The sequence below is a fragment of the Amblyomma maculatum genome, chromosome 6 (genome assembly GCF_055883805.1).
Source record: "Amblyomma maculatum isolate TAMU_Amacu chromosome 6, ASM5588380v1, whole genome shotgun sequence".
NCBI lineage: Eukaryota > Metazoa > Arthropoda > Arachnida > Ixodida > Ixodidae > Amblyomma > Amblyomma maculatum.
The window spans coordinates 105415795-105704152 of record NC_139349.1 but is presented as its reverse complement, the minus strand read 5'-3'; the positions used below and the strand labels follow the sequence as shown (position 1 = coordinate 105704152).

General features: G+C 45.4%; 8 protein-coding genes, 2 long non-coding RNA genes and 3 pseudogenes across 17 annotated transcripts; 4 read left to right on the top strand and 9 right to left on the bottom strand.

Moving 5' to 3' along the window:
• Window positions 1-25141: 25141 nt before the first annotated feature.
• Window positions 25142-31913, bottom strand: LOC146186495 (uncharacterized). Its single transcript, XM_084607228.1, has 2 exons — window positions 31764-31913; window positions 25142-27785 (listed from the first exon to the last, which is right to left on the bottom strand). The coding sequence occupies exon 2, from the start codon at window positions 27777-27779 to the stop codon at window positions 25470-25472; it is 2310 nt and encodes a 769-aa protein (XP_084463354.1). The 5' UTR covers window positions 27780-27785; window positions 31764-31913; the 3' UTR covers window positions 25142-25469.
• A 33909-nt stretch (window positions 31914-65822) lies between these two features.
• Lnpk (zinc-ribbon metal-binding protein lunapark) lies at window positions 65823-95281 on the top strand. 2 transcript variants are annotated; one of them, XM_084607223.1, is made up of 9 exons: window positions 65823-66010; window positions 68804-68845; window positions 69102-69289; window positions 74964-75150; window positions 77427-77472; window positions 81250-81420; window positions 87598-87771; window positions 90501-90677; window positions 94002-95281. In XM_084607223.1, the coding sequence occupies exons 1-9, from the start codon at window positions 65984-65986 to the stop codon at window positions 94223-94225; spliced, it is 1236 nt and encodes a 411-aa protein (XP_084463349.1). In that variant the 5' UTR covers window positions 65823-65983; the 3' UTR covers window positions 94226-95281. The 2 variants fall into 2 exon arrangements, with proteins under 2 accessions (XP_084463349.1, XP_084463351.1); XM_084607225.1 differs by lacking the exon at window positions 81250-81420.
• A 120-nt stretch (window positions 95282-95401) lies between these two features.
• On the bottom strand, window positions 95402-110299 carry LOC146186493 (3-hydroxyisobutyrate dehydrogenase, mitochondrial). Of its 2 annotated transcripts, none has more exons than XM_084607226.1 (6): window positions 110136-110299; window positions 106665-106926; window positions 103470-103591; window positions 98941-99151; window positions 95740-95896; window positions 95402-95654 (listed from the first exon to the last, which is right to left on the bottom strand). In XM_084607226.1, exons 1-6 carry the CDS (start codon window positions 110221-110223, stop codon window positions 95496-95498), a joined length of 999 nt encoding a protein of 332 aa, XP_084463352.1. In that variant the 5' UTR covers window positions 110224-110299; the 3' UTR covers window positions 95402-95495. The 2 variants fall into 2 exon arrangements, with proteins under 2 accessions (XP_084463352.1, XP_084463353.1); XM_084607227.1 differs by having other exon boundaries at window positions 106703-106926.
• A 120-nt stretch (window positions 110300-110419) lies between these two features.
• Window positions 110420-202641, top strand: LOC146186488 (uncharacterized). Of its 6 annotated transcripts, XR_014708122.1 has the most exons (6): window positions 110422-110602; window positions 114319-114490; window positions 115446-115534; window positions 146987-147098; window positions 147390-147500; window positions 181687-181762. It is a non-coding gene; the product is annotated as an uncharacterized LOC146186488 (long non-coding RNA). The 6 variants fall into 6 exon arrangements; XR_014708120.1 differs by having other exon boundaries at window positions 110420-110602; window positions 146987-147500; XR_014708123.1 differs by lacking the exon at window positions 147390-147500 and having other exon boundaries at window positions 110424-110602.
• Window positions 110602-111475, top strand: LOC146186492 (SOSS complex subunit B1-like; annotated as a pseudogene).
• Window positions 121480-122801, bottom strand: LOC146186491 (uncharacterized; annotated as a pseudogene).
• Window positions 135810-141911, bottom strand: LOC146186490 (uncharacterized). Its single transcript, XM_084605824.1, has 6 exons — window positions 141728-141911; window positions 140463-140521; window positions 140012-140099; window positions 138546-138824; window positions 138174-138254; window positions 135810-137036 (listed from the first exon to the last, which is right to left on the bottom strand). The coding sequence occupies exons 1-6, from the start codon at window positions 141909-141911 to the stop codon at window positions 135844-135846; spliced, it is 1884 nt and encodes a 627-aa protein (XP_084461950.1). The 3' UTR covers window positions 135810-135843.
• Window positions 171099-175143, bottom strand: LOC146186489 (uncharacterized). Its single transcript, XM_084607222.1, has 3 exons — window positions 174856-175143; window positions 174028-174228; window positions 171099-173096 (listed from the first exon to the last, which is right to left on the bottom strand). The coding sequence occupies exons 1-3, from the start codon at window positions 175124-175126 to the stop codon at window positions 172711-172713; spliced, it is 858 nt and encodes a 285-aa protein (XP_084463348.1). The 5' UTR covers window positions 175127-175143; the 3' UTR covers window positions 171099-172710.
• A 15922-nt stretch (window positions 202642-218563) lies between the features above and the next one.
• LOC146186487 (uncharacterized) lies at window positions 218564-220161 on the bottom strand. Its single transcript, XM_084608053.1, has 7 exons — window positions 220103-220161; window positions 219967-220035; window positions 219671-219780; window positions 219441-219494; window positions 219337-219397; window positions 218903-219031; window positions 218564-218598 (listed from the first exon to the last, which is right to left on the bottom strand). Exons 1-7 carry the CDS (start codon window positions 220122-220124, stop codon window positions 218564-218566), a joined length of 480 nt encoding a protein of 159 aa, XP_084464179.1. The 5' UTR covers window positions 220125-220161.
• A 7834-nt stretch (window positions 220162-227995) lies between these two features.
• LOC146186486 (uncharacterized) lies at window positions 227996-231134 on the bottom strand. The gene is made up of 5 exons (XM_084605697.1): window positions 230897-231134; window positions 230737-230816; window positions 229519-229705; window positions 228775-228885; window positions 227996-228064 (listed from the first exon to the last, which is right to left on the bottom strand). Exons 1-3 carry the CDS (start codon window positions 231093-231095, stop codon window positions 229595-229597), a joined length of 390 nt encoding a protein of 129 aa, XP_084461823.1. The 5' UTR covers window positions 231096-231134; the 3' UTR covers window positions 227996-228064; window positions 228775-228885; window positions 229519-229594.
• Window positions 231135-243694: 12560 nt separating this feature from the next.
• LOC146186485 (uncharacterized) lies at window positions 243695-245480 on the top strand. The gene has a single exon (XM_084605696.1). The coding sequence runs from the start codon at window positions 243793-243795 to the stop codon at window positions 245407-245409; it is 1617 nt and encodes a 538-aa protein (XP_084461822.1). The 5' UTR covers window positions 243695-243792; the 3' UTR covers window positions 245410-245480.
• A 6304-nt stretch (window positions 245481-251784) lies between these two features.
• Window positions 251785-262519, bottom strand: LOC146186484 (THAP domain-containing protein 1-like; annotated as a pseudogene).
• Window positions 262520-270627: 8108 nt separating this feature from the next.
• Window positions 270628-278474, bottom strand: LOC146186483 (uncharacterized). Its single transcript, XR_014708118.1, has 3 exons — window positions 278400-278474; window positions 276111-276313; window positions 270628-271145 (listed from the first exon to the last, which is right to left on the bottom strand). It is a non-coding gene; the product is annotated as an uncharacterized LOC146186483 (long non-coding RNA).
• Window positions 278475-288358: the final 9884 nt, after the last annotated feature.

Genomic DNA, 288358 nt, shown 5'->3' with positions numbered 1-288358 from the left:
CCTTGAACCGGGCTCCGTTACATTCCGGATGCGGAGAGGGCTGAGTTCCTTCGAGCTAGGAGAGATAAACGATGCTTATAGCGGATGGTATTCTAAGCGCACAATACCTGCCGTTAATTCGCCGAACCACACTTCGAAAGCAAACCTCGCCAGCGTATTCATGATCACACAATATCGGAGGTGCGTATTTTTCGCGTTGTGAAGATAATTCCGAGTGAGTCCTGCAGTGTCAAAACCTCTATACCACGGGGAAATTGCTGCAGTTCATCAGAGAGTTAGGAACTTCGGCGTATGCGAAAGAAAACCAGGGCAATAAACTATCAGTAATATCCTACGGGAAATCATTATGGTGGTGTTCCGGGAGTAAAAAGTCTTCCTATTGGTTTTTGGCAGCCAGACGGGTTAGTGAAGTCAAATTTTTACCATGCCAAATTTCTCCAAGTGTGCGTATTAATTTGCGGCTACTGGCTATTGCAGGCCCTGTATTTTTTAATTTTGTTTTGATGAGGAAGAGCGAACTTTCATATGTGAAGTGTTAAATGGACGCCAAGCGCTCATTTTTACAAATATACCTTTTCAGGGTGATGCCCTTTACTTAATCTACTGTGAACACCCTCTACTGATAACATGCATGTGCTCTTGGTCAAGCTTGGCGTCACAGATGCCAAGATTGACTAGTAGCATATGCGTATATGCCGGTAGGACGACTGCAAACTGCTTTATACCAGGACTATAGGCAAAAATACAACAAAAATGATAGTTTTATTGTAGCTAAATCGTGTAGCAAGTGCGGAAATCTTTGGGCAAAGATGAAAGTTGATGGAGACGACGACTTGTAATCCACAGCGCAGAGCATGTTGTAGTTTAACACGCCGGGTAATCGGCAGCGGTGATAATTACGCCGTTAAGTACAAAGCCACGTACATATTGCCGAATAAATGCGATGTATGGAAAACAAATTCGTCGATAGCCACGACGTTCCTTCTGGTTTCCTACAGAGCACTCCTGGGTCCGCCTAGTTCGTCTAGTTATCCTAATTTGTTCGGAGCTCTCCTGGATTCTGCTTCGAGCCGACAGCATGGTTCAGTTATGCTTTTATTCATCGCTGCTTTTCAGCGTTTGCGTAGTTTTATTTCTCACTGTCGAAAGTTAAAAAGATCTGCTCCGTTCACGAAGGGGTATCATCTGCATCTGATACCGCAGCATGAGGCTAAGTTAAACAAAGAGAACGCTTTCTAGAAAACGTATGAATGAGCCAGAGATTCACCCGAAGAGTGACACAAACAGTCTGCAAGACACCGGTCTATCCCGGACCAAGAAAACCTTCCCAAGAGCACCACATGAATCATAGCGGTGAAACAGCGCATGCGGTATCTGCGCGCCAGACGGCAGTTCTATGATGAGAGCAAAGCGGGAGTTAGCTTCCTAACTTGCTAAACCAAACACAGGCTGCGACGGGAACGAGACGATGTGGTAGAAATAAGGTTCAATGCTGTGCAGGAGACACACTATCCCCATGTGGCAGCCGTTAGGGCCAACGCACCTGTTCCATCCCCTAAGTTACCATTCCCAAGTTCTCTCCTCAAAGTTGTCGTCCATCGGCCGGGCACATCGCGATTACTCGCTCCGGATACCTCTATCAGGACTTCCCTCTCATTTTCTTGTACACTGCTTTTGCCCACTGCAGTAGCAATCAAGAAATGCAGCTTGGAAGCCGGATAATAGGCTGCACCCCGCGAACAATATAGTCCGCGCACGAGCACCTTCGATGCTCCCGCAGGCACCGATAGATGGCGAGAAAAAAAGCTTGCGGGAAGAGCTGGTCCAGTTTGTGTGACAAAGAGGATATATAAAGGCCCGCACAGTACAAACAAGGTTTCTTTTGCATATAAATATCGGTAATGATAGGCATAAGAGTGTTATTATTTATATTCTGAAGAACTATAATTTGTCATATTCAGGGTTACACTTGCTGTAATTAGGCGCCTGGTTGGAAATAGAAATTGGTAGTGGAATTAGTAATGTCCATACATGTTTTTAAAATTTCGAAAGCACGATTACAGCCAGGAGACGAAGCTCACAGAATTTCGTCCATCTCGGGCGCAAAATGGGTCCTCCTAGATCATGTCACCCTTCGGCGAACTGGATGTTCAATGCGCCCTCTTCCCACCAGTGCTAGCTGTTTCACTCGCACGTGCGCTTTGGAGTGACTTAAAGGAAGGAAGGAGGGTAAGGGGTGCAGAGCTTTGCTTAACGCACGCAAAATACTTTCCCTTTGTTTAGACGCGAGACGAAACAAAAATTGTAGAGCCGCGATGCGGAGAGTGGTCACGTTTTCACAGTTTCGAAATTGCAGCACCTGTATTCCTGTTACTAAAGACCGGGTACAGGTTAGCAATTTCTAGCAGTAAACAAACTGTAACTAATAAAAAGAGAACTACACAGAAAGAGACGATCCGATTGCTGGTAACATGATTCTGGTAACATTCTATGTATAAGCCACTTTACCTCGATACGCACCTGCGCACAGGAGCGAAGAGGCAGACAACGCGAAGCTGCAGCTCCTAGGCCCTGCATGCACAAGCCACTTAGCCTCAATGCATGGCTGTGCCCCGTATTAAAGAGGCAAATGACGTTAAGCAGCAGCTCCTGGTCCCTCTACACATAAGCCATTTGGCCTCAGTGTGCATCTGCACACCGTAACAAATAGACAGATGGCACACAGAAACTGTTGGTTCCTCTACACATAAACCACTTTACCTTGATGCGCGTCTGCACACCGGAGCAAAGTGGTAGATGACGGGAAGCTTCAGCTGCTGGTCCCTCTACGTACAAGCCACATAGCCTTGATGTACGGCTGTGACGGCTTCAATGACATTTCACAAAGTGCATGCCACACATTCCCATGCTCAAGCAAAGGGTGGGCGACAATAGAAACTTAAAATACTAGCTAGTTACTTCAAGGGCAACGCCCTAAAAGTAACATGGTGGACTAGGTGACAAGAATTCGCTGTATAAGGATTGTTTAAGCTAGTGCTACATCCCACATGTGACCAAGCTAGAAATATTGTTGTCCAAAGGAATTACTATGCGTTTAAAACCTTATGATGCTCAAAAAACTTCAACACTGACAATCATGATTCAATACGAATAACACAGATAATGATGCAGTACTTACTTTCAGCCATGACAAAGAAATGAGAATGCAAAGTTATGTTGCTGTTCTTTCCCCATGAATGACAGTTTAGCCAAAGGAACTTCTGCCCACATGTTCAAAGTGCTGCTTCATGTTGTCCTACGAAATCGGCTACAGCAAATGGCATCTCAAATAATTTAAAGAAGCCACATGCTAGTCTTCTACGAGAAAAGCATTGCCATACAGAAGTAGAACACAAACACTTTCACAACAGGCACTAACTGAACAGCTGTCTTTAGGAGCTACAGGTTTTTGCTATAGCACGCCAAATGGTAGCCTTCAATAAGAGAATCATTGCCATACAGAAACAGAGCACAATAACTTTCACAACACACTAAAAGTATCAAATGCACAACTGCTTGTCAGATGACCAGGTACAGGTGTCTGCTGTAACACACATCATGTGCCTAGCAGCTATCAGAAGCCTTGTATGTGAACATGATGCCATAGATTCAATTTATGTCTGTCTTATTAACAAGCCTGGGTTTAAAGTACTTCAATATGATAATCTAAGAGCACGATAAGAGCTTCCAGTGCGAGACATAAGCTCAGTATCATGCACTATAAGGTACTGCATGGCTCTAATGTAGCTTTGACATTATATCGCTATCAATGCAGTGAAGTTCTGAGGAGCCTCTGAATATCTGTGAGGACACAGCAATAACAATTTTGTTTTCATCTTACTTTTGCTTAGCTCGTTTATTTTGGATCCTGTGGCTTGCATGACCTGCCAGCATGCCCGTTTTGAATAACAGGCGCTGCAGTCACCAAAGTGTTGGATGTGCGTTGTGTACTTTTTTTTTTCTTTTCTTACGACTGGGGCACCAAACTTATTATCACAGCCCAATTTTTTCACGGGGGCGGTATGTCAAATTCGTGCCTTAACTGTGCAGTACAATGGGTACAGAATAATACACGCGCTACTGTTTTAAATATTTCTTAACATCTCTTTGCCCGGTTGTTCTGCGCACTTGCTCAAGTTGCCAACATGCTCAAGGTGCTGTCCTGGTTTGTCAAAGCTGAAGGAGAGCACTAAACCTTTAGTTGTTTAGCAGCTACTGCACAGTACACACAGCCATTCCTTCTATAAACTGGAGCCGAATTACACACCACTCTCAATTTCGCTTTCAAGTTTGAGAACGTTACGTAAAATTGACGTGTCAGTGACGTGATCTTGAGACGTCAATGATGACGGATTACGAAATCGTCCAATTACTAGTGACTTGCAACATGGCTCCTCCACTGAATCGCCCGTTCCGTAGCCGACGCTGTTTGTACACCGCAACGCAACCATGGCCGAGGTCGGCAAGGGACTGTCTCCTAACTTTTTATGAAACGGCGTAATAAATATGCAGTAAATAAAATGAACAAAGATTTATCTTTTCAAGACACTATCTTTAAAACTCAATAAGATCAAGCAGAACTAGATGCGTTTTTAGTTATGTCATTAAATAGCTCCTCAGTAGCTGTTGTCTCCGAGAGGACACGCTGACGGCGCCAAAGAGTGCACATGGCGGCTTGGTAGAAATTAGTAGAAAACAGCTGATTCCTCGCCTAGTTTCTGCTATTTAAGCTCCGTCTAAAATCTACGTCCTGTGCGAAAAAATCTGACTGAAAGCAGAGAAGGCTACGAACCTGCAGTGAACATCTTGGTGAAAGAGTTTGTCACGAAAATCAACAAGTCAACTTGCTGAAAAGAGTGTTTTGCATCAGTGCTTACCAGCGATAATAAAATCGACGAGTGGGAGCCATGTGATCTGGTGCTCTGTTTCTTTAGAAAATACAAGACGAAAATGAAGGCTACACTATTACATCTGCCGACAGATGGAAGCTGGCAGTATCAGTGAAGTAGGTGGCAGCTATGCAAGAGCTCGCAACTGCAGTGCGGGAAACGAGATCCGACGCACGACCCTCCACCACTGACTTCACGTGCAAGCCACGGTGACTCACTGCTGTGATTCGTAACCAGTTGACTTCGGGCACATTGGGCTCGGTGCTTGATATTCCGATTGATGGTGCTTCTCCATTCCGTTCATGTTCAGTTGCTGATGTTGTTCAGACTGTATAAGGTACAGAAACTTATGTTTATGCTCCATTTGGTTTGTTCAAGAGAAAGAAAACACTTAATTTTTTACCATCATTTTATTTAGATTTTTTTTCTACCATCACCGAGGCGAGAAAGAGTTTGTTCTACCAGACCTCAGTTTAGAGGCGATAAAGATAGGCCTGAACAGGGATGTCTAGTATGTTGCATTTCGCACAGCGGCATAAGTGATGGTGTTGGTCGCACATAGTGCCTGTTCGTATTGGACGGTATCCATTCTGCCGGCGGGAAAGGCAAGCGCATTATGCATGCTGGCGTGTGATGCTGCAGGCAAGCTGGTAAATCGGCTCAATTTCCGCGATCCCAATATGACAAAGGGCCCACCAAAGAGGTGCGGACATATTTCGATGGTCAAGAATGTGTACTAGTTTTTCATGTGCCTTTATATCCATCGAATCTCTGTAGTGTTTCAAATTTATATTTACACATTGTGTATAATAATGTGTATATAATATATTATGTGTATAATATAATGTGCATTTATATTATACACATTCCTCGTTCTCTTTCAGTATTGTGTGCATTGTGCACAAGCCTTTTCTATTAAAAAGTCAGTTTGAGCAGAAGATGAATTTTGGTTATTTATTGTAAAAGGCTTGGAAAATAAATGCCAATTAGTGAAGCAGCTGTGTAAAGGTGTACCTATCACACGTTTATGGCGTAGTGATTTTTTGGATGTTTATAGTTTAGCTGCCTCTACTCTCTTCAAGCTGTTTAGTATTCTCCTTGACAGTGTTGCACGTTTAATTAGTGTAAAATAACCTTTATTCACACTTTACCTCAGCAATGCATTTGTTATGCTTAAAGTTATTTTACTGCCACATATATTTTGTCATTCTGCAGTCATTCTGGGCACTGAAGCCTAGTAAAGCACACCATTCTCTCAGCAGCCGCTACAGCATAGAACAAGACCTCTAGTATACGATCCAGCTGGCGTAGTTATATCTCATATATAAGCAATTTGTATAATGCCCCATGCATACAGTACCTATTTGTATAGCTAGCTTCAGTATGAAAGGGAACAGCTTCTTTGAGCCAATAATTGATTCTCCAATGTACATCTCAATATTGTATGGTCATGTACATCAGGGTACATATGCTTATCAATATGCTACCTCTTTTTGAAGTAAAAACACTCAAGTGAAATGTTGCTGCCAAGAAGTATACTGTTTCTACTGAATATAAGTGGCAGTAAAAAGATCTTTTTTGGTGGCATTTTCTGATTGCAATCAGCATCATGAACATTTACTGCCTTGCTGTAATGCTGCCCGTTTCAGTTTAAGCATGTTTACGACAATTAGCGACCACAGCCAACTGTACCAGGCTGCAAGACGATAGCAGAGAAGGGATAGCGAGCTGGGACTGGGATGGCTTGGCACTGGTGTAATCAGCCATGACTGCAGTGGGTAGTTGCTGTCTCCTGCATAACCAAAATATGACATGCACTTAGGCCCACCTTTTGCTAATCTCAACAGCTTTTGAGCATGCCTTAGTATACAATTGACGATCTGTATCAAGTAGCCCACAGCCAGAATAGTAAACATTCGCAGGAATGCCGACAATGTGTGCCATTGTTGTTTAGACAAGCATCATTGTAAGGACAGCCTCGTAGCTTCGTATTGATATAAATAACGTGCTATGATTACCTGCATAACACAAGCCCCCCGGTTGCATAGGCAGCAAATAAATTTAAACACTAAATGTTTGTCTCCTGTTGCTTCTCCCATGATAACAACAAAATTTCACTACAACGTGCAGTTTTTGGCATAACCAGCCCGCCTCATTCATGCAGCTTCAGCATATTCAGGAAATTGATCACTTGTCGAAATCTAAGTCAGCCTCTCTCTGCAATTGTTTTCAAAAAAAAAAAAGGTCTTGTTATCAGAAAACACTCTCGGTCTTTGCTGAAACGAAAAGAAGCGAGCGTTTTTACGGGGCATTCACTATCGAGCCGCGAGCGTGTCGCAGGCAAGGAGCGTGACAAATGGCGCGATACCAGTCATCGAGGAGCAAGCCGCGCTGAACAATCCATAGTCCCTTCATCCTGTACTATACATATAAAGGGGAGGTATACAGCGATTGGGCACTTTCGACAGCTCTTGCTAGGTCATCTTGAAGACAACTGTCGAAAAGAAACGAGAACTTGCCTCTGTGCGTTTCTTCAAACAATGCACGAGTGGGAACGAGCCCTTTTGGTTGGAAAATAAGCCTTGCAGAGAAGCCGACTTACAGCAAGTGGTCCATTGCACACATCAATGCCTATAATCATGATTGTTCGATGACCAACACTGTTTTTTTTAGAGCTTACCCAGGAAAAAGACGCAGGTGTTCAGCAGACCTTCGCTCACCTTTCGGCACACAGGAGTACCGCTAGACGAACGCGTCGCGGAGGAGGCGTTGGTCCGGCGAGGCAGCTAGGGTCATGAAATGCGCATGTTCGCGTCGCAGATCTGAGATAAAATACAAGTTTAGTATGATCTTCCGAATTCATAGCCAAACACACGCAGTAAAAAATAAAATCTACTCACTATTGTGATGTTCACAACATACGTAGAACCTCTTGCTAGCGAATTGTTTCTGTATCTCTCCACGGCGCCTTGACGGCAATCAGCGTTCCGCCTGATGGCTTCCGCTGCCAGCGCATTGTGTGATGCAAACAATTTTACATTCCTTACGTACGCTAGACGCAATGTGTAATCGTGGTTGGTAGCCTCCGGTAGCACACACAAAAAAAAAAATGCGATACGCTTGCCACCGCGGTGACGACGCACTCGCCCGCAAGCCTCCGTTCATCGATGTTCGTTGGCAACCGCCGCACAGTCACGCCAGTTTCTGCTTATTCCCGGGTTGAACAGAGTCGGAACAACTCGTCCGGCAAGTCAAACGCGTCTTCATGCTCCATCCTTCGCCGTGGATCGCCGACGCAATGCCTCACAGCCGGCACATCGCAATGTACACGGCCGCCTCAAACGTTTGAGACTGCTTCTGTCGCTCTAAAAAAAAACGCTCTCAGTTAGCGGCCATATTTAGGTGCTCAACGTCATCGCTTCTTTCGTGTTCATGACGTCTGATTACGTCCACCGATGATGCATAACACCAAAATGGCCGCCGGTCAGAACTGACCAATGGGACATAGGCCTTTGAGAGCGATTTTGAGAGCAATCCGTTAGACAGTGGTGCGTAATCCGGCACCTGTAGTTGCTGTAAAGCTCAAGAGAGAAAGATCAGCCGCTAGCCTAAAAAAAAAAAAAAAAAAAAAAAAAAAAAAAAAAAAAAAAAAAACTTACGCGACGTCGGTTCCACAAGTGTAGGCGTGTCCGCGCGATCCTCGAGTGCAAAAGTTTTGCCCGATAGTTTTTACAACTCAGCACGCTGCGCATGGTTTATAAAGTTAACTCCTGATTAAAGCTCGAGCAGGCACTCCTTTATCAGAGACAGAGAAGTTGCGCGGCTTACTGGCGCGGCGTCCAGCAATGCCGAGGAGTGCCCTCAGACATGAGACTGCACTTTAGTTAGTTTGCGCGGCCATCTTGACTGCGCGCCCATCTTGACACTCGACCGTTCTGCTGCTGTACAGAGCTGTTTCCTTACCGTCCCCATGCCCGAAAGCGCACCAATTAAGTTTAAGCAGCACCACTTGCAATGTGTCGGTGCATCGAAAAGTTCCACTAAGAAACAAAAGTTTGGTGAAATACTCACGTTGGGATCGGCGGGTGAACAAAGTCTGCCAGCCGCATCAGGCCGCAACAAAAACAATGCTAGCAGTGCATAACAGCCGTAGTTATTTGCGCAGAAAATGCAGAACGCAGAAGTGTGAAGCATGGAGGAAGTTTTCTTACCTCGATGGCGTGAAGGCATCATCAATGAGAAAAACTTGTCAGGTGGATTGAATTGGCTAATTTCAGATTTTTTTTTTAGGGTAGGTTTGGTTTGGTTCTTATTGAGCTTGCTGCTTGCTGCGTCTACTCAGCCTACAATTAAAGTTTCACCGAAGCATCATGATTAGAAAAAATGTTTTGCGGTCATTGAACTTTTCGTCAAAAAATTTGGAAGAAAGAATTTAACGATGAAACATGCAGAAAGTTAAAAAAAAGGAGTGTTTAATGGATAGCTTTCTATCGCATTGATTCGCTCTGGCGTCATATAATGCAGATTCGACGGCATTACTGATTTATACGCAGTTAAGGCGAGCACGGCGACTACAAACTATATCATTGCTGTGTAAAAGAGAATCCAATGGCGGACGTATACGGCGGCTGTCCGCTGGGCGTGCAGATTCGACCATCCGCTATCGTAATACGCCGGAACTCCGGCGGACGTCCGAACTCGGCCACCGAGTTGCGGCAGAGTTCGAACATCCGTCGTACATCAATGGTCGTATGGGTTTATGCATAAGCTGAACCGGCTCAGTAAATATAGCTTAGTGTTAACAACTTGAGCTCTCACCGATGTGGTATCCAGTCAGGGAGTGGACATGAAAGAACAGATGGAGGCTGTTTAGTATTTCTTGGCATAACCTGACGTGTATGGTAAGTCTTCTGCGACTTTTAGAAAAACTTAGTTATTAGGTGATGCACGTGATGTAATGTCTACAAATTCATGGAAGTAAATCATACCAAAGCTATACACATAACATTGTTACTTTGTAAAAATTTTCCCTTCTGCCGTTTTACTCAGATGGTACATATATTTCAATGAAATAATGGTTTTTGTGCGCATTTTTCCCATCAGTAAGAAATGTCCTGATCGAAGTTAGAAATTTGTTTAATATGGGATCGTTTCTTAAGCGATCATGAATCAAAGCGTTCAAAACTGAGCTCACGTATCCAACGGGGTTGATTTCCGTGCTGAAGAACTTTCTCCGAGAACTTCGGTCGCTATCGATCTGCTCGCTATCCGCTGATCGCGTGGCTTCACGACCGAATGACGCCAGATTTCTAGTGACGACGACACAGCGCATGTGAACTCTTTAGTTATCCCAGCAGTTTAATGTGGAGTAAAGGTTTATCGTCTGTGCAGCATTTTTTTTTTTCGAATCAGAAAAGCCTGTAGCGCAACAGTAACCATGCCTAGCCATAGAACTCCGTGAAGTAGTTTCGCCTGCATGTAGCCCGGTGAAGGAAATTTAAAATGTTAGGTTGTCTACGCATACATGTTCTCAAATATTAATTCGACGCCACAAGAAAGCTCCAAAACATGCCCACAATCACCAGGGGCTCACCCTCTGGAGACATCTAGCTGGCCCTCATCCACGTAGGGAATTCATGCACTTCCCAGTCGAAAAAAAATACAGAAAATTTTCTGATGTTACGACAGAATTTCTGTGCGGTTTTTGACGGGAAACCTGTTGTGACAACAGAACATTCTGTACTAACATCAGAAATTTCTGTCGTTACAACAGAAATATGCTACAAAACTACAGACAACAGAAATATACTACATAAAAACTACAGAACTACAGAAAAATCTTATGGTTACGACAGGACTACAGGATATTTTGTCGTATCTTTGACATTTGTTTAGTTTTTTTCGACTGGGTTGGGATAAAAGGGTGCAAAGTGATTAAAACAAAGTGGCAAGAACGGAACATTTTGGCACCCAGCAGGCGCCGCAAATTAAGTGCGTTATCAAATAAAGTGAATATTCAGCTAGTATAAGCTGCTGCAAAGCAGAAAGCGAAGTACATAACCGATAACACTTCTTTTGAGCGCTTCAGCGGTGCTGTGCAGAAGTAAAAGAAAATTATAATAGACGTGCACTGACTTCTAGTGATAATACTTACCCTCTAACGCAACAGCGAATCATGCGAAGCATACAGACGCACGCACAGTGCCTGAAACAAAGTAGCTGCGGTAATATTTCACTTAATTAGCCCGGAAGCGCACTGCTTGAGCTCTAGACAAGTGTGCTCGACTCTGTACACGGACGTTTTGACTGTCACGAAACAAGTCATTGCAATGCCTCGACCGGAGAGCGGGGATTCAATGTTTATGCTTTGTTTATTGTGCCTTAACATCCGTAAGCGGTTCATGCTATGAGGAATGCCGTAGGGGAAGCCTCCCGAAATTTACAGCACCTGAGCTTCAAGCACAGGGCACACGGGCGCCTTGCTTTTCACCTCCATCGAAAAGCGGCTGACGGGGTAGGAATCTAAGCCGCGCGCTGGGTCGAGCGCCCTAACCACTAAGCAACCGTGACGCCCCAAATATTAAACGTGTCAAAAGGTGAGAGACAGACATAGGAAATACCTGAGCCCTTGTTATCTGCGCCCAAGCTGCCATAGACTGGGGGGAGGGGGGGGGGGAGAAGTAGGCTATTGCCTATAGGAATACATGGAAATTATTTAAAAGCTGTTTCCTGGTTTCTTAACGCACCTGCGATGTCGTCTCTTGGTGAAGAGGAACCGTGAGTGTCCTAGAACAGCTTTTGCCAGTATGAAACGTCACTTCAAAGGAGCAGTATATTTAAGGCACCGCAAATATTTGGGACTGCGAATGAGGAATGCGATCCATAGAAACACTCGTAACACGCTAACCGCAACATAACACAGTTTGTTTCACGTACGTGAAGGTGAGACGTCTACCTGGCCGACGCGCATGTCGTTTCAAACCCTTATAGCTACATGTTCGTGGCGCAAGTTGCACGTGGGGTGCTCGATACTAGCCAATGCTAGCGACGGAACGTTCATCGAGGCAGCCGCCGCTCGTAAAGCCGCTCGTCGTTCCTAGCGCCATCTATTAACAAATACAGACATCGTTGTAGCCACTCTAACACAAGACGAGTCAAAAGCAAGCCATTACTCCAGCCTCAGTATAGCCATTCTAATACAAGATAAGTTCAAGCCAAGCCAGTCTCGCGAGACCATTGCTATGACAACAGCAAATGCTACTTCGAGTGGCGTCCGTGTGCTGTGCGATGTCAGCGCACGTTAAAGATCCCCAGGTGGTCGAAATTACTCCGTAGCCCTCCACTACGGCTCCCCTTTCTCTCTTTCCACTTTCATCCCCCACCTTCATCCCTTCCCTTACGGCGCGGTTCAGGTGTCCACATAGCAAGTGTGACAGATACTGCGTCTTTCCCTTCCTATGAACCAATTATTATTATTATTATTCAGGCTGCAAAATCACCCTTCTATCGAAACGAAGTGGCGTCCGTATGCTGTGCGATGTCAGCGTACTTTAAAGATCCCCAGGTGGTCGAAATTACTCCATAGCCCTACCCTACGGCTCCCCTTTCTCCCTTTCCATTTTCGCTCCCACCTCCCTCCCTTCCCTTACGGCGCGATTCAGGCGTGCACAGAGCAAATGTGATAGATACTGCGCCTTTTCCTTCCTGTGAACCAATTATTTATTATCTAGAAAACAAAAGCGATTTATTGCTTGAACTTTTATGTGAGGGTAAAAGTGGGAAAATTGAGGGCGAAGACAACTGTTTAGAAAGCTATATCGCGTCGAACGATTAGCGAAAAAGCTGTTTTCGCTGTGAAGCGGGCTCACTAGGCGCCGCCATGTTGTCAACGCTACGAGTACGCCAGCAACGCGAGGACCTCAACGAGAAAATTTCAATCTCACATATGTCCGTGAAACTTATGCGACCCTTTCACGTTCCAAGCATGCGCACTGGTAACACGTAGACGCTTCACGTACGTGAAGCTTCCACGCACGTTGTCGTGACGCTGGGGCTACGTCGACCCGGCCTTCACTTGGTAGCGTGCAGAGACTCGGGGTTGAAGTAGGATTGAATCTTCGAAGTTGGTGAAATATGTACAAGCAGGTTTACTGGCACTTTGAGAAAACGTATTTACAAGAATATTTACACGAAAAAGAAGGGTACATCAGCAAAATGGCAAGCGTTAAGAGTTCATAGCGAGAAGCGACTGGATGAGCCGTTTACCCAGGGCCCAGAGCGACATTTCGTGCTCTGCAGCGTCCTTAAAACCCCCTATGTCCAGCCCCTCTCTGAAGATGCTGACCAACCAAATCCAGGGCACGCCCCTCAGGTATCGGCATCCAATCGAACACATCACTGCACTGATGGTCTGAAGCACTGACTGGTCCGGCATTCATTCGTTGGGCGTGATCACTTGTTGGCGGGAAAAGCTTGGGAACGGCGAGGAGAGGAGGTACATTTCTATTCTTCAGCAAAGAAACCACAGGCTGGTTCTGACAAGGGGTTTTACTTCTCAGAAACCCGAGTGCACGTGGCGCCGCATAGGGCTCCCAACATGGTCCCTTTTCGACAATTGCAAATCTTTCCTGCATTCCCGGGAAATTACTTAATGACCGTATGAGTCAGGCTCCTTTCTTGTCCTGCACGTCAGCGGACATGTCACTCTGTCGTCTCCTTTGGATAGGAGGCATTCATCACTGGAGGATAGCACTTCTCGACTGGAAGGGTGAACAAAAGAAAGAAAGCACTTCCTGCTATTTCCCGCAGGGGGACGTTTCTTTGTGTTTTTCCAGACGTTCTCTTGACAGGGTCAATTTGGCATTTGCAGGTTGTCCACAAAGCAAAACATGCTTACAAAACAGGATTCCTGGAAACCGGCTCACTTAGAGCCATTGGACCATCACCACATATTCACAAAACTTATCCATGCCAACAGGCGAACAATAGAGCGCGCAAATGCGGATGCTTGGTCGTAACAGCCTCCTCCCCCGCCAGAAGAGTCTCGGAGGGCAGCAGTCCCAGCTGCTGCATGAAGAGACGACTTAATGGCCTGCACGTGAACGCTTGAAGCTCGCTGTTGCTTGTCGCGTTGTCCTGATTGTTGTAGGCCAAATTGCTCGAGCTGTCTGAAACTCAACCACATGTCGAAGCAAGCACTCGGCTCCCGTCTGAAGAGACCAGGTTAAAAGAAAACTGCCATTGTTGTTCGAGAAAAGCCCACTCTCAAGACGTTCAGGACCCACGTATTCCTAGAAAACCAAACGTGCTGCTTTACATAGCCACACATATACAAGCGCACGAAAAAAAAAAACCTGATTATCAATTTGGATACATGGTGAGGAACATCTCGGACCGCTTAGAAAGAGCGGCTAAGCGCGTCCGCATTCCCATTTAACTTCCCCTTTTTGTATCTTATTTCAAAATTGTACTGCTGTAAAATCAAGCTCCACCTAAGAAGGCGACTGTTCTTCGATGTCGCAGTTTGCAGCCAAGCCAGGGGACAATGGTCCGTCTCTACGGTGAATTTGGCCCCTCCAAGATAGCACTGCAATTTTTGAATGGCCCATACAATGCAAGCGCATTCTTTCTCTGACGCGCAATAAGCCCTCTCTCTAGAACTCAGTTTTCTGCTCAAGTAGAGCACGGGGTGCTCATTACCGTCGTCATCTCTCTGGCAGAGAACAGCACCTAACCCTCGATCACTGGCATCACACTGGACCGTGAATTCTCGGCCATAGTCTGGAGCTCGCAATACCGGACGGCTAATCAGCACAGCCTTCAGGTTTACGAAGGAGGCTTCCTTTTGTTCGTCCCAGACTACATTTGTCGGTTCTGTCTTGCGGAGAGCGTCGGTCAGAGGGCTAGCCAAAGCTGAATAGTTAGGGATGTAGTGATTGTAGTACCCAGTCAGACCCAGGAATGCTCGAATTTCCGTCTTCGTGCTCGGCCGCGGGTAGTCTGCTACCGCAGAAATCTTAATCTCGCTGGGTTTCCTGAAACCTTGACCTACATTGTGACCCAAGTAGTCCACGGTCGCCCTTGCCAGGCAACATTTCTCGGCCTTTACAGTTAGTCCAGCTTGACGCAAAAGGCTCAGTACAGCTCTTAGATGTACCATATGGTCCGCCCATGAGTCGGAAAAAACCGCAATGTCGTCTAAATAAGGCACCGCGAATGTTTCACACCCCTTTAAAACCCTATCCATGAGTCGTGAAAAACAAAATGGAGCATTTTTGAGCCCGAAACTCATCATTGTTGGCTGGTAGCTGCCCGTCGGAGTGACGAAAGCCGCGTATCTGCTGGCGCGTTCAGTGAGCGGTACTTGCCAGTACCCTCGAGTAAGGTCCAGCGTAGTCACATATGCCGCTCTACTGACCTGTTCTACTCTCTCCTCAATATTCGGAATAGGATACACTTGATCCCTGGTGAGAGAATTTAGCTTTCGGTAGTCTACCACAGGCCTAGGGTCTTTACCTGGAGCTTCTACTAAGATCATAGGCGAAGCATAATCGCTTTCCGAGGGTTTTATTACTCCCAATTCCAGCATGCGAGTTACTTCCCTATCCAGAATTTCTCTTTGCCTTGGAGAAAATCGGTAGCACCTTGATCGCACTGGCATGTCTGAAGTCAGCTCAATATCGTGCTCAGTCAAATCAGTTCTGCCTGGCCTGTCCACGAAGCAGGCCTCAAACTCTGTTATTATCTCGCCCAGATCGGACAGCTGGGATTTCTTTAGTTCTCCTCTCTGCTCCGTCTTTTTGAGAAGCTCCTGAGCGTTGCTTCCTTTTCCGCTGAGGCAAATCAAGTTGTCCCCCATCTCCTCGGGAAGGTTTAACGTTAGATTTACCACGGCTTCCCTCTGCACATAAGGCTTCATAAGATTGCAATGATAAATGCGCACTTCTTTACGCCTATCGGGGATTTTCACTGCGTAGTTAGTGTCAGAAAGCTCTGCAACGACTTTAGCAGGTCCTTCCCACTGTACTTCGAGCTTATTCCTGAGATCATTGGCTTGCTCCATAGCTAAGTCCTCTCGGGTTCCACTTAGAAGTCTCGTGAGATTGCTAGACACCGGCGGCAAGAGGTTACTCTCTAGAACGTCCTCATTCCGTGTCTTATCAAGCTCACTTTCTAGTTGACTTATCTGAGATGCCTCGCTCTCAAAGTTTTCTGACCCGCTATCTTCCGCTTCGACCACTGTTTTAACTGCCGCTTCCTCCGCTGTGGAATTTTCTGGTATGAGCAGTGTAGCTAGTTCTCGCGCCTTTGAACGTGTTAAGGCTGGCACAACTCTGTCTCCGAAAAGGATGCCCCTCTTTCGCAGTAGCATGTCCGATTTGTTGGAGAACAAATACGGATAGCACTTAGGAAGCTTTCCTGAAACGGCAGCCTCGGTTGTTAACTTGCCGAAAGGGCCCTCGATGACCACGTTCGCGATCGGCAAGCACACACTCTGTTCCTCAACTACCTGTCGGATCCATGCACACTGTCCTGTATAGTCGGAAGGCGATACATACGCCGGATGGACAACATCCATCGTTGCGGCCGAATCGCGCAGTACCTTGCAAGGCTTCCCGTTGACTACTAGGTCATGCAGGTAGGGTTCTAAAAGCTGCATATTTTCATCGCAGTCCCTGACATACGAGAAAGCAATCTTTTCTTTCCGGCAGTTGACGGCAATGTGACCCTGCTCATTACACCTAAAGCATGTGAGCGGCTTCCTAGCCTCAAGCTTATTCTTTGTGTTCTGCACGTTGGTCACTTCCCCACTTTTCTCACTGCCGTCCTTTCTAGGGAATTTGCCTGAAGAAACCTTCATTTCTTCGTTTCCAACTCTAGCAAAGTGCCTTTCCTGACGGTTTTTCACACTGAACTTGGGATTGCGGGGCCTATCCACTGCTGGGTTGCTGAATTGTCGGCGCGAAGCATACTCCTCAATAAGTTCGGCAGCTTCAGTTGCCGACTTAATTTCGCCTCTGTCCTGTAACCAATTTCTTTCTTTTTCTGGGAGGCAGTTATAAAACTGCTCCAAAAGAATTCGCTCGACTACAGCGTCCCTATCACTGTAGGAATCTGTGCTCTTTAGCCACTCGCCCAAATTTACTCTTAAATTGTACAGGAATTCAGGGTAACTCTCGTCCCTGGACTTAGTAGCGTTCCGAAAACGTTGTCTGAACGCCTCGGCGCTAAGCCTATACTTTCTCAGAAGGCAAGCTTTGACCTTCTCGTAGTTGTCCGCGTCCTCCTTGCTTAGCCGCGCGACAACCTCCGCTGCCTCGCTGGGCAGAACCGTCAATAATCTCTGAGACCAAGTGTCTCGCTGGAAGGACAGTTTTTCGCAGGTTCGCTCAAAGTTAGCCAGATACAGACCGATATCCCCTGATATCACATATGGCTGCATGTACTTTGACATCTTGAAATCTGCCTCCTTGTTGAGACGAGGTACCGCTAGCTGGGGACAATCGCCCGACCTCTTGCTCAACTCTAGTTCTAATTTCCGGAGCTCAATTTCTTGGTCCAGCTTTTTTGCTTCTCTTTCAAGCTTCTCACGTTCGTGCTCCCTTTCCTCTTTTTCCCTCTCAAGTTCACGCTCTCTTTCCTCTTTTTCCCTCTGACGTTCGCGCTCCCTTTCCTCTTTTTCCCTCTGACGTTCGCGCTCCCTTTCCTCTTTCTGCTGTCTGAGCTGTTCCTTTTTTTGCCCGATGAGGTTCCATGCTTCACTGAGCTCCTCATCATCGGTTCCCAGATCAGTGATTGCCTTTATAATCAAGGGTTTTCGTGCCAAACCACTTGTATTAATTCCCAATTCCTCACACAATAGCAACAGTTCCGGTTTCTGCAGCTTTTGTAGGTCCATGATCGCTCCGAGTGTCGGCTACTTCCAAAACAACAGTGCAAACTACCAAACCTAAAGGCGTTTCAACACTTTTTACCAGTTCTTAAAATCTAACCCTGTTCTAGAACCTGGTCCACATCAGAAGAAAAGCCAAGCACTCACCCACACATGCGATCGATGTTCCGAGCTGCCCTCTTGTTGGCCGATTGTTGCGCCTGCTTGTTGCTTGAGATGCCACCTCCGATCACCAGATGTTGTGGCTTGTAGCTTCAGATCCACCTCCAATCACCAGATGTTGTGGCTTGTAGATTCAGATCCCAACGCTGGTCACCAGTGTTGGGGCTTTATCCCACCGCTGCCACCAGTTGTCGTGACGCTGGGGCTACGTCGACCCGGCCTTCACTTGGTAGCGTGCAGAGACTCGGGGTTGAAGTAGGATTGAATCTTCGAAGTTGGTGAAATATGTACAAGCAGGTTTACTGGCACTTTGAGAAAACGTATTTACAAGAATATTTACACGAAAAAGAAGGGTACATCAGCAAAATGGCAAGCGTTAAGAGTTCATAGCGAGAAGCGACTGGATGAGCCGTTTACCCAGGGCCCAGAGCGACATTTCGTGCTCTGCAGCGTCCTTAAAACCCCCTATGTCCAGCCCCTCTCTGAAGATGCTGACCAACCAAATCCAGGGCACGCCCCTCAGGTATCGGCATCCAATCGAACACATCACTGCACTGATGGTCTGAAGCACTGACTGGTCCGGCATTCATTCGTTGGGCGTGATCACTTGTTGGCGGGAAAAGCTTGGGAACGGCGAGGAGAGGAGGTACATTTCTATTCTTCAGCAAAGAAACCACAGGCTGGTTCTGACAAGGGGTTTTACTTCTCAGAAACCCGAGTGCACGTGGCGCCGCATAGGGCTCCCAACATGGTCCCTTTTCGACAATTGCAAATCTTTCCTGCATTCCCGGGAAATTACTTAATGACCGTATGAGTCAGGCTCCTTTCTTGTCCTGCACGTCAGCGGACATGTCACTCTGTCGTCTCCTTTGGATAGGAGGCATTCATCACTGGAGGATAGCACTTCTCGACTGGAAGGGTGAACAAAAGAAAGAAAGCACTTCCTGCTATTTCCCGCAGGGGGACGTTTCTTTGTGTTTTTCCAGACGTTCTCTTGACAGGGTCAATTTGGCATTTGCAGGTTGTCCACAAAGCAAAACATGCTTACAAAACAGGATTCCTGGAAACCGGCTCACTTAGAGCCATTGGACCATCACCACATATTCACAAAACTTATCCATGCCCACAGGCGAACAATAGAGCGCGCAAATGCGGATGCTTGGTCGTAACAACGTGTAACTACACTGGTCTAGAATGTGTAACTGTCTATATTCTCGTTCCACAGAGCGCCAATATAGGCACCGTTCATTTAACTGCTTCAATAAATTGCCTTAAATAAAGTGTGACAAAGCAAGGCGCCCGTGTGCTGTGCGATGTCAGTGCACGTTAAAGAACCTCAGGTGGTCGAAATTTCCGGAGTCCTCCACTACGGCGTCTCTCATAGCATGAGTCGCTTTGGGACGTTAAACCCCACAAACCAACCAACCAACCTTTATAGTGCAGTCGAGGCCCTCCACTACAGCAACCCCCCCCCCCTCCCTCTCTCTCTTTCTCTCTCTGTCTTCTTCCACTCACCTTGCTCCTTTTTCTTCCTGCTCAGTTCACGTGTCCGCGGCCGGGGTGGTGCAGTGGTAAGACGCCCGACTACTGTGCCGGAGTACCCAGGTTCGAACCCGACCTCGGCGGCTGCGTTTCGATGGAGGCGAAACGAAGAGGCGTCCGTGTGCTGTGCGATATCAGCTTACGTTAAAGATCCCCAGGTGGTCCCCTTTCGAAAGGTGGTCGAAATTACTCCGCAGCCCTTCACTACGGCTCCTCTTTCTCTCTTTCCACTTTCTTTCCCACCTTCCCCCCTTCCCTTACGGCGCGGTTGAGGTGTCCACAGAAAACGAGTGAGACAGTTACCGTGCCTTTCCCTTCCTCTAAATCAATCAATCACGTGTTCGCGGAGAATAGTGACAGATACTGCGCCTTTTCTTCCCTGGCAGAACCAGATTCTCGAGAACCTATCCAGTTACACATTGACAACCATCCGATACCTCCGGTAGCCACGATCAGAGTTCTTGGAATGTTGATTCAGAATAATACGCAGAACACAGAAGCTATACGCCGGCTACGCGTCACGGCGCACCACATAGGTGGGCTGGTGAGACGCATTGCCACACGTCGCAGGGGTATGAGATAAGCCGACCTGTGCAGGATCATTCAAGCCTTTATGATAAGCAGAATCATGTACGCTTGCCCGTACTATCATCTGCGTCGTAGGGACGAAGATTCACTTAATAGCATAATTAGAACAGCATACAAAGCGACTCTTGGCTTGCCAGTATACGCTAACTCAGATCGACTACTGCAGCTGGGAATTTTTAACACGCTATCTGAACTAATTGAAGCCCATAAGACAGCACAAGTGACCCGCTTGTCACGCAGCCTTGCGGGACGCGTAATTCTCGACAAGCTCCACATACACCCCACTGAGGAGGTGTGCGCAACATCCCATTTATCGGCTGACATAACTAGTAGACTAGTTGTTAAACCAATAGCCAAAAACATGCTACCAGGCAGACATGATGCCCGCAGGAAGACAAGGGCACAGACCCTTGATAAACAGTACGAGGACGATCCACAAGCAGTGTACGTGGATGCAGCTCAACACATCAAAAACGGAGCATACGTGGCATGTATGGCCACTCCAAAGTCAACCTTCATTAACGCCATAACATTTCATGCTAGCTCCATATGCGAGGCAGAGGAAGTAGCTATCGCACTGGCTATCGCGGATCCCCGCACCAAAACTATTCTAAGCGAGTCAAAAAGCGCCGTTCAAAATTTCGCCAAAAATTCTGTAAGCGCACTTGCGGCGCGAATTCTGCGCAACCGATCTCTCAATCACAACATCAATCTCGTATGGGTTCCGGCTCACGCGGGTAACTCCGGAAACGAAGGGGTCGACCGTCTAGCCCGAGGCTTAACCAACCGGGAGACGGGAGATCTATCGGGAACGGACGCGCCTGTCGAGGCGCCGCGCACATACGCGGAGATAACAAACTTTTATCGCGAGCTAAGATGCACGTACCCCGCCCCTCACCCCGACCTCGACCGGGCGCAAGCCACGACACTCAGACGCCTACAAACAAAGGCCATTCTTAGCCCCTACCGATTATCGTTAATTACGAACGGAGAATTCAACCCTGCATGCCGGCACTGCGGTGACGGGACGCAGGCCACTCAAGACCATAAACTGTGGGAATGCTCCAGCAATTCCCCTCCAAAGGCACTCTTGCCAGCTCCCTCAGCGGAGGAATGGGACAAGCTGTTGGCCAGCCCAAGAAAAACTACGCAACTGGCCCTCGTCACGCGAGCTCAAGAGGTCGCTCCCGACTGGAGGCCACCCTAGTCTCGCCCCAGCCCAAAATAATTCCTTTCATTTTGTGGCAATAAAAGTTGTTACCACCTTCCCTGTAAACCAATTGGAAACACCGCTGATATTTGACAGATACTGCGCCTTTTCTTACCTCTAAACTAATTAGAAACGCCGCTGATGCCTGTGGTACTGCGTCTGCTTCTTTAAAGCTTATTCATGTGACGTCATTGCAGCTTTTCTGGCAACCATGGCACGCACAACTCAGATTTATTTATAGGAAAGGAAAGGCGCGTTAACTGTCTCACTTGTTTTCTGTGGACACCGCAACCGCGCCGTAAGGGAAGGGAGGAAGGTTGGAGAGAAAGTGGAAAGAGAGAAAGAGGAGCCATAGTGGAGGGCTACGGAGTAATTTCGACCACCTGGGGATCTTTAACGTGCGCTGACATCGCACAGCACACGGACGCCTCTTCGTTTCGCCTCCATCGAAACGCAGCCGCCGAGGTCGGGTTCGAACCCGGGTACTCCGGCACAGTAGTCGGGCGTCTTACCACTGCACCACCCCGGCGGGGCGCACGCACAGCTCAACATCGGAGAGGGGGAACGAAAGAGAGAGAGAAGGCCTACGGCGAATCATGACACGGCGTCGGTGAAATCCGAGCTCTGGTTGGACGGCGTTGCAAATGAACGGCGCGCAGCAGGGAGGACGCGGGTAGACCGACGCCGAGTTTCGAACCGCCCAACGTTATGGCGTCTTCACAATGCAGGATTGCCACAACTGCCGCCTGCTAAACCTGATAGCGAATAGGGTCTATATGCTGTGCGATATGGCGTTCCAGGAAGCGTCAAATACAAGGCGCTGCACGAACTCCCAGATCGGACCAACGTTCTGATCCGACGAGCGACGGGATCAGCTTCGTATATACGTGCACTGTCTGGAGACGTCATGACCGTATGTGAAGCCATTCCACATGACCGGGTGGGACGTCATCACGACGTCACACCCTGTCATTACACCACTGTCAATATGATGACGTCATATTCAGCCATCTCTGTCAAGGTACAACATACACCACCACTAATGACGTCATCATTTGTTTCAAGGTACGACATAGTAAAACAGTGATGACGTCATCATTAACTTCAAGGGACGACATACTACACCACTGAAGACGTCATCATTTACTTCAAGGTATGACATACGCTGCTGATGACGTCATCAAACTAAAGCGTTACCAACGAACGGATGGACACAATCGTGGCCGCGAGCATGAGCCATTACAGGCTTTCGCCTTAAAACTTCCTGATGAATGCGGCTTCTAAAGCCGTATAGACACGCCGAAAAGGTTGACTGTCCACTGGGTATCCTTCCAAAATTCGCAAGCATTTTACAGAGTGTGATATGCGGCCGCATGCAATAAATTTTTTTACCTACACTGTCGTTCGAACGATACAGCTGAAAGCCATGCTGCATTAAAAATGAAAGTCTGAAACGGCGCCGAAAACAGACGAAACAGAACTGTACTCTGTAGCAGACGACACATATGGACGCCTGCAGTTCTGGCAACCGCGAGCTGTACCTGCATGTTAGCATGGTGTCGGTTTATATTTTATTGTGCACGTTCGCTTTATACTATCTCACCTCGCTAGCTTAGATGGCTCTGTCGACCAGAACACCCGGCATCTCGGCTCATTCGTGCCGCAGGCATAAAAACCTATATAATTATACCAAAGCTATCACGCTGCACAGTATTCTGCTTATGTTGGTACGTAAGAAAACTTCAGCATAGACGCAACGCGGACGACGTTCCGGGCTTTACGACGAATGCAGTTGGTGAGAAACCGCAATGTGAGTACCGTGCAAGAAGGAGGTTATGACGAGGGCAGAAGAATGCACAGCCCGATTGTGTTGCAACGAGAAGCCCAAGGGTGACAACAGGGAAAGCAAAAGGTTACGCAGGAGTACACCCCAGCAGATGGGCGAGAATAAAAAGGGGAGAAAGAGGATATAGCCAGAGATTCGCGAGGGAATCGACGGAAGAGGGAGAGGTTGATGGGGTGAAGTTTTTCTATTCTAACATTGGTTTTAAAGGTAGTCAGCAAATTGGTGTATATAACTATAGGAAACCTAGGTTTCTGTATGAGAACTCCTGACATTATTTACTCTCTCTCTCTCTTGTAGATGACTTCAGAAAAGTTTCAAGTATACAATGCAGTATAGCCGTGGCTGTATCTGCCAAATTCCGCCATCTGACGCTTCACAATTTCAGGTAGCGGTTGAATACGAGTCCTGACCAGTACATTAAATTAAGGTGTCTTTATTACTGCATTAAACAAAAACAGGTCAGCCATAGAGTGCGTGGGAACGCAATCAATCATTCAAAACAACAATGACAGTACACCTTTCCCAAAGCGAAACATAGTAATGTCACAGGGAAAGCAGGCAATACTTTTCTAAGAGAAAGTGATGGTTTCCTAGTTGCTCTTCTTTTTAAATAGTAGTCACAAGATCTGAATTAAGGATCATTGCGTGTTACGTCAACGGTAAAAAAAAAAAAAAAAAAAAAAGCAGCAATAATTACGATACTCGGCAATGCAAAATTTGTTCCCAGCTCTGTATGCCTCCTCATAAAACCTGATGTCTTTCTTGTCAGCGGAATGAGCAATGCATTCCTTACGTCATCGATACAATCCTGCAGCCACAGCGCTTCCGGCTGGGGAGCTTCAAGTAGCGGCCAATAATTTTATATAGACGAATGATAGCGAGATTCTCACATGGATTGATATATGGAATATAGGAGGGTCCCCTCTGAAACGGGGCTGATGGCACTTGCCACGATGATCTACTCTATTTTCCCTTATATTTATTTTCATCGTTACAAATCGGTCCATAAATACATTTTCTTTATAACATTTTTATTCCTTGATTCTAATCTTAAGCTGTTTTCCTTTTCAGCAGCGACAGCTAGCGGCTAAATAGAGACATTTTAGGAAAACGAATGAAAGCGCAACTAAACGCGCTCTATTTCCATGATTCTGTGGCGCAATGTACTAGCTTTGCGTTTTGGAACGCGAAGAGCGATGATACTTATCAACTTTTATTTTCCTCTCTTTTCTTTGCTTTACTCTACCGGATATTATACTGACCATGCAACAAAATTTGAGAGGCGCTTCAGATTCTCTTTCAAGGCCAGGATGCGATAGCCTTAAGGGTCTCTCGAGAGCTCTACGCTAAATTTCACTCAACGGCCCCGGAATGTCAATGTTATTCTAACTAGTTATTAGGTTATTCTTACTGTTGTTAATTATTATTATTATTATTATTATTATTATTATTATTATTATTATTATTATTATTATTATTATTATTATTATTATTATTATTATTATTATTATTATTATTATTATTATTATTATTATTATTATTATTATTATTATTATTATTATTATTATTATCATTATTATTAAGCTATTCTAACTTCTAACCACTTGCCATTGAATTGCCGTCCGGACACCCTATCCCGGGTACAAAGGGGCTTTAGGGTACAAGTGTCCCCCCCCCCTCTTCCCAGGATTTCAACACGGGCATTCACTGTAGGCTCTATGTGATGTGTCTGTTCTGAACACCCACGATGGGTTAAGGGACGAAGAGCAAAATCTTGTGGCCCAGGTTTCTCAATGTCAACTGTGATGAGATGGTCCCCGGCCTTGGGCCATCTTCAAGTGTCCGCAGCACGAAAAAAAATGACGACACGAAGAATCACGCACGACAGGACGAATGCTGCTACGAATGTGGTGAATTCGTCCCCCCCCCCCCTGTAGCTGCACACCTGTTACGTAGATGCCAACAGCAACGAGATGGTGGTCACAAACTTTATTACGGAATGTGAGCCTTAGCTGTCATATCCTAGAGATTGCACGTTGATCAAGCCAGGAATTGGCGCATAAGATATCTGCTCTAAAATGTACACATAAATTCCCTTACATCTGTTACTAGGGCTGTATCTGAGTGTCATCTAGCGTCAGCGGTACTGTCAGCCTGACACGGAAGGTAACGTTCTGAAACGTTTATCGAGAGTATTGGCACTCAAGAGAGGCTGTGTAACACTGGCATTGCACCACTGCCAATGACTTTAACCTCAAGAGCCCGCATTTCATGGATTCCGGAAAGTTTTCAGCTGCACATCTACTGCTGCAGTGCAGCCTGAACCTGGAGCCAGAAGAGATTGTTCAGGGCCTCACTCGAGCCGTCTGGTGGCAGCTGGACGTAGGTGCGGGTCTTCATCAGGTATTTCATCATGGGGCTCATCTCATACTCCTCCAAGTCATTCTTCCGTATGAACACCATTCCGTCGTGGCGGTCGTTTTCAAAGAGGCGATGCTGCGCCAGGCTCAGCTCGAACATGCACCAGCGGCTGCGGCAGAACTCCCTGCTGAGCACGAACAGCGACACGCGGCTCTGTGTTATGGCACGGCAGATGTTCTCGGTGATCGGCAGGCCCGGGATGAAGTCTCGCTCAGACACGCAGAGTCGAAAATTCATGGGAGCCGATTCAAGCTTTGGAACGAGCACGTCTCGCACCCACTCGGCGTCCGAGGCGTGGTACGAGAGGAAGCCATCCCAGAGAAAGTTTCCGGCTTGCTTATGCCTTCGAAATCCTTTGACGGAGACCTTGAGGTATAGCAGGCCGTACATGCAGTACCAACGGTACCTGTGAACAGCGTAGGCGATCAGGGAGGCGCATAAGATAGAGAGGAGTGCAGGAACACCGTAAACTATGTAGGGGTCGGGCGGGGTACAAGCGGTCATGTTCCAGGGAACATCGACAACGAGCCTTCCTTCATGGTCATCTTGTTCCTTGCAGACAAAGCAGTCGGAGCAATAAGCAGGATGCTTTTCCAGTACAGAAAGAAGATTCTTGTGCTGGCAGCTCGAGCAGTCCCATGAATTATATCCTAGGTTGACGTAGCTGACGTGGCTAATGTCGCTCAACATGTCGTCGCTTATCCTGGATAGCAAGTTATGTTCCAAGTGAAGGGTTTTTAGTTTTCTCATGTTAGTGAATACAGGCGGCTTCCACTTTGATATTTGATTATGCTCTAGATTTAGCTCCTCGATAGGCACATACTTCACGACCTCAAGCTCTAGTTCTTTAACCTCGTTCTGGGAAAGTATGAGCATCCTCAAGGACGGCAAAGTTGAGAATATTCGTGGGCCCTCGAACCGTACAATTCGGTTTTTACTGAGGTTGAGGAAACTGAGATTCTTAAGTCCCTTCATAGCTTCTCCGCTTAGTGACCTGATCTTGTTGTCAGATAGAGACAGATTGCTGAGGTTTTCCAAGCATTCAAACGGAGACCCCGAGATGTTCGTTATGTGACAATTCTCTAGCTCGAGCTGCTTGAGCAGCGGAAATCCACAGAATGCTTGATCAGGTAATGAGTCTAAGCGACTTCTACTCATAACTAACAGTTGAGCAGTGCTGTTACATTCACAACTCAGGGGGCAGAATTCGAACTTGATATTACGTGGAACATCGGTATCGGATATGTCAAGCGTTACTAGCCGCGTTAAGTTAAATATTCCCTCTGGAATGCCGGATAGTTTCGTGCCTATGAAAGAGGCATGTCTCAAGCCTGGGTTCCGAAAAAATGCAACGGCATGAATCTCCTCTATGGGCGTCTGGAAAAACTCTAGGCGCTCGAGATTCGGAAAGCTTGGAATTTCGCGAGATGTGATGTTATGAAAATTGCATTTGTAGAATACAATATGCCTTATAGGAGTCATGGAGAGGGGTAAAGACAGATATAAAGGGATATGCTTGACGCTCTGTCTGAATGTGATGTTCATAACCTCATATGTTAAAGAGCCAATATTCCAATTCATGAAGAGCATGCGCATTACGTTATCCAACTGGAATTCTGGGTCAGTAGAATTGCGCGTATTATGTTCAACGAAGCCGTAAACGTCAAATTTGCAGATTCTGTCAGCTCGAGTCCCGTTGCAGATGGCAATTGCGGCTTGCGCGGGTTCGCCAAACGTAGCTTTATATGTCAACTGGCGAATCTGTACGAGAAGATAGTTGAAGTGGAACAGTCCAGATTGGGTGTAGTTGACCGTCAGTGAGTAATCGTTCTGCTGACCTATTACTGGTGGGAAGTTGCTCCATTTCCTTAAAGTGATTGAGTGAAGCGACAGGCAGATGATGCCACCTTCCGGGGTATTCTCGTCCACAGGTTCGTCGGAGACGAGATGTCGTTCCACCGTAATCGTCTCCGGTTCGAGGCGGATTAAATTCTCATGAACTTGCAACCCGAACGAGATGTTGCAGAGGGCGTGGAGGTATCCATGCTCAACGGTCACGTTGCAGCGCCGATAGGGCTCCAGCAGCGTTTCCCGGTCGGTGAAATTAGTGCAGTTCAGTGACATACTCAGGCCAAAGACTGGTGTCGCAGCCCACAGAAGTAAACCGCAAATTTTCATCGGCCGGCGCATCCCGATCTGAAACAAAGAAAATGTGACCCTGACACAAACTACTAACTGAACAAATTTATTCCCCAGGTACCTTTTAAATAATAATCTAATGACCTTTACAAAAGTGCTGTCTGTATTGTAATATATCTAGAAAAAGTGCAAATTTTGTGGCCAGAAGGCAAAAATATACCATGGTATGGGCTTGTCAACAAAAGACCAGTGTTGACATAATAAATCAGCCAACGTGGGAAGGCTGGGAGGCGGCCCTGTCCAGCTCGGACCTCAAGCAACAACGAGCCCTCGTCGAAAGATCACGGGCAGCGGCTTTTACCAACGGTGTCCCGGACTAGGGACCCGATCAGCCTTCCCTTAATCTAAGCCAATGTGGCTTTCTATGAACGTTTTCATCATCACCATCATCATCGAGAAAGGCTGCCAAAAAAGTTTGTAATGTTTGATTTCTTTTAACTCGGAGACAGGTTTTGCGGCATGTAATACCATTGTCCGTGTACAGAAGAAAACAGGTGAATCATGTTACCAGCAATCGCATCAACTCTTTCTGCGTAGTTCTCTTTTTACCAGTTACGGTTTGTTTCCTTATAGAAATTGCCAATCTGTAGCCGGTCTTTAGTAACAGGAATATAGGTGCTGTAATTTCGAAACTGTGAAAACGTGACCACTCTGCGCTTCGTGGCTCTACAAGTTTCGGTTCGTCTCGCGTCTATACAAAGGGAACGTATTTTGCGTGCGTTCAACAAAGCTATGCACATACTACCCCGCTTTCTTCCTTTCAGTCACTCTAAAGCGCGCGTGTGAGTGAAACAGCTTGCACTGGTGGGAAGAGTGGCGCAGCATCATCCAGTTCGCCGAAGGGTGACATGATCTAGGAAATCTGTAGTGCTCCCGAGATGGACGAAATTTTGTCAGCTTCGTCTCCTGGCTGCAATCGTGTTTTATAAAATTTAAAAACATGTATGGACATTACTAATTCCGCTATCAATTTCTATTTGCAACCAGGCGACTAATTACAGGAAGTATAATCCTGAATATGAGAAATCATAGTTCTTCAGAGTACAAATAATAGCACTTACCTTTTCTAATGCCTGTTATTACCGATATTTATATGCAAAAGAAACCTCATTTGTACTGTGTCGGGCTTTATATACCCTCTTAGCCACACAAACTTGACCAGCTCTTCCCGCAAGCTTTTTTTCTCGCCATCACACCGTGTTTACAAACAAAGGGGGCGCTCGTGGCGTCGCAGCCGACTGGGGGTGAAAAATATGGTTAGCGCCCATAGGAATACATGGAACCAAAATATTTCTAAGCAGTTTTCTTATTTCACAGGGCACCTGTGATGTCGTTATTCAGTACAAAACAACTATGAACATCATAGAATAGATCACGAAAGTATGAAATCTCATTAACGAGGGGAAGTTTTTTTAAAATACCGCAAAACGTATGGGTGTGCAAGTTGGGAGGGCGACCCGTAGAAATACATGTAAACACAACTTACCGGAACATTTTTCTCATTTCACAGAGCATCAGAAGTGGTGGCCGGTCGTTAAACGTTGACCAGCGCTTTGAAGAAGTGTGTGAAAAAGTATGGTGCGTCATTACGGAGGCAGTCTACTTTTAAAACTCCCCGAATAACCTGTGTTATGAATCCAGACACCGCCAAAAGGCAAGCTGGGTGTAGCGAATCGCGCAGTTTTGCTTACAGTCTGATATGCTGCCGCTTAGGGTAAATAAGCTTGATAATATTGTCGCTCCAGTGATACGTGCTAGACAGAATTACATTTAAAAAGCAGTTGTCAAACGCCATACGACAATATGGATCGAACGAGATTCACGCATTGCAGCAGACGACAGCGTATCTGGCGATACCCACCGCGGCCGCCTCCAGCTCCGCAGCGCCTGCTAGCGACAGCGCCGGTGGCGCACTGCCGTCTGCAACTGTGCGCGGTCAGTTTATCGTGCTGTGAACTGTCCCGCAAGTCGTCAGACTTGCAGTACTTGCAAGGGAATGTAGTGTGCCATGCAACATGATGTCAGGGCGTGACACAAGACGTTCACCAAAAAATGAGAATGGTTCAACGCTGCTGAACCGAGTAAATTGTTGCGGTAAGTTGTGTTTACATGTGTTTCTATCAGTCGCCCTCCCAACTCGCACCCGCATACGTTTCGCGGTGTTTTAAAAATACTTCGCCTCGGTAATGAGATTTCATACTTTCACTATCTGTTCTAGGATGTTCATGGTTGCTCTGTACCGAATAACGACGTCATAGGCGCTCTTTGAAATGAGAAAACTGAAATGAAATCTTTCGCTTCCATGTATTCCTATGGGCGCTAAGCCTATTTTTCACCCCCAGTCGGCTGCGGCGCCGCGAGCGCCCCCTTTGTTTGTAAACACGGTGTTGGTCTATAGGTGCCTGCGGGAGCAACGCAGGTGCTCGTGCGCGGACTATATTGTTCGCGGGGTGCAGCCGCGGGCTTCCAAGCGGCATGTCTTGATCGCTGCTGCAGTGGGCAAAAGCAGTGGACAAAGAAATGAGAGGGACGTCCTGATAGAGGTATCCGGAGCGAGCAATCGCGATGTGCCCGGCCGATGGACGACAACAACTTTGAGGAGAGATCATTGGAACGGCACCTAAGGGGATGGAACAGGTGCGTTAATTGGCCTTAAAGGCTGCCAAGTGGGTATAGTGTGTCTCATGCACAGCATCGAGCCTTATTTCTACCACATTGTCACGTTCCCGCCGCAGTTAGTTTTGCTTTAGCAAGTTAGGATGCTAACTCCCGTTCTGCTGTCATCATAGAACTGCCGTCTCGCGCGCACATACCGCATGCGCTGTTCCACCGTACCGGTGGTGCCCTTTGGAAAATTTTCTTGGTCCGGAATAGACCGGTGTCTTGCAGAATATGTTTGTGTCACTTTTCTGGTGAATCTATGGCTACCGTATCCGCTCTTTAGAAAGCGTTCTCTTTAACGCCTCATGCTGCGGTATCAGATGCAGATGACACCCCTTCGTGAACGGAGCAGATCTTTTTAACTTTCGACAGTGAGAAATAAAACCACGAAAACGCTGAAAAGCAGCGATGAATAAAAACATAACTGGGTGATGCTGTCGGCTTGAAGCACAATTCAAGAAAGTTCCAAACAAATTAGGATAACAAGACGAACTAGACGGACCCAGGAGTGCATTGTAAGAAACTAGAAGGAACGTCGTGGCTATCGACGAATTTGTTTTCCATACATCGCATTTATTCGGAAATATGTACGTGGCTTTCCACTTAACCACGTAATTATCACCGCTGCCGATTACCCGGCGTGTTAAACTACAACATGCTCTGCGCTGTGGATTGCAAGTCGTCTCCATCAACTTTCATCTTTGCGCAAAGATTTCTGCATTTGCTACATGATTTAGCTACGGTACCATTGTGACAGTTTTATTTTATTTTGGCCTATAGTCCTGGTATAAAGCAGTTTGCAGTCGTCCTACCGGCATATACGCATATACTACTAGTCTAGGTTGGCATCTGTGACGCCATGCTATTGCACATGGTCATCAGTGTTTACCGCAGATTAAGGCAGCGCATGGCCCTAAAAAAAGTATATTTTAAAATGTAGTGCCTTACGTCCAGTTTAACAATTCACATATGAAAGTTGGCCCTTCCTCACCAAAATAAAATAAAAAAATGAAGAGGGCCCACAATAACCAGCAGCCGCAAATTAATACACACACTTGGAGAAATTTGGCATGTTACAAACTTGACTTCACTAACTAAATCTGGCTGCCAAAAAGCAATAACAAGGCTTTTTACTCCCGGAACACCACCATAATAATTTCCTGTAAGATATTCCTGACAGTTTATGGCCCTGGTTTTCTTTCGCATAAGCCGAAGTTCCTATCTGATCAACTGCAGCAACTTCACCGTGGCATACGATGTTTTGACACTGCAAGACGCACTCGGAACAGTCTTCACAACGCGAAAAATACGCACCTTTCTGAAGCAGAGCCTCCGATATTGTGTGATCCTGAATACGCTGCCGAGGTTTGCTTTCGAAGTGTGTTCCGGCAAAATAACGGCAGGTATTGTGCGCTTAGAATACCATCCGCTATGAGCGTCGTTTATCTCTCCCAGCTCGCAGGAACTCGGCCCTCACCGCGTCCTGAACGTAGCGGGGCCCGGTTCAAGGGCAGGAAACTTTTCTATCTCTCTTTCGTGTAACAAAGAAAAAAAGGAAGTGGCGCCAGCAGTGAAACTGAACTCTTCGGAGCACCGCTCTTGCGAGCAGAAAGCGATGACGAAAGTAGCAGCAACGATGAGGAAGTCAGACAGCGGGTGCTGTCGCCTGACAACCGCGAAGGCATTGCTTCGAGACGAGCAGGCAGAATGCATGGAGATCAAGTAGGAACTCTCCGGCTGCTTGAAAGTTCTTTGATGAAAGCTTGCCAACGGTGCTAGAGATGGACGCCCCGGGCTGATGTTAGTGGCAGTACGCTTCGTTTAACCCAAAGGGCTTTGCGGAATCTTTTCCAGAACTTGGTATTTGGTAACGTTCCATAAAGCTTGCAATTCATTGAATAAGGCTTGCCATACTTGATTGCAGGACACTTAGTATTCCTTGTGCGTAAACGATACTTTATTTGGGCCAGAGACACCTAACAGTACTTTGCAAGCTGATGATGCAGCGTTGAACTCATAGCGGTCGTGATCTTGCGAATGCAGTGATTACTGCAAACGAGCGGCTACGGAGTGCTGCTGGTATGTTATGTAATAAATCCTGCAGTTAACCATAATGTCAACTAGGCTCAGCGCCAGTAGGAAGTTTTGTAAACAAAAATTTCAACCCTTACAAAAATGCATGTAGGGTTTCTATAGAAATTCGAAAGCGTTGTGTCAATACACGCTGTTGAAAGTCTGTCGATAATCAACAACATTTTGGATGATGCAGTGTTGACCTCTTGTTGAGCGCTTATGAAATAGTGGCCCATGTGTTTCTTAAGAGCGCTTTTGGAATTCGCGCAACTGAAATTCTGTTGATTTCAGGCTCAAATGCTTCAGAAACTCTGCAAGTGACGCTTTTTGATTTTCTGCTACCTTTCCACTCCTGAACAACAGAAAATAGTACACGACCATCGGTTTGCCAGGAGCAGACACGGGGTGATTTTCATTAATGCAAAAGTAGTACAGTACATCTCCTAGCTGCGATAAGTCACCACATTCTATGTTCTGCCCGACCAATCAACAATCCTGTCTGATCAGTGCTGGTTAATGATAAGCATAGTGAGGCATAAAAGAACAAAACAGATCTTGATCTTTTAAGCCCCATTATACTTACTCACTCATTAACCTACACTAAACTGACTAAATTGTTGATTGGTCAGCAGAACATAGAATGTGTTGACAGACCGCAGCAAGGATATGTGCTGTGCTACTTTTGCATTAATGTAAACCACCTCGTGCCTGCTCCTGGCTAACCGTTGATCACGCAGCATTTTCTGTTAATCCGCAGCGGAAAGGGAACACAGAATAAAAAATGCGCGTTAATGAGAAAGAAAAAATATGCATCTTTGGTGAACCCATAACATGAGCTGGGTTGTTTATTTGCTTTATTTCAATTCATGTGCAAGGTATGACGCCAGGCTGTTCTTTGCGTAAAACGCTGATACGTCCGGGAACTCCTCGCATGTGATGCTGAAATAAACAATATAAATCATAATTAAGTTGCGGTATATACTAACCTAAAAATAGAGCAAAGGCATTTGTGCGCTGCTCCACGTCATAGCTCAAGAAATTTCTTGTCTAAAATGAGTTGTCACTGTCTTTCACTGCTAAGACGGCATCGACCGCCGCCTCCACAGCTCGGCAGCACTACCACATCGTTCATTTCTCCCTAATAAACAATATATGCTGCCGTCAAAGATCCCATTGTGAATATAAATAGCAAAGCGCAGGTCACAAGCATTACTACCCAGAAAACTTGAAGCAAAATTACCAACTATAGGCACTAAAATGAGTGGAAACAAAACAAACACTGCAAAAATGGCGGAGCTGCACAGATTCAATAATCCACAATGTGTGACAGAGGCATATTATGATCTCGATAATGTGTCCGTCTCAGCGCGAGTAGCGTATCGAAAGAGTACAGCACTGTGCCGAACAATCCGTCAAAAACGGTCACCGGTTAAAAAAAAGAAAGATCGAAAATGTCGCCATTCCAGCTGGCGTTCCATCGGCCCCAGCGTCCGCGTAAAGACAAGCCTCGTTCTCTCTCTCTCTCTCTCCCCCTCCTTTTTTTTCCGACGAGGCTGGTTTGCCTGCTAGAAATATTTACATGCGGGCTTCACCTTGTAGCACACACAGTACAAGACTGGCACAAACACGAATAGGAAAAAGTAAAACACTCACCAAAGTGCAGACGCTCCCTCCGCTCGCGCCGGCTTTTCGCCTAGAATCCAAAACGCCTGCGACTGTTGAACTTCTTAAACACGTCCTCCTTGCGCAGAAGCTGCCGCTCAAGAGCGGAGTCCTCCGAAGACTTAAATTCGTACGTTCGCGCTCCAATTTGAACAAAACGATCTTCGTGATAATCACCAGCGAAAAACCTACATACGGTGCTTCGTTCACAGTGCAAGATGCGACCACGGTGGCGGGAAAACGCCAACTGAACTGGCACATCGCCGCACTCAGCGTACCCGCGTCTGCGTGCAAAGAAAACGGGGCGCAGAAGAACAGCTTCGGTGAAAAGCCGCCACCCCCGCTGCGCGACTGCTGAAGCCAAGGTCATCTCCGTGAAAACAAACCACGGTGAAGGCAGAGAGCGGAGACCAAGCGGGAGCAACCCCTCCTCCCTCCCCCTTTTTTCCCCCCAGCCGACAGGAAGCGACCCTCGACCTCTCCGGACATGCTGGCGCCGTTCACGGGGCACGGGGGAAGTGGGATGCGGACAGGGGCAAGGCGGCGGCCGAATGCTTCTTTGAAAAGAAGAGTCGCCGTTAGAAGACGCATGCAATCTTGTTTTTTTTCTTCTTTTTTTTTTCATACGCGAATGTTTTTGCTATGCGTGTTAACTCTATAGTATGCGTGGGATCAATCCGTGATTATTAGAACCCCTCAATGTTTAAAGTGACTTCATTTTAGCATGATGTCCACTTTAAGAAAGGAAGGAAAAGAAAAAAATAACAGTAAAATTCTCCAAAGACATATAGCGGTGGAGGATTCCAATACAGACTGCACCTCATTTTGCGGCAAAAAGCTACGGGCAAAAATACCTATGCTTGGGCAGAATGTCAGACCCTGAAGCATATATATAGTGAACTTTGGAACTGGTTTAAAAAAGCTCTGTCCTGCCCTACATGGTGGGTTCAATCTAGGATCCTGTTTGTTAGTATGATGACTCACTGAACTTGTTTTATGATAAATATAAAATATGTCCTACCACTAAAGTTACCTTCTGCGACATACAGAAGCTGATCCATTACGGATTCTGATTGACATTCAACGATGTATTTGCATTATTAGTGGAGGCTTTGCCATCATGAAGTTTTTAGGGCATATTTTCACTGTGTTGCGAAGCTTGAGCTAAGTGTGCACCGTTAATATGTACTTTTATATAACATGAACGAGCACGCAACTGCATGCTGCTCTTATATTTCCCTTCGCAGAATGTGGCCAATAATTGATTACAAGTGAGACCAAAAATTCATAACGAAATTGTTACATCATGCTCTTATCATTTGTGCCTAAAACTACTTAAAAACATGGGCCAGCATGAACAGTCCACGCTAATTGTTCGTGAACGTTGAAAACTGACAACAAAAAGCACATAGAAAAAATTGCACAAAAAGTCTATTGGGTAGAACACAATGAAAATTCTGTTGGCCCTGTAAAGATTGCATTCAGCTGGGGTTGAATGTCTATCGAAATTCAATAAATTCAAAAGGCGGTCAATAGTCCAACAATAGAGTTTCAAAACTCATTTTTGTAAGGGAAAAGCAGTTTTCTTCCACACAACGCATTTGATGCATTTTAAGGTAAAAGTCGCCATGTGCAGCATAAATTGTGAAATCAGAAACACCATTTTCAAGCCGGGGTATTTTTTAAACAACATACAATAAAACGTATGATGGTGCGAGTCGTGAAATACTGGAGAGTGCCTCGAAGCAGACTGAAAAAGAGCGCCTCTTCATTTCGAGGAAAATCGATTTGTAAACCCCTCGGGTAAATATTTGCTCAACTGGGACACACTCTTAAAATACTCATTCAAAAGAGAGGATTTCTTGAGGCTCACCCAAAAGGCGCACTTTCACAATCGCACAAGCTTCTTGGGTAGTCTGACAAGCTGCCGCGCATGCTCCATTCATTGCCAGGCGGTGTCGCTCCAGCGAAAAAGAAAAAGTAGCTTTTCATATTTTACCACGACGATAATAGCCTCGCATCTCTCATTTTGTATTAGACTTTGCAGGTTAGGTGAATGGCGGGTTCGCTATGTTTTGCCTCGCAATTTTCGCTCGGCTAGATAGCTCTTTCGATAATAACACTCGCCAGATCGGATAATTCGCCGCAGGCATCAAAACATATAATTTCACGAAATCTATCATATGCTGCGAAGTGTTTTTCTTATGATAGTACTTAAGTGCACTTGACGACAATAGTCTTCAAAATTATATTATTGTAATTTTTTATCATAACCGAGATTAGAAATAATATAACTAAGAGCTGGATTGAATATTACTACGCCGCAAAATAATAAAAAAAAAAGGTTACAGGAGAGAGTAAAAGCTTAACCGTCCTTTGCGGTTTCCCAATACCATGCAAGAAACAGTGAATTTATTCCATTTTAAACTACCATCAACTCTGACAGCAAGTATAAAACGGCCTTATAAGCGCTGAGAACGCTTTGCATATTGAATGAGATAGAATTTAACAAAAGACAGCAAATAATGAATCACATTTTCTGACGCCTACTCCTTAAGATGAAGGCCTAAGCAATTCTAGAGCATAAAACCATACGCTCAGGTTTATATTTATTATCAATATTTTATTTTATATTATGCAATTCTTTTTAGTATTGCATTTACGAAGGACTGAGTATTATTTTCAGATGGTTTAAATGAAAGTTAAATATGGTGATGTTTATTTAAATTGTATTCAAACTCGCTTATTTTTTATCATTATTGAATTTTGGCCAATTTCGAAGTAATGTGGAGACCGAACAAAAACCTCCGGAGCTATTGGCTATTCCTTCAATAAAGAATCATGCCTGCGTAATATAGAGAAAACGATTTAGTGGCAACACCTTATTTAATAGTGACACAATGTAGGATTAAATATTGCTATTCTTCAGTGCAAGCTCTGCTTTATATTATTTTTTATAATATTAAACAACATATAGGACACCATTTTAAACAAGTCAGTAATTATTCTCTGGTACTCACGGTTTTTCAGTGAGATTTTAATATAAATCGAAGATGATGTTATTTTATTTTAAACTGGGATGAAATTTGCCGCTGGTTGTTGTTGTGTTGTTGTTGTAGTGGTTATTTATTGTATATACTAAAGGAAGGAAAATATGTTTGCCAGCCCCGGTATCTGCTATCTGATACCTGAAGCACCTGAACTGGGGCGGCGGAAATAAAGCGATAGCGAGGAAGCGGTAGAGGAAATAAAAGAGGTGAGCGAGAGGGAAAAAGAAAAGGGTAGGTAAAAATAAAAGAAATATATACACCATGTTACAGTATACAGTAGTTCGCTTGAGGCCCATCCGTAAATGTCTTAGGTCACTGAGCACTCGGAACATCGGGCGGGCCTCCGCAATAGTTCAGCATCCATGCAACTGTTCACGACACACGCACGTGCACACTGGTCAAAACATAGACTGTCGTCGTGGGCGATCGGCCGTTATTGTCTGAAATAGCACACTGTTTTCAAAATTTGGGCCAATTTGGTACGTTGCGGAGAATATAACTAGCGGTCTGGAGCCTCAAATTCTGTAGAAATTAGGAAAATGGCCTTCATAATCAAGATAAAAAGTTTCAGTGACAGCAGCTTAATTGTTCATGCAGAATATAGGATTGAAAATCCACATTTCTGCAGCTGGTAGCTCCTGGAACAATGTTTGCTATTTTTTACTGAAGCAAATGCGGCAAGAAAGAAATGTTTTAGTAACTCCTCTTAAAGTAGACGTTTGCTATATTTATTAAGTAAAGAATAAAGTTCGACTAAATTTTAACGTGGAAGCACCAGTGATTTTGGTTGACTCAGTCTACGGTTAATAGCAGCACAATCGTGACGCGCGAATAAGCTTGTCACGTGATTGTTTTTGTATATCACGGGCTTTCTCTGGAACTCGGAAAAAGACATAAGTGCGACGTTTATATCGCAAATAAAGGGAATGTTGTTGTTGTTGTGGCTGTATAGGAAGAAGGAAAAGAAAATGCACGGGCCTGCTACTGGCTCTGTAGCTGAGCCACCTCTGCTGCCTCGTGCAGACAGAAGAGAAAATACAGAAGAAAGAAAAGGAAGAGGGAGAGAAAGACGCGCGCCGCAGCAACAGCTGTCGTTCACCACCGAAGAGGTGGCGGGTGCAATGACGGCCTACAACAGGTAAAAACTCGAACAGGCTAGCCCCCGCCGCAAGGGCCAGTGACCTACCTGTCCCAGCCCCATCAGGGGAGTGTCGGAGGTTTCTCAAGGTGCTCTACAACTTTGCAAATCACATTTATTGCCTAGAGTTTATATTAAGTAAATTTTAGAAATTACCATAATTAACTAAGGAATTATTTCCGAAACAACAAATTTCCTGTAGTGCGCAAGATGGCTCGCGCTGTATGCAATTCGTTCCCCTGGTTTATCTCGAATATTTCATTTTCTAACCCTTGGTTCATATTAGCTGGGACACTCAGTACATAGAACGGTAATCGACGTTATTTAGTTTTTTTTTTTTTATATTTGGTGAATAAGTGTTTCGACAGAAAGAACTTAGCATTAGTTTTGCCAGCTACGCAGTAGTTTTCTCGAAAAAAAAAACAACATGTATCACTAGAATAGGAAAACGCCATTTTCGCCCCAAAGTTGCAAGTTTGGAGACCTGCTGCTTCCGTACTAAGATCTTGTAATCTATTACTTTTTACTCACTAAATCTGTGTAACTTTTACTTTTAGAAAACCTATTAGAAACCCATTTAGATATTCTAATTATTATAGTAAACATCGCAAACATTGCTTCAGGAGCGGCGCGCTGTAAAAATGAATAATTTTCAACTGTACATACTGGCGCACCGGCCGCTGGCATCAAATCTAATAGAGGCCTACGCTGCTACAGCGGCGAGCTGCACGTCGACTGGTCGAGGCGAAGACCCGCTGCACCGCAATACACGAGTGCACAACCAAAAAGCCGGAAGCGCGAATGATCCGCTTCCCTACGAACAGCAACATTCTTTGGTATCTAGGGAAAAACTAGACAAGTGCTCAGCCTGCGCCTTTTTTTTTTTTTTCGTCTTTGAATTTTGCGTACAATAGTTTAAACCCCCGCATGCTCGAGGTTAGCGTGACCCGATTGAACGGCCGCAGCTCTGAAACGAGCGGGAGATATGCATGCGTCGCCGGACTTCGGTTCGGGGTAGAAAATGTGCGCTGCACATTTCGTTGCAGAAGCTGACTCTTGTAATTGTGCAGAGAGTGTCATGCAAGCGATCGTTGCTACAACCACGCATCCGCGCTCCCTTGGCTGGCCTACCCTGAGGCGCATAAAAATGTTCCACCGTGGACGTATCAATGATTTTGAAAAGAGGACGGATTTTTATAATATAGGGCGCGAATTCGATAGCTACCTGCTGCAGTGCGCAGTGTTAGAAAAATTCTGCCTTGACCATGCACAATTCAGTGTTTCAAGTGTGGTCAGTAGCTTTAAGTTCGAACACTTCACCTTTCAAATCCGCGGCCAACGCTGGACCGGCGGAGCGATTTTCCACGCTACACCGCTGTCTTGCTAGAAAGCCTATCTAGGCGTCGTTTGACATTCAGTTGCTTTTTGTGGGCCCCGTAATGGTACGCAACGCCTTCAGAAACGCACTAAATGTTCTAAAATGTCTTCTCTTTAACACTTTCACCCCAGGCTGTCAACAAACAAAGCAGGAGGCCGCTGGTAAAACAGTTGAGTGCTCCAGTCTAAACCAAACACCCGCGGGTGTTCAGAGATCTGTAGAATCGTCTTCACAGTTTTTAAATTAAGGTTAGAATTTGAAAAATTTCCCTTTTCGATCGCTGGGACATTAGATCCGCATGACAGCGCTGTCACGTGAATAAGAGCCACACCAGGCCGAAAGCTTATCTCGTATAACATAGCTAAACAAGGTATACCTTACAGCATTGTGTTGATTTTTATGGTGCATAAGGAACTAATGCTGCATGCACCAACAACAAGGTTTAATGTATTTATTTTGTGTGTAATGACTAAAGTGTTCATTAGGATGTAGCTTGTTTAGAAACATTGCTTCATTTTAGGCAACCAAAAATGCAGGGAATTTGGACTAGTGCAGTCTAACTCCGGCGACCATTATGTCTTTTATTGTGGGCACGAATCCAAGAGAAGGAATGGGGTCGCTCTCATAGTAAACAGAAGAATGGGCAAAGCAGTGCTAGGGTACAACCCCAAAAACGACCGAATGATTTCACTTCGGATCCAAGGTCACCCTTTCAACATAACAGTTATCCAAGTCTATGCACCGACCACTGCTGCTGAAGAAGCTGACGTTGAGAGATTTTATGCGGACCTACAATGCCTTTTAGACCGCGCCCCATCATCAGACGTCGTTTTTCTCATAGGAGACTGGAATGCTAAGGTCGGGAGTGAAGAAATATCCGGAATTACAGGCAAGTTCGGTCTTGGTGAGCCAAATGAAGCTGGGCAGAGGCTAGTAGAGTTCTGTCAAGAAAACAACCTGACCATAGCGAATACTCATTTTCAACAGCACAAGAGGCGCCTGTACACATGGATTTCACCGGACGGTCTGTACAGGAATCAGATCGATTATATTATTTGCCGGCAGAGATGGAGAAGCGCTATACAAGCAGTAAAAACAAGGCCTGGGGCCGATTGTGGCACCGATCATCAGCTTCTTGTTGCCAAAATTAAGCTTCGATTGAGGAAAACGCAGAAAACTAGAAGGCCTTTCAGGTATGATCTGGATCAGATTCCATTAGAATATGCTGTGGAAGTGAGGAATCGATTTCAAGAATTAGATCTAGAAGACAAAGAGCCCGAAGAGATGTGGACTGATGTTCGTGATATAATACAAGAAGTTGCTACTAAGGTAGTTCCAAAGCAAAAGAAATGCAAAAAAGCAAACTGGTTATCTGAAGAGGCTTTGCAAATAGCTGAGGAAAGGAGGATGGCAAAAGGTATGGGGGAAAGAGAAAGATACAAGGTTCTCAATGCGGATTTTCAGAAAATAGCAAGGAGAGATAAGAATGCCTTCCTGAACATACAGTGTCAAGCAGTTGAGGACAACAGCCAATTAAGAAACACAAGAGCTCTGTATAAGACAATCAAAGATATCAAAGGAAGCTTCTGTGCTAAGCTGGGCGTGATAAAGGACAAACGAGGCAAGGACCTCACTGAAGCCTCAGAGATAAAGAAGAGGTGGCAGGAATACACAGAAGAACTGTACAAGAAGGACCCGGATGTGCAATCCCAACATAGGACGGTTGTGATTACTGATCTCGAGCCGGGCATCCTGAAGAGTGAAGTTGAATGGGCCTTAGCCAGCCTTGCTAAGAACAAAGCAAGCGGAATTGATGGTATTCCAGCTGAGTTGCTTCAAAACCTCAACCACGACGCTGTTAACACACTGCATACATTATGTCAAAAGATTTGGACAACCCTGCAGTGGCCACAGGATTGGAGGAGGTCAGTTTACATCCCCATTCCAAAGAAAGGCAGTGCCAAAGATTGTTCCAACTACCGCACGATCGCGCTTATTTCGCATGCTAGCAAGGTGATGTTAAAAATCCTGCAAGGTAGGCTGCAGCAGTATGTGGATCGGGAGCTTCCGGACGTGCAAGCTGGGTTTCGCAAGGGCAGAGGAACTAGAGACCAAATTGCCAACCTTCGCTGGATCATGGAAAAAGCAAGAGAGTTCCAGAAACCCATTTACTTCTGCTTTATTGATTATGCGAAAGCGTTTGACTGCGTAGATCACAGCAGATTGTGGCAAGCTCTCCGAGAGATGGGAGTTCCAATTCACCTCATCTGTCTCCTCAGGAACCTGTATGAAGGGCAAGAGGCCACAGTCAGAACTGGGCATGGTCTTACTGATTGGTTTCCGATTGAGAAAGGGGTGAGGCAAGGCTGCATACTATCGCCCTGCCTATTTAACCTATATGCAGAGTGCATCATGAGGAAGGCCGGTCTGGACGAGTCTTCAGCTGGAGTGAAGATTGCTGGAAAACGTATCAACAACCTTAGATATGCGGATGATACCACTTTAATGGCAGAAAGTGAAGTGGAACTCAAGAGACTTCTGATGCGCGTACAAGAAGAGAGTGAGAAGTTTGGGCTTAAACTGAACATTAAAAAGACGAAGATCATGGCGTCTTGCCCTATCAAGTCCTGGAGCATCAATGGACAAGAAGTGGAAGCTGTGACAGATTTTCTGTTCTTGGGCGCCAAGATTACCTCGGAAGGAGACTGCAGCCATGAAATTAGGAGACGCCTGCTTCTGGGAAAGAGAGCAATGGTTAGCCTTGACCGCCTAGTAAAGAGCAGAGACATTAGTCTGCCAACCAAGATCCGTATAACCCGTGCTATGGTCTTTCCAGTTGTGATGTATGGATGCGAGAGTTGGACTGTGAAAAAGGCTGACCGCCGAAGAATTGACGCGTTTGAATTGTGGTGCTGGCGAAGACTCTTAAGAGTTCCTTGGACTGCCAGAAGATCAAATCAGTCGATATTGTCGACCATAAACCCTGACTGCTCATTGGAGGGTCAAATTCTAAAGTTAAAGCTCAGCTACTTTGGTCATCTGATGAGAAGAGAGGAGTCGCTGGAGAAAGATTTGATGTTGGGAAAGGTTGAGGGTCGCCGGAGAAGGGGTAGGCAGCGAACGCGATGGTTAGATGGCATTCTCGAGGCATTGCAGATGAAGCTATGTGATGTTAAGAAGATAGTGAGAGACCGGAAAGCGTGGCGTGACATGGTCCATAGGGTCACGAAGAGTCGGACACGACTGAACGCCTGAACTGAACTGAACTGAGTCTCTCCTATGATCATGCTGGGATGAAAAGGGATCTGTTGCAAAATTGTACAAATGTTTTCCTCTATTTTTCTCGAGTCTGGCGCATATGTAAGATATGGTTTATTGATAGTTCATATCCACACTCCTTGCATATTGGTTCGTCCTTTTTCATAAGCATAAAACTGTATGTCAGGTGTGGGTGTCTTTTGTGAAGACTTAAAATGTACTCCATGATGTGTTTTTGATGACTGCATGATTTCCATTCCTCAATGACAGGTTTGGCAAAGTGTACTTTGTTGTTTATTGCAATGTTTCAAAAATCCTGCCATTTTACTCTCATTTTTATTTGTACAAGCTTCTTGGCATCATCATGCAGCATATTCGCCCTCTGTAATTTAGCGTTGTGGCAAGGTAACTTGGTTATTTCTTTTTATCACCTTTCAAGACAGCTGTCCCACTTTCATAAAGTGTAGGGCTTCCGACGGCAGGAACTCTTTGGAAGCCATAGAAATAAATGAGGACTACAATCATGAGCTATCTAAAGTATGCATATATATATGTCCTTCGCTCAGTGGAATGGTGTCAGCACGCTGTTAGAAGAGGTCTTGTTGTAACAGCAACCATTGTCTGAGGTGGTCCTTTAATGGGCATTGAAGTGTCATGTAACTGCAGGCACTGACAGAACTCTTGATCATGTTATGTAATGATGCCGCCCTTGCATGCATATAGGTATACATTTCAGAACCTGCAGTGCACCACTTGACCATTCACCACCAATTTTTGTGCGAAAATGTATTTTTCATGCATGTTAACCAGCATGATTACCATATGGACCCTGTGCACAAGCCAAAAGTGCCACGAGTCTAATGTCACGAGGCCACTAAACATGGCAGGAGCTGTTTACTCGAGCTTACAAAGTTATATTTTGAAATATGTTCCGGGACGTTTCAGCTCCGAGTAAGAAAGGTTACTCCTAGGCCATGGAGGCATGTTTGTACAGTTAGGTTAACGCGAGGCTTACAGAGGTCTATGCCAGGTTGTCTATCACGTAACAGGGCAGCCTACGACCGTATGCTAATAAGTAGGTGTGAGATAACAGAGACATGAATTAAGGAATTAGTAATTAAGTGTGTAGCAAAGGGCATGCAAATAATTAATGGGAATCCACAGTGGGATTCGCAGACAAGAGCCATTAACGCTGGCTCATCATACCCTTACAGGTTGAGATTAGATGTCTCCCTAATTTTTTGTCTGTTCAAGGCTTGTCAATTTCTTCTTTCTTCCAGGTGAGGAAAATGATAGCATTGCAAATGCCCGAGACCATCGTAAACGAGGATGCTGATCTCAACCGCGTAAAAAAAAATATCTCACAAAAGATGGGTAACTAGTAATGCTGGCAACAGTTGAAGCTAAGTGGAAAGGTACGAAATTGAAATGCAACAAATGCAGAGATATGTTGCGAGACGACCAGTCTGCGTTGTGCAACATCTGTCTCTGTTAGTTTCATTAAGTGATTGGCCAAAGCAGATGGGGCTTGTGGGTTTTTAGAAGTGCAGTGTAGTAGCATAGATACAACCTTGCCCATTAACAATTGGAGAGCAGTAAGTGCATTGTTTTGTTTTTGTAAGATGTTCATGGTTTCCATGCAAACATTATGAGAAGTTTCTTCCTAGAGAATGTTTACTGGAATGTGAATATAATGTGCAATAAGACTAGTGTTTTTTTCCTATTTACGTTTTATTCTATGCATTAGTTCTGTGAAGGAAACCACAGGCTAGAAGGAAATGTAATGGCATGCATTTTGTAACTTGACCCCGTTGTGCCGGCTCACCATTTAGAGTGCTTGGCTGCTGAACCCATGGATGCAGATTTTATTCCAGCCACAGCAGAGGCATTTCAATAGAAGCAGAACAATAGGCTGTCATGCACCGTGCAGTGTCAGTGCATGTAAAAGAACCCCACTTGGTCTAAATTATACCGGAGCCCTCAACTGTTGCGTCCCTCATAGCCGTAGTTGTTTTGGGATGCTAAACCAGATATCGTATATGACATTGTACTCTGATTAAGATGCTATTTATGGTCAGTTAATTTTACACAAAATGAACAATTTTTTCTGCATGCGACAACAGCCGTTGCGCAATTTTATTTTATCCTTCATGAAGAATATCACACTGGCTCAACCTGGCCTTCTGTCGACTCTTGATATATGTCTCAATCACACACCCGATGATGTATTTATCTAAGGGCACCCGTGCATGCATGGAAGGGACCATTACTTTCCATTTGTCAGAACTGAAATGCATGATGCACATCATTCCTGTAATTCAACTGCTTGCTATTTTAACTGTCCAGTATTGATAAAAGTTTCAAAGAACTGCAATTAGCAAATCAATCCATGCAGGAAACCATGCACAGAACTGCTTCGGTTTCATCTACAACAACTGTTTGAGAACTACAATTAGCCAAATATTGCACAACATAGATGAAAGGTTAAAAATCTAAAAAACAACACATCCTACCTGTGGCATGTAGGCTTTCACATCTGAAATTAACATATGTAGCTATAAAGATTACTGTAGTGGACAGCTCCAGATTAATTTGACTGCCTGGGCTTTGTACTGGCCGCTTTGCCAAGCTGCTCCAAGTCCCCCCCCCCCCCCCCCAACAGTTTTCTAAATATAGTTAACGATGCTTACTCTGTAACAAGGATTGCAATGAATACTAGGTCTTGATCCAAGCAAGAACCCACCCCGCCGCGGTGGTGCAGTGGCTAAGATGCCCGACTGCTGTGCCGTAGTACCCCGGTTCGATTCCGACCGCCGGCGGCTGCGTTTCGATGGAAGCGAAACGTAGTGGCTTCCTTGTGCTGTGCGATGTCAGTGTACGTTAAAGATCCTCAGGTGGTCGAAATTTACGAAGTCCTCCACTGCGGCGTCTCTCATAGTCTGAGTCGCTTCGGGGCGTTAAACCCCATAAACCAGCAAACCAGCAACCGACGAAGGACCCAAAGCGAGGCTAATGCCACTTTTCAAGGAAAAGTCGCTTACAGAACCCGAATAGCTAAACGTTTGACTGAAGAAATTCGTGGGACGTCCTTGGCTATTTTATAAGTGAAGCGGGAGTTTTCCATCCTGGGAGTGGCTTGGGTAGTATTCACTTTCGCTTCCGAAGCAGCTTCCTTTTCTTTTCTACGCGCAGGCAGCGATAAATGCCGCTGTTTTTATTTGAAATTCGTTTAGCGTGGTGGCTGCGTCGCGGTTCAGTCGCACCGCATTTCGAAAGGAAGCCCGCTGTAGCATATACGGACATTCGCCCGCCATCGCAGGCGCTGCTGCAGAAAGGTGCGCATGTTTCGTGCAGAGGAAATGGTTTCCTGTGCCGCTTTCTTGCCGCCTCATTGGCTCCTATACTACCCACAAGTTGTTATGATTGATCACGTTGAACATAATCTCGAAAGAATCAGGCTAGTGAAGTTTCAGAATTATCCCATGCATGTAGAATTGTTATGTCACAGTTGCTGCATTCGAAATACTGGCCATGGCTTTTTAGTAGTCCGACATGAGTATGAATTGGGGCTTATGCCGCTGTTAATTCTGACGAATGTGTTATACCCACTGTTCATTTTAACTGTCAGGTGCGGTTAGATGTAGGCCTTTAGTTGTTGTAAGGTAAAAAAAAAAAAGCCACGACTTCGGACAGGATGTAAGAAGAAATGCGGACATACAGAACGAGTGGTAACTGGTGACTGAGGTTTATTAGAAAACACACGCTGAAGCAAAGAGGCGCCTACTCTGTACTATTAAGGTGAGCGGAACGTTCCCCTTTATGCTTCTATCTTGTATCCGACTGTATAATAGGAGCCACGCAGCCAATGATCGAGATAGCTCCATTCAGGTCATTCAGATAATTTCTATTATTGCCGTTATTATTTTTACTTTGTCTTCCTGTTTAGTTTATTTTTCGCTTATTAGACCGCCACCATCATATATAATTAAGTGATGTCTTTTATAGGAAATAACAAACCAGCGTCGACTAGTCGGACAGGCAGTCGATATGCTCGGCCTGTAATTTTTGACCGAATAAAAGTCCTGTTGCAACTATGACTACCAATTTTTGTTTGTCACGACGTCTACTTTGCTAGTTTTAAATGCACATACTCTCCGCTTTCTTTTTACAGCGCCTGATCAGAGGTCATTTGTCGCTTTATGACGAGAAATTGATAAGCCTTTTTGGCGCTGTCGCACGCACAGCTGGGGAAGTATTCGCCTTACTCGCCTCACGATTAAATAGCAGTGCATGAGCTGACTGATACGTTGACTAATAACCGCATGACCCATGAGCTTACTCTTGATAAAACAACAGGCAAGGAATATTGGGACAAAGTGTTAAAAAGTGCTTCACTACATGATCAGCTTTGGGCTGTCCAGGAGGCCTGCGCGGCGGCGGAGAGCTTCGGGCTCTCTGTGCCGACGTGGGAGCTGCCCTCTACAATTGGCGCCTAGCCGAGTGTCCTTCAGGACCCCTACTGTGGGAAATAAAGTTTTACCAAACAAAACCAAACTTGGACACCAGATGAAATTGGCACCTCTTGCACAAACACGCACGGAGGCGTGCCGGGCAGCATGGCATCGCTCCAGATGGCCCGCACTGTGGAACGTTCATGCGTCTCTCCGTTTTGCTCGCTTTCGGAGCATCTCTTTCAGGCTCCTTAGTCTGTGATCGGGCCAGCCAGAAGAGGGACAAAAGAAGGGCATAGTGTGCAATGAATCAGTGGCGGTTACTAGAGGTGAGCGAAGATTGCTACAGGGAAGGCTGCTGCGACACGTAACAGGCGGCGCAACCAGACAGCTTTGCGTTCGGTGGGAAAAGCGTTATGATCAATCATCATCTGTTTATCTCACATATTAAGATGCACGGATAAAAACATTTTGCGTGTACTTTGCGAAGGAAGAATAAACGAATTCTCTTCTTGCATTATATAATACATAAGAAGTTCTAAACGGCACTCTGAACCACTAAAGTGAGACGAGGCGAAACCCATTATAGCGCGGGGGTATACGCAGCCCTACACTACGGCACCTCTTTCTCTCATCTTTCACTCCCACCTTCCTCCCTTCCCTTACGGCGCTGTTCAGGTATCAGCGAAGGTGTGACAGATTACAGCGCCTTTCTTTCTTGTAAACCAATTTGAAACGCCGCCGACTCCTGGTTTACTGCGTCTGGTTCTGTATGCTGCGTGGTGCGGCGTGCGAGAGAGAGAGAAAGCTTTTTTGACGGGAGAAGTTTTACTAGGTCTTAGTGGCCAGGAGCCAAGTGGCCGTTAGCTGGTGAATTTCGGCGACTTTTTGAGCGCGGTTTACGGAGTCCAATCGTATATCGGGGCTTGTTTTACGCAGTACTTCCGCTTAGAATTCAAGTGAGGGAGCTTCTATGAGAGCCTTGGGAGGCGGGTCCTCTGAGCAATCTCAGATGATATGATTAAGGTCGGCTTTCTCTCCGCACTTAGTGTATGATGAGCTTATGCTGTCCGGAAATATGTGCGAGTAAACCGCAGGGTTGGGGAAGGAGTTCGTTTGTACCCTACTGAAAAACCAAAAGTTCTACGGGGCAATAACCTCATTAAATCTCATTTAATCGCATAGAGTCTCACACGGTGCACATCATTATCATAAAATATCGTGCATAATTTATGATAATGTACAAGAAACTATGAGAACTTATGCAATTATATGTGACTTGTACGTGATTTCTTACGTGAATTGTGTGAGATTGTGTGAGAAAATGTGAGGTTATTGCCCCTTACAGTTTTTTCAGTAGGGTAGTTTCCTCCAAACAGTTGTCTTGTTAGTGATTTGTGTTCTGGTGGGTATTCTCTCCTAGAAAGTTTGAAGTGTTGTGTAAGCTAGGTCGCTGTATGTGAGCAACCTTTCTTTTTCAAATTCCTCGGCATTTGGTCTCACCACTCGGTCGAGAAAACCTCGAGAGTGTTGATGAGCAGCCTCATTGCCTCGGTTCCCAGAGAGGTAAAACTCGTATGCGGCGTGCGAGGAAGCGCCACACGAAAGACAGCCCGGACGCCTGGATCGGACGCCCATGCGGGGTCAGCTTCGTATATGCGTGAATCGCCTAGTGGTCATCGGTCATGACCGCACGTGACGTGATGCTGACGTCAATCCCGGCTATCAGACATGACCGAATGTGACGTCATGTTGGCGTCGCATGCAGTCACGACCGACGACCTCACCAGGTGATGACATCACAATCGGTCATGCGTGCTGAGGTCACTGTCACTATTATCAACTGTCACTGCTATCATCAGGAACTATCACTGGCATCACCATTGTCAATATCATTATCACTATCATCATCACTAACATACTGTCACTGTCACTAACTACCACTAACTATCATTATCGGTCACTATCTACCACTAAACAAAGTTCTTCACTGTCAGCTTTAAAGGTAAATTTCTATTTACCTTTAATTTCTATTTCTATTTACCCCGCGGAATATCGCGGTGACACCTCGTGGGCGCAAGCACGCACGGATGGACGGACACTCACATAAGCCTATAAAGGCTTTCGCCTTAATAATTTAACCAGCGTTAGTTAGAGATGTCATACCCTTTTCACCACCGGTGAAATATTTAATATAAATCAGATTTAACAAAATGGTTTCAAGCTGGTAATATAGCGATATACTGTTCGGGCTGTCAAAAAGAAAAACAAAGTGCCTCTGATTCGAAGTGTTTTGGCTATATTCATTATGAAACATATATAATCATGATGACATTGAAATAACCACGAGCGATTTAGTGGGTCGTCAACTGTTATCGTAGCAGAGCAATAGCCCTTTATTCACTCGATAGAAAAATTATTTATGCATAAATTAGGCTGAAGTTTATATTAGAGCGCCTCACTTGCACATTTGGTTCATAGTGTCAGCGTTGCAGCTGCAGGTCGTCCCCAACAGGCTTCATAGATTAGCTTCTATTGTGCCATCCAAGTTCGTGTGTTGACGGAGCCATCAAAGCGCGCTGACTGCACTCCCAAGCCAAGTATGCCTGACTATATGTAAGCGTTGGTTGGTTGGTTGGTTCATAGGAAGGGAAAGGCGCAGTATCTGTCACACTCGCTCTGTGGACACCTGAACCGCGCCGTAAGGGAAGGGATGAAGGTGGGAGTGAAAGTGGATAGAGAGAAAGGGGGGGGGGGGGCGTAGTGGAGGGCTACGGGGTAATTTTGACCACCTGGGGATCTTTAACGTGCGCTGACGTCGCACAGCACACGGACGCCACTTCGTTTCGCCTCCATCGAAACGCAGCCGCCGAGGCCGGGATAAGCGTTGCCAACGAACATAAGCGTTGCCAACGCACATGTTTTGCGTGATAGCACATTGGGCTCGTTAGTTAAATTGGTTCACAGGAAGGGAAAGGCGCAGTAACTCTCACACTTGCTCTGTGGACACCCGAACCGCGCCGTAAGGGAAGGGAGGAAGGTGGGAATGAAAGTGGAAAGAGAGAAAGAGGAGCCGTATATTCCGAAAAGCCGTCGCCGTATAACCCAGTTTTGAGCAACGTGTCAGATAAAGGTCTCGGAAAAAAATCTGACACGTGATTTTGTACTAATATTGGGACGCAAGCGCTTTTGTGCTACATTCAGTGTGGTGTCATAATATTGCGCCTTTCATTTAGCATCCATCTGCTAGTTTAACTGGAGGCTTAATTGTATGCTTTGCTTTGCAAGTGCAAGTGTCTACCTAAAAATGTGAGATGGTTATGGCGCCTTCCTTTCACCCAAAATCAACTAAATAAGTCTCAACAATTGTGACAGATACTGCGTCTTTCCCATTAGTGAACCAACTATATTAAGACGTCCAACACTCTGCCCAGCTCTGTGCCAGTCAAACGAAGTGACGCCCGTGTTCTGTGCGATGTCAGTGCACGTTAAAGAACACCAGCTGGTCGAAATTTCCGGAGCCGTCCACTACAGCGATCTCTCATAGCCAGGGTCGCTTTGGGACGTTAAACCCTACAAACCAAACCAGATCAATGCCAAAAATTCGCGGAAAGAAAGGGCTGTGTTAATAAAGACGCTATTGGCGAAGTGTAAGCGTTGATATGGTCGGACGACCCGGACCTTCACCGCAAGGTGTTGAGGAATGCAGACGAGGGCAGGAGTTGTTTAGGAAAAGAATAAACTGGAGATTTATTTTACATATTAACAACCTATATGCAAACGTGCAAGCACATTAAAGGGAGCGAGATAGCTCTTAGTCAACTGAGAGCGTAGGCGAGTAACACTAAAACAGCCTTTGTATGCTGCTTAAACCTCTTTTTCAGTCAAAGATCACTATAGCTGTAGAATCCGCAGCTTCCCATTCGTCCAATCGGCACAGATGTCCACGGCGGTGTCCGGATTCACAACATAAATAATTCGGGGAGTTCTAAAAGTAGACTGCCTCCTAATTGACGCAGCATACCTTGTCACATACTTCTTCAAAGCGCTGGACAGCATTTAACGACCGGCCACCACTTCTGGTGTTCTGCAAAAAAAAAAAAAAAAATGTTGCGGTAAGTTGTGTTTACATGTATTGTTATGAGTCGCCCTCCCAGCTCGCACCCCCATACGTTTTGCGGCTTTTTTAAATATACTTCGACTCGGTAATCACATTTCATACTTTAACGATCTGTTCTAGGATGTTCATGGTTACTCTACACCGAATAACGACAGCATAGGTGCCCCGTGAAATGAGAAACCTGCTTTGGAATATTTCGGTTTTATGTACTCCTATGGGTATTAACCCTGTTTTTTCACCCCCAGTCGGCTCCGGTGCTGCGAACGCCCCCTTCGTTTGTAAACACGGTGTTGGTCTATAAATATCCTTCCTTCCTTCCTTCCTTCCTTCCTTCCTTCCTTCCTTCCTTCCTTCCTTCCTTCCTTCCTTCCTTCCTTCCTTCCTTCCTTCCTTCCTTCCTTCCTTCCTTCCTTCCTTCCTTCCTTCCTTCCTTCCTTCCTTCCTTCCTTCCTTCCTTCCTTCCTTCCTTCCTTCCTTCCTTCCTTCCTTCCTTCCTTCCTTCCTTCCTTCCTTCCTTCCTTCCTTCCTTCCTTCCTTCCTTCCTTCCTTCCTTCCTTCCTTCCTTCCTTCCTTCCTTCCTTCCTTCCTTCCTTCCTTCCTTCCTTCCTTCCTCTTCCTTCCTTCCTTCCTTCCTTCCTTCCTTCCTTCCTTCCTTCCTTCCTTCCTTCCTTCCTTCCTTCCTTCCTTCCTTCCTTCCTTCCTTCCTTCCTTCCTTCCTTCCTTCCTTCCTTCCTTCCTTCCTTCCTTCCTTCCTTCCTTCCTTCCTTCCTTCCTTCCTTCCTTCCTTCCTTCCTTCCTTCCTTCCTTCCTTCCTTCCTTCCTTCCTTCCTTCCTTCCTTCCTTCCTTCCTTCCTTCCTTCCTTCTTCCTTCCTTCCTTCCTTCCTTCCTTCCTTCCTTCCTTCCTTCCTTCCTTCCTTCCTTCCTTCCTTCCTTCCTTCCTTCCTTCCTTCCTTCCTTCCTTCCTTCCTTCCTTCCTTCCTTCCTTCCTTCCTTCCTTCCTTCCTTCCTTCCTTCCTTCCTTCCTTCCTTCCTTCCTTCCTTCCTTCCTTCCTTCCTTCCTTCCTTCCTTCCTTCCTTGCGTTCTTCGTGTTCTATCTGGAACTATTAGAAACAGAGCCAAAATAAAGCATATATATATATGCTTTATATATATATATATATATATATATATATATATATATATATATATATATATATATATAAGCAAATAAATGAAAGGGAAATGAGGGTGCCCATTATAATACATGAAGGAAAGAAGCCAACAGTCGGCGAGGCCAAGGAAAGCATTGGGAATTGTACTTTGTCTTTTTTTTTTTCATTTTTACTTCGGTAATCACATAAATTAGTAATGTAACCTGTTTAGGGGAAATATAATTAAACACCAAGTAGAAGGAAAAACAACGTGCCGATGATGAGAACCGAACCCACGACCTCCGAATATCGCGTCCGGTGCTCTTCCGCTGCTCTTCCTGAGCTACATCGGCGCTGTCCCATCTGCTACTTTCTTCGGTATTATGTTGCCTGTAACCGAACCTTGAGAGTGTTCACCAGCGCGACCCTCAACCATAGCGGTGGACGTGGAACGTCCACCCTCAACCGTAGCACCGGACGCAATATTCGGAGGTCGTGGGTTCGGTTCCCCCCATCGGCACGTTGTTTTTCCTTCTACTTTGTGTTTAATTATCTTTCCCCTAAACAGATTACATTACTAATTTATGTGATTACCGAAGTAAAAATGAAAAAAAAAAGACATAAAGACATGCGCCATTTTTATGAGGACAACAAGAGACAGCAGTGCACACTCGCACCTCTTGCCACCACTGGGTCAAGAGTGCTGACGTGAAGAAATCCTATATTGTGGTTCACTCAACGTGTTTGGTGCCTGGTGCTTCTTCGTGGTGAGGTCTTTCCACGTTCGAGGGGTTTTTGGTCAGGTTTCAGGCTAGTTGTACAAGATTTCTTAATGTAATGTTGCCATTAGCTTGTGCACAGCCATGTCTTTCACCTCCCCGGGAGGGGCTCGGCAGACTGGTTCGCCAGCCTACCGATCGAAAGCTTGCCTCAGGATTCATTTGCTAAAAATGGTGTCAATGTGATTCCAGTCCCACTTGCACTGCTAGGCGATGGAATGCTGAAAATAAAAAAAAATCGAAAACTATCCAGCAACAGTTCAAGTGTCTGACCAATCACTACCTTGATATCTCTAAGGTGCGACTTTTCGCGAGACGAGGCAATTGTTTGCAAATCTGCAAAGATTAATTGTGTGTTGGATCTGCTATGCTGTAGTTTATTTACCTCCATTCCTGTCAAAGCCTTCATTCCAGAACAGCTGGCGTTCACTAAAGGTATTGTAAGTGGAGTGGAGTCTGCATCTACTGCTCAAGAAATTTCGGAGGAATTCCAGGACGCATGAGCTAGTGTTCCCTCTGTGTATCGCTGTTTTCGCATGGTGGCTGCGGTGCGTGTTACTACAGAGTCTGTGATAACAACTTTTGCTGGTCTCACGTGTCCATCTGAGTTGAAAATTTGGCCAATTGTCTATCGCATTGACCCGCTAAATCCTCGCCGCCTTCAAGGTACCAACTGTTGGAGGGTTGGACACAGTGAAAGAGCATGTAAGTCGGCGACTAGGTGCAGGATATGAGGGGAAGGCCACTGTTCTGACAGCTGTACCTCTGAAAAACCTAGCTGTTGCCTACGTAGTAACGAGCACTCCGTTGATGACACCAGTTGTAAGAAACGATTTCAGGAGAAAACACTGCTAGAATTACCTAATTCAACAGAATCGTTGCTCTCGAGCAGACGCTTCTCTCTCCTTGATCGAAAAAGGCACATTTATACCAACTTTGTGCGCTCTTGTACTCCTGACGTCGAGGCCACATTGTGTACCACAATTGTGACAACTGTTGAAGAAGTCCTTGCTGTTGCGGTTGAGCGTATGCTCAGCAGCTTTACTCAAGCCTTGTCTGATATAGTTGCTAGTCAGTCTTCTTACCACAGCCTGTGGTGACCTCAGCATCAACTTCACTTCAAACCTGTACTGAAAGTTTAAAGGCAGCTTCTTCACCTTTAGTGCCGGCTCAATATCGACAGTGTCCCTGCGAGCACTTCTCGCAAAAGTGTTTGCACTAGTGATGTTGAAATGACATGCCTACGCAGAAGCGTCGTGCTTCTACTTCTGGGTGAGGTATTGTTAGCGCTATTGGGAAATTTCTGTAGGGGTTACTGTGATTTATCAGGTAACTGCAGTGGTGCTCGATCACCCATGCGCACAATCGGAAGTATAAGTTTTAATTACTGTTTTTATCTGCATGGGAATATATGCCAACTTGTGAGCACGCACAGCGATATAAAATCAATCTACTCAAATCATAAAATACGAAGAAAATGTTCGGCGAGGTTAGGACGTTCCCTTGTAGTCTTTTGTCCTCTCCCAGCGGATGGTGCTTGCTACAATATATATTTTTTAATTCAAAATTACCGCTGACGGATTGGCACGTGCAGCTAATTAACTTACTCTTTCGTTCTAGTGAAAGTAGAAAGTAATATGTCGAAAAAATAAAACAGAAAATGAGCAACAACATGGGCACACGTCTGACGTCCATGCCATGTGGTTTGTGTTTAATTCCTTGCCCCCATCTCTTTTTCAATCATTTTCCTTCTCAGCTATGGATAACACATGTAATGGCGCAACTTACAACATATAACTGCGCTAAATGTTCCTCATTTACGTCAAGCTGCTTCCTGATACGGCTCTATGTGAAGTGAAAAGAGAAAACTGGCCAGAAGCATTTGACGAGGAAAAACGCTCGCTTGCTGTTTTGAAGTATTTTTCCTTACGCCGCCTTCAAGGTTGATGCGAAGTACACTTGCTCTGGCGTACTTCTTTGTTCAAAGCCATCCAATGAAAAGGTAGAGGCATATAAATATGGCGAAAGGAAGTTGACTATAAAAACAAGCTAGCCAAGCTATTTCCCTTTTAAGTGGCATCACCAAAGTGTGTGGAGAGAGCTTGCAGAGCGTATCCGCACAAACTAACATGCAAGGGAAAAAATGCGGCTGCGAATGGACTTCGAACCCCCTCTAGAAAGAACAGATCAGATCCCCTGGCCATAGCACAGTACTCCGTCCATGCACGAGAGCGCAGTACTATCGCCGCTTTTTTTTCTTCAATACTGTATTTATTACACTGAAACAATGTTCTATGTAGTACGTGAACTATGTACAGATTGTTAGGAAAACAGCGTCAGATTAATACGATTCGCAAAGGGACCTACCAAGTCATCAAAGCTCCAAAATATAGGCAATGTAGGACACATCACCGGTTCGAGCTCGGCCAGTGCATATACGATGCCCTTAAATGAAAAAGAATTGTGCAGAAATTATCATTTGCAGAAACAACACATTCACACTGTCGGTCCATCAGGCGCATTTTCTAGATGCTGTGTAATCCAATTAAAAACAACATGTGTTTAAAGGCTCATCAACGAATGGCAGCGGAGGGAGGTATCGTACAGAATGGGTGTCAAATGAAGTCTTTTTTTTTTTTTTAATGTTCTTTTCATAACATCCCCGAACAGTACGTATTGCATCTTTGCAATCAATTAAACAATGTTCAATGATTACTGGGCTATCACAAAGGTGGCAATTTACGATCCACCAAAGTGTCCTTTTTTTCCTAACCACGTTTTACCGGGCAGAGTTTCAGTATACGTAACTTATAAAATAAAGGCATTTTTTGAACTCTTTGGAGTACATAATGCAACACTAAAACAAAATGCAAACAACAATACGTGGGTGAAGAAATGAGCATAGAAAATAAATCCTTATACAATACGCTTACTCGACACTTAAAATAGAAACTCTGAAAAAAAAAAAAAAAAAAAAAAAACAAGTAGGAATCGAACAGCCAAATGCACCTCATGCATGGTACCTCAAAAACAGGGACGATCAGAAACGTTTGAAGACAGTGATATTCGGTAAAACATGAACTAAATCTGCTTGCAAAAATGCACTTTTATCGGGTCGGAAGTGTCGCCAAAAAAACATGAAACGTGAAACTATCTGACAGACACTGGTCACAGGTGGACTATGGACAAGACCATTGACGCTTGCAGGCCAAAAAAGGCTATCATGCATCATGTAGATTCAAAAGGCGAATCCCACACAAAAGTAGCGAACCGTGACACTGTGGAAACTGGAAACGCTGGAATGTAAGTTTTACGCAGTAAATTATTTGGAGAGCATAATAATTTTTTGTGGCTAGGAAGAAATTACAGGCCGTCGTCCTGCCAAAAATAGAGACCATGGGGGACAAAAGAGTGAGTATATTGCGCTGAAGAGTTGGCAAATGATTTTTTAGTGGTGCGCATTATTTTTATGGGAGCTAAAAATAAGGGACTGCAAAGTACCTGGGTCGTCTAGATTTCCATGCCACATCAGCATGTTCAGCAGATGTCGATCTTCGTACACCGAAACAGACCGGGACTCAGAAAAATTAATCTGAGCACCTGACACCTAACCAAAGCGTTCCTTTAAACGAATAATCTGATCGGTGCTCGAAAACGCGACGTCATCTGCGCAGACTATAATTACTTCAATTCGTGATCCATTATACGAAAACCATTGGCATACTCTACTGTTTGTAATTTACGCAAAGTGGCTCCATGTACAGAGCGAACAAGAGTAAGAATCGACAGTGGACACCCTTGTTTTACACAGGACTGAATGGGGACTGACTGTGTAAGAGAAAACCATTCGCAGTCAAGCGTGCGGAACATTCTTTGTAACAAAGGCGTATCCCTGTAGAACAACTGAACTAAGGCTTGCACGATACAAGAAAAAAAAAAAAGAAATGACTGGGATATTTGATCAAATGCCTTTACTTTGCCAGGTACGCAGGTCTGCAGAAGTGCCAATTGCTCGTGAGCGTCGCTGCAATACTGAAAAGCCCTATATGCACCACATGTAGATAAGATTGCATTGACCGGCTTCTCAATTAAGCCTTATGTCTGATAAGATCCAATCAAAGTAGACATAGCAAACTGCGCCCAATCTGAGAGGACTTTAGCGATAATCTTATAATCAACATTTGAAAGCATGATGGGTCTGTAGCCGTCTAGAAATCGGAGCTTTTACTTATCCTCAATGTTTGCTATTTACACATTATGACCTTTTATAAATGCCTCTGGCAGAAATCGCACATCTATGCTGGTCTAAAAAACCTGCTATACTATATATCGTCGTAGCCTGTTTAATAAAACTGCAACAAACCCTCCCGCTGTGCAGTCATGATCGTCATCTTCATGAAATTCAATCTGCGCCGTTCCTCCATTTAACCTAGGTAAATACGTCATACACATACGCCATCTAGACAAGTGCGTGCGAGGTCCGCGAGCACAGTATCGGGTGAATCTACCAGGTAGCGAGACGGAACACAAAAACTATGGGGTACACTTAAGCTCTGCCTTTAAGGGTATGGCGTGATAGTGTAGGCTGCCACACGACATATAAATCCCCGCTTTAACCATGTATGCCCTGTGAACCTGACTGCGTGTCCACTTGGAATCCAAGAGCACTGTGAAGTTGATTCTTATTCCATCATTTCACCTCAAATGAGAAACCCGAGTCGGCAGCTCCTCTCCGCTTTCCGGTATCGTGTTCAGTCAAGTGCCAGGTATTACCTGCCAGCGACCATGCTTGTGATTTTTCGCTCACAACGCCTATGCCGGATTTTATGCGTAACGTGCCCTTTAAATCGGGTTAAAATAAAAATGACAAGGGTTCAACGCTGAACCAAATATTAAGCGAAAGCATTATCTGCAGGTGACCGAGCGTTCTTCTCTTTTTCTTCTTCCTTAGCCCACACTAAAGCCCTGCAACAAAGCCGTATATGAACGCGCCTTAGTGGCCTATAGGGTTAACGTGAATGCCAGGGCCCTAGCAGGCTGATTCTGACATAACCATCCCATGTTAAACGAAAGACCCAAGTTGGCAGCTCCTGCCGACCGCTTGAGTCGGTACACGTGGGGTGTGACGTCACAGAGTCACGTGGGTAAGACGTGGCTACCGGCCGCGCTAAGGCTCGAAACCTAGAATAGTATTGCTTTCGCAATAAAAGAAATATTCAACATGTCAACATCAGCAATGCTCAGGATTTTGCATTTCTCTAGTGCAGATTCTGAAGTATACGTGGTCTAAAAGTTTTTGTATTTTCATTTCCTTTATCACACATAAGGTTGTGGATGCAACATGCCGCCACATCTCTCGCCCGTTTCATGTGATCAAGCATCTGTTGATTTCTAAATAGGATGGAAAGTTGGGCGAGTTGGTACAATTGCATTGTGGGGGAAACAGCGCGAAGACACGAAGCGCAGCGCTCGTCTGTTGTGCTTCTCTTCTTGTGTGCTTCGTGCCTTCGCGCTGTTCCACCCACTATGCGACTTCCAACTGCCGCCGCACCTCCGAACTCGATCATGTCACGTGGTTTTACGTTGTCACACGCCCTTGCGACCAATGTCACCTGTCGCCTTCCAAAGCACTGACTCCGCCACTGAATTCGTCCACTGTACGAGAGGACGATAACGTCGCAAGTATAAGGACGAGCACTGTTTAGTATGAAGGGTGCATGTCGTCCCGGGACAAATGACCCTCCTGACTCAGTGGCGACTTCAATATGCGATAGCATTAGAGCACGAAAACCCAGCTGCCTTCATGGTTGATACCACGATGACGTCATGAAGGTCAAGTGACCACGAAGGATCAATACCCGCGGAAGAAAATACAGCTTGGCCACTAGAATAAACAGCATAATTTAGATTCCTCTAATAAGGGAGTATAATTACTCACTGACATCCACTCAATAGAGCGAAGCCATACGGTCACAAGGGGAATCAATACGGCTTTCTCAGCAACTTCGTAGTTTCGCGAAAGAAAATTCGTCCTGGTCCGGAGATCGACCCTGGGGCCCGGGAAAGGCGGTGGTCCCAAGTTCGATTTTCGGAAAGGGACGAATTTTTCTTTAACTACGAAGTTTCTGAGAAAGCTGCTTTCCTTTGCAGCCGTATATGGCTGTGCTCTATTGGGTGGATGTCAATGAGCAATTACTCCTTTTCTACAAGCCTGTACTCCACCTTGGGAGATTCCCCTAAATATTCAACCAATTTAGGTTCCTAGTTCTACCACCGACGATGGATGTGTGATGCGTTGAAAAGGGTAAAAACTGGCCTGATGCAAACACGTATACGAACTGCAGCTGAAGGCTCAAATCCTGTAGCATTCCTTCTTAAAGCAGAGTTAAACAGCCCCGTCATGTTTTGGCACGGACAGACTGCGCATTTCCTCGTGAGCGGGAGGGAATTTGCTGGAATAATTAAAAGGGAATGACTCTTTTGAACGCAAGGAGGTTGTTGCAGGCTAGTCAGTGCATATTTCGTAAAGTTGGTTTTAAGCGCGGAGCAACGGGACATTAGGAACAGAGTAGACAGGACTAGGCGATCTTCCATATTTACATAGTTCATTTATTTTTCGCGAGAATATAAGCTTTCGAGCCTGTTAAAAAAATTAGAAAGAGGAAAATGGCATTCCGCGGAATTCTTGCATTACGTTGTGCTGGTAGTTAACGCATTAATACACCAACGTAACCTCCTTTGTTCTTTCAGACAACACAGTAGCTTGGTCACCTTCCCGCTGCATGCAGCCCATCCAGGATACATTACCACACATGGGAAATTAAGTCGCGAAAAGAGTATATGTCTTAACTTAATGCTTTCCTTAGCCCAATTTATTAAGCTACATGTTGATAAGGTATCACCGCTCCTCTAAAACTATATATCACCAATTGACCTCTGTGAAATACTCGCGTACAGCGCATACAAAGGTGTTTATGCTGTCTCAGTCGATCATCCCAACATAGATAATAATTGCCATTATCTTTGAAAGCGGGTGCAAAGACTTCCATAATCGATTCTGGACATCGAACATGTTAGTCATGATAATGGCATAGAATGAGAATACCGTGGCAGCTTTATTTATAAAAGGTCCGCCTGTACAGCTGAATCTCGTTGTAGCGAAGGTACAGGGAGCAAGCGCATTCTTCGCAATAGCCGTTGCTTCGTTACGATCGTATATAGTGGTGACCCAGCAGCATGATAACCGACGACCTGCCATTATTGAGACAGAGTTGTGTGGGGGAAACCTCGGCGGATGCTTTAGCTGTTTTAAACAAAATTAGCTGGGACTTAGCTTTAGTTAAGCCCGGTAGGTTGCGAAAGCAATAATAGCATGGCTACGCTATAGTTCCGTTGCCGTTCTTCTTCTGTTTCCTGAACGCGTCGCTGCCACCTATTTGCATTCCTACGTTCTTGACTGCTGAGTGATATGCTGTAGCCCGCTGTCGTTTCTTGGCTTCATCCAGACGGCGTGACTTTTCTTTCTGTTTATCAGGATGCATAGCGAGTGCCTCAGCTGAGCAAGCGCGAGCATTTATATACCCATCGTTTTCCTCCTCCTCCTCTCAAGTGCTAGAGAAGAGGTGACAGAAGCGCCTCCACTCTGTAGCAGCATGGCTCCAGCTGCACCGCGCCGTGCCTACCGACCCCCGCCACCCGACGATTCGACTTGGTAGCCCATCTCTCGCAGCTGGTATGACGTTACAGTGACGTCATCCTCTCATCCGCGGCGCGCAGCGCCTACCGACCACCGCCACCCAACGACTCGACTTGGTAGCCCATCTCTCGCAGCTACGTCACAGCCATATCTGGGGTCATTAAAATTAAAGAACCAATTTATTGAGGTCGCATTAGGAATTTAGGTAGAATGTCAGTCCACAAAAAGAAAGCCGTTCTATCGCTCGGCCCAGCTTCCACTGACTCTCGGTATTCACATTTCACCACCTTCACATCAGTTTCTCCCACGGTGGAATCCCTGGTACCGACGCGTACACCAGTCACACACACGCACACGCACGCACACACAGCTGTACACGTCAGAGACGGTTCGCTCTCTCTCCTCACGTGAATGCGCGGCGGCGTCCGTGAGAAAGTTTGTTTTAGCCTTGGCTGCGCGCGGTGTCGGATAGCGGCGTCAGCGTTTGATGGTTAAGGCAGACGATGTCAATTTGGGCGCTTTAGTCGGCGTAGCGCTGACAAGGTCAAACGTGCCTACCGACTGTGGCTACGCGAAGGGCTGAAAATGGGAGTAGTGTTGCTTTCGTAATAAAATTAAACTGGTTTGAAGTGGTGCAATATGTCACACTTATCGGCGGGCATGAACCGCATCGTAAGGGAATGGAGGAGATGAGACTGAAAGAAGAAATGGATACTTTAGTAAAGGGCTCCAGAATAATTTAGACCACCTAGGACGTGCAATGACATAGCACAGCTTACGAACGCCTACAGTCACAATATGTTTGTATCAGGAAAACATCGTGTAAAAAATTACACCGAGTTAAAACGGTAAGACTAAAACAACCCGTGCTTTCGCGCGATAATCGATTTAACAGAAATAACCCTTACCAATTTTCGTGCTTCCTTGTTAAATACTAATAGTAAACGTTTTTTAGATAAAGTATTAATACGTGATCTGAAAGCGCCCGGAAAATAAGCACTATCTCATTCTTATTTTCATTATTTTTTATTTATTTCTGTCGTATTGTGCTAACTTGATGTTATTACCTGCCTTATGTGGATGCCTTCTTTAAGAGTTCCACCGCATCACGGCCTATCATTAGCTACTATTCCACTGTCATGAACTGTTTGGAAGAGTAGCGCCAGAATACGGCCTACAATATATTAATATATGCAACATCCCAGCTGAAATTGTCCGACTGCCAACCGTCGGTAAACGACTGGGCAGGACTTGGCAGCCGGCATTCTCGACTAGCCAATGCATGCCCAAAGGTGGGACCTAGTTGACTTCCAGTTACACTGATTAATTGTTGTCCAAATAGTTTCTGCCAACTCGGCAAATGGTAGGGAACTAATAGGCACCCAGTGCTCAGCACCCAACTTGGCCCTAACTATATATGGCCGTGGATGGCTGCCCACAAAGTTGACCTAGTACTTGGGACCAGCCACATATTGGCAAATGATAGGAATTAGTCGGATTGACTTGAACCTTGGCTATGGCCCGTTGGTCAGAATGCATAATAAAAAGAGGCAGCGCGAACAGATAGGACGAACACTAGACAACATGACTAGGGCTAGTCCTGTTGTCTTGAATTCGCCTTTGTCTGTTCGCGCTGCCTCTTTATGAATTAGTCGGAACCCAACCTCGATAGCCAAACATGGCTCAAAGTAGGGCAGTGGCTGGCTGCCCACGAGGTTAACTTTGGGCCAAACACATATCGGCAGATGGAAGAGAATTAGTCGACACCTATCGCTCAGAAGCCAAACATGCCCCGATAGGGTTGTGGTTGGATGCCTATGATGTTTGCCAAGTCACATGTATGTTATGAAGGTCCCGCCTTCTAGAGGACGGGTCCGCGAGCTATGGTCTCGCCTGACGAGTGACAATTCCAGTCTCTCTAAAAACGTCGGTTTATTTCGGATATATAAAAAAAAGACACTTCGCAAAGACAACATCGGACGCATATGCTAAGAAGCGAAGCATGCGGTCAATAATCGCGACAGCACGAAGCCAAAATTTACAATGCGACCGACGCGGCCAGAGGGTTCCGAGCAGTATAAGGAACATATCCTCTTGGGCGGCAGCAACTCATGAAAGAACGCCTAACCCATCTCCGGAGGCACCGGTCAGTGTTCATCCAGGAAAGCCTTCACTCCACCGTCCGTCTGCATCAGGCGGGCCCGTGTCGTTCGCCGGCTGCGCAACAGCTCCGCCCATATAGCTGCTGCGACCTTGTCGCCGCCAAAATACCCATGCCTCTCGCTTCCGCAGTTCTTGTCTATCCCCGCACTGATGCGGACCATGGTGTCCCGACAGTTTTTTAGCGAATACATTTGCATAATGTTCGCACAAATGGGATATAACAAAGTTTTTAAATAAAACATCATTTGCATTAGCCGTTTTATTTTCCATTTTTGCCGTCGCAAGCTTAAAATGACAACTTTCGAGAGTAAATGGCTCAAAAATGGCCCCCTCATTTGGAGATATAGAATATTCGGCCTCTTTATACCCAGACAGCCATAGACGTCCGACGGACGACCAGCGGACGTCCGTTTCCGGGAGTTCGGACGTCCGACGGAAATCCGGTCATGTTCGACATACGTACAGCGGTCATCTGTCGGACTATCGTTTGTGGATCCGGATCGCATCCCACAGACGTCCGACGGACAGCCGGAGGCGGACATTCGGACGTTTCCCGGAACTTCCTTGCAGGGCCCGCTATTGGTGTAAAAACTTGCCAACAACATTCGTGTAAAGCTCAGCAAGCATGTGCCATGGAAATTTCAGTCACATACTAGTGCTCAATGCCTTTGTTGTGATAGTCAAGCAGACAACAGATATGCAACAGGTTCAAGTTTACTGTTGTCTGCTTTACTTTCACACAACAAAGCACTGAACAGCAGTGTGCAATTAAAACTTCCATCAAAGAGGCGCATATGCTAGCTGAGCTTTAGACAAATGCTCCATCTCTGAAAACATGCGAAGTGCACACGCATACCAGCATGCTTGGTTGTAAAAACAGCATTTTCAATTCTTTTTAGGCTTTATTGCGAAAACCGCATGCATGCAGTTTACACTAAAAACATATCCATGTTAAAGCTGCATGCAAAAATAGACGGAATGGCATATGGGATGGCAATGATGCGATGTGCTATATACTGCGAATGTTCGAATGGCACAAACAAAGCATTTGCAGTCGGCCGTGGAGACGGAACCACATGGCAGCGTTTCTTCGGCGCCGCGTCAGCGTCTCGGCTATCGGCGTCGCCGGAGACCAGATCTCAGCGTCGACGCCGGAAATGATTCGCAGGTGGGGACCAATGACAAGCCACGCATGGACAGTTGCAGCACCCACCCCCAGAGGCGCAACTCGTTTCCGCGAAAGCAAGAGCTCCTCTTCTGTCCGCGCGCATGCCTGCGCCTTTACTCCCCTTGCCTCCCCCACTCTCCCCAGTAAGCTCCCGTCGTCGCTGAATAAGACGAGTTTAAGCCCCGCCGGCGTGGTGCAGTGGTAAGACGCCCGACTACTGTGCCGGAGTACCCGGGTTCGAACCCGACCTCGGCGGCTGCGTTTCGACGTCCGTCGCGCCGTGTCGTTAGAGTATATAGACCCCTCGGTTTTAAAGCGAAAGCCTAGTCGTTTCGGCAAATATGCCTGCGTTTCAGGTGCATGCCTTATATGGGCATATATGCCAATCATTACTTAATCGATGGCATTCGAATGATAGCGGAACACGATTTAAGCAATTCTAGATAATTGCGTGATAAGTAATAACTAATTGAGTAAAAGTTAAGCAGTTGTCCATAGCAACACATGCATATGGAATGACACTTCTAACTAGCACTAACCATGCACTTACTAGTTAAGACGACTAACTAACACTAACAAAACATTAACTAGTTCTCACAAAACATTAATCACATTAATTATTTGATTAACATTAAACAGTTAAGCAGTTGCCCATTGCAATACATGTATATGAAATGGCACTTCTAACTAGCACTAATCGTGCACTTACTAGTTAAGACGACCTTAACACTAACAGAACTAAGCATTTACCCATAGCAACACATGTATACGGAATGCCACTTCTAACTAGACTTAACCATGCACTTACTATTTAAGACGAGTTTAGCTAACACTAACTAAGCACTAACTAGTACTCACAAAACATTAATCACATTGATTAATTAACTACTCAATTAACTAGCACAATGTAGTCACCCTCTTTACTCGAAGCATCATTCATCGCCACATTCGCAGCAAATGCATAGCAGAATGCGGCACTCAGGTTTTGCCTTTCACCACTTTAGTCGCCAAGTTACGATGGCTAGCCAAATGTCTCGTAATTTTTTTTCTCCCACGTAATGTCGCGGAGACTGACGCAACTGACGAGCGCGCGTGTGTTACAGTTTCGGTTTTAATTTCATCATCTGTTTGGGGGCATATTTGCAAAAAGCGGCAACATTTACCAAATATAGTAAAGAGTTTTTTGTGTCCTTACTGCATGACAGTAGCCATAGTTATTTTAATGTGCAAAACATTTAAAAACCAAATCATTGTTGTTTCGCTTTCGTTTCAATTGCACAGATGGCAGCACCAGTTTTCCGCTAACGTCATTTCGTGTTTCCGCAAAATCTTAGTGAGTGAAATGTATTCGAAAGGATGAACGTCTAGGAGTCTCTGGTGACCTAGAGCCAAAATCTTGTGGTGTTCACCGATGTCACTTTAAATCTAAAGCTTCTCAGAAGCGCCTTCAACGAAGAGCGAGCAAAATGGGGATCCTCTGGTCAAGATTCAAGGTGAAGTATGGCGGGTCCTGTTTTGCGATCACCGACAAGTTTCATGTAAACGGCATTGACAGCACTTGCAGACACGCATTTTCATGAAAGCAGCCTATTATTCTTGTCACTTATTCAGTCTCTCAAAGTTAGATGTTAAGATTCGCTGTCATGTTGAAATAAGAGCTCGTAGTTTGAATGTCACCGCTGCTACTCTTTCCTCAAAGATCAATGTCCTCGGACGCTTTGTTGCCTTTTGGGGCCGTACCTTGCTCTCGCAAGAGCTGCGGCGCTTTCCGGAGATAAGCTAGGCAAGCGAGGAACGCCTTTTTCAAGGCAGTTGTGTTTACACTGGTAGTTTTTAGCATGAGCTTTAGTCGCAGACGCAACGTTTGTCGGTCGCGTTGTGGCGATTACTTGAAACCCGCTAAGTGCAATGGCAAATCAAGGCTTTTACGGCCGGCAAAAGCAAAAAGCAGGTCGTTTCTCGGATGCTGGGCTCAAACTAGTTCACTCTGCTGCTGCGAATCGAGATCAGACTTTGCAATGAGTAATTTAAAGCAACAACAGTGCGGTGACACGTCGCCGGGCAGACTTGCTCGACAGGTATGCGTGGTCAACGTGCTGGCGAGTGGTCAGTGTACTTTGTTGCTTATTTTCAGCTTGTCCTTTCGTTTACCTTTCTGGCTTCGCATTCCGCCCTTCCCATCTTTCATTTTATACATTTGTGCAGGTAATTTCTGTCGAAGTAGTTTTGTCCGCCTACAAGCATGTGTTGCACCTGCCGAAGCTCTACCTGTAGTAATTTTTTTTGCTGTTTGATATTACGTGAAAAAGTTAGGAGTTTTCACGTAACTGCGTTCCAGATGTATATTAATTAAACGAGCTGCACAAATTCAAAGTGAAATATAATTTTGCCCTAGGATTCAGTCAACTTGAAGATTTTTAAAAGCAGCTAACAGGGAATGTTTAAATGCATTGCTTCAGCATTTGCCCTGTGCCCGGTCCTAATTAACTTATGAATTTTGCACTAGAAATCCTATGTCGCAAATGGAAGGCCACTTTTTTGTTTTCTACTTTGAAGTTTTTTCTCAGTCAAGCCCTCTTTTCAAAGCATTGGTAGCAAGCTGAGGCTCCTCCTCAAGACATGCTTACTTTTTGTTTGTGATTGTTAAGAAAAACTTCCGTGTCCCTCTTTTACCATGGAGGCTTCAAAATTTAGTATATGTTGGTTTCTTCGCCTTTGCAAGTGATTTATTTCAGCACTGATTGAACAGGTGTGGGCATCTTATTATGCTCTTTCTCTTGAACTGCATTTATGCTATGTTGAAGTGCATGATGAGCTGCATTTTATGCAGCTACCGCCAGGAGGTGAACTCAAAGGCTAATAGAAGGGGGGGGGGGGGTAACGTGAATAACTGTCATCTTTGTTCCTGTTCTTGGAAAGGTGAGAGGGCATATGGCAGGAGAGATCAGTGGGATAATGAAACTGTAGCACAGCAGTAAAGTTACTCGAAATGAAGGAAAAATTCTTGCAACATGTCATCATATCGCCATAATTTCTAACGCACTTGGTGTTGGTGTATTGTGGCAGCACTGTGTGTAGTGTGGATGAGGCTTTTCGTGACTGTTCTGAAGTGCGCAAGTCTTTATTTGCCATTCCATTCACCTGGTGCAGTTGTGATAGCCCACCTGTATGTGTTATGCATATTGAGAGTGTTGTTTCCATTGTGATACTGATCCATACAATCCTTCTATAGCTCAGAAAGTATGGGGCATAACACAGAGTTTCGTAGCAGGCTGAACAGCAGTGCATTCATGCCCCGTATATTTAGTGCCCTTCTTGCACAATTTCTTTCTCGAGTACGTGAACATAGCTTCTGTTGTGCTTCTGTGGTTAACCGAAACTGAATGGCACAGTGTCTGGAGGATCGATTTTTGCTTGGAGTGTAGTCTCTTTGTTGTAGCTGTGTCCGCACTGGAGGCCTGCTGATGCGGCCCAGGGGCTTCTGTTGTTCTCAGAAATTTTTGGTTGCTTCCAGAGGTATAAGTTGTGAATGTCATGTAAAACAGATACCATGATTGCAAACTGCAACTATGCACTGCAGAGCTTGACATCTGAAGTGAACATTCCGCATTTTAAGTTTGTGTGCAATGCATTGCCTACCTTTTCTCTTTGCTTGCGTGGCAACTGTAAACAGAGTGAATCATAACATACCATTGTGAAAGAAAACAATGCAAAAAATGGGCCGAGAAGAGAAAAGACCGACACGAGTGTTCATGTGTGCCTTTTCTGTTCTTTTCTGGTCCCATCTTTTGTCTCTTGGAAGAAGGCAGCAGAGCAGATAACAACACAAAGTGCAAGAGGCACACACATGCACACAAGGACAACGCTCCTTGCCTCTTGCGCTTTGGTTTGTGTTGTTGTTACCTGCTCTGCTGCCTTCTTCCAAGAGATGTGTGACCAACTAGCTCATCGTTCGACTCTTCACTATATTTAGTCACTAACTTGGCTGTTAATACACATTACCATGGCATCTTAGTCTACAGAGCGCTGAAGAATGAAGCTGAAACCAAAAGTGGCCCTGACATAGTGCACACTACCACAATTGTTTCGTGCTCTAATTAATGCACGTACGCAACACCACCTCTGTAGCAGTGTCTGCAGATTTGTTTTTGAATACATTGGGGGCCTCATGGGAAAGGTCTGATATATTTTGATGTCTTCGAAGTTGCAGTTACGCTTGTCTTTATGGCATTGTTAGCAATTACTTTTTTGATAACAAATACTGTATATTTTTTTTTCTCTTGTAGCACAAGCCTGATACCAAGGAGCTACTAGATGACATTGAAAAGGTATTTAGGCTCAATTCTCGCCATTTCACGCAGTTTGCCGTTATTTTTCAAACGAGTGAAGATGGTTAAAGCATACTGTCAGTGTGGGCTACTTGATAATCATAACTCCATGAATGTCCTTTTGAATCTTCCTGTAGTAACTTGTGTGATATTTTTTTTCTTTTGCGCATCAGCTCACTTGTTCCACGTCGATTGAGCGGAAAGTTGTTGGAAAAAAGTGACCTGCTAATATTCTTTTTTTCCTTTTCCTTTCCAGAGAGTGAAAAATATAAACGAATACAAACTAAATACAGAGCGACAGCAGAAGAGGCTTGTAGGAGCCCTGATATTCTACTCGTGTTTATTCTACATCTTGTGCATGGTCATAACCTATGTGTGGTACTTTCCGAGGACTCTTCAGGGACAAGTTTTGTGCGCCGTGCCACTAGTGCTATTTCCTGCTGTGTAAGTACATTTTTTTTTTACTGTGCACGTCTCTAGGTCTCATATATGTGTCTGTTGAGAACAGTGAGAACTGGCAGGCAATGTTATTGGCTGTCAACATCTACAAATATTTACAGCCCATGTGTTGTTTAGGACAGCGAACCTCACAATTTACGTTCTACTGTCTCGCTTACCTGACATTGCGAATTTCAGAAAAGCGTTTAATAGCCAGGAGAGATGTATGTAGTGGCTGGATCTTTCGGTACCTCCTGTCCCCTGAAAAGTGTGTGTACAGTTGCTTGGCCAGGTGGCCAAAACAGGTACTGTAAGAAAAAAAAATTACAGCCGATTTGCATAGTTAATCAAATGCGAAGTAGGTGCGTAGCACTGCTTATCCCTGCTATACTTTTCCATCGCTTGCAGTCGCACAGCGCATTGTCCTGGAGTTTCTACCGCACGTTTGTTCCTCTTCGCTTCGGCATCTGTTTCACGGTGATGCTCAGTGTGTTGAGCAGTTTTCTGAGCACGCTCGGCACGTTTCCTCATTGTTTGTGCTTCTAGATTCTTGCATCATTTAGCTGCAATATCAGAATCAGTAGACTCACGATCCCGCTGCCTTCGTAATCGTCGTACTTCGTCTCGTCGAGCACGGCGAACCTGCGCCACAGTGCCAGACGGCCCGGCTTTATCAATTGCGACGCAAAGCAAACGTCTTCAGCTTTCCTTACACCATTTTCAGAAATGAACGAAGACAGGCATAATGTACCCCTTTACAATGCACAGCGGCCAAAAGGTCTGGGGTGGGATCATAGGGGGAGAGAAAGAGAGAGGGAAACACGGTTAAATGCGAGCGCCAGTTAAGGCGCGGAGGTGAGCACAAGTTGCTTCACAACACGGCGAGCGGCTCGGAGCCGAGATTCACAGAGCACTGCGCGTAAACGTCTGCTGTCCGTGAAGGCTGAGGGGTGTCTGATGCGAGGGGAGAGATGCTGAAGTTGAGGACGCGCGAGTGACTTACAACTGCTCGTGCAACGCTGCCCAGTGACTGCCGCCACGCCCACAACAGACACGCCCCTATCTCACTGTCTTACTCCCTCACTGGGTGCATCTGTGCGGCTGCTCCGCCCCTAGGGCTGTGCCCCCAATTCTTCACATTCCCTATTCCCCCCCACTCCCTCCTGACAAGAGCCTCAAGTCTCTCAGTGTGAAGTCACGTAATGCGGGCATCGCCACTTTCCCTTCCTCCTCTTCAAGTTCAAGGAGAGACGGATGGACAGAGAGAGAGATTGAGCGGCTTCTGCAGCTGTGCGGCCGCTCCGCCTCCTCAATGCTGAGCTGCGCTACGCGTGCCTGCTCTTTCTCCACTTCAAGTTCATGAAAAGAGAGAGAGTGAGCGGCTTCGGACAGACATCGGCGAAATTTGCGATTGCGGCTAGTAGTGCTATGCACTAAAAGAATGCTTCTAACATACAATTTATAAATGTACAATGTACAATAAATGTACAATTTATGAAATTCGGTTCTAACCGATAATACTAGTTGGTATCTTTGACATGCATACTGTAGCTAACTGGCTATCAGGGGGTGATCACTTAGTATGGTGTACTGTTTTGTTAAGTAGTGAGTATCACTCAAGTATCATTCCTTTACCTTACATTCCTCTAAAGACTGGAGGCTTCACTTTGTGCTGGCATAATGGTGTTCATCGTCATCACCTTCTTGGTACAGATACTTGGTTACCTATGGCATTTACTGGCTTTCAAATGGTGAGAAATGGCCAGGAAATGAGTTTAAAAAAAAAATTATTGCATCTGCTTCTATGCCTCATTTTATGCGCTTTCTTCAAGTTTCGTTACCAAAATCCCCAAGGAGTGCCTTAAAAAAAAAATTGTTTCGTGAACCGTGGTGGCATTACTTATCCAAGAAATGCTAGAAGAATGAGAATTCTTCTCTATTCCAGTTTTCCGACTGTGTGCTTATCCCGTGAAACAGATTCCTTGACAGCTGTTTTGTTTATTTTGATCTCATTTGTTTTGTTGCATCCGCAGCACTCCACTGTTGTATTGTCTCTGACTATACTCACTGCAGGAATAACGTCATCACATTCAGGTTACCAATGATAGAAGGAGAGGTGGCTTTATTTCTTACAGTATGTACATAGCTTCCTTATTGCCACATGCTATTTGTCAGTGGCATGAGAGAAGACTTTATATGGGATGACAGTCTAGGTTTTTCATTTTGATGGGTGTAGATTTTTAGCGGGAGGGACTCCTTGTTTGCAATTTAGACTTGTCCGTGCTAGCCGCTCTTAAAGAGAAAGTTGCAGATGGTGGTGAAAAAAAAAAAAAAAAAAAAAAGAATAAGAAAAATTGTCATTGGCATGCGTTTAGAAATGTACTCAATGTTGAACCGGTCTTGTGTCACTTTTTTTTTTTTTTTTAGTCCGCACACATTCCACGAGATGTAGAAAATAAGAGAGCCTGAATAAAATTTATTAGTTGTTATGCTGAAACTTTGTGCACTTATGTTTGAAAAGATTACTAACATGCAAGAACTTTTTTATCTAATTTTATTCAAAGAAAGTTGGTTTGAAAGCTGTGCTGCCCCAGTTTCTTCATTGAATTTAAGGATGTTTGAAGCAGTGCATAAGTGTAGCATGTAGTGGTTTTTTGCCTACAGCACTTCCTTTTGCTAGTAAGCACTGCCATAAAAGGTTTATCGATAATTAACGGCTATCAGTATGTTAATTACAGCAAAATTAATGCTCTTGCAGACAGGAAGGCTGCAATGACCGCAAACTCCATGTAAAATTAGAGCATACAGGAATGCCTCAATATCCCCCTCCCCTTCTCCTTCCTCCAGAAAGATGGTATAATCTATCCATAGGAAATGATTAATTACTTTGAACTTTGGACTCTTCGTTGCAATAATTATTTTTGTTTATTAATTTATTAGAGTTTAGATTTACAAAGTGCATGCAAACCAAGTATGAGCAGGCAAAAGGCATTTTGGAGCACATGACTGAGGCTTGCCCTCCTATGCAAATCAACAACAAAACAGGCAAACATTCAAAGCATTTGACAAATGGCGAATTATATCACAAAACGCAAGCTAAAATGATAATACTGTGCACAAAACGGAATGGCTTTCCATGCACACACTAAAAAAATATTTATTGACACAGCAAGGTTAAGAAACTAGCATATCGTGCACAGCCCTTTTATAGCTGTGGTATTTGCGTTACCATAGAAAGTAGCTGTTGACAAAGATTTATAACTCGCAGTATCACAAACATCGACTTCTGGTGGCCATAATTTGTCCAGCACATTGAGACGTGGAAGTTAGTTTGATAGTTGCGTGCTCCTGGCGTATGCATCGGGTATTAAGGCAGTCATTTAAAAAATCCAGGCGTTTGCTACAGGGATTTGCCAAAATATTTGGAGGAAATGGCATTGTATTGTAGCATGCAAAACATGTGCCATTCATTGTTTTGTTTGCACAGTGCAAAATACTCAATCGTGCTCCACCTTGAGGCTTGCTACCAGCTCTAGAATAAGTGAAAAGGAAAGGTATAAAAGGAAAAAAAAAAAAAAAGGATAAAGCAGATGTCTAGCTTTGCGGTAGCTTTAATGCCGTATATAGTTTTCGAGCACTGTTCTTATAACGATGCTAACGAGGTGACTTTGTAGGTTTGTGAATGCGACACACAGTGTTGTTCAAAAACCATGGCAACTTTTGTGCATATGTTTAAATCCAGTTCTCTGGGTTCAAGAGTAACTTGTATATACTCATCTTAGACTAGGTTAGTGTTTTTAGTAGGGGTCTTTCACTTTGCTATGTCACAAGATGATGATCACAAGAAGTTTGAAAGTGACACCCAGGTATGTCTACATTATTGTTTTACTTCTTGTGCAGTTAGAGGAGATTACTGACAAATCGCAGGCACAATTTTGTTGCCGACGCTCGCTCGATGGCACAGTAGTCACTGTATACTGGCCCCATGTCTGACTAAAACCGAAACCCGTAATAAAATAGGCCTGTGTTTGCAGCATAGAAGTAAGCTTTTGTGAACACTAAACAAGGCATTCGATGTTACTCAATGCGGTATTTGCAACAATGCAGCAATAGCAGAGCGGCATTTATTTTGAAGCTGGGTTATCAGAGCAGCCAGGTAGCTCATTAGAACATATTTTAACATTGCATTATACTTACCTTACATGTCCTGGTTAGCTGTATCTGATGTATCAGTTCGAAAGAATATGCATTGAAAAAAAAATGGCAGGGGTTATTTCTTGAGCCAGTTATAGTGCGAAAGCACGGGAAGCTGCAGTTGTAGCTGTACATGTGGTGCCATCTGGGAGCTGCTGTGGGAAATGTTATGTTTTATCCATACTTATTAAATTAAATGTGGCTATAACGAGCAAAAGCATGTGTCGCTGTGGCTCAGTGATTAAGATGCTTGGCTATTGAGCCCGAGTACCCTGGTTCGAACCTGGCTGGTTTGAATCTGCTTCAGTTTTTTTTTTTTTAGTATGAAAGTGCTATAAGAGGTCATTAGTCAGTCATTGATAAGTCATTGGTCAGTTATAGGCTCCATCCCTCTTTCTGTTGGCTGGTGAACTTGAAAGATTGAAAGACCCGTTGGGGAAACTCGCACATTGGAGCTGCTGCACCAGATTTGGTTTGAACTAACCGCGCGGGGTCACGTGGCTGTGACCTCGCGAAACAGCTTAGCCAATCAGAGCGGCGACACAAACACGATCGGACAAGATTCTTGATCGGTGATGTTGAGCATATGAGCGTGTTCACACTAATTGAAACACCCCGCTTTTCTAACTGTGCCAAGTTTTATTGAGCTAAGGCTTTCTGTAGCCTATTACAGCTTGAACTTTGAAAATTGAAGGTTACAAAGTAGGTGTCAATTTAAGTTCTGGCTGTGAATATTATGAACACTTTCTGAAAAGCTTTTTCGAGTAAAAATGCGTGAATTGAATATTGGCAAGCATACTAACTAGTGCGACTGGTATTCAGAGGTAAGGAAGCTGAAATAGTGTGTAACTGAGCCATGAAAAAGCAGGTTGATCATTGACCATAAAGTGTACTTGCCCCGTGCATGCCTTAAATGTTGGTTCTCTCTGCTCCATTTGCAAAGTTCCTTTCCTTTCTTTATTTTTTCAGGCTTTAGAAACATGTCATGAAGCTTATGCATGCTTGTTGGTAAACCCTGCCATGCAAGAATATTTAACGTGATTTAAAGCTGTTCACATTTGATTCTCCTATGCTGCTATGGGTATATATAGCTACTATATGCTACTATATGTATACTATAGTCAAACCTGACTGCTGTGGAGTCCAGAGAATAAAAACATAAGTGACTTGTAGCAGTGAACATGTCAGGTGCAAATTTTGTTTCAGAGTGGTATTTGCGAGAAGTGCTCTTTTTAGTGGGCGGCAGACTGCTTGTGACCATGTCAACTGTTTCGCAAATGGAACTTTGCCCGTACAGTTGATACGAGAAGACCGAATACGAGGAACTGTCATGGCTGTGCCACTGTGCTGCTGAGGTCAAGGGTAGTAGCCATCTCTGAAAGCCTTCGATATGGATGACTCTGCCGACATTCACTCAAGTTTTATGAAATGCAAGCAGTAACAATTTTTTTCTCTTCGATTTTTTTGTTTGTTTTCTTCCTTGCAGAATAGTGCTTCTGAAGAAACTGCTGCAGTGGTACTTCAGGAGAAAAATCGAGAGAAAGAACGAAGAGCTCACAGATCTGATAAAGCAGAAGCGCTCGGTGCTCGACAATGTCATGGAGACCGAGACGTACAAGATTGCCAAGGAAATCCTGGAGAAGTATGATCCAGAAACGCTCAGGAAAAGTGTCGTAAGTAGAAGAAAAGACAAACCATTCCTGTCCCTAATTTTTCACAACTATGCTAAACTGGTACAGTTTGGGTTGCAGAGGTCATTGTGATGCACCTCCACGAGAATCTTGACAAGTTTAACTTTTCAGTCTTGAGTGATAGTTGGAGTGCGTGGGTTGAATGTGATGTATGATGTGGAAGTGCGATGGTGGGCCACTAACAATCGGGATGCTCATGTTCATCTTGATACCAAACAGGTTACCATATATATTCCTTATTGTAAGTGGACCATAAGTCGGCCCCAAAACTCGCGAAAATTTTTTAGCAAAGGAAAAGTTTGACCCCGAATATAGGTCGACACTAAATCGGGCCGCGGCCATAGTTCGCTAATACGTTTTTCCAGTCAGAGTCATTCAAAAAGTCTATTCAGTTGTCGCTCACGAGAAAGATGCAGGTCATTGAGCTGCTGCTGGTTGTCGGAAGCGGTGTCGAAATGTCACACGTGGTGAACATTGCAGAGATCATGTCGGTTGGTAGTCCACACCGAGCGTCATTGGAGATCGTGCGTTTGCTTCAACGTCACGGTAGCAAACACTCAGGCTCTTGCTCCTTTGGTTGTGAACCGAGTCTTGCGCCAGGCAGTTGTCCGGACTGTGGTCCACAAAAGGGACAGCATAAGCAGTGCATGCAAAAATCTTGCTTCTTTGCTTTCTCCAATCCCTCACGCACTTTTCTGATGTGTCAAGCTTCCACCATGCTGCGATGGTTTTCCAATTCTGCGCAGAGGATCACTGTCTGCTTGAAAGCCGCGCTGTATTGCTGTCGAGGTTGCGGCTGCATGCTGGCGTTTGTTGGACACACAGACCATGCACTTCACCGACAGTCAACGATCTGACGCCAAAGAAACGAAATGCAGAAATGGCGATGAGGCAGCAGAAGAGCGCGTGGAGATGCTTCTGAGAGCATGTGACTGGTCACATTGCTTGGGATTGGATTGGGTCGGATTGGATTGGATTGGATTGGATCTGAGGCACGGCGTTGCCAGTTTTTACATGGCATATCCACGTTTCATCTACAAAGAGTTTTTGGCGTGTGGAAAGAAAATTTTGGGTGTATTCTAGGTAAATTTTTTTTTTTTTTTTATCAGCCCGCTTTTATACCGTGTCTGGTAACTAATGGGGAATTATGAGTGAATGTGCATGATATTACCTGCACCTTGGCCGGAACTGCTTTTGACCTCGCACATACATTTAATTTATGACTCCGCACGTAGGTCAACTCTGATTAATAAGACAACCCCGAATCTTCGAGGGAACCATTTTTCGAAAGAAAAAAAAAAAAAAAGGTCGACTTATAATCGGCAATATATGGTACAAGCAGTAACTTGTAGGACTTGCGGGGAATAATCCAGGCTATCTGTTGCCTTCCATCAGTATTTGCTTGGTTAAGAAACATTCTCAGATTAACACCTTCAGGGCTTACAAAAAGCTTTGGAGAAGGGAGGGCGTGAAATACATAACTGTGTAAAGATGGAAATGTTAAAAAGGGAGTGCACTGAAGAGACAAAGAGACGTGAGTGTCTCCTCAGTGTGAAATTCAACTAGAAGTGTATTTTGCTTCGGAATGAAGTATCTCGGCACTTATTTTGAGAGCAGCAGCTTAGTGACGTCCCTGACAAGGAAAGCACGCCACATTTGGGGACCAGAGCAAGGAAGAAGGAGGGTAATAAAAGGAAACCTAAAAATAAACTGAGAGCGTTGTGGTAGGTCATGGAAACGAAAATGATGGAGTTAGTTTTGAGGGACAAAAGCTTATGTGGTTTAGAAAATGCACTCCAAGTATTGATATTGTAGAAAAAACTTAATTGAGAGAAAAGTATAGACTTGGGCAGAATGCGAAACGTGGATAGCAGGTAACCAATCATCTGCTAAGGTAACGGAGTGGATTACAAGTGAACATAAGCTTAGCTGAGGGCAGCAGAGGGTGTGTAATGAAGAGATGACGCATGGGAACTTGCAGATCAGGATGCCGCAGTTGCCACAGAGCAGGGATGGCTGAAGAACCTTAGGAGAGGGGCTTGTCCAGCGGTGGAAGTAATCAGGTTGATGATAATGATGACAATGAACAAGAAGCAAGTACTCGCGATCCTACTGTTCTTTTTTTTATTTGCAGTTTTATGTTGCTTGTCTTTGCTTTGTGATGTTAGGTAGTGTAACACAGATGTTTTTTTTTTTTTTTGTAATACTGATGATTTCTGTGGTTGCTCAGCTTACTTGTTGGAACTTGCATCTTTTAGAAATTGGAAGAGAAGACAGTGCGGCCACTGCTCGGCACCGAGTCAGGTGAGCGTTGTTTGTTCATCCTCTGACCAAAGCCTAATTTATGTTTTGTTCAAATGCTAGACACTACTCACAAGCGAAAAAAACATTTCCCAGCATGCTCCTGTTTTTCTGTAGTTGCACTATTCTAGCTTGTCTTATTTAGGCACTAATAGCTTGAATGCATGCCGTTAAGATTTAGCATTCTAAGCGAACACAAATTAATACTACTGTGAAAATACAAGTTGGCATCTGCTAACATTAATGTTGCACCTTTGATGTTACTGTATTAGCGAAATGCCAAGCCAAGCCTAGGAGCTTGTGTTTGGTTTAGTTTAGTTTTTTTCTCCGTTGAACTCGTTGGTAAAGATAAAATATTAACTGGTTTTGGTTTGGCTTTGTATACTGATGAGGAATTGTGATAGGGATGCTGGTGTGTCTTGCTTTACTGTGTCAATTTCTTTGAGTCATGTTACACTGATGTTGACCACAACAAGAAAAGGCAAGACTTAGTGAAGCACGCATTCCTTTTAGCCACATGGCATGTCCCACATTTCTTTTTCACAAAAATGAGTCTGCATTGCTAGGGGATGTTCGCCTTAGTGCTGTCTGACCAGGATTTTAGACAACTTAGCTACAGAGGCATAGTTTGCTACCTAGTGTCTTTTTGTTACTGCGTGCAGTTGTATTCGCTGGCACAGTTGTTGCTAAAGTAAACTGCGCGAAAAGATAAACGCTAAACGTTGTACAGACAGACAAACATGCATCAAGATTCAGACTTCTTTTTTCTTTTTCCTTTTTTTTTTTTTTGTAGTATGCGTTAAGGTCCTTTCCCTTTCTTTTCCTTGATTAGAGTTTTCTCGATTGAAGGATGATGACGAAGACTCGGACATTGGACAACGAAAAAATTTATAAATCAGAATAGCATGGTTAGAGTGAAGATGCAGAAAGTTTTACGAGTACCGATTACGCGGAGCCGCCCGAGCTCTCCTAGTCAGAGGCTCTCGACGAGAACCCTTAGATTCTCGACAACATCTCTCCATAATCGCTCCGCTCGTCGCCAATCGGGGAGGCCTTCTCCTGACACATCAGTAGCCTCTGACCGCATACATAGGTGCACCCACCGTTCTTCGAGTGGATCCCACGTGACGCAGTAATATACAAACGAAGAAAAGCACACTAAATAGCATGCGACACTGGTCACCTGACTGGATAAAATACAAAACAAAAAAAAAGGAACACTAAAATGCATTTTTGCACTTAGCACACGTGACCAGGGAAAACACGGGGCAGGAAAGGCAAAACTAAACCGCATACCTGCACAGATTTCACGTGATCCAACGCGACACAGCTAATGAAAGCACCAACAAACTCGGATGTCAGCATCTACCCTATGCAGCTCATTGCAGTGCGGGCCTACCGAGGCCAACGTACGCATGTAAAAATATAATGGTCCTCTTCCCTTTGTTTTTAACGAATGGCCGACCGAAACTGAAATGATTTAATTAGAGCGAAACTATCTTCGCACCATTATTTAGACCCTGTCAGCTCAAATAGCAGGCAAAGATTTAGGTCTTCTCTGCTCAGTGCATTACTTACGGGATGGCATCGATGTAACCTTGGGCACGGTGTTTTCACTAAAAAAACATGGTCTGTGTTTCTAGGTTCGCCCGCGCTGTCCCAAGATGCCGTTTCCCACGCGACGCCTCTGTGGGATTCTTGCCCTTGACCCGCGTTTTTGGCGATGGGGGGTGATTTTTACCCGCGACCTGCCAGTAATGTACGTTTTCGGTGAGATGAACGGTAGTGGAGAGAGGTGCAGGCATGAGACTACTCTCTCGAAGTCTCTGTCTAACCCTGTCTAACCCAGGAGCCACAATCTGGCAAGACCAAGTTCACGCTTCCATTGCGATATATTTCTGGTGTCATAAACATACCTGGCCCCTCTGTGCGAGGTCTCAACAATGCGACCACGCCAATGCATGGCTCGCAGGCTGAAGGGAACACGTATTTCGCCTGCTACGTGATGGTCTTGAGCTCGGTGACTCTATAGTATGTAAAAAAAAATATAAGCTTGGAAGCTAAACCAAGCAAACTGAGCTGATTAAAGGGCTTAGTAGTGGCTGTTACCGCTAAGCTTTCCGGGCACTCTGGACTGCCAGGAGAGAAAAGGTGGAAGCGCCTTCCTTGTTTATGTGTCTCTCTGTCCCTGTAACAATGGGTCTTATCTCACGAGTGGTTGAAATCGCTGCACTGCCCTGTGGACTTGCAGCTACCCCAGTTGCGGGTGCAGTGCTCTGGAAAGTTTTTGGAGAGGCAGCACTCGCCCACTTTTGGTCATAACTTGGCCGCACAATGCTGTGAATTAGTTTGTAAGGTCCGAAAACAGTGTGGCTACTTTTGGCACATTTAATCCGTGTGAGCAAACTTGACACTCGAGAGATGCACGTCACGCGACAGCGAAGCAGTGAGCACCGAGAACGAGACTGTGCAGAAAAGGTTGTTTGAATTGAGGGTGGATCTCTTCAAAACCGAGAGAGGTGGGCATGTGGGAAAAGATGCATTCAGGCAGCCTTGGTGAGGCTCAGAATTTCTGCTTCTGGACTTTCGTGGGAAGTGTGTTTCTCGAGTGTTGCTTTGAGGTTTCTGAAAATTTCTTTCCTTTATGGAAGTAAAAATAAAAGTGAAAGGGCCCCCCACAAGACCTCGCGCATTTCGCGTGAAATCTACTAAAAGTTTGTTCGCTAAAACTAATCCAGTTCCACTTTTACTAAGAGGATTCACCCTGTCTGAAATGCTGTCATATTGGTTCACAGGGAGGATCTGCAATTAGCAGCCATTGAATGGTTACTCCGTAAGGCTGAATTTGAACTACACTTGCCCGGGCTCTGTAAAATGTAGCTTTAATATCAGAGAAACACATCTTGTACTTTTCAAGTTTTATACAGATGCAAGGATAATCATATTTTGCATTTGAATACTAATGGTTGGTTTGTTTTGGTCATGCTGGATGGACCGCAGTGTAGGAGAGGATGTAATCACGAGAATAGTTGCAGAAGAGTGATCAGCAGTGCCGGACAGTTCGTAACAGCATGGAGTGCGAACTAGTAGATGAGTGTGCGCTGAAAACAGGAAGTATTATTTTGATATAGTGCATTTAATAGTCTCTAACTGCTTATATATGTGTGAAATTTCTTGAGTGCCATATTCATGTGAATTAAAGCACACGTCTCTTTTTCTCAAATGATTAAATCTCAGTCTGGAGAATGCGTAAAATTGAAATGTGCCTGCATACATTCTTGGAGAGTCGATCCCATTTATATTGCTCTCTTTTTCACATACCTGGCCCCAAGGTGTTAGTACCCTGCATACTGCTGCCGTAAGTGTGCATGCAGTTTGAGGCACTGTTCAACTTTGAGTCTGCAATTTAGTCATGTGCCAGTAATTGAAGGGGCACATATCACTAGCACCTTGAATTTAAAGGTAGAATAATGCTATTTGCTCTTCTTCTAATGCCTCTGAGTATTGATTGGCAAACCTATTGATGTGATTTTTTTTTCCAGTTCTTATGTTTCTAGCTTCTTTTGGTCAAGTAAGAAATAAACTTTTCAACCATTATAGTGGGTGCAAGATTGCAGTCATCAGATCACGGTCCGAAATGGGATTGGGAGCTTGGGTTTTACAGTGTGCTTAAATTCATATTTGGTATGGCACTACTGTTATCTAGACAAACGTGATAGGTTTTGTCCGTGTATGTGTGTGTGCCAAAATGCTAAAAGTAGGATGTGTGTGCATGTGTAGACGTGCGTCGCCGCATGATGCCCCCTCCTGTCAAGGGCGGCCCCCTCCGCCCCGGAGCCCGGCTGCCTCACTCGAACCTGAAGATGCCTTCTTCCTCAAGTGCTCCCTTTGAGGAGCGCCGCATGATGGTTGTTGCACCAGGCGTGCCGAGGAACGGCCAGCAGCCGCACGGTGAGGGGGACTGCCTGCTTCAGTTGACTCATCCAATGAAAAAAAAAAAAAAAAAGTCTAATACTAGTGTTAACGCTATACTAAATAACGTGAGAACTCAGCATTTGGTGTTATGCTATGCTATGTAACACCCTGCTCCCCCTTTCCACACTACACTGCTTGTACAGCCTCCCAAAGTTTTAACCGGAATGCGCGAGTGTCGACTGCTAAGTCTATAAGCACTGCATAACAGAGCACAGCGGCAAACTGTGCAAGAATACGCGCACTCATGCATTAAGCAGTCCAGAACAGCTGTCGCTTCCAAGACTGCTCCGTGAACAGGACTGCACTCTCGCTTCCTTTGTGCACCGTTATCGTCTTCATCCGTTTTCTTTTCTGAACATTGTCATTAATTTAACCGGAATGCGCGAGTGTCGACTGCTAGGTCTATAAGCGCTGCATAACAGAGCACAGCGGCAAACTGTGAAAGAATACGCGCACTCGTGCATTAAGCAGTCCGGAACAGCTGTCGCTTCCAAGACTGCTCAGTGAACAGGACTGCACTCTCGCTTCCTTTGTGCACCGTTATCGTCTTCATCCGTTTTCTTTTCTGAACATTGTCATCAAGTTATGACAGGTGAAATGCTAACTTTTGAGCCAGATGCAGGGGTAGAAGAGCTGCTCCAATTTCTCCATCCTGCTCCAAAATGCAATATTGCTCCAAAACTGCTCCAAACTGGCTGTTTTGATGTTCTGCTGTCCAATTTAGCAGAGCACGGGAACAGTGTCAGTACACCAGTGGCAAAGATATAACGCATCTTGCTCTGGTCTTAATACAAATGAAATTTTTATAAGGAGAGGAAGCATGGAGAATAATAAATATTTGTTCTGAGCCACCGGCGATTGGAGATAATTGAGAAAAAAAAAAAAGGAAATGCATTGTGCATGTGACATAGCACCTCCTCTCAGCCGTTTGAATCGCCGGTGGAGAGAAGCGAGAGCAGCAAGCGAAGCAGGTAGCACAAACTACTGTGAGCCATTAAGAAGGAAACTTGTCAGACTGCAAAACGTGCATGAGTTATTCTAATGGCTCTGCTGTGAAAACAACCAGGTGCTTCATCATCGAGCCCCTTTGTCAGTGACAAGCTTGCCAGGCCTACGACAGACAAAACAATACTTGAAGTGTTATGGGTTGGTACGCCAAAGCTGTCAGTCACTAGGAAGCTTCTCAAGAGGGTTGGAAAGACATACGGGGCCTATGACAAAATATTAAAAATGAGCTCCAGCGTTGCTCAAGCAAGGAATGATGAACAATTTAATTGGAAGGAGGCAGTGAAGTAAAATAGCTGCAGGACCTAAGGCTACACTTCAATGCCATCTATCTATATCCCAAAACTGCTCCAAAATGCTCAAGCCTGCTTCCACCCTTGTAGACCTTTGTCATATTTATAAACGGGAGAAGACGATTGAGGTCATGCTGCAGTCATCTGCGATCCCATGGTAGGCAAAAAGCACGGGAGCGGCACTAGCGCCAAGCTTGTCAAGGCACGTTATTGTGGTCTGAAGGCGCCTTTTCAGCAGATGAAATGTCCATGTGCTCGGGAATTTATCACCCCAGGCATAGGATTAAGAAGGATCATGTAATACCCCCTGTCTGGGTGCCTTGAGGTGTATTTAAAATAAATAAAATAGATATGCACAAGATAGGGAGTGGAAATTGCATGCCCATTAATCTGAACTCCAAATTAGTGTCGCTGCCAGAGCGCATTGAAGTGGTAAACTCGACATTTGAACCTATCGGGTCAAAATAGGCCCATTAGGTCAGACAGTCATGCAGCGAATCAGCAAGTGTTATATTTGCTGCTAGTCTGTTCCAAGTTTTTGGTAAAGTCGGCCTGTGTTATACAGTGAAACCTCGTTATAACGAATAAAAAATCGGAAAATAGTTCGCTCTATCCATAATTCGTAATATAAAATTTCGTAGAAAATACATGCAAGAGCAGCACAATTCAATCGGAGAAGGCACAGCAACTCGGAGGGTGCGTAGTTAGGTCACGTCCATTTATTTACGTGCGAAGAACTTCGTTATCGCGGCCTGCTTTTTTGTGTTGGTCGCGTTCCGTATCACGCCCTGTTCCACAGTTTGCGAGCACTCAACAAGGGCAAACCCACTGCTCTCAATAGCACTGCAGTGGCAGCGCAGTAAATCCAATGCAGGAAGCGCTTCTTGTGAAGTCGGAATGTTCTCATCGTCTGCAGGGTCAGCCTGAGCTTCGTCTGCGGGATGTTCAGAAACTTCCACAACGATTTCGGTGTCCGTCAGTACAGCTGTGGTCGCCGCCTACAAAGTCTTCTACAGTCATTGTTGCGGGCATGTCACCAACAAAACGCGAAAAATCGTTCCAGGCTCATCGAGCTCGCGGAGCTCTGCTTCTGCTTCGTCGGGATCGTCTCCATTGTCATTTGATGCACGGGCCTCTGCTGGAACAAAACCTGCGTGCCGAAAGCAGTTGGCAATCGTTTCGCCTTTCACGCTGTCCCATGCCGCTTTAATGTTCCCAGCAAGTCGATCTTCAAGTCCTGCTTCACGAGAAGAGTGTCAATCAGTCTCCCCTTGTAAACTGCCTTGAAGGCCCTGATTTTATCTTGAGCTTGGTCTGTAACGTCAGTGCTGCTCTTTTTTTTTTCACTTTCACCGCCATCACAGCACTACGAACACCCGCGCGCTACACTCGACACGACGACCGACACAGCCTCCGCCGAACGCTATGACGGCCACGCCACTGCTAACAATAAAACCAAAAAACGCGAGATGCAAAAACCAAAAAGGCAAAAGCAACATTCGATCGCGCCGCTGCCACCGCTGCTGAAGCAGCGCTGTCGGCGATTGTGAGATGCGAACAATTTCTCATGGCCTCCGAGATCACCTGATCTCAGAGGCCATAGATTTCTTTGGTTGTCAACTCCCAATGCCGTCGTGGCATCTGTGGCGCTGTCAGTGCCTACGAGGTAGTCCTGAACGTTTGCTGCGCCGCACAACACACATGTAGTTAGTGTAACGAAGCCTGCCTCCTGCGTCGCGAAGTTCGTAGTTCGCTATGGGCAGTTAAAAATACATGTCTGACAAAAATATTTAGGAAGAGTTCGATATATTCAATAATTCGTTATATGCGTGTTCGTTATATCGAGGTTTGACTGTATATCTTTACATGCTTTTTTCGTTTGTCTTGTCAGAGATGAGTGCAAAGTTGGAAAGGCATTGAACTTGCATAAAAAGGAATCATCGAGACTGGAGATCTTGTTTTTCAGAAAAAGAAAACTGCAATTACCAAAGGTGTTTTACCTTAGAAACGTGCTCCAAAGCATAATTCAAATGCTCCAAAACTCTCATTTCGTTGCTCCAAAGCTGCTCCAAAATGCTCGAGTCTGCTTCCACCCCTGCAGATGGAATGCGGTAGGCACCACTGGTTATACCGTTTGCGTACCAGATGTTTTTCTTGTGGCTCGTACAGCACTTTCCTGCCGCAAACAACGTATCTGTCACTGCAAGTCCTGCCAACTGGAACTTGCATCTTGCAAAGAATAGCATAAATGCCTTGGCACTGTCTTACCAGAAATAAATTTGCAGCATTTTTCGAGAAACGAAAAACAAAGCCTCACAATGGGTATCGTTGCGTACACTGGTAAGAAAGCAGATTAAAGGTGTTGCGTAACGTTTTGCGCGATAGCTGACATTTGATCAAATTATTTCGCTTAGCAATTCATACCTTCCTCAGCTACAGGAAAGAAGGCTGAAACACGTTTCCTGACCTAACCTTTTCTCAGTGGTGTGCAGAAAGTGGAAGAAAGTGCTATAATAGAAAAAAAGCAGGTGATATTTGGTCTGGTTCCCACAACAGCTTGGTGGATGACAGCTGCGTTTGTTACGCGTGTGTTCATATTCTTGCTGAATTTGTTGCTGTGATTCATTAGACGACACTTGTCAGGTTGGCAGTCGACGCTCGCTCGTCCAGGTAAAAAAAGAAATCCGGATGTTTTAGATGCAATACTTTCTTGCATCGTGCCATGGCACCTCGACCTCTCCTATGATACTACTGCTTAAGTTGGCCCCGAGTATATAGAACGCAGATATATATCAGCTTATTGCTCAGCTCGCACCGAACCCTCAGAATATCCCCTTGAAATTCCCATGCCAGAGTGTTCATGTTCATTGAACTGCTGTTCAGCAGAATATTTGACATATTGAACTGGACACTATGTCCTTCCTAGGGGTGAATGGGTACGGTGGCGACATGCTGACAGTGCTTCATATGGTAATGTTAAATTTTGGAGCAAATGCAGTTATTCTCTCATGTGAGATCTCTCTGGCATCATGGACGACAGTAAGAAAGCTGCGAGGTGAAGTCTGCCCGTTCACTTTAGTCTAATAGCCGTGCAGTTGTGTACGCTTGGTGGCTGGCTTTATGCTGTATTTCGCTTCATCTCAATTCGAAGTAATTCACAGTCTGTGAATGCAGCTTGGGCGATATGTAGTTGTATGAACGAATGCATTGTAACGCAGAATGATGTTGCGATCATTCTGCGCGCTTCGATCGAACTGCGACCAGATCTGTTATTTTAAGTGTGAAATCAAGCTCGTATTTCTCTGTTTTAAGGATGAGGGAGGGGTACAGAGAAGGATAGGGAACATTTGCACGCATTACTGTTTTGTTCCACTCCACATTCGCCCCGCGGAATGGACATCTAACTTGCCTTACAGTGAGCTGGAAGTGACTGTAAGGGCAATGCCATGCTTACGCCAGTCTTTGCGTGTTGGTGGAGTTATTGACGCTCATGTATTTCACAAATGGTGTCCCCTCTTCAGAATAAAAGACCATGTTATGTGTGACTCAACCAATAATGACTAAATGACGTGGCATGTCTTTACATAGCGCATAAAAAACCGAAGAGATTTTTAGAAACTAGAAACTGCATGCTCCAGAGTGCTTCTAAATCGTTTTATTTCTCCATAGTGGTCGAGGAGAAAAACTTAGTGCTCCAGGCTAGTTTTGAACCAACATTCTTCTGCTCTAGAGGGCTCCAAATTGGAAACTAGCGTTTCAACAATTGCACCAAATTTCATTTTACCAGTAGCATCAAGTTCTTGATTTCAGCGCAGCGCATGCTTTGCAGATTGTGAGAAGTTTTGCTCTCGCACTGTCTGTCGCTCGCTTGGAAAAGCGACCGTCGGAGAGAGTGAACCTTGTAAATGGTGGTGCTAAGCTCGAATTTTCGGTCTATGACTTGATCTGCATACAAACACTTCTCTTTTACCAGAATGGGAGGATCAGTAATCTCTCTTTGTCAGGCCTTTGTGTGCTCTTTTGTATTTATTATTATTATTATTATTTTTTTTTTTTGCACATGGCGCTTGATACATCTTGTCATAAACAGGCACTGGCACAACTTTTACTACTTACAGCTCATTTGAAACTATGTTGGAGTCTGCAAATACTAGGTTGGCGCTGTGTATAGCTTGACCCCCCTAATTGCGGATGGTGAATTCTTTAAGAAATTAAGGTTCGACTTGTAATTGGCCATGTTTGGTAACAACCTACATCATTGTATATGTTAGATATTTTGGCTAGTCCTTTGAGCTCTTACATTGTTTTGTACATTGGTTTCATAGTGTGCTACAAAATAGCTTAGTCGCAGGAAAGCCAAGGGCTTGGACGACTTTACTATTGTTTTTCTAAAGTATAGATGGACAAGCAAAAAAAAGAAATAGTGACAGTAAAGCTTGGGGCTTCGATACCTGTCGCTTATAATGTTGTGAGACTCTTAATCAATCAAGCTGCGAATCCAATGCAAATGTGCTCATGTGCTATCTTATGTCAGTGTGCCAAAGAACGCCTTGTGGTCGAATGGCTAGTATAGGGCTGGCATACGATTTATTGTGACATCCCTTGGCTTTTCTATTCAGCTAAACCGTAATTAACAACATTGCTGTCAAATGATGCGCTGATGTAAGCTCTAGAGTCGGTACTGCTTGTCTCTGGAGTGTAGCTCTTGCTCAAGGGCTCAGCACGCAGTGGTGAACGTTTTGCTTCCTCATCATTTAGTGACTCGGTTTCATGCTTGGCTACTGGTTATTTACATTTGTTGTGAATTCCGAAAGGACTTCTTGCGTCTTGAGCGTCCTCGTTCTTTTCAATTCAGCTCCCCTCCAGATGCCGGCCCTCCCTCGCCCCATCCTCCCTCGAGAGAGGACTGCATTTGACCGGGTCATCGACTTCCTGGTGGGAGAGGGTCCCGGCAACCGCTACGCGCTCATCTGTAACCGCTGCTGTTCACACAACGGCATGGCGCTCAAAGAAGAATACGAGTATCTGTGTAAGTTCTGCCAGCTTTTTCTGCTCTCCTGCCAAATTTAAAACTCTCGAATAAAATCCCTTTACATGAAATGTGCAGTCTAGCGCAGCATTTATTAAAGCGTCGCTTCTTGAAAAGGGCACAAAAGGCATGGAATGTGATGCCGAAGTTTGGGTACAGCAATACCATGCATTAAGTTTTCTAACTTTTCTTGCATTTTCGGTCACCTTTTACACAGCTGTAGCTTTCAAGCATGACCTGCAATTGTAGTTGTTATCCTCTGTGTTGGTTTTGTCATGAAGCTTTTGTTCTCCTATGACTTACCTTTAGCTTGCTATAGCTTTGTTTGGCCTTTTATTAGGGAGTAGTTGCAGTGCCCGGTTCTAGTGTATGTTAATGACAAATTGCAAATAGTTCTGATACATAGTGCGTCACTTACCTGTGGGGTGTAACAATCAAGCTTTGGTTTAAGATTGTAAATTGCGCAGCAGTCTTTAATCTGATCATTTGCAATCCCGAAATGCTTTGGATACTGCCAGTTTGTATTGTTCCTAGAGGTTCAATAATGGTGCAACAATGGTGCGGGCAGTGTTTTAGACATGGCATTTACCTTTCTTGCACCTGGTACCTAGTGTAAAGGGAGTGCCGCAGACCCTCATACCATGTCCTAAGAGATTGAATGTTTTGGAAGTGGATTAGATGCGCGATTGGGATGGTGGCTGCATACACCCACTCACTGTTGAAGGACTTTAGATGGTTTATTTGCCTGTTTTCTTCTTGCATATGATGTGTTAGACATCAGTATGTATGAATACCACTTCATGCTTGCCTATGACCACCAGTAATGTATAATTGAATTTCTTCTTTGCTGCGCTTTTGGTTTCGTCAGCTAACAATAGCTTCAACGGGTAGTTAATGCTAAGGCCATGCAAGGCATGGAAAAACCTGCAATACAATCGCTGATATGTAGTTTTTATTTACTACAACATTTAAGCCAGCCTGCTTGAAGTGCTGAAATGACAGAAAACAACGAATAGTAGTCAGAGTTATATTTATGTCTCTGAGATGACTCAAGTCCATCTTGCCCTGCCGCTGTGGCCAGCGGTCAGGGCGCTCAACTATTGAACACGAGGGACACTGATTCGATCTTGGCACGGTGGCTGCTTTCCGCTGGAGGCGAGATGGAGTGGCGTCCGTGTGCTGTGCAAAGTCGGTGCACGTTCATAAGTCGAAATTTTCGAAGTTCTCCCATATGGTGTTTTACATAGCTGATGTCAGTTTGGGGGGCCAAACCCCATAAGCAAAACTGAACAATCATGCCCATCTTATCGCAACATCATAGGTTCCGTGAAATGCGGACACAACCAACAGCTGTTAAGCCGCATCAAATGCGTGCACCCACGGTCTACGAAGCAAACTAACCAGCTGCGGCGGCGACATGCTGCTTGCATGCCACTTCCCATCAGCCCACGCAAGTATGCGACGGTTCACAGGGCTGCTTGACACCATTAGTGAACTTCCACATCGCCACTAGGTTTCACATTTGGTGAAGACGCCCGCTGCTCGAAGCTCGTGATAATTTTTGGTGATGGTGTTTATACCTCCACACAGTGCCAGTGGGGAGCAACTCAGCTCTACAGAAAATGTGGACTGATGCAATATTTTTGGGTATGCAATTTTGAGTTAACAAAGCTTTATTATTACTACTATTCACTGCTCGTTGTTTTGCTTGGTGTTTCTTCTAAAGTAGCCTGTACTAGTCTCACTACCGCACGCAGGAAAAATAAAGCAGAACAGAAAGGTGGCTTTAAGGATCTATCATCATCAGCCTGACTATACCCACTGCAGGGCAAAGGCCTCTCCCATGTTCCTCCAATTAACCCAGTCCTGTGCTAGCTGTATCCACTGTATCCATGCACACTTCTTAACCTCCTCCGCCCACCTGACTTTGTCGCTCCCTGCTGCGCTTTTCTTCCCTTATTATCCTATTTGTTACCCTTTTCTATCATCGGTTATCCTCTCTTCGCACCATGTGCCCATTTCTTCATCTTGATTTCCACTAGAATGTCATTAACTGGAGTGACTTCTCTGACCCACTCTGCATGCTTCCTATCTCATAACATTCACCTACCATATTTTCCATTCTATAGCTCCAAGGGTGCGCAATATCATTTGCGCCGCTGAAAGACAAAAGCCTCAATACAACGAAGCTCGCAGTATAACAGAGTTTTTTAGGTTGGTTTGTGGGGTTTAACGTCCCAAAGCGACCAGAGTTTTTTTTTAAAAAGTACGACTTTCTAAAAAGTATGACATGTTAGATCGAAGTCTTACCTAATGTCAAATCATCAAATGGCTCCAAAAAGTTTTCAGAAGATATAGTTTCAAACCGCATTAAATTTAATAGATGAACAAATAGTCATTGCTCCTCTGTTTTAAAGTGAAAACTGCATGGCAGTGGTGATTTTTTACAATTCTGTTAACAAGGTGAGAAATTCCCATCTTACGTGCCTGTGTTTAAAATACATCCAGTCAACCAAAATTTAGAAATTTGTTCGATTTAAATTAAAAGTGCTAATGATCATTGTTTGAATTGTCGTGAGTCTACTGTATAGTATTTACCTGTGACATTAATGCTCAGTAATGACGTATTTGCCACTGCCAGTGTTGGTAACATTTTCCAGCGAGCGATGGTGGGTTTTAAGAACTTTCTTTCACGGCTCATTTTCTGTTCTTTCTCCTCTTTGCTTCAGCATTCCGGTGTTGCTACTGCTTCCACTGGAACCAGGCTAAAAAGCAACGCCCCGAACTGCCGAGGGTACTCGAGATGCCACTGCCGGGCATGCTTGCGCTTCCATCTTCAGGTCCACCCGCCCCTGTTCCTGCTGAGGAGTCTTCCACCACGGTGAACAACTCCAGCAGCAACGAGAGTAAGCGCTTCCCAATCTGAACATCCACCTCATTGGCTAAAAAAAAAAGAAAGCTGCGGGTAACTCTCGTTGGCCCATTTGCTGCATTTATACTATTGCCTGCCACGTGTTGAGACTCTCGTGGTGTCAAGATGGCTTTTGTTTACGTCGCCGAAAATAAATTGCTATCGTCGCAGTCTACTAGTTCTCCTGAAAGTGGAGAGGTGATATGGAACAGTTCAGGAGCACATTGTCGAAAGAGTAAAAAAGTTGCTGTGTAGTAGCACTGCACGATTTATCAAGGCTTGGGGCTGATTCTCATCGTGCTTTACCGATAACTTGAGCTGCCATGCACAGTTTTGGTCAAAATCCTCGAATCCGAAGGATTGTCGTCTCAGCTGCAAAGTGGAGCCGTCACACCATCATTAAAGGTCAAAAGGCATTTAAAATGCTAGGAACTGATTTCTTATCAGAGCAGGAAAGTGTTTCATTGCAGCGCGCGGCCTTTTAGTCTTTGATGACGCTGTGACAGCTTTATTTTGCGGCCGAGACGAAAATCCTTCGGCTTGAGGGCTTTTTTGACCCACCTCCTTTGGCGCAACGAATATTACTGTCTCTCTAGCAAATACTACAGTGTTAATAAATTTCATTGTTGCTTCACTTGGTTCTGCCTAGCCGGACATTTTCGCAGTTTCCGAATTGCCTTGCACACACTCTTTCAAATGACTGCATGATGTAATGCGCAATTTAACAGTCTGACAGGGATGTGCTATCGTCCAATGTTGAAATGATAGTTCACGTGAACCTGCCTTGGGGTTGCACTTTTCGTTCACGATTTTGGTGACGCGCACAAGCCCAGTAGCATAGGCCCTGCCAAACCCACTTATAACAATATTGAAGTGCCATGAAAATACCATTGTTATAACCGGGTTCAGCAAAAAAAAAAAATCACAAAGTTGAGGTATAGTATGTGGGATTAATGTTCTTAAACAGCTTGGTCTGCGAGAGACACCATAGCAGAGGGCTCCGAACTAGTTTCGACTGCCTAGGGAGTTTTCGTGTGTGCCGACATTGCGCCACACAGGGACATTCTTTGCATCTCACCACGATTGAAACATTGGCAGCTGCAGCCCAGTTTGACAGCGGGCGCTCCAGTTCCGTAGCCGGGCGCCTTGGCCACTGAGCCACCATAGCGGGGTTATCACGCCTGGCGGCGCCAAACTGGCAGCATGCGCCGCAAACTGGCAGCGTGTGTTCTATCTGATATTCAGTGTTGGAAGACACATAGGGTCCATTGCTTGGGGCCCTCCCACTCCCTTTGTTATATAGGTGACTGTGGCCCAGAGGTGTTCGGAAAATTTTTATCTCGTTGGCTTTTGAAAAGTTTTGAGGAACCGCTTGCATTGTTGCTTGTACCTTTCTTCTGTTACACATAATTCGGCCTTTGCGGAACACAAAGTGTAACGCCAGAATTTTTATAACAGTGACGAGCAGCATAAAAATGAGATTGCTTTTCATTGTGTCTTATCCATAAATGTTCGCGTTATCTTGAGCAACCAAGTATAATGTTGATAGAAGTAGTATTTCGAAAACCACCAGGAACATAACAGGCATTTCCAGCTGCTTTTGAACGGTGCCCTTTCTATGCTTTAGACAAATAGGCACGCGTGAAGGAAGCTCTCTTATTAAGATAACAGTTATAAGTGGCCGTATCCTGTGAGCTGCTATATCTGTCACAAACCATAGCACATTTCTTTATTATTGTCTCTGTAGCATAATTACCATTTCTGATACACATGTCAGGACAGGATCCCTTGTCTGTTGGCTTGCTGTATATATATATACAAGAAGCGGAGTACGGTGGAATTTTTTTAAAAATTAAGAAAAAAATTTAAGAAGAACAGTTTAGTCTAGACGGTGTCTACTGTTAGCACTCTCTGGCGGGCTTGTAGAAACTCGAAAGTAAGCGAATGAGCAACGCGCCCCCTTCTGACACCAGCCGTGCGTGCGCTTGCCTCGTCTCTTTAGGAAAACCAGCCGTCGTTCAAGCGGGGCTTCCCCGTTTAGCAGGACTAACACCAGCAGCAACATGGACGCAGCAAAAGTTCTGCGCTACAATGGGTTCTGTGAGCATGCAAATGGAAAGCACCGCGATTGCCATTGCCGCCGCATCTGTCGCTAAGACTTCTGGACCCACTAGAGAGCCTTTGAGTGAGCCTCTGGATTGAGACTGCCAAGCGCTGCCATTTTGAGCTTTACAGTAAGAACCTGTGTGGTCCCGACCAATAGCAGTGTGGCTTCTTCCAAGTGTTTTTTCTTTTTTGGTGGCCATTGACTGTTAAGACTTCCTTGCTTCAAGTTACTTTTTACATGGTTGCGGAAAATTAAAAAAAAAGGAATCAGTTGGTCATGTCATTAAGTATGCGCACCTCCTCTCTGGCCCTCATAGATGCTAGTCACATTGTTTGACAAGGTTCGAACAGCGGCGCTTTTGTGGGGCTTTCTGCCGATGTACCTAACATTTACTGGACTGTTGTTGCCGGACATTTTCCTTCATGGAGCTGTTAGACATCTGTGGGGGATGAAATTTCAAGTTTTGTAATGACTGATTTTTTGACATATCTTTCTCCCAAACTTGAACATTGCATTCTTTTTGTCAAGAGGTAGTTTTTGTGTGGGCTCATTTCCAGTTTTGACACTTGTGTATCTGGGGAAGTGCACTCGTAAGGCTACTGAATTTGCTACATTTAGAATCTAATGATTGCCTAACAAGATGCTTTGATTTGGGGTAATGTCTCCTTTTCAGATTTTAGCGTCCTTGTTCTGCGTCAAGAACAGACTTAAATCTTGTCAACTGCTCGTTACTGTGCTTGGTGTGTAAAAACAAATTGACTTGCTAAGTTGCACTACATTTTGGATTGCTGCATCAGTCACGAGTTTTGCAAACGTCTTCAGTGGCCTAATGCAGAATTTTGAAAGCAGAATTTTGCCTGCTTGCAATAGTTATAGTGCTATATACCTGCAAAAAGAAATTGTAAGTACAAAATATTGCACCATTTGCAGCTAAAGTGTGTGGGTTCATGTTGATATTTAAAAACATGAGGACCAAGAAACAGTGTCTTATCATAGTCCCCCCCACTCCCCCCCCCCCCCATCCCTCTTTCCCTCAAGGTGAAGTTTATTTCCGAGGCCTTTCTTTTACACAGTTGACTTTTTTTGTAATCTATTCACTTATTGTAAATTTGGAATTACTGCCGACACCGTTTTTAGCCGTCATCCAAAACTGAATGAACAAAATAACCACTGTTTGGAAGCTGCTGACATGACACTTTTTTTACCTGCTAGAAGATGCTGACGAAACGGACATGGAAACATGCGACGAGGGCTACGAGAGCAAGATGACGACAAAGGATGACACTGGTGCACTGGACGACTGCCTTCCTGCTGCCAAAGTTTTACCAGTGGACGCGTCGGGCGACATTCTGGGCCCCCACGAGATAGCCCGGCAGCCAAAGCAAGCAGTTGTGGCACCATTGCCCAAGCACCCGCAATGCAAAAAGGATGATTAGAGACCGTGCGCGTCTTCTCGGATGTGCCTTAATGCACTGTTTTTTTTTTCTTCCCGAGCTCCTAACTATGCAGAGACCTGCTGTGTAGTGTGTGGGGCCACGATAAAAACAAGTGTGCTGCCATAAGTTCCCCTGGTGAGAGATTAATGCACTGTACGTGTTTTAGCACTTGTTTTGAATGTTGATGCTGATACATAGTATGCATTCGGAGGGGCGGGATGCACGTGTTATTTGTAGCAATCTGTTTTGTCTCAGCCCCTGTAGCGTATTGAACTTGGTGTCCAGTGAACAAGACTGAATAGTAAATTATTTCCCATCTAATGCCAGGCGTTGTTGATGAGCTGTACATTTGAAAGCATTTGCCGAGTGTTTTCTTTCACTAACTTTTGGAGTGTAGGATGAATGCTTGTGTTTTGCTGTGAAATTTTTCCGGGCTCAACTTGACAAGCTATCCTAAAGAACGATATGCGAAGCCAATAATATTCTTACCAGCTGCTTTGCAGTTTTGTAATGGTAGTTCTGTGGAGGCAAGTGTTCACTAGTGACTCCCCGCTACGTTGGGCCGGGCATTGCCAACACAGTACACTATGCTGGCAACGCACCGGTCCTATGTTGGGCCGGACATTGTCGACACAGTACCATTATTGGGTCAATGGATAGTGCTGACTGTGTCTAGACCGTCTGCTCATCATTAATTCACAGATTTGTCAAATTTGTGTTCAGGATTTATTTAACGGGCTTTTCCTGAATCGTTGCCGTGGTGCTTATATCCCATTCGGGCGTTGCAATACATGTGTTTTTGTAACACACGAGCATTTCGAATAATGCGAGTGCTGTTTGCGGACTGCTGCTCTAATGTTGTTACTTCACTGCTAGTAATGCAAAGTAATATTGTGTTAACAGGAGAACACTGGCCTTGTCCAAGTGCTGATCTACATCATGGCACTCACCTTTAATCCTATTTAAGGAAGCATCTCCATCTATTTTTTTTTTCTTTTATTCGGATTGTTTTACGTGCCTCGTTTCAGAATGGAATAAATCTGCTTAAAAACATTTTCCCTGCTTCCATACTTATTTGAGAGAACAATAAATGCAGTATAGCAGCACGCTGTTGGTACCCTCCACTCATTTTATATAGCGCTGTTCCAAGAACTCGTAAATTGAGCAAAACAGGAGTGCTATTAAACAGGACGTTTATCTAAACACAGAGCCGTCCACTGGAATGCTCATCGCCGCTGGAAAGAAAGGAGTTTTTGTTCAATTTGCACATTCACTTTGTCACTTTTCCTTCTATAAGTTTGTAAATCACAGAAAAGTCCTTTTGTCCAAGTCCATGGTTCAGAAGTAATCTGTAAATTTGATGTGCTACCGATCCCAAAGGAGTGGGCGAACCTGTGTGCGTCGCGGCGTTCTGCGCCAAGCCAAGATCCTGAAAACAGACAGACGAGGCAATGTTTGTCTCCCCTCAGTGCAGTGAAAAAACATGACCCCCCCCCCCCTTCTTTCGCACTTGCCTTTGTCATAAGTGCGGCTCCAAAACCACCTTCGTAGTTGTTGCTGGAAGGAACGTTTGGCATCACTCCTGGTACTGGAGAGTATACCTCGCTAGGCCAAGTCTTCCCAGAGCTCACATTGAGGATCTGGTTCAGCACTTTTGGGTCTAGCCCAAGCCTGGGGAAAAAACAAAAAGGAAAAAACAAAACAAAAAAAAAAGGTTCAGGCATAATGTGTATCGAAACTGCCAAGTTTGTTACAGTCAAACCCGAATATAACGAACTCGGATAGAGCGAATTATGTTTTATATCGAACACTCGAATTTCCGCTAGCATTATGCATATAAAATGTATTTTTTATAACGAATTACACATCGGATATAGCGAACTCAGCGCGCGCGATCGGTCGCCAAACGCCCGCCAACGGGCGGGCCTTTGTGCCGGCTCCGAGTTCTCTCTGGGCAGCCCATGCTGCCGGGCCGCAATACTTCTAGCGCATGCCGTTGTCAGATGGGAGGGGGATTGGCGACGGCTCCGTTCCCCAAGGTCTCACACAGCACATACGTCATCACGCGCCCGCTAGGGTGCTTCTGCTGCTTCTGCGCCGATGCCACGCTTCCGTAAAACGCAGGAGGGGCTCTCTACAGCAGCTTCCACGAGGGACCCTCCTGTACGCATGCGCGGCCGTCGCCCGAAGTAGCGTGAGTAGCCTTTAAAATCCGCGCCATCGGCCAGCTTCTCATTGCAGCGCTCCTATTCGGCAGCTGCCTACCATGTGATCAAAGACGTTCGAGCAGCTCCGGACCTATTGCGCTTCGAGAAAGAAGCAACACCGGCCAGAACTGGTTTCAAGTTTGGGCGAAGGGAAGGCAGCCTCCGAACAACGAACGCGTCAGTGGCGAACTTTCCCGCATCCTCGGAGCTCTCTTTGTTCGCGTTTGCAAGTCGTGCTGCTGCTATCCTCACGATTCCGGACGTGCCTACGTTGCTGCTGGCTTGCATTCCGGCGCTACATCCTGCAAGATGACGACGAAGCAGCGGCGTGCCCTACCGCTTTCCGACAAGCTGGAGATAATTTGCCGCGTTGGCCGCGGCGAAAAAAAGTGACGTTGCCGCGCATTTCAAGATTCCGCGGAGCACATTAAGCACCATTTTGAAAAACCAGTCGGCCATCAGAGGCAATGCACAGGAACGACCAAATGGTGACGGCTTTCGCCACCGCAAGCCGGCTTACGACCAAGTAGAGAAAGCGCTGTACCAATGGTTCTTGGACGTTCGCGCGCGAAATCTGCCAGTCTCTGGCCCCATGCTACAACAGAAGGCAAAAGATTTTGCCTTCGTCCTGGACGTCGAGGGGTTTACAGCGGGCAGTGGTTGGCTCCAACGATTTAAAGACCGCTACTCCATCACCGGGAAGGTGGTTGCAGGTGAAAGCCAAGCAGTGGACGCTGAGAGTGCTGAAAAGTGGGTGCAAGACGTGTGGCGTGCTGTCACGGAGAGATACGAACCGTGCAATATTTTTAACACCGATGAGACTGCCTTGTTTTGGCAACTGCTGCCGAGCAGAACCTTGGCGCTAAAGAATGAGAAGTGCCATGGCGGCAAATTGAATAAGGCCCGAGTCACCGTTCTTCTCACGACAAACATGGGACGGTTCATCAAAGCTGCGGCCGCTTGTCATAGGCAAGTTCAAGTCTCCTATGTGCCTGCGAGGATGCACTTCACTCCCAGTCACATACAACTCAAATTCTAAGGCCTGGATGACCAGAACGTTGTTCGAAGCGTGGCTGCGTGGCTGGGACGAGGAACTTGCAACGAGCGGGCGAAAGATTTGCCTCCTCCTCGATAACTGTTCTGCGCACCACTGCGGCGTCACGCTCAGGAACATCGAGCTTTGTTTCCTGCCACTGAACGCAACAGCGGTTTTGCAGCCCCTCGATCAGGGGATCATCCGCGCTTTCAAGCTGGGCTACAGGAAACGCGTCGTTGAGCGGCTGTTGGTGAAATTGCGGGTTAACGACGAGCTCAAGATTAATTTGCTGGCCGCAATAGAAATGAATAACCGTGCCTGGCAAGACGTGACGCAATCCACAATCCGCAACTGCTTCCACCATGCTGGACTATGTCGAGAGGATGCAGAAGCTGCTAGTGAAGCGCGCACTGTGCAAGATGACAGCGATGTTGCCACGCTGTGGGAAGAACTCGCTGATGTTCCAGACGCTGTGCCCGAAGAAGTTGCCCTGGAGGATTTTCTCACTGTTGACGACAATGTAGCCGTGACAGCGAGCCCGTTGGACTCGGAAATTGTTGCCGACATGCTGGCATCTGGTGCGAACGAGGAGACCGAGGAGCCGCCGCCGGAGGACGATCGCCCGACGTTGCACGAAGCCCTCGCTGCTACCGATCTGCTGCGCCGATACTGCTCCGGAATACAGGGAAGCGGACTGGAGTTTGTGGAAATGTCGCGTGTGGAAAGTGCGATTCTCGCTGATGGAGTTAAATGCAGTGTTCAGGCGAAGATCACTGCCTACTGCAAATAAGTGAGCATTTATCTGCAATAAATTTCTTTTGTAGATTCATGGTGAGCGGCACGGTTTTTCTTTAGTTAGTGCGTTTTTGCTGCGCTGTCTGGACATCGTGTATAACGAATTTGGTACTGAAGTTCGTTATAAACGGGTTTGGTTATAGCGAAATACTTTACATAGCGAACAAACTGCGTTGAATTACGCAGTTCGTTATAACCGGGTTTGACTGTATACAAACTGATGGACACGTGGGGCTTGTGCGTATATCTGCAGAAGTTTTCGGAACATTGAATCCATTGGAAACCTCTCGATGTTGTGGGACATGCCCTGATGTTGCACTACTAGGTTACGTGAGGAAGCGCGCAGCGCACTCGTCACTTGTCGACTGCATGTTTTGACACAAACCGAGAAAATTTCTGTGGCCGCTTTTACGCTGTGAGATCGTTAAGTACACGAAGCACAATTGAATGCGGAAAAGCATTAATGAGTGTGATCTTACTTTAGTCATCATCTTTACAATTTCAGCCTAATAAACAGAAATCTGCATGTCTTCCATCACCGATGAACAGTTGAAGACTTGTGAGCCAGGTAAGTTAAAAGCAAGTTGCAAAGGGTGTAAAGCTCGTGAAGTACGGAATGACTGCTGTCACCAAAGCCTAAAAGCAGAACGTTTTGCCGGAACGAAGGAGGCTCTCACTTCTGCCCGAGCAGCATAGTCTCTGAGGTGCCGATCATCGATATGGCCAGCATCATGTTGTTGCAGATTTTCGCAGCCTCGCCGCAGCCAGTTCCACCGCAGTGAATGACGTTCTTGCCCATGCATATCAAAAGGTCTTGCACCGCGCTCACTTCAGACTCCTTGCCTCCAACCATGAACGTCAGCGTCCCTGCCTTTGCGGCATTTACTCCTGCAATAAACGAGGCAAAACCGCTGCTCGCATTTGGACAGAAAACGTTCGACACTTGGAAAGACAAGTGTGTGCAAAACTACACTTTGCATTGGAAAGACAAGGGTGTTCACAGTCTCGAAGAAGCACATTGTCGTTTTGTAAACAGTATTCTTGGGCAAACAGGCTGCATTCGAAAGGAAAAATACTGATGCAAAGAATGCCAGCAGAGCTAGTAAAAACCTTCATAATGGCAGGCCCAGACTTAACGCACAAAAATGTAGCTATACAACGGAAGCATTCCACCTGTGAGCAGCTGAGCTACTTTTATGACTGATTTTTCATACTCTTTACAGGTGTCATAGGAACTGCAGTTATCTTCAAAGGCTATGTCCATTATCATCAATCACCCCTGTAACGTTCAGGGCAAGACGAAACCTCCTCGTTAAGGTCCAATCAGATCCGTCCTTTGGCAGCTGCGGACACCTTTTCTCAAAAAATTTTCCCATCAATCCACCTAACTCTGCAGCAAACCTACACTGCCGAAATAGAGCGCCTGTTATCTGTCATGCATCTCAATTTATCCTGAATTTCATCAGCATTCAGTCTATAAGCCCCGTGCAAAGCGGGAGCGGAGCCGGCCGCATCATCTGCTATCTGCTTCTTTCCAAGCAGTCCTCGCGTCATGAATTCGTTTTCCCGTGGCATTTGCATCGCTGCCCAATGCACTGTGACAAACTACGCCACATCTCCAGCAATAGCTTTTCCTTTGGGTAAATGCTCAAAAGCTACAAAAACGTGCTAGAGATTGTACTTACTCGTGCCAGCTTGGCAAGCAATATGACTGAGAGCGCACTGTTTGAGTTCACTTCACGTTAACAAGCTGCTTGTCATTTCTGTCATATTTCGATACGAGAGCGCTTCAAACAATATCGGCAACATTGTGAATTTTCTGACGATCACTACCATTCACATTTAGTTGCAGGAAAAATAATATGCTGGTTACTGTGTAAACCTCAGTTCAGTGCTGTATATTTTTGTACCGCTTCATTTCTTACGCCATTCATAGCGTCAGGTACAAGATTTAATTAAACACGGTGTTCCGAGCGCATGGTAGATGCATTTATTTATTTTACTATACTGTGAGCCTTTCTCGGGCACTGACAGGAGTGGAAAAAAAAAGTATAAACAGCAGGCATAGTGTTCCAAGGCAGCAGGGAAAGCATACAGAGTACACCGTGAATAAACACATCAAGGTTGAGGATATTGACAAGCTACGTTAAGACTCGTGAACAACAAAGAGGGCAGTGAAACAACAACACTACGACAATGACATTTCTTGAAAAAAAGATTCAACGCTGGCAGAAAAGGCATCAAGCGACACAATAAACTGGTGGGGCAGGTTGTTCCATGTTTCTATGGAACGGGGAAAAAATGAGAATTTGAACAAGTCACATTTACAAGACAACGGTCTTATACACATGTCATGGTTAATTCTTTTAGAACGATGATAAGGCGGCTTTAGGTACAAATATTTATCTATGTTGATGCAATTGTTATATAGAAGGAAAAGAAATTTCATGCACGCAGTCTGTCTCCGGCATTCCAACGTCGAAATGCCCGCGCTTTCACGCAGATGTGTCACACTTTCGTAACGTGAGTAACGGTTATATATAAACCAGAGTGCTAGGTTTTGAATTCTTTCCAGTTTTTTGTTCTGATAAGATTGATGAGGGTTCCAAACTATTGCACTGTACTCAAGAATGGGTCGTACTAATGTCTTATATGCGTTTAGTTTTACATGTGAGGGCGCAGCTGATAATTTCCGTCGTATGAATCCAAGTTGTCAGTATGCTTTTGTGCATATGTTATCGATATGAGATTCCCAACTCAATTTTTCCGTGATTGTTACTCCCAGGTACTTAACTTCTTTACTGCGTGTCACAGCAGATCCTGATAACAAATAAGTGATGTAAATGGGAGTCTTCTTCCTTGTTATTGTAACAGATGATGTTTTGCTGACATTTATTCTCATACACCAAGTGTCGCACCAAGAGGCAATGTTATTCAGTGTTAAGTTTAGATTATTTTGGTCATCTTGTGAACAAACAGTAGTATATACAACGCAGTCATCTGCAAACAGCCTTAATACAACATTCTGAGTTACACAGGAGAAAATATCATTGATGTAGATAAGAAAAAGTGTAGGCCCTAATACGGATCCCTGGGGAATGCCTGAACAAACATCCAATGTGTCTGATCTAGCATTTTTTATTTCGACATTTAATGGCCTTTAAGCGGTACTTGTTAGGAGCTGCATCTCTAAATATTTTCACCTTTTATCTAAGTAGGCTGTAAGCACTCGCTTTTTTACAGTTCATACATCGTAACGGCTAAGTCCGTAGGGGATGCTTTAAACATCGGGGCGCTTATTTAAGCATCGCCTATTAAGATCGAGATGCAACTGCGTTGTCGGACTCCGTTCGCATCGCGAATTCAGCAAGTCTACCTTTATTATATTATTATTATTATATAATATAATATAATATAAATTATATTTATATTATATTTATTATATATTATTATTTATTAATATACCTTTATTACTGAACCAGCGAGCCTTTGCGACCTATGAGCGTATGTATGTTTTGCAACACGAAGTCCTGGGTTCGACTTACACCCCCACTCAAAGTTGACTCAGTTTTCATTTCCGCTTAATTATTTTCCTTGAGAAATTAGCGTTAATCTGAACACTTCAAACTGCTCCTGAATTTTCCACCGATATTTTTTGTTACGGTCAATGACAACGGCAATGACGCCGAATTTTCTGCGACTTGGGACCCTTAGCGACATTGCATGAAATTCTTGTGGATTCGGCCGATGAGGTGATTATGCCTTTAAGAGAGCGGAGCTGGCATGATGTAATGACGGGTGGCGCAGAATGTGTTACATCTTGGATCGGTAAGTGTCACCACGAGCACATATTAAAAGGGCTTACAAAAAACAAACAAACAAAAAAAAAAAAAAAACAGCAATTATTCTGTTAAAGTAATCGTTCAGTCGATGCAGCATACACACAGTAAAGCAGGGCTCAACAAATGCAGCTGGTGATTTAGTGTTGGTTTGTAGGAAGCACCTTGCACCTATTCGCATTATAATATTTTCCCCCAGATGGCTAAAACATCATAAATATTTTTGCTTCTACACAAAGGTCAACCTTAAAACCTTAACTTTACCATAGAAAAAATCGGCAGGAGAAAAAAAAAAATTCGCCACTGCGAACATTGGCAATTCTCGCAGCGACGCATGAGCAGCCGCAACTTGTGTCCCGGAAGAACTTTTGAAAACGGTCGCTAGGCGGCTTTCAGTGGTACTCCTATAGGCGGTGCATGGAGCGTATAAATCAAAACAAAAGTGAGTACTGATCATGTACAGCCGCCCAAATCTTTAACTGGCGCACGTGACGGCCACATTTTTTATGATTTTGGTGTTACAGAGGAGTTAACCTGTTAGAAGTCCTAGTGTATGCAACGGCTCACCAAGACCTTGGTTAATCTTTGCCTTCTGGCAATTTTTATCTCCCTTAAGGCGCAGGAGCCCTGAAAAGGCGGCCATCACATATGCCAGTTAAAGATTTGGGTGGCTGTACAAAACACTAGGGCAAAACATCTATGCAGTGGCCCTTTCCTTGGCAATTTGACTTGGTGTGGGAACATTCAAAATACCGCTCCGAGTTGGCGTTGCAGCATTTATTAGAAGTTGTGCAGGAACGGGGTTTCTTCTGCCGCCTGCAGCTTCACTAAGCTATCAAAGAATTCCTCGCATCCACTAAAAGAAGACCATAATTGTCTTCTGTGCCAAAACTATCTTCGTTGCCACTGCTTTTAAGCCAGTTCATTAAAAAGGTGCAAGCGTTGCGAAGTATGCAGGCCACCTCTGGAGGCCAAAACGTAACTGACAAAAACAAAGTTCCTGTTGGAAGAGATCTTGAGAGATACTAAATGCTACACACAGGGGAAGAAAAATCGTGACAGACCCAAAGTTTTCGAGTTATCAAAACAGGCTACGTCCAAGGAAACAGTGATGCATGGAATGTGGACGGAGCAAGGTAAAAGTTTTCGTACCACCAGGCCCAGAATTAACGCATGAAAATGTAGCTGTGCAACCAACCCTTTGTGATTGACGTTTTATACATTTCACAGTTGTCAAGGAAATTGGGAATTTATTTACTCTGCTCAACATGTGACCGGATAAGGTGAGCTTGGTCATAAGACTTCAAGGCACTGCAAAACATGACATATCACAGTCCAGCCGTGACCATTCACTTTGGTGTTCTCACCTCCTGAGACGGGCGCATCAATAAACAAAGCTCCTTTTGCTTCCGCCAACTTTGACATCTCTTGCGAGACTGATGGGTCGATCGTACTGCTATCAATCAGCAAAGAGCCTGTTTTAGCTGTCCTGAAAGCAGCAAAAGAAGACACGGTTCAATAAAAGGATCAATGAAAAAGTACCCCAATGTTAATGTACAGCCTCTTCTCTGCCTACCTCACAGGGTTCAATGAACCTTTGCCAAGGAGACTGTGCATTGTTTTCTCAGCATAAACCTCTGCATTGCTAGCTACACCAGTTTACCCAATGAACGGCTTACAGCACAACTTTCTTGTATAAGCCAGGTGTAGAAGGTTGCTTGTATGATGTTCAATACACTTGCATGGAAACATGGCTTCTAACCAAAATGTGCTTTTCTAAGAAAAAAAAAATATTTTGGTTCAACTTTAGCCCGCAGCTGCTGACTTTTACTAGTGTTGACACTGGCGACGGTAATCTACCTGATAAGCTACTCCAGATAAGAATGAAGAACAAACGCATGCACATACACTTGAGTGACTTTCACAGAGTGCATACTAGACCAGTGTCCGTTAGAAATTTTATGAGAATTTTTGGTGCATATAATGCCAAGCATGCATCACATCAAGGTCCAAGCATGTTCATCAGGGTAAAGGTAGAGCCTAGACACTGATCTAATTCAGCTTTCAACGCTCAATGTTCCGTAAAAAAAGCTGTATAGGACGAATCAGTGGTTAGGATGCTTGAATATTATTGGGTTCAAACATGGCCGCAGCAGCTGCATTTCGGTGAAGGCGAAATAATTTTGACAAAATTATCTGAAGTCTATTATGCCATCTTGCGCTAGGACTGTAAATCAAATCAAATCAAGACAGCTGTACCTACGCTTTAAGTAACAAATATGTTGTGAGTGCACAGAAGGCATGTAAGTCAGTGCAGAAAAAGCTTTAGAGATTGGACACCCAGGTGAAGTTCATTCAACTTTTGATCTTAGTAAAACATGATTTTAAGCAAAAGATGCATTTACTGCCTCAAAAATTGAATTTCAAAATCTAGAATTCCACAGTCGCAACTTTGAAATGGATTGCAAAACAGCGTAGACTTGGAGGTCGGCACCCAAAAAACTGTGCTGACACTTATGGCGATTTCCACTGGTCGACTGGAGCTAGGTGCCTGAACCAGAATAGAGAGACTTAAACCACTTGGTCGACCAGCAGAACATGAACACTGGTCTGGTTTGCTTTATGCGGTTTAATGTCGCAAAGAGACTCAGGCTTGAGAGGCGCCGTAGTGGAGTGCTCCGGAGCAATTTCGACCACCTGAGGTTCTTTAATGTGCACCGATATTGCACAGCACACAGACGCCTTGATTTTCGATTCCACCAAAAAGCGGAGTGCACAGTGGAAATAATGCTGAGCTGGTTCTGGACTTCATTCTAGCATTAAAATTTATTGCGATTGATAAATAGGTGGGAGTGCTGCACTCTGCAACTTGCTTTCGCACAATATTTTAAGACTGTAGACGATTGTTCGATAAATACACTTCAAGATATGTGCACAAAAGAATGGTGATGCCCAGCGTCCTCTGCTGATATTTCTGAAACTGTTAAAAGTAACCAAAAAAATCCCGCAGCTTCCGAAAGTGACAACAGCAGCGACTAGAACTTCCGGCGAGATCAGACTCTCGTCAGCAGATCGAGCTAGAGCGCCCCGAGTTGCTCCAAGCGACTAGCGAAATACACGCAACTGATCTTGGTCGACCAGTGGAATTCGAAGTATTCATACCGGGGCAAGAAAATCTGCTTCGGAGCGACCAACAAAAATTGCAATTACAATTTAATTGTGAAATCGGTCACTTAAGGCATCATCACATTTATTTTGTGATCTTTCTGAGTACCTCTGTTGTTCAAACATGGTAACCTGTTGTTGCGTGCCAACAACAATTCGTCCTCAGTGTCCCTTTAGCGTAACCAATCTGCAAACTGCCTTCTAAGCGTATGTTTCCCCGGCAGATAGATTCTGTAAAGTGATACAACAGGGTTTCCTGTTATGCTACAGGAGTGCCCAAAAGTGATTGTATGTTCAAGAATATTGTATGTATACAGAATATGCACCCCTAAAGGGCAAGTTCCTTACAAGGCAACCTGCCCTATACAAAGTTTCTGTGGGACCCAGAGTGATATGGCTACAGTTTTACAGAACAGATACGATTGATATGAAAATCTCCACTTGACGTGACGGGTCAAACGCACTGCTGTTCTTAAAGGGCCACTGCCCAGGGTATGGCATTCTAAGCACACAATCTCAATGCTTCTATCGAGTATCACACATCGTCTCTGCAAAATACTACAGTGATGCGCATACCAGAAAGCAGCAAAAACAAATAAAAGAATTATGTATATGCATACTTTATTTCAGTCACGAAGTGAGGAGAGCTCTCTCATGCTCCTCCTTAGGAAAGTCAACCTCCTTGTTCTAGTCCATGCACGTTTCAGTGTTCTGTGTGCTATGCCGGTCATACACATGTGTTATCGCAGACACAGAAAAGGCAGATACGCAGATGTACACACACATATAGGGACAGGCATATGGGCACCTGCATGATTTTTGTAAGCAATGCCGGAGAGAGCTCGAAGGGAGAGGGGAGGGGAGCTTCCTTTTCTCTTTTTGGCTTTCGAACAAAAGGTTGCTTGGGGGGTCCCTCTGTGCGTAGGTGACTCGGCTTAACGCACGTGAGACAGCAAAGAGGAAGACTGGGCTGTACGCATGTGACATACTCCACCAGATGCCGCATCTTCCACCAAAATCCAGAGGAGGAAGGGAAATTTGGCTCACGGAGGCTAGACGACTTGGCAGGAGAGTGAAAAACCCCCGATAGGGGAGTGGAACCTACTACCGCTTGCTTTTCCTGGCCTTGTCAATGCATGCATAGAACCTTCAGAAACCTATGATCTGGACCTGTATCAATGGAACGAAGTCACGCCAAACACACTCCAGATGTGATCTAGATATCTGACAAACCAAGCAGCCTGGACACTCAGTTTTCAGTCATTCTGAAGCAACAGAATCCATGAGGAATGAAAAGAACAGAAACAAGAAAAAAAAAAAAAGATGCCAGCAAGAGCATTCCAGGGCCCTTTGAAACAAAAAGGTCTTTGAGGTTCAGAGCCCAACGGAAAACTCACGACAAAATCCCCTTTTTGCCAGTGTAGACTTCTCTCACGTGGGGGCTTGATGGAAGCATGGTGATGATGCGGTCGCATTGGTCGGCCACTTCAGCTGGGCTCTGTGCAGTAATGGCGCCTTGGCCGGCCATGGCTTCCATGGCCTCTGGGTAGACGTCGTACACGACAAGGCGGTGACCCTTGGCGAGGAGGTTGCTCGCCATATTGCTACCCATATTGCCCAGACCGACAAATCCCACGGGCACTTGAGAAACTGCTCGTTCTGAAAAAACACGCAACAAGAAAGTCATTTCAGCACGGTGTTCTAGACGCAAGCCACACTACTGTAGAATTATCAGCTACGACAGCGTGTGATTTCTGGAAAATGTCAATTTGTACGGATATATACTGATCAAACAATCACATATCGCTCTATCCTGTGTCTCAATTCCATGACAAAGAATTGAGGTAATGCCCCAAGTAAGGAACATCTTGCACATGTGGAAAAAAAAAATGTAATTCGCAGCTATAGTCGGATGCAACCCAGGTCTGCAGTGACTGCCACACACATTTCCTCTGTGACACAAAAGTAGTTCACTGTTACAGCTTTTCTTGTTACCTATATAAAAGGCTAACCATCAGACCAACTCAAGACCCTTGAGCCATTGCAGGCTTTAAAATGTTTTCTACATGCAGTGACAATGCCAAGGGGAAGCCTACAATTATTAAATGTACCTCATAATTACCAAGTGCTGTTCTTTGAAGTTGCATCCTGCTACAGTAATATAGAGATGCGAATCCGCTTATCTGGAAAGCTCTGGTGATACTCTACATAGTAAAGGAAGTAATCGGATGTTTGGTTTGGTTCATCGAGTTTGACGTCCAAAGGCAACTCAGGTTATGAGAGACGCCGTAGTGGAAAGGTTCGAAAATTTCAACCACCTGGGATTTGTTAACGTGCACTGACATCGCATAGCACACAGCCGCTAGTGGTTGGGTTTGAACCCGGGTACTACTGCGCCACCGTGGCGGGACAACATATAGGATATGTGCACTAGAGCACAGTATGGACTCGGGCTGGCCCAAAAGCCCAAGCGAGCTGGGCCAGGCCTGAAAATTGCTGCTTTGCTGGGCCCGGGCCAGGCTCGGGCTTGAAGTTGCGGGCCTAGGCCGGGTACAAGCATGAAATGGCGGGCCCAGGCTGGGCTGAGGCTAGCTGTGTACGGCTACTTTCGCAAATGATGAAATGCCGGCGCTAAAGTTTTTCAAGTGCTAATAAATAAACCAATAATAGTACATTTCTTAACGCCAAATGACAGGAAGCTCAGCTGTAGACCACGTTTAATCAGCTGCACTCAGTGGTTTGTTCAAGTAACTTTGGCTGCGCACACCTCTCGGCATTCAACCAACACAGGTGAAAAAGTCAAAAAGAGAATGCACAAAACCCTTCAGAATGTTCTACTACAGTGCAGATCTTGTGGAGTGCTGCAATGCATGACACATGGCTTGTTTACATGAGCACGTGTTTGCTAAAGTACACAAAACTGCTAGCTTAGTATTTTTCAGCCATCAGTGAGCACATTCCTTTGGATCTAGCAGAAGGCACTCTTGTATCATTCCTGTTTTATGTTACCAGCAACGAGTGGACATTTGAAGCTTCATAAGAGCCACTGGAGAAGGTCCTTTAATCGGCTCAACCCCCCCCCCCCCCCCCCCCCCCGTGTAAAAAAAAAAAAAAAAAACGACATCTCTATGCTACGAGGAACGCCATTGATTCAGAGCATATTGCATTCGAAATCTTTGGGTGCTCAAACAAATAATGATACAGAATAAACAGCCGTTTTCTTGCTTGTTTTTTCCGTCTCCATAATGATGCGGAAAGTAGCCATGAGTTCTTTAATAGAGTATTGTTACAAAAGAATCTCTAGGTTTTTTGTTTTCCTGCCCTTGATCACATACTTTCCTTTGTCCCAGTTGCCGGGGGCATTCTCTGTGTGTGATTAAGCAAATAACTTGCCTCAAGAGCTAATTGATAATAAGGAGTCATATTTAAAATCCCTGTAATCCATACTATAGCTTTAACTAAAATGACATGCCAGAAATTTCTTGACCAAACATTTGCTTCTGCCGGTACCTTAAGAGTGCCCTTCTCTGGTCAGAATAATACTTTGTCACATTTTTCTTTCATTTTTATTTGTTACGTACCATTTAAGCAGTATTAATTATTTAACTATACTATCCGTCCTATTCAGGGCTAAAATAGGAGTATGTTGCTTATATCAAAAATACACTCATAGTAGTAAACTAAAGCATTACACATGAAATACAGTCATGACCAAAGGAAAAACAAAAATGTACACAGCATACCTACCATCGCGAATCCAGCAATTGAGACAAGACGGAATTACTCACGCCTCTTAGCATATAAAATATTATAGGTATGTTTATTACAACCTCGCTTCGGGAAAAGTGGTTGTCACGATGACCGATGTTGTTGTTGAAAACGTTTATTGGCAAAAAGAAGAAGAAGAAGAAAAAAAAAAAAAAAGGAAAAAAAAAGAGATGATTATACATTTCGGGTGGGATCCTTATTTCAGGATCCCAATGACCACCGCTGTGGCTCTGGCCTGAACAACCATTTTTCTTTGGGTCTCCAAATCTGAGCTCAGCAGGGAGGTCTCCCACTGTTCCTCGGAGTTTTGTGTGTCCAAGCCGCGGGGTTTATCGCCGAAGCATCCCCACGTGACGTGGTATGTGGTTGGGGTCTCGCCACACCAAGGGCAGACGTCTTTATATTGATTAGGAAAAATGATGTTAAGCTTATGCAGGTTTGGGAAAGTGTTTGTTTGTAGTTTGCGCCAATCTCTAGCCTCTCCCGCGGTGAGTTGGCGGTGCGGAGGGGGAAAGACTTGTCTCTGTATTCGGAGAGAAAGTAGTCTTTCGCCATAGGAGGGGGGTAGAGGGATAAGGTCCGATGACCGAAAGACCAAACCTTCATTCTCCCCACTTTTTATCTTCCTCAGTCAGCTGACATCCTGATGAGTGTCTGTGGTCCAGCTTTCGAAGGGAGTGCTAAGGACAAGCATTCGCTTGTTATGATTTTAGAGCAGCACGCACATAAGATAAACAAGTGTTCAGCAACAACTTATTACGGGTAGTGCAGTGGACATTACTTAAACAAAATATTGGTTTACGCGAATAAAAACAAATGTGACAAAAAAAAAAAAAAAAAAAGAAGAAGAAGACGGGAACAGCTGGTGGCAAGGACTTAGATAATGAAGTGGTTTCTCTACGCAGCACTTTATGGATTTCGCGGCAAAACTAGGGTCTTGTGAGAAGTGAAAAGTTGTGAAATGAGGTTGAGTTTGTGACAGACGTCTCAACGCCGACGCTTGGCACTGAACCAACGAATCTGCAAACAACACGCAGACCATTTGCATTTTGTGCAGGCATAAAGGTCGCGCAACTGTATAAATAAGGCAAAATGCTCACTTGACATCGAGGTTGTGAGATTAAGGTGTCCATGCCTTAGTACTTTCGGGAATACTCGACCGCACACTGCCAACACGGACGGCGCCATTTTACCGTGAGAGGCAAAAAAAAAAAAAAAAAATATTGAAGAAAAAGTGAAGGGATATTCTGATCACGTGACAATAATAGTGCCGTAAGACCATAAGACAGACGAGGAAAGAATTCACTCTTTTCACGAGTTTACTCAGGAAAGAAAACCCTTTCCTACAATCCACGTCCACTCCGTCAGATAAAAAAAAAAAAAAAAAAAAAGAAATCGCGACTCGCAGAGATGCATGGAGGAAGGAAAAACTCACTCATTCCTTCCTCCATGTAGAGAAGGTTGTTGGCACGTGACCAGAGAACGTTCCTCATTTCGTTCCTTGCGTTTGCTTGACAGCTTGCTGACAGTTCGAGCGTTTGTGTGGCGGTAGGAGCAGCTAGGAGCGGTAAGTAGTACTTACCTACATACATACTTACTCAAGCACGTGTGAAGTATAAATCTACTGTCTGCGCTTGCTGGCGGTTAACCCTCGTGATGAGCAAGCTTTTGGAAGTTATGGAGTCGACAACAATACGCGATTTGAAGCCAGGCATGAAAAACCTAAGTATTACATTTATTGTGTTGGAAATAGGCCGGCCCAATACGACTAAAGAAGGGCACGAAGTTCGGACATGCAAAGTGGCAGACCGATCCGGGTCGATAAATGTTTCTGTCTGGGATGAACCGGGCACATGCATTCAGCAAGGTGATATCTGCAGGCTTACCAAAGGTTATGCGTCACTGTGGAAAGGCTGCCTTACTCTGTACACAGGGAAAGGCGGCGACATTCAGAAGATCGGAGAGTTTTTCCTGCCATTCAGTGAAACGCCATTCATGAGTGAACCTAACCCAGAGTTCATGCAGCAGTTACAGTTGAGACTGAATGCAAATGTTGAACGAAGGCGGTCGCCAACTTCACAGGCGAATGTGGGCCCCATGGGTGGTGCAGCCTTGCCCATTCCATCCCAAGGCAATGGTCACCCTGGTGTAGTCGGCTGTGGCCCACGAGGACGGGGCCGCCAAGGAATGCCCTAAAAAGCTTCCTGCGCGTGTTGCCCATGACAGTGGTTTTGGCATCAAGGCTTAACCAGAGGTAGCCGCCAAGAACGCTTTGGGCTCAACTGTCGCTGTCTGCACTGGCTAAAGATTAGATTTGGCTTTGGCTGTTCACTGTTTTTAGGGCCCTTGCTTCCATACTTTACACAGTCGGCATTGTTCTGCTGTTGTGTTCTTGTGTGTCCAAAGAGGTTTGAAGCAGTGCTGAACTGACCAGGTCGGTTTTAAAAAGTGCTGTAGTTCAGCAGGGGGACATTTGTTAGCGAACAAAAGTATGGAAGAAAGGGGGGGGGGGGGGGGGGGTGATGAAAATCGCCTTTGATACCGAAGGTTGGTCAAAATCTGTAGTCATCCGCATTCAATCCTGGCTGCATTTCGATGGCGGCAAACGCAAGGCGCCCATGTAGTGCGATGTCAGTGCACGCTAAAGAACCCCGGGTGGCTGAAATCCTCCCTCACAGCGTCCCTCACAGCCTCGGATCCGCACATTCCACAACTAGTTAAGGTCATTGTTGCTTTGAGTTTCAATTAGCTTGCCCAAGACTCCAGAAAAATTAGTACAGCAAGAACAAATGATGACAATAAATTCATGCTGCTTTTTATAAATAAACTTATATTACTTGCTTGTGCTTGCTGCACTGTAATCTAATGCATACATTTCACTATGGTACTAAAGCTTCCCTTGTGCTTCACATACTCTTTTTTATTAGCTTTCAGAGACTTATAGTTCACGAACAGAACCAGAAATGTGACGAGCAAGAAAGTGGTATTCCTTGCCAAATGTGAACAGTTTTAGCCTTGCCATTGTGCTAGTGACCTATTATAAATTGTGTGTAGTGTTGACAGCAGTTTCACAAGAGCCAGGCATATGCTTGCTTGATTTACAGAGTTCAATAAGTGTCTTGGAGGGCTGTGGAAATGCCGACCACCTGGAGTTTGTTTACCGTGCATTTAACACGCAGTATGTGGATGCCTTGCTTTTTGCCTCCACCGAAAAGTGGCTGCTTTTTCTGGGATTGAATCAAGCAAGCAGTCGTTTTTTTATTATTTTTTTTTCATCATAAGATCATGACATACAAAAATATGCATGTACTGCTTGTTTTTAAATGTACATTGTTATCTTAACAGTTGTGAGTTATTCAGATGTATGTTAATTTCCTTCTTTTTTTTTCATTGGTAGCATATGGGCTGGTTTTTATAGAACACAGCAACCAACTATGAGCTGGACTTTTTTTTTATTATTTAAGGAGGTTAGAAGAACGTCCTTGATTGGTTTGTTTTATGGGGTTTAATGTACCAAAGTGACTCGGGCTATGAGGATTCTGGAAATTTCAGCTGCCTGGAGTTCTTCAGTGTGCATTAACATCGCATAGTCCCTGGGCATTTTGCATTTCGCTTCCATCGAAAAGTGTCCACCATGGCTATGAGGATTCTGGAAATTTCAGCTGCCTGGAGTTCTTCAATGTGCATTAACATCGCATAGTCCCTGGGCATTTTGCATTTCGCTTCCATCAAAAAGTGTCCACCATGGCCAGGATTGAACCTGCGACTTTGGGATCAGCAGCCGAGGGCCCTAACCACGGAGGAAATGGGGGGGGGGCATTGCTTATTGTTGGTTGGCAGTAAGAATCAGTTGGCATCAGCTTCTGTCCATGTTCTCGACCTCATTTCTTGCACCTGGCTATTTCAAACCTAACCTTGTTTTTGTGCTAATCACTGGCCACGGTTTCGGCTTGCTCAGGTTGTGTATACGCAGACACTTTTACCCAGTATGGATGTTAGTCTCAGCTTCTTACTATGGGTAGGCTATGCAAAAGCTGATGGGGATTTCGTTTCAGAGCTTATTTTGCCTAGGGCTAGGCACTTGGCTACTAATACGCCTCTGCGAGCAGCAAGATGGTGGCGGTTGGGATTTATTTGGCAGGCACTGTCTTAGAGTTCTGTCGTTGATCTTCCAAAATACTATGCACCAATATTCTTTGCTGGGTTTTTGGCTATTGGTTTGGCTCTCTACTAAACTCCTTGGAACATGCCGCAGGTCAATGTTCTCTCAGATTGCCCCCTCTCTTTTATTATCCCTCGAAACTTCAGACACTGCTACTTTGAGCCGGTTTCCAGAGTTATTTTTTTCCTACAGTGTCAAAGAAGTGCTTCTCTTCTGGGTCCTATGTCATTGCAGTGTTTCTTCAGGCGAGGCGGCCGACTTCTTGGCGAAATTGGCTCTCAGTATGCTCGTTTCATATCTAGTTGTTAGCTTCATCCTCTTGGCAGTGCCCCGCTTTCAGCGCTGGGAACATATCTCTAGCCAATGTTGTGATTCCTTGTTCTTTACCGCCGATTACCAGTATTTAGTGTACCCCTACAATATATGTGCATGTAAATCTCAGTAGTATGAAGCAATGGTGGCACACTTGTGGTGCAGAATTCCCTGCCTAAATTTATATTTATGTAGATGTGGGTTCGCCTCGACAACTCTTTGTGAAGTTTGCAGAGAGATTGAATAGCTAAAGCATTACTAGAGGCAAGTTTGCTGAACTTCAGAGGAGGGTATATCTGGAAATCCTCTTTGCAAGTTCTGGGCTTGCTCTGTCTGCTCCCATTCTTCTCTCCATTCTCTTATCCTCCTCTCTCCACCCCCCTTCTTTTCTTCACAACATTGTTACTGCAAATGGCAGATTCCTTCGTTAACTACTTCTGATTTCCATACTTTTTGTTTTTGTCTCATTATTCATAACCAGTTATGTGACATTTTTTATTTTATTTAGTTACTTTAGTTACTTTTTCGTTCATTTATTTCTATGCTTGCCCCTCAACCTTGCCATCATTTCAGTCCTCCTTTCTGGCATTCCTCACCAAACCCTGGCTAATCCCCCCCTCATGGGTGTGTGTCATGTCTGTAGAGGCAAACAACAATAGCAACGAAACGGTAATGATGTGGACAGGGGAAAGCGTTCCAGGTGTACGTGGTGGTTCATGACTGTTGGTAGGTGAGGTCCACCGACCGTGCATGGTCCCCTCCGTTTCGCACTGCGAATTTGCGGACAGCGATTTTGACATTGCCCTCAGAATGCAGACCCTACGTTGAAGTCTCCAGGACACGGACACTGTGAGCTGCTGCAGTCCATAGTGCCTCATCCCTGGTATGAGGACTTGAAGCCATCGGCGATGTCCCAGTGCTGACTTGCAATCACAAACCTCCTCCACCACAGCTGCTTCTCACCAGCATCCTCTGTCTCTGGTTAGAACCTCACCTTCCTTGACCAGATAAAAATACAATATGCTTCATCTGATTAACTATTTCTCCTTGGTCTTTAGCTATTAGGACTCGACCTTGAGAATGTTTCTGTGCTTAGATTCTTAGGCCATATACAGTGTGCGTCTTTACATGGCTTGCATTACATCAGAAATCACTATGTATGCATCGCAGCTTTCTTAAAAGTGCACTTAGTAGCCAAGGCCTGCTCCATGCTTCACTGTTCCTTCATAGCCACTTGCGTGACATGTACAAGACGATTGTTAGTTAATTTGGTACACTTGAGATAACTGACTGTATGAATTAAGTTTAAGTTTGTGAATGTGTTTGTTTGTTTTATTATTACTGATATTTGTTGTCCTGCGCTCTCACTTGCTTCTGCAATAGTGGGAACAGTAGAGTGACATACAGATTACTTATGTGGCAGCGTTGGGCCACTTTTTCAAGTGCTTAGAACTGAAACATGCGTAAACAATTTAAAGCACTTGTTCGGAATTTCATATTTTAACAGCGTAAGATGGTTTGTGCAGTGTGGTATGCCGTAGGTTTTTTTTTAATTATGAAAAGGCGCATGTAAGGCTATTTCTTCATGAACATTTAACATTTGAACGAACCACATAGCTTATGTTCGTTCGTCATGCTTTTATTTCTATAGTGCCATTGTAGTGGGCTCTGAAAGCTGCTCCAGTCATATACTAGCTAATAAGAAAGCTGCTGCTTGCTTGCTTGCTCGCTTTGTTCGGTTGCTCTGCCAAAAGCCATCTATTGTCATAAGACAGTGTTCGAGCTACAAGAACTTCTATTATATATTGTCACAGTGGCAGTCATACAGGCTAGCATGTCTTGCCACTATTAAAAATGTTGTGTGAGCCAATAGCTAGAAACTTAGGTTGCTTTACAGTTTCCTAATTTTGCATTGTGTCGGTGCTGGCTGTTCTAGGAGCTGACTGAAAGAGGCGACTCCCAGGAAACGGAAAATGCAAGCTGGTAAGCTTCTGGCAATGGTTGCTCAGTTGTGGGCCGCTAAAGGTAATCCATTATCTTATATATAGTGGTAACAACGGGCATGCCGGAAGCACTCGGGGGACTTGAAGGCATACTGTTTATTCAGTATTGATGCTCCTGTAGGAGGATAATGTAGCTGTAGACAAATACAGCTCAAGAATACAATGGCAAGAATACAATGGCAAATACCCATCAAAGAAGCCCTCGGCTGGTGTGTTGGTGGATAAACTTTCATGGTCTTGGAAGTTTTTTTTTTCTCGTTGTTGATGGTCCAGTTTCTTTGCTTTGTCTAAAGAACTCTCCAATGGGACAAATTAGCAAACTTGTTTAATTAAAATAGTAGGTTAGGCAGATAAACAGTACAGCACCATCGAAAAGAAAACAGAAGAGAGACACTGAGCTGGGTCGCTCTTCGGCGTGGGTACAGCACCATCGAAAAGAAAACAGAAGAGACACACTGAGCTGGGTCGCTCTTCGGCGTGGGAGAGTCTGTTGTCCCAAGCGAGCGCACAGGAGAACGTCTGTCTTCTCCCTCGCTCAAGCTGCAACTCCTGGGCTACCTCCCGCAACTCGCGGTTTTCGCACAGTCTCTCCCTTCCGCGAAACCATTCTTGGTGCCATTCGCACAGCTTCGCGGGATCCAACATAGCCGGGATCGAGTTCATCGAAACGTCTTACCCTGGCCGTTCAGCCATAAGCCACTCTCTTGAACGCTCAAGAGGTTTACGACACACACACACACACACAGCAAACAACGTACAGATGACGTGCAACGGGCATCTGACGGGGTCCACCGACGGTGTTTGGAGCCTTATTCACTAACAGGCCAAGCACTCTTCAGTGCTAGCGACCTCCACCTTTCAAGAAAGATCTAAAACAGATAACGCGCACACGCAGGAACACTTCACACATGACAGATGTCCTCGTCAAAACAAAACCTATAGTTGGGCAAGCGACGAGCACGCAGGCCGCCTTGTGCCAGACCTTCGCACTGCAAACAGAAATAAGAAAAAGTTTCCTTCCTGGATACGGGCGGCGCTCCGTCCACGCGCCTCGCAGAACGGCTCTTCGAAACATGAAGAAATACTCGAATGTACACAAAAAAGAAAGCTCGAACAAGCATGCACACTCGATGGCCTTACAGATGGGTTTTTATGATGCGGTATAAGTCCCTTAGCAGGAAATCACAGGTGAATGGCATGAGATGAGATTAACCATGTTGTAAGGCTCAAAGCATGTGCCGCCGTTATAAGAGGTGAAGGTTTTATGTGAGCAGTTTTCTGCATATTTATCCCTGAGATTATTACATCTTGCAAATAATTGCTGCTTTCTCGAGAGTGCATTGAAGAGGCGAACTTTCCTTGCAGCTTTGGTTTTCTGCAGAAGAAAACGGTGCAGTTTTTGGATATTTGAATGTGTGTTTGTTCTTTGACAGTGACGGTAAAGACTAAACTTTTTAGGGGAAAATGAAATAACTCTATACAGGTCCTCACAGGATGCATCACAATCTTCTTCTGACCATGAGTTGACGCTTGTAAGCTGTCTCCCTTCCTTCCCTCTTGCAATCAGCATGCTAGCCTTTTCAGCTGATTGTCTGGTGTCAGAGCACTGGTCTCAAATTATGGCCTCTGATGGTGTTATGTGGTTACAAACCTTATCACAGTTGGATGTTCCAAGAGTCATGCGGTACAGTTGAATCCCGCTACAGCGAAACCGACAGGACGTGAAAAAATTTTGTTATAGAGAAATTTGCTAACAGCTGACAGCAATGAGTCCAGCAAAACAATTTCATTCCCCAAAGCCCGTAAGCTTTGCTTGCTTGCGTTTTACGTCCAGCAGCAGCGTCATGTAATACTTACAGCCTGCTAATGCTGCCGCGAACAAAAGTCACCTTTGCCGCCACTTTTCCTTCCGGGTGTACTAGGAAGCGCACCCACCCTTTCCGTGTGTCAACTTTGCAAATCGCCTCAGAGACACTATTCATGCATTTGCTGACTGTAATTTGTGCGAGGACGATGATCTGCTAGTTTCCAATGCATGCTTGGAATCCTCCGGAGGCAAAATAATGGAGTGCACGCAATACTTGGCCCTGCACAGTTAAAGCGCTTGCCTGCATGCCTCGCAGTTCATCTGCAGGCTCGTCCCACAAGTGAGACGGCCTTAGAGGGGTCAGAAGATTTGAACCACTATCACCTCGAAGGGTCTCGAATCTAGACACGGGACCATGCCGAACTCTGAGACAGACACAGAGACAAGTTGGGGGAGGGATTTACGACAGCAGTTTATTTATTGTTCGCCAAAAGGGCTGGAGAACGGCGAGTGGCTCGCCACTCCTGTCGGATGGTCTCTTTTGCCAGGGATGTTGATATCGCCCATGTCGACGGTAATCAGCCAAGGAACTTGGCTGGCAGGCGGGTACGATGACACGGAGAAACCCGGGACTGAAGTCTTCACACGGGATCGGTCAGCTACCTCTTCGCACGGACGTCATCGACGACATGCCGGCATGGTCAACGTCCCAACTCTGCAGCCTCTCGAGCTCGACTCCCTTGGGATGCCAAACCGGGGATCCTTTCTTCCTCCTCATCCCGCCGGCATCTTACTCTCTCCCCCATCACCACGATGCCCATACGTCCTCTCACCGTAGAAGTCGCCAGTCCACTTTCTAGTTTCTTCCTCTCTCAAGTGGCTGGCTCATCAAAAGGGGTTTTGCCGCTGCCCCTTTCATGGGAAGTGGTCCCAATCGGGAAGCCGCATCCTTTTGTCCTCGACCACCGCCTCTTTGCAGACGACAGCATTTGAGGCCATAACGAGCTGGGTGATCAGCGGTCTGTTAAATGGGGCGCTGAACAAGGGCTTAAAATTCACAGCCTACAGAATTAACGATGGTGCCAGAAGTAAGAGTACAGCCCGCCTCTTGTCAACCACCATCGGGTCGTCACACAAGCACTCCACTGTATCCTTCTCAGGCTGAAATAACCACTGGAACAGCTTGTCTGGCAAGTTTAAAGCGTCCTTGTACACTGTCCTTCGTCGTTGCCGGTGCCGACGTTACCACCTCGGCCACCAATACGTTATGACCACCACCGCCATTTTCGCTCTAAAACATTATAGACAGACTCATCGTGCTCTACAAAAACAGTCAAAAAACACGGACATAATTAGGTGTGCAACGTCATCTGTTTTTTCACCTCCGCGACGCAATAGCTGCATCATCCCGTCACGCAACTTAAACATGGTGCCGATAACCAATAGGAACGGACGGTTTAGAGCGCTCTCAATTGCGAGCGGCCCATAATTCCGTCGCTGCTAAGGCGAATGACCAGCTTCAACAGCGTTAGGGTTCGAACTGCTTTTTTATTGCGCCGTTCGCTCCGAGGCGCCTAGTGCCAACCTCCTCTTTGTCCAGTGCCGTGCCGTGGCTTGCGATAAGAGCACGGTGCGAGGGGCGCTATAATGTCAATTCGTGCTCAGTTCCCGTCATTATAGTATGCTGCAGCATCACAACTGGCCAGTTTCAATGCGTCATTCCAAACAAACATTGCTTTTGGACGCGGCACCAGATTAGCTGATTCAAGGACTCATTGCTGTTTTGGGTCCTGCTGTGAGTCCTTGGGTTTTGCTGTGGGTTTTGGGTCCTTGCGATGAAAAAGCCTGGAACACTGGCTTGACTGCTTTCAAAACAGCAATTGGCAAGCTGCTTTTAGTGGGAATACGCCTAAAGATTTCCTTCACAGAGGGCACGGTGGTATCCACTTCATGACTACGCTCCCTTGGGGCACATTACGCAATTTGGCTTTTCATCGGTGGACAACTTATCAAAATAAATGACCCACGCAGCCTTTTGCATGTTCTTTAAGCTTTCTATGTTCTCACATATGGCCTTGTCATAGCAGAATTGGAAGTAGTCAGTAAATTTCTAATTCGCCGTTTCGTTCAACCAGGGGTTGCTGCGAACTGGTTAGGGGCCTGTTGCACCTGCGGTGCTCCTCCATCAGCGACAGATACCTTGGGTGAGACAGAAGGGTCATGACGGTTGAACTTATGACTTTTATGTACAACTATTTGCACTGCATTTATACAAGATTGCAAAAGTTATAGCAAACACTTAAACTGGTTGGCCTGTCTTCCCGGGTGAGATTCCACTTTCGGCAGAGTCGATGGTGCAGGGCACCGACCTAAGACACGAACCAACCCAGAACAACTTACTGTCTTCTGGCGACTTCAGTTTACACCGCAGGTTCACACCCCTTGGCCTGAACTATCCAATCACTCGCCCTAAGCGGCGTGATTGGGCCAGAAAATTCACTCTCGTCCCGTAAATGGTCATAGCTGTCTGCAGTACTGTTTCCGCACAGAAAATAATACAGGCAAGTGACCAATGGTGATTCTCTCTCTTTCTCTTTTTTAAATTCATGGAAACCGACCCCGTGGGAACTCGTGAGGATTTTCACTCCCACGCCTCTTCGGTTATAACCCATCTGACCATCATTAATGATAGCTGCTGTCATCCCATCGAGGGCACCTGCCTTAGCCTTCGCTGTCTGATACGAGGTCCCGACATGGGAGTGATTAGGGGACGGGGCCATCGCTTCACGGCGTCTTTCTTGGAATGCGACATGGAGGGGCACCTCCTTCCCATTCAGGGACCCGGGGGGGGGGGGGGGGGGGCATCAACTCCGCTGCCTGGGCGCTAGCTAGGCGACGGCTTACCCCTCGGCTGCTTCTTGTCGGCTTCTGGCCGTCGGGGCAATAGATGCTACCGTACGCATCTTGACGATCCTTTACAGAGTTGCTGTTCTTCTTTGTAAGATGACCTCTTCCAGACAGTGGTAGTCCATCTGACAACTTTGTGCCCCCTCAAGCTGGTCTTTAGTTTTCCAAGCCTGGTCCCCATATGCTTTTGTGCATGGATAACACACTCATGCTTTTCAATATCTTTGTTGTACTATTTTGATTCTTTTACAACAAAGCATGCCTTGCTGTCACCAACATATTTGGTGTACATTGCGGCATGTGTTTCAACAGACCGTGCAAAAGTCCTCACAGCACCCATAGGCTCCATACCTCCATGGCCAGCTTGCAGTGCTTTCCCACATGTTCGTGACGCAGACACAAATCATTCGGTTACTTCAAACATGCGTTTTTAGGATCACCTAAACGTTTGGAGCAAGCTTGTTTCACCACATACATTACGAGAAATATTCATGTTGCATACCAGTCCATTCCTCCAATCACTATGTTCCGTTACGTTCAGCTCACCTTTCCTGCATTTCTTGCGTACCACAGACCCCCGAAGAAAGTTGTAAAGGATTTCAATATCAACGAAATGAAATCCTGAAGAGGTAACTTCTTTTATGTTGAACAGTCACATGGTGCACTCTCACTAATTTCAAGAAACTTGCCAGCTCCTCGTTAGCTTCTTTTCTTGTGAACTAATTGCAGCGGGACTTTCTGTTTGTCGTCCACTTTGAAGCTGTTCTTGCCATAGTCAAGAAAAATACGCAGCTAAGCCAAAGTATATACACAGTCGACAGCTGATTTTTCGGACAACTTTTTGGACATGCTTGATTATTTAGACTTTTCCAGCCCCAGGACATACATTATAAAGTCAATGTATTACGCGGCTTACAATTTCAGACACTCTAAGGAAGGCTATTCGATTTTTCGGACATTCCAAGCATCAACCGGGCCAATGGCCACACATTTTGAGCAGTGTTGTCACCGTCTTGTTTACTTTTTCCTTCGATAGCCTCAAAACCGGTGCCGGCCTTGCATGCCGCTTCTCAGTTAAGGGGGTACGCGGGCTTTGAAAGTCGAAAAATCACGAAAAAGTCGGCTTTTCAAAAAGTACATATCTCGGCTGTATTATTTATTTATTTATTTATTTGCAATACTGCCAGTCTCTAGTTGAGACCATAGCAGGTGGGCATTACATTCATAATATCGACAAAATGATGTATATGTTATCAACTACCTTTCCTATAATTATAAACGCCTAATTCATCGTGGAACTGCTTTAAATTATACAACTGGGCCGAGGCTCCTTGTCTGGTGACGTGGTGATATAATGCCATCACTGCACGCTGCATTGCAGCCACATCCTTGCAATTGTTTCGCAGGGCCCAACCATAGTAGTCTGTGAGCTTATCAGTGAGGGCCTTTGACAGCCTGCCCTCCCCTCCTAACGGCTTCTCACTTTTCTGCACAAGGTTGCATAGTGCAGTCGCCATCCTTTTTTGTACATGATTCAGGCATTCTTCTTTTACAATGGGAACTAGCCTATAAACGTTCTCCTGTACCAGGGCGGAGAACGTGGCACTGTCACCGTCAGTGTCGTGTAGCGTAGGTTGTGCTTTGTCACAGAACGTCCGAAGATAGTTAGTGCTGCCTCCACCGCCATCCTCCCAGACTTGAAATCTGTGTTCTTTTGGCACACATGATGCTCATGCTAACTTGCGTATTCAGAGTCGCCAGGCTTCGGTCCTATCTGACAACCAAGGCACTGGTTAGATAAAACCAGTTCATCCAGGATGAGGCCAGTATGATATTCTATGACTACCTCAACTCCAATGTGGGACGTGTGGCTCCGCTTGTGCCAGGTCCCGTCATGAATGACAGTGATGTCCCTTGAAAAGCTTGGGTTCATCTATTTGTATACCTCCTTTACTGCACTTGCTGATTCAGCATAAAACTTTTTCATAGACTGGGCCTCTGGGTCCCTGAAGGTCTTCTTCAGGTGCATCTGAAAGGTCCGATGGTGAAGACTTCTGTGGGACACATTCATTGTGGCCCAAAAGTCGTTGAGGGCTGTTTGGCCCTTTCCTATTTGCTTCATTGCCATTATGGCTCTGATATTCACATCAAATGCCATCCCTTCGTTCTGGTGGGCAGAGTTCCATGCACTTGATATAACACCACAATGCGGGCACACCAACTGAAGTTTAGTTGCTAATCCAAGTTCGGTGCCTCCTTGAACTGCCAGCCCAGTCGTGAGGCAATGCACGCACAAGGTGTTTGAAAGCACGGCACTTAGGGCATCCATCTGCACGAGGCAAAATTTGGCAGCTTCGGTTGTAACGGTGGCAGGACCGGGATCAGGTGTCATCGCTTGAAACTTGCGCTGCGTCGCTGGCATGGCACCGAGTTCATCTCTAACAGCAGCACGCTGTGCCTCCGCTGCCTCGGTCTCCTCAGGCATCAAGAAATACGTTTCCAGGTGAACAGTGGAAGCAGCGTTCTTTCCTTTCGGAAGAGATGAGGGACTGGAGGTGAAGGCTGTGATCGCCGAGGTTGATGGGCCCGAATCACCAGACGCACTTGAAACGATGTACTCTTGTGCCGATGAAGCAGATGGCACAGGGCTCAAAGCGGGGACGCTGGAAGCGGCGACGCAGTCGTCTTGGACGCTGGAAGCGGCGACGCAGTCGTCTCGGATGCTGGAAGCGGCGACGCTGTCGTCTCGGACGCTGTAAGCGGCTAAGCGGCGACAAAGTCGTCTGGGATGCTCGAAGTGTCGATGCAGTCGCCGGTGCGCCTTTCCATGTTCGCGGCCTTCCTGGAGCGCTTCCGTGCACCGAACGAATGTCGCGTCTTGAACTTCGCTTTAGGCATCGTGACCAACTACGCAATGATCGACAGACTGCACGAAATTCTTTGGAGGGCATGGCAAGAGGTCATGTTGTTTAGTTACCTTCAGACGTACATTAGCTTCATGTTAAATTTTACACTTCACTGACATTCGTGACCCACTTCATTAAACGGCAATGCCAGAGTGAAAACGGCCGTACATCTGCGGAAAGTTAGGGAGAGATATAAGGAAGACCAGTGAAATATTGCATGGGAAGTGATAGCATGGTTCACAAAACAATGAGGTGACAGTCGGTAAAAGAAGGAGATATGTAGCATTATATACCACCAGCATATTATACTGCAAGAGCTGGTGACTTACTGCTGCACTCAGAAAAAGAGAAGTTCTCAAGTGCACCGCAAGCAATTCAAGCGAAGGAGTCATCAGGTGCACAAGCAAATTAATGTGTCTGTGGATCATCCTAAAGTTAATAAACACAGCCATTTTACAGAAAATAAGCGCAAAGAATGCATTCAGATGAAATGAAAAGAACTTGCCTCTTATAATACATCTCCTTTCGGGGCTGCTTTCACGCGGCCCATACATAAAAGCCACTGCAGTCGCCGACGTAGTACTAACCTTTTGCAGGGCACTGAATAAAAAGCTTTCGGTGCGGTTTGTGCAGTTTGGCGCACTGCACCCCGTCATATTTGAAGAGAACGTTCTTCACTGTACAGCCATGCAACTAGAGCGCACTAAAAAGGTGGGAACACGCTGTAGAAACCGACGCGACGACAGCTGACTGCACTGCAAGCGGCGAGAAAAATGTTGCACCTGTAAAGTTGGCTCCTCCTGTTGCGCTTGTTGAGTTGACTCCTCCTTCGAATGGAACGTTTGACGTCATCGCCAAGAGCGGCACAGGGAAGTCAGTCGTGCAACTCTGTTCCCTGCGGGAGCATATACAGGAACATTAGCAGCTGCAGCATGCAAGAGGTACGTACCATCATGGCTGCAAACACGATTAGCAAAGGAGTGGAGAGGGTTTACATGGGAGTGCCGCCATCGCTTTCGCTCTAGCATTAGTAGTGTTCTCCTTCTTTTGGAGTCTTTTCTGAATCAATGGCAATCGTCTCCAGAACCCTCTCAGGTGCCTCAGGGGAGGCCCTCAGGTGTGGCTCGTCACCAGGGACGGGTTGACCTGCTTTGTGGACTCTCGCCACATGGATCCTTAGGCCTCGACTGTTTTTCAGTAGTATTAACTCTATGCAGCAAAGTGAACTGTGGGAGAGGATATTTTGATCACGTGACAATAATAGTGTCGTAAGACAGACAAGAAAAGTTTACTCTTTTCAAGAGTTTACTCTTTACAGGAAAAGAAAGAAAACTCTTTCTTTCACTCCACATTCCGCTCTATTTGTCAGACTAAAAAAAAAAAAAAGCACGACTGGCAGAAAAGGTTGTTGCAACGTGACCAGAGAACCTCAAGCACGTGTGAAGTGTAAACCTAGCGTCTGCGCTTGCTTTTCTTTACGCGGTTAACCCTCATTATGAGCAGGCTTCTGGAAAGGTTGGAAGCTACGGAGTCGACAACAATATACCTGATTTGAAGCCAGGCTGAGGAACCTGAGTATTACATTTATTGTGTTGGAAATAGGCCAGCTCAATACGGCCAGAGAAAGACACGAAGTTCAGACATGCAAGGTGGCAGACCGATCCGGGTCGATAGATGTTTCTGTCTGGGATGAACCGGGCACATGCATTTAGCAAAGTGATATTTGCAAGCTTACCAAAGGTTATGCGTCACTGTGGAAAGGCGGCCTTACCTGCATGCAGGAAAAGACTCAGAAGACTCAGACTCAGAAAGAACATTCAGAAGATCGGAGAGTTTTTCCTGCCATTCAGTGAAACACCATGAGTGAACCTAACCCAGAGTTCATGCAGTAGTTGCAGTTGAGACTGAATGCCAGTGTTTAACGAAGGCGGTCGCCAACCTCACAGGCAAATGTGGCCAGTACCGGCCCCATGGGTGGCGCAGCCTTGCCCATTCCATTACCGGGCAATTGTCACCCTTGTGTACTCGGCTGTGGCCCACGAGGACGGGGCCGCCTAGGATGCCCTAGAAAGCTCATTGTGCGTGTTGCCCATAGTTATATTAGAAGGAAAGGTGTGGGAATGGGCTTCCCTGTACGACTGATATTGCTGTTTTCTTCTACCTTCGCTCGTACAGTGTGTGTTAGTGACCACCGCTGTGTTCGTGGCTCAGCGAAACATTTCGGTGCGGAGATGAGAACTTTCTTTAGGAGACTGTACACATTTATTTACAACTTATTTAGATCAACGTCGTCAGATGCGACATCAAAACATCAAAAGGGCTAAACTGCAAATGGGTGAACAATTGGAGGTCAGAGGCTAGCAGAATCAGGCCTTGGCCTTCTGCTACACTTTCGGCCGGAATCCCTTAAGACCTCCATCAGGCTAGCCTCCCTCCTCGGACAACCTGTCTGCACTCGACTCTCGTCCGAACCCAACTCTCCTCCGAGCCCAACTGTCTCCAAACCGTTTCCAAAGTCCAGTCTAGTCCGTAAGCCAATGAACGACGGACAATTCTGCGACCAATAACATGCTATGTTTTAAAATGGGCTGGCCAATCACTGTGCCACATATGCACCTCTAATATGCATGTTAAGTGAAACAAACACAAAGCACACAGTAAGCAGTGAGTGGTCAGGCACGCAAACACACACATCTGCGATTTGCACACACTCCCAAAATCCTCCCACGGTTCACGCAAGAGGTGCCCAGCAGTCACAAAGACGAACAGTGCCGAGAGTTGCGCTTCCAAAACACACAACACACGGGCCCGCTGCCCTTGGTCAGTTGCGCATGGGTGGTGGTTTCAAAGGGACATATGTCCAGGCGTCTTCCCGAGAAGACACCGACAGCGGCTCTCTCTGCCACGCATTCTCCCCAGCCCATGTTTCGCCGCGTTTTGGAGATTTATGGCCTCCCTGCCCTCTTCACTCAAGCGAGAAATCGACAGAGTAGTTAGCGCTGAGCCCACACAGAGAGCGCAGCGCTCTCTAACTGCTGTTTTGCCTCCCTCGCGGCACGGCCAAAGCGCGACTCTGGGGCCATTTTCCGAGAATCTGAGCGGACCGTGTGGTGGCGTTGCCCGTTCCTATGTGTTTGGATACCACTTCCAAAAAACAGCCGCCTGTGTGACCGTCATAAAAAAACTTGCGTCAAGCTGCCACTTGGCCTTGGCCGCCTCCTCGGAATCTCCCCCGCAACAGTGGACCCACGGTGAACACTTCGTTTCTTAACTTAACTCCCATGACAGTGGTTATGGCATCAAGGCTTAACCAGAGGTGTCCGCCAAGAACGCTTTGGTCTCACTGGCTAAAGATTAGATTTAGCTGTTCGCAGTTTTTAGGGCCCTTATCTGTCTGCAGAGGCCGATTCGCTTTTTCCCTGTGTCGATTTTTTGCAGCAAAAGCGGCTTTCCTATTCCCTTGTCACCTTCGCTGACTGCAATCATCGTCAGGCCTCGCACAAATTTCACAATAAGATAACCCGCGACAAAAAAACAAAGAAAACCCTTCCTTCACGCATAGTACAAACGAACGTCCGGCGAATGACACACAGCACAAAGAAAAAAAGGCAGGCGACTAGGCCTGCTGACTACTTTGTGGTGGCACTAGGAGCTGGTACTTGATATACTGGTGATGATAGCTACAGGCCACAAACCACACACAGAAACTGTGGTTTCTTTTTCACGCGAGAGTAGCGAACTGTGGCACTGCTAATTTTAGTCGAAATCGTAATACTGATGTTCCTAAATTATAGAAGAAAAATATTGAAATTCGTAACTTTGAATTATTTTTAAATTGAAAACATAGGAAATCTGTTGAGGATCTTTGGGAACTTAATTTCATAAATGAAGAAAGTAATGATATTTGACTTCACTATCATTGAATGCTGTCAGGCTTTCCTGGTCCCTCCACACTGTATGTGTAATCATGGTCATATTGGGGAAAGATAAAAATGTGCTGAATAATTTACTAGAGTGGTGGAAAAATATGCACGCAGAAGTATGGTAACAGTGGTGCACCACTGCTCATTTGCCGGCAGTTAAAACTGATGGGTTTCATATTATTTATTTATTTAGAATAATTCTGCCTATTAATACAGTCTGGTCCCCCATAGTGTCAACCATTTATATATTCTTTATGCAACTCGTATTGCTCCTGTGTTAAGTCCCACGTCACCAGTCTTATGTTTTACCGTTTTGTTTCTTGAAGAAAGTACAAGGGCTGATGCTCTGTTTGTACCATGAAATGTATCGTGTACAGGTGCAAATGAAGCTGTTTTATTTCCCAAATGAGTGCTGAACAGTCCTCCTTGTATCGTTCAGTAGCTTTTTTCATGGGATAAGTTTTCCTGCCGATGGCAAGTGAATGGTGATATTTCAAGCAGAATAATCCATTTACTGCCACACGTCTCAAAATTTGGCTCGCTGAGCACGCAAATCACTCCAAGGGCACTGGCCACGTGGATGTGGGAGGTCATGCATGAGCTGACGCGCTTACCCAGGCCAGTGCTTCTCTGGGTCACCCCTACTCCCTGGCCAACCCACTACTGACTACTCCCCCATGTTCTGCAAGACACGATGGCAAAATCGTGCTCCCCTCTGAAGGGAAACTGTTCCAAAGCCTCCGGCTTCCATTGCTATCATCTATCATCTGCTATCAAAGTAAATATTTTTAATACAATATGATCTTTTAATGCACAACATTTATTTGCCACACATACCAAAGCAAAAAAAAAAAAACCGCGTCATAATTAAGAAAACTGCGAAAGACAACGATAAACAAACCGGCCTCCGAACTCCATGCGCCATTTTTAAACACCAGAGCGTGCGGCACATTTTGGCACGGCATTTAAACCGTTTTGAGGGGGCGCTCGAGGCCGTGCTTCCGCAGGTTTATTCTTCATAGTGCACTCGATATTTCTGGGCCAAAATTGCAAATTCGATTTTTTGGAGGTTTACCCTACCTTACCTCCTTAAACTGAGTCATATTCATTACCTCGCACCTGGCAACACTGTCAACTGCATGTGGTGGCTGTTTGCTTGTTTTCTTTTTTGTCATGCTATGTGAGGCAATCAGTTGACAATTCATGCAACGCCTTAACAAAAGGCAGTGAAGAGCAATTCAGAGACCTGATTTTTCAGAGCCCAGCTAAAGTCCCGCTATAACTTTTGAGTATGCAGCAGCTCATGAACCATCAAAAGCAGTGGCCACATATACTGACCATAGTGCTCTCATATAACGGCACTCTGTCAGTATTGAATAAAGGTTATAATCGTCAGCCGCGAAAGGTAACTTGTGGTATTTTATACCGCTGTCACACGGGCATTTCGAAGGCCCTCGAACCGACTTCCTATCGACTCGAAGGCCTTCGAAAGCTGCCACACGGGTGTTTTCAATGGCCATTGAGTCGATAGTCTATCGAGTCAATGGAACAGCTCAGAACTCTATCGAGATCTCGAAGGCCATCGAACGTCGCGCAAGGTTGCTAGCGTTGACCCGAGGAGCGTCACGCACACGTGTGCACAGCGCGTTTACGATACAAAAACTTGAACAAGCGTTATTATTTTATATCTTTAATTTACGCGGTAAAATATTAATACCTGTAATAATTTTAAAATAGCATCGCTCTTTTTTTTAGGCGTATTATTTATGTACTCTCTACGACTGTAGCATGCGCCGCCGAGAAAAACAAACACAATGAAAAGCACAGTCGTATGAACGCCAACGCGTTAAAAATAAAAAAAAAAGTTGTCCTTGAATAACGACTAAACACCTGCAGTTACTAAAAAAAGGCAACAGTTAAATTTTATTTTACATTTATAGTGAGATTTCAGTTATTTAAGCAAAACCGAAAGCAACGATAGTGGCGCCATAAATGTTTGGCGCCGAACACCACAACTATTTCAATAGCCTTCGAGCTTTGCCGTGTAGCAGCGGCACAACTCCTTAGAGTTCGATCGCGATTGAAAATCTCGAAGGCTATCAACTCAATCGCCTTTGAAAATGACTGTGTGACTGGGGTATTACACGCTGAGCCACGTCATAGAATTTTTTCTAGATTTGCCGAGAACTTATTCTTTTAGGCTGAATGACACGTCTTGGCCAAATCAAAAAGAGGAAGGCTGAGGGCTCTGAGGGCCAAATATATTTTTTTGATTTGACAGTATAGGTGCTGTCAAAAGTAAAGGGAAGGCGCAAAAGCGTGGGCTATGTAGTAAGTCAGCATGCTATGACTTTCCACCAAAGTATTGTGGTCATTGGATGTGCATGCTCTCAGTGCTTCCTCAGCATGACAAAAATTTCCACAATCAAATGCCTATTTTGTGTCTCCATTTTAGTCCAAGATAACAGTGAGGTTATTAACTGTGGAGAGCAGCTTTCAGACTTCGGCAGGTTATAGAATGCAAGCGCATTTACCATCGCCAGAAACCAAGTCACAGTTGGGTGGTCATTCATGCCTGAAATTTATTGTTCCAAATATATTTTCCAGTTTATCTTGGCTCAGATTTGCTGCTAGTAAATATTTGAAGCCAGTAGATGTTCAGAACTTCGAGCAGTGAAAACGTGCTCTCTAACGAACAGAAACAAGAACTCGAATTTTACGCATCATTGCAAAGTACTTTGGCACTGCAATACTTTTTAGGCAAGGTGTTTTCAGTATTTATTTATTTATTTATTTACATATACCTTACAGGCCTCCAGAGAGGCATTGTGTAAGGGGGGACAAATACAAAGATATCCGCAAAGTGGGTAAAAACAAAATCACAATCGCAAGTACAGGAAAACAGTGGTAATTATACAAGTCTATAAACAATATATCGCAACGCAGAGGGAGTTATAAGAACTACTAAGCACAAATCATATAAGGCAAGCGAGAAGATGAAAAAAAAAAAAAAATGTAGATTGAACTATGCCACAGAACTCTACTGCGCATCAAAAAAGCCCCTTCAAGGAATAGTTACATAAATGACGGGAACGTACATGATATGCTAAGCGTTATCAATGAAGTGCTTTAGTAGATCTTCGCGAAACGCTTCGTGATTGTGGAGAGATGCAGTGCTATTCGGAAGATCATTCCACAGGCGGATGGCGTGCGGGAGTGATGAGAAGTTGAAAGCGTTAGAACTGCCGTAAATGCGAGCATAGCTGTAGTCGTTATGCAATCTATGCGATAGGTAGGAGGGACGTTGTAGATGACTTAGGAATGACCGAGTGCCATGGGCGTATTTATGAAAAAGAGATAGAAGGGCGATATCACGACGGACATTTAACGGATGAAGTGAAAGTTCAAGCTTGAGCTGGGTTACGCTGATATGGAAATTATAATTACGCGAGATGAAACGACAAGCCCTGTTTTGTATTGCTTCCAACTTCTCTAGTAAATATTGCTGATGAGGTGACCAGATAAAGGAAGTGTACTCTAGGAGCGGACGAAAAAAAGCTATGTAGGCTAACTATGGGCATGAGATGTAGTGTTTTGTAGGTTGCGGCAAAGAAATCCTAATGACCTGGAAGCGTGAGCAGAAATGGTTGCTATGTGATCTGCCCAACAAAGATTTGGAGTGAGGTGGACACCTAGGTATTTGTACCGTGTAGTCCGAGCCAATGTAACGTTATTAATGTGGTAGAAAAAATTCGAATTCGCTGATTTTCGTGAGAAAAAAATTATGTTACATTTCGAAGTGTTCAAGGTCATCAGCCACATTTTACACCAGTTGTTAACGCGGTTCAGATCATTTTGAAGTAAAATATGGTCTTCAGTGTCCTTTATTGCACGATAGATGATGCAGTCATCAGCAAATATGCGTGTATAAGACGAGATGTTATTCGGCAGGTCATTAATATAGATCAAGAAGAGTAATGGGCCAAGGACGCTTCCTTGCGGCACACCTGATGTGACGTAGGAGGAAGGAGAGGAATAATTCTTAACGGTCAACTGCTGGCGATTGGAAAGAAAGTTACGGACCCATGATAAAGTTAGTGAATCTATTTTGACGGCAGAAAGTTTAGCTATTAGTCGGCAGTGTGCTACACGATCAAATGCTTTAGAGAAGTCCAAAAAGATGCAGTCTGTCTGTAAGTTACTGTTCATGTTGAAATGTATGTATGTTGAAATGTATGTCAGTGGTGAATTCAAATATCTGCGACTCACAGGAAAAAGCCTTCCTAAATCCATGCTGCCCAGGGAAAAAGAATTTATTAGATTCTAAGTGATTGTAGATATGCGATGCGATTATGTGCTCAAGCATCTTGCAGCATATGCAAGTTAACGAGATCGGGCGATAATTTTCGCATGAATGTTTATTGCCACTTTTGAATACCGGTACTACCTTTCTAATTTTCCAATCGGAGGGGAGCTCACTTGTTGACAGGGACTGCCTAAAGATATGAAGTAAGATGGTGCTGGAGGCTGAAATGGTATTTTTGAGTATTTTTGAATTAATGTTATCGGCACCAGAGGAGGAGGAAACCTTAAGTTTATTAATCAAGTGTACTAAGCCTCAAGTGTAATGTCAACTGGCGCCATATAAGGGTAATCAAAATCTGGTACATACGGGATGTTAGAAACATCTTCGTTGTTGAAAACAGAGGTGAAAAACGAGTTAAAGACTTTAGGACATTCAGTGTTAGAGTAGGGGGTGTTGTTCACATCATGTATTAAAATATCGTTACACTGGCTAGGATGACCTATTGTTTTCCAGAATTTGCTTGGATTATTTTTCAGCAGTATAGGAAGGACTTCTCTGAAATATTTATCCTTTGCTTCACAAAGAGCAGAGCAATACAGTTTTAGGTAATTTTTATACTTATCCCAAGCTAATTGCGTACACTGGCGTTTTGCATTTCGGTATAGTCGTTTTTTCTTATTTCTCATACGCTGATGCTTTCCTGTAAACCAAGGGTTTGATTTATCATTTGATATTGAGATAAGTGGGATGTGTTCTTCTACCAGTTTATTGAGCTTGTCTCGAAAAATAACCCAATTATCTTGCACTGACCAGTGGTGAAACAAAGGTAATAGGACGTTTTCTGAAAACTTTGTAAGTTCGGCATTAATGAGATCGTAGTTAGCTCTGTTATAATCACGTATCTGTTTTCGCGTAACGCCAGTGAATGGAAGCGGAATATTAAGTGTTACTTGGAGTAACTTATGATCGCTAAGCCCATCTAAATAAGCAATGTTATAAACTGTATCATGGGTGGTAGTAAAGATGAGGTCTAATATATTGGGACCGCGGGTGGGTTGGGTAACTATTTGAAATAGGTTGAAATCTAAAGCTAAGTTTATGAAGCTTGTTGAAGCAGAACAAGGGGATGAGAGCTCTTCCCAGTTAATTTGCGGAAAATTAAAATCGCCGAGTAAATAAGTGACATCAGGATGGAAGAGCTCAAATGCCCTCGTAATGCTTTCACGCAGTTTATCTGAAAAAGAGTGGTCGGAGTTTGGCGCACGGTAACAATTGCCTATCAATAGTTTTGGGGAAGATGCAATGCAGGCCGTCCAGATTATTTTAAGTTAGGAATCGGTATTGATGGCAAATGATGTGAGCGATTTTTTAATGCCTAAGAGGACACCTCCCCCTCGCCTATCAGTGCGATCGCACCTGTATATATTGAAAGGATTGAAGCCAGAAAGAACTTCGCAGTCATCAATATCGGAATGTAACCATGTTTCTGTAAAAGCTATTATATCGGAATCACTGTCTTCAAGGAAAGATGAAACTAGTGTGCACTTTGATAAGATACTATGAATATTAGTAAATGATAGTGATAACTGGGTAGACGTGGATGATTTCGGTTTTTTGTGTATGTGCGCGCAATTGCTTCTTACTAGCTATTGATCTAACTGCTCGACCGTATCAGTAGTGACATTGTAGACATATATTTTTGAGTCCATACGCAGTTTGTCAACTGACAACTTATGCTTTTTTTTCAACGGTTTTGCAAATTCTATCAGTTTTGCCCTCGCTTTCCGTGTGGCAAGCGAAAAATTTCACGGATAGCAAAATTTGTGTCTTTCAGTTTCGGCCCAGCAGATAGGATGAGTCCTTTGTCCTTGAAATAGGTCAGCTTTACAATTATTGGTCTCTGCTTGTTAGCGCTATATTTTCCCAGTCGATGAACCCGCTCAAATTGTTGGCTAGTGGTGGCAATACCCAACTTTTCTGTGCAGAAGGTTATAATCTTTTCCTCAGATTTTGCCCAGTCTTCATCAGCGGCATCTTCGATCCCAAAAAAAGAGAAGATTAGAGCGCCTCATTCTATTTTCGGCATCGTAGCACCTTGACGCGATGGCAGTCAGTTGTGTCGACAGGCACACAGCTTCAGCATTTTTTTCTTCCTCCGTTGTACCGCGTAAGTTAATGGCTGCCTCTAAATTCGCAATTTTAGCACTAAGCAGACGAACTTCATTCTCACTTGCTGCCTGCTTTTCTTTGGCGTCTTTTATCTCCTGCAGTAAGGACGCATGACCTTCTTCAAGTATACGGATAGTTTCGAGAGCCGCGGCAAATGCATCAGATTCACTTTTCGACATCGAACCAGGGTTAGATTCGATATCACCCGAAAGCATCAGTAAGATGTTGCACAAGACAGAACAACTCATAGACGAAAACGCCATCAAACGCTTAAACAAGTGTTCGAGAGGGGGTGGGCACGACACCGCGACAAGACAGTAGTTGCTACTCTTCACACACATCGCGTTATTTAGGTAACTAACCTGCAACATTAAGCAGAATGAGCGCATCTTCCTTGGTGCGATGTCGTGCCCCAAGTCCACGCTTGCTCGATGGTTTTTATGCTCCTTGCCGGCCGCCTCGAACGCTGGTGTCGTAGCTCCTGGTAGCCAGACAAACGGATAAGCTTCATCCAGAACCAGTGAATGGTTGGTCGAATTGGGCGGGGACAGCGCTAGATACGAAGGTGGTATCTCGCCAGGTTCGAAGAGCCATGAACAAGCCGTCCAAGTGATAGTGGCCTGCAACATTAAGCAGAATGAGCGCGTCTTCCTTGGTGCGATGTCGTGCCCCTGTATATTGCTTACATACCGTATAAACTTGTGTAAGGGCCGCACTTTTTTTTAAAATTCGGGCGAGTGTTTTGAAGGTGCGGCTCTTACACGAATAAAAAATAAAACTTTTTGCGTTGCCAAAAGAAAATGAATGACGATTGTATGCATAGGATTGAAAATGCCTTTATTTTGGCTTTAGGCTCTTCCACACTCACTGTCCGTGTTCTCGGAGCTCGAGGCTGGCTGGTCCGTTTCCTCGGATCATCATCATCATCATCATCAGCCTGATTATACCCACTGCAGGGCGAAGGCCTCTCCCATATTTCTCCACTTAACCCGGTTCTGTGCTAGCTGCATCCACTTGACCCCTGCGAACTTCTTAATCTCATCCGCCCACCTAACTTTCTGCCGCCCCCTGCTACGCTTTCCTTCCCTTGGAATCCAGTTTGTTACCCTCAGCGACCATCGGTTATCCTCTCTTCGCACTACATGTCCTGCCCATGTCCATTTCTTCTTCTTAATTTCCACTAGAATGTCGGTAACTTGAGTTATTTCTCTGACCCACTCTGCACGCTTTCTATCTCTTAATGTTACCCCTACCATTTTTCGTTCCATAGCCCTCTGGGTTGTCCTCAACTTAAGTAGAACTCTCTTGGTTAGCCTCCACGTTTCAGCCCCGTAGGTGAGTACAGGCAAGATGCAACTGTTGTATACTTTCCTCTTGAGCGATACCGGTAAGCTGCTAGTCATAATCTGCGAGTGCTTGCCAAATGCGCACCATCCCAATCTTATTCTTCTTGTTATTTCCTTTTCATGGTCCGGATCTGCGGTTACTACCTGTCCTAAGTAGACATATTCGCCTACTACTTCCAGTATTTCGCTACCTAATGTAAACTGCTGTTCCTTCCCGAGGCTGTTGAACATTACCTTAGTCTTCTGCATATTGATTTTCAAGCCTACCTGTCTACTTTTTCTGTCTAGGTCATCAATCATTATTTGCAGTTCATCCCCCGAGTTGCTTAGCAAGGCAATGTCATCAGCAAATCGCAGATTTCCTCGGATGCTCGGTCTTCAAACACGAGGTCATCTTCGGTGCCGTCAAGTTCGTTGGGAATTCCGGTTACTTTGAAACTCTTAAAGATGACTTCAGGAGAAACAGAGCCCCATGCGCTGACAATCCACTCTGCAACAGTCGCCAAGGGAGCTCTCTTGAGCCGTCCGGTAGGAGTCTTTTCATGGGTGGCGTTCGCCATCCATTCCGTATAGCACCGACGGAACGCACCCTTGAAAGGCCTATTGACGCTCACATCCAGGGGCTGTAGCATACCAGTAAGCCCCCCTGGAATGACTGCCATGTCCGTTCTGGCTTTTCGAAGCTCGTCCTTCACCTCCTCAGTCAAGTGCCCGCGGAAGCTATCCAGCACAAGCAGGGATTTTTTTGCCAGTATGGCACCGGGGCGCTTATTCCACACCGATCGAATCCAATCGGACACGAGGGTGTCCTTCATCCAGCCCTTTTCTTGAGCGCGTACGACGATGCCTCGAGGGAACTGCTCATTGGGAATATTCTTCCGCTTGAAAATAACATACGGCGGCAACTTGCATAATGCATCAAGGTTTGCTCATATTACCACAATCAGTGCGCGAGGGAACATAATCTTTATTCATCTGTGTCGGCAGCAACGACCATCTTGGGGGCATCTGGTTCGACGCCTGCTCTTTTGTGGGCGCCAATCACTTGACGTAACTTGGCAGTGCTGCGCGCCAAACTTTCCGCCGTTTCTGCCGTCGGGCAACGCAGCGAGTCTGGGACGGCGGTTCCGAACCGGGTCGAAGCCAGTGTGCGTGGGTCCCATATCATGGGCAGGTTGTACGTCTGTCGCTGACGCCTAGTAGCAGGCAACATCTGTCCTATAGTACGCAGTGTAAGGACGCATCCTTGTACAGCGGTGGCGACGGGCATCCAGTTGAGTGCGAAAGAAATACAGTTGCACTTGCCACCGCCCACAGCCCTGTACAAGAGGCTCTCCAATTCGCACCGACTCCTGATATCGACCACAAAGAGCCGCTGGACCCCTTCTACTTCCCGTGCAAACAGCTCGGGCTTATAGCCTCGTGCCTCTTTAAGCTGATCGGCCGTCTTGCCAAACTGCTCCACGAAGCACCGAGGCGCCTTCTGCGTAGCTTGCCATCCAGAGATGCCCGAGCAGGCGTCGAAGGGGGCATCCAAGTCCGGGTCCGGTGTCACTCGGCCTGCCAGATAAGATGCGACGGCCCCCTTGGTCGGGGTGGACATTAGCGAGGCACAGCGCCGCTCGTCGAAAACGATGACAAATAGAACTATAAGCTGGGCTCCTCCGAAAATATCAATGGGCATTCCGGGGCCTCGCAGCAACAACCAGGGAAATGCCTGGCATATGGCTAGCTTTGAATCCTCTAGTCGGCGGGCGGTCTCCTCTCTCTTTTTGCGCCACGCGGCCGTGGCGCGCGGGTAATCGCTCTGCGCGGCCTTTCGCTTCGTCGCCGTCTTATTTCTTTTGGCGGGCGGCTCCCGATAGTCGTCTGGCGCGATCGTCACCAGCTCGTCAGTTGTCTTCTTGATGATCGCCGTCGGCGGCGAAGAAGAACAAGAAGACGACGCCTGCGAGGTACCCGCCAGCAAGAATCCCCACTGCGACTCTGACGAGGGGCCACGCCTAGCCGTCGCAGAGGACGAGTTGTTGGCGCCGCCGTCGTATACAATATCGTCGTCCTCTCCAAAGCACGAACTCAGCGACCGGGCTTCCTCCTTGGGCTGCCAACCCTCGGACGACTGCGATGCGCTGTGATACAGGCTGGCCACGTCCCGCATTTCTGGAAAAATACAACAATGTTAGAACCCGGCAAACAGTCATCGGCACAAGGGGCAGCGGTCATCATGGCGGCAGCTCACCCTACGAGTGTCGACCTAGACAACGCAGCGCAATACGCCGAGCAAATGCTGCTCTTGGAGCGCCGCAAAGCAAAGCTACCCCCGCCCTTCCCGGCCCAGTGGGACGTGGTGTGGAAAGACGAACCCACGCAATACAGGTGCCCAGAAACTCTGGCACCCTGTCCCCAGGGCGACTATTACTTTACCGCGCGGGGCTGTTTGCGAGTGCCGTGCGCGGGGGCCAAACGCATCGGCACCGAGGTTGAGAGCGATGCGCAAACCATATCCGTCACGCGGGCCACTCGCAAACTGTTTAATCCGTACTGTTACCTCGACGCCACCAGCCTAGGCGAGGACTTTGCGGACCGCAACAAGCGCAGCGCGTTTCTCGGCCTCGGCCCCGCACAGGAAGAAGAAGCAGAACAAGGCAAGAAGCAGCAGCAGCAGCAGCAGGTGGTCGTCGAGCCTCACAAAGACGCCCCGGACACGTACGCGCACTTCTGGGACGGCCACGGCTGTTACATTGCACCGCGATTGTTGTACGGGAGCGAGTACCCGGTCTCGTTTGCCTATACGCTAAGCGCCGACCGAGAGCGAGTGCTAGATCACACGGCCGAGTACAAAGGTTTTTACGATTGGCTCGGACACGACGCGGTTCCTTACGGAGCCCCCGTGCCGCACTACGACTCCAATTACTGCGAAAGCGTCGTGCAGCTTTCCTACGACAGCAACAGTCGCGAATGCTACCGGCCGCCCGGCCAGTGGCTGCTCGAGGAAGCAGTCATGGGCCGCATATATAGGGAAGCCAAGCGCGCCATCCAGCACAGCGAAAGAGTACGTGCCGGCTACAAGCCCCTCCAGCAGCAGCCGCAGGAGCTTGCATCCGATCAGGCGGCGAGCAGCGATCATTCGTCTTCGGAGAGCAAGAGATTGAAGAAGAGCGCAATAGACGTAGGATTGTGAAAAATAAAGAATGTTGTCACACACCAGCCCTGAATTGTCGCTCGACTTTGCTAACACCGAAAGAGGCGGCAGCAATATCATTACGACAAATGCGACGCGCGACATGGAGTACTCACTTCTGCGTTGCTCGGCATCATGATCCGCGGCCGTAATGCAAGCGGCCGTAATGCATAACATCACTGTGCAACGCTGCCGCTCTGCACCAGTTGCACGCACAGTGACACTCTTGCTCCCCTTGAAGTCGATTGTGCAGTTTTCTGGGCTGTCAAACCATACCGGAGTTTGGTCTACGTTTCCAATTTGCGATAAGCAATATTGATTCTGCTGTCGCACTGCGATAACATACTTCTGAAAATTCAGCAGCTTGTCTTCGTATTCGTGAGGAAGCCGCTGACACATTGTTGTCCTTCGCCGAATGGACAAATTGTTGCGCATCATAAATCTTCGCGCCCAACCAGCACTTGCTTTAAAATCTTTGCGAGGAATACTCTTTGCACGCGCCAGCTCTAGTGCCTTGAAACGCAGCATGTCGGTGGACAGAGCATACCCGTTGCTTCGCACCTCGGAGACATAGCTGGCGAGCTCTACTTCAAGCTCCGGGAATTTACAGGGCTTACCCCGGAAGGCGCGTCTAGTGCCCGACGTGCTTGCCAACGAATCTTTCTGGTTGCACCAGCGTCGCACATTCTTCTCGTCGACGTCAAAATGCCTTGCTGCTGCGCGCTTACCGTGCTTCAGGGCATAGTCGATGACATTTAGCTTGAACACTGCAGTATAACTGTTCAAGTACTTGCCCATCCTGACCAGGTGGAATGGCTATGCAGACACGCAAGTCGAGCAGGCTTGAGCCACCAAGCAATCCCCAAAGGTGCACGATAAACACGAGGATGACGAGACGAGGCCTGACGAGGTGCCGATGGGGCTGACAAAGCAAGGAAGAGAACCGGTTGTGCCGCTGTTTAGGGTCCGCTGTTCCGATGCGCGCGCCGCGTTTCGGACTGCCACGTAAACACGGCGAGCGCGGGCAACGTTGAGCGCGGGTGCATCTGGCGCGTGCTTTGAAAAAGTGGGGGTGCGGCTCTTACATGAATAAATTCTAGAATATTTTTTAGCAATTTTATCTAGTCAAAAGTGGGGATGCGGCCCATACACAGGTGCGGCCCTTACACGAGTTTATACGGTAATGATGAACTAATCAGCATGCCACATAGATAATGTTATGAAGCTCACAAAGGGAAAATTTAGATCAAAATGAGCTAAACAATAAATTACACTTTATTAAACTAGTCTTTGAAGAATGGGCATCGTGCAGCCACCAAAAACGTTTTGTTGAAGTCATTTTATGTCGGCTTGCATCGGGCACACGCACCTAACACATAGCTTCATCCTTAAAAACGAAGACAAACATTTATGGTGTGGAGGTGAACTAACAACAAATCACATTCTACTCTCATGCACTAAACTAGAGAAATTAGGACAGAACTATTTTGCACCGTTTTACACTGAACAGATCACTTTTTATCCCAGACTGGTTTTGGGAGAAGATGCAATTGTAGAACTTTCTCACCTTTTTGGGTTCCTAAAAAAAAGCAATGATCTTAACAAGCTATAACAAAGACAAACTGCCTTGTTCTTGGCGCATGATAGCCTTAGTCGCTTATGTGCCAAAAACCCCAACACGCCAACCAACACGACAATTAAATGCAGAAAGAATGAATGCTGGCCACGTTCATGGCTTATTGTCCGAGGCTTAAAATTCTAGGGCCCCTTCGTTTCATGCTTCATCGTGTGTCCTGTACGTTTTCGGAAGGCACTGTTTACAAGTTTACATTTGTGGCCGCCGCATTGACGACTTGCTTCATCTTTACCCAGTAGGTCAGCGTTTCTGAAAAGCAATAATTGCTGATTTAGAACTGCAACACTGCTGCCAATATGGCCAGAAAACTCCGCTTACCAATCACGAAGCCGGCTTTTTCTGGAGTCAGCTCCTTTCTTGGCTGAACAGCAAGCCTGTTGCGGTCCTTGGGGCTACCGTGGTTCCCCTGTATGTACGGCAAGCAAACCCTTCAGAGTGCCTATGCTGTGTCTTTAACAACAAGCTTTGGCTTCAAATATTTTGATTGGAAGATCTTCTCTTGGGCCTCACTTATAGTGACTCCCTCTTCAGGTGAAACTGCACAAATAGCGAAACACTACCCCTGCCGTTTGCTTATTCAGCAAAATTGGCCTTTCAGGACTGCAGGCTGCAAACATGGAAAAGCTATTTTAGTACAAGGTCTTTTTGTTCTCTGTACGCTTCACAAGGTACCTAAATAGACCTGGCCTCTCTCATACTGTGTGAAGTTAACAAAAGGCTACTGAAAATGAGAAAAAGCTAAGTGTCATGCACCAAGTTAACAAATTACCATGAGCAGGTGCTGTTGCTTTAGTGAAGTGCCGTCCCTGGTCTCTTTGTTTGAGGTGCCTGCATAGGCAATACACATATAACTATCATGGCAAGACCTGTAGAAAAAACTAAATCTGCACAATCATTCTTGAATGAGCTTTCTGACATATGTTCAGCATACAAAGCATCATAATAATTTAATACAACGCAGTCTCATAACACAAATTCCTCATCAATCATTCTCGTATCATTAGCTGTTTACTTTATAGCCTTCACGAATTGTTTACAATTTGTTAATAAAAGGCTACCAGCTAGCTATTCCTCATGACTGAGTACAAGTCACTATTTGATAACTGAATGTATGTTAGAGGTACCTTTATGGGGGTCTTGTTAGTAAAAAGCTTTCAATAAAATGTGTATGCTAGTTTAATATTTATTCTACGACTGAATCGTTGAACCAACTTACCACTGTCCAAATGGACCCCAGCTGATGGCAGGATGCATTAGGACCATTTTCAAGGCGTGCAGTTTTCGTAACAGTATTACTGGCTTGCCTCTCTGCCCGTAGTGCATCTTACAGCTTTTATTTTTAAAATTTTTGAGGTTCTGCCACCCATTTTGCAGACAGTGGTGGAATGGTATATAGCTTGCCATTAAAACTGAAAATCTGCTGCAGGAACTGTTCCATGAAATCTGGGTGCTTAAAATCCACTCGATGCAGCTGAGTTTTGCACGAAACAAAGTTAGCCAGTTTTCGCACCATAGGTGCCTTGACAACTCGTCACTTGCGCTTCCTGGACCGCTTTTGGCTCTTAATCATTTCCATCTCCACTGCTTTCTTTGCCTCCCTCAGGGTCTTCATTTGGGTCAAGAGAGAGTGCTTGGCGAGCGCTGAAAGGCACCATTGAAAATGACGGCTTTGATTATACAGCAGGGTGCATCCTGATAAATGGCACTTCATCAGTCGCGCAAATGTTATGCGTAGCCCTGACGTCACTCAACGTAATTAAATTTAGTTGGCTGCCCGATTTGCAGAGGGCGCTGAAGGGCCCATGAGCCGCCATGTTTTGAGCGTATGAGGTCATGGTGCCTTCGCTACTAGTGTACATATACCTTGGAATCTACTTGTGTTCTTTCCTAACCAGGTAAGCTTCCCTGTAGAAGTTAAATTATTGACAAGCACGTTTTCACTTTAGCATCGAATAGGTTGTAGCGAGAAATACTGAAAAGAAATATCTGAAATAGAAATTTGGCATCAAAAAATCCTGTAAACAAAGCTGTCACCCTGACGAGCCCGTACGTCAGTGGCCGTCAGTGCTGTGATGTGACCGTTGACCAAAACGTTTGCTTCGCCCATGTTGTCTCTGCTGCTGCCGCTATTGCACAAACCCAGGAACCTGGACTCGAACAGCACCTCCAACTGCGGGGGTTCAGAAAATTCCTGAGCCAGCACTGCTAGGTTGTCCATCCGCTGGTGCTCTGAAGCTCAGGTTTTAACTTTTCTCAAAAAATCCAATTCTTTAAGGCGACTATAGCAATCCAGATATCTAACCCTGTGTTTGGTGCATGATAGCCACAGTTGCTTATGCGCCGTTAAACTCCATATAACTAATTTGTTAGTTTCCTAAAAGAAGCAGTTAAACAAACTGTAGATTTCATCACACTTGATTTCACTTTTCCGAACATTACACATTTTAACCTTGCTCTTGGCGCATGATAGCCTTAGTTGCTTATACGCCATAAAACACAACACACAACTGTCCCAATCCCTGGTACATGTATACAAAAAATAGACAAGTAAACTCAGTACAAAATAGCACTCTCAGCCTATTCAAACTTGCATACTTCGGTAGACTTTGTTGAGGAATTTCGTAGTCACCACTCTAGGTGCACTCAATGAAAGGTCAAGGTAGCACAACAAACGTGTTGAATAGCTTGCGGTCGTATTTGATGTTGAACAGCCAGTAAACAGACATAATAGCTGCCAGTCCTTCCTCTACATTTTTCACGGAGAACAGGTTATGCAGGCCCACCTTCATATCCAGCAGGATACCGTCCTCAACGTTTTGCCAGAATACATGATGCAAGGAGTAGCTGGAACGCCCTGTGTTTGGCGCATGATAGCCATAGTTGCTTATGCGCCATTAACCCTTTAACTGGCAAGACAAGATAGAATGATGCTATAATTTTTTCCTTGGTTTGTATTCGTTTTTATTAGTCTAAATGTGCATGAAAAAAATGGGAATGCGTTTGAACAACAATTTCGAAAAATACAGAACGTCAACAATTTTGTTCATCTGCCAAGATAGGGAGCACAAAGCTGGCAAACTGACATGCGTCAGTCATGTTCTACTTGAGGTGGAATTGAAGGAAACAGTTGTTGCCGCTTTTCAGGCACAAAAAGACGTCACATTTGGCGCACTTGAAGCCTGACACACCTTTATGGCATAAAGCACAGCGACCCCTGACCTGCTGTGTTGACTGCGACTTCGGGTGATGCTCGCTAGCGGCCACTGGCCAGTGACTTATATTGTCGTACCTGGCGTCATCTGTGGGAAGGGCATGCTTTCGCACCGTAGTCCCTGTCTGGAGGCTGCGCAAAGGAGGTCTTCCAACAAGTCGAGGGCTCACCAGCTGCAGAGCCGACTTCAGTGCATTTCCCACAGACACACGGAAAGTCTTCAATGGCATCGCTTTCTCTCCTAATGCTTCGCAGTCAATCTTGTAGACGAGCCAAGCATTAGCGATGCAAACGTCAATGGCATATCCAAAAAGCGGAAGATGCCATCTGTGAGATTTGGCCGGGGTTTTGTAGAGGTGAACCAGCATATCAGAAAGGTCAATGCCACCCATGTGCTGGTTGTATTCTTTCACTACTGCTGGGCAACTCACGGGCACTTTTGACTTGTGTGCGCTACTGTATCTCTGTACTGTGCACACTGGTTCCACACCATGGGCGTTGCTTAGAAGGGTCACGCATTTGTTGTCGTGCCATTTCACAGCTATTATCCCGTCCGATGAGCAGAAGTCAACAGACCCACGTTCTTCCTTTGAAAGTTCCTTGTCACTTTTTAGGACACCGTTCGCTCCACCTGTTCTATTTCCGCGAACTGTGTCGACGCAGTGAATCCCAAATTTGGTCTTCATTAGGTGTATTAGATCGTAGTTAGTGAAAAAATTGTCAAAAAACACTACTTTGGTGTGAGGCTCCTCAATGGTCTTGGAGAGAGTCACGACGACTTTTGCACCCAAAAGGAGTCCTTCATCAGCCGAGCCTGCTTGCACGTTGTAGAATGTGCTTGATCCTTGATACATGATGAGGTCGTGAATGATTCCATTTGAGCTTGACCGACAGAACAGCTTGAAGCCCCACTTACCAGGCTTGTTCGCGACGTACTGCCGCAGGCTCCCGGCACGTCTCCCCTTATAAGCAACCATGACCTCGTCGATGCTTTGCTTGCTATCTGCTGGAATTTTTAAGAACTGCTCTCTAAGCTTTTCGAAGAGCGGTCTGACTTTGAAGAACCGATCGCCATCCGGAACATAACTGAGGTTATCCACGAAGTGGACATACCGCCTGAGCGCTTGGAACCTCTTCAATGGCATGACATCAGTGACAGGCAGAAATCGCCCCTCCAACGACCAGTAATCTTCAAGCGATGGAAATTTATATACTCCCATGAGCACAAGAATGCCAAGGAAGCGCCGAATCTCTTCTGGTGATGTGTTCAGGCTCTTTCCTTGCTGTTGAGTGGAGTACAGATTTGTTTGGTAAGTTATGTACTCCACCAGCTCATCCGTGAATAACGACTTGAAGTATGTGTACGGAGTGCACACATTTTGCGGCGATACATGAAGTCTTTCAGGAACCTGTAGGCTGGGGATGTCCACTTTTTTCCAAGCTCTTGGCTTCTCGCGGCTTCTCTTTGGTTTGTGAACCTGTATCGTCTTCTTCGTCGTGTACAGGGACGAGGACACGTGTACCTTTCTTTGCTTTCTTTGTAGGAAGGCCAGAGCAGGTAACTGAGTGGCGCCTCCGGTCTGTATTACAACTTGGAGTACTCTCAAGGTCATCTGAAGGACTGCATTGCACGTTCAGACTTTGCTGCCGTGGTTCACCTCGTCCGTATTCATCAGAAGCGTCGTAATCGCTGGAGTCCAGCTCCGAATCGCTCGGATGTAGCGGCACAAGCGCGACGCCTTTATCCTTCCTCCGTGCTTCATAAAACAGTGTTGTTTCCATGGCTGCAAAATAAGTACGTTACTTGTCGGCAACAGGAAACAAAAATATGGAGTGATGAAAAGCTAACGTTCCGCGGTGCTCATTTCACCTTTATATAAACACGAGTACTCGGATTCCTGCCATAAACCCTTCCCTACAAAAAGAAAAAAAAAAGTGACCTTGAGCAGCTCAGATACAAGTGGTAACGCAGAGCTAGTTCTAAACAATGTTTTCTGTTTACCTTTACGTGTCCGGCATCACGTTCAAACCAATTGTGGATATGAAAACAAACAGCCGACTGCACATCATTGACGGCAATTTTCTACCTTATTCTGGCAGCTCAACAATTTTGTAGACAATGTATTTTGTCCTGCACTGCCGCTTCTGTTGCCAAATAGGTTATACTATTCTGCAAGGGCCACGTTTAGAGACGCCTCTACAAGGAAATAAAATTGTCGCCACCCTTACCTTCGAATATCGGCTCCTGTTGAGGCCAGAACTCTGCCAACGTGGCGCGCGCGAGAAGAAGACAACGACTGCACTTGGGGGGGGTCAACACGGTCATTACGCGCCATCTATTGACGACTCACACAACTTCATTTCAGAGCCTACTTCATAAAAAGGCTAAATTTAGACGAACACATTCTAAATTTTAGGGAGAGGCATTTTGTGGCTGCTTATAGTGGGTCAACAATATTGTTGATCTGCTGGTTAAAGGGTTAAACTCCATTTAACTAACTAGTTAGTTTCCTAAAAGAAGCAGTTAAACAAACTAGATTTCATCACCCTTGATTTCACTTTTCCGAACATTACACATTTTAACCTTGCTCTAGGCGCATGATAGCCTTAGTTGCTTATGCGCCATAAAACACAACACACAACTGTCCCAATCCCTGGTACATGTATACAAAAAATAGACAAGTAAACTCGATGCAAAATAGCACTCTCAGCCTATTCAAAATTACATACTTCGGTAGACTTTGTTGAGGAATTTCGTAGTCACTGCTCTAGGTGTACTCAATGAAAGGTCAAGGAAGGCTGCTCTAGCACAACAAACGTGTTGAATAGCTTGCGGTCGTATTTGATGTTGAACAGCCAGTAAACAGACATAATAGCTGCCAGTCCTTCCTCTACATTTTTCACGGAGAACAGGTTATGCAGGCCCACCCTCATATCCAGCAGGATACCATCCTCAACGTTTTGCCAGAATACATGATGCAAGGAGTAGCTGGAACGTGAGAGTCTTGATGGGGCAAATAAAATATTGTATCAGTACCTACTGCCACGTGGTATTTCCTCATAACCCCACTTCGGTGCACCCTTGTAAAGCTGCTTAAAGGCTGCATTACAAACAATGTAGGCTGTAATTACAAACAACGTTCACAACACAAATTGATTGTTTGTGCATATCAGCCGAAGAATAAACAGGCTAAAATTGACTGTGTTGTGCCTGCTATGGCATGCAATATTCTCTTATCTAATCACATAGCTCTAATATCGCTCCAATTTTTGCATCCAGTACACCTAAGGTGCACAATGTGAGGCCAATAAACTGCAGTTCCATACCAGATACAGGCTGTAAACCAGAAAATATTTCTCCAAACAACAAAACGTAGCGATAAGCAGCGATCATGACGTCTAGTATCATATCTATGAGAAGAAACCTGCAGGTCTAAAATGTACTGCTAGTCATAACACCACTCACTTTCTGTTCACAGCCTCTGTGGATCCATATCATGGGCTCTTTTCGAGTAATGTCAAGGCACTTGCTTCACATTAGTTTCTGTTCAGCCATTTTAACAATGCTGTCAATCCCATCTGCAATTGAAGCTGATGGGTCAACATTGGTTAGTGTCTGGAAGTCTCTGCAGAACTGGGAGAAAAAATATAAAGCAAGCATTTAACAGATGGCAGATGTCCATAGCTGCCTTTCATTATTAGCTCCCTATACTCCCTACCCTGCACTGTTGGCATTGCTAAGCCCACGCTGCTGTTTCTCTATTGCATATATCACTGAGCTGAAATTCTCATTAATAGTTTCTTCATGGGATTTTGAACTGAATCCAGAGTGTAATCTTCATTCTGCATCCAGTGATAATGCTGGCGGCGAGTGTCTACTGCACTCAACGAAATTAATGAAGGTCAGATATCTCTGCTAAACGAAATAAGAGGAATCCTTACAAAGCTGTTCAAAAAATGACAAAGAAATGAAAAACTATTATACCCTCTGCATGCGCACACATGGTCACATATTCATTCATTTTTCTCTACACAGTGAAGGACTGGAATGATCTGACTGAAGAAATTGTGTACCATTCCAGGTTGGTCAATTTTTTGGGGAACTGGCTCACCACTCACATAACCTGTACAGAGGGGCATTTGAGGTATTGATAAATAAAATACAGTGGAGCCCTCCCTAAACACATCTTTGCTGTAAGTCGAAATTATTTTACCCATGCACTTTTAGCAACCTTTTAAATGCTTCATTTACAATGATTGCACCATTTGCATTACAAGTTACACAGCATGCATTAATTTGCAATGAATGCAATAAGGTTTATTTTCCACCTCTCACTAACATTTACAATGAATAGCTGACTTACCCTTTCAAAATTCATCAGGTAACAGTATTTCATTTTGATCTCGTGTACACTGCTTGTTGCAATATCTGAGATCCGATCTCTTGATGTCAACTTCTTCATTTCCCTCACCTCCTCTCATTAGGAGCAGATTTCTAATGCTTGCACCTAAGCCACTCAATATGCATCACAAAGCTCTTTTGGTCCTCTCCTGGTATTACAGACTGCAACGGCCTGAACCTTGAAGAAACACAAGGTAGCTAAATTATATACACTTGCAATATGCAAGGAAACATTTATTAGGTTCTATCCTAACTAAAACCCTTTGCCGCACTTTTCGTATGCAATATGCATGTGTAAGTTTGTAGTCACTAAGAATTTCTTCACTGATAATAAGATGTATGCATGAACAAATGACAATTTGTTTTTTCCACCTGAGAAAACCGTCCAGCCAACCAGTAAACCAGTAAATGATTACGACTGAATGCCAAACAATATTACACACCTATAATTTTTTACTCATTTACTATTCTTATTATAGTGTATTCTAGCATTTTGTTGCCACTTGCCCCACCACAGTAGCTCAGTGGTTAAGACTACTGTTGAACCCAAGGTGGAGCTGGTGGCTGGTTCTTTCCCAGTCGTTTGGCGCATTCTTTGCACATTGCTACGTGTGGGCCCCCGCAGTTGACACACTTGGGCTGACATGTGTGTTCAGCGGTGGGGCTTTGCAGGCTGCAGCTATGGCAGTTTCGGGTAGGGCAGATGTCATGCAATATGTACAAAATTGCCGTGCAGGTCTGTAATGAAAACATTGGTACTTGCAGCCTCCGTGGTAAATGAGTCTTGGGAGATTTGGGCCGTTCATTGTCAGCAGGGCAGTTGTCGAGGTTCCCAGGATCTGGACATCCAAGATTTTGACTTGTGTCCCTGGCCTATAGGCCTTTCAAGGGATTCTCTGCTGTTGCTGGCTTAATTCCATGGATGACCTCGCGTAGTAGTTCAGGGTAAAATGGCAAGTGGGCTCGAACTGGATGAGTTTCACTTGTGATCTTCAGGTGTGTCAGCTGCCGGAGTGTTGCTGCTACTAGCCACAATGATGTTGGAGCCTAGGTGTGGCCGTGGGCCGTGAGTGCTGCTCCGATGACGGGGTTCAGATATTCGCGTAGGTAGGCTCTCGTGTAGGGCGTATTGCGATTTTGATCTCTCCCCTCGGTAGTGAGGGGAGCCTGGACCTGCGGGGATGGCCTTGCTTCCGAATGGGGTCATTTGGACTGGTATAGCGGTTGTACCACTCACGGGTTGGATGGAGTTCTGGGTGTTGGGTTGTCTTCGGGCTGCCTTGCAGAGCTTCTTCGGCAAAGATCTGCTGATGGTGTCCCCCCATGTTGGGTCGCTCGGTAGAACACCAGCAGCAAAGTGTAGTGTCCGAGTGACTATCTTCCTCATCGATCGACGCCTAAACCAGGCTGCAAGGGAATGAAAAGGAGAAAGAGGACTGTAGTGGAGGGCTCGGAAAACATTTCAGGTTCATTTACATGCAACGAGCAAAAGATGCTGTCCGTCGCCCTCAAGAAAACTATGCAGCAAAGTTATTGCTTCTTCACATGCTTGCTGTAATGAATAGAATAAACTATTATGATATAACATGCTGCAGTTGCATAGCCAAGTCTTGATGTGGCCGAGTAAGCATGCTGTGCAGATCTTGGCAAATAATAAACAGCTTAGACGGGAAAGCATTTCCCTGCTTGCTTAGTGACCCTAACAATCGCATGTGCAGAATAGATGTACAACAATAGAGCAAAAGCAAATGCAAACCTTGAAAGGAGGCTCAACATGCAAGCATTTGCAGCACAAATAATTTGTGTACCCATGTCAAAGATTTTCGAGCACAATGCCCTCTCAAGTATTTCATTTCGGTCCATGAGGTGCTTGTTCTCTGTCTCAAGATTCTTGGAAGGCCCTGCCAGTTTTTTCATGAGTGAGGCGACACTTTCTTCTTTTTCTCCACCACCAGCCTCTTCCATTATTTCTTCTTCGGCCGCTTTTTTGCCGATTCTTTCGGCCTGTCATTCTGCTTGGGCTGAAATAATAGAACGAGGATTGCAAATCACGTGCCAGGGGTCTTCTGAAATTTGGGTACAGTCATGCCTCGTCAATGCGACTCTCGTTAATATGGACAGTTTTTCTGGGGACCGAGCTTTTCCATGCATTTACATCTCGTTAATAGGGCAACTCACTGTCTATAAAATGAGAAAATGCACAAATACTATTATGGTCTCCGCAGTAAAAACGCATCCTGCTACTGAACATAGCTGGCCATGTATTTTTGTCGCATTAATATGGACAGTAATGAAAACCAAATTGGTACACTGTATCAACTTCTAGATTTTGTTGACATGCACCACATTAGTTGCCAATGACTGTGAAGTTACACAGTCGATGCACATTACGATTTTTTGTATTCCATCAATTCACTTGAACAGAACTCTGACAGCAGCTTGCGCTTTGTAGAAAGTTGGATTCAGCAACTTTCAACCGACTAAATGCTGATACTTAGCAGGGGTTCATGGGAGTTGAAAAGTAGAAGTCAAGTCATTTATTAATGAAATGCCATCGAGAACAATACGAAACTGCATCACAATACTTTCAATTGCATCGCATTTGAAGCATAACCGTGGCTCGGATAATGTTCGTGGAGCTCCAACTTCGATAAAAGAGACACCAAAATTTGCATGCAATTTGCTCAGTCTTAGTTTGACCCAAAAATAAAAAAAAGACCCTTGAGCAGAAAAATGGTCCATACAGTGAAAATTCTTTGGAAAGCAGCTTATACACCACTCGCAAGCTCTTTTACTTTTGAGGCGTACTTTGCCTGGTAAGATACAACTCGGCTGGCAAGTGTTATTGCTTCAGTGTGGCCAATAACACATGAATTGTTGCAACAGGTAAAGCATGGAATACGTGCATGCATATTTCCTTGCTCTGACATGCACATCATAAACATGAATAAGAAACTGACCGGAAATATGGCCACACTGCAGGAGTTAACTCTTTCGTTACGGCGAGAAAATGGCCGTTTCTCATAGGTCTCAGAAGACGTTTTTTTTTTTTTTCAGTACAAATAATACTCCAGCACACGTTGCAGCATGGTAAATTGCTCATAATGGAATGCTCTTTCCAAAAACTTAAGTTACAAAGCAAACAATTTATTAGGGAGCACACAAAAATTTGGGAAAGTACCATTTTTGTGAAGAGTTGATAAAAACAAGAAAGAAAATGCACAATATCTACATACGCATTCTTAAAGAAAATTTAGAATATACATTTTGAAGATCAATGACTCGGGAACACTGCCTAAAAAATAATCTCTGTACAACGCAGTTCTTCTGCTACATAAAAAAAAAAACTAGACAGGTTCATCGCTCGTGCCATGCGGTGAAGCAGTTCCTCATTTTCGTGAGGCAATAGGTGCGCTCCGCAGCTTTCGCAGAAAACGTTCGTCTTTTGCTCTATTTTTCGTTCCTGGTAGCACATCCTGCAGTTTCGCCTTTTCGGCATCTTTTGCGGATGATGCGGCACTTCTTTTGGGACAGGATCTAGTTGGGCAACGTCTTGATCCCCAAGCTCGAGCAGCTGTTGGGTGAGCTCCATCCGAAAAGAAAGTTGGTCGAAGTGGGTGCTCCTTTGAAATTCCGGTGTCGAGAGGTGTTGCGGTGCTCTTGAAAAATAATGAAGCTATTCACAACAGCGATGTCAATACAATGAAAGAAGAGTGTTTTCCACCACCTCACGCACTTCATCAAAACGTTGTAAGATGCAATCAGCTGATCCGACTTATCAACGACAAGCATCCCAGAATTATAGTCGTCAATCGGTAGCGGCTTCTCGATTGGGATGGTAGTCCACACGCCTCCTCTTTTTTCTTGTGGCTGTTACATGCCTGTTGGCAGTGTGCGCTGTGGACATCGTGGACAACCTTCCTATCCTTCCATTGCAAATAGAGGATGTTGTTCCGTCGGAGCCACCGAACATCACCTCTCTTTGCCTTCTCCCACGACAGCTCCTTCAGTTCAGATGGGAAGCACTGACGATCTTTACGTGTCGTGCCACAAGCAAGGGTTTTGTGATCTAGCAGGTGAGCAAAGAGAGACGCAGATGTGTCAAAGTTATCCATGTAGATAACGTATCCTTGATTGAGGTAGTTATTACACAGTTGCGTCACCACATCAAATGCTTAGTCCACTTGCACTAGCTCTTTCCCGTTTGCTTGCGTACACATAAAATTGAACGGAATAGCCAGTCTGCGAATCGGCAAGCACCCACAATTTGTATCCCCACTTTACAATTTTTTCCCGCATGTATTGCCGAATACCCGATCTTCCTTTCGATTTTATCATTCTTTCGTCAACTGAGAGGTTCCGCGCAGGCTGAAAAAGTTGTCCTGAAGTTGTATTCACGTGTTGCAGAAGCCACAATATGCGATGCAGTTTGCCGTGCGAAGCTATAGAAGTCTTCTCCGGATCAGTGACACTTGGAAAGTGCAGAAGTGCAGAAAACTGTCTCCTTGGCATAACGTTCCGCGGAAGAAGCCCTGAAAAAAGCCCACCAGTATTCCAGTAAAGGTGGATGCGTGGCACGTTCACAACGCCCATATAAATGAGCAGTCCAATGAACTTCAGTAGTTCGTCGGGAGTCACTTCTTTCCATGACCCATCTCTTTCAGCATAGCTTGGAAGCTCCAAAATATGCATCCAAGCATATTTGTATTTTTGCAGATAGTATGTATCACTTCTGCGGTGAAGAATAACAGGAAAAAATCGCGCGCTGTTGTGAAACGTCTCGCGCTGCTCCGAAGTGCTGGGCCGATGTGTGCTCCGGGCGGCCTTGTTGGCGTGAACTGAAGTCTCTGCACAGCCGGTGGCAGCACATCCTGGCCTAGCGACATACGGACCCTGCAGATAACAAGAATAGCTAGTGCTCAAAGATCGGCAGATAAGCGCACACGACGCCGGTGACTGCTCAAGACCGTAAAAATAACTCACCGGGGAGCAGCTGCGGATGTCCCGGGCTGACTTGAAACAGCGTCGCTGTCGGAGCTTGAAGCAGAGGTACTGTCATCTTCAGACTCGAAGCTCAAATCCTAAAGGAGGGAAGGGAGGAGGGAAGAGATAGCAGCGACTGACTGATGCTGCTGACGCCGATAGTGAGTCAACCCCAGCTGCGGAGTTGGTTTCAGGGACAACGTCGCCGATGCCGACGCAAACAATATGATACCCTCGCTTCCGCAGCGCCAAGAACCAGGTCAAGCCGTGGGAAGATGGTCACGTATTCGTCGACGTGCCGGGGCCTACGTGAAATAACCGGCGCGTCGGCAACTGAAGAGCACCTTATCCGCCACACAGGGGGGGGGGGGGACCCTCCCCTCCTCTTTCTGCATGGCCGCGACGGTGTTCTATGCAGTCACGTTATCTTGACTCTCTAGCGGCGTCAGCGGTATCAGTCGGTCGCTGCTAGCGCTGGGGGGATGAAAGGGGGGCGGAGCTGGTTACGAGGCCGACGCCGACGCGAAACCCAGGAACGGACGCCAAAGAGCTGCGCTCTAAAACAATTACCACACTGAAAAGCACATGAAGACAGGACAAGCATTAAGTCTTATGAGAGTTAGCGCGTGTTATGGTTTTCATCCCTCCGTATGTATGCGTTTGGCAGTGCGCTTGTTTTGTGTCATGACGGAGCTTTTGCATTTGAATCCTTCATGCTCACCTGTTGCCATCATTATGTCTTGTACGGCTATTTTGCTCCCTGTAAGCACTGCCAGGCCAGCAGGATGTTTGGATTGTGTAAAGTGGCTACCAATGTTTTTGTCGCTGTAAACGAACATGCAAATATAATCCCCATATGTTTGGAAATGTGTAGTAAATCCATTGAAACAAATGCTGGCTGGCAGACATGGGCATACACATAGTGAGTAGCCATCTAATTTCCCGGCTTAACATAGAAGACAGGCTGTTCTTTAGCTGGATCATCGTTGCAGTCGGGAATTGGCTGCAGTTGTAGCCTGCAAAAAAGAAAAAAAGGTTTTCCACTTGGGCTGTAGCAAAAAAAAAAAGTTCATGCTGCATCGATTCAATTCAGAAACCTCATCATATCATCATAGATCTCTGCATAAAGCAGTGAACACTATGGTGAGAGGTTTGTAAGACTGATTCAATAATCAGAACTGCACTCATGCAAGGATGACTTCAACAGTGCCAAACTTCACACAAAATACACAATACCTAAAAAAGAAGTAAACGCACTAAAGAATGGACGCTAAAAAATTCATTTAATGCAAAAACACATTCAGTACATCCATTTATTGTTTGCACTGCAGACAGCTTTGAGAACAAGGACGACTTAGCTAGCGGCGTTATATATGCCTACAGGAGTAGCAACTAATACAATAACCAATGCATTACATGTCCTGTGCAGAGCTCTGGAAGAAAAAGTAAGTCGGGAATGACATTGGGCCCCCAAATGCATACCTAGCACAGCGTTGAGCCGCACAGGGTCCAGCGGGTCCTTCTGTGTGCCACTTTTATGGGCGTTGCTACCCTTATCATACAGAGACTTTCATTTCTTCTTCAGTGAACACCTGCCTCAGCAGGCTTCTGGCAAACTTTGTCTGAAGCCCTTGGCTATGGACAACAAAGCGGTCTATAGTAGACTTTTCTACTTTTATTCCATTCCCAGCGTCAACCTGCATAAAAAAAGAAACAAGCAAAAAAAATGCCACAGTTTCGCATCTGCTATTAATAGGCGAGAAATCACTCAGTACCCTTAGGGTTTAATCTGGCTTGTAGTTCGTTGAACATCAATAAGTTTTCATTTGAAGGACTCCACCTGTGGCACACAGTGACAGCACAGGGGCTTGTGAAATGCGGCCATATGCAAGAAATGATAACACTGCAAAGGTATGAGTAGAACCACTTCCACAAGAAAAGTCCAAATGTGGCGTATCTAAACAGCATACAGACAGGAAGGAGGCGATTTACCTTTGGCTGTCAAATATGTGTCTAGACTGATGCTCAATAAAAATCTCAAGTGCCAGACACATTTCCATTCACAATTACTAGCCTGCTTCTAGAATCTGTCATAAACATGGCTTTTTCCAATTTCTTTTGCAACTTGTCTACAGCCACCAGTAAAGAGAGGTAAACATTAAGTGCTTCCTAAGCTTGTAATGTCCACTGCAACCCAATAAAAAGATTTAGCATGCAGGAGACTTATACCTGTTCACTACATGCACGCATAAATAAAAAAAATGCACATAAATAAATGTGCATTATTCTAGTAATGCGAAAGCATGGATGCTGCTACTGGTTGCTTCTAGTTGCTTACCGTATATTGCTGCGTATATGCCGACGTTTTTTTTTTTATCCAAAGTTGGGGGATAGACTTATAATCGGAGTGACATGTATGCGTAGCCTTGAAGTCTGCCTATATGCTAGGTCAAAAGTAATTTCAACCGAGCCGCAGATAATACCATGCCCTGTGCGCTCGTAATTTCATAATAGTTATTAGACACGGTGTGAAAGTGGATCTGCTTAAAAAAAACTAATTTAATTGAGATATGCAACAAAGGTTCGTTTTAATACGATAGCAACTTGTTATCGACAAACCGTGGGCGTTCCACGTAAAAACTGCTAAAGCCGGGTGGGCTGTCAATGTTTAATACAAATGGGACAGCTAAAAATCCAATCCGCCGACGGGGTGGTGCAGTGGTTATGGCATTCAACTACTGTTTCCAAGGGCGCAGGATCGAATCCCGGCCTCGTTGGTCGCTTTTCGATGGAGGCGAACAGCAAGGCACCCGTGTGCTGTGCGATGTCAGTACTACACGTTAAAGAACCCCAGGTGGTCGAAATTTCCGGAATCCACTACGGCGTCTCTCAGCCTGAGTCGCAACGTTAAGGGGGGACGCGACCTTTGAAAACCGAAAAATCGCGAAAAAGTCGATTTTTGGAAGATTATATATTCCGGTAGTATGTCTTATAAACTACCATTTCTGTAATTATCAATGCCCAACTCGCCGTAGAAATGCTCGAAATTAATTATTTAACAAGCGGCGGCAGCCGCGGAGCAGCGAGCAAGCGCCGAAAATTCCCAAACTTCGCGCGCGCACCATTCCTCTCCCGCCCAACTGAGCGCCGCCATCTTGGTCTTGTTTTGTTTGTGAATTCTTGCGCTTTCTTCTGCCACCCTCGGCGGCGGCGACGGCGGCGCGGTCGAGGCGTGGCTTGCTACCGATTGAGAGCCTCGTGGCGGCTTTCAAGTTTCCCGCGCTCGAATTCAAGGCTGCGATTGGGCAAAGCGCGCGCTCCGCGAGAACGCGGGGGATCGGGCGACTACTATTGGCTGCTGCGGCCGCTGACGCGTCGGTCTCCGCCTCCCCGCGTCGTCTGCTACGGCTCTTTGCTGTCGTTGTTGGCTGCCTCGAGGTGCGACACGCATTCAGTGCAGACTTTGCTAACTTTTTTTTTTTTTTTTTCGTTTCGGCGTTTATGCCGCGGAAGATAACCCGGGAAGTCGCTTGTCGCGTTTGGGCCGCTTCTTGTTCCTCCGGCGAGATGCCGCGATAGATAAACCGGGAAACCGCTTGCTGCGTCTGCGCCGCCTACCAAGCTAGGGCGAAATGCCGCGGGGGAATCGGGAATGCCGATTGTCGCGGCTTGCAGGGCTCAGGATCGACGGATCTCAGCATGTGGAAAGTGGTCCGCGGCACCAAGGCGTTCGCTGTAGCTGATCGGCTAGTCGCACAGATGTTCGCTGTAGCCAAGATCGACGGAGCGCCATAGCCCTAATGTATATTTTGACGGCCGCACCGGACTTGTTCGTGATAATTGCGAGTGTTCGTCTTAAGTGGGGCCTTTATAAGTGGGCTCGACTGTACCTGAATAAATTTTTGAGGGCAAGGCAAGCCCATGTATTCAAAATATTATGTCTGGAATTTGTCATAATTAATTTGGTTAATCAACATAGGTCTAATTGATAACAAAAAATCCAATTCTATGCTATTTTTCAGCAAGAAAATTTTGAAAAAGGGCTTTGTCTTGCCCTGAGGAACCTATCTAGGAATCAGCATGACAAATTGCACAATGCCAGTGCCTTTCACAATTTCTCCAGGCTTGATATAAAGGACCTATTCGAACCAGTTTGATATGCTTCTGTAACTTGAGAATTAGCGTGCACAATACTATGAAACTTGGTGGTTTTTCATTTGTTAATGTCATGAGCCTGTCTTGAAAATTTCATCATGATAACTTGAGAAACAAAAAAGTTATTGTTCTCTCAACCTTTGAGAGCCGTTTTCTCAGAATCAACTTTTTTCACGGTGTGGCTGCTAGGGAAAGTCATAGCTCAAGAACCGCTTATTGGATTTTCATGAGGTTTTTTTTGTTATATACCTAAGTAAAATTCTGAGGGCAAGACAATTCGTTTTTTTCAAAATATTTCATGTGTAATTAGGGGCAGTCAATTAAAATATCGTTAAGTCAGGTGTAAATTTGAACACTAAATTTGGGGCTGTACTAAAATTTTTCGGAGAGGAAATTTGGAAAAAGGGAATTGTCTTGCCCTGGGGAAACTATCCAGGAATGACCATAACAAATTTCACACTGCTAGCACATTTTGCAAATTCTCCAGGCCCGCCCCTAGGGACCTATGTAAACTATCTTGATATACTCCTCTAACTTGAGAACCGATGAGCCCAGCTCCATGAAACTTGGTAGTTCTTCAAATGTATGTACTATGAGCATACCCTGAAAATTTCATTCGAATACCTCAAGAAATAAAAAAGTTGGTGTTCAAGGGTAGCCTCCCCCCTTAAACCCCACAAACCAGACCAAACAAAACATGACCAGTCACATGGGCCGAGAACCATTTTTAAGTGTTGTGCAACGTTGTCTGCTTTTCGCCATTTCTACACGTCGCACCGCCTACGTGACAGCCAACAGCAGTGTATGTGGTTTGTGTCGCTGCCAGGCGGACGCCCTGCAAGATTCTGTCGCATCCTCAGCAACAGTACAGCGCGGCTTTCAAACAGCAAGTCATCCTTTACGCCAAGTCAGAAAACGTCGCAGTGGGGTGGAAGTTAGGAGTCTCAGAAAAGTGCGTGAGAGTCTGGAGAAAACAAAGAAGCAGGCTTTTTGCGTCTGCTGCTACATTCCGTTCCTTTCGCGGGCCAAAGTCCGGAGAATACCCTACTGTTGTGGAGGCGGTTCAAGATTGGGAGAAGCCATTCAAAGACCGCATGGTGCATTCTAGTGACTCCAGCAAGAAAACCGACACCAACAGGGCGGCTGAAGTGAGCTTTTTGGATGAAGTCTCTCAATGTGGCGCAATGTTCTTACTTGTTCTTAAATGTTCTTACTCTCTTTTCTAGCCTGAATTTAGCGTACTGCATAAAAAAATATTTTTGCTGTGGCTTTTTATAGTCTGCTTACGAGGAAGTTGCACAGCAACTTTTATGCATGTCGGGGTTTCAGGAACAAAGTTATGGCTATGTCGCAAAAACTCGACAACAGGTCGTAATACATCAGAAAATATTTATTTTCAAACACACTTCAGAACTCATTTCTTTGTGCTCAGCACATATGTACATCAGTCCTTGTGAAAAGATATGAAACAATTTGAATTTTTATTTATACACAGATGAATTTTGCACTTTGTGCAACAGGTTGCAACAGAAACAGGTTGGCCTTTGCAGCCAGGCATTTTGCACCGTTGTCATTGCTGTGACACTTCAAGCCAGCGGCCAACTTTGTCTTGACGGACTTGAACATGTCCTTGTTCTGATTACAGTGGCAGCTGGCCAGAGAAGCCTTGAATGCTAAAAGATCTAGTTGCTCTTTCTTTGGGATCGCTAGAGCATCACAATCCCTGCGGTAGAGCAGCCAGCTGCTTACAACAGCCATGTCAACAAAATGAAAAAAAAATCGCAGGTAGAATTTCTTCGACTTCAGAAAAATTCTGTAGTACACCATGAGCCCATCTAGAAGGTCGACTCCACCCATAAAAGTGTTGTAAGTCTTCACAATGGCTGGCTGCTGAACTTCGCATCTTTCTTGCGGTCGTACCGCTGGCAGCTTCCTAGTGGCTCGGCACTCCGGAATGTGCTGGCAATGTTCACTCCCCGGCTGTCGTACCACTTCACTACTCGGACTTTGACTCCTTCAATAGTAGCCTCCCTTTCCACATGGCTTCCTCTTCCGTTCTTCATTTCTGCATCGTTGCGCAGTCGGCATCCAGAAATCCTGTTTGCGCGCGCAGTTCCCATGGCTAGAATACCGCGCTGATGCAAATTTACGAGCAGTTTTATGGACGTGAACCACTTGTCAAAAAAGAGCAAGTAGCTCTTGTTCTCTGGGATGGAGCGCGAAAGCTCGAGCACAACATTAGAGCTTGCTCCAAGGTCAGGTAATCCAGCAACAGGGTGGATCTCCCCTGTGTAAATAGAGAAGTCATAGACCAGTCCATGGGTGTCGCAAAGTACGAAAATCTTGTAGCCCCACTTGTGAGGCTTGCTAGGGACATATTGCTTGAGTGACGAGCGGCCTTTGAACGGCACAATTTGCTCGTCGACCACCAGCATCTGTGACACATTGGAAGGATTTGAAATTTGGGCAGCAGATTGTCAAAGAGTGGTCGAATTTTGAAGAGCCTGTCTTTGCCAGCATTCGCTTGTAATAGATTGTTGTCGTTGAAGTGAACGTTGTTCTTTATGGCTTGCCACCTGTCACGCGACATAACCTCTGCCACTTTTTCTACTCTCATCTCGTGGTTCCAGTACATGCGCGATCGCGGAAGCCTGTATATGGACATATACATTGTGGCGCCAAGAAACTGCTCTAGTTCAGCGCTTGTTAGGCTTAATGCTTTGTTGGCATTCTTCTGTACTGCATTGAGATTGGACTGGTCTGTAATCTCGGCAAGAAGCTTGTCAAAAAAATAGCGGAAGTACTAAATGGGAGCTTTCGGCTCATCTGGAGGGTCTGGGAGACCGTCTTCCCATTCAGGGTGGCATGTCCGCGGATCGTTCGCTTGCTTCCAGAGGAAACCCCTTGCACTTGACGTTGAAGGCTGTTCGGTTTCATCTTCGTCATCTGCAAAAAAGAAAAAGAAATCATTGCGAGGTCGGCATACCACATTTGAGAAGTCCTACAACCTTGGCTTGATAAAGAAACGGACGCGCCACTGCAAGGATGCGCCGCTGCAATACAACACGAAGAAACGCTGACGGCGTTTCATGTTACGGCAGAATGCAACTCGCCCAACAAACAAAAACATTGCGCACCTGTGTCGCTCCCGGACTGCCCAGATTGATCTGCTGGGGCAGCATATTCCGTGTCGGGGCTGTATTCGGAATCCCTGTCGCTGAGGCAGCTATCTTCACTTTCTTCAACGGGTGGAACCCTGATCCCGTAGAACTTTCTGGTGTCCATCACGAACGAAAAGCATTGAGTGACTGCAAAAAAACAATTACTAGTTCCCTGGCCACATCCCAAGGAAGATGAAGTTGTGCATAAATCGGTGCGATGCGAAAATGCGACAAAGCGACGGACGCTTGGAAAAACAACTAATCTTCAAAAACAAATTACTTGCGCGATCTGCGTTATTCAACCAAGTGCCCGCTAGGCAATATTTTCTTATATTCAAAATACTTACATACCTTGAATGGAGTCGGATGCCAATCGATAGGTTCTGGGAAACTTTCTTCGTCGGCATCAACTCGAGAAATGAAAGCCGTCTGCTCTTTACCGAATAAAGGGTAGATGGCGCTGCCTTTTCCACATGTGGCCAAGCATCTGTGGATTCCCTCTGAGCACAGGGGTAGTGGCTACAGATGTTATCTTCTGGTGGTGCGGCTTAAAACCGGTGTGATGCGAAATCGCGACAACAGGTCATAAAACTACCAAAGATATTTTTCAAAGAGCAAATGCTTACTGTTTCTGCCTTTGGATCATCTTCAGGTCTTGGAGCCTCCAGAAGCGCCTCCAATTTCTTCACCAGCTTTCGTGATCTTTTTAGCATGGCGTAGGAATCCAAAGATATTTATAAACACTATCATTGCTTAGAGTCTGCAAATCTGCTTGCAGCAATTAGAGCAAGGAAGGCCTGAGTGTCCTCTATAAACATATTACAAGAGTGACCACCATATTCGTACCCAAACCTCGACTCGAGCTCGAAGCTCGGAAGGCTTTGCGTTTGAATAGCAAAAAGAAAAGGAAAGAGGCTGTGGTATCAGGCATGAACGACCATTCATGAAATGTGCTGAAGGGATTGATTGTTTATGAAGTTTCCCTCTTTTTGCGGTTCTTCCTACATGATACAAACAGGGTGATGTGTTATTGAGTGAATCAGGGAACATGAACGAAACGTAGAGCAAAATAAAGAGCCCCAATTCACCGAAGCATATCAGATCCTGCCCTTTAAACACTTGTGAACCGTGTTTTTCTGATGTGTGGGTCTCAGAAAAAAAGACAATTTGTACGTCAACGACACGTCGATGAATGCAGCAGTGGTATATACAGTAGAATCTCGGTGATACGAAATTCAAAGGGAGACGAAAATTTTCGTATCACCCGAAATTTCGTATCACCAAAAAACGAGCAAAATTCGTTTTCAAGCCTTCCAACAGGTACGAAATATTTATTTTCGTTGAAAGAAATCGCGTATATCCTTCTGCACCTTTTTTTCCGCGAGATCTGATAACAGAGAATTTTGAAAACTGAAAAATTGGGCCGCTGTCTTCTCCCGCACAGACTCGGAGGTCACGGCGCGCCGCAGAACATCGATGGCGTGCATCGTTTCTGCTGCCGTCGGCGGCGGGTCATCAACGCTTTGGTCGTCGTCATCTTCGTCACTGCATGGAATGCCAGGCTGTGATGACGTTTCCTCCGCAATATCTTCAACCGTGCGGAGACCACAGGTGGCGAGGTCGTCGTCCGCGGTGACGAAATCGTCGACGCAACAGTCGACGTCAAGTTGATTCCAGACATCGATGGGAATCGGGTCTGGCACTTGCGAGGCAGTAGCCACAGCAGATTTGAAAACCCCACACTTCGCGAAACAATTGGCGATGGTCGTAGGAACGACGCGATCCCAGGCAATTGCAAGAAAATGCACAGCGTCCAGAAGAGTGATCTGGAGATTCGCGTCCTTCCTTTCAATCTTCGCGAGGAGGCGGCGCACCAACAAAGCTTTAAAATGGTGCTTAACATTCCTTATAATCCCAGCATCCAGTGGTTGCAAATGACTTGTTGCGTTCGGGGGCAGGAACACCACCTTAACACTCTGTAGTGTCATTTGTTTTGGATGGGCGGTGCACTGGTCCAGCAGCAAAACTATTTTTCTGTTGAGGCAAGACATCTTGCGGTCGAGGTACGTGACGAATTCCATAAACAAAGAAGACGTCATCCATGCTTTTTTGTTCGCCTTGTAGACGCAGGGCAATCGACCGGCTGCCTTAAAGCATCGGGGCTTTTGATATTTGCCAATGACTGTCAGCGGCATCTTTTCCGATCCGTCGGCGTTGCAACAAAACAAAACTGTGATACGTTGTTTGCTCTTTTGTCCGCCCCGGCAGGCATCGCCTTTAAAGCACAAACTTTTTTCGGGCTGGAGATTGTAAAACAGCCCTGCTTCATCTACATTAAAAACATCACGTGCCTCATATCCCGCTATGTAAGACGGCAGTGTGGTTGTCATCCAGTCTTCCACGGCGGAGGCGTCGACCTTTTTTCCTTCGCCACAAACGGTCTTGTATGAAAGATTATGACGCACCTTGAACCGGTGAATCCATCCACCGGAGGCCTGAAAATCATCAATTCCAAGTGTGAGTGCGATGTCCGCTGCCTTCTCACGAAGCACTTTTCCGTCGATGTTGACGCCGGCCGCCGTGACCTCTCTGAACCACGTTAGAAGAACCTCTTCCAACTTCACATGGTGGGCAGTTTTGGCTTCTTTAGAATTCATCGCGAAGTGCTGCACATTCTGCATAATTTGGTCGCGCTGACCAACGATCGTTGACAGCGGCAGGCCTAGCTCCTTGGCCATGTCAGTGCGCCTTTTCTTGGGCTCTTTGTCCACCTTATTTAAAATTTCCAATTTGTCTTTAAAGGTCAGCGCCTTTCTCTTCCGTGACATTGCAGTATGATGTACCTTTTCGCGTTGCTGAGATGATCACAAAACGACGCGCTATCAACGCGTTGTCAGCCTCAACAAACGAGAAAACGAAGCAACGTGTTGCCGTTGCAGCGGAGACTCCGGAAAGCGGAAGAGCGTGGCCTGCGGGGCGGCGGAGAAATGTGGAGAGGGCCGCAAGGCCGTGCGCACAACACCAGTAGCAGAAAGCAACAACGAGATAAAAAAAAAATGCGGGGGGAGGGGAGAGAAAGAGAGAGCAGGAGGGGGGGGGGGGGCAAGATATCGCTGCCTTCTTCGCCAACTTCGCTGCTGCCGCGGGTTGCCAAGCCGGTTTTTTCTCGCTGTATTTTTTTTTCTTCTTTCGCGCGCGTGTGCGTGATCCGTGCTATCAGTGCTGCGCCGCTGCGCACGCTTTTCTCGCTGTGCGTGTGTGCGTGGGTCTCGACCGGTCGTGATACTGAAGTTCGTATCACCCGTAGCGAAAAGAAAAAGTGTTCGGAACATCCGATTTTTTGCCCACTGAACGCAATGCAATTCGGCCGGGGAATTTTATAAATTCGTATCACACCGAATTTCGTATCAGCCGAGTTCGTATCACCGAGATTCTACTGTATGCACGTGTTTTATACTAAATAAATCAGTTTTTCTTCTCGTGTATGTGCGTGTGGTTTGGCACCTTTAAATTTAAGATGATCAGTTACCAACTAGCCCACCAAGAAGTTCTCTGTAATCATTGTTAGAAGATTCAACATGAGAAAATGCACTTGTTATAGCAGCGGCAAGCAGTTTTAGAGCCAAATTTCGACCTTCATCTTGTCTCAACACCTGTTTCCCTACCTCAGCCATTAGGCTTGCCGGCACGCGATAGGGGTAGGGCCCCTTGGGCGTAAATCCCTCCTGCAGCACGGTCTCTTGCTGTTTTACCACCGCCACCCCTGGCCTATCATTAAAAAGTTCCGCGTGTTCCGTGAATACTTCCAGAATGCGGTTTTGCTCGTGTTCAAATAAATGGACAATCGCGACGGACGTGCATCTACAGGTCGTGCAGCCAACGGTCAAGGCGTATACTCTACGTCACCGAACGTGCTGTCCCCCTCAAACATTATGCCTATCTACACTCATCACCCGACTAACATAGGGACGCATCTTGCTCGCATACACTAGCTTCTTACCGCCCGCCCTCTTGCATCTGTATGAAATGGGAATGGTCGCGGTACCTTTCAATTGCCGTACCCGGTTCTTTCCATTTTGGGAACATCTTGCCTTGGTGCTGTTGATCGAATATTAAAACAGCCTCCCCTTTTCCGGGCTCTTTCGCGGTCGTTCGCTTGCTAAACTGCGTGGCGTACGCATTTTGCTGCCTTAAGCTCACGGCCTTTGCGGCTTCGGTCGCTCTTTCTAGACAACCTTTCAGGTCTATCATGTACTGAGCCGGCGAGGGCCTGAAGTTTACTGGACACTCACTTTCTCCTATCCAAGGTTTCTTTACTATGCTGAGCGGGCCGTTTGGTTGGCTGCCTCCCATACAGCATCTCAAACGGGGCTACCCCTGTTGTGTCGTGCGGTACCTCGTGGTATGCCCACAACAGGAACAGCACAAACTTGTCCCAGTTTCTGCCTTCTTTCTGAACGACATTATAGAGCATGCTTTGAACGTTCTGTTCCAGCATTGGACAGATCCGTTACTTTCCGGATGACCCGGCGTCGAAAATCTAGGGGAACACCCCAGCTTCATTAAAACTCTGGTTAGCTCTGAGGTAGTTTGTTCCGCAGTCTGACGAGACCATCTCGGGGATTCCTGTCCTACTGAACACCTTTAGAAGGGCGTCGGAAGTAGCCTTAGCGCTCAGCAAACGCAAGCAGACGACCTCTGACCAGCGTGTGCACAAGTCAATGACGCAGCGCATACTTGTGGCCCCTACCTGATGCCGGCTCCAGCGGCCCCATGATATCGACATTTATCTGCTGAAATGGATACCTTGGCCTCGCCAAGAGTTGTATTGGTACGCTGTCTGCTTGGCGCAAGTCTGACCTTGTTTGACAATTGTAACAGCTGTCACTGTGCCGCTTGACTTCGTTTTCTACGCCCAGTCAATAGAAACTGGTTTTTATCCTAGATTTTGTCTTTGTCCTCCCCAGTTTGACTTGTGTGCCAACTGCAGAAGTTCCCTGTGGCAGCAAACAGTCTGTGACACCAGCCTCTCTATCAGTGCACGCAGGACCGGCACGGCCTCTTGGCTGTCGGCAAATGCGCCCGCGTTTCTCTTTAACGTGAGGGGTAGGACCATCAACCTCGCCTGTACTTTTTCCCCGAACGCGGAGATCAAGCTAATCGTCCCGTGAGGTTTCACCAGTTCAGGCGGCACAACACTCTCTCGAACTATGTCCCCAACCTGACACGTAAGCGTTAGCGGCTCACGCTGGTGCTGCGCTGCCGCCTCCTCCCGTATCGCCACGCGTGCGGACAGCCTGTTCCTTTAGTGTGTTTCGTGTGTCCTCCTTTTTAGCGTGTGGACAGCTCGCCTTTTGATGTTCTACTGTTCCGCAGATGAAGCAACAACCCCTTTGTCGTGGTGTGTCCCTTGTGCTCGACCTTGAACGTATCTAGGAGGTTCCCTAACCTGCTTCTTTGCGTCTGTACTTTGCTTATCTGTGCTTTTCTGCTCTACCCCTCTGTCGGCACTGTTTTTTCCCTCTGCATCTTCGAAGGTTCGCCACCCTGTGCCCTCTTGCAGCATCACATACTTTAATGCTGTTTCTGAGAGGTTATTTTTCAATTGGTCTGCCACTAATAGTTCCAGTAGCTGCTCAAAGGTAGTAACATTCCACTCATCTACGTAGAAGCGCAAATAGCTGTGGAGTCGAGTCGCGTATGCTCTCCATCCTTCAGCGTTCCACTTCTTCGCGCCTTGAAACCTGCTGAGATACTGTTCACTCAAAGTTTCAGCTCCTCTAGCACGGCTTTTTTTACGTTGGCGCTAGCCGAGTCGACAGAAACTGCACCTTCTCCGCCATGAGTGAGAAAGTAATTTGGCACCACCGTTCTTTCGGTACATCGTATGCTTCGAATGCGTTCTTCGCCGCCTCGAACCAGACTGGCACTTGCACGTCACTCAGGAACTTTGGGAGTATCCCGCGAGCAATTTTTAATAGTGTCGCAGCTCACTGTGCCTCTCTACCACTACCAAAGCCATCTCCAGCGCTTCCTCGCCGATTCACCTGTGCGAACTCTAGTTGCAATTTCGCTAGCTGACGTTTCTCCTTAGCCAGCAGTAGTTCGGCCTGAATTTTTGGGTTCATACCTTCCATCTCCTACGCCTCTGGGATTACTGAAGTCTCCTCCGTCTCGCTAGACTCGCCTTCACCGAGTAATGTGTCATCTGTGTCACTCATCGCCCTCGCTTTCTGCCTATTAGGGTTTAAATGGGCGAAGTGTGTCTCCATGCAACCTACCCAAGCCTATCTGGACAGCAATGCTCAAGCCGGCACGAAACAAGAAGGTACTCAACCTTTGATGCCTGACACCTGGTCACCTCCGTGCCGCCGTTGGTGTTGAGCCCGCTGCTGTCGTCTTGCTTGTGCCTGTCAATAGCTCAGTCACTGTTCTGATTATCCCAAGCAGTGGTTGCCTTGCGTCGCTGGTCCACCGCCGTGGGCCTTGTTGCTGTCTCTGCTCCGATGACTGGAGCTTGCTTGCCGTCACCTTCAGTCTCCCCGCCGTATTCAAGAACTAAACTTAAACTTAACTTACAAGTTAAGTGACTCATCGGCACTTAACGCGTTTCATGAACAACACTTGCACTTAAGCCACACTTAAAACCGCACTTATCGGCCCCAAAAGTTAACTTTCCAAAAGTAGCTCCCTACCTAGCTTAAGTGCAGCTTTTTCGCATTCAAAATGGCCGACTCCTACCGCTGCTTTTCCGATTTCGTCGACTACTGCGTTCGTGCAACTGATATCGCCGAAGACAGAGCGTACAGGTACGCACGCGCACCGCGGCCAGTGCTCAGGGATCGGCAGAACCCAATGGAGTTATACAACGACGCCGAATTCCTTAGCAGGTACCGCTTTTCCAAAGAAGCGGTACTGGAGCTGCTCGGAAGGCTTCCCCTTCGCGCCAACAGCGACGAACGCTGTCTCCCCGTGCCGCCGCTCCTGCAATTACTTCTGGCCCTGCGGTTCTACGGAGCTGGAACCTTCCAGGTTGTCACCGGTGACCTTGTGAATGTGTCGCAACCAACAGTGTCCCGCATAATAGCACGGATTTCATATATGATCGCCGGCACTTTGTTCCCGACGCTCGTCAAGCTGCCAAGCGCCACCGAAGCCCCGGCGGTAATGCAGCAGTTTTATGCAGTGGCAAACTTTCCCGGTGTCACCGGGTGCATTGACTGCACCCACATCCCGATAAAAAGTCCGGGAGGAGAAGATGCGGAAGTGTTTCGGAACAGGAAAGGCTACTTTTCCATCAATGTTCAGGTATGTCTCCAGCGAAAATATTCAGCGAATCGAGAAAAAAACAAAAAAGGACGCAATATTTTTTGATAGCTCTGGAACTTCATGCTTCATTGATTACCAAGATATGAAAAGAGTGCGAAATGTACCGTTGTTTTTCGATACGTTCATGGTAGCTATAAACCAACTTTAAAGAGGCTTGCGAGCAGGTAGGAGAAGCCAGCTTTTCGTTTTGTTGACTGTGCCAAAAGCAACGAATTTTACAGTAATTGCAGAAAAGTAGGGGTGATAGCTGTGAACTATAGTATGCAAGCATAATTCATGATTTTAAGCATAGCTAAATGTTTTCACCATAACTGCCTGGCAATAAATAAAGTAATCATTAATGTTTACTGTTTCAGATACAAAATGTAACTTATTGCCGTATTTTCTTGGTTTCCATATGTTGTGCATGCTTTCAGCAATACAACAGGCTGTTCACAGTTCGTGTCAGTAGACATCGATATAACAAAACAGTACTATACGAATTTCCCGTGTCGTTGCCACATTTTTGTGCAGTGACCTAAAATGTATATAAATACAGGCAGTACTTGGGCTAGTGTGCAAACGTTTGCACTACGCAAGTAGCCTTAATTTTTATTCATCTGACCACTACTGTTCTCGTATAGGCCATAATTACTGGCAGCAATGCGAGTAGAGTACATGTTGCAAGAGCCAGTTTACTTCTTCTTGCAGGCAATAACAGGGCCCAACCTCCAATTTTTGGACCTGGTAGCCAGCTGGCCTGGTTCGGCTCATGACAGCCGTATTTTCGATAACAGTCGAGCAATGGTCCTGTACGAGCAGGGCAATATTCCTGGTGTCCTTCTTGGTGATATGGGCTATGCGTGCAGGCACTACCTGATGACACCTTTGAGAGATGACGTGCAACAAGGGAGTCCACAGCACAAGTAAGTTGAAGCTGTAGCTTTAACAAAGGCAAGTGCAGTGGCTCAATAAAGAAAAACTTTTATTTTTCTGCAGGTACAACAAGTCACAAACACGGACACGCTGCACCATTGAGAGAACCTTCGGGGTATGGAAGAGAAGGTTTCCATGCCTCGATATGACGCTGCAGATTAAAACAGCTACAGTGCCTATAGTGATCACAGCATGTGCAGCACTGCACAACCTGGGCAGGCTGCTCAGAGACCCCAACCCCCCAGCAGCGCAGTATGATGCCACTTGTGACAACACTCCGCCTATTCCTAACTCTGGAGGAGCTCAGCCATCCCCCTTGGTGCCACTGATGCACACAACAAGTGGTTTCAGAACAAGAGAAAGGATCATTGCGCAGTATTTTCACTGAGCGGAATCAATGTGCTAGACCCATATTCTTTATCTTTGATTAAAGGTGGGAAACACAGACAGGAGGAAGACACGACTGAGCAGCTCACAGCTGCTTTATTTGCAGATAGAACGCACCAACATACAGCCATCATATAAGTAAGGAACACAATCTCATCACTGAACTGAAGCTCTTGCTTGAATCTTTTGTGTTCCTTGCATGTGTGATGACCGCATATTTATGCTTTCTTTCTGCCAATCATGAAGTTCCTTATTAGCTGTTTTGCGACAGGATGTGTAAAGAAATTTTATACGTTTGCTCTCCTAATGCATAATAACCTCTGTACCCCAGCATCATTACAATATTCCAATGTCCTGCTTTGAATATTATTCAGTTTTATAATTTGCTTGGTATTTCAATTTTTTTATGGCAATGTTAGAAGTTTTCTGGTGAATTTAGACCACCTGGGGATTTATTAATGCATTTGGTTTGGTTTGCATTGCCCTAAAGCAACTCAGGTTTTGAGGAACACAGATGTCGAGAACTAGTGCAGCTATTTTTTCATTGCTCTCGTCGACTTGTCTCTCAAGCGTATTGAAGCCTTCCAACTTTTTGTCAATTGCATCAAGCTTTTGGTTAGTCGCTGCTCTACCTTTCTTTATTTCTTGGATACCCAGAAATTTAAACCACCTATGGTTCTCTAACATTGCACAGTATGCCAACATGAATAAAACACCATAAGCATCATACTTCCTTGTTGTATTTGTGCCTTCATTGGCCGTGAAGCAACTAACTTTCTTGTTCCTAGATATATTTCGCTTTGATGGCGTCTTGTGCACAAATTTATCGTGAACAATTGTAGCCATGTTTGACCGGTTTCACACTGTTCCAGATCGTCTTTGTTGCCTCTGGCGACTTTGTCACAATGTATAATTCCTTGCAACCGCTGGACATCGACGACAGTATTTTCACTTTGTTTTTGGCTAACCAGACGCCTCACACACCTGTAACTTTAGAAATTATAGCTCGACTTGAGATAACCAAGTTGCAAGCAAGAGTTCACATGACACAGTAGCATTATGATTGCAATTGATAAAGATGATGTCACGCATTTTCTGTGTTCAGAGTGGCTTGTTGCTATTAACCGTGTCGAGGTGTGCCGCTTGCCCTCAAAGTAGACTGGAAATGGGCCTACAGCAAGGGCACCAGTGTTTCACAAGCAAACACTAGACGTCGGCAACAGTATTTTCACTTTGTTTTCGGCTAACAAGATGCCTCACACACCTATAACTTTAGAAATTATAGCTCGACTTGAGATAACCAAGTTGCAAACAAGAGTTCACATGACACAGTAGCATTATGATTGCAATTGATAAAGATGATGTCACACATTTTCTGTGTTCAGAGTGGCTTGTTGCTATTAACCGTGTCGAGGTGTGCCGCTTGCCCTCAAAGTAGACTGGAAATGGGCCTACAGCAAGGGCACCAGTGTTTCACAAGCAAACACTAGACGTCGACAACAGTATTTTCACTTTGTTTTCGGCTAACCAGATGCCTCACACACCTGTAACTTTAGAAATTATAGCTCGACTTGAGATAACCAAGTTGCAAACAAGAGTCCACATGACACAGTAGCATTATGATTGCAATTGATAAAGATGATGTCACACATTTTCTGTGTTCAGAGAGGCTTGTTGCTATTAACCGTGTCGAGGTGTGCCGCTTGCCCTCAAAGTAGACTGGAAATGGGCCTACAGCAAGGGCACCAGTGTTTCACAAGCAAACACTAGACGTCGACAACAGTATTTTCACTTTGTTTTCGGCTAACCAGATGCCTCACACACCTGTAACTTTAGAAATTATAGCTCGACTTGAGATAACCAAGTTGCAAACAAGAGTTCACATGACACAGTAGCATTATGATTGCAATTGATAAAGATGATGTCACACATTTTCTGTGTTCAGAGTGGCTTGTTGCTATTAACCGTGTCGAGGTGTGCCGCTTGCCCTCAAAGTAGACTGGAAATGGGCCTACAGCAAGGGCACCAGTGTTTCACAAGCAAACACTAGACGTCGACAACAGTATTTTCACTTTGTTTTCGGCTAACCAGATGCCTCACACACCTGTAACTTTAGAAATTATAGCTCGACTTGAGATAACCAAGTTGCAAACAAGAGTCCACATGACACAGTAGCATTATGATTGCAATTGATAAAGATGATGTCACACATTTTCTGTGTTCAGAGAGGCTTGTTGCTATTAACCGTGTCGAGGTGTGCCGCTTGCCCTCAAAGTAGACTGGAAATGGGCCTACAGCAAGGGCACCAGTGTTTCACAAGCAAACACTAGACGTCGACAACAGTATTTTCACTTTGTTTTCGGCTAACCAGATGCCTCACACACCTGTAACTTTAGAAATTATAGCTCGACTTGAGATAACCAAGTTGCAAACAAGAGTTCACATGACACAGTAGCATTATGATTGCAATTGATAAAGATGATGTCACACATTTTCTGTGTTCAGAGTGGCTTGTTGCTATTAACCGTGTCGAGGTGTGCCGCTTGCCCTCAAAGTAGACTGGAAATGGGCCTACAGCAAGGGCACCAGTGTTTCACAAGCAAACACTAGACGTCGACAACAGTATTTTCACTTTGTTTTCGGCTAACAAGATGCCTCACACACCTGTAACTTTAGAAATTATAGCTCGACTTGAGATAACCAAGTTGCAAACAAGAGTTCACATGACACAGTAGCATTATGATTGCAATTGATATAGATGACGTCACACATTTTCTGTGTTCAGAGTGGCTTGTTGCTATTAACCGTGTCGAGGTGTGCCGCTTGCCCTCAAAGTAGACTGGAAATGGGCCTACAGCAAGGGCACCAGTGTTTCACAAGCAAACACTAGACGTCGACAACAAGTAAGCAGACGCTGCAGTGTTCACAAATACAGCACTCATACAAAAAAAAACTTTATTTTCTGCAGATACAATAAATCACAGACAAGGACTCGCTGCACCATTGAAAGAACGTTCGGGGGGTGGAAGCGACGGTTTCCGTGCCTCGACATGACCCTTCAGATTTTATTGTAAAGAACACAAATATACTCTCCATCTACAACCAAGAGCATGCATGAGTAGTACTAACAGCACCGATACCTGAAAACTTGAATCTGAACTATCAAGATACCGCAGTTCACAGTCACGAACGAGAAAAGACGGGGTGCTAATGCATGTGTCGCGGTTTTTAGGAATGCAAAATGGGGGGGGGGGGGGGGCTTCGCTGTTTCTCTGGTTAATCATTGTGGTGCTTGTACAAGATAATATTATCTTTAAAGAGCACGCAGCATGGTTTGTTGTTAGAATTAGGAGTTTTACGGTGGCATTCCCAGTAGTGCAAGGCCAAATTCGAGGGAGGGGCCCCATCCAAAGAAGTATTGTACTCACATATGCGGGTATTCACGCACCTTCCCGTATGACCTATACATCTTTTTCCACACGTGAAGGAAAAATTATACATCGCACCCGCACCAGGCCGCAAATATGGTGTAATGTTTTTTTTTTTTTTTCTGCATCTAATAAGCTAGGCAAACTTTACAACATGGTTGATAGGATATCCAAGGCAGAAAAAGAACAAAGACGAAAAAGAGGAATAACAAAAAAAGCATGCCAGATAAATCAATAATGAAGTTTGTCCCTTGTGCCACAAGTGTGGTGTGAGTACTGCTCATGTTAGTACTGTGATGTTAGTACTGCTCATACGTGTTCTTGGTTGTAGATGGAGTACAATTTGTGCTCTTTCCAATAAAATCTTCAGTTGCTAGTCAGCGCGGGTTCAATATTCTCTCTTGTCTTTATTGTTGCGGTGATATCTTTTTACTAAAAAACTCTTTAGCGGAAAAAAGGGGCTCGTTATGATACAATTAAAATATTCAACAGTCTGCAAGTCCGAAGTCAACAAGGGGATATATTTTTTTATGTTTGTAGTTGATATTTACCTGAATTAGTCATGTGATGATTTTAGGGAGAAAGATTATTAAATGCAAAGTGGAAAGAAAAACAATGCGTCGATTGTAAATGAGCCCACCATTTGCGCATTGTTTTTCCTTATACTTTCAGTGCACGCCAAAGAAGCCCAGGTGGTCAAAATTTTCGGAGTCCTCCACTACGGCGTCTCTCGTAGCCTGAGTCGCTTTGGGACGTTAAACCCCACAAACCAACCAACCAATATTCTCAATATCAACTAGAAAAGCATAAAAAAGGTATCCCCTACATTTACCTTGGGCTTGCAGACTGTTGACTGCTTTCATTGAAAACTTTCTGTATACTTACCCCATTTCTGACCTGATCTTTTCAGTTTTCCTTTCCATTAAGCTTTTTGATTTGTAGGTCAAGGAGGAGTTTTTTTTTTCCTTTTCAATTCCCTATCCAAGTTTAAATTCTCCATTTCAATGTCATGAGCTTGGGCTCTTTTCGCTAACCGATCTTTGTGCTCAGCTTTCAGAAGCCGAACCCTCAAACAGTGTTCTCGCGTCTTTTCTTTTTTTTTCACTTTCAATGGCTGCGAGGCGAGCCATTAGCTCTCGCTCAATCAGTGTTTGCCTTTGTGCATTGGCAGAGCGACTGGTAGCTCCTACCCTCACTTCTGAGGAAGCGGATGCTGATGCTGTCATAGGTGGTGCAGCTAGCGGAGCAGCAGATGTTGCTGGCACGGCCCTTGGGGTAGGTGGGATGGCTGGAAGAATGCTTGATGCAGCCTGGCTCGGTTGCTCGGCAGAAGCAGCAGAGGTACTCGTAGCTGCATCGGCCAGCTCCTCCTCCATTTCTGGCACCTCATCCTGATGGAAATGCCAGGACCAGTGTGGGTCCTCTGCATCATCTTAGGCAGAAGTGCTTGGGATTAGATGTCGCAGTGAGGGTGCATACTTTGGATCAAGAAACACTTCAATTCTCACAGCAGTTCACTAAACCTTTCAATGGTTCATAATAAATGAGTATGTGAAATGCATTGACAGCCTGAGAGATGTGTTTCATGTTTACAATGATGCAGTGTTCTACAGAAGACATTTTATCATTTACATTGTGCAGTAACTCAAGCAATGTTTCAGTTAGAGCCAATTTATACGACATATCAATGGAAATAAACCAGGCATATTGTCTATACTTTGGAGGGAATCAATTCTAGAATACGGTTCTCATATATATATATATATTTATGACCGACAATGGCTTGGCAGATACGTTTATGTAGTGCATCTGCAACTTTCCAAAAACCACTACGGTGCAAAGAAAACAACACAATATGTAGAAGGACATCAAATGCTCTGTTTTGCGTTGTTTTTTTGCGCCGTAATGATTTTCAAGTCATGAACCAGCTCGGACCACAGGCCATTATTGTAAAGCATCTGAAACTTAGATGTATCTTTTGTTATAAAGGTCACACAGGTATACTATAAGACCACACAGATGCCATAGTAAAAATGCTCATGGGTGTGCACTGTGAATGTTAGAGCAGCTTTACACACTTTGATAAGAAAAGTTTATATGCAAAGAAAAAATAAAATGTGAAGCTACAGCAGCAGCTCCCCAGCTCTGAGGAGATCTGGGGAGACACGAAAGGCAGGGATATGCTACAATTTTTTTTTTCTGGATAGCCTATTCTTACTACATAAAGGAAATGGTTGAAAAAGTTATGCATACCAGTGCATGCCCACCAGCTTCGATATCTCAGCAAAAATATATTTCGAATTTTAGTGGTGCATTTATTTTCGGTTCCTGCAGTACGAGTACAAAAAAATGAAAAGGCGTACCACTAGGTCCTGCTAGTGGAGTTTCTTGTGTCTGCGACAGCAAGGCGGCCACAGACGGTGTTACTGCTGTAGATTCAGCCTGCTGGTGGCGCTCCCGGTCGCTGTCGAATGGGTTTGGCACTCGAACTCCCATGTGGGAGGCGACAGCGCCGACCCGCTGAAGTTCGTCTGTCAGCTGGCTCGGTGGTGCTGAACCACCGCCTGGGAAATCGCAGAAACCGCTGTTAGTAGAGTTGGAGCAATTCTACACAGAAAATCATTAAGCGATAAGAAGGTTTAGAAATGAAGCGGTTTTCACAGCGCTTGTACTGTGATGCTGTTACTTTGGGGCACGCTCAAAACATATCAAATCGCAAATTGTTTACTCATGCAAGTTTACTATTCACTTTCTATTCTTTCTCTACAGCAGGCACACGATGCTTGTGTGCGTTTCATAGTAATTCGTGGGGTAAAACACAGCACTCGTTCCAAAAGCGGGTGTGTTGAAGCTTGCTGCAAGCTGCGCCAAAAATTTCAACCCCTATTCAGCTGAGTAAAAGCTAGGATTACAGCTGTTTTCAAACTCTGTGCTACGTTACTGTGCTCACCACTTTAAGCATTACATCGCAGCAAAATAGTTACTCATGTAGGTTGTGAGGTTCCATGCTGTTGCACAACGCCTTTAATACTCTAGCTTCGAGCTTGTGAGATGAAGCAGGAGACTGCATGGCAGCTTTTCGCTGAATGCTAGGCGGGACGTACACGCAGCAAGCAATTGGAGCTGTGGTACAGCAACAAAGACAAAAAAAGAAAACGAAAAAACGCAGGATAAAAGAAAACAGGACTTACCAGTCCGAAAAATTTCTCTTGTATCGTCCGCTTTTCCTTTCCGCCACTTCTCTTTCAAGTTCTCCCAACACTTTTTCAGTTGGAGCCATGTACGTGGGCGCACGTTATGGTGGGAGTTGAACTCTCGTTCTATCATTTCCCACTCTTTTCGCTTTCTCGCCACGCTCACTGCGTCAGTCTTCTTGTTTTCTACTACTGGCCGGTGCTTTTCAATGATGCTCAGGAGGATGGATCGCTCCTCTTCTGAAAAGTTCGCTTTCCTCTTTTCCATCGCGACCACGCGTGACACAGCACAGAACACGAAGCAAACTATGTTAATGAGAAAACATAAAACACACTACAAACGTCAATACACTACCAATGAATACAAAACTCGAAATATATACAATAAAAACAGAAACAGCTACAATAAAAGGGCAGGGGAGCGAGACGAAAGAAGAACGTTGCGAGCGATGAATGCGGGCGAACAAAAAGTATGGTTGCAATTTCGACGGGAGCTTTGCTAGACGCACTACTATTGTGACGGCTCCATTTGTGGCCAGACAAGCAACAATAATTCGGTAAATCTAGCCCAATAAACTTTTTTTTTATTGTCAAATTGCAAGTTAAGACATTTGCTACCTATTTTCGATAATGTCCGACCGTTTACGTTTCTTATTAATTTAAAAACTTATTGTGTATGCAATAATATTTGCTTACCCTCGCTCCCATGGCACTTACGCATTTCTAAAAGGGCTACTTGGATAAGTTGAGTATAAGTGCTGTTTTGGAACGTTCGTCACAGAAAAGTTACACTTACACTTTCCGCGTTCTTAAGAATGCAGCCTTAAGTGGTAGTGTAAGTTCCGTTCTTGAATACGGCGGTCCGCCTCTGCCTCTACTTAACCCGTAGAGACCTCCTGTCCGACTGCGCCAGTAAATTTCTAACCGCCGTTATCCCAACCAGGGGTTGGCATGAACTGCTTCGTTTTCCAGGCAGGGGCCTGCTACACCAGCGGTGCTTCTCTGTCAAGAACGGATGTCTTGGGCGAGACAGAAGGGCCTTGACTGATGAACTGGACTTTTATGTACAATTATTTACATAATGTACATTTATACAAGATTGCAAAGACATCGCAAACACGGGAACTGGTTTCCCTGTCTTCCTGGGAGAGACTCCCAAACTCGGCAGAGCCGATGGTGCAGGGCACCGACCTAAGACGACTCAACCAAGAACAACATATGAACCTTTGGCAACTTCTGTTTACACCTTGGGATCACACCCCTTGGCCTGAACTATCCAATCACTGGCCATAAGTGGCGTGATTGGGCGAAGAAAATTCACCCTCGCCCCGTGCCCGGTCAGCGCTGCTCCCGCACTGAAACAATACAGGCAGGCGACCCATGGCGCTACTCTTTTTTTTTAAGGTTAGTGGCAACTGACCCCATGGGAACTCTCAAAGATGTTTGCTCCCACGCATTTTCACTCCTAACCCGCCTGACCATCCGCTGACAATGCGTCTCCTTCGCTGACCTGATTAAGAAATGGTGCCGTCGCTTCGCGACGCCTTTCTTCGAACGAGACATGGAGGGTCACCCACTTTCTATTCAGGGATTCGAGGGGGATTAACCGAACAATGCCCTACTGTCTGGGCGCTAGGCGCCGGCTTACACCTCAGCCGCGTCGACTCTGTCGTCTTTGCTGACCGATACCAGTTTCCGACCCGGGAGTGGTTAAGGGCTGGTGCCGTCTCTTCGCGGCACCTTTCTTCGAACGCGACACGGAGGGGCACCCACAACCCTTTCAGCCTCGGGTGTTTTATATATGCTATGCTTAGAGCTCTACTTAGTTTAGTGACTTCACATAAAGGGGAAATCGCATAAGGACGTAGAACTTCACTATGAGAAGCGTCATTTCTCTCATACATCCAAGCTTGAAAACCTCTGCACTTTTGCAAAAGCATCGCAAATTCACGCATCCTATTTGCATTAATTTGCCCTAAACTGAAAAAACATTTGAGGCTCTTCCTGCACGTTTCCGAGCTAAGCTCTGCAGACGGATAAAGAAACCTCCATGGTCGAAGTTTGAGATGATTTTGTGTGTGCGACGCGCACGATTTGCGCTCGAAATGAGATACGCAGAATAAGTACTACGTTTTGATTTGAGCTTGAACTTTTGAACCACATACAATGTAAGCTACGAGACTGCTAGAACCATGCCTAGTGACATACTTATGATCACCTGGAGGAAGGGTATTCAAAGTAGGTGCGACGCCATCAAGCCTTCGTCGACCGATCGGTCAAGATCATCAACCGGACTTAAAAGAAGCGGGGTGGGTTTCTCGTTTGTACGGCTAACATGATTTCCCCGCTGCGCAGAAATAGTGCGTCTCGTTAAGGGAAAGGCTCAAATGGGGATATAGACAGCAGAAAGAGCGTGCAATGAGAAAGAAAAAACGAAAAATATGGCATGCAGTAAGGGGGTTTGAAAGCACGACACGAGATATCTATGCACACGTTTTCCTCCGTGACCAATCGTCAACAACACATAGTAGGACAGAACAGCGCAATGGAAGGGAAACATGCAGAACACCAGCCACAGAAGCAGACGCCCCGGACGTTTCCTTTGCGGCGCGCGCGCTTCTGATGTGCTCCTGTACGCTGTTGAAAAAAAAAAGGTTGGAGAATTCACTAACCTTTACTTGTCCCATAGATCACTACCTTCTTAGTAACTTGAGGCAGTGAAAAACAGCTAGGGAAATTTACTGCCCTGGGAAGTTAGTGAACAGTACTAGCGCCAGTTAGTAGTACATTAGTGAACAACACCTTCCTGCATTATAGTTTGCCATTGGAAGGTAGTACGCGATACTACCTCACCTAGAGGTTCATACTACGTAGGTCCTAATGCCTATTAGAATATAGACCTAGTACATAATATTATGGGTTGCCATTGAAAAGGTAGCAGCAGAATGTTCTCATTAGTATAAAGTACTACATGGCATAATGTTCTCACTACGTACGTCTTAGTGGTTACTGCAGCAAATACCTAGTATCAATTACTACCTGTAGGGAGCTAGTATATGCATTGGTAGCTGAAATATTTGTGGGAATATTGGATATTTTAATGAAGTTGTGATAATTTAGAATTATTGTATTATTTGAAATGTGGTCAACTGTCATCGGCTCAAAGTACGGTGCAACTTCAAACTGATATGCAAACAAGGTTTATATCTTGTTTGCACCCGTCTCAAAGCAATAACGACAAAATTTGCGGGCACCAAACACTCGCTTTATTTTTAATTCAAGGCAGTGTGGCTATGCTCTCTTAAATCGCCCTGGCAGCTAATGGACAGAGTGGCGATGAGCTTTTTAGACCGCAGAAATGCTCCAGCACTGCGAAGAAGTCTTTGTTGCGCGGTGAATATTTGACATTGAATATCCAGTAGAGCTCCATTGCATATACAAGTCCCACGATGACATCCAAGCACTCCACCTTGACATCTTCAAATCCCACATATCGTCGTCAGCGTTCGTTTGGATGCGCTTCACTGCTGGATAGAATGCAGCATTCAAAACAATGAAATTAAAGCGCATAAAGGAATCTATAGCAAACAGTTATACTTACTGGCCCCATCAGGAAATGCGCCTTTTCTTTCACAACTAGTGGCAAAGGTTCCACCATATCAAGAGCAAGGTGATCTGCAAGTATTGCAGAATTGACAGATTTTAAAACCACTTCAGTGACAATAAAAGGGAGCAAGAAGACAAAGAGATTAATAAAGAAAAGTTATTACCTTTATGTCATATATTCAGATGATTTCAAATGCTCTTCTTTCCACCTGGTTGCTTAGGTACTTCCCTACAAAACACAAATTTTGTTAGCCATTCACGTTAAAATGGAGAAAGCACACATTGACGAAAAGAAAACTGAAGAAAACCGCGGGAGAAACAATGGACGAAATAATATTACCTTCCATGGCCTCTCTTGAGCTGTACGCCGTTAGAATGTTCTATCAAACTGCAGCTACCATTCTGGGATCCTTCTATTTCGTGGTCTTTAGGTAGTACTTCCATATTTTCGTCGCAGCGTTTAATCGCCAACACTTGTTAGCATACAGTGCCAACAACAGCAGATAGTAATGAATCATAAATATGACAAGTGCAGGGAAACTTGTGTACTCACATTTTCTGGAGTTTCCCTCCAGCTTAGAAAGCTCCTCAAAACACTGCACAGCTGCCTTTCCCGATCACTCTGATTTGCAGAGGTGTAGACACCTTTCCCCGAGCTTATTTATGAAACTCTGGATGTTTTTCTCTAGGTCAACGTTAGTTACCGCCTGGTGCAAGAAGCAGCCGAATTTGCTGAGGCTGTTGCATGGTTTGCAAATGCCTTTGTTAAAAATTCCACCTTGTAAGTGTTATGAATACCTAAATTTTGTTTAGTTTTAAGTTATGCAGTTTGACGTCCCAAAGCAACTCATGCTACGAGAGACACCGTAGCAGAGAGCTCCGGCGATTTCGACTACCTGGGGTTTTTTTACTAGCACTAACATCACACAGCCCACGGGTGCCTTTCTTTTCACCTCCATCGAAAAGCGGCTGCCGCGGCAGGGATTCGATCCCGAATCCTCGGGCATAATAGTCGAGCGCCCTAGCCACTGCAGCGGAATCTGCGTAAAGTCGACAATTCTAGATATACTTACCATTTCTCCAGTCGCTGGGGTTGGATACATATAGCAATGATTTCTCCTACGCTGGGAGCGCACTCGCTAAACCATTTTCTTCTAGCGGCCCGAGTTATGTGCATGGAGTAAGCAAGTTTGCGTAGGTCTGGAACCTGCTTTTTCATTTCATCCTTCATTAAGGCTGTGTACGCAGCCACAGCTGTCTCGTCATCTTGGCTGGGAAAGGACTCATCTGGTGCCTGTACAATACGTTCATCATGGAGGTCCTTTGAAATAATACTGAGCATTTAGAACAAAAATGAAGGGGTGGGAGATGGGGGGATCCTATATCTGCCAATGGAGTTCAATCTGTCCTGAAGATTGATATAAAGTGAAGATATAGTGGAAAAATATACAAATGGGTAAAAATGAATTCTTACGGTGCTGCACTTGCGCTAGTGAAAGCATGGAAATGCAATAAAGCGGCTGGAAAACGTCTAAAATATGGCTTTATACTCGCCACGCGACACTCTTTTCGTGCGAGGGCTCTAAAATGGCTGTATGATACATCGCGCGCCCCTTGTCGATCACAACCAGCGTTCTATACAGTTGAATCCCGCTATAACGAAATTCACGGTGCACGAAAAAAAATTCGTTCTCGCGGAACTTCGTTATCGCAAAAATTTGACGTGAAACGCAGAAAGAATTGCCCAAGCAGCAGCAAAGGCGTTTAATGCCAAAAATCTGTAAGCTTGGTTTGCTTACGCTTCACGGCGAGCAACGCCGTCACGCGATTTTCGCACTCGATCAGCAAACCCATTGCAACATCGTCGTCTCGGACAGCAACGAAATTCCTGATGACATCAAAAGCGTCCATCACCTGTACGGCGGTTGCCGCAGCCGGCGCTTCCTGTACGTCGTCGTCTTCTTCATCGGAAGAGTCCTTATCATTCCGGGCAGCTTTTATGATCTGCTCATCACTCACATCTTCGTGAACAACAACACAAGCATCAGCGCCGATGTATTCGTCGAGCTCGAGATTAGGCGGCACGGTTCCTATTTCTCCCAGCGTTTTCCAGGCGGCCGCGATCCCCGGAGCCGGTGACGCCTCTTCGTCGTCGTCTGTAACGCCTGGTGTTAGGCCAGCAGAGTGTACGGGTCGACCTTCGGCAAATCCGGCGTGCCTGAAACAGTTCACAATTACTGAGCGCCCCAGTGTGCTCCAGGCAGCAGACATAATCTGCAGTGCCACGTACAAGTCCACCTTCGTGTCTCGGCCGGTTTCAGTGTTAAAAAGCAGCCGCTGAATTAACCTCCCGCGGTTATGGCGGGCCTTGAAACGATGTTATGGCGGGCCTTGAAACGGTTTAGCCAGCCAATGCTGGCTTTAAAATCATCAATGCCAAGTAGGCATGCATAGTTCAAGGCTTTCTGCTGGACGATGCTTCCGGACAGGGGGACGTTGCTGGCTCGTGATTCCACAAACCACGCACACTGCTTTGTCCAACTCTTCATGGAGGGGCCGCGTCACCTTTTTGTGCTTCGAGGATGTGCCTGAAGCAAGTGCCATTCTCACGCTGTCCTTATTGCCTAGAATCGTTGACAGCGAACTTGCAGGAATTCCGAAGTCTTCAGCAATTGCCGCTTTCTTCCTTCCGCTTTGTGCTTGGGCGATTATTTGAGCTTTTTGCTCAAGGGAAAGAGTTTTGCGTTTTTTCACTTGCGTTGCCATCGTGTCCTGCGGATGAAAACTCGTCGTTGTCGAAGAGAAAGGCAGCGAGTGAACAACGCGACCACGACACAAAGCCAAAATGGCAGAACTGCAATCACGTGATTTCATGCTTAATGTGGCTTTGGATTTGACTTGGACTTCTCGCCAATAAAACTAGTTTCATGTTCGATTTTGAACGCGAAAATTTCGTTGAAGCGGAAACGCTCTGCAAAAATGGTTCGTTGTGCAGAGAAATTTAGGCCATTAATTCTTATAGGATACTCGCGGGGAATAAAAAATTATTCGTTGTCGCGGAAATTTCGTTGTGGCGGTATTCGTTGTGGCGGGATTCAACTGTAATTGGTTTATAGGAAATGCGCAATATCTGTCACAGTTCTATGCACACCTGGGTCTGTATTTCGAGTTTGTGCTGCAACTCGGTTGCAGTATTTGTGTATATCTCTCCTTTTTTTTCAGTGCCAATGCTCATGCAAAGCTGTCAAATCACAACGCTGCAAGCACATCATTGCAATGTTGCTGTTTATGAAGATGATGTACGGTGGCATCTTCCGTCCATCGGCAGTACAACAAAGCATTACGGTTGAACGTTGCTTCTCGTAGCCCGCAGTACGCATTTTTACTTCTTTTGACCCCTTCTCGGCCACTGTGTACGCCATGGGCATATCGAAGTAAACTGGGGTCTGGTCGGCATTTCCAATTTGCCCAAGTGCGTACCCCTTTTCAAGCCTCTTCTTTATGATGTACCGTTGAAAAGAAATTAATTTCTCTTCAAAATCTCCGGGCAGCTTCTGGCACACTGACGTTCGTCGCCGTAGGCTGAAACCAAAACGCTTCATAAATCTTTGAAGCCAGCCTCTGCTTGCCTTAAACGTAGTGCGCGGGATGCCTCGTGCTTTCGCGACCTCCCGTGCCTTCGCCTGAATAACTTCTGTAGTTACAGGAAGTGCTCCGGCCCTCTGCGTCTTCACAAACTTGGCGACTTCTTCTTCCACCATATGGTGACGGCCTCTGCAGGGTCCGGAAAATGCCATTCGGGTTGCAGCGCAGTTGAACAACTGGTCGCGTTGTTTTCGCCAGCGGCGGATATTTGTTTCGTCCACGCCGTACTCTCGCTGCGCTTGAAGGTTGGACGAGCTTTCCGCCGCAAGCACAACTTTCCGCCTGAAAGCAGCGGTATAATGACACCGCTTATTTGTAGGCGCCATCGCGTCGGGAAACGAAGTTCACGAATCGAAAGAACCACACGGAGAGTCCACGGACACGCTAGCAATTGCAGTAGGCCTGCCTACCCACAGACCAACGCTAGTCACCTGGATGGATGATAGTGGCTCTGCCCTTTGAATCGGGCGGCAGCTTGCGCCGCCTAGCCAAAAAATTAAAAGAAATATATTTATCTCTTCCCCATTTTTAGCTTCTAATTCGCCCGTATCTGCCCTCCTCCCTTTTTTTCCTCTCTTTATTCTCTTGACTTTTTCCACCAATCCTTTAACCTCTCTTTTGTTATAAGAATGCGTTCCTCATCCATTCGTCCATCTTCCCCAGCAAATCCCAGCGCTCTCTCCAGATCTGCCGCTTTTTCCGCGGGAAGGGCAGGACGAAGTTTTTGGCACCTTAGAACAACATGTTCCGTTGTTTCCTCCTCAGTTCCGCACGCTCCTCAGTTCCTGCGCAATACCGCGATGGCGATGGCGATTGTGCAGCCACATCCTCGAATCTAAGCCGACACCTCAGTTTCGTATTCGGAATTTCAGTAAAAACTATCGGCTTAGATTCGAATAAATACGGTATTTCTTTTTTGCGAAAGAGCTGAAGAATGTCCTAGCTTGCGGTAATAAAACCACCTGGTCCCGATGAGATTCATTCTGAGATGCTCGCCCATCTATCAGAAGCGTCTGTAGAAGCACTTCTGAAGTTTTTAACAAAATCTGGCTACTAGTTAAATACCGGAGGCTTGGAAACAGCCATAATTGTGCCATTCCTAAAACCCGGCAAGCCGCCGACCTGTCCTGGGAGTTACAGGCCTATAGCCCTAACTAGTTGTTCAGCGAAATCTTTCGAAAGTATTTTAAACACTAGATTAACCTTTAGAATCATGTAAACTTAATATTCATCAGTGCAATTTTAAAAAAGGATGCTTAACTATAGACCACCTTGTGCACCTCGAAAACACTGTCCGCGAGGCGTTTATGCATAGCATTGTCTTGCTGTTTTATTCAACCTAGAAAAGGCATATGATACTACTTGGAGATTCGGCATCCTATGTGATATAGCAGCTTTGGGCATCCGTGGTCGAATGCTCAGTGTTTTAAGACCTTCACATCTTCATTCCAAGTGCTACATATACTTTCTTAAATTTTTTCCCAGCTCATTATTCATCGCAAATGAATTTTAGGCCCTATACACCACTGTTTTTTATCCCTTCATGAAATGTTACAACTATCACATTACGCAAACTTGAGCTCTTTGGCCCGAGTCGCCCTTGCGCCATTAAAGTCCAACATCATCATCATTCCAAGTTCGTCCCTGTGCCACCTTGTCAAGGAGCTTCGTTCAGGAGAAGGAGGTACCTGAGGGGTGCATTCTAAGCACAATGCTTTTTGTTGTAAAAATACATCAACATGTGAGAGACAAATACAAATAATAAAACTAGTTGCATGGGCCGACAGAAACGGATTTCAGTTTTCCCCACAGAAGACTGGCAGTTATGTTTTCACTCAAACGGGGTATTCAGAACAACCCTGTCTTGCCTTGGGGTTCTGACAGGTGTGGAAAACCAGTTGCCTCCCCTTAGCCGCGACCGATTATCACCGCCCCAGCGAGCGTCGTGGGAGAAGGGGTAAATACCTCCCCTTGGGGAAAGGAGACCAGTGATGGGTGTGCCACCAAGACGTCTACGCGGGTTCCCGCGAGAAGACGAGAGATTCTCGATCCAGCCGGTAACGTGAACGGTCGTCTCTCGCCGCCTTTCCCGGCAAATGCCGGAAGATAGCAGGCATGGATTACACAGCACAACAAGAGGACCCGTCATGCACGACCGCCCGTCTTCTGGTTCCAAACGGCGAAGCGACTGGTAAATACCGCACGCTCTCGCCGCCTCCCGCGGCAAACGCCGGGTTTATGGCTTCGTCCGAAGAATGTGGCGCGCACGGGAAATCCTGGCCGCCATATTCACGGCGCGTGCAAATGTCCGCCGCCGAAATCGCACCCCCCATTCCCCAGCCGGTGAGTCGAAGTCCTTACGTAGCCTTGCCCTTCCAAGGAAAACCTTATTGATGTATAGCTAGCAGCCGGCATGCTCTGTATTATTTGCAAGTGCAATAAACAGCATTCGAGTAGTAACGCTGTGTAGTCCCCGTCCTTTGTCCCTTTGTTCCCCGCTGCGGGCCGCTAGCGAGAACGCTGCACCCTCGGAGTAGGAGTGGGACGGAAGACCGTCTCCCCTCAAGCCCCACGTTGGGCGCCAGTTGTGGGAGTTCTTACTAAGCCGTCGAGCCTCGTCTGAGGTCTTGGCCACGAACACCGCGTTCGCACACCACGAGCAGCCGCTTTCACGGCCGCAAAGTGGTAATGCAAGGTACGACACAACACAGAACAGTACTTTGCCCGGGACCAGATATTTATTGGGTCTTCCCAAAAACGCTGGTGATGACCTTGCTGGCGACCCTATCCTTTTGGATGGGGCCTGACAGTTGAAGGGCTAAATGGCGACGACAAAGAAGTAGAGTGGGGAGGTATTTACATGGCGTCCTTCCGTTGTCTCTCCTCGGCGGTAGCCGGTTCCCGCCGATCTCGGCGCATCTTGCCCTTGGCCCTTTTTCGGCCAATGAGCATCGCATCTGCGACGCCTGGCGGGTGCGCTCCTGCACCCGGCGAGGGCAGAGGGAAACGCGACGCTATTGAGGAACCCGTTTGGGTTACCCGGAGGAGAAGGAATACCTTTGTCCCCCTTCGTCCTCCGCGGCGCGCGGTACGTTCTCAGAATATGGTCAGAGAAAAAACACCTCTGTTATCGAATCGAATTTGCCCCTCTCAATTAATTTTCACAAATAAACCCAAAGCAACAAGACCGCTTGTCATGCGATTCGAAGGCATGTGCACTGAGCTGCATATCCTGGGCACCTTGCCTGATGTCCCACAAAACAGCCCTCTGCCTCCATTTTACAGTCTTTCTGCAATCTGTGACCTCACTCTCACACAGTTTCCAAAAACTGAAACCCCTTCAGGAGCACATTATTCACGAATTCCTTAAACTTCAGGAACAATACAGAAGCTTCACAGAGTTCTATACCGATGGATCGAAAACAGCTGTGTACACGGGAAGTGCAATCGTGCGAGGAGATTCCGAGGAAATAAGACTTCCACACTGCGCATCTATTTTCACTGCTGAATCCCACGCCATTTCTGTTGCCCTAGAGAAAATAAGTGAATGTTACGAACAGCATTATTTACACAGACTCCGTAGCTGTCCTCACAGCTCTAAATCCAAGAAATGCAGCCGCTCCTTTACTCGGCGACATAATACACAATATAACAGCCACAGCTCGAGGATACAACATAAAATTCTGGGTCCCGAGTCACGTGGGCATTAAAGGCAATGAGAGCAGACACGTGCTGCTGAAGCCCGTGACAAGCAAATAGAGTATAAGCATACCTTACAAAGACTATACGGAACTTGTACATCTCAAATTAAAAGAAAAATGGCAGTCTGCCTGGGACAGTGAAGTAGGAAACAAACTAAACTTAGTAAAGCCCATTTTGGGAGAATGGATGTCGTGCCGGCATCGGGAACGTTTCATAGAAGTAATACTATACTGCCTCCACATTGGACACACACACCTGACACACAATTTTCTGCGGACAAAAAGAGACAAACCTCAATGCGAAAAATGTGGAGAACAACTAACTATTAACCACGTCTTATTATCATGCACAGGTCTCGAAACACTAAGAAAAAATATTTTACCCCATTTTACAAACATTCCTTTTCACCCAAAACTGATTTTAGGCGAAGATGGACTTGTAGATTTGTGTTTTCAGTTTTCTAAAAGAAGCAAATGTCTTATGCAAACTGTAGAATAAATCAAGCGTGCACCAGTAAACAAATTAAAACCTCAAGCTTCCCACATCATTGCATTAGCAGCTTATGCGCCATAAAAACCAACACAACCGTTTTGTAAAAGGAGGCTTTCTAAACCAACTCTAGTTAGAACACACGCATTTTCCCCCTTTGTTTCACACACAAAAAATAACCTTGCTCTTGGCGCATGATAGATAGCCTTAGTTGCTTATGCGCCAAAAAAAACCAACACAACAGTTTTTCTCTCCGATTGCTTTGAACAGAACTATTTCAGAATGGGTTTATGGTGCATATCATGTTCGCAACAAACTAGAGCCACTTGCTAAGGAATCTACTTTCAAGTAAAACGGCCTTTGAAGGGCTCAGCACCCTAATCTTTTTTGTAGCTAGGGGTAATGCTCCTTCAGACAGCGCAGCATGGCAGGTTTATCTGCTCCTCTGAGAAGTTGTTGACATTGTCGTGGGCCATAAATCTGGCCGCGACTGCATGGCAATCAGTCTACATACGCCAGTCTCTGAGGCCTGTAAGCGGCACATTCGTTACTTTTTAATAAGGGTGTCCACCCCAGCGCAGCCATAAGGCTACAAAGGAAAGTTATGGAGCTTCGTAAAGAAAAATTCGTCTTGGTCCGGGGATCGAACCCAGGACCACCGCCTTTCCGGGGCAGTCGCTGTAACTGAGCTAACCAGGATGGCCGGCAGACCAGATGGTAGCGTGAGAGCGAAGTGATCAATAACTCGAAGTGGGAATGTTGGTCAAATATTTAGGGGAATATAATAAGACAGCTGTAGCTGATTAGCTAAGTTGGTAGAGCAGTTGCCCCGGAAAGGTGGTGGTCCCGGGTTCTATCCCCAGCCTAGAAGAAATTTTTCATTTTCTTTAACTAGAAAGTTTCTGAGAAATTTGTATAGCTTTCCATTGTATGGTACAGTTCCCGTGGTGTATGGTATACCCAGAAGCTGTAAGAGGTCAGCTACACGACTGAGAAGCGCTTCAGGAAGAAGACACTGCAAAAACATACACAGTGCCCTCTCTGCCGCCACAAAACGGACAAGTTCTTGCATCTATGATTCATTAAGAAACCGTTTTAAATTTCAGTATGTTCACAAGGTTCAGGAAATGCGTTTTAAGCAGATTGAATGCACCAAGTTTAGCTGAGACACACAAACTGTGCATGCAAGAATCTGGTGACATAATTACTCATCCTTTTCCCTTCAGCGCTTTCCACTTCAAAATTGCATATCTTTCTTGGCACGCATGTGTTACTTTATCATAGCCATTCATTTGTAGGGCTTGGCTATGTGCTCAAATGTGACTCGAAGAATATTCGACCGCCGGCGGCTGCGTTTCGATAGGCAAAACGAAGAGGCATCCGTGTGCTATGCGATGTCTCTCCAGGTGGTTGAAATTACTTAATAGCCGTCCACTACGGCTCCCCTATTTTTCCACTTTCACTCTCACCTTCCTCCCTTCCCTTAAACCCCCGCAAACCAAACCAATATATTACCAAAGATAGGATATATATTAGGCAAGGCGGTCACGTTAGTAACCACAACGAGCTAATACAGAACGCCTCTGTGCGGAAATGGCAGCTAGGCCTTGGACACATGTATCTTACAGGCTATGTGGCACGGGTGCTTCCGCCATCAGCGGACGAAAGAACAAGACATTACAAGTCCCATGGTTATTGCCTGCAAGGAGTCAATCGCGCACATGTACGCTGCGCCAAAATCTTACCGCCGCTACCCCTCTTCAGGACATAAAAAGTTAATACGCGCTGGCGCGTTCGCCACATCCGCGAGCGGACGTCCTTCTCGACAGCTCCGAGACCGCGCAATCCGCCCCTCGGCCTGTGGCTTCAGAGTTCCCTCCGAGCACGCATCGGGAGCAGACGCGTTTCGCGAAAGCTCCCGTGCCTCTCGCCGCAAGTCGCGGCCCATCGACCCGAGTGGGGCTCCAGTTTCCTGGAAAAGCGTCTGCGTCTGGCGAACCTCGCGCTGCCGCAGCAGTTCCGGGGCATCGGGTGGCGCAACAACCATGGCGGACTCGCAACCTGAGGTACCAGGCTACGACCCCGACAGCATGGTGTGGACCACCAATCCTGCTACAAGCGGCACGCCGGAGTTGCACCAAATCCCTAAGAGTGCCGCGCTTGCGTTCGCTCGCCGAGCGAGAGGCAGCAATGCTGTACTGGCGCCCACCGCCGACGCGGCCTCCGCGGGTGCCATTGACGCTCGGCACGACAACATCACGCCAAAGCGGTTGATGTCCTAGAGGCCACTTCCGCTACCGAAACCGGCAGACACGGACTTCGTCCTGGTCGTGAAGCCCAAAACACGAGTCTCCTTCTCAACCCTCTTTCCGGAAAACAACCTCGGACTGGCGTTTGTCGCCCACCTCGAGACTGCCGCGGCTCGCGCCATCACTGCTGTTCCGGTAAGTGACCAAAACATCGTCCTCATTTACACCGCACACCCGAAGATTGCCGATGGGGTCATCGGTGATTTCACCATAAACTCCCCATATGGTGTGGTGCCTCTCGTCGGGCACCTCCGTTCGGATGATCGCAACATCTGCTACGGGATGGTCACCATCCGAAGCACCGATACCGAAGCCATGCGTTGTGAGCGCCTCCATTGGCGGGATGGAGAAATCCTGCACATAAGGAAACTGGGCGCTTCAAACAAAGCGCGGCTTACCTTCGCCGGTAAAGTGAAGCCGAAGTATGTGCATTATGATGCATTATTTATTCCGGTCCAAACTTATACTTCTTTAAAAGAACCGTGCCTGCATGTACACTGAGTGGTGCCATCGGACATCGACAGGACGCATGCCCAGGCCCAAAAACTGAAACGTGCGGACTTTGTGGCTCGGCTGCTCAACTCTTCGACGGTGTACGCGCACCGCATGAGTGCACGCCAAAAGGCTTGTTGTGCGCCGGCCCTCGTGTCACAGGGGACCGCACGTGTAAGGCCAGGTACCGTAAACCCGCACTATTGACGCGGGCCCCACCAGGGCCCAACAACAAGGGCAAGAAAAGAAAAATCAAGAGCAAAAAAGAAACCGAAACGCGATGGGGAACGCACCGACGACGTCCCCCCGTCCAACTCGCCCCCAGGACCCACAACCAGGAGCGGGTGCCTAGGAGATGGCCCAACATGGGCCAAATCATCGTGGACCTATCTCCAAGGTGACAGATGGGAAACAGGGTCCACCTCCACCTGCTCAAGGATGAGCGGGTGCCACCAACAAGGCGTCCAATCCGGGGAACCAGCAGTCTTGGGCAGACAGTGCAGCAGGGTTCACGGGTGAGCAGTACGGACAGGGTAGCCCCCCTCTGAACCCCCCCTCAAAATGCCATCCAAAACACTAGAGCAACTTGAAACCGCGACCGTACGCGAACAAGTCGAAATCTTAACCTGCAAACTGGCTTTGACCGAACAACGCCAGACAAAATTCATTTCATCTCCTGCCTCTCGGACGGACGGGACGGGGGAAACCATCCCTTCGGAGCAAGCGGCTCTGCGGCCAGATCAGTGCACTATAGAGACGAGGTTGAGCGCCATAGAAGCCCAGATCACGGCACATTTCAGCGCCTAAGAGGCACAATTCACAGCTGCCCTTCAAACCATAGTAGATAGGATCCCGAGCCTTATAGCAGCTCGCTTCTGAAACCGCCTGCAAAACCTGTCGGCAAGACCCGCAAGCTGGGGTCTGTTAAGCGCCTCTTAACCAACAGCGTGCACAACAAAATCACCAGAATTTAAACTCCCTCGGAGGCCTAGGATTCGTCGATGGAGAATGAGGCCCCACATACGGTAGTGGACCATGGGGCGAACCCTGACGGCTCCCCTCTCCTCCAGGGTGTGTCGCAAAATTTAAGTGAGAAACATGGCGGGCAACAATAGTAAACGCCGGTACTCGTGCAAAAATTCGGTCTCAACCACAATTCTTCAGTGGAACTGTAGTGGTTTCTGCACACGCACTAAGCGGGCCACCCTTCGGTTACTCTTAGCAACACTCCCAGAAATGCCCGCGGTGGTAACCCTCCAGGAGCCGGGAGAGAGCGCCACTGACCAATTATACGGTCAATCAACGGGATGCGCAGACTGCCCTCTGCGTCAACAAATATTTTACGGCTGCCCCGGTCGATTTGGACTGCACTACGGCCTGTTCATACGTATGGTGGCCCTCCTTCCGCTTAGGAAATAGGACCCATCACTACAAGTACTCAACATGTACAGTTCACCTTAACTTCCTAATGTAACATACATCGACATATTCAGCAAAGCCCTCAAAGTGGCAGGAAGGGAACCCCTCATAATAGCTGGGGATTTCAATACACTCGGTCCTCTCTGGGGCTACTGTAGGGAGGAGAAACGCGGACGAAAGCTGGCCGAGCTTATTTCCACGTTGGGCCTAACCCTCCACACGGATCCTGGTCTCCCCACCCGCCCGGATAGGTAACTCAGTGACACGGGACACATGCTCGGATCTTAAGTTTACCAAAAACAAGATGCGGAGTGGCACAACACCGGGGAAACCCTTAGCGACCACTGCATCCTCATCACAACACTGCACGAAACCTCTTACACGCTCTTACCATACACTTCCAGACTCGACACGCTTTCGATCTGAGTATATTAACTCTGAGCCTATAGCTCAACAGGGCTATGAATCCTGGTCTCAAAATTTGGGGGCCCAGCTTCGTAAGGTTGAACAACAGGTTAAACTCTCGGAGGCAACGCCAGCGGTGGACAACCACCTCTTGCACCTCTGGGAGGCCTGGCATAGCCTCATCCGCCGATGGCACCAGCAGAAGTATAACCACCAACTTAAAATTAGAATAACGGCACTCACCCAAGAGGCAGCCGAGTATGCGGCCCAAAGCTCTGACTCAAACTGGGTAGATCGATGCAAAACCACGGCTCGTCATGTCGAATCGGAGCATATGGCGCCTATTCCGCGCATTGATTGATCCGAGCCAAACATGCAACGAAACGCAGAAACGCCATATGGGAAGGGGGCACCTCTCCCAATGGATTGGAAAACCGCATTAGTCATCTTCATACCGAAACCCAGAAAAGCCATCAATGTCGAAAATATTCGACCCATTTCATTGACTTCTTTGTGGGGAAGTTGATGGAAACGATGGTCAGAGACTGACTCTCAATATCTAGAACCTAAACATGCATTTACGTACACCATGTGCGGTTTCCGCCCACACCGGTCCGAGTAGAACATCCTGCTCCAACTTCACAAAGAAGTCTTGGCTCCGGTCGAATACCATAGTAGCGACAAGGTGGTACTCGCCTTGGACCTCAACGGGGTCTTCGACAACGTAACCCATGACATCATGCTCACACATTTATTGCAGACAAACTGTGGACACAACACGTTTAGGTACATCCGACAGTTCCTCGCTGATCGGCAAACCTATTTACATATTCAAGACCAGGAGCATGGCCCTTATCCCTTGGGTACGAGAGGAACTCCACAGGGAGCGGTCCTCTCTCCCCTCGCCATGGCTGACCTCCCCCCATTGCTTAATGATGTCTCAGGCATGCTCTGTATGGCTATGACATCACGCTCTCGGCAGCCATCAATGTCGAACATATCAAGGCCAACCTGCAACAAGTGGCGACTATCGTCGCTGTGGCCTGGAATGCTCTCCGACCAAATCAGAAATCGAATACCTCCGGCCCAACCCGAAGTTTACCACTAAAATTTCCCTCGCCTTTGCTAGCGGCCCCATCCGTGAACGTAATGAGATAAGAGTTGTGGGACTCTTGGGAATTCGGGAAAGTGAAAACAGAGAAAAGCTACTTCGCAACTATTGGCCTGTTTCGGCAATATCACGCTGGAGTGACCGCTCAAGGTAACTGCAGTTGCCTTTGCAGCAGCTTTTATGTCCTTTTCTGTACGAAAATATGTACGCGGGTAGTACCGCAGATGAATGGAACTCACAGCGCGGTTTCCTAGCTGCGTTGGATTAAGATCATACGTGCACGGAATATCACACCTAAACTTCTTATGGTCTCGTAGTATGTACACCAAAACGTGAACGAGCTGCAGGCGTTTGTTATTGCGCTATTCGCCATGTGGCCGAAAGGCAGTCACGACAATTAAGAGTTGCAAAAGAACTGATCAAGTTTCAGAGCAGAAGTGCAATGCACGTTAACTGCCAAGGCAATTTGTCGCCGAAGGGCTACAATTGTTGCGCTCAACGCCTCTGTCATTCGCTCTCATCTTTATCCGACCGCAAGAAAAAAGTGAGAACAGATACCATTTTCTTTTTTGTACCCTGTGGCGCATCAAAACGCACCACACATTGCAGGAATATCGGGAGTTATGCTCGAAAATGCAGCAAGCGCCGTGCATTCAATGCAGACGGCCCATGTTTTTGCCTACCCCACGAAAGTCACTGCTGTCGCCAGCGCCGGCGCATCTCCACTGACGTACGTCACGGGCTGACGCTTGTGTATATTGCATAGTAGGGAAAAAACCATGATTAGGATATAAGACGACTCGGTGAATGACAAGAGGAAATACTGACAGTGAACAAATACTGCGATAACAGACTATAAAGATAACACAACAAGTATTCTAAATATAGTAAGGCCTTTATAGTCTTCTTTTATCGCAGTATTCGTGTTGTGGTGTCATGGATTGTGTCATATTCTTTTTTATTATTATGCAGTGCAATTTGGAGTAATCTCTATAAGTATCTGTGTTTGCAAAAAAAAGTGACTTTGTTGAACTTATTTCTCAATCACAACGCCCTAGCACGTACTTCACTGATTGACCGGCTTACCATTTAACTCTATTCTCAAACCTCATAGATGCACGACTGGTAGCCATATAGAGGATCCCGTCCCTCTGTTCATCGTTAAGGGGGGAGGGGGATGACACTTGGTCCCCATGAAGCTAAGCTGGACACAGAGGCACAGTGCAACATAATACCCCAGAACAAATTGCCAAAAAAAATGGGATGAGACTACACGTGCAACCATCTAAGGTCAGGAGAATATAAACATACACCAAACAAAATCTAAGTGATGACTGAAGTCAGAGGAACCTGTGCTGTAAGAGGTCAAACCATGAAGGTGAAATTCCGAATCGTCGATACTGACGTCACACCTGTACTAAGACAGAATGCAGTCCAAGAAAGTTCAAGAAAAGCTATTATTCAAGGCGTTGGATGCATTAAAAGTTTTGAGTATGATGTGGGCATCAAGGAAGAAGACAGCAAACAGAGAACAAACCACCGAGAATGATTCCCGGTTTCAAGACGAGTGCTCAAGAGCTCGGTGCAGGACGACTGTGTGGTATCATAAGACAGGGCTGTCATACCAGTATCATCTGGAGTGAAGTCCGGAGTGTGCTTCACGAAAGCCACCCAGGAAAGGATAAAACTGGGATGGTTGCAGGAAGCCACATTTGGTGGCCGAGACAGCAGCAGCATGCTCTCAGCATCAAAGCCAACAGTGCAGTCTCTCAAAACAGGCCCCCGGGATCACTGAAGCAGAAGCAGAGCAGTTTATGGAGAAGAGGCGACTGAACTGACAGAAAGCGGATGCCCATAAAATCCTGCCCCGCCAGCGCAGTGCAGTGGTTAGGGCGCTCATCTATAGTGCCCAAGAAGGCGGGATCTAGTCCTGGCCTCGGTGGCCACTGTTTGATGGACACAAAAAGCGAGGCAAGCGTCTGTGTGCTGTACAATGTCAGTGCACGTTAAAGAACCCAAGGTGGTGGAAATTTCTGGAGCCCTCGACTACAGCGTCTTTTATAGCCTGAGTCATTTTGGGACAATAAACCCCACAAGCCAGAACCAAGCCAATCCAAAAGCCAGGTCACACACAAGCTGGTGGGCATGCCACTTACATTGCTACCCCTGCGAAAGTCAACACTAATGGTGATAGATCATCAATGTGAAGGAGTCGGTGTGTGTTTAGAAAACCAGGACCAATGCAGTCACTAGCTCTGCCTTTGACTTCCTTGCTTGATTTAGCTGCACCGTTGACAGCTTTTCAGTGCTCCTTCTCCTGAGTTCAGAGTCTGCCTTCTTGAATGAAGCACACCTGGCACAGTGGTGCAGCATCTCTTCAATGAGCTTGTCCACATAAGCTGCAAAATATGATGTTACTAATGGCACAGTGCAGTTGGCTTTACATACCATAGGTTGCCTTTGTCTTCACTGGGTAGACAACTTAATCTTTTTTTTGCACACTGCATTTTCCTCTTCTATTTGGGCCCACCACTTGCAGTGGTTGCTTGCAGTCGGCCTGCATTTTCATTCTGGTGCAGAGCTGCCAACTGCGTTCTGAAAATTCCATATCACAGTTAACTTCTTTGCACAAGGAAGAAACTTTCCTTGGCCTTTAATGCACGGTGGAATCTTACACCTTTAACATACCTTGCAAACATCATCTCGGGTGTGAAAGCGACGGACTTTGGGCAAATCTGGTTATCAGGCTGTGGTATGACTCGAGGCTCGAAGTTTGCCCAAAAGATGACAGCTGCTCGATATCTTTTAGCAACGATTTGTCCAGAGCGATCGCCACAAGTCGCGAATAAGGTGGGGTACCTGGAAATGTTTGCATTCTTCAGCAGACTGCATAAGTGTGCCACATGTGTAACTTTACCTGGCAGCAGCCACTTCCCTCCCATTCGGTATGTCATGATGCCGGCATCTTCGATAAACATCCCCATGCCCAATGTGCACATTGATAATGGGGTTGAGCATGCCTAAAGAAAGTTTCGGTGGTAAATATTGCCACAACACAAAGGACAGTGACCAAAAAGTGATTTAATGCACGGTGGAATATTACACCTTGAGCATACCTTGCAAACATCATCTCGGGCGTGAAAGCGACGGACTTTGGGGCAAATCTGGTTATCAGGCTGTGGTATGACTTGAGGCTCAAAGTTTGCCCAAAGGATGACAGCTTCTCGATATCTTTTAGCAACGATTTGTCCAGAACGATCGCCACAAGTCGCGAATAAGGTGGGGTACCTGGAAATGTTTGCTTTCTTCAGCAGACTGCATAAGTGTGCCACATGCGTAACTTTACCTGGCAGCAGCCACTTCCCTCCCATTTGGTATGTCATGATGCAGGCACCTTCGATAAACATCCCCATGACCAATGTGCACATTGATAATGGGGTTGAGCATGCCTAAAGAAAGTTTCGGTGGTAAATATTGCCACAACACAAAGGACAGTGACCAAAAAGTGATTTAATGCACAGTGGAATCTTACACCTTGAGCATACCTTGCAAACATCATCTCGGGTGTGAAAGCGACGGACTTTGGGGCAAATCGGGTTATGAGGCTGTGGTATGACTTGAGGTTCAAAGTTTGCCCAAAAGATGGCAGCTTCTCGATATCTTTTAGCAACGATTTGTCCAGAGCGATCGCCACAAGTCGCGAATAAGGTGGGGTACCTGGAAATGTTTGCTTTCTTCAGCAGACTGCATAAGTGTGCCACATGTGTAACTTCACCTGGCAGCTGCCACTTCCCTCCCATTCGGTATGTCATGATGCAGGCACCTTCGATAAACATCCCCATTACCAAGGTGCACATTGATAATGTGGTTGAGCATGCCTAAAGAAAGTTTCGGTGGTAAATATTGCCACAACGCAAAGGACAGTGACCAAAAAGTGATGTTTACATCCTCAATGAGACTTGACAAAAGAAATTTGCCTGATGTATTGGACAATGAAATTTGAAGAGCAGTAGCTATCAAAACAGGTCAAGTGTTGTTTTTGTGAAAGCGTTTTCCGACATGTTTGAAGCCTCTAATGGAAAGTCTCATTACGCTGATGATAACTAGACTGTTACAAAGGCAAAGGCCCCTTCCACATTTCTCTTACTGAGCTTATCACATGCCAGCTTATCACCTCTCGGAAGCGCCCGTGTGACGAACTAAGTGGGATAATTAAATGCGCGTTGAACTGCTGCTGTTGAACGTAATACTAACACGCAACTATCTGGAAAATCGTTCATTTATTTATTTAATATACACCTCGGTCTGGGCTGTATAAGCTTAATTTGAGGTAGTAAGACCACTCAGTCGACAAGAAAGTACTTCACCGAATTAGAGTTGTCGAAGAATTGGCGAGCTTTGATGACGACGCGCACCGGCTGCAGCATTGCTGTTGCTTTTATGGAAAAAAAGAAAGGCTGAAGTTGGCTCTTGCACGACCCTTCGTTTTTTTAGGAGAATACTGCTCCGTGAAGAAGCCAGCATCGTTTCCATCCTTCCAGCTATAGGATCGTTAGCTTCACAAGTGATAAGAACAAATTAAAATGCGCGCACCGTTCTTCCTGCCGCTCACCGATCTGTTTAGCGCTAACTCCATGGACTAAATCTTGCTCGGTGAAATGTCTGCTGCACGCATTAGAATGGCCACTCGCTTCTTTGCCCATTCATTTCTTGATTAGCGAAGATTATGTGAGCTTATTTTGAGGGTAGCAATGGAAGCCTGCGCTAAGTTCTGTCGCTTCCGTCCGGGTACAGAGCAATAACGGACCATAACAAGAGCTTAAATAAACTTCAGCAGCCTCAGCAACTATGCAAGACCAAAAAGTGCAATGCTGGCACTCGTTATCAACCAAAATGCGACTGTTAGCTTTTAAAACACAAATTCAATCGAGCATCTACTCCATCAGCAGTAAGAGGAGTCACGTGATCCCACTTGCTCCCCTAGATCGACACTAGCGCTGTTCGCTCCAGTGGTGGTGCTCACGCCCAATAGTGGAAGTTGTACAGCCTCGTCTTCACAGGAGCTCAAGAAAGAATGGAGTCTGTGCAAGCGCATTATATGGTGGGGACCAGAACATTCATGGGCACCACGAAAAGCAGGAACGCACTTTCAAACACTTGTAAGAATGTGATCAGTGGGTATAAATATGCACTCGAGCACAAAGAGAGTGCTAATTTGCTTGTACAATGTGCGAACACTTCATAATTTGTCTATGGACATTGGCGCATACTTGAAAAGTTTAGAGTGCAGTCAGAAGTATTCCATAAGGTTGCAGAACCCAAGTAAAATTTAAAGTATGCGAAGATCAATGACACAGTCTGCATTGAGAGTCTTGGGGAATATTGAAAAACTATGTAAAACCTATAAATATATACTGACTGTACTAATGCAGCACCTCTAATAAAAAAATTACACATCACAGCAGTGTTCCCACAAAATTTTACTTACTTTTCCGTATGGCTATAAGCAACTCTCCATCACCCGCACTGACAGCTGCACACCAGTACAGGTGGTTCACCACTGGCTGTATCCAGTCAACAAGAGCAGCACAGGCAGTCTTCTTGCTTTCTGCTGTTAGCCGTTTCTTGATCGCAGTAAACAGAATCACATGAGGTAAATGAGTTGACAACTGCAAGATATGATCCCTCGAAATCAGTGTTTCCTTAGCCACCGAGGCACTCTGGCAGATATCACAATGTTCGCAGTGATAGAGGAGCTATACAATGAGCTATACATAAATTATTCAAGGCAATCACGCGAAGTACAGGTGTTGTACTATGTTCCAACATGATCACAACGGCTGCATTGCATTAGATCATCCATACTGGCAAAACTGGACACTCACCTCTACCGCTTCGGTAGGCTGCTCATCAGCAATTCCGGGAACTGCGCCGCAACGAAGCAGTCTTCGTTTCGAAGGATCGGGCGCGCCTTTGAAGGCTTATAACACCTGCAGGCTTATAACAAGACAAGAGAGGTATCGCGGGAAGTCAGAAATTGGTACCGAGTTCGGCCCATACCAAGAAACATGGACCCCCGCCTACACCCGGGAAGGAGGCAGGCAAGGGCAGAGTATTATGAAAAACATTTCGGTCAACAAGACACGTCAAGGTTCACCGACGCAGCCTTATACGAAACCAACGCAAAGAGGGCGATAGCCACGGTCACAGACTGCGAAGGCCGGGAGGTAGTTAGCGCCTCGATCCAAAACTGTACAGTCACGGAGGCAGAGGAAGTGGCTATTGCACTGGCCATTAGGCAAGGAAGAGAAACGGGAGAGAGTCTGACGATACTGTCAGACTCTCAATCCGCGTGCAGAAATTTTCAGCGGGGTAAATTATCTAAGGTAGCGCACCAAATCCTTTTTTCCACAAGCGAGCCAACAAAACAATACACTCAAACACTAGTGTGGATTCCGGGGCATGCAGGGATCACGGGGAATTCGTACGCAGACAGGGTAGCACGAGGACATGCAACCTACCGTGCGCCCAACAGTCTCGCGACAGAGGACCTGATTCCGCTTGACCCTGACTACACCACAATACTACAACACTACAGAGGCTTGCGGAAAGTATATCCGGAGCCGCATAAAAAGCTCAGCAACGAGGAGGCCACAGATTTGAGGCGGCTACAGACTGGCACCTTCATTAATTTACACATATTACACATGATGCATCCCACGACATTCAGAGACGAGTGCCCGTGGTGCGGGAAAACCCCTACCCTGTACCACATAACATGGGAATGCAGCTCACATCAACTACAAAAAATTGAAAACCCAAATGAAAGACAGTGGGAGGCTTTGCTGGCCAGCTCTGACCCGGAGGCTCAGCTCTACCTGGTCACAAGAGCTCGCAAGCTGGCGAAAGCCAGTGGTGCCCTGGACTGGGGGCGCCAACCACTCGTCAGCCTCGGTTGAAGAGGCGAAGAAAAGATCCCAGAGCCGATAATAAAGTTCACTCACTCACTCACTCACTCACTCAAAGTGCAAGGAGCAGACCCTGCGCGCAGTTTGGTTCGGCACACCAAGAGCCTCGAGCCATCGTTTCCGTTGCTCAGCGACGGTCGGGAAGCGATGGAATGTGACTCCCACAGTACCATCGGTGCTCATGCAGCCAAGGACTGCGCACCGCCTCTTTGCCATGAGAGCAACAAACCACGAAGTTAACGTAGCAAACCACGTACTGTACGCACTGTACGCGCAATAAATGCAGCGAAAAGAAACGGCGACGAACGTAACCAGGCTCGCAGCTGTGATGGGCAAAAAGAGCGCAGATAGGGACGGAAGCGTGAGGATACAGATAAACTACCTCAGCTGCTTTGAAATTCATAGAGAAATGTATGCCCTATTTTGAAGGAATGATTTGAAGCAGATAATAGACTAGCGCCTGTCACATCACACGCATTTGATTGATATTAAAATATGTATTGGTGGGCATGAAGTGAGTACGCAGGAAGACAAAAACAGCCTGTATTTATTTTTAGAATATTACTTGCAAAGCAAAGAGTATACGCTCAGCGAATCACCAGACCAGCGCCCTCAAAAATGTGATGTCATATCCGGTGACAAAAATTTCCGTTGGGTGCTGCCCGTGTCAGCGAAAGTGCAACTTCGGGAGCCGGTTAAATTATTAAACGACAATTTCGCCGTTCTCGCTGGCCGTTTGGACATCACCATGCCCCATTCTACGCAAATAAAGAATATAAATAACATGGTTAGCCTATGTCGCGGTGCCCCTTTAAGGCTTGCCCCCCCCCCCACCTTTTTTTTCCCTCTCATGTAAATATTATCAAATAAATGTTTTTCACCACCACCACCGTGGCTTCAAACATACTCGGAAAACCGAAATGAACCGCAAGCCCAGGCGACCGACGTCATTCTGGCAGATATCCAGAATACTGCAGATCCTGGGGGTCTCCACCATCAAAAAAAGGTCGCCCGCAAAGTCTAAGCCGGGTAATCGGCGAATGTTGCCCATGCCAAAGGGAGATTACTTCAGTTGGAATCCGATGCCTGATCAGAGCAATTCTTGCTCAATGTTTGCTGTATACAGGATGTAAAGGAGTGGCGATAGAGGGCACCTGGCCATGCCTCAAGCCCCTCGTAACTGCAATGGGCACCGAGACAGCAGGACCGAACTGAACGACAACCCTATTGTCCTTTTAGAGGCGTTGGATAGTCTTCACCAGCAGCTCCGGAAGCCTCAGTTCTAATAAGCGGCTGAGCTCCTCACGAGGCACGTTATCGTAGGCTTGCTCAACATTAAGAAAGCAACACCACAACGATCGCCCGTCCTTCCTCGCTACCTCCACGCACTCCGTTAGTATGAATGGATTGTCATCCAAGCTGCGACCAGGGTGAAAATGATTTTGGAGCTCAGTCAGGAGGCCAGCCGATTCCACTCAGCCCCGGGAACTGTTGAAGCTGCTGCCATCCTAAGGTGCATCCACACGACGGACCAGACTTGGTCCGTTGTGACATACCACTTCCGATCTGACAGGGCCGCGGACTGGAGCGGACGATAAATTGGGCAACATTTTTTCTAGCGGTGGCCCTCTGACTTTTTGGAGGATTTGCACTCATTGGGTCTTGCAACGGTGCAGCGCTGGCCTGTCTGGCTCGGTAGCTGAATCGACATCGCTAGCATCTCATTCAAAGCAGGCACGGGCGACCAGCTGTTTTTCACGTGCTGCTGCAACCGTGGCATCCTGGTCGGATGACGCCACATTTTACTTTTTGGCGCTCGTGCAACCGTTTCCTACTTTGTGGGACAGCAGCCGAGACGACTCTGAGTTGTCCGAAGAAAGAACTCCTGTGGATGAACATTTGCAAGCAAATGTCATCTGAATACCCTGCGTACGGGCCATACTGAGTGGGTAAGTAAAACATGTCTACCTCTGCGTGCACGGTTAGGCTCAGAAGGATGACGGATGGGGCTAGTTGGTGCAAGTATGGCAATTTTCCTTCTCTATTTTCACGCGTGTTGTTTAGTCTTCTTACGCGAAAACAGCTCTATAAATACAGCGCCATAAATACGTAGAGCATGCTGAGTGCGTGATTTGTGTCCATTTTCCGCATGCCGTGCACGGGCCGCCTTGCTTATAGTGTTTACGTGCCACATCGACGAAAAATCCTATTCACGTAGTGCTATTTCTTTTTTTTTTCTTTACAGAAAGGCTAAAAACAGTCTTCGCGAACAAGCGGCGGACATGCCGTAAAGAGGAAGTGACTAAGCATGAAGGGACAGCTGTAGTGTGAAATGGAAATTCTTTTGCTGTTTAAAGCTTCTTTTTGCTGTGCCACGCCCGGGGCACCGGTATGCCACTAGAGCATTTTCAGAAGAGGCAAGTCATTGAGAGGCACCTCAATGCAGCTGAATGAAGGATGTCATGCTGAATGTTTATTTATTTATAACACTATGTGCTGCAGTTGCTATTATCAGTGACCTTGCTGCCATGGCACTGCACGTCGATGTTGCTCATTAAAAAATGTCATCTGGCTGGATGTTTTCTTTAGCAGACTCTATCTGTGAAGTGGCTTTCGAGGTAGAGCAGAGCCTTGCTGCCATGGTACTGCACCTTTGTCCTTAAAGTATGAGCACAGCTGCTCACACACAGCAGCCCCAAATGCATTGGGGCGTTCACGTGTTGCCTGTTGCAAGCCAAAAAATGTGTGGTCGTAATCACTAGCATCTTGCACACACTGTTCCAGTGGAGCTTGCATCTCATGGCAGAGAAAATTGTGCAGGGCACAAGCTGCAAAGACAAGTACAGCTCTCTCCGGTCTTGCTTCAATTACTGTGTGCAGGCACCGCAAACGATTTGCCAAAATCCCAAAGGCGCTTTCGGCGACCCTCCGAGCTTTGGACAGCCAGTAAAACAAATTATACCATAAAGCAAAATGAAGGTTCACAACCTAAAAAAAAAAAGGTCATGCACTCGTCGTAGAACAGACTTGTGGGCTATTTGGTTCATTTTGATAAAAGAGGACTACCCGGCTAGGGCAGGGTAAGTGGAAGAAATGAAAACGACACCACAGGAAGAGTAATCACACCCACTGTAATCCACACCATGCACGGACAGTCATAGCTGTCTCGAATTAAAGAAAGTTCAGTAACATTTCAGTTGTTTCACTTCCTTAAAACCATCTGCAGGGGGTATTACATACATATATGACGGTCTGTGGTATGCCATGGACATAGACGGAAGAAGCATTCCTATCCTGTGTAATGCTTGAGTTAGAATCAGAGTGCAGCATATTACTCTGGCCAAGAACGTACCCTTTTCCTCTATAAATCAAAATTCAACAGATGAAATACATGACAGCATTCAGCTTTTCACACTAAATGGTTAAAGGCGAGAGAGGCGTCTATTCGGGCACTCGTGCCTGCTACAATTTCATTGACACAAGAAGCACACTCACGCACAAATGCAATAAATATTTTCACCCTTACATAAATGGTTTCACAGTGAAACACACGGTAATCTATTATGTGGTATGTTTATTTCGTTAGTGTGCATTATGTACAGTACCTACTGATTTATTGTGGCTGTAACATTGTGTCGGAGACTCCTGTTTGCCAGATATTTTGACAATTTGCGGCACTGCGAAAATGCCAAGGTTTCTGTTTTAGCTATTTTAGTCTCCAGCTTGGAATACACTGGCGCTCTCAAAAATTCATAGCATGTACTTTGGAGCTTACCTGTAATTAAAGACTCTCTGGTCAGCTGACAGGAGAAGCATCATCACCCACGAAGACAGGTGGCAGACATATATCCGGTGTAGCTGCTACTTTGACCAATTCAGTTAAGTTGGCCCTCTCGTCATTCATTGCTCGTTGGAGTGGTGTCTGCCAAACTCCGATATCACTTTGTGACCCTGGAGCTCTCACGTCAAGATAAATTTATACGCTGCATCCACCACAGCAAACAGGACTATACTTAACGATTTTTTATAGTTGAAATATATGGACCCCTATCGTGGTGGCTTCAGAATGACATGTTTTCCATCCATGGAACCATGGCCAGGCTTCTGTTTTGGGGGTCCTCAGGTAGTCTCCCTTCAGCTCTTGATAAATTGCGTTACAGGTTTCTGGGACAATCTCGTTAACTGTCGAATGTCCCAACCGGAACTGTTGGCTCAGTGAGTAGTGGCTCTCCCCTAGATAATGAAAGGCATTGTTTAGAAAATGTGGAACCTCCATCTAAAGTTATGTATAACACTCAGCTAGAAGAAATGACTGTGTGTGAGTATGTACTGAAACAAGATATTTAATGGTGTTCTACCGCGGATACCTCGAAAAGACCAGTCCGAGGACTTTTACAGTCTGGACAATTGTTGCCTCCTTTTGTGCTTACGTTCCGTTCGCGCCCACTTATGCATCATGAACAGCCTTCAACTATCCTAACTTTCCATTTTGCTGAACTACATTCTCAGTGTACTTTGTAGCTAGCTGCAGGTGTAACTAATGTAAGCGCATGGAGATGACAAGTTTGCTCTTAGTGTTACAAATATATTGGCGTTAAGCTTCCTGCGTGTGTGCCAGAGGATGCGAAGCTTTGTAGACCTAGCAGCACAGCCATGGAATAATTCAGAGTAAACATTACTAACCAGACGCAAGGTAGCGAAGAGCGACTTGCAGTCTTGTCGGCGAAATCGGCGAGCGCATCACAGTCTCCTGTCGCATAATACTGGGTCCGACGCGCGACAACAGCTGCATAAACTGCTCCAGCGTGACGCAGAGAAGCCACCGGTACTCGCCTGGGTTTGAGAACAGCAGCTCTTTGTACAACTGGTTCTGAACGAGACTATTTCGGTATATCCAGTCTTTCTGCCAGCATCGTTGTTTGCGAGCACGCAAGTCTTCTTCGTCGTCAATAGCTATTGCTAGAGCAAACGCAGCAAGCCACCTATTCCAATCGGCCTCCATTTTGGCGAGTACTCTCAAAAGCAGTGCGCAAGGAGATCGGCTGGGGCACATGCTATCGCTAGACATCAAAGCGTCACCTGGCGCCGGTTTCGATCTGCGTCTGCTGAGCGCAAGGTAGGAGTAAGGGTAGAGAGAAGCCTGCGAGGGTAACTGGAGCGGACGGGTGCCGTTAGAAGGCGCAGAACGCAGTTTTGCCACGCTCTCCCACGTCCCGCAATATTGTGATCATGACAGTACACGTTTTGAACTAGTAAAACTTCTCTCGGACACAGAAAATTGCTAAAACACAGTGCCGCTCATACTGAATACCAGAGAAACCTTAACTGTCAAATAATCTGGCCCAAGTGGTCAAATGTAACTGCACTACAGACCCTGCCCACGAAACTGGCAGCATAATGACTAGGTTAAAATGTTTTAAGGACAGATGCATTGTCCCAAATAAGCATTCAAATACTGTCTTGGATTACCAAAGGACAACACTTTTCTCTTCGCTTGCTAAATTATTTCCTCTGCAGAATTCCAAGTTGCATGTAGATTTGAATTGCAGTCCTGCTTCCTGCAAAAACTCAGTTATTGTGTTATGCAATGAAAATTTGGCAGCACAAGAGAAAGAATTGCTTCTCAGAACATCAAGTGTTTTCCACATGCGATTATAGAACCCACAACAGTCCGATGATCTGCAGTTGCGAATAGATGAAGTGGTCATTTGGGGGATTGCTGCCACCCAATCAGCTGTGAGCACAGCCTCTACCATAACGGAGTCAAGAATGTCGGAAGCTCTTACTCTGAACCGCATGATGAAATAGATTTCACCTTGCTTAAACAACATCCATTACCAACTTTCTCTATTACTGCTACAACTCACATGCACATCATCACATCCACTTTCTGCAACAGAATGAAGTGCAACTTAAGTGCTATGAAGTGTGTTGTTGGCTAACTGTACCACATCAAAGGTGCATAAGCAGATTATACAAAAAAAGTTCAACAGTTGGCATCATTTCCCTCTATCCATATTTTTACATTTGTTTATGATTTATACGCATGCGGTAACTTACATATGGCGGCTTCCAGGTACACCAAGTCGAGCACCTTTTTCCCAATGCGATCCTTTTGGATGTTGGTCCACACCCCATACAGGGATTTGGTCTTTAGTTCTTCTGCAGCAAACAAGGTGTAACAGGGGTCTGGTAAATCTTCCAGCACTTGTATGGCCGCAAGGGTGCTCAAGGTGCTCCAAGAGTGCCTTGTCCAGCAGGGCCCCACCTCCAATGTCCACCTGCAAGAGCAGCAATTCAGAAATAAGCGGCATCAGTATAGAAAACAGTGACAATTATCTATGTGGCATGTACATGCCAGATAGATAATTGTCACTTTTACTGGCTAAATGACACAAAGCTCAAAAAAGGCCAAAAATAATGCTTTCACTCCTTTACACAAAGCGCAACACAAGCCATGTAACCCATCTGAATGAGAAGCCATGTAACCCATCTGAATGAGCAAAATTCTAAATATCTTGAAGCTTGGAGTGATTCTGGTCCTCTCCCTCCCAAGCTTGATACTTCCAAGAATGCTGCAAGAGTATCATTATATGGCTAACAAAATCCCTCCACTGGCAAGATTTAGAGAAAAGCTGTGCAAATAACAATGCAAGATTAAATCAGTATTCATTCCCCACTAAGCTGGCAGCACATAAAATGTACAGAATATACTGCAATAAGCAAGATTACGCCGCGCTGAAAGACTAAAGGCAACTTGGGAGGCTAGCGATGAAGATTAACAATCAGGGATAAAAAAACAATGTGAATCAGTAATCTCAATGTATTCATGTATATCAAGGAAAATGACTGGAAAGTATGCAATGCATTGAACATGTGGTCTTTGATGGCACAATCTCAACTAAAGAAAAAATAGTTTGTACGTGGCAAAATATATTGAATTCACAGACCTGGCTTCTCAGTGTAAAGTAATTCCAAAGGAAGAAAATTGGTATATTAAGCTGAATGGCCTAAAGCAATATGAAGGCTATGAGGAGCAGCATAGGTGAGCATCTGGAACAGTTAAGATCCCCTTCAGTTCTTCTAAATTCACTGAAAATGAACAGTTCATAAACATTTTGTATTTTAACTCCACTGAAACACAACCTTGTAGCCAACAGTGGCTTCGTCAAGCAGAGATTATTGCCATTCATTCTCAGGCAATCTGCAATGCTTTCTTTATCTACGATGCATGAATGACGGTCTATTTCACGCAATTACATATAGCAAGAAAAAGGATGTAACGAGCTCAATGAAGGTAGTATAATATGCACACGTTTGCCAATTTATGAAAGGTATTAGCTAACAATTTTTCTAGCAACCTGACAACTGACTGACAGTTAGGACAGGCACAGTGAGAAAAAAATTGTCTCATGCCAATCTGATTTTGGCAATAGTAACTTTATGTTCGTTCATTGCCAATCTTCCGAGCGACTGAAGCCTATCCAAACGTCATTCGGCAGTGAAGAAGCAGTAGACGATGATCAGATGATGGTCAGATGGAGAATTATATTTACAGAAGAAAAATAGTATACATTGGCAAACTGTAAATTACAGTAACAGGAGTCACACAGACAACTGCAACTTAAAGGAATATAGACACCATTTTTTGAAGCGTCAGAAGGAATGCGATTGCTTTCCTGGTTATACAGAGATGCTCCCCAAGCAATCCCAACCTCGCACGTTTCCGCGAAGATATTTTAATTTGATTTTAAAAACAAGCCAGGCAAGTACTCCGTTTTTCAAAACCCATTGGCATCGACATTTCTGTGACGAAAACGTGTACATAGGTAAACAACATGACGTCATCAAACAACTGTGACGTGGAGTCGGCAAAGCAAAGAGCAGTGAAGACACATGGCCAGACTCGAACAGCGCCACCGCCGCTTCCGGCCTTGCCCTGAGAAAGAACTCCGCTTCTGCTCGCTTTACTCGATGGCTTCTTCGTTGGTGCATGTTACAATCTCACCGGTGTACGTATGGAGACTGCCTGCTAAACTCAGGCCCCAACAGCATGCCTGCACAAGTGCAGGGCTTACGGCAACGGTGCCTGTCGATGGCGCGCCGGGAACATAGTGCGCCGCTCCCCGCCTACCCTAGACGTCGCTAGCCCTAGCTAGTTTCACATCGAAGCGCCAGCGAAAGGCGCTTCGGAACGAGCTAACGCTGTAAAAAACGTCGGAGTTTAGCGCCGCTTTACTGGCAAGCCCATCTCGTAAAATAATTTCTTGTTATGCGCGACGCCTTCAGCAGCGGAGCTAGCTGACATCAGGTGCGTCGCACCAGGCAGCAGCTGTTGGAAAAAAAAAAAGTTCGCTTGTATCACTGTAAATATTTCTACCAGGACCTCTGTATTGGCCGAATAATCCTTCCTCGCAATTTAATCGTGACTGATAGTCCTTTGTACAAATAGCTATGTAAGCGAATGAACAGCGATCTGCGATAGCTAGATTACCGATAGCGGATGCTGAGGCAGCTATGACTTGGGAGCTGATCGCGGCGGCCACGGCTTTACGCACCCAGATTGCCTTGACTGCGCCAGATGGCGCCACATGCTTGGACGGCGGCACGCAGGCCTGCCGTGTCGGAACCAATCAGCGCGTGAGCATGGGAGTCATCGGGAGAGCTTACGGGTTACGTGGCTGATCGCATCATTACTAAAACATTTTTTAGAACAGCTTGGCTCACAGCGTTGGCCAACCGCCCAGGTAACGCAAAATGTTGCTTGAACTTTATCTGAATAGTCACAAATGTCGGAGAGTAACGTTGCCTGATTGTTGCTAATGTCACTATTTTTGATCACCAGATATCGTCGTAGAATAATGTTTATGCTACATTCAGGGGACGTTGACGTGATGTTATTATGACGTTATACTAACAAATTATGCTAAAAGTTATGTTGCCTGAATGTTAGTAGAATGTAATCTGATGCAATGCATGCACTAGCTCCTTGAGGAACTTATGGGTAAAAGCTAGAAAAACAGCACCATCCGTTCATACTAAGGAAGGTGTGGCTAATGTATATGCGCTTATACATAGACGAGGCACACACCAAAAAGGTAGTTACACAGTAATTGTGGTCTACAGTAGAATTACTCCAGCACTGCTCATCTGTCACATTGAATGACAGGCACTACAATGCAAAAATTACACCAGGTGCACATGTGCAATCCCTCTACATCATTTATTTTCCATTACAGTTCATTCGGGTCATCCATTCCATGAATGGAACTGTACATCGCTGGGGCATCCCCCTCCACTGGAGTCACTGAATTAAAAGAACAAAAACACAAAAATTACCATTATTCAGCCAAAGTTCAAGAGAGCACTTACAAAGTAATCAGATATCTAAATAATTTGTAGGGTGAGATTTGTGTGTGAAATGTGCCAACATTTATTAGAGAGATGACGCGGAAACCAAGACTAACCCCTTCTGAGTTTCTGCTTTTAAAACCATCAAAATTGCCACTCATGCAACACTGACGAATTTACATTCAACACTGACGTGCTTTCCAGGTTTAACATGTGTAACCAACTCGCCCGAACGCAGCCATTATTTATATTGAAACCTTAATTTTTACTTGCATTTCCCATAGGTTTTGCCTCTTCTGTCCCATATGACGTGCTTCACACTGGAAAGCTAAGTGGCTGTGAAAAGTGAACAGTTTTTGCACAGCTTGACGCACGAGCTTATACTAAACGGTAGTCCAGCTTCCCTACACAAGTATAATAGACTTGCCGTTTTTTGCAGCGTGCTGGCGCATGGCGAAAATGGTCCCCGATATCCCGTCTGAGGTCCACTTCTTTGCCCGATGGGCAAGACCGCCGCAGGGCCACTGCAAAAAAAAACCAATATCACCAACTTACAGCAGTAAATCTAGAAAGAGATATGTGCTACAAATATATCAGCCCCCCCTTACACCTTTTATGAACTGTGAACATGCATACGAACTGTGCACCTGATTCTATTACATGACTCAAAAAATCTACTTTCAAATTGGTAGCTAAAGTAACATACATAAACATAAAGTAACATGGATTTATCACTAAAATAATATATACAAGGCTGCTTGCCCTTGACTTGATCGATATTGTGACTGCAAACTGAGTTTTTTTATCCGTGATGAATTAAAATGACAAATAAAGGTTCCTGCAAAAAAGTGAAAAGAAAATTGATACACACCCATGATTACGCTCATGATATTCAGGTTTGAAAACGGCTTCTTGCCCTTTCAGCCAGTCAGCCAATATTCCTTCGCCATCTCATCTGTGATGCAGCACTTCATCATCTGCCGCACTATATCCTTCTGACACGACCCTCCAATTAAGGCAAGGTGCGAAATCTGAACAGAAAAAAAAGCAAGCAACTGTTAGATGGTGAGCTAAACGCAACTAAAATTGGGTCCCTAGTGAATAATGTATCGATAGCTAATCAGTCCTTGACTCACAAGTATATACCCCAAAATGCTAGCATTATGCATTTTTATGACCTGTTTTAATGGCCCAAAGCAGAGCACAGGCCGAGAGAATCTTAGTAGAGATCTTGATTATTTAAAAGATCTTGGATAATTCCCTGTGCGCTAACAGTGCACGGCATTTGCATTTCTTGCTCCTCTGAATGAGGCTATGGCAGCTAGAATTTCATTCTGCATTTTGACTTTGTAGCTAAGCCCTGCAACTATTAGATCACCACAGTGAGTAAACTGCCTTGTCTCACAAGTGACAGCAATTGATGAAGATAATATAGCATAGCTCTGCAATGCGAAAAAAAAAGCCAACTAGCAAAACTGGCATGAGATAAAATTGCACTTGCCAAGGTTCTTTTGTTTTCTTCATCACCCAGTATGTGTTCCATACTGGCCACTCCTGCATTTTTGAGAGGTAAATACTTGAGGACCTCTACTCTTGCTGCAGGATCCACTGCACTTTCCTGAACATGTGTTATTCTGTTCACCTTTTCTGTCAGAGCATCAGTTTTTTTCCTCTACCTTCGCCACCATTTGTACAAGGTTTTTTAGAAGCCCTAGAATGAGCAAATGCAAAGAATTGAAAAAACAAAAAAAAAACATACCACAACACAAATGGACTGCTGGCCAGAATTTCAAAACTAGCCAAACTTTTATTCGTGCCAAAATGAACACATCTATATAAAGCTAAATGTACACAGCACAATAAAATGCTGCTTACAATTAACTATAGCCCGGTAGAGGCACGAAGTTTTTACCTTGGATTCCGCTTTCTGGTTGTACCAGTGGGCTCGCACATACTTGCGCTGGCCTCAGCGCAGGACGGCCAACAAATGGTAGCTGCTGGAGTGGCTTTGCAGGGACTGCAGATGGATGGCGACAATCATTGCAGCTTTCCTCGCTGTCCTCACTTCCCCCAGCAACAGCCCTTTTCTTTTTTTCTTTGGTGCTTCAAAGCTGTCTTCATCCGGCACTGCATAGTTAAAAATTGTTTCAATGCAATGATTTACAGCATTCAAGTGGCTTGGTAAAGAAGTATTTACAAATTAGCAGCTAAGTTTTAGAAATGCATGATTAATACAAAATATGTGAACATTTCAACAGGAAAACTGGACTCGTACTTTCATAAAGTGCCTTCTCTGTAGGCTTTCTCGGCCTCTTCATTCGTCGTTCTTCATCGGTGGTCAAATCTGAGACCTCTTCTGCTTTTTTTTCCCTTCGTTTTGCCTCAGCATATGTTGCTGCAAGCAAAGAATTCAATATAGAAAGATTTAATGACACAGGCAAAGAAGAACTGTATGAAAAGAGCAAGCAGACTTTTGAAACCAATGTTTACAAGCACCTAGCAACAGTAATAATTTGAAATAAGAGCATAACAATAGCATCACCATAACATGAACCTCGAGACGAGAATAGCCAACATATGATTACTGATGAGAGTCAATGTATCAAGGAGATATCTGAATATTTTGCCATTTTCAGTCAAAAGTTTTCTACTCTGGTCACAACCCAAACCTGCAACAGTGTGCTATAATCACAACACTCTCTTGTGGCACAAAAAAAAAAAAGACGTACTGGCCTCGCCCAAGATTCGGCATTTGTGTGTCGTCCATTCGGTCCCAGGCGCCTCGGAGTTTTTTATTGCATTCCGGCAACGAGATGGATTTCTATATGGTGGCCAAAAAGTTTTGCCATTCTGCACCCAGAGTTTGGGAACGGCAGCGACTCCGTCCCCACTGCTAAATGCAACAATACAGAACATCCTGCAAGAACATAACGCAGTCGGCACACTGACACACTGCTGCCAAGACAAAAGCATTATTTTCTAAGGGCCTTTTTAATGAGACACAACTGATTTGAAGTTTCCACTCTATGAGACCAATTCATATGCAGCGTCTATACTACTCGCAGCTGAGTGGCAGAAAACCATGTTGCTTGCATGCCATGGAGAATAGTTATTTTCTTTGCTATCTCTTTTTTTTTCTTCAGGAAATGAAATCACTCTGAGCACTCTCCTGCTTGACATGTGATGGAAATCTTCAACAAAAAGTTTACGGCCGCTTTCCAATGTAAAAATTGCGCAACACAGTCGTGGTGTGGAATTTCAGTATGTTCATCATAGAACTATTTGCAGTCCACGCAGATGGTACACAGGAGAAAAAGGCGGCAGAAAGCAAAACAAAGACGACAAAAGACGTACAGACACACTGAGCATTGCAATGTTCAGTTAGCATGCATGGCTGGCTGCATGGTGGCTCCAACCAACGGCCTGTGGACCATCAAAGTACACTAGACGAAGTTTCAGTCACATTAGGAGCAAATACCCATTATTAACTCGCACTAATGAATTGCACAGACCTAACTATGTGGCTCACGCCACGTGTGTGACAACTGAGGCTTTATCGTGGCATTGCCGCGGTCGCTACGCCGTTAATAAGTGAAAATAATTTTAGCATTTGTCGCCTGATCAGACCTGCACACAAGCAGCTCTGCTTAACATTATGACCAATCTCCAAGTTTTTATAGCGGGGGCAGCACAGCATCGTTATGCTGCGAATATGCACGGCCAATTGTTAACCAGAAAGAAATGCAAGATTAACAAAGCAGCCAGAAATACACAGAAAAGTAACTAATGTGGCACATTCCAGATGCGCCAGTCAAGTTTACAAGCTAAAATAGAGGTCACCAAATCAGTAGCAACTCACCTGTCAGCGCTGAAAAGTGCAAGGAATCGGGCGATCGAGTTCACAAGTTTTCAAAACGGGGCTCCAAAGTCTGCATCAAAGCACTCGTGGCGCGAGCACATGGCAAGGTGCCTAACAAGGCACAAGAGTCGCAATATAAGGGGCACAGTTCCATTGTCCCGCGCCCTGACAAAAGTTTTGTAGCGCGCCTCGATGCGCGCGCTCATTTTGGACGTTTGGGGCGCCACCTGAGCGCAACAAAATAGTCAAAAAATAAATATTTTTTAAAATTGAACTTTTTAAACAGAGATAAGATACTGCGCAACGGTTCTTTTATTTACTAATAAATTGTTTATTGAGGGTTATGTAGTGTATTGAAGCTTTTCCTAAGCGCTTCCAAGCCAAGCAAAACATGGCAAGCCGAGGGCTGGGGCGAGATGCACTCGAGCCAAGCCTAGCCAGCGTGTGCGTGTGCAAGATAGTTTGGTTTGGTGTGGTGAATGCGGAAGCGCGGCGTTTTCCCCCATATAAGTTAGCTGTGCGCTTGAAATATAAAGACACTTCTGCATAGCTGAAGCAATTACTCGTGCTGCATCTATGTGGATGACCTTCAGTGCACCATTATGAGTACTGCTTGTGTTTCCAAGTAGGACTGCGTCTATTACCGATAGAGAGGACAAAGCGACGCATTACTGATGTTGGAAGACGACAGAAATTCAGGCGCAGAGCAACCAAAACAGCAGCGCTTTACCAATCTGATGGTTCTAACCAGCTGCAGACAAGCCGTGACTTACCTACTGATGAACAGTTTCACGGCAGTGAGTCCAGTGACAGTTCCCAACCTGATGGCTCTACGGTGCAGCCCTCGCAGACAAGCCGCTACTTACATACTGCAGACGAATATTTTGTGAATCAGGTTGTGCATCACGGCAGTGAGTCCAGTGATAGTTATCAGAGCAATGACGATGGAGAATTTGTTTCTCCATTGTGCATCGCTGGTCCGCCACCAACTGGCGAAGTTGCCGAGCCTCCAGAACAAATTCTACAGCAATACTCATGCAGCGGTGAGGTTTATGATAGCTCGTCAAGCGAGAGTGAGGTGGATTTAGCGCCGGCTTTGCACGATCCACTTCGTTCATGGGCTGTGGACAACAACATTTGTGCTGCCCACGTCACTAAGCTTCTGAAAATTCTGCAGCCGCACCATCCAGATCTCCCTTCAGATGCCAGAGCACTGCTGCGGACGCCTCATGCCAGCAAAGTCAACAGCATGGGAAGTGGCGCTTACTGCTTTTTCGGTGTCACTGAAAACCTCATTCAACAACTAGAAAGTGGTGCCATAGCAATGAGCACTTCAGTGATTTCTCTGACGATAAACGTCGATGGCTTGCCCATATTTAGGAGTTCGACAAAACAGTTTTGGCCCGTGCTTGTGCGGGCTGAAGAAAGCTCACGAGATGAGCCTTTCCTTGCAGCTCTCTACATGGGGGACTCCAAACCTGAGAGTGTTGCGAATTTTATGCAAGATGTTTTGAGAGAGCTCACGTCACTTCTAGAGCTCGGATTGCACTATGGCGAAGCTTTGTTCCCAGTCATTGTCCGTGCATTTGTTTGTGATATGCCTGTGCGTGCATTCCTTAAATGTACAAAGGGACATACAGCGTATTTTGCATGTGAAAAGTGCATGCAAAAGGGCTTGTACTCTGCACAGCACAGAAAAGTCATATATCCTGACGTATTGGCCCCTCTGCGCACAGACGAAAACTTTGCCAACATGTCACAGTCTGAGCATCATAATTGCAAATCACCATTGCTCGATCTGGGAATTGGACTGGTTAGTAGGTTCCCACTTGACTACATGCATTTGGTTTGCTTAGGCGTTATGAAGAGGCTTCTGGTGCAATGTTGGACATCAAATGTCCCATCAGCGTCAAAGCTACCTTTGAGTGCGCGTAGGGCAATTTCTGAACACCTGGTGAGTCTGACTGTTAACACGCCACATGAGCTTCAGCGCACTCCGAGGACACTGCGTGTTCTGGAATTTTGGAAGGCATCCGAGTACAGGAACTTCCTTGTTTATTTTGGCCCCATTGTCCTGAAACATCTTGCTCGTCCATTTTACATGCACTTTTTGAAACTAAGTTGTGCCATCACACTACTGGCCTCTCCTGATCTTTGCACGAGTTCGTGCAAATATGCTGAGCAGCTGCTGCTTAGCTTTGTGGCAGAGGCAGGCAAGTTGTATGGCAGCGGTATCTACACTGTCAGCATACACAGCCTCTCACATCTGACAGATAGTGTACGACAGTTTGGCCACCTTGCCCTATTTTCAGCCTTTCCTTTTGAGGCTTTTTTAGGAAAGCTGAAGAGACTAGTCAGAGGCCACGCCCTTCCAACAGAACAAATTTTTATGAGAGTTGCTGAACTAAAGCAGCAGTACAAACAACCAGCGAATCCTGCAATGGGTGGCATCAAGCTGTTTAACAAGCACACAAGTGGACCAGTACCTGAAAACTTTATCGGGCAGCAGTTCAGCAAGGCTATGATCGGCAAAAAAGTGCTTTCTACAAAGCCAAAAGGCAACTGTGTGAGGATAAAAGATGGCAATTTTGTCTTAATTAGAAATTTTCTAGCTGCTGAAGGTGAGATCTTTATTTGTAGGCAGCACTATGCCAATATTAGCAACTTTTATGATGCAACACTGTGCCCTGTTGATACAGGTGTTTACAGAGCTCGAGGGCTCTCACAGTCTCTGAGTATCTATAGCATCAGTGAAATCTGTACAAAATGTGTGTGCTTACCATTCAAGAAAAATTCAGATGCTCTTTTTCCTGTGCTCCCATTGTGAAAATGATACTTTTGCTAAGTAAACTGGCAATGGCAAAGCAACTCTCCCACAACACTGTTTTCACTCATGTGCATGATAAAGTTTTGACTATATGCTAGTCTCTTGGTGTAGAAGCAGCAGTATTGCATATGAATAAAAATTTTCTAGGTCATATTTTTTACCTTGGCGATATGAACCTGAAATTTCTTCAAAAATAATTACAATCTAAAATGTTCCCAACATCATAAAGTTACCATTTATCACTGAGCACGTTTTTGTCCCACCAAGAGTTTTGCATTTCACTCTTAGAGCTTAATTATCTTAATAATATTTAATTCAAGTGTCTACTTAATGTTGCGGTATTAATGTTACCGAAACGTTAGTGAGATGTGTATGCCCAACGTTAGTGCTGTGTTTGCCTATTAACGTTATGGTAACGTAATCACTTAACGTCATGGCAACCTCTGTCAGGCAACGTCGTAGCAATGTGATAGTTTGTGGCATAACGTGTGGAAGTTCATACATACAGGCAACGTTTAGGCAATGTTTTGCGTTACCTGGGCGGACTGATAAAGCAGCATCTTCACGGTTCCTTTGTTCAACATTCCTACCAGTTGACATTTCCTGCGCGTCAACCCACCAAGCTTTCGTGGCTGCTGCTGATTCCTGCTTCGTCGCATGAGTCGCAGGCGAGCGGTCGGATTAAAGTGCCCGGCAATGTTAGTAACATCCACGCTACTGGGCAAAACAATGTCGCAGTACTAATTATGCTACACTGAAGCGCTGCTCGACGACGATATTTTCGTGCACGTGCGACAGCAAGCAGACGAAAAACGCGACCCGAATACGTCATCAGATTTTGTGTTTACGCGATCACCAACCTTGCCAGTAGGAAGCGCTCGTGTGGCGTTCTCGTATCTTTGACGTCATCGAGCGCTCGTGTCCTGAGAGATCGAAACCGAAACTGGCCCTGATAACTGCACTGATAAATTAATTGATCTGTGCTGGGGCTTTTTGGGTCGCAGTCCCTCTGTTTTGGACCACTGTGGATCGATTAAAGCAAGAATACTGGAACAGAAAATGTATGTGTCTATACTCCTTTAAAACAAAATAGACTCTCACACAGAGAAGTCACTCTACAAGCCCTTTTCTACCGAGCATTTCGGTTAAAGCCTAGGGACTGTAAATACGTGCTAAGCACGGAGCCTCAATCTTGACTACCAAACATGGTCCGAGGACCGCTTTTTGATGACAAACATCAACAAAGACCCGAGGGCGGTCACCTTCGGTGATCCGCCCCGAAAATAAAGCAGCCAATCAAATTATTGAAAAACATGCCACAACCACCCCCGTGGGTTGGGAATAATCTTAATTACGCCAAATAAAAATACAACATTCAAAACACACTCTCTCCACTCGTTGGTCCCCAAACCCTCTCACACGGCGCCTGTCTTTCCTTCCTCTCCCTGGCGTGTTTGCGACGCGACCTTGCAGCTGACGCCTTTGTGAAAGAAACGCCGCGGGGGATCTGGAGACTAGGCCACCCAGCCGTCCCGTTCGAGGAAAAGGGGGGGGGGGGGGGGCACTGTCCCAGAGCAGTGTACAGTCGCCGTTGCTCGCATCCGATGTCTGGCGGCGCAGCGGCAGGCCGCTGGGCTGATTTCCCACTTGGGAGGCCAAGGGTCGCGCCTATTGTCGCTTTCTGCAGGAGTAACGCCCATTTTTTAAACTGTTTTAAGGATATCTGTTCGGCTAGTGTACAGGTGTTCTTAACTAATTTCTTAACTTTAAAAAGCAATAACAGAACTATGTTGAAATTTTCACTTCCTCTTAAAATCTGCCATTGAAACCACAACTTCACGCATGTCATGTCGTTTCATCATGCATATTTGGCATGTAATTAGGTCTAGGCTGTCAATTGACACACATGGTCATGCATGTTCCATGAAGTTCACCATTCTACTGCCGTATATATAAATGCAATAGTAAAGGCAGAAATCAATTTATTTCCAGTTTATGTGCACGGTCCTTTGCCGCAGCGCTCCTTTCGAAGCCATTCTCCGATTTGCATATCCACGTCCTCGTGGGTGGCACTTGCATGGGAGCGTGTCTTCTTCACTGCACCTGAGCATAATAGAGTACAAAAATGTGAGAACGCGTCACTGTAGTTATGCATCCGATTTGTACTGTGAAACCTTAAGGAGTAGCAACTTCCAAAAATGTCTATAATACTTGCCAAAAATGGCTTTCCGAAATCTAAGGTCACGAAAGACCCTCTTGCCCTTTCTCCCATACATAGAGAATTGGGTTGCAGCGTAATCATTCATAACGAGCGCAAGCATCAAGCCCACTGTGGTTTCATGGTGCGCGCACCATATGAACTTAGGTCAACAGCCCGGAAAGAGAAATGATACCAAATAGGGTACTTTAAATCAACAGCTGCATAAAATAAGACATAAAATAGAAAACAAGAATTTGAATGCATATAAGGAAAAGGTTGGATAATACGGTGTTTGCAGCTACACTTGCACTCTGGACTGCTGCACTGCTACAGTTAAGGTCAACAACATGAACATATAACTGCTAAATGTAGGTTGGCGCTTACCAAAGCTTCGCTGCTCTCAATAGTCAGTTCAGCATCAAAACCTTCGGCCGCTGCTGCTGAATTAAGGGGGCTTTGCAGAGCTGGCTGGAGGTTCTCCGATGTGTCGTCAGCCTTTACGCCCCTCTAGCAGTGTTTCCACAGTCTAAAATTTCGGACTGCGTATGCCGAATAATATTTAATGCGTTCATTACTCAGCGCTGAAAATCTGCAACAACAAAAAATGTCACAAGCTTTGATAACTTACTGCAAGCAAAGTGGAACTCACCAGCACAGGTGAGGATTCAATTGCAGCACTGCTGTGCACCTGAAAGTAAATATATTGCAGCATTTTAGTGCTCTGGGAGCTCAAAGCAACAGTGCAAACACGGGGGCTAGTTGGTTGATCATGCTGGGGAATACTGTGCTACTTGATAGACAGAGACAAGTGAAAGCCGACACACGAATGAAGCGCAAACTTACAACTGTTTATTTTTGTCGACAAAACACGTGCATATATGCATATGTACAAGCTCAAAAGCACATTTCTGACAGCAAAATTTCCTGCAACTGCTCTTTTCCTATGAAGCCTGTGTGCCCAGAAGGGCTGAAACGAATTATATGTACTACATGTATACTTATGCTGTAAAATGATGACATAAAGACGCAGCGGTGCTTACCTTGAGTATCCCAGACAACATTGAAATATCCTGAGGACATACACAGGATATATTTTTAGGACATTCTTTATCCTCAGGACATCCTCAAATGATCCTCAATAGGCATTCAAAAGGTCCTCATGTCCGGCCTCAGGACATCCTCAGGAAAGCCTCAAAAGGGGAATTATTGATGTTTTCAGTACATTATGAGGAGCTTTCAGCCAGTCCAGCTTCATAAAAAAAAACTAAAAATTCACAAAAACCATTTATTTCTGTGAATGTATGTATTCTTGACTGCTGCCTCTAGAGCTCCTCCGAGCTGCTGTCTTGAGCTGTGCCTAAAAAATATAAAGAAAAAACAAGCAGCTGACTCAAGTGTATAGTTGAGTTAAAAGATGTGTAAATTATTTAAGCTACTAATGCAATAAGGTGCTGCATGATTTTCACTATGGTTATAATTGACAATTTAGAATGCAATAATGCTCTTGGCATGAGCAATTGCCATAAAAATAAACCACCGAAACAAGGTTTTCTCATCAGCAAAATATTCGTGCAGCATGATGTTACAACACAAGAGATTTAGTGCCGAATATTAAGGAAAAATCCTCTATTCAAAGGCCTATATCAGTTGCTCTTAGTCACCTTGGTGGAGGACTTTTGCAGCTTTTGCGGCTTCTTTCTTCAGTTTTTCTGCTGAATGGTGAAGCCACACCTTCACAACATTAATCACATCGCACTGTTTTGACTCTGGAAAGTTCCGTTTCACAGCCTCTGAAAAAAATATGTTGGCCATTATATGCACTGCAATGCACTCACCAGTCACATAAGACATGGACTTCATACATATTGTTCCCTAAACATCAATAAGCACAGGTATCATCTGTCAAACATGATGGATATGAATAGTATTTAATGTGCGGTTAATCTACTAAACCCAACAGAAATATTGTCATGATCAATGCCATTATATTGGCAGTGGGCATGACAAGTTCAACTTATGGTCGACTGAACTGGAGCTGCAAATTCCCATGTAAGATGGCTGCCAGTACACAGACTGAATCAATAAATTAGCTTACTCAGAATCACGTCTGCTACATTAAGGCTGCAAAACTTTTTTTTCCCTTTTGGCCCAGCCAGCTATAATTTACGGCCACTTCGGGGTCATGAGGGCCTCCAACACATTTCTCGTGGCTTGTGGCGCAGCTGTTCCACCAATGCCATACAGCTGCTGCACCTAGAAAAAGAAAAAGTACATCATTTAAACCTGTGCAGAATGTCTAAGTATAGATAAAGATGAAAAAATTTTCTTACAAGTCGTGTCAACATGCCTTCGTTAATCCCTAACTGGGCATCAAAGTTTTTGAAGTCACTGATTTCACTGAATGGGCGTTTTATCACTTCCGAGCTCACGGCTTCTGTGAAGCCGCCGTGCAGGCGTTGCATAACAGTGTCCAGTTGTCTGCCCTGTTGCTCAACTCGCATCTCTATGGAGTGAAGAACTTTCATGATTTGCTCAAACTCTGAAAATATAAAGACCAAAATATTCATATGTACTGCATAGTGCGAAGAATATCCCTTCACATCCTTCCTAATTTTTGAAGCATTAAATCTGGCAGTGGAAATAAGGCTTAGTAACCAATTACAAAAATAAATAATCATATGCTATGGCTCAAATATTCACTATGATCATGTCTAATGCTGCTTACCTGTAGGTTTAAAGGCCCTCACAGCTGAGGGTGCCATACATGATCCTCTGTCAGGCCATGATGTATGTGCTGAAAGTTAGGATGCAAGTTATGCAACCACAATAGCAATTCACTGTTTACTTAAAAACATGCCCACCTTCAGGCCTTGCACGAGTCATGGCTGGTGACTCACCGCCTAAAGCAGGCAATCGGCTTTCGGACCGCTGCCTTTTGTGCTGCGGAACAGAAAGATATGAGGAGTAAAACCAACATAACAGCTCTCAATTCCTTACCAGGCCAGGGGTGAGGAATTTCTGGCTGTTGGTGAGCCATGTGTGTAGGCCAGGCATTTGCAGGTATAAGGTTCTGGTTCCGGGATCTTTGCCCTATTAAGAGAGAGTCAAACAGTGCAATCCCTATCATAAGTTTCAAAATGTGCCTGTGGCACCACATACTTACATTGCTCTCCCCCACCATGTGGTGACAACTGCCTATGCAGTTGAGTACTCTGGCTCAGAGTATACCCTGTCAAAGAAGCAAAATATAACCTTCCTGCTCTGTGCAAATAATTCCCTATGCTACTTATGACGTACGTGAGCTGAGCATATCTCGCTCATCACTTTCAGGTGTGGGCTCATTGCCTGTGAAGTCATCTTCATCTGCAAATAAAAAATTCAATTATTTCACTTCTGAAATGGAAAAAGGATGACTTAAATTTCACTTACCAAAATTCTGAGAATGAATGTTTCTACCCAAAGGGTGACTCCAAGCACCTGGCATTTCATTCCTGCCAGCTGCAAGAAAACATACCAAAAGGTTTTCTTATATTTTTATATTTTCCAACATGCAGAATGAAAACAAGTTGTCATTAAAGCATATAAACAGTAGTTTGTAGTAATGTAGATTCATCATTACGCTTACAAGCAGCTGCGAGTGTAGGAAAACTATTCCTCTTTCTTGCGGCAAAGATTATGTTGGGCAGACAGGTATAAACAAGACTACAGGAGGATAACTTAAGCATAAAAGAGAAAAATCGAGCAACTTGTCCATCCATTCTTTTGCTGCTCACCCTGCGAGAGCCACCCTTCAAACTTTGTGAATACCTGAATCTTGGCAAAAAGCATGAACCAGCTGATGCTGGAAATAATTGAAGCATAATAATGATAACCTGAAAGGAGGTTGCATCAGCATGCCTCAAGTCACCCCCTTGGAAAAAGAGATCACATTCTTGCCCAGGCCAATATGATTGCTCTGCATTGCAAGCTATATTAAAAAATATTTCTGTACCCCTCTCATTTTTTTTTACCTGTTTATTGTCGCCTTACGTCATCCCTTGACCTGGTTTTAGCTATACTCATTGTGTTTTTTGGCTGTTAATCATTGCCTCATTTATTAGTTTCTTCTACCTGCTTTTATTGAAGTTTTTGGAGTGTTGTTTGTTGGCCTACATTCTTTTTATGTGTCTTCACCTCTTCATGAATTTTGCCTTGTCAATTGTTAGCTCATCTTTGCCTTTCCTCACTGGTTATCATGCCTTGTCTTTTTTCTTGTCTTTATGCATCGTTTTTAGCCTCATTAATGTTTTGTGCGGCATTGGTGTTGTGGACTCAGCCTTTGGCATTTCTTCCTGCTTTTTTTGGGCTGGTTTTTATGGCTACTGAGATTGTCATATCTGCCTTGTTGGTGTGCTTGTGTGTTGATGCCTTCATGTTAAATATAAAGTGTAAATGAAAACATGCCCAAAAATAAAGTTCAAAGTTCAGCGCAGTTGTGTTTGTGTATTCTCCCTTTGGCCTCGTCTGCCAGCACTGCAATTCCATGATGAATGTAGGCAAATAGCTAAAAAGACCATTTAGACCTAACTTTTTCTGAACCAAAGAAAGCACCTGCAAAGTTAGTCACATACAAGGAGAATCAAATAAAAAAGCTAAATGGCCAGAAAGTACAAATCAAAGCCAGGAGGCAAATTTGGGAGCAGCCATCAGTAGAAATAAAGATCATGTGTATGCTGCAGATCTGGCAATTACAGACCGCTCGTATGCAAGCACATCAACACGTGTTAAAAGTGCACTAGAACAGGCTATTTGAAAAGGTTGTTTTGCAGTGACAATGGAAAGAAGTAGTGCAGTCAACTGGTAAGCCATATTAGTACTTGCACTTTTGCAGTCTCCCCTGAACCAAGCACCACACAGAGGAAAACACTGTACGCTGTACCTGTGGGCACCTGGTGATCAAACATAGCACCTCTCAAATTTAAGGCAGATGCTTAGTTGGGTGCAATGATTGTAAAAGGATCTCATGCCTCTCTTCTTATCTTATCACATCAGATGCGACCCATGTGCCTGATGGCTGTATACTTTATTAGCTCACTGTACGGTTCTCAAGGTATCCTCTAAAGCCACTGGTTTGCTTGACAGTTACAAGAAAGTTATGAAGAAAAAAGTCTGCATTAGGTTAGCCATAATCAGGTATCTGTTAGCATTATATTGCTTGCAATGCATTAGGTATTGCTTGCTTGCTTGCAATACCTAATTGCAATACAATTGATTGCTTGCAATGCATTAGGTAAACCTACTGACATGAGCCAGTTTTTAGTGTTACATGCTTCACACACTACTTGCCATGTTAAAGCTTTGTCCCAATCATAGGTGACAAGCACTGGCAAGCATATATTTAGTGAAGAGAAAGGAGTCCTAGCCCTGACTGCTTCAGCATTGCTCAGTCGAACTTAAAGCTAAAGTTTACTCATTTGGAGTAAACTGCTCACTGAACACCAGCCAGGATCCTTTAAAAGAAATGCAGGTGCCATGAGCAGGTTAAACTGAAAGTAGCCTCACAGATCGAGCAAAACCATAGGAATTGTTCAAGTCAATCTCAATCTGCAAAGGCTAGCAATGTCTAAAGCAAATGCGAAAGTACATAAAGGCAATCAAGCGGTAAGAGAAGTGCGGCAGTGGATAAAAGATGGATGGCCACTGAGTTTACGAGACAATGCTTTCCAGCCATTCTGGTAAAAAGATGATGAGCTCAGGATGGACAAGAATTGTCTGTAATGGAGAAACTGAATCGCTGTAGCACATCCTGCTCAGAATATCTCAGATCAGTCACATGAAATGCTCTAGGTGGATGGCTGCTGTTAAATGTATGGCAAGGATTTTGGTTTGCAGCACAATAATCATGCTTGCTTACATTGTAGTACTGTTGAAGGACAGGTCAGGAGTAGGCTGTGAAGTGCCGGAGGCCATGGACAAGGTTTCCTGAAAAGTAAATTTACTCTGAGACAGTTGGCTTATAATGTTATGTCCTGCACAGCCGTCATGAATAGCAGTAAACACTACTTATTTGAGTTTCATAATGATACAGCACAAAATTTAATACACAAGAGAAACGAGGACACAGAACCCTGTTTTGCCCTGTTTCATTATGAATGCATATGAACCCCAAATCACATATCACAGCGGGGGCATAGAGGACTAGTTTTCCTTATAATGAGAACTCCGCACTTCGTTTCGTCTCCAGATTAAAGCTCCTCAGTACAGCACGTTTTGCCGACCAGATGAGAAAATGTACCCTGATGATGGTGGCTGAGAGAAGCCTTAATAGTCGCATGGCATAGACCAATTTTCCGAGTGCTGGCCTGACCCTGCAGGCGGATATCGCCTGCTTACAAAGCACTGAGAAGACAAGTTCAAAAATATCAAACTGCCAGCAAGCATACAAATGGTTTGTCAAGACTATTCGCCTAAGTGAGTGGCAAGCTTCACCATATTTCACGTTGAAAAGCAACTTTTGAACATCAAATTATTGAATACCAAACTGTGAAATTTGAAAGCTTCATTTTGTTCCAACATTGCTATACAAAACTTCGTACTTATGCATTACAAGGGGAGACCAACAACAGTATAAGCAAATTTCAGTAATAGCAACATGAATACAGCCTCAGTTAATATTGAATAACCACAAAGAGAATAAAGCTCAACCGACAGGCCCCATGTTTACGGCTAATTATGCAAGAACAGTGCAAAAAGGACCGTGGCATAAGGAAGGACTATCATCACCTTTGGGTACTTTTCTGTTGCTGCTTCCTTCATACATTGGCAAAATAGCGTAGGTATAAATTCTGTTTTCTTATGCTGTAATTTCTTCAATAGGTGAACCTGCAGTCTTTGCTCATCTTGCAATGTTCTAACATGGTCTACCAATATCAACTTGACTCCTCTTCTTATCCTGCTATATTGACCTCTCCTTTCATGCCATTGTATATTTGGCCTTCTTTAGTTATAATACAGAGATCCCGCTTTTTGTCATGTTCACAAGAATTCATCAGTAACAAGTGTATAGCAATGCATAAGCCTTCAGACACCATCTGAAGATCGGAAGAAGAAAACATTGATACTGTGACATAATATCACATGCAGCTCTATGAGTATGGGATATTAAATACTTTAACAAGAAAAACACAATGCATTAGCACACTTTCTACCAGCACAGCAGGAAATATTACACACCTCCAAGTCCTCAGTTGATGGAAAGCATGACCGCTTTAGAACACGAATTACAGACATGTCTGGGATGTCATTGCCATCTAACACATCTATATATTCCTTGAAGTCATTGTCCAGAATCTGCACAAAATAAAAAAGAAAAGATGAAGCACTGTCTAAAATTTCATAATGTACAGCACAGGCAGGGTTGTGAACAGTATTAAAACAAGGGCTAAACTAACAAATAAATAGATTATTTCATAAATTTTTCTCTGTTACACAAGGCACATAAAAATAATTATAATGCTCAATCATTTAGTGACCTGTACGCATTTAAAGCAGATCGCTGTGCAGGCGGGATCATTTAAAGGCACTGCAATGAGGTGGTTGAAAAGCCATGGCGCCAATATTTAACCTGTCCTCTCCAGCCGTTTTATCGGAGTTTCGCGCGTAGCAATCCACGCATCATCTTGAGGGCGCAGAGACAGCCGCTTGCATTTTGCGTCGCATATATCCATTGGCCGTTTGCCGCTAATCGGTTTGCTTATCGCCCGACAGCAAGTGCGTCGGATCTATTGCGTTACTTGAGCGCGAACTGGCATTCACAGATCCTAAGCTGGCCTCGCACATGCACGCGTGGTACGCGAAGCGCCGAGCCGCCTGATGCGCGCCGCCCGCATTCTTTTCTCCACTTGCTCGCTGCTGCTCCAGCAGCGCTCATCTCTTCACTGTCAAGTCCCCTCCCTCTTTGCCATTTATGCCAACAATAGCTTTCCCTCCCGCCTTCTCGCCGCATTCAACGTGCAGCTATTCCTTCGCCCTTTGTTCTCCCTCTCACTTTTGGGGGTTCCAGACACACATGAAAAGCCCGCTCGGTTTAAATACGGACCTTCAGCACACTGTGTACCCACTTGTCAGTTCGTTCACTAATTACTACGGACCCGAATGCTCATGCAGTTTGCACCTGATTAAAAAAAAAGAAACAGGACGGGACGGGATTGACTGTCATTTTAGTGTAATAGCATAGCTTGTACTAAGCATCCGCTTTTTCCCCAACAACCTGACTCGAGAACAAACTAAACTAAGAAATGTTGCAGTGCCATGCTTATTTCATTTCAGAATTTTTGCAGGCATGAAGTACGAGGCAAAGTGCTATGATATGTGGTGTGGTTTCTACGTGGACATAGGCCACCAACCACCGCGGGTTCGAGCGTCGCGCGAGCCGAAGCCCCGATCAGCCGTCACCACGCGCACACTGAAACACCGCAGCGCGCACTCAACCTCCACCGGGAGTAGAGCACTGCACTGCAAGGACACAAACCTCCACGTTCACAAAGGAGACGTTTATTGAAACGCCATCCTCCAGCAGCACACACACACACGCACACACATACACATATATACAAAACGCACATACTCAGTCACCGTGTCAAGGGAGCGCGCGAGGAGCAAGGCTCCCCAGCGCGTGTGAAGTGACACGGAGTGCGCGCCGCAAGCACGCAAAGGTGTGCTGTGATCTCTCTCTCGCAGTGACCAGAGGGTTCCTTTGAGAGAGAGTGGGCAACCACCGCAAGGTACGCCTGTCGCGGATCGTTGGATCACGATCGACAGGCTCGAGCTTCGCTCTCAGGTACGACCCGGAGCAGACGAACTCGAGTACACACTGGTCTGCGCGGACAAAGGCCGGCAGACAAGAACAGTTGCGTACGCACCTTGCGATGTCTCGGAGGGGTCTCTCCCTGAGCTCCGCTCGGAGGGTCGCGCAAGCGCGGCCCTCGAAGCGGTGCCGTGTTCCCGCCAAAAGGCGCCAATGAGAACAGCCACTGGGACGCCAGGGCGGAGCTGTGGCCCGAACGACAGTGACAAGTCGTCCGAGCCTCTCTCCGCCGCCTCAGGCGGGAGAAAGGGAACGAGGGGAACAACTGGGAAGCGGGCGGCGGCCGCGCAAAGGGCAGCCGCAGCAAGCCCGAATCCCACATCCTCCTCTCCTTAATTGCCCTCCTACCCATCAGTGAAAGCACGCGGCATGTCCCCAGCATGAAGAAAAGAATGCTATCACGCAACAGTCAACTACACTTCAGTTCCAGCAAGAAAAGGTCTCGAAAAGACAGACACTCAAGAAAGACAAACATTAGCAAGGCGCACAAAAAAATGAACAAGATGACATGAAAAATAATGTACAGAGTTCCGGAGGCTAAGTAACAACGACTATGTACAGAACGCAACTATGTACAGAACAACTATGTACAAACACATATGTACAGACGCTCCAAAGTTCGTCGGTGCAGCTCAGGGAGCCTGCGGTGACTCACCGCTCGTTGACTTCTGGGTGGCCAACGTTCATCCTTGGCTGCAAACGATCTCGGTCGGTGGTGGTACAGGTTAGGTGCAGGGACAGCGAACACGCTGAAGAGGCCCCGGGTGTGGAAAGTCCGTGACTCCGTGGCGATCCAAGGCGCACATGGGAAGACCGCGCGGGGCTTCCTTTCCATCGCGCTCCGCACACGCCGGCAACACACATGGCGCGACGTCGTCGCCTCCACGCCCAGGCACGCACACGCACAGCCACTCACACACCAAACGGCCCCAACTTCATCTCCACACACACCGGAAAAGCCGCGCGTCGGGGCTGCCTAATGAGCAACCCTGGCAATTTCAAAAAAAGAAGAGAGATGACGCGCTGTATAAAAGAAGGCACTCACTGTACAATATTTACAAGATAAGAAAGCAAGAATGGAAACAGAAGAAAGCAAAAAATGGGAACAGAGGCACACACACAAAAAAATAATAAAGCACACAGGCTGGAACTGAGCGAGCCAGAAAAGGGGGAGACCAACCTTGCTTCCGGGTAGGGTTGAACGAGCAAGTTCGCTCGGTGAGGCGGTATGCCTTCGGTTGCGGAAAAGGCCCGCCGTCCGGCATCAATCACACAAGTGAACGTCGCCTCACCTTGTACCGGTGCGGGGCACGGCTGCGTTCCACCGCATCGGGTGTGCCTTGGCGCTTGCCTGTGGTGACAATGGGCACCAGCGCAAGCTCGTCAGACCGTTACGCATCCCAGTCGAAAAAAACAACAGAAAATTTCTGATGGTCTGTAGTCTTGTCGTATTTTTGACCTGTTGTCTGACGTTCGTTGTTTGTAGTTTTGTATTGTGACGTTCATTGTCTGTAGTTCTGTATTGTGACGTTCACTGTCTGTAGTTCTATATTGTGACGTTCATTGTTTGTAGTTCTATATTGTGACGTTCATTGTCTGTAGTTCTGTATTTTGACGTTTTGTAGTCGGTTGTTCTATACTGTGACGGCATGCATTCTGATGTCCCGCAATCTGACATTCCGTACTCTGATGTTCTGTAGTCCGAGGGCGCATGTTCATTTCACATACTGTTGTGACATTCTTCTCTCCTATTGTGAGAATATTCACACGTGCAAAATGCAACCACAGCCAAGTGGGAAAAATTAGTCTCATGGGATCATAGTCATTAATTGGGCTATTTTGCAGGCATAGACCTAGCAGCTCTGCACAAAAAAAGTGTGCAAGCATGCCGAAGACATGCGAAACAACACCTGTGAGAAGCCGCCTTTATTTGGAATCCATAAAGCTGTATTTCCAAAAGGCGCTTGGACGGGAACACCTGAATGACAAAAAGATGCAGATTTCAATTAAACACCTATTTAAAATGCATTTTTAAACAAAAAAAAAGTGGTTTCGATGAAGAAAAATTGATGCTGGTTATTTTGAAGGTAACTGAAAAATGAAAGAATTATTTTGTGGTTTTCCATAGACATTGGCAATGGAGAATGTTGTAGTGACAGGCACAAGAATATTTTAAACCTCATTGTGCTCATTATGTGGACCGGAAATGGACAACACAAGGCCATTTTTTATTACCATTTTATCAAATCATAGCCCGTCTCTCCTACATAAAGCCCACAACTCTAACGTAAGTGGTAGAATGCCAAAGTAGTAAGCCTTCATATCGAGCAATAAATAAATGTTTAAAGAGTTTAACAAGGCTCATTTAAAATGACTGAAAGATTATACGTGTTTAGCCTAACCATTACTGCACACAGATATCCTCAGGACAGCCAGTATGTAATGCCCTTATAACTGTGGCCCATGCAAATCTTTCTCTGCTAGAAAAATCTCCTGAAATTGCAATAGCTTTTATTGCCTACTATAAGCCTATAAGCTTTTATGTTAGAGAACTGAGCAACATGTGACACCCGCTGATTAGCTACACCTTGAAAGCAATCATAACTCCGCTGCAAAAAAAAAAAAAAAAGAAATCCTGTGCATACATTACTCTGTCACCCACCGGAAGGAATACACTATAAATCTTACCCTAGAGAAAAAGGCGCAGACATTTCTGTGCCAGGTACTGCGGCATCATCTTGTAGCGCTTGACCACATCTTCTTCGCTGCAGCTCACCTCCTTCAGCAATAGCCAGGTGTCTGCACAAATAAAATCATTAATTATTTTCTATTCAATCATTCATTTGATTTTGCAAAAACGACAAAATCACAATTTGGATGAAAACTTTACATATTTTCCAGAAAATTATTGCTCAGCTGGAAGCATTGCTTTACTACTGAAATACTGGTTAGCATAAAATAGAACATTGCTAGGGTTAGCATGCTGAAATACAACTACTGCTCTGACCATGGTCAAGCAACTGCTGTATACATTTCCAAACGAGCAACACATGTTGTTTAGTGTTGTTAAATTTTGCAGCAAATATGGCTTATTTTTTCGTGCTAGCCAAGTTTAGCTATGAAAGTGACTCAAAACTGCTAGCATAATTGTTGCTGCCTAACAACCAACACGCACATTGAGCCAGTCATCCATTGAGAATGATTAAAACCGTTTTGTGTGATCTCATCAGCCTTCCCCTGCACTGTATTTCAAACAGCAGCCATGCTCCTTAAGCAGCATGGTTTGCAGCTTGTTGATAGCCACAGTTAAACCATCACCAGCTTCAGTTTCTGAAATACCAAAAACAATACAATTACAATTATATTGTATACAGCCACCAGAAAACCAAATGAAATCTCTTCTGCAGTTCATGGAAAGATGTTTTCGTTTACCTGACAACTGATGCCACTCCAAAAGGGTAAGGTGGAGGGAACACTCTTGAGATGGCTCTGCTACGAAGGCTTCCTGTCACGCTCCTTGTACTTCAGTCCCCCCGAGGTAAACGGACATCAGCTTGCAGAAGTCGGAATCCGATCGGAGACTGAATTGGTTCATACAATTTCCATGGCCAAGGTGGACCTGTAAAAACACGAAGGTAAATGTAATTGATGTGGCTGATTCTTTAAATAAATAAGACTATGCATCATTCAAAAGAAGCACACATTTTGTTATAGTTGTTGAAGAGACAAAAGTACTTGACTGGATAAAGTTTGAAGCAACCAAGTGCAAGTTATTTAGAATATACTTTAATCGTGAATCAACGGAAACGCGAAACGGCGACGACGCTCTGTGTATACTGGTATAGTACACCGCAAACTATTTGCATATGCAGGTCACAATTGCAAGAATTGAAGTGTTTTGCGATAGCATGCCATAAAATTGATTTACACTTGCGCTATAAGAGTATACTAACTTGACCTTTTATTTATTTATTTTTTGTTGCGATTATACATTCGTAGAATCCTTGCCCATTCACCATTATTCGTACAAAGCGAGAAATTTACGCGGAAATGCACAATCACGATGCAACACTGCAAAAAAAAAAAAAAATATGAGAGAGAGAGAGAGAGAGAGCGCGTGCGAATAGAACGGCAGTAACGTATGCTTCGCGTTCATGCTGTTAGCTGATTGTGCATGCGATTGCTAGGAAGGAGCAAAATTTTCTATTTCGGCAGGTCGGAGTGACGAGCCAATGGACACATGCATTTCTGTTCGCGCGAAGGCTTCGCGCGATGTGTGTCGTCGTCGCGTTCGCGTGAGTTTTCGCGTACATGTAGCTCAGCCAAAGAAGCGCGTTTCGCGATAAGCATGAACAAAAATACAGAATTGATCCGTGCTCTACAAGGCGTTATCATTGAAGATCTGAAAGGTTGGCGACAATATTTTGACACATAGCACAGCTCGAGTTCTCCAGACAAGACTAATAACGCCCGTACTTGGCTGCTGCTCGCGAACTGTAGTCTGGCGCCTTTGTGCTTTTCATGCTAGGAGGCTAGAGGCAGTGCTCAAGATCAAGGTGGTTGCTTAGGGTAAGAGTGAGGGTTTAGAAACTTCATCCGTCATCGTAGCTACTAAAAGTAGAAAAGAAAGACAAACATCACATTACGTACCTTCTTCCGCGCATCACGCTCGTCATGGCGTTTCCGGTTCAGCCTGCTAAGCTCCCTGCTCCGTCCCTCCATTTCTTCGTCTGCGGTTAAGTGCAGCGTTACGATTCATTTCACGCTTCAGAATACAATTCAAAACACATCGTAGCAAAGAGACGCTTACCTGTAATATCAAAATATATGTGCAATGTGGTGGGCGCCGCGCGGATTTTCTTCGCCTTCCCAAAATCTTCAACATCGTTCTGTCGAAGTTTCCAATGTCCCGCGGTGAGGACTTTCGCACTGTGTCTTCTCAGATGATATAGCACTTGTGCTCGTTCTCGTGTTAAATGAGTACGAACAGAAACGTCGCAGATCAGCATAAAGTCACCGAAGGAGAAAGACTGCACGGGCAGCACTGGCGTGATCCGCGAGACGAACAACGCGGCATCTTGCTAACTTGAGTGGACGAGGAGGAAGCGGAGAAAGAAACAAAAAAGGGAGGGAGGGGGGGGGGGGTGGCTGTGGACTGCCGGCGGAAACGACACTGACACTGTAAGCGTGCGGATAGTGGGAGAAGGAAGAGGGGAGGAGAAAGAAGAGAATGCAGATGGTCGCTCGCGTCCCGCTGCCGCCAACGCGGCATCCATCTTGGCCAACTGGTTTTTCGTGGAGAGGGAAGAGAGCTATGAAGGGTGGAGGGGAAATGGCTGCCTTGCACTCCCAGCAACAGAAGAAGACAGGGAAGCCTCCCCCGGGCTTGTGACAATGGGAGCCGGGCACGGGCGCAACAGGCTCTCTCATGGTCGGATTCGAGAGCGGCGGCGGCGGCTCTACTGGCGGCCCATACACACTTAGCTAGCGCTGGTGAATTGTGACACATTCGAGAATATTTCCTTCCGGAGTGAATGGAGTTAAAATTGTTGTACTTTAATTATCGTAAGGAGCACGAAAGAATTGTGAAAAAGGCTAAGCTTCGCTTCTGAATACGCAATTCACTTTTATCGGGGTCTTTAAATATCACATCGTGAATGAGCTCTATTTGGAAGGTCTTATTTGTGCTTCTTTTTACTATTGCAATCATGATGCATCGCCAAGTAAACAATTCAACATATTTTAGGCAGTTGGAAATAGTTAGGCAAGCAAAATGAGGAAGTAAAAATTGATGTTTGTCGGTAACATACACCTGTGTTGCCTTAAATCATTGAGCCGTGCATGCTCAGCCATCCTTTTATAAAGCACAAATTCCTGCGGTAATTTCGCTTGACTCGCTCGATGCCTTTATTTAATCACGTGATTTTTCTAACTACTGTCAATTTTACTGCGCGTGCATTTCAGAGAATTTTGCCTTTTTCCAGATGAGGGTTCATTTTTGTTCGCGTAACATCCACATACACACAGCCGCTGAAGAGCAGGGACATAATGCAATTGTAAAGACCAAATTCGATGCGGTGCAGCACGTATCTACTATCAGGAGCTTGTAAATTCTGCCGCTGGTATTGCGGTGAAGGGGCGTCACTAAACCTTCGGAATGACAGGTGCACAGCTCAGATATAAATCAAAATCAGCCACGCCTTTGCAGCACTTGTACGCAAACGTTATGTTATCGCCTGTGGTGCTAGCGCACATTCGTCTTCAACGTTTTTCTCACCGTTCGTGATGTACACTTTCATCTCATAACTGGCGAAAGCTTCTACTCACCATTCTAATGGAACCTTACTTCCAACATACCGACGCTTCAATCGATATTTTTATGCGGGAAGTTTCCTCAGTTTAACATTTTGGTAAAAGGGGCCGGGTGGTTTTCTTTGACATGGATTTTGAGGTAAAACTTCGTAGTGTGCTTTTTTAACAATATCAAACACTTCGAATTCAGCGTGCAACATCGTGATGTAGGCAAACGAATTTGACAAGAGAGCAAGATGAACTGTAGAGAACACCCGCTTATGATTCAAGGTGGTTGGAACCTACATTCACGGGAGCTCAGAACGATTCCCAAAAGGAGTCCCAGCAGAATTCAACATGCGGGAAAAATAAAGGAAAAACCCTGCTCACCGAAACTCATCGCAGTGCACAAGGTCATTCAACAACATGGACGAAATTATGTCTACACAACGCCGGGATGAAAACAGCCTCAGCTGTTACAAATATCGATCTTTGCATCATTTACCTATGGGAATTAGCCTAGGAAAGTGTGCATAGAAGAGAAGGCGTATTCATCGGCTTCTGTACCGACCAAGTCAGCAATGATTTAGTGCTGACCTTTAACGACAGGAGGTCATTGACCACCACAGCCTGCCAGGACTCTTAGTGATTTCCGGCGTAATGATTTTTACTTGCTAATCTTAAGGAAGCGAATCGTTTCATCTGTAAATTCAAGAAAATCGAATTTTCACCGCCTACTTTATCCTGCCTCCGCAGTACCTACAAGATGCTGGTATGCAATATTATAAGCTTTATACCTCATTGAAATCAAAAAGGAAGAGGCTTTTTATTTCCCTTTCTTTCTTTCTTTCTTTCTTTCTTTCTTTCTTTCTTTCTTTCTTTCTTTCTTTCTTTCTTTCTTTCTTTCTTTCTGCTAACTCTTAAATTGTCAAAAAGGGTCTCAGTATTGCTGTGCTTAGGAGGTCCCCCTTCAGGTCATGCTGCAATTAAATCCACCGAAGTTTAAATTGACGACTGGGAATGTGGAAAACAAATGCTATCGCGTTATTATTTCTAGTGACTGAGACCGAAAAGAAATTCGTTAAGACTATGAGTTAGCGTCCGTCCTATTTAATTTCGGCGCTAGTTCCCGCCTAGCAGCAGCCATCCTTTTATCACGCGCATCTCGGTTATCTCGACCTTAGATCTCGATCGCGATGTTCGTCTGAGGCCATCCGCCAGCCGGGAGCATGTGCGCGTCCAGAGGAATCGGACTCCCTCCCTCTGTACCCGGCGCCATTTAGGCTTTTTTTTTTTTTTTTTTTTTTTAGCGTGTGGTGTTTTTGAACGTTCGCGCGTAGCGTCTGCAGTGGCGATAGTGTGAGCTTAATAACTAGTTGAAAGTGTGCACTGCGCCAGCGAAGTGTTGTGAAACTGCGATCCTTTCGAGTGAAGTGCGTCAATGAAAGAGTTTGTATTCTGTATTTTGTAATTTACTTTTTTGTTAAAAAGTTCATAATTCTTTTACAGTCTGTTTTTTCCGCCGTCATGTATATTCTTTAAAACCCTCTTTTTTGCAACAATCGATTCTGCAGTACTTCGGAAGCCGCACCACTCCTACTTTTGTGGGCTATGCCAATGACTCAATCAAACAACAAACCGGAGTGATAATTCTCTTCCTGGGGCAGGACTGTCACAAAGGTCTTTACAGGAAGGTAAATTTATATCAGATTCCGCTAGACCACTGCTCCCGACACATCAGAGCCCTTTGACTGACTGTGGCCTGAATGTGATCAACAGCATAACTGTAAGCTATGGCAATCTTATAATGGGGGAGCTGTATTAGGAGGCACGTGAACGATCTATTTCGCCTAAGGGTACCCGAGAAAAGCAATAAGTTAAGTTATTGCCTGAGGCTGAATTTTCATCACACGTTGCCTTGATCTTGTTGGGCGATCGTTTGTTCAACAACATTTATTTTCGCATGGGCTACGCGTATCTAAAGATTCATTCTCAGGGCGACCATGATGAAGGCACAGCAGAACTTCTACATAGTGTAGCGACCATTTCATCAACCTTGCTCACAGCGATTTTATATATCTGGAGATTTGATTTCTTCCATGCCTTAGTTATAACTCTCCTTTTCTCTTCTTCCATCTTTATTTCGCTTTTTTTTTTTTATCTTCAGCCTAGTTCGCTCGAGCTCCGGCCAGTTTTTCTACTGCCCACTTTACCAGTAACGCTGCTTGTCGTTTAACCCCACTCACCTTTGTGGGGGTGCCCAGGTAAAGAAAATACACAGCAGAAAACAGCTTTGTCTGCCGCCCCGCAACTATCCTTTTCCTTTCCTTTCTGGGGCCATCAGTCCCCTTCCATGTCCCTACCTCGTTTGTCACGTTCCCCAGCCTTCACTCGGCCGGCAGCGTCTTTTGCTTAGTGCCGCCGTCGACGCTCGTTTTGAGCAGGCCCGGAGTGTCGGGTCGGCGGGTATCTTGTGCCATTGATCACCGTGTCTGTACAGGTTTTTGGCCATTTGGCTCATTTTAAAGTTTTTCTCCTTTTTTTGCTCTTTTCAGCCACCTTTTATCCTTCAAATTTTGCTCTATGCGGAATAAGCGATCAGGTTTTAGTCGGCGCATTTTGGGTCTTCTCCTGATTGCTTCGTTTGAACAAGCGGACTTTTTTCTTTTTTTACTTTGATGCACCGCTTAAAAGGTCCTTATTTTCTTCAGAGTGCCCCGCAGACGACCGTGTCGCCTTGCTGTCTTGCAGTCCTGTCTCGTACCTCCCTGCCAGCAGTAAACGTGGCTTGGAATGCCGGTAGCTATTTTTTTTTTTCCTATTTGAGCTGCCTCTTCTAAGCAAATATTGTAAACGCGCGAGGGGTACAGCGATGGGTGCGCACACAGCCACCGCGTCACATGTACTGCATGCAGTTGTGGTCCTTGAGATTTGATGGTTCATGGATCCATTGAGCTGTGCCGTCGAACGGTTTCTGACACAAGAGGCTAAACGCGCGCTTCTATGAGTTCGCCTAGCATTGTTCGCAAATGTCGCAAATGGCCTTTGGACGTGAGCGCGTATGAGAGTTAGGGATGACTCGCAGATAGAGATAAAGCGATTAAGACACCCTCGCTGCTCTATTGAGTGTTTCATTTTCACGCCGTGTGGGCAAGGGTGAAATGCATCGCGTACGTGCACTTAATGCTAATTTAATACGAATCCATAGTGTAATTTGTGCTTCGTGCTGTTTAGGGATGTAATTTCGTTACGAGATATGTGGTGCTAGGCGCTGCCTCTGGGTGGTCTATCTTCCTTGCATGCTTTCTTGTCTCTTGCATGCTGGTTGTTTCTCGTAGCGAGTAGTTTAATTTTTTCTTTCAGAATGCCGAGGTCTGCTGCCTCAACCGGCAGCGTCTCGTTGCGTGACGGATGATGATGTTAGTCAAATTTAGTGCCGTTTCTGCTGCCCTATCGATCATGGTTCGCTTTCGCCGAGTGCTAAAATCTTCGACGATCATTCATTACACCTTAATCCTAATTGACTTCTTCATATCAATACATCGTTTTATTATTTGGCCATAAAGAAAGTGTCTGACAGCGCAGTCGCGAAGTCCAATCAAATCTGAGGCTCTGAACCGATATAAAGATGCAATATCGAATCATTTTAAGTCAAAACAGACAGAGAAGGGTCCAGACAGTAAATTCGACCGAAAATGTCATAATTGTAACATCAGCGTGGTTCGACGAACACGGTAAGGTGAAGGAGCAAGCGGTTCAACGTTTTCACAGCCCCGCATGTAACCATCACACGCACTGCCTGTCGCGAGGCCGTAGTTAACTATTAAATAGTACAAAAACAAATCGACTTTTGCCAGCCATGGTATCTGCCATCAAATGCAGCGGCGCCCGAGCTGCGGTAAGGAATAGAAAGGACAACGAGGACAGGGATCGGAAATAAAAGAAGGGACATACGAAAGAAAGGACAGGGCAGGTTATAATGGTATAAAATCAGTCAGTCACGTCGAAAGTGTACAATAGCATGATGCCCGCCGCCCATTGTCTCAACTTATCAAAGCTTGCCAATACGGATAGGTATCAAATGGCGGCACAGCACCGCCACAAACGCCACACAGGCTGCCGCATACAAGGAACACTCAGCCGGAGCGAAGACCCATCCTCTCTCCTAGCAGCGAAGAGACCTATCCAGCCATCTGGTCGGAAGGGGAAGTGGGGGGAGGCGTGCGCGTGAGAGGGGCGGAAACCGGTTGCTGGCCAGTTCCCGAATCCGATCCTCCAGAGAAGCGGTTTGCCTGCAAGCACTCCCAAACGCAGTTTGCAAAACTTGTCTCTTCGTCCCGTTGTCCACCGCGGAGGAATGGGTGTCTTGTAGCGAGCTAATGCGTGTAGGTGGGCAGGCTACAGTGGAAAATCAATTCCCTTCAAACGCCGTACCATTATCGTACTGAAATTAGCGTGTCCTTCTACCGCACTAAAATATACAGAAAGCCCCATTTTTCCCTGAGACTGCCCGTGCATCTGCCGTGTGTGTAGCGTCGGTCCCGCCGAGCTGGGCGCGAGCCAGCAAGGACTGCGCGCGAGTGCTGGAGACGTGCGGGGAAGTTACTTGTGCAAGCATATGCCGTCCTCGTTTTTGGCCAAGAACGTGTGATATCAGGTTGCTCCACGAGAGTCAAATCTTTTGTTGTGCATAAAGGATGGAATTTATCATCGACGTGAGAACAAGGATAGATCATTTGAAGAGATCGCTACAAATTTGGAAGCAGATTTCACAGGTGAGAAAGATTTATTCATCCGGTTGTCTTAAGGATTGAGATAAAAGAGAAGTAGCTTTGCGATTGTTCCTGTGAAACTTATTCGCACTCATCGAGAAGCTAATCCCTGCATGGAACGAAACATGAGTGTTGCGGTCGCGACTGCGCCGGCAATCGCCCGTGATGCTACTTGATGTGCGCGCGAATGGCGCAATTAGCGGTATGCATGCACGGCAGCAGATAGACACTCAAGGCGCGCTCTGTTTTGGCACAATGAGTTGATTTTAAGGTTGTTCGAAGGCGGCTGAGGGCAGAGAGGTAGTCGCGCAGAAAAAAAAAATACGGCTGGTAAAAAATTAGCCTCTACATGGAACTGTCTGTAACACTGTTCAGTGTCTTATTACGAATTTTGTATTTTGAACTGAAATAAACATGTTGATACGCAACAAAGAAAAACCTAATGTTTTATTTGGGACAAGAAAAATATGGGCGGTTCTACACGCGCGAAAAAAAAAAATTGCTTGCCACTGCAGAACACATTATAGAATTTTTCTTGTAACCTCGCTACCTGACCCCGCTATTACCTACATACCTTGGGTTGTCGCGACAATTACGTCAGAAGGTTGTGTTACGTTAGAACATTTTGTTGTTGCGACAGAACGTTGTGATGGTACGTCAAAACATTGTGTTGTCTGCGGCGACATCACAAAGTTTTGTTGTCGCAACAGACAGAACGTTGTGTCGTTACGTCAAAACTTTCCGTTGTCTGTTGCGACAACACAAAGTTTTGACGTAACAACGCAACGTTCTGTCGCAACAACAAAACGCTCTGACGTAACAACACAACGTTCTGTTGTTACAACACAATGTTTTGTCGTAACGACACAAAGTTCTGACGTAACAACAAAAGTTCTGTTGTCGCGACAGAAATATCTGTAGTAACATCAAACATTTCTGTAGCGCGATAGAAATTTCTGTAGTACTACAGAAATTTCTGTCGTCTTTTTCGACTGGGATAGGCCTTCAGGTCTGCAATGAAAGCACGGCTGGCTTTCCCCATAGGGGGATTCTCCAGCAATGAGCCCCTGCTTGTTACTGGGGAAATGCCCCATGAAATCGCAGCTGGCCATCTGCCACGGACGCTCACTGTCAGTTGGTGTCGTCATGCCCGGTGGCTTGCCACCCCTCAACTTCTCCATTTGACAGACATGGCAGGAACGGCAACAGCGGAAAATGTCGCGCTTCATGCCGGGCTGCAGTCACCGATTGACTCAGTTTCTTGAAACCTTGGAGCCACTCAGATGACCAGCCAGTGAGAGAAACGCAACAGAGCGCCGCTCAGACATTGGGGAATAGCCACTTCAAATGGTTCATGGACTCATCATCCGTGGCTATGTATTTCAGCGCGAACCCGTCATGGCCCAGCAAACATGAATCCCCGAGGCACGCCGCGACACACGCTGGCTCGTGCCCCCCTGCGCCCGCTCAATACAATTGTAGCGTAACGGCGCTGCGCCCGCTGCAATACAAGCTGCGTAACGGCGCTTCGTCTCCCAGAGACCGTCGCTGACATCGCGACAATTTCTGCTGGACCGTCGTAGCTCTTCATGGCTGAAAACGATCCCAGACATCCCAAAGGAGAGCCTGGTTTCGTCCCCCCGCAGGTTCGCAGCAAAACTTCCGCTGGCATCGGCGTTTCAGATGTGCTCACAAAGAGCTTTCACCCTCGCCTGCTTTGCGAAGCGCTGCTTACCCGGATAGCGGAATGGGGAACCCGTCTGCGGGCGTAACCTCCGTGCCGACCTGCGGCTCGTCCGCTGTTTCGCCCCCTTCGCCAGCCGGCGTAAAGACGCCGCCGCGGGCGAGTGGGGCATGGGATAGCGCGTCAGCTACCACGTTCGTTCTCGCCTGTAGATACTGCACCGAAAAGTCGAAATGCTGTACCAAGAGAGAATGGCGCGCCAGCCGGCTCGCAAGCTCACGGAGCCGCATCAGCCAACTGAGCGCGCTGTCGGTGCGGTTTCTAGAGGGAGCCCGGCCGACGCCTCGCCGTTCCCCGAACAGAAATGACTGCAAGCGGGGTACGGGTGCTGTTGTGCGGAGATGCCGGCAGCGGCGGCGTCGCGCACATTGCTTCCGCAACGGCGTAAAGCTGAAACAGCAGAGGCATATGGTCAACGGTCACACCGCAGGGTGGTCCGAAGAACCGTGTTCGTGTTTCAGTGCCTTTGCCGAGTGCCGCGCAGGGGGCGGCAGGCATGGCGCATGAGCTTGATCGTCAAGGCGACCGGCTCGGCCGATATGTGCTGTCCAACGACTCATGGAGCCAGGGACAATTCACGTTGGGCGCCAGTTGTGGTTTCTACGTGGACATAGGCCACAAACCACCGCGGGTTCGAGCGTCGCGCGAGCCGAAACCCCGATCAGCCGTCACCACGCGCACACTGAAACACCGCAGCGCGCACTCAACCTCCACAGGGAGGAGAGCACTTCGCTGCAAGGACACAAACCTCCAAGTTCACAAAGGAGACGTTTATTGAAACGCCATCCTCCAGCGGCACACACACACACGCACACACATACACATATTTACAAACGCACATACGCACACACATACACATATTTACAAACGCACATACACACACATATGCAGTCACCGTGTCAAGGGAGCGCGCGAGGAGCAAGGCTCCCCTGCGCGCACGAAGTGACACGGAGTGCGTGCCGCAAGCCCGCAAGGGCGTGCTGTGATCTCTCTCTCGCAGTGACCAAAGGGTTCCTTTGAGAGAGAGTGCGCAACCACCGCAAGGTACGCCTGTCGCGGATCGTTGGATCACGATCGACAGGCTCGAGTTGCGCTCTCAGGTACGACCCGGAGCAGACGAACTCGAGTGCACACTGGTCTGCGCGGACAAAGGCCGGCAGACAAGAACAGTTGCGTACGCACCTTGCGATGTCTCGGAGGGGTCTCTCCCTGAGCTCCGCTCGGACAGTCGCGCGAGCGCGGCTGTCGAAGCGGTGCCGTGTTCCCGCCAAAAGGCGCCAATGAGAACAGCCACTGGGACGCCAGGGCGGAGTTGTGGCCCGAACGACAGTGACAAGTCGTCCGAGCCTCTCTCCGCCGCCTCAGGCGGGAGAAAGGGAACGAGGAGAACAACTGGGAAGCGGGCGGCGGCCGCGCAAAGGGCAGCCGCAGCAAGCCCGAATCCCACAGTGGAAAGGACATATATAGTGTCCCCAGGCTTAATTCCCACTCAGCTTATCGTAGCGTCATTAGCCTAGGTGAATGACTCTGCGCACCCAGAATTTCAGACCCACTGAAAGTGTGTTGGCAGGGGAGACTGCACGGCAAAACACATCTGCAATATTTAAGGTCTTCAAAATTCACCCAGGCCAACTAACCGATGAACGCGCGTGAACCAAGCTGCAAACAGAACCTCCAAGTGCTCAAAATAAAGTCAATATTCCATATCTTTGCTCTGAACCCTGTCTAAAAATTTTACGGCACTGTCCGCGACCTTATGTCGAACAGGAGGACCATTCACAGCACGTCGTGCTGATAAAATGACAGGACGTAACAATCCTTAGGCGAAATTTACTACGATATATACAATTCCCAGCAGAAAGTTCAGTTTTCATTGTTTAGCGCCAAGCAGACATGCATTGGGTAAACTGCAAGCTGCCATCATTGCAGCAGCTGTTACACTTCACTGTCTCGAATGGCGGGCAGTGAGCCTGCTGGTGCGTGATACCAAATAAAAGCCGCTTCTCATGCTCCCAGCCCTAGGAGACAACATGCCGAACTATAACGACAAGAAAACAAAGTGCTGAACTAATTTGCTAGCAGGCAACAGTGCGCACTGTGATTCCGCTACCAGAATCGAAATTATGCGCTCGTGTGATTACCTAACAAAAAAAAAAGTTCTGTCAAACTCCGTAAACAAAACAAACAACGCGCGCATAACAATGCACTATGCGCGAACGCACTGCAGGACTTGTCAAATTATCAAGAGTTATAGGAAAGAAATTTACCTGAACTCTGTCACTCCAGGCGTCAACTTCCGATGACAGGACTGCACATTTGCTTATGGACGCTCGTAGACCTCGCAAGTTCGGCTCCGCAAGCGATAACTTTCGCTTAGCGCCATTCACACCCGCCGTCACCAGGCAGGTAACCGCTGACGCCTGAGCGGACGACATCTCAGTGTCGCCGCACGCACTTATGTAAATGTTAATAGACAATTAACAAAGACAAAGTTCCCGCAAGCGCAGCTCTGACCGTTGCAATGCCGTTATGGAGATGTATCACGTGGTCCCTATGAACCGCGAAGCGCGCGAAATGCCATGGTTGCCAGTGAAGATGCTATGAGTCACGTGATTAGAAACCGAATTCGAAACTATAAAAAGGGGCAGGAACCGATATATATCGTGAGCACTTGGCTTGCGAAGGGGTGCCGCGTGATGTCGTGCTGTTGTTAGCTTTTTTTTGGTTCTTATATAGCTGTTTGGAAACAGCGCGTGGTTCGAAAATATGAGAATTAATACATTGATACGGGTGCCGACAGCGCCACCCCTTCGGCTTCTACGCGGTACAAGCCAGCACAGAAGGATCACGTGGTCGTTTCATCGTGGCTACAGAATGAGAATGGCTGCTCTGAGCACGAAGGCACAGGTAGAGTGAACTAGACTAGAGTTCACTCTAGCATAGGGCACGGCATAGGGTTTTCGAGGTACGACAAGGAGTTCTGTGGTTATCGCACTTTTCCTGTAAGAGCGGGCGTGTGATGACGTTGCGAAGGGAGGAAAGGACCAAACTCACTTCGCCGAACTGAAGGTAAGTCAGCTTTGGTGCAACTATAACGGTGCTTTAAAGGGACGGGTTGCTCAGCATACTTTCCTCTCGTCTGAGCGTTGGGCTGGTGAAAACAGAAATAAAAGTAGCCTCCGATGGCACAAATAGTGAGTTTTCTGGCATGCATTTGTCGGTGTATTTCTAGAACTTTGTCGAAAGCAGTGTGGCCAATATATTGGTCGTCATGTTGCACCCACCGACGCGCTCACATGCTACTCGCGGCTTGTGGATTTACGCTGGCAATTTCCATCGGCCACGCGAAAGGCAAATTTTTCACATAGTATGCGGCGCTAGGCAATGTGTATTCGTGCCGAATCATAAGTTGTCAGTTGCAGGAACTTGTGCCTCTCTTGTCAATTCGGCCGGTACGCTTAACATCTTGCATCACGGTAAGATACCCCGACTCCAAAGCAGCGAGCAAAAGCATTCAAACAGAGGAGTGCGCACACTACTCGCACTGTAGACGTTCATCGCGATTGATGCAGTAATGTTTTAAGCGATAAGTTATACACCTCGTTCGGTAGAAAAGCAGTCGGCACCTCGTGCAATCGGGAGCTGAGTAGAAAGAAAAAAAAAAGCATTGGGGGACAATTAAGCTCTGCCGCTAGGGGTATGACGCGATAGCGTTTCACACACACGAACGATGTGGTTTTTGCCTGGTTCAGTTTTTTAATTCAAAAGCATTACTTCGCTATGTTCACAGATTTCTGTCCGCAGAACGCGTCAGCAAAATTGTCTGCAGCAGTTGTAATTGAGAAGTGGTACAGGTTAATTAGTGATTTCAATCGATAATGGGTGACGTAATGTTGCGTCCGAAAAAATTAGGTCAATAAGTTAGTTAGGTAATTAGATGCAAAACCGTGTCTGCAGCAGTTGTGAGTAATTGAGAAGTGGTAAAGGTTAATTAGTGGTGCCACTCGGTAGGGGGTGACGTAATGTTGTATCCAAAAACAATTAGGCCAATAAGTTAATTAGGTAATATTATAGAGGTACAAAAAAGGTAAAAATAAAGGCAAAAATGATCTCAGTCAATGGCTTGGTGCCACATTCGAATGTATCAAATACTTAAATCAGTTAATTGCGGTGGCGTCAAGGATGTGATGTCACGCAACTGGAAGTAGAGCTGAAAAAGGGCATAGGAAGGGATTGGCGCATAATTTGAAAGTACCAAAGACTAAAATGGGTAAACAATTGAATTAAGCTAAAGCAACCAACAGCAGCATCCGTGCTTTCACATTACTCCAATGCAGATTCTGCAGTGCTCTCTAACATTTTTTTTATATGCCAGTATGTTCAAAGGTGTCAAAATACACGGGACCCTTATGTTAATGTTGCCCCTTTGATGTTATTGAAAAAATCGATAGTGTACATTGATTATTTAATTGATATAACTGAAAAAAGAAATGAAAAATGCTTGCAAAGATGTCAAGCTGCTTAGAATGAAAAGACAATGTTTGCTGATGCTAAATATAGGTGTAAAAATAAAATGAGAAAAAGAAAAGCTACGACGAAAAATATCTGCGAAAAGCATCAACTGTGTGTGCAAAGCATTATCACAGTATTCCCTTAGCGGCAGAGCTCAACTGTCCCCCCTAATTATTGCTTCACTGTGTAAGCTACCAATGATAATGTATGCCTCTGTGCTTTCACTTATTCCGATTGACTTTTACCCTTTTTTTTCATTTTTGTTTACTTTCCTGGCTTATTTTGTACATACTTATTTCTTAGTGCTACATTTGCAATGGCGTTGAACATAGTTTGCATCCCATTATCAGCTTCCTCATCTATGATGTGTGTATTTTGTTTTTGCAGATGCCTGGGGTCCGCTTCTTCCTGTGCCACAGATGTGGGAAAAGAGTTGTGACGTTGAAATGTTTATTTCGTCACTTACATGCTGCCCATGGCTGTGAGAAGAACTGGTTGTGTGGTCTTTGTGGATGTATGAAAACATTTGTTTCTTACGGCACCTACCGCAAGCATGTTTCTAGATGCCATTCTGAAATCTTCAACAACACAAGGTCTGCATTCAGTGTGCAAATGTGTGAAGACAACATTGAAATGACTGATGATGCCCAATCTAATCACCCTGACAGCTTGGAAGAAGGCAACCAAAGTGAACCCTTCTCTTCAAGCCTACAACCGAATTTGATGAAGCAGTTTGCACTCTTACAGTTGAAGTGGAAGGAGGGGAAACGACTTCCAGATGCTACGCTTCAGGACATATCAGCTGATGTATTAATGTATCTGGAGCAATTTTCAAGGCATTTTCTTTCACCTGATGCCACCAGTGACAATGCTATTTCCTTTGTTGAGAAAGGCCTGTCAAAGCTGCTAAGTCAGTTTGAGCGTGAAAGCTATTGGAAATACTCCTTCCCCTTTGTTGAACCAAAAAGCATCTGCCTTGGTGTTACGCGAAATGGAAAGAAAGAGACTTACTGCTATGTACCAGTGGTAAAGGTTCTAGAGCAGTTTTTTGAGGGTTCCTTCATTGATTTGCCATTGAGAAATATGGAGGAACTGGGAGACTATCTTTTAGATGTTTTTGATGGCTCGAAATTCCAGATTCATGACTACTTTCAAGGAGATGTCACGAAGATTTGCCTGCAGCTTTATAGTGATGAATTTGAACTGTGTGATCCCCTTGGAAGTAGGCGAGGTAAAAATAAGATAATGGCAGTTTACTACACAGTTTTGAACCGTCCAGTTGACAATAGGTCAAAGCTCTCATCAATTCATTTAGCTGTTCTTGCAAAAGAACGTCATGTGAACAAATATGGGCTAAAAAAAGTGCTTGAACCCCTAGTTCATGATATAGCCTGTCTTGAAAGCACAGGAATCACTGTCAATGGCTATATCCTAAGAGGATCGGTTTTCTTTGTCACAGGGGATAACCTATCCTTGCATCGGCTTGGAGGGTTCAAATGTAATTTCACTCATGGCAGGATATGCCGACACTGCATGGCACTTCGGTGTGAGACTGCAGCCAAGCACCGTTCATCAGATTTTACTGAGAGAACTCCTGATCTACACACCCAGCACCTCAACTTACTTGCTCGTGGCGTTAGCTCCTTGTCACTCTATGGTGTACGAGGTGAATGCAGTGTAAAATTCTCTGGATTTCATCCTACTCGTCACCTTCCTCCAGACATTATGCATGACCTACACGAAGGTGTAATTCCATTCTTGCTACACCATGTAATTAGGCAACTCGTGAAAGACAGTGTATTCACTCTAGAATCCCACAGTGCAATTGCTGAGCATGTCTACTTAGGAAATGACACAAGGAATAAACCAGAACAACTGTCTAATGCAATACTGCAAAAGGGTTCTGCCCTTAAAGGGGTAATGCAATGCCTAAAACGGGGTAAAGCAAATCGGTCGAGAGATAGGTACTCCCTCACAGGTCAATTCACCGCAAGAATTTTTTAGCTAGCTTCATTAACACCAGAGATATCGGCGATTAAAAATGGCGCTCCTCTTCGCTCCCTTCAACTCAACACTCCGAGACACCAGAAAAAAAGAAACGAAGAAAACAGCTCGGGAACTCCGCCCCTCTAGCCCCGCCCACGAAGAGTCATCGGGTGACGCTCGGTCCTCAGACTTCCGGTCGTCGCGCCTTTTTTCCCCCGAGCGTCGCCCATGCATTCACGGTCTCTGCCTTTCCCGTCCCGTCTGCGTTTGCTTAGCTTTCAACCTTGTCTGCTGTCTTCCTCGGCCGTCGGTGTCTTCAGTTTCTTGACCTCTCGGAATTGTGTGCGACAGCAGCCCGAACGACTCGGGTCGTTCGCGAGCGCATACCTGCAGGTGGGAGTCCACACATACCGGCGGCCGCGGTGGAGGGAGCACTTTCCTTCATATCCCTGTCCCATTCAGCGCAAATTAACGTGCACTCCTGCCGAGCACGGCTTTCTACAAGACCGCTTTCTTCTCTCGCGCTGCCTGGGTCAGTCTCTTTGGTACCGTCTTCTGTGGTTTGACCAACGGCGGCCGGTGACCCCTCGCGGAGTGGACGCGATAGCATGGACTCTGCATGGGTGCTGGCAGATGATCGAGTGTGCGAGTTGCCCGCGTGCAAACATATGTCCTCGTCGCTTTTAGTCCGGAGCTGCTTTCATTATGGTCGGCGAGAGGCATCTCTTGTGCATAACGAATGGAATGTATACGCGTACGTATCACCGACGAAAGCACGGACTGATGATCGCTACAGAGTTTGGATATCGGATGACAGGTGAGCACGAATTATTCGTCCGCGAATCTTAAAATTGAGATGAACAAAAAGGATAGTGTAGTGTTTTTTTTTTTTTTGACGTCCTTTCTCACATCGTTTTGGAAGTGCCAATGTGCAACGTGTACGCTTTTTTTTTCTCATGTGTACGCATCGTCCGAGCCAGAATCGACGGCGCAAAACATCAGCAAAGCAGCTCGGCACATTCAATTCGGCAGCGCAGGTTGTCACTGATTTTCGCACCGAGCTGTCCTGTTATTTTGGTGTTCTTTCCTATCTCTGCTAATGAGATGATTACCCAAGATATCTTTTCCTCTGGTATCCACTTGCTTTTGCAACACTGTGTACAGAGTTGGCAATGTTATGGTAATGGACATTTCTGCTGGCCAGCCAGACTTTGTCGTCATCACGAATATTTATTCAGTAAACAGGAACATTTTGATGTACACTCAAAAGCTTGAAACAGTGGAGTTTGACGAACATTTTCATGCTTATGTGGTAAGAAGACTCTCAGCGTGTGTAGTTGTGCCTGCAACTGTAGGTCTTCCAGTGGACGATGCAGCCTTGTACGTAGTGGGAAACAGAAGTCTGGTGCTCACAAGACATGCTTTAATGCAGATTTTTGTAGCCAATTCGGACATTATTCCTTTTACTCCCACTTGCACATGCACCAGCATTCCATAGTTCTCTTGCAAACTTGAAAATAAATCTAACTGCAAACTTTGGCTGATCTTGTGACTCCTTTTTGTTGCTGTGCTTAAAATGCAAACTATTTGTGTAATAAATAACAGGTGACTAGTACAGTGGCATTATCTTGGGCTGCACATACATACTAAATATAACAATTTCTGCAAAATAAAGTAAATTATGAAAGGCAGGTGAGGGAAAGCAGTTATACATCGCTCTCTACTGAAAAAACTGCATGAGTTGTACAAGATGTAAGAATCTGAATGTATAAGAATGTGTTCTTGTGAGTTTGAACATGAATTATGAGAGCCTGTAGAGCCACTGTGCAGGAATGCATGAGAATATGCATGCAAGCTTTGTGGGACTGGATACGCATTTGTGAGAGCTTGTAGAGGCACATAAAGCCAGCGAATGTGAGCTGCCATAAACCTTTGTGCACATCTGCGCACCCAGTGAGGGTTCGCAGAGGCTACGCATGCTCTGCAAGAGCATGCCAACTATATGGTCATCTACATGCTTGAGTGCTAAAAAATTACTTGTCGAGAGAGTGAAGGCCCTTCAAATATGGAAGAGATCAAAGTGGGAGCTTTCATTTAATAATTCATGATTATATGCGACAGGCACACTTTTTCATGGTTTGCAATTTTGGTCTTGGAATACAGTATATTTTCAACATTAGCAGAAAACTACTTGCTTCCTTTCATTATGCTGAAATTTTTATATTACAACATGCATGTTGACGAACTAGTCAACATATCAAGCTCACTGTAAGACAATTTCAAAAGTGAGTTACTGCAACTACATCTGATAGCATCATTTGCTTCTTTTTCAACTGTTTGTTTCTGAAAGTTACATGCATACCATAGATGCATGACAAAGGCTGTGTGCACTGCGTTCATGTGTTGCCTGCCATGTAGTTGACAGTCAAACTGGCGACGAAAATCGCCCTAATATTATGTTGCATATGAATGGAGGTGACACAGTAAAACTGCACAATATTACCACTATCAGTTAGGCATCACAAGTTTGTATGAGGTATTTGCTTGGAGTTTCTGTAGAAGGAAAAATAAATGTGACAGCAGAAATGTCAGTCGACTCCAGTAGTGAACTTTACGAGCTCATATCCACTTGTAAAGACCACAGAAAGACGATCCTCAAATGACTGAACAGCAATAACAGATATGATGGGAGATAAGATGACAATTCTGCTTCTTTCTATCCCATCCTATCTTAAAGCACTGTTCACTCATTTCACTCATTATGAACCAACCGGCCTGACTCTCTTTTTCTGCACAATTCAGCTGCACGTACAACTCTTGCTGTGCAGTTTCCACCAGCAGTGCTGCATGGAAACGGCAGCTTGGTTGCCTTAGCTTCTTTATATGCTGTAGGCCACACAGACACGACGAAATATTTCTATGGCTAGTTTCATGAAGGCTTAATTAAAGTAACGTGCACGCAAACACCCTACACTTCCTGCACTTGGAGCTTGACCGGTAAGCTATTTTTGTATGTCGCATATCTTGCCTGACTTGACACGTCACATTTTCACACAACAGTTCTTGCAACAGCCCTTGCTTTTGCTATAAGCTAGCATTAAGAATTTCGTCACCATTGAAGAGTTAAACACTGGAAGTAGTGAGGCACACATCACAAAAGTATCTCTCGCAGGTAATCAGTTTAAGCTGACAGCCATAGATGACTACCAGCCATAACGGAACAGTGGTCGAGCCCTTCGGCGTCTTCGGTTTCTAAACAAATCACTCGATTTGTAGAAGGCCATACATAGTCTTCTAATCTAAACATACAACAGAATGGCCACTGCCGCTGTTTCTGATCAGGAATTTTAGCAAGGAACTTGGCGATGCATGTGGGCCAAAGCTCCGGTGGCTCCGGTTGGCCAAACCACAGCACCGCATTTTTGACCTCAATGCCGCGGTCAACCGGACGTTCATGACAAGCACGCGGATAGTTTGTCCAGCGTCGCGAGAAAAGAATCGAAATTCATGGTGGTCTTTCGCTAGCACCGCCACATTTCTGAATGCGCAAACAAACAGGCGCGCATACATGACAAACATGCCGATACCACCCGATACCGTGTTTGCCGCTGTTAATCGAGGCGAGTGGCAAAGTATTGAAGACACAAAACTACGCAGGAGACCGGACACAGAAAGGAGGTAAACTGGAATAGATCAGACCTTTCTGTGCCCCGTCTCCTGCGTAGCTTTATGTCTTATCAACGTAGCCCCTCATCTACTCCTCGAATAGCAAAAACCGAAACAAGTCGGAACCAGCCGAAGCCGGTCGAAGTGCCAGCCATAACCATACCATAACCAAAATGAGTGGGTGTTTGGGCCAAGGAGGTTATATAAAAACTGCTGGAGCGGAGGACGCCAATACCGGCCAATGGGTTCGGGTGAAGCCGACGGCAGCCATCTTGCGGGGGGCAAGAAGCAGCCTGCCAAGCGCTTCGCAGCGCTGTTCGCCGACATTAACAGTGGTTTTTAATTGTTTAACGGGTTTTCAAGCTCTAATGCAACACTCTAGACTATGAGGCGAGCCATATAGGTGATCACAGGATCGATTTTAAACACCTGCGCTTTTTTAAAGCTGAGATATCCGAGTAGTGGGGAGTTTTTTTTTTTTTGTTCATTTTATCGGCACCAATCTTGGCAACAATATGCGCTGTATGCAGCTGCCGCAAAGCAGAAAAGTAAAGTAGGACAAAACGAGTTCAGCAATTATCGTTTATTCATTTTCTTAAATGCACTCTCTTTAAATACAGAAATTGATCAGTCATGGAAGATGTCAGAACAAAAATCAATTCAAAGACATACTGGAGTAAGCAAGAAACCTGACTGTCACTCTGACACAGCCAACTTGATAAGCATGCAAACAACCGATGCAATTACGTTAATAGCATTTGTGCCCAGTTAACACGTGAAGGAACAGCAAAGGATCGAATGACCAACATCATTCTGGTAGGTTACACAACGGGATTACACAAAATTGCCAGCAACATGAACTACAAATATGAAATAGTTTCTATTTTGGCACGCATATAGTGTTTGTTCGCTGAAGAAGACTGACTTATGGCTAAACGTAGCAAACAGATACAACACACTGTCACACAGCTAAAGAAAGAAAGTAGAAATCATGAAGTGCTGCAAACACATTCAAATGTTCTAAATGACACATCCTCAGTACCAACATTTTTTTTTTCTTTCAAATACAAAGAGTGGCACTAGTTGGTTTTATTTCCATGACTGATTCTACACACTGCATCTTCACTGGTTCCTAAATATGATCAGTCTTGTGAGGACGGACCTTACTTTGTCCTTTGTGATGCACCTATTCCTCTCTTTTGTTATGTGATGGATCCTGACTTTAATGTACAGCTCCACTATATCCTTGCATAGCTTGTAGACATGATTGTCAAATGCATCGCAGTCCATGAGGTGCTGATTCAACTGAGAAAACCAATTTTTCTCTGGCGACGTGCTCAACACCTCCAGCACTAGGTGCTTTGTTTTCAGATGAACTGTCTGAATGCTTTCATATTGTGCTTGCAACCGACGGAGTCCCTTCTCTGCCATTTCACACAGCGAAATCACATCTTTTGAAGGTGATACAAGTCCTCCTCGGGTTTTTTGTTTGACCAACGCCGGTTGTTCTTCAGCATAAGCAGCTGCAACACACTGGTCACAAGTACTTTTTGCAGCAATTTTTCGAGCGACAAATCCTGCAACTTACGGTACAATAGAACTAACAAATGGAGAGAGGCTTTCTGGGTAGTCAACTCTATGCGTGTAGTCGTGGTCCTCAGCTTGCAGTATGGAACACCTTCGCATCGTGGTGACAGCCGTAGTTGCGCTCTCCTCAGAAGCAATAAGAGATGCGCCCAAGACAGACACCATGTCTTGTGAACAGTTTCCAGATTCGGAGGACTTCACCTCCGTCTGCACGAGCAGACGCTTGTAGGCAGCCATAAACTGAGCTGCTGTTGGATTATTATTGAATCCACCTCGCCCTCTTGTGCAGCCAAAAAATGTCTCCGCATGATCTTGGCTCATCTTGTGAGTCAGCAAGTACTCCAAAGGGCCCCTGTGAATAAGCTCATGAAAAATCTCCTCGGCGCTTTGCATGCATATTAGAAAGCCCAGAAATCCTGTTTTCTTGACACCTTCCAAAACGGGCCGTCTAGCTGGCTCCTTGAGAGCGCTTATATACGCTCGAGCATCAGAAAAAAACGTCCTCCAGCAGGATTCATTTTGTGTTCGCAAAGGCGCCTTGTAAGATTTCGCCAAAGGATTCCTTGAATTCAAAATGTCGAACAAATGGTCGAACAAATAACCTCACAAATCTGGCCGTGGCAGCAGCGCCTCTGAACTGTGGGAGCTTCAATACCTGCTCACAAAAATCGAGAGCGTCAGCTACCGAAGAACTCGGTGCTTGGACTGCCAGCCGGACCTTCATTTTTTGTTTTGCCCACTTTATGTGCATTTTTGTTAGCTTATTTCCAAGTCTCAGACCTTCCTCACGCTGCAAGGCATCTAGCGCTTGTATGTAAGACCACTTCACAAATTGCCCGTCAACATCGACAAGATGGCTTACAGTCGCTAATGAGTTTCTTATCAGCTTGATCATATGGCATGCATCTAACATGATATGCACTTTTTTTTTAGGAATCATTTGGTTTTTCAAAGCATGTGCAAAGGTTTTCACCTCCACTGCGAAGCTCAGCCCGCAAACTTGCAGACATGCTAACATTAGACGATGCACCATCAAATGTCAGTGAGATGACCTCGACTCCTACAGAAGCCAATTTTCGATGCACTGCTTTGTGAGTTCAGCTCTCTCTGAGCCCGTGAGAGAGTCAATCAGAAAATACCCTACAGGAATTTTAAGCCGCATGTTGACTCCAACGAGCACGTAGACACAAACGTTCCTTGCCTCAGGAAGGCTGTCATCTTCCCTGTGCCAAAATCAACATAGCCGACCACCCTGTCGCCGACCAGCTCAACATGCTTTCGTAGCGTCATGTCATCCACAATGAGTGCACAGTAGAGTATTTCTGATCGTGTTTGCACAAGATTCTCCAGAAAAGCAAATGCTTCAGCTGTGAAACCTGGACGTCCATCAAGGGATCGATAGCACTCGCGGATTGTGCATTGCGATGGTAGAGCATCATTGAACTTCGAGCGAACGTATTCATAGGCTGCTGGTGAATAAAAATGTAGTGTAAGAGCGAAGGTGCGCAATGCTGGAGGGAATTTCCCTTTCTTTGCAGCTCCTGCCCTTTCCAGCAGCTGCTGTATGTCATCTGAGAACGCTGCTCTAAACACTTCAGCTCCTTCATCGGATAGAAGCTTCCTTTCTTTTATTGTTTTAATAATTTCTAGGGCTGTCTCATTTCTTTTCTGCAGCCTTCGCTTGGTTTGCTGTAGAACTTTGATATTTTTCTTTAGGTGCATTGTTTCTTCTTCAGTGGCGTGGAGTCTATTCTTATACCATTCCTTGCTAGGTGAAGGTAAGGCAGCCTCCTCATAATTAGCAGGAGTTTCTGGTGCTTTAGCATCCTCATTAAATGGAGGGTCTCGGGACTTTGGTGGCGGACGCTTCCTTTTAGCCTGAAATATAAAATTTTGTTTATTCAAGTGCATGGAAAGACAAGTCAGCAACCGGATTTAAATGAGAGGGATAACGCCAGCACTTTGACTGCTTGCACGTAAACGTTCCTAAAAGCACACACGCGCGCTAGCACACCTCGCCAAGAGCACAGCACTGCGCACGGCAATATGCGATGACCCGAAATTTCTAAGCTAACGACACTGAACGCCTATCAGGATCTAGGCACGAGGTTTCGAGACAAGTTCAGTAATGTTCAGCATACAACATTAGAATAATAATCATGCGCGGCTCCGTCAGCCGTCTGTGTTTTAATGCAAATCAGCAACTGTCTTGAACATCTTACTTACCGGCGCTTGCAGTCGCTCCGGGAATGCAGGAAACACTGCCGGCACTGTGCCTGGGCGCAGCCGCGTAGTCTGGCCGGTCCGGTCAAAGCATTCCGGAGTAAAGTGAACCGAACATAAGCGGTCACCGTCTTTTGCGTGCCAGTCTTCGCGACGAACAGCTTGTTCCCAAAGTCTTCGCGCCTCAGCATCCTTCGGAAACTTAGCAGTAAAGAAATTGTTGGTTGTGGGCACGCACGTGCTGCGCGGCGCAATACAAGAAGCACAGCAGTCCGGAATAAACTTTCACGAGTTCAATGGATGGATGGATGGATGGATGGAATATAGGAGCGTCCCCTTTGAAACGGGGTGGTAGCAGTAGCTATCATGCTCATTTTTCTCCCTATATCTTAATTATTGATTTAGAATGGTTAACTAAACCACCATTCTATTTATTCAATTTTGTTCCTACATTACTAACATTATGTCACTTCTCTGCTTTTAAGCCACCAATCTTCCAGTCGTCTTTTGCTAGTTTCCACCGCCGGTTTATTCACCCGGCCACTGTTATCTCTAAAGCCCAGAGCTTCAGGAACAGTGATTGCGCCTGCACCAACTTCCGGATGGATACCATTACATTCCAGTATAATATGATCAATTGTTTCACTGGAGTTTCCACATACAGCACATGCGTCATCTCCATTGTTAAATTTCTTTTTGTAGCTGCGTGTTCTAAGGCACCCTGATCTAGCTTCAAAAAGTAGGGTACTGCCTCTTGAGTTATCAGAGAAATCTTCCTTCCTGATCTGCATTTTCCACTTTCGGTATAATTCCACACTCTGTTTCTTTTCCATCGAATTTGTCCAATTTTTACCTTCTGTGTTTTTCACCTGTTGCTTAATGCTCTTTATTACTCCGTCCTTGTTACTAGCATACTTACTAGTTAGTTTCCTAGTTCTTTTCCTCCATTGTGAGTCAACGCTTTTTAGGTACAGGTATTTAAATACTTTAGCTGCCCATCTGTTACTGTCCAATTTCCTCAGGCGTTCCTCATATAATATTTTACTCTGAGCTTCCCGTACTTCGAAAGATGCCCAGCCCATATCGCCCTGTACAGCCTCATTTGTAGTTTTGCCATGGGCACCTAGTGCTAATCGTCCAACGGATCTCTGATTTGTTTCTAATGTCGACTGTACCTCTGATTTTAGGCACAAAACCGCATTTCCGAAAGTAAGTCCGGGCACCATAATTCCTTTCCAAATACCCCTCAAAACCTCATACCTATTGTATCCCCACAATGCCTTATTTATTTATTTATTTATTTATTTATTTATTTATTTATTTATTTATTTATTTATTTATTTATTTATTTATTTATTTATTTATTTATTTATTTATTTATTGAACCCTCAGGGCCGGAGGCATTAAAGAGGGGAGTGGTTACAAACTATAACATAGAAAAAATACAGAAACAAGAACAGTGAGTGTTACAAAATTATTCTGCTATTCATACAATGTTAGCTAAAGCGTTGCGGAAGTGTTGGTTATCAGTGATGTCGGTGATTTCAGCGGGAAGGTTGTTCCATTCGCGTGAAGTACGAGGCACGAAAGACTGAAATGCAGACACAGTGTTAAATGTTTCAATTCCAACCTTGTAGCGATGATCGGTGCGGTGTGATATGTAGTGGGGAGGAGAAATGAGCGCGTTTAGTAGAGCGGAATGATGGTACAGTTTATGAGAAAGACTGAGACGAGTAATTTTTCGGCGGCATGCTAAAGATTGTAAGGAGAGGAACGATTTCATGCTGGTTACGCTTGCACCACGGTTAAAGTTAGACAAAATAAAACGAGCGGCATTATTTTGGACCAATTCAAGCGAAGTAATTAATTTATCGTGATGGGGATCCCATATAGCAGCTGCATATTCCAGTTTAGAACGAATTAGTGTTTTGTAAAGCAATAATTTAAGAGATGACGGAGTTTTCATGAAATTTCGGCGTACGTAGCCCAACATGCGGTTAGCGTTGTTAATAATGTACTCGATATGGTGTGACCAGGTGAGGTCTGCAGAAATGTGGACAACCAAGTATTTGTATGTAGTAACAGACTCTAGGGGTACGTTATTTAGGTAGTATCTGAAGGGGGTGTTAGTGTGTCGGGATACTCTCATAACTTTACATTTGCCAATGTTTAGGTCCATGCGCCAAGCGTTGCACCAAGAAGAAATGTTAGAAAGATCGCTCTGAAGAAGGTTAGCATCGTCAGGGGATTTTATTTCACAAAAAAACAACGCAATCGTCAGCGAACAGATGGATGTTAGATTGCACTTTGGAAGGAAGATCATTAATGTAGATGAGAAACAAAAGCGGTCCAATAACTGAGCCTTGAGGCACTCCCGAATAAACATCACTGAAAGGTGAATTATAATTGTTAGCGCAAACAAACTGAGATCGGTTAAGAAGGAAGTATTCAATCCATTTAAGAATATTAGGATCAATGTTCAACTGATTTAGTTTAAAAAGTAATAAGCGGTGACATACCTTGTCGAATGCTTTAGAGAAATCAAGAAAAATGCAATCAGCCTGCGATGCTTTGTCTAAGATAACATGAAGTTTGTTAGTGAAGCAGGCAAGTTGCGTATCACATGAATATGATTTTCGTGAACCGTGTTGTGCGGGTGTGAAGAAGGAATTGGACTCGGGAAAATTAACAAGGTGTGTGAATATTATGTGTTCCAGTAATTTGCAGCATGTGCTGGTAAGAGAGGTGGGACGATAATTCGCAGGTGAGGTTCGACTGCCTGACTTGTGCAATGGGACAACCTTCCCGATTTTCCATTGTATGGGCAATGTTGAGGTATCGAGTGATTGCTGAAAAATTCTGGTTAGTATTTCAGAACAGCAGGGAAAGGTGTTTTTCAAAAACTTGGCATTAATACAGTCATAACCGGGAGATGAGTGAAATTTCAAATCGTTAATAAGTTTGGCAATACCTGATGTGTCGATGCGTATAGGAGGCATAACTACATAACTGTATTGGTGAGTGGTAGGTAGATTCAAGTTTGAAGAATAAGAAAAATTTTCCGCAAAGGTTTCGTTAAGGATAGAAGCACATAAGTTGCTGGGAACGGAGTCCCCTGACTCATCTAACAAAGTGATAGAATCATCGGATGGTGGGTTAATAATGCGCCAGAATTTTTTAATGTTTGTTGATAGCATGGAAGGTAGAGTGGAAGAAAGAAAATTTTGTTTTGCATCTTTTAGGGCTGTTACGTAGGCATTGGCCGCATCCTTATATGCCTCCCAATGCACGTTGCTGTTAGATAGTTTAGCAATGCGATAGCGGCGCTTTTTTCTGTTAGATAAGCGTTTGATATGGACTGTGTACCAGGGGGCCTGCGAATTGGAAGTTATGGTTCGGGTAGGAATGTATTTGTCTGTTAGTTCGTGAATTCTTGTTGCGAACATATCCCAGTTGGCTTGAACAGATCGATCACTGAAGTTAGTGAAGAAGACTGCCATAAATGCCGATAGTTCATTATTAATCGCATCGAAGTTAGCTCTGTTATAGTCATGTATAATCTTTTTCTTTTTGGTACCCTTGGGACTATTTGCTTTAATGACGAAGGTTAGCAAAGAGTGATCACTTAAACTGGGCAAGTAAGTAATGGCGGAAGCAACATCGGGGCAATTGGTTAAAATCAAATCCAAGGTGTTAGCGGTATTAACAGATGTTCTTGTAGCTTGAGTAACTAATTGCGTAAGAGAAAAAATTGAGCATAAATCTAGAAATTCACTGGCATCGGAAGAGAAGGGAAACAGAGAGGGTGGCTGGGAATTCCATTTTATGTTTGGAAAGTTGAAATCTCCAAGTAAAAGCAATGGAGCTGAAGGAAATCTGGAGCTTACTATGTTAATTTCATCATGTAGGTCATTATTGAATGAGCGCTCAGCAGAAGGTGGACGATAACATACTCCGATTATAAATTTCTTATAGTCAAGAGTGACTGAAACCCAAACAGTTTCCAAAACGCTATTAGTATAAACGCAAGATGATGGAATATTTTTCGATATTGCTATGAGTACGCCCCCACCACGCCTGTTCGTTCGGTCACAACGATATAATGCAAACTGGTGAGCGTTAGGAAAGATTTCATTATCAGTGATCTGTGATGACAACCAAGTTTCAGTTAGTGCAATGATTTGTGCAGAACATGTGTCGATTGCCGAGGAAAGAGTTGTACGCTTACTTGAGATACTTCTGATGTTAGTGTACAGAACTGATACGCCAAATGATGATGTATGACCACTGCCCCTCACGCCTCCCTAGGATACAGTGTGCGGGGGTGAATCATAAGCCGATGTAACTCGATCGCCTCGTGGCGTGACTTCTTCGACCATGTCAGTAGCTCGGTTGTACATGAATGATTTTTTGTTTAAAACTAATTTGTTGTAACGTAGACGAAACTTAGGTGACCCCGGTTGACTGTTGCCAAACTCGATAAGTTTTCTACGTGCCAACCGAGTGGAGGGCGAGAAATCTTCGCTTATTGTGACCTGGTGCTCCTGGAAGTCACTGCGATGCGACAAGATTAGTTCTCTGATTTTATAATTACTAAATTTTGCTATTATGGGTCTGTTTTTGTAAGGGGAAAGGGCACCTATACGGTGAGCACGCTGGATTTGGTTGTTGGGAAGTGGGTCAACGACTTTGCTTAGGAGGGTTGTGAGCGCGGTTTCTGTTTGTTCCCAGGTTTCTGCAGAATCAGGTAAGCCATGGAAAAGTAAATTATCCCGTCGTGACCTGTCCTCAAGCTCGTCCAGCCGCGACTGTAACATGTGATTCTGAGAAGTTAAGGTTTCAATCGACTCCTGCATGCTTGCAAATTCGTGGCTATAATTGTCAAGGATCTTCGACTTTTCCTCTAACTCATTTAGGCGTTGCTGAACGTCAGTTATCTTTGTTTCGATAGTTTTTTGTCCAGCTTTAATAGATTTAACGTCAGACACCAGTTCGTCCTGCGTTTTCGAGCTCTGTAATGACCGCGTGTGTACGTCCTTCAGAAATCGAAAGAGAACAGACATTTGTTCAGCGTCGGGGAGGGATTCAATTTCTGAGAGGGATTCGGATCGGGTAGTAGGGCCAGGATTAGTTTCAATGTCGCCAGAGCGTAACAACAAAAGGGCACTAGAAAAGCATTCACACACTATCATATAGCACTTCGGGGCACGGGAACAGCAATAAACATATGTCATCGCTTTTTCTGGCGTACAAAGAAAATGTACACACCTGCACCGGAGGAAAGCAGAACTTAGACGACATGATTCCTGCAGTGTTCCGGTGCCCACTAAAGCCGAAGACCATGAAGTCGTCGCTTTTATGCTTGGCGCGTGATGATGCTGTAGTCGATTGGGCTGGCTGGCCGAATGCAGGAGGATCCAGGAAAAACGCAAAGGTAGATTCCTTGTTGTGGTAATCGCTGGCTGATGACGACATTGGTCGCAACACCGTGAAAGCGCATGCCCGGGGTGTCGACGAGATAAGCAGCTGGTTCAGCAAAAACACGAGAGCAACCTGCACCGGAGGAAAGCAGAACTTGGACGACATGATTCCTGCGGTGTTCCCGTTCCCGTGCTCATGCTTCATTATCCCGGCATTCCTTCGCCCTTTGGCCTTAAGTGATTGCTCATGCTTTTCAATGTATGCCAATCCTTCGTTTACCCATACCCCCAGGTATTTATATTCTGTTACTCTAGGTATTTCAAGGCCTTGTATTTTAAGAACCTGATCAGTTGAGCCGTTGAAAATCATCAGACCCGACTTAACGGCGCTGAAACTGAAGCCTAGAGCGTCCCCTTCGTCTCTGCAATACTTAACGAGTTTGCAATTCTTCCAGGCTCTCAGCTAGCAGCACAATATCGTCTGCATACATCAAACCGCTGCTCTACCGCCTTTCCACCTAATCTATATGACAGGTTAAAACCTAAATTACTATCTTGTATCCTCCGTTCCAGGTTTATCATATAAAGCATGAACAGCACCGGTGATAGAGGACAGCCTTGTCTTAATCCTTTGCATACTTTGACATCCTCCGTACTTCTTATCCCTTCCCACGTAATTTCTACTTTGTTATCCCGGTATATTTCCTGTAGGAACTCTATTATCTCATAACCGATACCTTCTTTTAATATGTTCCACAGGAGTTCCCTGCTTACGTTGTCGTACGCCCCGTTTATGTCCAGGAAGGCCAAATACAAAGGTCTATTTTCCACTCTAGATATTTCGATGCATTGGGTAAGCACGAACATGCTATCATCTAAGCGCCTACCTTTTCTAAAGCTGTTCTGAAGTTCTCCGAGTATCTTGTTACTTTCAACCCATGCCTGCACCTTTAATTTCACCGCCTGCATGGCTAACCTGTACATAACAGATGTTATGGTAATCGGCCTGTAGGATTTTATGTGCATCCTGTCTCCTTTCCCTTTATAAATCAAATTCATTTTACTCTGCCGCCAGCTGTCCGGAATTTGCTTATTCGTTATGACTGTTTCCAGAGCTTTTAACAACGTTTCCTTACTTTTTGGACCGAGTTCATTAATCAGCTTGATCGAAATTCCATCTATTCCTGTAGATGTGTTTTTAGGAATATTTTTTTTCTGCCTTTTTCCAGTTTAGATTGTTCAGTTCTAAGCTGCTTTGTATTCTGCTACCTTGTGTTGCTTCCTGATTTGCGGAGATTGCCCTATCGTCGCTCTTAAATCACTCGGCTACAACTGATGTAATGTAGTTCACTGCGTTATCTCCCTTTAAACAATTTCCCTCGTTATCCTGAATCCGATCCTGCTTTCTTTGATTATTCTTCCCTAGCCAGCTTATATGGTTCCAAAATTTTCTTGCTCCGCCTCTAGAGGCATCGTGTATATCAGCTATCCAGCGATCAGTGGACTGTCTTATTTTACTTTGGACGAGGGCCTGCACTTGAAGTTTCTTTTGTCGATATGATTCCCATTTTTGGTCGATTTCCCCCTGAGATACCTGTGCCTTCTTTGCCATCCGGTGTTCCCTTGAAGCAGCCCGTCGTTGTTCAATAGCTTCCCTGATTTCTTTATTCCACCAGCTCTGTGGCTTCCTCTTTCCATTCCAGCGGCTTGCTACTTTAACCTCCTGAATTTTCCTCCTTATGAGTAGTTCTGCCTGTTCATAATTCCAGTCATCCATGGGGCTTTTTTCTATTGCTTCCTCTATGTCTGCTGCTATCTGTGCTATTTGATCGTCGTTTAATTTTGTGTTTACGTTTTGTCTAAGTTCCATTTCTCTTTTCATCAAGGGCCCCATCTGCAGACTAATACGTTTATGATCACTTCCCAGACTACACTCCCCTTCTTCGTCTATTTCCATTTTTGTGACCTTGCTATAAATTTTCTGTGACATTAGATAATAGTCAATGGTCGTCTGCCTGTTGCGGAATTCCCATGTGATTTGGCCTTCACATTTTGTTTCTCTATTTACTATAACTAGATCGTGTCGCTCACAGAAATTTAGCATTAGCTTGCCGTTACAATGCGTGTATCCATCCAGATCGTCGATGTGGCCGTTCATGTCCCCCAGTAGAATAATATTGGCCCCGTTTCCAAACTGGCTTATATCGTCACTGAGACATTCAGCAAGATCCCTGTTTTCTTGCCTGCATTGATGTCCTGTTCCTAAATAAACTACCCCTAGCCATGTCCTTATGCCGGCAATTGTTCCTGAAACCCAGATATGTTCTTTACAAGATGATTTAATTCTTTTCCAATTTGTTTCCTGGTGTATCAACATACCTACCCCTCCACCTTTTTTTCCGTTCTCGTTCTGTTGCACCCTTCCCAGACGTAGCCTTCTGTAAACGGCGGATCTTCTATATCCCTGAGATGAGTCTCGCAAAGAGCGTACACACCTATTTTGTCATCCTTCAACTGCTGTTCTATCTCTAGCCATTTCGGTCTTTTTCTACCTGCTTGCATGTTTATGTAGCTGATCCTAGTGTTAAATTTCTTTTTTGTACTTTTCTTTCTCGACCTACTCTTTGCCATTTTGGGGGGCTCAGCCTCCATTATTACACTTTCTTCTGCTTCACTTCTAACTACCTCTGTGCACGGAGTCCTCGCGGACTCCCTAAAAAAAGCTACAGCCCTGCCTGCCAGGCGCCAGCTGATCTCTGCTCCCACCCCTCTGTTAAAATGAATGCCATCTCGCTGAAAAGCCCTACCAAAACCTGCTTTATGTACCTCCCTGTTTACCTCAACCACTTCGAAACGCTTCTCCAGGCTTAACTTTCTTATTTCCTGATTAACTGTCACCACGTCCTTTTCCATCTTTCCGTTCAATCCTAGCACCTCTGGTACTGTGCATACAACTATCTGCGTCTGCTGTGCTATCTCCCTGATCTCGTCAACTCCCTTAGCTAAACTTTCCACCACCTGCAGCGTCACCATTTAGGACATCATTTAGCCCCGCGGCTACTATTACCATACTGCGCTCTGCGGAATTCTTTAACAGCCTATTTTTACTCTCTTTTAGCACTGCCCTCATTGTTCTCCCTGGGAAGGCTCCAACCAACACTCTCTTTCACCCCTTACACGTTCCAAGATATCTCGCTTGCACCTGTCCATGTTAGAATCTCCGGCGATAAGCACCTGGGCCTTCTCTCTCCCTCTCCCAACTGTTGGCTCCTGCTTTCGGTTATCTGTGTCCTTATCTCTGGGATTTTCATTCTGCCTTACTTCTTCCTTTTTTTCCGGCGTCTTAGCTGCTTCTAAATAACTCTGACGGTTCGGATCCGCCTGACCTACTTTGCTTATGCCTTCCATGCCAGTGCTGGCCCCAGCCACGTGGCCCGCACTGGAATGTTCGTCCTCGTTGGTTCCAAGGACAAAGTCGGCCCTTTTTTTTTTTTTCAATTTGAGTAAGCTGTCCAAGCAGTTTCTGATTTTCCGCTCTTAACAAACGTACTTCATTTTCTAAATCATCCACACGAGACACTGAACTGCCCCTTTCTTGATCAAATCTATCCAGACGCGCACTCAGTACGCAACACCGACACAAAAAGTCGCTGCCTTCCGCTTCACCTACAGAGTCAAAACGCGTTTCCTTTAGATTAACCTGCGCCTCACACTGAGTACACTTTACCTTCTTTTGATTGCACATCTTAAGCGCTCATCGACTGGACTGTATCTATTACGAATTCTCAGAATATACAAATTGCCAAAAGAAGACACAAGAAACGAATAGCAAACACGCGTTAAAAACTGCGAATGCCAATAGCCTAGAAAAAAATTATTTATCTAAACAATATAGCTATATAATGAACGCCAAGAAAACCTAGCTGCCGGCACGAAAAAACCAGGCCGCTAGGACCAAGAGCTAAAATCTATTCTTTAGGCTGCACCTAACCTGACTAGCTGAAAACGAAATTAAGTTAAAAGAAAGAACTCATCTATTTGACGCTTCGGAAGCTCCCGCTGTCGCCAGTCCGTCCGTTTCCGGTAGCCACGTGCAATCGGAGGAGCGATGGAACACGTGTCCGCACCACACGGCTGTCAACTGTCAACTGTTCAACTTACTTGTGAAATGTGACACCTGGCGTCGTCTTCACGCGGTTTGTACAACCGTAAGCTACGCACGAGCCAACCATGCTTGTTCTGGCCGTGTTACATGCCGCGCAAGTGAAGCAGCACCACTTGTCCGTGTACACACTCGGCGCGCGCTGCGGCGACAGGCGTGCTTTCTGCCCCCCGCAAGATGGCGGCGCGGCGGCTTCACTTGACGGGCGCCCCCTCCGCTCCAGCAGTTTCTATATAACCTCCTTGGTTTGAGCACGACCGCTCACTGAAGGCGCACTTGGGTGCGGCCCGTCGCGTCGCCCAGAACAGGGTTGCCAGATTTGGCTACTTTACGCCAAATTGGCTACTTTCTGAGCCGCCTGGCGACAAAAATTTTGGGTTGGCTACTTGGCTACTTTCTGGCTACTTTGAAAAATTTTCGCCTATTCCAACGAGCCCGTTTGCGCGCTGTTCAGGATGCTCATTTTTATAGATAGACAGAGAGCAAATAACGGTAGCGCTGCAATACAACCAACTGTGCATGGTAACGGCTGTCCCCATCCAGTTTCAAAGGGGACGCTCTTAACATCCATCCACTAAAACCCCTTGATAATTTGAAAGTAGCGACACTCTCCCCCGCGCCGCGCTTTCCTCCTCAATTCTCCTAGCGCGGGGCGGCTGCTAGCTCTGCGCACGACACGCTTTTTCTACCTGGTACCCGCCGGCCGGCCGCAGCAGTCAGTGAAGCGCGCGTTTTTGGTCCAAGTCTGCGCTCCAGGATCTAGTACTGCCTCTGACTTTGTCCGTTTGTTTTTTTTTTTGTTGTTTTTTTTTAGCGTGAACTCTGTCACCGCGGTAAAACTTCGCAAAACGAGAAAACGACCCAGGCTGGTGCTTTGAACTTTAAGATCAGAGAAAGTCAAAGCGGCTGCTTAGTCAATTTCGCTTTCTTTTTTTTTTTTCTCAAAACGAGAAAACGACCCAGGCTGGTGCTTTGAACTTTAAGATCAGAGAAAGTCAAAGCGGCCGCTTAGTCTATTTCGCTACTTTCAAGCTATCTTGGCTAAGCATAATATATGTCACGTAATAAACCTTTAGTTTGGATCATTGGTAAATATACACTTACTTTGACCAACTACGGGCCAAATTAAATGATATTTTGTAAACCGCACTTGAAACCCACATTTGCACTGCAGCATCGAGTCATATACCGTTGGAAAGCTTAGGCCAAGTGTAATGACACTGTGGTAGTTAGCGATCCTCATTAATCTGCGTTAAATATTTATTTTGTATAAAACCTAACTTTGAGCTAGACGATCAAGTCATACCATTGAAAAGCTTGGGATGAATCTAAATGCTCTGAATTAGCGATCCATATTAGCGTTAGTGAGCTATATGCAATCAAAACCGTATACCTTTCATATACCGAGTCATAGACCTTTCGAAATCTTAGGTTGAATGCAAATGAGTTGTGCTAGTTATCGAACCGAATTAATTAGTGTTAATTATTTAACTGCACTTAAAGGCAAATTTTGCATTACAGATGGCCAGCAAAGGGCAAGTGTAAACGCATTATGCTAGCTAGCCAAACTTAGATAAACATCACAACAGAGCTAACACACTAACTAGGCTTACCACGAACTGCTTCGAAATGTTTTTCTTTGCCCGTGCATATTTGCGTGCAGTAGGTCTTATTTAGCGTGCACCCGCTGACAATAAATTAGTCATGAGTGCATCTTCCGTCCATGGGTTTGTCGCATCAGTGTGAAACTGGCTTTTGCACTCTAGTTTGTTCAGTGAATAAAACAGTTGCGCACTTTCAATGCGATCAAGCAGCGCGGACAACATTCTGACCGCAATTCGCCGAACATTATTAGGCACTGGTGTCAAGAAAGCTTACGAATATACTTTATGTCTAGGCAAGGTAAACGCCTCCCGATAATGTAATATTATACTTGAGAAACCGAAGGTTCCCGTCCAACGCCTAGTAGTCATGATCAAAAAGAAGTGTGTGTAAACATGTGAACACCCCCTGCACATTGGCCGTATCCTTGATAATCCCAAACCATGATTGAGAAGGTCAACTCAATTATTTACGGCAGGCCTGAACATCGCACCTGAGTGGTTGCAGTTTCGTTTCGTCATGTTCTCCTTTTGTAGTCATTGTTTGAGACGTCCAACTCCACTAACATTTTATACTTACATTTTCGTGGACATAATTTTATGCATTTTATACTGTTTCTATAATCATCACAGAGAAGTTTCTGATAACATGTGTGTTTATCTGGTCAGTTTAGTTTTATGTCTGTTTATATAATATCGCAATATTATATAATGTTTATATAATACGCAGCCAGTTTTTTTTTTTTCGGAAAACTTTTCTATGGGATTTAGTTGCTATAAGACGCAACTGGCATTTGTTTCTTCACGAGCGTTGGAATAAAACGACTATTAAACGAATGTTTTTGGTTGTCTTTTTGCAGTGAGCGCTCTATTTACTGCCCCATGCATAGCCCCATGGTACCCATGGCTCCTTTTTGGCTACTTTTTATTGCTCTTCCTCTGGTTGGCTACTTTCTAGCTACTTTTTCCATTTTTGTGGCGACTTTTCGTTTTTTGGACCTGGCAACCCTGGCCCAGAAGAGCCGTATTGCGCCTAGTTCTCATCGCCACCGCTGCGGCGCCACCGCTCCGGGACGAGTTGGGGCGGAGAGCCATGGGAGAGCTGCGCGCAGCGGCCGTGGCTGTGCTTTCGTTTCGGCGTCCGCGTGGTCGGCGCTTGCTCAATTTAGGATTATGAGCGGCGTTTCACACATATTAGGTGATGCTACGTGCAAGTTTACTATTGATAAGGTGATAGCGGCAAGTCATCATTACTAGGCTTTTCCAAGTCATTCGTGGTCTTCCGTTTACAAGAACGAGGCAGTCGTGTGCTTCGCTGAGAGCGCACCCATTTAGTTGCGTTTCAACCACTGTAATAACGTATTAGATATTACAATCTTGAAATCGGGACACGGTTTGGGGCCATTTATTCAGCGTGCACTTTTCTAGAAACTTACAATTCAGGACGTAGCGTTCAACATTATTGTTCAGCTTGTTCCTGCGTTTTCACTAGAAATAATATTCAAGTGGGTGCCACCACCAAAACATACTAGCTAACACAAACTGTTGCAAAAGAAACAACACAAGACAGCCAGTTCAACGACACGCCCGCAGGCTCAGGCAATTTTTTTCTCATTTGATTATGAAGCCGCGTGATGCACAGAAGACACGCAAGCTTATTTTACAAGCGAAGAACTTTCCTCTAAAAAGGTTTATGTGCAAGCGTGATTTTTTCCCCCTGTCTGATTGATGTTACCTGTCCAGTTGGTCAGCAGTGGTCGCACTAGTTTGGTTAGGGCCTTAGTGTGATTGCGGTCTTCTCTCTCGCAAATCAACTCCGGAAATTGCACAAAATAGGGAAAAAGGATGAAACTAACATGTGGTATAGCTTGCTGCTTCTTATGACCTGCAGGCACTCCATCACCTTGATAACAAAGGTGCATGGTGATTTTCAGATACCTTAGGCGTCCATCATCAAGAATTTTGATAAGTCCAGGGTTTTGCAGGAATCACAAGGCACAAAGTTGATAAATGGATGGGGACTAATAAAATAAAATTATTGACACACTAAAGTAAGCACTAGAAGTTATTTAAACTTTGGTAATATATAAATGATGAAAACACGGGCAGGCACTGAAAACAGAATAAATAAAAATGTTTCATGAGATTCTGTAAAAATATTCATACTTTCTCCTCAAATGGTCGTGCAAGGTAACCAGCCAAGAATTCATTCGGTGCTAACTCTATGTCAGCTGCTGGTTCACACCACACATGAATGAATTCAAGCTGACTCGAAAACTCTCTCGCAGCAGACGTGATATGGCAGTTGGCAAGGTACGACTTTCATAATCACGAATGCCAAGATTTATAGCTGCCTAATTCTTGATAGGTGCATTTGCAAACTGATGCTTGCAAGATGCCAACCTGCACAAAGCATGGCAAAATGTGTATAATCTAAGTCGATATATATATATATATATATATATATATATTTCGCTAGTGGTACCTTCAGTATTTTCTCCGAGGTGAAAACTGCAGCCCTTGCGTCAACTTTGTCGTTCCCGCCTTTGAATTGCCTTAGGCTGCTAAAAAGCGATACTATAGACCCGCTTTCAGAGCCTGCTTTAGGGCGTATCGGAAGCTGAAAACAAGATTCGGTTAAATGCAATGCACTAGTAAGACACGCAGAAGACATCGATGTAAGATACTTGATGTGATCAAGAGGGTACTTAATTTGCGCCAATGTGGATCTGGTTGTCATGATTGTTGCTTCGTACGTTTCTTTGGTTAGCCTTTGCTTCGACGTGCCTCCTTGGACCTGAATGTCTTCGATATGGCAAAGTCCAACTCTAACCAAGAGAGTCGCTCGTCATCTGACAAATAGAGCGGCTCCTCTTGGTGTCTCCATGGCTGCACTTATGCGATGTTGGGCAAAGCATACCATTTTGATATCATCGTCATAAAAGTGATCGTGGCGGAGCTATCTTGAAACAGACATGCTTCAGGATGACATGGGGGGTTGTCCAGGAGGAAATGAAGTGTAGCTATAACAAGTGGGGAAAATAAAGCTATTGACCTGCGCACATTAATTTTTACAAGGTTGTTTGGCTCAACATGAGCCCGCGTGAGTAACTTAACTTGTAATGTGGGCAGTTCAGGAACACGGAGGGGACAGCTGAAGGAAGCAGGATCTTCAGTGTTATGTTCTTCCTGTAATCGTCATCTGTGAAGTGCAGTGAGTATACCAGTGAATTGTCACTCGGCTCCCACCGGCTTCCTTTTCCATCCTAGCTCTCCCGAGATAAGTTTTTCAGCCATGCAGCCACACAGCAGTTGCCTGGCATGGTGCTGCATACGCTTAGGACTCTGTTGACACAGGCACAGATGACACGCATGCAGAACTATCAGAATCACGCGGTTATGTCGTAGTCAAAACGATAACACGCGCCAACCCAACCAGCGCGCTCCTTCCGCGTCGTCTGCTCGTCCGTGCCGGCGGCGCCCTGTCATGGAGTGGTGGCGCCCCCGCGGAGAATGACGACGGAAACTAACTTCTCCCAATACGCGCTTCCTCAGCCATTGAGGCGCGACGCGACGGGCCGCACCAAGTGCGCCTCCATTGAGCGGCCGTGGTTTGGGTCGTGCCTTTTTATTGCGCTGCTGGCGACATCATGCTCTCGAGATATACGAAGCACAGTGGCACAGAGTGCAATAAAATAGCCCGTGTGATGTGCAGAGGCGTGGTCAGGTTCTTTGTAAACGTGTGCAAAAAGTGTCCCCGCGTACCCGACAGATAGTGCATCTTTGTGCGCTTTTACTGGAAACAACGCTGACGGGACTATTGAAGGGCGGCCACCACCCGGGAAACATTTGGCATCTCAGAGGTAAGTTAATTTCCTTCTTTCCTTTACATTATCCCGAAAACTTTGCTCAGAACTCGTCATGCATGCCAACACAGCCCTAGCTCGTAAACACCAAGACGCGCATGTCATTATAACAAACGGATGTTTGGTTTTGAGTACAAAAAGGGGGGTGACTGTGCTTGCAGTGTCTTGGAAAGGAGACAGTGGCAGGAGCTAACCGATCGTAGGAACATATGCCTTACAAATCAGCACTCGTAAGCCCATTGCGGGATGCACGGTGCAGACTCCGTACTGCGATTCGGCCTTCGGCAAGAATTTAGAATGGGCCACTTCGTAGTGCCTCGACCCGGGCCTTATGTTGCGCTGCAGTTGAAGTTCCAGCGCTTGCGCAGTTGAAACTACACGGACTTAATAAGCGGTAAAACCTACCTGCATTACGACAGGGCTTGTTCATTATTTTTATGTTCGATTAAATTTTGCATATCATGAGGTATGGAGCCGGCGAACACGCGACGACACTGTTTCAACTTCAACCGTACTTAAAGCTCCATTGTCGAGCCTTTATAATAGAAGGGACAGCAAAAAAAGTTTTTGAGCTATTTTTCGGCAGTATTGGCTTGGCAGTTTTTTTTTTTATACTTTCTGTCTTGACTGAAGTAATCCACAAAACCTACAAAGTGCACATAAAATATAAAGCTCACAGAAATGATTTTTCTGGTCGGCTCTAGCAGCTGGAAAAAATTATTGTATAACTAGACCACTTACTCACCACGTCAGCTTCAGCAAAAAAAAGAAAAGTTTGGATAATAGAGGCAGTTGCACTGCAGTCCTGATAAATATGGTGAAGTTGTTGAAGCAAAACTTGAGTATTGAATGCAAAATGAATTCCACCTAGATCAGCCAGAGCACAAGTTGAAAGGTGAAAACGGGCGCTTGACTAAATTCTCTTGTGAAAATTCATATTTCTGGCCTGACTCTGCGCATTCTTCAGAGTTGGCATAATGGGAGCTGAGGACGAACTTTTGCCTTTGTTGGTGCACTGCTCCTGCTTCCTTCAAGGAGCCATTGTGCGTAACCCGAGTTGGGGTGCGATCATTGCATGTTCACAGGGTGGTTGGGGAACAAACTTGGTGGCACAGTGAAAGTCATTGACAATATGCTGATGACAGGCTGCCTTTGGCTTGTATTTCTCTGTGTGTTTCGTATGTGCGAGGGTTTCATAAGCTGCCACATTTCATGTTAAGGTGATTGGCATCATCAAAAAGTCAGTGTGATGATTGAAGTCCTCAGAATATGTCGTGATTTTATTTCTGGACAGACATTGCAGACATTGTTTACTGAACATACCTTTGGGTGAAAATCTAGTAGGTGAAGCTACAGGCAGAGTGCTTGCTTAGTATTCCAACATAACTACCCAAACAATGTCTCTGTTTACTGGAAACAGATATTGTTCAAGCTTCCAGCCTTCGAGTTGTTCACTCGTGCATTCCAGGTGAAGCACATTTACGCCTTGGCACATGCCAGGGTCAGGGGTCTGTTCATCACCACTGTACTAGGTTAGACTTCCAGTGGACTCAAAATGCCTTTTGCCATTGCCACGAGGTAGGATCTAAAAAAAGGTTTGATGATGAACATACCGTTCGCTCTGTTAGCAAGTAAAGAAGAGTTAACATAACTTTTCTTACTGGTTACATTATCTGGCACCTCTAGATGCGTGTTGTGCCTGCTACGGGCACTGAATCCTTGGTGTGAGACCGGAGGTCCTAGCAGGATCACAGACTTTTATAATGCTACTTAAATTATGAGCAGATCAAGGTGATAGATAACAATACTTTACTAATAGTGAATCCCAATCGCAAAGTTTGGTTACTTACAGAACAATGTTTTCTGCTCTTTTTTGGAGCAACTGTATTCGAAATGCAGATCTGGAACACAGGTCCCATCATCCAAATGCAGATGGGGAGCGATTGCTGAGCCAAGATCGCTCCATGGAGCAGTCTGGATTGCTCTGCCAAAACCTACAGAACCGGCTGGAAGTTGAGTATTTGTTCAGCTGCACCCTCTATGAATGCAGATTGCTGTCATGAACTAGTGCTCACTCTTGAGGACAGCAAGTCTTAGAGCAGCAGTAGTATGTAATGTTTTTTATAAACCTCACCTCGGAGTGCGACTCAAACTATGCGCAGAAACCATCTTTATGTGCTATTTTTCCTCTGTTCCTCTGAAACTGCGAAAACGGTGGACTGCAACCCAGGCAGCACACCAACATCGCACCAACCCCGGCCCAACGTCGACAAAAATTGGTACCAACATTGGCGTAACACTGGTTTTTTGAGAAATTACTACATTTTTATATATTGGTCCGGCTTATATGCCAACATTGCACCAGTCTTGGCACTGCCAACATAGGCTATCAGCTGGCCGTACCCCTTGTGTCACGTATTGGCATGCCACTAGTATCCATTGGCACATTTTGCATTGGCAATAAACCGGCCGTGCCGCTAGTATCACGTATTGGTATTTATTGGCATGCAACAAGTATTCATCGGCACACGTGGCACTGGCACTGCCACTGTTAAGCCACCTTTAGCCATGCAGTTATTTCACCCTTGCCCTTACTGCTGCCATTTGCTTAACTGTCACTCTGACAATTGTGGCTTTCTTATGCAGTCATTTCCCAATACCTTGCATTGCATGTCATCTCCCTAAGGAGCCATAAAATCCATGCAATTAAATGAGGCAAGCAAAATATTTTCCGAAAACATTTTATTGAGAGCTCATATACATGTACATGCCACAAGGACATCAGAGGGCCAAAATGCAGTGCAGGAGGCATTCGGTACAGGGCTAATATGGGAGATGCTAGTAGGTGTAATTGGAAACAGGGCACTAAGCAGCACATGACCAGGTAGTGCAGGTAGAGGTGATGAGGTGCAGTGTGCATTGCTCATGATGGAAGGGGCTGGACATGTTGAGCAGGGTTGATGCACTATAGCCTTGTAGTGCAAGAGGTGTTGCAGGAATAGGAGGCTGAGCATGGGTGCACTCCAGGGCAGTGTCCACCATGGATGGGAAATGGCAGTGGACTGTGTTGAACATGATAGTTGGCAGTGAAGGGTCAATGGATCAAGTGATGAGGTTGAGGGGGCGGGGGAAGCACATGGCCCAGGTAGTAAGCTGGGCACCCCGCAGGAAACAACCATTCAGGAACAGTTTGTTGAGGAGATTGGCCCGTGGGTGTTACAAATGACATCTGCACAGAAGACAAGCATATATCACCATAAGATTTAAACTCACCTTCTCAACACTTATTCAAACACATATTTGAAATCTGGGTGCTCTATACAATTGAGTACAAAATACAGAACCCCGCTATATTGAAGCCTGATAAAGTAAAGTGAAACTGAAGTCCCAGTTCATCTTCCATAGGCAACTGTACATTTTTCCCCTTTACAGTGAAGATGTTTTTGGTAAAAAACGGTTAAAGTGCTTCTGGCCATGGCGACGACTCCCGCGCACTACCTAGAGTTGCGAGGCCAAGACTTTTTGTATTTGAAAACAGAACAATAACCCCGAGTGTTCGTTTAGGTGGCTTTACTACTATCCGTAGCAGCAGTCAGAAGAAGCCTACTTTACAGAAGCCTTGGAGCCGTGAGGAAAAGCGCGCAGCGCGAAAAAGAAAAAAGTAAACCTGTCTACAAACATAGCAAGGAGGCGGCGTGTTCCATTCAGAAAGTAAAGAAGTAAACGTACAGCACGAAATAGGGAAGGGAAAGAAATGGGTCAACATTCACTGCAATCTGCAGTACAAATAATGAGGCAGTGGTGGCAGAAAGTGGAGGTGCAGCGAGTAAGGTCTTACAGCACTTGAGTGCCATGCGAATTTATCATTTATTGCCTTTTAAAAGACAGAAAGAGCAAAAAGAGACACCATGTTCATGCAAGGCTTTAGTTTTTACATGAAATCGAACTTGGTTGCATTCGTAATCACGTCTTCATGCTTCAGAGGTACTTCCACAAGATGTAGAGACATTTTATAATGAAAAAATCACACAAAGAGATGATAAAAGCGAGATGGAAGGTATTTAGGCTTTTTTTTCATTAAGCAACAAGACGTGTTCAGTAAGTGCCTATTTAACTACTAGACAGCACTTTCAGGACCATGTCATCACTGACCACTGATACAGTAAAGACCATAATATAGTAAATATTTTCGCTGGCCTCAGTGGCTTTACTATAAAGGGGTTCTACTGTATATATTGAAGGCCTATTGCCACACATTCTTCTTTTAGAGCACATTGCGACAGGTTTCTGGGCCTGCAAGGGCATGCAGCATCTTATAACGTAGGGATAATAAACATATATGCAAAATAATATCCATTCCAGATACAAAAGAAAGATATTTGGAAGATAAAACCTGCTTCCGGCAAACCGATAACTTCAGGTGGATGCTTAGTGTGCATATAGAATTACATTTCCTGAAAATATGACGGTTCAGGCTCCAGAACGTTCAATTTTTAAAAACTTCTTAAACATTCCTGCAATAGACAATATGGATTACTAAGCATGCAAAACTGAATATTAAAGAACACATTAAAGAATATTTTTATGGAGTACACCAGTTACAGACACGCATACATTACTGCGGCCAGAATGAAGAAATAATTGCCCTGACAGAACCGATCAAGCTATCTTCAATCAGCTGAGAGAGATGTGTACATCGAAGATATTCTCTAGGCTGCGCACACATATAATATTCTCAAGATAACAGTACCATTTCAAGTTCCAGCTTTTTAGTTTTCACAGCTTTATTGCTTGCTGCATTCTACTATAAACAATGGCCTCATTTGTAATGTACCAAAAAATAGTTTTCATACAGTGCTCATTATAAATTAAAGACACCAGAACAACATGCACACAAACAAGAAAAGAAGAACGGGACAGAGCGCCATTCAAAACTGATTTATTGAGCAGAATAATGTACATATATATCTCACTGCCGGCATATGCGCAAGGAACCCATTCAGCGTCATGTAGTTTAAGATAAGATATGTTCAGAAGCCCATGCCTGGTACCATAGCCTCTTTCTCTGAGAAATCATTCTTGAACATAGCTTATCCTAAACTACAAGATGCTGAATGTGATGTAGCTGAATGTGTTCCTTGCACATGTGCCGGCAGTGAGATATATATGTACTTGTTCTGCACAATAAATCAGTTGTGAGTGGAACTCTGTCCCGTTCTTTTCTTGTGTGCGTGCATTGTTTTGGCGCCTTCAGTTTATAATAAATAAGCAAGAAAAAGCCCAACAAGAAGTTCTAGTAATCATACAGTGCATGCTTGTTCAGCTAAAATTATTACAGTCATCCTGCAATGAGCAATTGAGCAAGTACTAGAAATTTACTTTGCATAGGCAGGAAAATGTTATGCTAGATCTGATTACAATGATATCGTACTTCCTTATCAGCTAGCAGCCTATCAGGTATGCATTTTCCCTCATCGCAGCTAATCATATGGCCATACCATCGGCAACCTTCCACGTGCAAGATTATATTCAGTTAGGCATACCTGGGTGATTTTATGTCCAGGTACCAGGTGTGGTGCTCGGGCATCTGATTTCTTCAAACCAATTCATAGTAGTTGTTGGTATAGAGAATAGTAATCTGCCTGAATATCTAAGGCCAAATATTATTTCATTGCTTAAGCACACCTTAAAATACAATGCATGATGTGACTTTGGGATCATAAAAAAACGATACATCTAGCATGACAGTGATTTTTCACTTCCACCCTATCACAAGTTCCTTGAAAAACCAGTTTAATCCTGAACTGAAAAGTTTTTTCGCACACATTTTATATTTCAGTATCTATAAAATGTTGATATTTTGTGAATATATTTCAAAATCAAAATTCCTTAACAGCCTCACAAATTATTCTTTTTTTCAAAAATGGACACTATTTTGTACTCAAATTAAAAATAAGATTGTGTCTGGAGAAATAGTATTGTTTGCAGAACAAAACAGCACAGACGCAAAAAAGCACACATATCGCTCAAATTTAATGTGCAATGCACGAACTGAGAGTTCACCTAAAATTACAAGTACAATAGCCTTGTATACATGGACTCGACAGAACGGGTTGAATCAGCGTTGAGTAAGCAAGGTCATCATTCTCGACACGGCTGATGTCTACATGAACTCGCTTTCTAGTGAGCAAGTATCGTAGCAGAGCGTAGCATCGAGATTCGATGTTATTGTGCAAGTTCTTACTCGTATTTGATCCCATTGACTTTTACTATCGAGAGCTTCGATTATTTTTTATCGTTGATGAGCGCTAAAAAGCATTCATTTCGAGTGACGCTCGTCGCCGCTCCAGAGGCTTTTTCCTATCCCAGAATTCCCCATAACTATACTCCATGACTGGACAGCGTCTACATGCGTAACTAGACTCCCTGACTGGACTGCGTCTACATGCCTTTAGATAAGCGGGTCAAGCGAATTAACCTACTTCCTGAAATCGAGTTAACGCGACCCGCTCCGCCGCCTATTTTACTCAACCCGACTGTGTACACATGAACCCCACAACTGATTTTTCACTCGACAGACGTACTCGACGCAATTCTGCCGAGTTCATGTATACAGGGGTGGAACACACGTGTAACAAGTAACAATGCAGCTAAGAATCCAATCTGCTTTCTTCTGGCTCATCCAGTTTTCTAAAAAAATATCTTGTCTTACAAAGGAGGATATTTGGAGTTAAGCAGCTAAGCAACACAAGATCCATATGCTTGCTCTAACGCATGACTCCTCAGTGCACTTACAGTTGCAATTTGCTTGGTCATGTGGCAGTTCACTAAACCGTCTGACTAGATATGACAATAAAAAAGAACATCGGGGGATCATTTCTACTTTTATTAAGACATGCAAAAGTTTTTTGTTGTTGACATAGCATTAAGAGACTGCGGGAGTTTGGCAGTTTTATACGTCTTATTTCGTTTGGCAGTTGCAAGGGGATGTAGAAAAAGAAATATGAGTAAGGAATATAAGGGGTGACAACATCCCGAAATGAAACTAATGAACCAATGATGCACACTGCGTATCTTAAATGGCGTCACTGGTAGCATCAAACACAGAAAATCGTCCTTGAGTATGACAAATTTGAAGCCCAGGAGGTGAGTTGGTTGTGAGCAGGTAGTTTAGGAAAGGGCAGCCCCCCTGAGAGGTAGGCGGCAACATCACTGCCACCCATTATGGGGAAAGCCCTGGCAAGCATGCAGGCAAAGGTGCACATAAATAAGAGCAATAAATGCACAAGGAATGCACGCCTGAATGAGCAGCTGCACTAATAATTTCCTTTTGTCTTTCAGCCCACCCCTCCTGCACTGTAAGCAAGTCTGCTGTTTTCCGAACACAGAAGCATATGCAAAAACAAACAATGTTCTCTAAAATTTAGAAAATTTGAACGAGTATTGCATGATGATCTTTCTGCAAATGTCTTGCTCTAGGGTTACAGAATAAATTCATTGCAGCTGCGAATAAAGCGAGTTGGGAGCTAATGGCGAATCTCAATGGCTTGGGAAGAAAATTTTTTAAAATTGTCACTTTGAGCAAAGTAAATAGCCTGGTTTAGATCAAAGTAATATTACATCTACATGGCTGAAGCCAGTGTAGGCAACCAGAAATGTACAAGCACTCAGTAACTGCATGTCTGTATGAACAAATACATACAGTGCAGGCAGCAGTAATGAAGGGAGAGTGGAAGGCAAATAACCTGAGCAATACTGAATGGCTTTCTTCTCTTCAACCTCAATACAGGCTTCCTGCGAATTCTTGTAATGCAAGCATAATCAAGTATGCTAAATATTCCATCACTTAAAGCACCTGCACTCCCGTGTTACGCAAATGACAACTACTTCTTCAGTTCACAAGCTATGTCTGTTATTGTGCTATTACACCACAGGTTCACTCAATCATGCCTCAACTTGAAATAGTCACATACTGTTGAAATAAAGCAATGAAATATAGCACCAGCTATTAAAGCACTGCCAGGGACATGAAGGATATTATTTTCTGCATACTGGTGGGCAAGACTTCTGAACAAGTAAGCCTTGAGCTAAAAAGCCAGAAAAAGTCATATAGCATGCAATCATATAGCAAAACGCCAGCAGAGCATTTAAAGCCTTTATATAATGCAAAACAAAGGCAATGTGTCATACCTACCGAGGCAGTGTTTCCTTACACACAGCATGTTTCATGGCAAGGCTCCCACAGTTGTTGACAGGTTTGCAGCACCAAAATGTTGACAATGTTTTCTGCCTCACATTCAGGCAGCACCCCTTTGATGGCAGATGATTGCTTGTGCAAAAGCAGTGCGATGATACAAGTGGAGCAGCTGGACTGCGGGCGTTATAGAGCAAAGAGCCCTAAATGCAAGGAAAGAAAGTCTCCATTAAATCGATGCCTCTAAATCATGATAACAGCATACCACGGCTCTTCTCTGTTTAGTTAATCTATAATTTCAATTCAAAGCTGTCTCAAAAAATGGACTAATTGCAACTCTATGTTACACATGGTATAACATAGCTGTGCCAGGGCGGTGGGGCGATCAGTTAGCATAACGACCGGAAAATGCATACTGATGTTTCATGCAGTTTTGCTGCTGGAGCAAAGTGTCATGGTGCGAAGAACAAAATTAAAAGCAGGCACGGGCGCCAAATGTGTGCTACACAACCGACGCGACTAGAGGTAAGCACGGGCATAAATTTTAAGCCCGACCCGGGCCTCATGCTACAAACCCGAACCCGGCCTGGAACTGAAATTGCCTGAGCCCACCCAGCGCTCACACTTAAGCTCCGGCCCTGCTGGAGATGCTATAACAGACCAGTTGCAAAACCTACAAGTCGGCTTCCCTGTGAGGCAGGAATTCGTGCACAGTGGCGACAGAACCTGATTCAGGGATAATAGGTGCAGTCCATGCATCTACCACTGTCCACGCTGCTTGGGATGCAGTGCACAGGCCATTGTCAGATAAAGGTTTTTGGGCATTCTTAACGCTGGAATAAAGGGGGGCGCACTGTCACCTTAGGGGTGAAGAAAATTTAGAAAAGGGACACTAACCGGAGAGGGTAATAGTGGGGCGACAATGCGCACGCGAATAATACTGTGACGAATGGGCAAGAGGTGCGGGAATTACCCTACCCGTCAGGCGATGTGCTAGCACTGTGCCCAACTATTACCCCAAAGTCTATGCTGCCATTGTGCAGGAATGTCTGCCGCACCAGGAAGCTGACGTGTAGGTTTTGCAACTGATCTATTGCAACTGAAGCAACGATACAGAAAGATAAAAATAGGCGACAATTCCTGGCGATGCATCGCGCGACGACGACGCCAACGCCTGTCGCTGCCGCTGGTGCACATCGCACAGAGCGAAGGACCTCAGCGACAGAGACGTGTTTTCAGTCTTGCTTTGTTAGCGCCGCCTCCTCGTTTGGTAAATGAGTACAGTTACGCTATATCCAGTTTCTTGCACTAAACAGCAACACTGATGAAATTTCTTGTAAAGCGTCAAGCCCCCCCCCCCCCCCCCCCAAAAAAAAAAAAAAAGATGGTCCCAGCGCAGCGGCGTGCTACTATACTGCGATACAGACATGATTTAAAGCAGAGGCGTTTTTCTGCAACTTTCGAAAATTAGCAATATCTAGTCACACTAGCATTTTTTGTTTTGCAATACTACCCTACCAAGCTTTTACTAAACCGTCTCGATGCGCTCATATATGCACGGATCAGACGAAATGAGCGTCTGCAGGATTTTCGCTCATACCGGACTAGGGAAACAAACTTTGCATGCAAAAAAAAAAAAAGAAACAACTAAGGTGAGTACCCCGAAGCCTTTTGCGATTGGCTGCCTCGCGAGCTGGTTCCAGCATCATGAGCGATTTTCTAGCAACCCAGAACCTGGGCGACAGCGCCGAGCGGCAAAGCTTTAGCGGTCCTCAGCACACTGCGCATCGTGCTGCCGTGCGACTCATGCGGTTAGCGTTTTATCGCGCCAGACACGAGAAAATATGCTTTTGCCCGGACTCCGCTGACTCCGCTCGAGGTCACCCGAGGGAACCCGAGCGGCCGAGCCACGCAACGGCTATACGCCGTTCCAGCCACTGTAACGCCGTGAATATCCGAAGTTGGCTTTTAGGGCTACGATGCCACGCAGTTGTCTACTTTAGAAAATCAGTACTCTGCAAAACAGTAACGGTTTAACTTGAAATAAGCTGCGAAATGATCGGCATCAAGTCGTGCACACTTGAGAACCACTTTTGAAAAGTTAACAACGTAAGAAATATACTAAAAGAAGACAAATCTCCCTAGCACATGGCTTGCGCAGCCTGCAGCAACAATGAAATGTAAGACAACGCTTGTAATTTAAAAAATGCTCAATCTAGGAGGCTAATATTTTGCTCCAATATACACAAACGCTTTATGAAATCTTAATGAAAAAATTTGAAAACTTACATGGAATATTTCTTGAAGAAAGAAGCATTTTCCGTGCGCGGTGCCACCGAACGTGCAGCCGAGCGAACGAGTGGCCGTTGGACGAAAGAACGGAGCGCCCTCTTTGAAACAAAATACAACTGCCGCCATCGTGCCGGCTAAGCGATTGTCGCGTCATCCTTCGAGCTTTTTAGTGATCGCCTTTTCAGCAGCAGCAGCAGCATAAATGCGCTCTGCGGCTGCTCGTCTATTTAGGGCTCTGTGCCAGCAGCGAAGCTCGTCGTCGCCCTGGAGAGGCGCCTAGCTGTTTTGTTTCTAGCACCCAAACCTGTTCAAGTTGTATTTTGTGAATGCTGTAATCTACTACGAATAGTTTGCTCACTTTTAGCATACCAACAAAAATTCTTTCATACAATAGTGCTCAATCGAGTGGAATATTTCAATCACCCTGAAATGAGGATTTGAAGCAAGTTTGTTGAAAATTATTGAGCTAAGCATCTCAGTACCACGACTTGCCACCTCTTTATAAGCTAGTTGCATACGATGCTTACATTTTTTCTCATATATCCGCACCGTCAGCATCATTCTATCTGCTAGATTAGTCGTTTGTTGGCCCGATTCATTAGGCGCTTGTTTCTTTCTCACAGTTTAGTTTCTAGCGTGTATTTTATTGGCTAAGAAAATGCGGTAAAAGCACATTTCTCTATGCAACCTGTTATGAGAGCCCGGAAATGTTTGAAAGAAGTCTCCAGTCTGTTAGCGTTCGTGTTTTTATTACTGCGCAATTCCTTCCCCTGGGCGGCCGTCCGCCCCTTGGACCCTGAGTGGTGCGTCGACCCGTCCACCGCTTTGGCGCACCTGCGTGGATTTCGACGCGCGCATGAAACCTCGGACCTTGCTCGCATCGCATGCGGTGAGAGAGTGCGATCCGGGGAACAACAGGAGTGCGAAGTGCGCGAGGACGGGATTGAGCGGTGCGTCAGCACAGAGAGCAGGCGGTGGAAAGCTTTGCGAATGAGCGTGTGCGAAACAAAGATGTGTCATTGTAATCCAGCTGTTAATATACCCATTGTACCTTTTCGTATTTTATTTGTGTTTCCAGTCTTTTCTTTCACATTTTTTTTTTTCGTTCTAATGCGAACAATTCAGTTTACATGTGGGTAATCTTCTCTCCATACAAAATATTTGTAAAAAAAAAAAAAAAAACTCCCTTCCCCGCGCACGCCTGTAACTGTCCCACCACGAAGGTAGTTAGAGAATAAATAAGCTTTGATACCGAATTAAGCCTAATTGTAAAACAACGACTGCTTTATTTAGTTTTTGAACTCTACAGTTATTCCTTCTTGCCATTTGTAGCGCAAGCATTGTAATGCAGTGAACGACGACGGAATCGCGAAATTGGGGGTGTGAATAAAAGCGGAGAAACCTTACAGACTTCTTTCTTTCACATTTGTGCAAAAAAAATAATCCAGAAATTCAAAAATTATGCTATCAATGCACTTGCATGGCGTCCAATCAAATGTTGTTCTGCTGAGCTGCCGTTCTTGTATACTGGCTGCTACACGAAGCTATTTTGATTTCCTATAAAATTCAGTGTGACAAAGCCCCACGCGGATATATTTCGCGTTTCAAGTTCTTGTGAAATGTGGAAGCCGGCCCGTCGCCGTGCCGCGGGCGACTCTAGCTCTCTCTGCGATCATTTTTGCCACTGCAGTGATTTGAATATTCGCGGCTTGTTTAGCAAATAACTGGCGTACTCGTTTGCCGAATGAGTGTTTCAAGATAATCATAGAGTATTTACCAGTACCGTATGTGTGCGATATTCCATCAGTGAGTAATGCGCCATGGTCATTGCAGTCGTATTTTTGATTATACACGTATGGAATGGTCTACTCTCGCAAAGCCTAAGACGTAAGTTACGCTAGCTCTACGTATGTCAAATAGGTATATGAAAGAAATACAGCCTTAAACTATAGCGGCTGACGCATTGCGTCGTAAATTCCCGCCCGGGCGGCGCCCGTCTGCACCTTGAACCACACGTGGAGCGTCAGGGCCAGCGTCTTGGATTGCATCGCGCAGCGTGTAACCCGACAACCCCACCTGCAGAGCGCATCCACTCGGGCAAGTCGGCGCCGCTGTTGCTGGCGCCGTGCCTCCATGTTTTTCTCCCTTTGTTTGTGATGTTTTCAATGCACCTAGCAAGCAGCGAACAGAGCGTTCATATTTCGGCGCGAGTGAGTGCCATCAGTGGACTGGAACAAAAGTGCGCGGTGTGTCGTCAACAAGGGCGGACGCTTGAGAAAAAACAAATGTGCGAACGAGTGCGATGAAGAAAAGTGAAACTTTAACCTAGTTATTTGTTTCAGCATAACCTTAATATTATTCATACTGAGATTGTACCTGCAGTGTTTTCTCTCCATTTTTTTTTCTAGTACTTCCCTTCTTAGAGCGACAACGAAGCAGGAAGCGTCGATACGATTTGCCATATGTGGGAACGTCCATGCATGTGCGGACCGACGTTTAATTTACCGCTCAATAACCCAGCTTTAATTTAGATCACCATTGTTAAATCGTTTAAGCGAAAGTATGTGCTGCGATGCTTCGTATTCCTATAGCTTAAATGGACTAGTGTATTTTTAAAGTTTATTTCGATGGAAGCGCGCTCGCCATAGTCGATCTGAGTCACGTACGAGCCTTAATATGCCGATGCTTATCGCTCATTTTTTTGCATCGCACTGCATGCGTGTCCTGCGGTAATCGTCTGTTTGAAGCCACTGTTGTTAAATCTAATACACTCGGGGGCAAAGAAATTTGCTACAACTTTTGGAATTCTCTTCACCCAGAGCAGCAGGAATCGCCACGGGAGCAGCTATGAAAGAACCTAGACCATTGCCGAAGAGAATACAAAAAATAGCAACCATTGCCTACGCACGATATATGACATGTCGTTTTGATTCTTTCTAATCTACCGGTCGGCGTAGAGCTATTTATCGCCGCCGCCCTGACGGACCAGCAAACGGGGGTGAACTTATTGATATTTGACGCCGTTGACCGATTGTCGGTCTCATCCAAATTCGTCACAGTATACATGTGGATCGATTACAGTGCCAGCTTAAGTCAATGAAGATCTAGTGTAAAAGAACATGGTGTAATCCCGAGCAACATCAACAACAGCTAGGTGGGATTAAAGCAAACGCGACTGAAACCAGCACCGCGGAACTTCACAAGACTATTTAGACACAAGATTTCCGAAGTATTTAAAATTGCAGAGGTAACTTGAAAACATCGATTATAACAGCACAGTTAACGACTCCAGGTATTAAACGAGCCTGCCAACCGCAAAAGCACGCTAATGCGGTTTCCCACGGAATATTTCCACCACATGCTAATTTGCATCTAGTAGTGACCAGTAGGTGAAATAGACAAGAAAATGTTGACTGAAGTGTGTTCTAATGCATTTGGCGGGACATGGTAACAGAACTGACAGTATTGTCCAGCATATGCCACATATTAGCCAACGTCAGTGGAGTAATGGCTAACGATTCGATATAGCCATCCTTATGAAAGGGCAATGCCAATACTGCTGATATGTAAGGTATGCCAGTGTATATCTGACATTGGCGGGCCATTGTAACAGAGCTCACATTATTGTCCAGCATATGTCGAATATTGGCCAACATCAGTGGACTGATGGCTAATGCTGTCCGTTATAGCCATCCTTATCACATGGCAGCGCCAACACCGGTGATACGCCGGATATCCAGGCCCATCATTGCCATCCTCGTATAATGGTACCACCGATATTGTCAGGGCTTCGGATATGACGGGCCAATGTTGTTATCAATATAAATAGGAACGAACAATATTGGTTACCAATGGAATCCTCAGGGCCAGTGTTGGACGTGTTATAGAATGGCACAACCAATACCAGCCATAAGATGGCAGCGCTGGGCCTACATAGGGCTGATCTCTGCCAACTCACTGACAATATTGGCCCGGGCTCTTGTGCTGCCTGGGAACTTTGTTTAATTTGATAGTAGTGCAAAAACAAATATTACTATGCTTGCCCACACTTGGCTGTACTAAAGAATGGCATAAACTGTTTATGTCAATGCCATCCCAAGAAGCAGCGGGAGAAATGCCGACCTATTACAGGTTTGAAAACAGACGGCACGTGTATATCAAGCACAGGCTAGTGCACGGAATGGCGGGTACTTCCTCTGTCAGTCCACGGGCACCACCTACTTGTGTTGGCTGGTGCACGAGTTCCAAATGCTGAGTCGGAACACAGTCTGGACTGGATGCAGGGGTTCTGTTGCGGAGCGGGTAGACCATTTCAGTTGTGGGATTGTAATTCACTATATGTGCGGAGAAAAAGCAACTGAACGTGAGTCTCTGCTGGCATATATCGCATTGCCTGCTGCCATCGCTTTTGCTTTCAGTATGCATATGCTAGTGTCAGGAAGGCTTAGAGCACAAGTGGGAGGGGAGACGCTGATCTGTGCCATTATGGAAAGGCAGAGTTGTTAACATGGACAAATACCTCTTTGCATCATCATGAAAGTTGCTAAGGCTCAGCTCCATGCACAATTAGGCTAATAGAATGCAGGCATATTTCAGACAGCTCTGCAGCTACAGGCCTACAGCAACGGCTGTCATACCTTTAATGAGAACTCTTGTCTAAACAGGCAACATTTCACAAAGTGCAAAGTAAAATGCTGAGCATGTCTTTTTTTTTTGTTGTTTTCATTTAACAAATCTGATGGTCACAGTGAAGAAGTCATAAAATGGCTGTTAATATGCCTCTGCTGCCCCATTCGTAAAGCAAACAGATTGAAGTTCTCGAATAGGCATGGTTACAGTCCTGAGCAGTTCTGTTAGATGTGTCCGTAAGGGTGGCACATTGTTTTGGCTTCATCACTTTCATTGTTCAAAAGAATTCTAAACAGTAGGTGAATTGGAACTTAAAGTGGACAGAACAAATAAGCCATCTTTAGAGGCAGAAATACTGCAGATGGTGAGGCAATGGTCAGATGCCAAGGAGCCACGAGCCGCACCTGGACTTTGCAAGCAGCCTTGTGCTACTCACGAGCCGCAGCTTGGCCAAACCTAGCTTATTTAAATAAGCTTAGCTTGTACAAAACACGCCTGCAAATGTAACCCTGCCTCAAGGCTGCCTACACCCTGCCGTGGTGGTTTCAGTGTTTAGGGTACTTGACTAGTGAGCTGGGTGACCTGGATTCGATCCCAGCCGGGGTGGTTACATTTCGATCAAGGCAAAATGCTAGGCGCCCATGTGCGGTACAGTGTCAGTGCACATTAAAGAAGCTTAGATGGTCGAAATTGTCCAGAGCAACCTACAATGGCTGAATCTCATTGCCGAAGTTTCTTTGGGATGTTGAACCATATGAATCAAATCAAGGCGGCCTACTGTTAGCATTAGTAGGTGACCTTTGCAATGCCACAAAGTCTGCCCCTCACCGCCGAAATTTCGTTGTTTGCACTTCAACTCTGGTTACTTACACCTTGATGACACCTTTTCCTTAAACAGTTGTAGTTGATGAAAAGAAGTTTAAAAGCGTATCTCACTCTCAGTCAGTGAACTCCGAAAAAGGTGCTGATTTGGTTGTAAACTTCAGTTTTCTCATGAGAATTTGGTAATTGTCATAATTTGACCCTTAAAAAGTCATGTCTCTGCTGAAATGTTCATGTGGCAAGCTAGGTAGCTTCTGTAGATGGCTTGGATATATCAGAAGTGCTATGATGGTGAACTGTGCTTAGTGTCTACCATACCTTAATGATGAAGGTGGCGAACGCTGATTAGACAGATTTTATTGCGTTAGGTTTCTGCACCCGGTTTCAGCCAGGTTTCTAGAATTATGTGACACTGGGGGCTCCTCATACCACTCAATTTGTAAGTACGGTGGACGTCATATCATTTGCTCGCTATGTGCATTTCGTTGTGCGGGTTTAATAAGCTTTTCACGAAAGTGGATACAGTGAGTATGCATAGATCTGTTCTCTGAAGCATTCGCTGAGTGACAGCCCAGGCCAACCCTGGTAAACCCAGAACTTCTGCCACATTATTGTTTCATTGGTATGGTTTTTTCTACCCTCCTGATATCCCAGCTTCTGACACCAAGTATGCATACCATGGTCTGTCATTAACTCCAGTGCTGTAATCGATCATCACATACTTCTGTGGTGCTGCACATTTCAAGTTATCACTGTATATATGAGCAGTGTTTCGAAACCTACTTAGTGCTGAGCTGCGGTACACATTTGAGGACTAATAGCAAGTTTGCTATGCGTGATGGCTTCCACAGACAAGGATACTCTTGTGGGGAAAGGAATGTTGCAGATGCCTGCATGACAACCCTTCTGATTTTGCCAGAAGACTTCCAATTTTTATTGCATAAGCAATACCACGTGAGGTTTCAGCCCATTGCGTATACCCGGCCTGTAGAAAGTTTGACCTTTGACCTTTAGAGATGAAAAAGAAGAAAGAACAAAGAGAAGCTACGTCGGCTTTGCTTACGTAATCTAAATCTAAATCCCAGCTAAATTTTTATTGCGTGATCACTGCCCTAAATCTTCCGATAAGGGGCTTGTTCCTGCAAAGAATGGCTTTTGCGAAACCGGCACCGAGGAATTAACATCATAATTGCCAGCATTGCTATTGGAGGCCACACTAGCACCATTAGCATCATTGGCTAAGCTGGAAATCAATCAGTCGATTTAGCTGAGCCAGATTAGGTGTGGCTGGTCGCAGAAACAGTTGGTGTACTGCATTGCTTGTAGGCAGCGATACGCATCCAATGTAGGCCCAGTAGATATAGATGCTTTGCTGGCTTTGCTTTTGATCTTGGCTAAGGCAGCTGCTTGGTGCACTTGACATTAAAGGGTCATTGGTGTAGCTTCGCCTAGATGTCACGCCTTCCAATCCTCCTGTATTGAACTTCCAGCCGCATGCCTCGCGTTACCAAGCTGCTCTATGCCTAACAATGGTGTGATAGCTTTTGGTGTCCAAGCAAGCTGGGAGCCATAATTCTAAGCATACCTGAAAAGCCATGCCTTTCACCAACTGCGAATATTCCTTCGCAGCTCAAGAGACAACCCCCCCTGCCCCCCCACAGCGCCATGCGTCTGAAGACATATATACCCTCAGGGAATCATCAAACCATTGGTGTGTGCAGCACAGATGTTCTGTGTGCAAAACTGCGCATCCGGTGCCCCGTATCTTTCTATTTACAATATGCCATTGCCCACAATTGCACCGCTGTCCGGAGAAACCACTGTTCATACTTCATTTGTTATTGGGCTTTAAATGCTTGCTGCAACTCGGCACTCCGTACACTCTGAAATGCTACTGAGGTATCCGGTGACGACTAGAAATGTGCCTACACCACAGCAGCATAACGCGATGATCAACTACAGCAATTGAAACCTGCAATTGACAACATTTATTCATGCTCGGCGTCAGCCGCAGGGACATCAAGAGGCTTCTCTTGGTCGCATCTGAAAGGATGTGCCAGTATTTTAGAGTCAAACAGATTGAGGTTCTCACAGAGCTGATACTTTAGAGAGTGGGTGAGTGAATCCTTATTGTATCCACTTTCATGAAAGGCTTGGTATGCCGTAGGATGAAGTCTGCACAGCATATGAACCTTGCTATGCCCCCTATGTTTGCAAGTGGAGAGGAGGTCAAGGTGTCCCCATACTAGTGTCATTGCCATTTTGCGATTCGCGAGGGAACTTTCTCCTACACTTGAGAAGCTATTCAATTGGAGCTTTATTTCTAGAAGAAAAAAAAACAGGCCTTGAGGACCGCTTAGGGTAAAGGTTTCAGTCAAGGCATGTTTGTGAATATAGCAGTTAACCTGGTCCCCATGCACTGTTTCCACTGCATCGGGTGGAAGGGGATTTCTCAAGAAGACCTTGTTAGAAGGAACGCTCAGGGGCCGTCATGAATCTTAACCAAGCCTTGAGTAGAGGAATGGCTGTTTCCACCACTCTATGGAGCAGAGGCACATTGCTGAGTCAAGGCATATTTTCATGTGATTGTCAATTATTAAATGTTTGCTTCAGTGATGCATTCATACATCGTTAGCGCTGTCCTTGTCTTGCAATCGCCTAATGCAAGGCACAAATTTCACTTGAAATCTTAATGCTAGAGCATATAAGACAATCGCAGGATATTGTTAACGTTAGATGTAGATAATTACCAGAATTAATGGCAAGCAAGGAGGGTTCAAAGCACTTTTGTGCATAGTGGCACATCTAGCGCCCAGAGCTGGCCGTATATAAAACTTTGACAAGAGTTTTATGACCGGAGGAAGCATTGAGGGCTCAGATATGGCTGTGGATTATGTAATGCACCTACATCCATCAAATTTCACTAACTTCTGTTATCAGTCTGTGGACAATAAATGTGTTTGAAGTAATAGTTACGGTCGGAGATTGACCATCAAGATTCTAAGTTGCATTCAAACTTGAGTGGAGTTGTGTCACTTTTACATGGCATTCTTGATCACCGTTGAAAGATTCCATCATCTCACTAGAAGTTATTGTACCACCACTGTTGCAATCGATAATTCGCTGCTAGGCTCATGTAATACTCGTGCCCTTTTGGAAATGTCTTATCAGCTTTTTTTTTTTTTTTTGTATAAGTGGCAATGATATTGTATTTTGTGCAGTGTTCTGTGTGCTTTTTTTTTCTTCATATGATCGTATATATTTAGGACTGCATAATCTTGCAGGCTTGATTTTGTTTCTAGCCCTGTATGCTGAGCAATATCCAAGAGTGCCTAGTTCTACTTCTCAAAGGCCAGTTTAGTCTCCAGTTTTGCACTGCTCTGTTGACTTGCTAATTGTATTGATTGATACGATATGGTTTGAAAACCCTTAAAATATCTGTTCGACTCAGGTATTAGATTTTGTGGTGAACTGATGCCGAGCAGCCTGTATGCTTGTCTGTTCCTCAGATTTCTGTAGTTCAGAATCGAAATGTTTTGAATTGTTATCAAATAATAGTAGAGCACCTACTGGTTCCTTTCTCAAAATGTTTTGAAAAGACATGAGCTGAATTTTTGCATTTTTGGCACTTTGCAGACGTCACACTGTGAAAACCTGTATCCAAGTCCGAACCCGCCAGGCCAACAGCAGCTGAAGAAGAAAACCTCTATCCAAGCTCCAACCTGGCGAACTGAAAGCAGCTGAAGTTTTGTAATCACCAGGTATCACCCATGCTGAGACATGGCATGAATAAAGCCAATCCAGGTGACCACATAGTATTGGTTTTGCAAGCATGCATGCTTTACACTTGAAGCCCATCTCATGGAAGGCATCATTTTTACAAAACATTTTGTGTCAGAACTGCAGCAGACACTGATTGAGGCCTTGCACAAAGCCTAAAACTAGAAAATTAGTATTATGCGCAACACGAACGTGAGGAGTATGTATGGAGCCTTGCAACCATGCAAAGTATTACCATAGCATGGTATACCATTCCTGTGTCAATGTCTCATCCTTTGAGATCAGACTGTTGTCTTGAACCTTCCGAGTGCACTCAGTTCTTGCGCTATGCGAGTGTGCATATCCATGCGCTCTGCAGGTTAACTATGCAGAGACTTTGCCGGACTCGCAGTACGTGGGTGCAAAAGTCCTGGCTGTGCGCACATCCTCGCACTGTGCGGGTTGATAACTACGCACAGATTTTGCGTGCTGAGTCAAGCACATGATTTTCAGCCACTGCACAGACAATTTTTGTTTTGCACTTAAGGTTATTTACCTAAATTTAATATTGTCTTCAGACAGTGGAATTTGCAGTAGCTGATGAGCTGCTTCATAAACTCACATTATTTACTAAAAATTAATTCCGCCGGTCTCATGCTCCAAAGGTATACATATATAGCCCGAGCCACTATCGTGCTGCTCTAAACCTTTCAGGAAATCAGGTTTGCCGCTTTCTGGAACTTCAA

What these genes read in the sequence shown, in the direction of transcription:
- LOC146186495 (XM_084607228.1), bottom strand. Translation starts at nt 27,779, where the DNA reads ATGCGCCGGCCGATGAAAATTTGCGGTTTACTTCTGTGGGCTGCGACA.
- Lnpk (XM_084607223.1), top strand. Translation starts at nt 65,984, where the DNA reads ATGGGGATCCTCTGGTCAAGATTCAAG. An exon ending in ACTGCTCGGCACCGAGTCAG is followed by an intron (nt 77,473 to 81,249) that starts GTGAGCGTTGTT and finishes GTGCATGTGTAG; the next exon opens with ACGTGCGTCGCCGCATGATG. An exon ending in AGAAGAATACGAGTATCTGT is followed by an intron (nt 87,772 to 90,500) that starts GTAAGTTCTGCC and finishes TCTTTGCTTCAG; the next exon opens with CATTCCGGTGTTGCTACTGC.
- LOC146186493 (XM_084607226.1), bottom strand. Translation starts at nt 110,223, where the DNA reads ATGGCGCCGTCCGTGTTGGCAGTGTGCGGTCGAGTATTCCCGAAAGTA. An exon ending in TCTCACAACCTCGATGTCAA is followed by an intron (nt 106,927 to 110,135) that starts GTGAGCATTTTG and finishes GTGTTTTTTCAG; the next exon opens with AACGAGCAGTTTCTCAAGTG. An exon ending in GAGCCGCACTTATGACAAAG is followed by an intron (nt 95,655 to 95,739) that starts GCAAGTGCGAAA and finishes GTCTGTTTTCAG; the next exon opens with GATCTTGGCTTGGCGCAGAA.
- LOC146186490 (XM_084605824.1), bottom strand. Translation starts at nt 141,911, where the DNA reads ATGGACAACCTAGCAGTGCTGGCTCAGGAATTTTCTGAACCCCCGCAG. An exon ending in AGCAACAGCACCTGCTCATG is followed by an intron (nt 140,100 to 140,462) that starts GTAATTTGTTAA and finishes CCGTACATACAG; the next exon opens with GGGAACCACGGTAGCCCCAA. An exon ending in AAAAGCCGGCTTCGTGATTG is followed by an intron (nt 138,825 to 140,011) that starts GTAAGCGGAGTT and finishes GTTATACTGCAG; the next exon opens with TGTTCAAGCTAAATGTCATC.
- LOC146186489 (XM_084607222.1), bottom strand. Translation starts at nt 175,126, where the DNA reads ATGGAAAAGAGGAAAGCGAACTTTTCAGAAGAGGAGCGATCCATCCTC. An exon ending in AAGAGAAATTTTTCGGACTG is followed by an intron (nt 174,229 to 174,855) that starts GTAAGTCCTGTT and finishes GCGATTTCCCAG; the next exon opens with GCGGTGGTTCAGCACCACCG. An exon ending in TCCACTAGCAGGACCTAGTG is followed by an intron (nt 173,097 to 174,027) that starts GTACGCCTTTTC and finishes CTTCTGCCTAAG; the next exon opens with ATGATGCAGAGGACCCACAC.
- LOC146186487 (XM_084608053.1), bottom strand. Translation starts at nt 220,124, where the DNA reads ATGACTCGTGCAAGGCCTGAAG. An exon ending in CGCCACAAGCCACGAGAAAT is followed by an intron (nt 219,398 to 219,440) that starts GTGTTGGAGGCC and finishes CGTAAATTATAG; the next exon opens with CTGGCTGGGCCAAAAGGGAA. An exon ending in TGCAAAAGTCCTCCACCAAG is followed by an intron (nt 218,599 to 218,902) that starts GTGACTAAGAGC and finishes TATATTTTTTAG; the next exon opens with GCACAGCTCAAGACAGCAGC.
- LOC146186486 (XM_084605697.1), bottom strand. Translation starts at nt 231,095, where the DNA reads ATGCTGATCTGCGACGTTTCTGTTCGTACTCATTTAACACGAGAACGA. An exon ending in CATATATTTTGATATTACAG is followed by an intron (nt 230,817 to 230,896) that starts GTAAGCGTCTCT and finishes ACTTAACCGCAG; the next exon opens with ACGAAGAAATGGAGGGACGG. An exon ending in AGCGTGATGCGCGGAAGAAG is followed by an intron (nt 229,706 to 230,736) that starts GTACGTAATGTG and finishes GTGTTTTTACAG; the next exon opens with GTCCACCTTGGCCATGGAAA.
- LOC146186485 (XM_084605696.1), top strand. Translation starts at nt 243,793, where the DNA reads ATGCCTGGGGTCCGCTTCTTCCTGTGCCACAGATGTGGGAAAAGAGTT.